At 36.7% G+C, this 277,922-nt stretch overlaps 2 protein-coding genes across 4 annotated transcripts; one reads left to right on the top strand and one right to left on the bottom strand.

Annotated features, from left to right (window-relative positions):
• Nucleotides 1–62,536: 62,536 nt before the first annotated feature.
• On the top strand, nucleotides 62,537–222,453 carry MGAT4C (MGAT4 family member C). Of its 3 annotated transcripts, none has more exons than XM_064509898.1 (5): nucleotides 62,537–62,691; nucleotides 170,824–170,955; nucleotides 210,652–210,807; nucleotides 215,384–215,531; nucleotides 217,406–222,453. In XM_064509898.1, exons 3-5 carry the CDS (start codon nucleotides 210,709–210,711, stop codon nucleotides 218,560–218,562), a joined length of 1,404 nt encoding a protein of 467 aa, XP_064365968.1. In that variant the 5' UTR covers nucleotides 62,537–62,691; nucleotides 170,824–170,955; nucleotides 210,652–210,708; the 3' UTR covers nucleotides 218,563–222,453. The 3 variants fall into 3 exon arrangements, with proteins under 3 accessions (XP_064365968.1, XP_025952893.2, XP_064365964.1); XM_026097108.2 differs by lacking the exon at nucleotides 170,824–170,955 and adding an exon at nucleotides 151,232–151,269; XM_064509894.1 differs by lacking the exon at nucleotides 170,824–170,955.
• A 31,482-nt stretch (nucleotides 222,454–253,935) lies between these two features.
• NTS (neurotensin) lies at nucleotides 253,936–268,326 on the bottom strand. The gene is made up of 4 exons (XM_026097116.2): nucleotides 268,082–268,326; nucleotides 263,810–263,871; nucleotides 256,907–257,131; nucleotides 253,936–254,874 (listed from the first exon to the last, which is right to left on the bottom strand). The coding sequence occupies exons 1-4, from the start codon at nucleotides 268,140–268,142 to the stop codon at nucleotides 254,728–254,730; spliced, it is 495 nt and encodes a 164-aa protein (XP_025952901.2). The 5' UTR covers nucleotides 268,143–268,326; the 3' UTR covers nucleotides 253,936–254,727.
• Nucleotides 268,327–277,922: the final 9,596 nt, after the last annotated feature.

The raw sequence follows: 277,922 nt of genomic DNA, 5'->3' as shown, positions 1-277,922 counted from the left end.
TTTTCTGGACAATGTCAGTCACATGACATACCTAAGCATTGTTACACTGGTGCAGTATGTATCTTATATCTATTGATCATGTCCAAAAGGCCGGTCTTGCTGTCTGTGACAGCAAGAAAATGACTCTTTCAGGCTGTTTGCTGTAATTCCATTCCTGAATTAAAATTGTTTTGTGGTTCTGGCACCATAGCTGCAACATATTTCTTTCTAAATAGATATTATAGAATGCAGGGTCATAAACAGGACACACAATCTGATTGGTTTCTTTTTAAGGATGATTTTTTTAATGATCTCAACATAAGCAGTAGTGAAGGATTTATTTTTATTTTTATTTTTTTTTGTCTTCCAATTAGGTGTTCTCTGTAGGAGACCAGATACCATCAGCTCCCTCATAAATCACTACACATTTGAAAAAGCTCTTTTAATATATAGGAGGAGCAAAGTTATGTATTTGTTTTTTATTTAGTGGTTCTTGAAAAAGATCTGTTAGTCATAATGTAAAGAAAGGGGGCTATTCAAGTTCTGTTGAAGTCTGTGGGAAATTTGCTATTAATCCCATGTTTGAATTTTACCTTAAGTGTTTTAATTCACATAAAAATAAAAATAAAAATAAAAAACTGAGGAAAAGGAAAGAAAATCTTACCCTCTCTGACCTAGGAGAATACCATGTCTTTCATGCTGGCACATTAGTCAGTTTTGGAGTTTGATTTTTCCCTTCTGCTCTTCTTTTTTTCCTCATCATATGCTAACAGAACTAAGTTACTAATGACTTCTCATTTAGGACTTCCCAATCTAGAAAAATACTAGAATGTACTCCCTCTTCAAGTATAAGCACAATAGAAATCAAGGCAACCTAATGCTGCCTAATTTTGAATTCACTGGAAAGTTTTTTGGTCAAATAAAGGCACTATATGCAACACCATCTCCCTTCCTTCCAGTGCACCTTCTGGTGTAAGCTTTGCTCTTCCAGCTCTTCCACTTGCTGTCCCCAGTGCTGTTTCTGCAACTCCCCTTATTCCAACAGGCTCTTCGCAATTCCTGTGGAATCCAGCAGTGTGCTTCAGTGAATATATGTGGTATCTAGGGGATATAATACAGGGTTAAAACCTGGATGAGGGAGCTGCACAGCCATGGGACAATCACCTCACCATATGCCTGACCTCAGTGGGGTGACTTAAAGTAAAGCTCTCTTCCCCAAACATGGTTAGATTTATGTGTTGTAGTTAGCATCAGAATCTTTAGTATGTTTTCCAGTCCTTAATCATCTTTCAATATTTTTGCACTTTTACTTTAGGTATCACATTGCCTGTGACTACTAGATCCCAGTGGAAGCAAATAAATGGCAAAATATTTGATTAACATTTTGGACTTAAGCTGCAGGTTTCCTTAATTCTTCAGTTTACTTTCTCTTATTGTGCTCATGTTCCCTTATCTCTGGATATATCACCAGGTGTGTTCGCTAACAATTCTGTGATTAATATACTATAAATAAATAGCAAGTTGCTTTAAAAGAAAAACAATCCTGTATTTACCATTACTTGAAATTTAGCTTGTCCTAGCATAACTCTTCTACAGCAGGCTTGAAAATGCTTGTAGAGCAGTATAGTGGAATCACTACTCTATGCACATGCATAGTGCTTGTATTTTTGTGTTTGCAAAGGATTTAGTGTTATGTGTCAATGCTGTAGGGGAAAAGCAGAAGTTGCTGTAAAATTAAAAAAGTCAGTACTAAGAAGAAGATAATACACTTTGGTAGCATGAACCCTCAAACTAAGAGGAAAATCAACAATTAAATTCAGTGAAAAGTTAGGTTAGTTGCTTTCACATTCTTATTCCAGAAGTCTTGACCAAGCAGAACATCTCTGGTGGGTGTCAAAGATAGAAGTAAAACATTAAAACTGCACATTATGATGTCTTCTACCTCAGGTCTCAAAATAGATGTCACTGAACTCTACATTCTGCAAATAAAACTTCCAAATAATTTTTTGTTAGTTTATATGAAAAGAAATTCCAAAAATTTTGACAAAACATTGCCCATTCTCATGGATGAATGTGTAAGCAAACTGCAGGTAATAATTTATTTTGTTTTCCAGGCCAATTAAGTACCTTGTCTTTTTGGCTTCACATGCTCATCCTTAGGAAGTGCTTAGTAAGTGACACTGCTGATGGAGTACGAGATAAGTTCTCATTCTCCAGTATAATTGAATAGCTGTAGATAAATAAGAAAAAAATATCTTTGTGCTTTTACATACACTTTGATTTTGGTACAGAACAAAAGTAAATTTTATGCTTTAGAACTTGTGTATATCGTTAGATTGGAAGTCGGATTTTTTGACAGTTCTATTTTTCCCCTTTTCTTCTCTTTTTTCATTAAAAAAAACAGCACTGTAAAATAAATCCCAGTATAGTGGGCTCAGTGTCCAGAGTAGTGGTTATGTCGGGATATCCAAGTACATCACTACCATTCCCTTTTCTTTTCAGTAGCCTGAATAAAAATGGTGTTCTAGAAGTGTATGTAGAAGAAAAGACTTTATGAGCTGAGTCAGCTGAGATCCTCTTTGCTTTATTCCACGTCTGAAAGAGTAACCCTTGAATAGGACATACCAGATGTAATGTAATCATGCCATAGAGTACTTGGCTAATTTGTGATTGTAAGGACCAAAGAAACATATTTAGGAGATCAGTGTGGCCAGGGTCAACAAGGTTTTTGCCATGTTCGTGGCAGTAGTATGTAGCTGGCACACTATAATCACTCTCCAGTCTTAGTTTATTCATGGTTCTGATTATTACCTTAGGCTTATTAAAATAAAATTGTGCTCTGCTATTTGAACACACATTCTTCTGTTGGTGTCATTTTTACTAATAGCAGCACTGAAGACATCCGAATTACTCTTCTGGCTGTGAATCTCTATCTTTAAAGATAAACTTCTGTAACTGTCTTCTAGTTATACTGTTCTCCATAAGGGAGCATAGAGATTAGATGTAATAAGCACAGAAAGTGTTATTTACCAAAGCTGCTGAATATGAATATACATAGCTGTTCTGCTCTGTCTAGTATCTTTCTGCATATGACATTGTCTAAATTATGATGACCAGGAGGAAACACATTTGTATCTGTGTTTGCATCTGTATTATGCTTCTTTCTGCAGAAACCGAAGTTCTGGTCTAGAATGTATCCTGCTACTATTTTCCCCATTTTCTAACGTTATTAATATTGAGTACTGATGCTACCAGTTTTGATAAACTCTTGAAGTATTGCGATATATCTTTTCGAGCTAATTTTTCACCTTTTGTCATTGTTCTTTAGGCAGCATTTTACAAGTGTCCATTTTCTCTACTATTTAATTCTATATACCCACTTATAGAGCAATAATATTTCAAGTTAGAGTAATACTTGATCATATGACCAGTCATGTCTAATTTGTCTAAATGGATCACATTATGTTATCATATTTTAAGATGCTTAATTTTTATGATTCCATATTATTTCATTTTTGTATTTAAATGTATGGAAGAAATCAGACTCAACACTTCACTGTAAACATGCTTCTATATATTGCTTGTGCTTTGAGGAGACCCATTTAAAATTTGTTCTGTATCAAGACAGCTGAAAACCTTTTGATGATTCAGAAGAAGTACCAACTGGAGCCATTCCTCTCTACTTGTTAGACACTGATATCCTTCATCAGTGAATGTTTCTTAATCTAATCAGGAAAGAAGCCATACTGCTCAGTTGCCCACAGATTCTGTGCTATAGCAGGAAAACATTTTTGATCATACGGATTGGAACATCAACACAAAAAGCTTTAGTTGTTGACAAAATTACTATTAGTTGTCAAAAAATATTACTTGCAAATTATTACCAAGCTCTACTTTCTGCTTTTTAACTGTTTACAGATTATTCCTTCAGTCCTCCCAGAGAAGCTCTATTTAACATCTTTTTGTTACTTTTCCTGTTCTCTGAAAGATCCTTTATAAAACAGAAGATACAAAAGACAGAGAGGGTGTTGTATTCGAAGTGTCAGATTTTCGGAGTCTGAATGAGGGAGTTAGGCTGCCTATGCTCCATGTAGAGTAGTCAGAAAGAGAGAAGACTCCCGCAGAGGATGGTTCTGAGTCCCTCTCTTCAGTAACTGCTCTGAATAATCATCTCAGTTTGGCTACAGAGCTCACCTAGCTTCCTGACAGTGATGCTTCTCTTATGGGAGAGTAAATACTAATATATATTTTTTTGCTTTTCTCTGTAGTTAGATAGATTCCCTTCTTTTCCATTTGGCTTAGAAGTCACACAATCTAGGAAGGCTATTGAAAAGTATTATTTCCACTGTAGGAATCATCTTTATTTGGCATACCTCACGTATGATTTGGGAAGAGGTAGAAAATAGCTAAATTAAGGATCTCTAATAGCAAAGTAACTTTTTACAGTCCATTTAGTCATCATCAATATAATTTTTTACCACTTTTAGCACATTCTCACTTCCCTGACAACAGTCACAATACTTTATAACTTTGGGGTGAAACTTTTTTCATACTGATGCCATTGGGAATTTGCTGTTTACTGTGTTATCCCAGATTTTTATCTGCTTCATTCCAAGATAACTTTTCCTCTTAGGTCTGTGATATAATAAACTATTCCATATATTGTATATATAGAAGTAATATATCTTTGAAAACACTTCCTATACACAAGGCCATCTTATAAACAAGTGTTGTAAAATAGAAAAGAAATGAAAAGAAAAGCAGAATTGGCAATACCATCCTAGACTGGTATTTTGTGGCAATATTTACAGTCCCTGATGTATTAAGTAAGTTCTTCATTTGAGCATTTAAACCATTGTGTTAAGACACTGAGGTCTAAACACATTTATTAGGTTGCAAGCAAAAACGGAAAAAAGTACTTTAAAAGGTTTTGGCATTTGTGTCAAGTGTCTGTTGAAAGACATGAATCTGAAATTCAGAAATACCTGCAGAAATCACTTATAAATGGTGTAACTCTCGTTCACAAATAAAGCTGTGTGCCCTGTTTCATTTGTTTTTAAATGCAAGTTGGACTAGTGAAGGGGTTTAGGACATGTGGAACCTTGACGGTATTCATTATCATCCATCATCCATCATCCATCATCCCAAAGGCTGCATCTGGTTGCTTTGCACCTGGAAGCAAAATAACCCTTTGAGAGCAGTAATAGTTAAAAGCTGTCAGTAAAGCTAAGCAGAGTGGAGTATGCTTACCCACCTGTCCACAGAAGAAATTGAGAAGGAAGAAACCTATTAGGATGAAATAATTGGCTACTTCTACTACTTTTTGTAACAAGATTATTCCTAAAAATTTCATTCAGGATTGTGGCCCTAATTTTCTTGGGGTCTTGTTAAAAGCCTTTCCCAAGGAACTTATTATTTTCAAGTAAATATTGATGATGGATACAGATGACCAAGCATAGGAGTAGAATAAAGAATGTTCCAAATTTGATAAGGGTATTACTGTTGTTACAATTACCCATGGGGTGCAGCAGTGCAAGTTATGTGCGTGACCTAGATGTATTAGGAAGGAGAATTTACCAGGGCTTCCTTTCCTCTGATAACACCCTAGTTGCATAGTTTGTTCTCTGTTTCACAGCAGATCTCTTTTCTCATCCTTCCCTCCCTTTCTCTCCTTCCTTTATTCCCTGTAGTCTATAACTATTATCTCTCTAAAAGCTATTTTAGTGGGTTTCTATGTGGTATTATTTTAAAATCTCAGGGTTTCTGAGGAAAGGCAGGTTATAGTATTTAGTTACAATTCTCCATTCTTTGGATTGCTCTGCTGATTTAGTTATTGTGTCAAGATACTACTGATCACATATTCATTGTTTTACTGACATCTCTTGTGAACAATTCACGTGTTCTGCTGTATTATTCCAGTTTTCTAACTTCTTTCATCTGTCCAACTGCATTCAATTTGGTGATGATTTGCAGCTCTACACATTAGAAGATATTCTTTGTCAATATTATTGATTGAATTGCCTGCAATATCAACATCCATACAAGCGAAAATTAGTATTGCAAGGGCGTTTTATACATTTAGAAATGAATAGAACGAAGGCTGTCTTTATTTCCTGTGGTTATCATGTATATATGCGTATACTTTCCAGGTTGTCAATAAAACACTAGGTAACAATGCTTGTGTATGAAACACTAGTCCTCTGTTGAAATCTCCAGGTGAGATCAAAATCTTCCAAAATTCTGTCATTATAAATGATATGTTTGGTAAAGTTTAATTTGTTGTGATTTACTGCAGTGCTGGACAACATGTAGCTTAGTTGGGTGAGTTTGTTTTCATGTTTTTGATTGATTGGTTTTTGTTTGGTTGCTTGTTTTCCAAGAATGACCAGGCAGTGGCTTCCATTCTAGTCAGATAAATTAATTACCAGTGATTTCTGGGTTTAATAAATGCATTTTCTATATCTATACTGAGCTAATCAGTTTTATCTTCTAATACACCCCCCACACATAACTCCATTCTGACTTTTGCCTTCAAAAGAAAGACAAAAGAAAAAAGCCACCACTTTCTGACATTAATCCACTGCTCATAATGAACTCAGTCTTTCAATTCAAAATCTCTTTGACAAGCAACAGAATATGCCGATAGTGTGTATCAGTAGTATTTAAAATCAGTATTCAAAAATACTGGAAGTGTAGTAATACCAGGCAAATTGATTCTATTAGTATTTCCCCCTTTTTGCTGAGTTCTTTTGAAAGTATGAGAGAAGATCAAGTATTAGAATTTCTTTCCTATGTTCGTACTTCATTTTCTTGTTACATCTTTGTAGCTTTAATATCACACAGAGGAGTCTTGGTGATATGAAAGCTGGTGGTTTGTCAAGAATATTTGTTAGGAGCTCATGACTTTTTTCATCTATTTTATCATCATAAGCTACATACATGCTGATTTCTGATATCCAGAAGCAATAAAAAATAATTTCTCTTCCTTTTGAGCATATTTGCGCCATATTAATACATGTGCTTGTGATCTGTATGTACTGGATCTCCAGTGTGCAACAGTCCTGCTCTGTATGTGGCTTGGGAAGTTTCTACTTACACTGTTATTGCTTCCATGTCACTGTAGGACTTTTAGATATCAGTGGCTAACTAAAACATCATTCCTGTTTTGCAACGTCTTTCCTTATTGCTCTCTCACCACCACTTGAAAATTTTTTCTTTTGTCCAGTTCCCCTACCCACAGGTTTTAAGAAGTAAATTTATTTTATTCCTGTTATAAATACAAAACCTAGAATGATCTCCTGTTCTTTCTGGAGAGGTGACTGTATTCACCATACATCTGTTTTCTCCTGTGTTGCCCTTATGAAAAATGTTTTATCTAGAGGACCTAAGTACATATCTTCATTCATGCTGGATCTTACTTTGCATATATTCCAAATCTGCTGTGTCTGTGTTTCTGCTACATGAGTCCTTTGTGCCCTGCTTTTGCACTGTTATGTCTTCACTGTATGTATGTGTCAGGCTTTGTCTTTGATTTATAACTAGCATACTGTGAACAGTTCTGCAGAAAATGTCATTATAGTCATAATGTTCTGTGTGTTCATGATACATTAATAGGATTTTTCTACTGTTAAATGCCATTCCTTAGTAATAATTTCTGAGTTTTGTTTTGGTTTTACTTTACTCGTTATAATCGTATCCATCAGCATAACATTCTTTCTTCAGAAGCATTCTTTTTATTACCAGCTATAGCTGGGTTACATATTCAGTTGTTCCATTACTTAATTTCTCACAAGAAAAAACAGACAGAAGAAGGCATTCTGTGCTCAGCAAAATGAATCAACTAGTTTCCTAAGTGCATGTATGCTACACTTCCCTACTGCAATAACGTAGTACCCCATGCTTGGCTTTCTACACTTCACTTCAGCTTCTGAATTCTTCCCATCAGGTACCCTTAATTTTTCCATGGGCCTAATATATATATGTTTGGCCTTCTAATGACACATTATACATCTAGTCCAGAGTAACGTGTGGTAGCTAAACAAAAAGTGTATGCTCATTGTTCAGTTAGTGACTAATAAATAGAAATGAGTAAGTGCTGAGTTATCTCTGCCTTCACCTCAGTGGGGAAATTAATATGTCTCTTTCTTGCATTTCTCAGTCAGAGATGTTATTAAACATGTAGCAGGTAATTTCTTTGAGAAGTCTCTATAGTAAATGAAGCTAAAAATATATTCAGATACTTTTCTTTTTTAAAAAGCATCAAATGGTTCAGAAAGCCTGCCTGGTATTTTGTTTTTATTTCTGTTTCAGTGGGATTGCTGTGAAAGAGCTGTTCTCTGAACATATCTCTCCAGTTTTACCTCATAAAAGGACCCTTCTCTATCGTCCTCTTATGTGCTGCTGGCCAGGGAATTCTGTAATATTGACCAGACCTACCGAGAGCAGGTCTTAATGAACCAATGTCTTATATCATTCTGCATGGAAGCTTTATTTTTGTTGTCTGCCTTAGGTTGACCATAGGAAAAGAGACCCAGACAAGATGAGTGTAATTACACCACCCAGATTAACAGAGCTTTTCAAGCACCTCCTCTCTCTTAGCAGATCAGCACATAGAGAGAACAAGGGACAATGGAATCAGTTTATGTGTTTTTAAGGGAATATATACTAATTAGGTTGACATGTATAAACAAAGTACCACAAGCAGCATTATTGTTTTATTAAGGCTTCAGGAGAAAGAATATATATCATTATCATTAGGATTTCCATGCAGAACTGCAGAAACAATCTTCATTTAAATACAGGAGGGACTCTTCTTATTTTTTCTGCTCATTTTCTTTCTTATTTTTGCCATCCTCAGTACCTGCTAAACAAGACTGGGGATGAGTAGCATAAAAACTACAAGATCTTACCATAAAAGTCGGTTTCAGAATCGCTTTTATACAAGGGAACCCAAGGAAGATCATATGTTAAAAGTCATCCTAAATGGCTAATAATTTGGAAAGATATTAAAGAAATAGAATCAAGGATTTTATTGAAAAGTTTAGTTTTTAAAATGCAGTGGAAATGACATTTTAACTGCAGCTGCTACTATTGTTTTCCCCTATAATACCTATTTGCATGTTCTTGATGAACACACAGGGAAGGATTTCCAAGAGACCTACATTAAGAAGATAGGATGTACACTAAGGTAATGCTTTTTAAGATACAGTCTGTTTAAGCATAAGATGGGGTTCCCTGTGATAAGTGGTTCGCTAACCTTATTGCTTAGTCTTTCAACTAGACTAGTCCAATGTTTGAAATAAACAGCAGGGAACAATTCTGTACTGATAGACTATATGCCATAGTGATCCTTTAGGTCTTCTCCTTCACTGTTTTCTTGGAGACTACATGAGTAATTACTACTTTATCTTTCTCAATTACCTGGGCAAAGACATTTTTGGCATATAAGAGTTGTTATAATGCTCTGAACAGAATCACAGAAAATTGCATAACTGGGCAGAGCTGTAGGTTGTTGCTTTTGTGCAAAAAAAATCTGCCACTTATACAAAATTAGATTCATCTCAACTCATCTGCGTTCAGTTTTTTGGTGTCTGAGGTTCAGTGACAGTCTTAAAATGTATATGAGAATACAGTATTTGCCATGGCACTGTGCACATATATTTAGATTGCAAGTATTAAGAAGAATGAGCATTTACACTCGAATTGTAACTTTAGAACAAAGGGAAGGGGGTTACATATCATTTAGTCTCTATTTATCGCTCACTGCAACTGACTGCAACATGGTGATCATCTAGGATGATGGTACAATTCACTATAACTGTAGTAAGATAAAAGTCTTTTCCACATGCCTGCTGATAGAACAATCCAAATTTCATGGCCTTTGGTTGATTAATTTTACTCATGCACAGGCCCATATCAAAAATGCACCAGTCAAATGCTCTCTTTATTTACCTGTAAGAAAGGGTCAGACTGTGAAGTGCTCTTAAAATCAATGGCAATGGGTGGGATAAAAGGCTTGTCCAGTCCAGCATCTTGTCTTAGGCAGTGGCCGGTTGTGGATGCAACTGGCACCCTGTAGCTTAAGACCTTCTGAACTGGAGATTGTCTCTTCAGCCTTGTGTTTGATAGTGCTTAGCAACTGCAACAGCAGTTATATTGGCACAGCATATGCCAATAAGTTTCACATTTCGTTTGTACTTCAAGTGGGGAAACAACAACAACAACAACAACAACAACTTTTGGATCATTTCAAGAATTCTCCTTGAATATTCTTTTTGATTCCTCTTGGCTTTTGTGTTGTGTGAAATAGTTAATAATGCTTCTTTTTTCACCTTCTCTACATTATTCATGTCTCCTTATATTGCAATCATACATTCTCCTTCAATCATTTCTTTTTTCCAGGTGAAGAATCCTGGCTGATTTAATCTTCCCTCATGTACAACTCTATTTTGACTTTGCCCTTTTGAGTTAGGGAGACCTGAAAAATGCTCAGCATTCAAGATATGGGTGAATGATGTAATTATAAAATGCCACAATAATATTTTATGATTTTGTCTTATACCATCTTCCTCATTCCTAAAACCCCACAATTTTGACTGCTGCTAAGCACTGCTGTTTTCATAAAATTAACCACAATTACTCTAATTACTTTATAATGTGTTAATTTAGACACCATTATTATATATGTGTACTTGAGTCTGACCTTTTCCACAAGTTTTGCTTTGCACTTATTACATTGAATTTTTCCTGTCATTTTATGACCTAGTTATTTAGTGTCATAAAACCCTTCAGCAACTCTTTGCACATCAACTATAATTTTGACTTTTCTGAATAATTTTGGTATCTCCATATTTTTCCCTTCATTATTTAGCCCCTTTCCCAGATCACCTATGAATATACTTAAAAATTCAGGTCCCCACACAGAGCACCATGGAATTTCTCAGATAACCCTTCCACTAGTAAAAGTAACCATTTATTCCTGTTCTTTGCTGTTCTTTAACCAGCTAGTAACCATGTAAGATGGTATCACATGCTTAATGTCTGATAGCTTTTGCTTTTGAAAATCTTTTTTTTTTCTTTCAGTTAGGCAATGTACAACTTATTAGAAGAACAACTAAATAAATTGGGCCAGAAGGTCCTTCAAAAAGTATCTTATTCACCTTTAACGTAAATATTCATTTATTTATTTTAGCATGTTGTAGACATATACACCACCTCTGCTTATCAAAATATACGCATACATCACTATTTATCTAGCTATTTAAGTAATTATTTTAGGTTGGTCTGAAATTAATTTTATCTGTCTTGTGTGGCAAAAGCATGAGCTAATGAATATGCTGCTGCCTTCAAGTTTCAGGGTCGTTCAAAATTGGCCTATTGTAAAGATGAGTATGTCCTGAAATGTACTGAGTGGCAAAGTACTGTAATCTCAAAACACATTTTCATAGCTGAAGTTTGCATGTGACTGGAAATCAATTTCAAATAGAAACAAATCAATTTCTTATAGTTACTCTGTAAATTACCAAAATGATGAATTTTACTTTCTACCGACCTGATGGAAGTATACAGTCAGGAAATACATTCTCACTTAAGACCAATAATTACAGACTGGACCTAGCAGATATTTATAGTTCTTATTTAAAGATAAGGAGCCCAGTGAGTGTTTTTTTTTTTTTTTTGCCTGATTTATGAACACATACTGAAACTGTATTTCAGTTTTGAACTTGAAGGCAACCTCATTCTTTGTATCATGTTTATGTATCAATTTAGTGACCCATACTTATAGGTCATTAGTGTAAATTGCATATGTATTTACAGCTCATAGATGTGATGAAAGAGATGCTGTATAAAAAGGATCAAATAATGTATTGGAAACCCAAAGAAAACTTAAAAATAAATAAATAAATAAGAATATATTCACTTGCTCATACAAGCCCTACATAAAAAGCAAACAAACATTGAAAAGCATTAGTATGCAAATCCTATACCAGGCCTATTGCCAAACCAGTCAAATATATAGTTTTGCCATATCTATCATCATCACAGATAACATTCTGTCTTCTCCAGGGAGTCATTTGCAGTACAGGCATTGCAAATAGCTATCTGGATTACTAAAATTAGCAGCAGTGCTTCTGACATGAAACATACTGCTTAGGAATGCAAAATGCCACAAGGAATAATCCAAACAATACAGCCAGCAAGTATTACACTAATGCGTGGATAATGTGAACTACTAATATATTTTAATCCATGTATTAATTATTCTTGTAATGAAGGATTTTTATAACATACTAGAGAAGCATTCTGTTTCAATGCATAAATAAGGACAAATGCATCTTTTTGTCAATCCATTCAGCATGTCAGTTGCTTATTGATGTGAGATAATAAGCAAATACACTGAAGAGAGGAACAACACTGCTAACGAGTTGGATGACACTTGCTGGAACCCTGTGTTATCTTCCTGTACGGAATGACTGGTCTTACTGAGTAACTGTATGTATCTGGGCAGTAGAAACCTCCTAGGGCAGTAATCCACTGTGATTACAGATACATGCATGGATTTCTATGCATCTGCTTCCCATACTGCTGCAAATCTGGTCTTCCAAAACGATGGCCACCATGCACGATCAGACCAATCATACTTCACATGAACATTGAGCCCATGTACCTGCAAGTCTTACTGACTATGGTGTGAGTGCATAAATGAACAATGCAACTGGGAACACATGAGTCTACTGTGGTGATTATGGTTTGGTATCAGAGCCCTTCTTATCTGTATAATAAGCATCTCCCCTAGCTAGCTGCTCCTCCCTATCTAACATCAGTTTGTATCCTCCGTTTGCCTCTCTCCCTCCATGGCAGGTACTGTAATCTCTGTTTCTATTTCCTGATCCTCTCTACTGATTACAACCGAATTTCCTATCCAGCTGTAAGCTAAGGATATGTTGATATACCTCTAACACACTGCACTACTGACTACAGGGTGCATCAGTAGTTGGCGTGGAGCTTCCCTTCTCACACTCATGTGGTCACTGGGGAAAGTCACTCTAAAAGAGCTGGGGACTGTTGTGAGGTTTGAAGAAAAGCTTGAAGGGACATAAGCAGTGTGTCTCTTCTCTTGCCAGCTCCTGCTACATGTGAATATTGTAAAGTATATATATAATTTGATTCAATAAAAATAAATCCATTAACAATAAAAGGAAAAATCAATGGATATGGCCTATGGCAAATTATAGGAAGCATGACTTACTTTCCAATAGCTTAGGATGCAAACATATACATGAATTTATTTTGGAAATTTCAATTCAAACTCTCATTCAAAGCCATTTTGCATTACTGAGTATTGAACAATGAATAGCCTTTTTTTTAAATGACATCTCAACACCAACAACAAGCATTTCATTCTCTGTAATATAAATTATCTATGTGCCTTCTTGCATGCTTGGTTTAAAAAAATAGCTTCTTACTGTAGTAAGAATTACTCTGCAATACCATGCTACATTATGTATATGCAATATGCAGAATATGCAGTAACTCTGGCATGATTTGAAGATGGCAGGATTGTAATCAAGAGTCTCTCAGATTCCTCTGTAATAGCTCACAGAGGTATTCACTAAACACCCATCTTCTTATATTCAGAATTTACTGTCATGGAGTAGAAGAATTAACATATTTTTGTTGCATTCACTCATCTCTCTAAGTTACACAGCAGTTTGCTAAAGAATTCAGAAGACATAAATATTATAGGTGATTGATGCCAATTCCAAAATTTATTTTCTGGGGTCTTTGCTTAGCATGAGACCTGTAGAAACTTTCCAAAGCAAAAAGAGAATTTTGGGCGAATGGTACTAAAAGTAATGGCTAGGTAATTGGATATTCAGTGGCATCATCATGCTAATATCTTCTGTCTGAAATAAGAGTAGATATTATAAATAATGAAGAAATAACTTCACTGTCTGAATCCCTATCTATCCTTAAAAAGATTTCTCTCATTGTACTTACATTACATTTCTCTTTTCTGTTTAAAGCTCTAGAAACCATCCCCCTCGATCAAATACTCACCCTTGGCAATGCACCCATAAAGCAAAGACAACTTAGTCTAAGAAGGTGCCAAAGCTTTACCTCATTCACATCTTTACTGACACCACCACTTACTTAATCTTTCTCTCTCCTTCCTTGCAGCACTATATCCATGTTAAGAGCAAGTCAAAGCGGTATTATAAAACAGAGGTCTCTTGGTGCAGATGAGCAATTGCATAATTCCACACTTCGTAATCTACTGGAGAGGGAACAATGAAACTAGAGCTACGCTGTTCTACCTAACTCGCAGACAGTTTGTCTAGCGAGAGAGCGAGCCAAATCAGTATAGTTATCTATCTATATAGCCCTACAAACAGGGCTATTACAGGAAGTTCCATCTCTAGACAGTCAAATGAAAGGGATAAATTAAAAATCTTCAGACTCTTTAACCACTAAACATTTTTCTAAGCTTTTGCATTTTGGTGATGAAGATGACTGGTAAAACAGACAATGATAGTTTTTTGAGAAAAGTCCTAATTTCTACTTGCTTGAGAGAAGAATAATGCTTTACTACAGAGCAGTTTTAAGCCTTTTTCAGTATTGAACTGCATATGTTCAATTTAATGGCCCTTAAAGGACTTTGGTTCAACTCAGAGGTCACAGCTGAATTTCAGTAGCTGAAAGACAAGATAATGTTGCAAGTATTTCCTAACATGTCATTTCTTCCTTATAAGTCTCCACTTAAACCATGTGATGCTCCATTTAATGTTTCTAAAAAATTCTTCATGAAAAAAAAGAAAAAAGTAATTATGTTCTTTGTGTTTCAGTCAGAAATTGCCAGGTTGACAGATATATTGTGCAATTATTATTTTGGATATCTATTCTGGAAAAAGGAGAATAGAGACACAATAATAGACAATAATATTATGACAAATATTTTAAATAAATATTATCTAGTTCTGCCAAAGGCTTGTGCTCATGAAGTGATGTGTTCTGTATGACCACCATAACCGCCGTAGTTAGTCATTCTTCCATAGAAGACCCAGGGTTTAATTCACAAATGGTAAAGTAAACTTTTCACATTGTTGTGAAATCTCTCTTGCCTATATATGTGTATATATATAAGCGCAGTTCATGATTCAGAACTGCAACTGTGCTGACCTATACCTTGGAAATTCTCAAATTCTTTGTCTAAAATATCTTGTTTCTCTCAATCTCTCACTTAGACCCTATTTTTTAACAAAGTTATAATTGTAAAAATGTGAGAGAATAAGGTTCCTCTTTTTCTCTTAAGTTCCTTGGCAGGCAAAAAGACTCTGAGGAGCCAAAGTTTGTGCCTATTAGTTAAATTAAGGATATCCATCATGACCTGAACATAAATCTCTTAACTTTTATCTGGTGATAACTTCCAAGTAGGATTAATGTCCTTTGGACCTAGCTCACAGGAGATGAATAACTTTCTGTTTGGCAACTCTACCTTTTAAGTGAGTTGTTAGGAGACCATACAGCAAGATGCACTACTTCAACATAACTTAATAGAATAGAATAGTCTTTATTGCAAATGCACTTTTTAAAAGCAAATTTCTAAAATTCCGTAGATGCAAAGTAATTGAATTATTTTAAAATATAAAATGAATATTTCATATTATATTAGCAAGAAGTCCAAAAGGGTTATCAGTTAATCTTAGATTTTGCTTCTTCTACCATGTCATTTAACATTTACCTTGTTATCAGTGCCTATGTGTGACCTTCGTGTCATGGTCCACCTAATATAGGACTATGCTTGCAGATTCCTGTGTCCTTGCAGATGACTCTGTCCTTTTCATCCTGATAAGTAACACTGGACATCCAGTTTGGGGGCTATAATACTGCCAAAGGCAGTATTGCCAAAGGTCATTCACAAAATGCTATATTATATTATTAATAATATGTTATTGAATCTGGAGGGCCTGTATACTTTCAATCCTTATTACAGATACACCACTGATGTTATTGCACCAGTCTTGGAAGAATAAATTGAAATTCTTTATGAGAAATCCCCAACTTTTAAAATTCTTTTTCCAGACTAGTGTTAACTCATATTCTATGAGATCTCTCCTACTTCAATGAATTTCCAAGTTACGTAATCTTTCAACTATGAGAGAAACTGTGTTTTGTCATACTTTTGTGTCATTTATAGTTTTACCTTGCCATGATCTTGCCTGGCCTTTTTGTGCTCTCAGGATCAAAATGATCAATTGCCTGAACTTCCTTTACCTCTTCAAACTCCAAAGCTCTACTCACCTCTCCGATTCAAAATACCACTCCCCAGTCTCCAAACCCTTTTATGTTTCCAGGATACAGATTTATATAATGATGAATTAAAACTGTTATGTGGAGAACTTGTATCAAGTACGTCAAAATATGAATAATTATGTGTTTCAGTAACTTTTTTTAGCCTTTTGGATCAAATTCAGTTGATCCTTATCACAGGAAGATATTAGATTAGATGGCTGCTCAGAGTCTTCTCCGTGCATTTTTCCCATGATTTTATATCTTTCCTCCTTGGAATCTCCACAAGATCAGCTGTTCTCCTATGCAATGTGGTGCTTGATAAATGATTGAATGTGGCAGATATGCCACCTTTTGCTGTATCGGTATCTCCAGGCACTAAATGTATTTTATTTTCAGTGATACGTGAAACCCTGAGGCAAACTTTCTGCTCTTCCAGAACTATCTGAAAACTCTTTAGAACTCCTAGTCTTTAGATTAACTCCTCACACATATTAAAAAACATATCATGACGCTACTAATCTGACCTTAAACCGAAAGCAGGCAGGTTTCAAAGGGCTCACAACATCTGCTCATGTTCCCAGAGCTAAATCTATCTACCTGTAATCAAGACCATATCCTGGTTATGTCAGTATCAATCCTGAGCACATGTTCAATTTATAACATCTGTTTACTGCTAAATACATAGCACAAGTGTTCTCACCGCTGAGAGATGAGGAGGATCAGCTGTTGATAAACTGTACCAGTGCCAATTTGTGACTCTAAAATTATGCACTTTTATTCACAAACACCTCCTGCCAGGTCATTGCAACTCAAATGAACAGGGAAGAATATGGATGATATTTGTTTTACAGTTAATAACTGAGCCACCATCTTGCATGCTTTGATTAATCACTTCAAACCCACTGCCTCTAACTGGACATTTAGGTCAGCATCAGGTATTTATTCCTCCTAAGTGACTTTCTAAGAAGGCAGATTCCACTCCTTTCCCCGTCAAACAGTAAACAAACAAAAGAAAAGAAGGCATAAAAGAAAATCAAGAAAATGTTCTGTCATTCTGGGGTGGAGTGCATTAATTTTGCATATTTGCCTTTTACAAGATTTTTTTCCTCATTTGTTGTTATTGGCTGCTGGAATGCTACAAAATGCTTCTTCTCTTCCTCCCATCCCCTTCTATTGCATTTTATACCATAAAGATGCTGAAAATCTTTCTGCTATAGACCTGATTTAGCACATGCCTACCTTCAGGCTGCTTTTCTCCATCTCAAATACATTGGTGAGATTTTACACATCATACTATGTGAACTCTTAAATGAACAGTCTGATCAGATTAATAATGATTCCTCTTTGTGAGCCAAAAAGCTAAACATGATATGGCAAAACTAAGACAGTAGTATTTTGCTTGGGTAACTATTCTCTTTTCCCTCATTACACACTGTTAGTTTTTAAATGGATTTTTTCTGAGACATCCAAAATGATCAAGAACTTAGGTACTCTGAAGTTAAGTACATTTTTTTTACTCTTACTATAAAACAATTAACACAATATAAATGATGCTTGGAGAATATAACCTACAAGCAATAAAGCCTAATATTTTTGGATTTCTGCACAGACTTTGATTGAAAACATTAAAAAATCAGAACTTCTGTTTTACCTAAGAGTGTTATTTAATCAGAATTCAGTTGGAATGTGACAATATATGGACAATCTGAAGACTGGTTTTGTGTATTTTGTCACTGGACATATTGCTATGTTTAATTGGGTAGTGGATTTTTAGAAAAACTTAATAGGCATTGCTTTTCAAAGATGCTCATTGAAGTGATGCATAACTATCATGACTCTTAAGCATAATCCTTAGCAAGTAAATGCTGAAGCATTTATTTGAGATATGCACCAAATGTTATCAAAAGATAACGTTAAACTGTTTTTAATTGAAAAAATCTGTTCTGACTTTCCATAAAAATCAATATTATTTTATTTTTCCTTCCTTGAAGGCGTTATTAATAAATAAACAAATGAAGATTTTTCTATTCTCAGATTTTCAAAAGTGGTAAGCCAAACAGTTCTGGTAGAAATGCAAACTTCTTTGCTGGATTTGATATACTGGTTCAAACATTTGAAGATGGAATGAGATTATGGCTCTGTACTTCCAGAAGAAAGTAAACTTCAAGAAATGTGAGTCACAAGAAATCCATATTAATTAGGATATAGATAATCAACCAGTCAGGCTACCTTTCATTGGAAAACTGTTCATAATCCTGTCAACACTGAAAGAATCCAATTCTGTGAACTTTGAAAGAGAAGATGCGGTTGCTAAGGCTTTTTAAAAAGAATTCCTTCTGACTGTCATAACAAAGCATGAAATCTCTGCCATGGAAGGAGTTCCTTTCATTTTCACTCTCTGGTTTTGAATTTTCCACCTGTATGTACTCTCCAACTGGAAAAAAAATTCAGCTGACAAGACAGGCAAACTAATAGATAGAGGTGGCACTTAAATGGTGGTGATGAAGACCACATAGCTATTTAATTTGGCAGCGATACATGTTAAACATTTACCCCTGAAAACTGTAATCTTCCTTGAAACTCTACATTGCATTAGAAAGAGTTTAATAAAGAGTAAATATACATAATATAATATATATTTGCAAAGTATTTTTTCTCTCTTCTTTTTTTAGATAAGGCAGGAAATACAACTGGAGGGAAAGCCCACACTAACACAAGATGTGAACTCATGTATCAGAAAAGCCAGTTTATCCTTTAGAGAATATATAAATAAGAGCTCTCTGAAGATATTATTCTTTCATAAGCTTGAATTGAAATCAGGAAAAGTTAAAATTCAAACTGTATAAGTAGATTCTGTGTGGAACTATATTTTGGCATGCCCAGGTCTTTTTGCACGTTATAAGGACTATGTTCTCTCTCAACATGTAATGTCATGACTAGTGAATGAAGCCAAAGGCTTACAAGTCACGTTTTTCTTTCTATTACCTATCCCTTTGTCAAGGACACATGGAATATAAAAAATAATTTTCAGCTTAAAATATCTTTCCCTGAATGCTGTTTTTAGAGGATTTTACACCATTGAATTAAAGGGGAAATCTGCAGCTGAGCTCAATGAGAAAAGGATAAAAGTCATTTGAAACCAGCAAATCCAGCAGCATTGCTTATGTTTACCTTATAAAATTGCATGATCCATGAACTTAAGATGAATCACTCAAGTATGTATCTTGAAAATTTTATTTGGCAACCTAATGTGAAAAAAAGCTTTCCAAATAACTCTTTTTATTCAATTGTTTGCTTATTTGTAAGCAAATAGACCTGAAACAGAAAGAGAAGCAAATTTAGCCTGAAATTCCAATCGAAGTGTTTTATTTCTCTTTGTCCCACTGACAACAGCAATTTCAAGAATATTTAATATTATCTGTTAAATACAGTAAACAGACAGAAACAATATTATAGATCTTAAATAATATTTTGAAAAGCAAGTATAATTCTCTGGAAATCACTTCTTTCTGAGGTAACATATTAATGTACTTCATGGTTGGCTTTTGATGGCATATTGCACAAAATTCATCACATTTTAACATCATTAGCATTTTCAAAGAATTTGGCAAAATAGATTGGACCTAATTTTAATTTCAGATGTTCAGTAATTTGTTATCAAGTACTGTGAAAAATCCTTCTAGAATATTATATTTAGTATCATTTTCAGAATACAATAGCTATAGTGTGATATGAGCATTTACATATTTAAAATCAGGATTGATCCCTGAAGCTATTGCTGCTGTTTGTTAATTGCAGGTGCAAAGTTTTGCCATAGTCAGATTTTCAAATGATAGAAACCTCAAAAACAGTCTATATAGTTCATTTTGCCACCACTTACATTCTAGTCTAAGACCTAGTTTAAATCTTAAACTTTTGTTTTCCTCTTTAATATATATCTTTCTAGAGGTCATTTATGGCTGGCCAAAATGGAAAATCAGGTATGAAATCACTACTAGGATTAGCAAAAGAGGAAAAATTCTAAATTAGTTTTGAATGAAAATGAAAGCTAGCAATACGTAGCTAGGTTATTTGTTCCATTAATATTGGATATTGGATGTTTTAACCTTTTAAAAATACTGCAAAAAAATCCTTAATTGTACGAGAAGTTTTCTGTGTTCTTTATAAGATCTTCATTCTTGGGCCTCACATTTTTTCCTGGTCTTTTTTTTTTTTTTTTTTTTTTTTACTCTCAAAATTCTGTAGTTTAGAGAAATCTTATACTATTTTATGGGTGGGAAGATGAGGAAAAGATTTGTCTAATTGCTGTTCATTGTCACATAAGAGGTTTGCAGATGAGTTTTGAAATTACCCTGTTAAACATAAACCACCTTCCCATGAACTGATTCTATACTGAGCTAACCTACATATCTATATCTTGCCCTAGCAAAGTTTGTTAGAAAATAAGGGAGAGAAAGAAAGGATTGATTTTTAAATAGTAATAGATGTCTTCTATTCCTGTATTTCATATGGTAATTTTTATTTGTTGATGCAATCTTGAAAAGATTCCTTACAAAGTGCCAAATTTCATTCTAGAGTTTAATAAGGAAAATGGTAAAAGACAAATATTTCAGCACATTAAAAATGAAATTAGACAAAAATGTAGTGAAGACTAACAGGGAACTATTCTTAGTTGTCAGAGAAAGTAACTAATTGTCTGATGACATACTATAAGACTTTGTGAGTCTGGAAACAAAGAGATTCTTTGAGTCTCTTATTCTATGAATTTTCTCAGTGTTTCCCATAAGTGTTTTAAGTCTAATGAACTCTTTGCCCTCTGGAAGTTGCTTCATGATAAATTTTAAATATCGTCTCAATGAAAATGAGAAATTTGACCTTAACTATTTAGCTTTGTCTATTTAATGTTCGAAAAGCTACCTGATTTAAAATGTAATTCTGATATAAAATTATGATCTATAATTAAGGAACCTATCTTCTGGGCCCCTTTCTTTTATTTCCATCAGAGAAGTAAATGGAATAGAAAAGATCATTATCTAAAAGTGTAGGTCAACAGCTAGTGGTAAGAATTTCTTAGCAATTTTTCAATGAAGAGATGAGCATCTTTAGGATCCTAAATGCAGAATGGTGAGTACAATTTTAAATCACAAAACTCCCTCATGAGTTTTGTGCCTTGAAACACCTTAAAAAATGATGAAAAGTTAAAAATGAGGGTCAAAATACCAAGTCTTAGTTATTAAGGGTTAACCATTCATATTCAAAGCTGAATTTAGAAAGGCAGAAAACTCTTTTCTTCAATCACTGTATATAGGAACTGTAGATGGAAAGCATCTTTGGAGAAAAAAGAGGCCTCTTCCACTGTTGCAAATTTTGGCAAAGGTTTCCTGAACTTCAGGACTTGGGCTTACCATAAGGGTGCCCTTTAATATTGATTTTTATCTCCATATGTTTTCATGTCACACATTTGATCAGCAAAGAACTTGTTAAATATACCCGTTGTTCTCTTTCTGACACATTGTTCCCATGTACACAGACAGGTGCATATTTTTGCTCTTGCACAAAAGTAAATTCCAGAAGATCATTATATTTATTTTTTGTTGTGGTAACACATTTCCTATGAAGACCTATTTGTTGATTTAGCTTAGGCGTAGATTTATGAGGCATTCTTACACTACCTTCATTTGTTGTTTTCCAAAGTTTGCTTGTTATTCTGAAATACAAAAACACTCTGACCATTCTGGTGAAGCTGGAAGATTCTGCAGTAAAGCATTAAAAAATGAAAATTTATAATTAAGATTAGTTCATTACTATATGAGCTAACAGAAAAAAGAACACTTAATCTTCAGTGAAATCAAATCTCAACATTTCTAAAGCTAGTAAAGCAGTCCAGCCAGAACTACTATGGGCTAAGATGTTGCTCAAATGTCTAATTAGTCTTCGTAACTTACATGAACATCAGTTCCCAGGAAAGAGCACTGTGAAAGCAGCCTAGCGAGATCTATTGAACATGGGGTCTCTGAACAGAGTACCTTGTGCTACTGACCAGTGATTCTTTGTGAATTGATGTTAACAAGTTCTGCAGAGTAGCATATCAACCTCATCTCCTGTAAGAAATGTAAATACATTAGGGCTTTCTAGCATAGAGCTGAGGAAACCTGGGATGTTACAAAGACCTCCTTCAATAGAATGGAGGAAATCCATTTTCAATTGCTGTTGGTTATTCGAATCCAGAACCGCTAGGAATTTGTTATTCTACATCATACTACCCGGGGTCAGTATTGGTAGAACAACTTCTGATGTCAAGCTAGTAAATGAGAATGACAGATATTTTTGTTGTGGAAATGGTAAACATCTCAGAAACAAGTTGTGCTTTGGTGGCTTTTAAATAGATACATGTCCCATTTAAAGTATACAATACTTCCAAAATACACATTGAAAAAAAAAAAGCACAAAAGAAATGTAATAAAAAAGTTCATAGAGTTTTCAATTAGTTTCAAAACTGAATATTCTCAAATGCGTTCAGGTAACTAGTGAATCAACAGTTTTCAGTCCTAATGAATAAAGATAATGTATTATTGCAGGCTGGTAGGCTCCAATAAACTGAGACTTCAGAATGACATAGAACCACAGAAAAAAAGATATACTTTTTTAGTCCTATCTCTTCTTTACTCCCTTTTAATATTTTTTTCTTTAATTTCATAATAGATAGTGTGATTTCCACAGACATTCTCTTGAGGAGGAGAAATGATTCTTGAGAACACAACTAAATTTTTCACTTTTAGGTGTAGCATCCCAATATATTAATGTTTGATATAATTCTAGTTTTCAAAAAAAATTACATTTCTACTTTGATTTAAAAATTCCAAATAAAAAAGAATGGAAATAAAAGCCTTAATATGTTAAAATCCTTAAATGTCAAATACAAATAAGTAGCTTTTCTATCTTGCTTGGCTATTTCCCCTTCATCCCCCTAGTGTTCTCCATCATATCTTTTTATCATTAGTTAAGTGATTATGAGATTTCTAAAATTCGTAATTTAGATAAATAACAAAGATTTCTTTTCCAGTTCTGGGCTCCCTAGTAGAAGAAAGACATGGATTTACTGGAATGAGTCCAGCAAAGGGCCACAAAGTTGATTAAGGGACTGGAGCATCTCTCATATGAGCAGAGGCTGAGAGAGCTGGGACTGTTCAGCCTGGAGAAGAGAAGCCTAAGGGGGGGACTTATCAATGTGCTTAAATATCTGATGAAGGGTGTAAAGATGACAGGGCCAGACTCTTCTCAGTGGTGCCACAATGAGAGGTAATGGACACAAACTGAAACACAGGAAAACTTAAACACAAGAAAACCCTTCTTTACTGTGAGGGTGACTGAGCACTGGAGGAGGTTGCCCAGAGCGGTTGTGGAGCCTCCATCCTTGGAGATATTCAAAAGCCATCTGGCAGGGTCCTGGGCAATGTGCTCTAGATGACCCTGCTTGAGCAGGGGGGTTGAGCCAGATGATCTCCAGAGGTCCCTGCCAACCTCAACTGTTCTGTGATTCTGTTGTTCTGTGCTGTGAACTTGATGTATAGGTGAATTTCTATACACACTACACAAAATTGTGTGCTCCATTTTCAGGAATGAGTCAGAAGAGCTGTTATCTACAGAACCTAGAATTCAAACTACCTTGATACCCTTGCCTGAGAGAACTGTTTGGATAGCCATTTCCTGTCTTGGCTTCATTGCCCTGTAAAGCGCAGTGAATTCTATGCTGCAGTGACAGTGTGTCAGATGAGGAAACATCCATATTAACATTTTTTCTTAGGCCTTTCTCTTTGCCATTCTTTTTACTATTTTTTTCTTTATTTTATATTAGGTAAGATGACTAACACACTCACTTCCACTCTTGTTTAGAATATATTAGTCTTGAAAAATTCCCCTGTATTCTTCACTGTTGAGCAAGATCTATAATCACTGAGTAGATTAGACTGATTTTCTGGGAGCCTTTTGAGGGATATTATATATATATATAAATAGGTAGTATTCAGTTCTAGTCAGTTTTGAGAATTTTACTTAACCATGGCTTTAGATTTTTGTGATATTGTTTTGTCTGTCAGCACTGGCATATTCTCACCTCCAGAAGGCACTAGTAACAGCTATGTGCCAGTGTCTTCTCAGTCTGCTGTACATTTCCTTTATTTTAGGGAGTTTTACATTTTTTCGGTGTATGTTGGTCAGCTTTTGATCTAGACAGATAAGTATATATTGATGACTAACACTAATCATAAGGGTACCTATTGCATTTAGGTGATATAATGTGATATAAAGTATATATTGATGACTAACACTAATCATAAGGATACCTATTGCATTTAGGTGGTATAAGGTGATATAATGTGATATATTTTATAATTAATCTATAATTAATATATAATATGATTTTTTAAATCTATGCAATTAGTATTACTTAAATAGATCTCCTCTACCCTCAGTTTTCCTTTTTTTTTTTTTAATAGAAAACAAGCAAGTTTACCCAGCTGAATGTGTGTGAATGAAGGGTGAGGTCGTAAAGAAACTGAGCATCAGCGGAATGCACTAGGCACCACAGAACTACAGATTTACCTGAAGCACAGTTCATGTTCTTCTCCTTTGTTTTGTTTGTATCTAATGCAATTGAGAGACTTCTGTTATACAAGAAAAGTCAAATTAATTGTTTGTACATGGACTAGCAGAATTATTTCCTGTTTTAATTCTGATTTTGCATCTTATTGCAGTACATCTATCTGGCAGAAAATTTGCTCTGACTCTCCATCCAAAAAGAATATTTTTAAGGTTTCTTTTTAAAAAGCTTTGCAGTTAATGAGATTCAAAAGTGATACTGGTCCCATGCCTCCTTAGAAGGAAGAAAACCCAGGTCCTAATTCTCTAGCCATCAAAAATACAGTCCTGTTGGCAGAGGTTCAGCCTGATTTGGTGAACAGCCTGTTCAATTATTAAATCACGTATTAAAGCCCAGTTCCAGAACTTTATTCATTATGCTACTGCTCTTTTTTTTTTTTTTTTTTTTTTTAATATCCAGGGGATTACCTAATGATGCCTCCTTTTCCTATCCCAGCTGTTTAGGCTTGGACCCAGACTCCTGGGCTTGGGATATCCAGTCCTTGCTAGATCTTCGCTTTGCTTAGGCCACTAAAATCAACTGACGTTAAAAGTAAAACCTCTATTCAGTGCGCATGGAATGGCTAAACAAATATTTTGACTATGAATTTTGAACACTAGAGAGACAAAAAAAAATTAATGGCAAAATTTTAGCATTATCAAAAAGATCTGAATTTCCAATACATATTTAAATTTTCCCCAAGCATTGATCTGGTTGTGAAGTAATAACTGTGTAACAAAAATATGCAAGACATTTCAAGAAGTAGTAGGAGCCTTTCTGATTTGATTTCACTTGTTTTAAAATTCCCAAGGAACTCTTTATGTGCAAAAGATAATTCCTGCTAAAACTAAAATTGGGTTTGAAATTCATTATTTCTCAATCATTTTCTGCACATTAATTCAATTAATTCTAGAATCAACTTTTGTCTTTTCCAACAGTGAACTATACGTAATGCAAATTAATTTAAGAGTACTTCCAATGAGAATTGGTACTGCTGTCAATTCAGGTAGGCTTGTTTTCACTGAATAGACCTGAGGCCAGTAGTCTAAGAGATGTGTAGAATATGATCGGTGTGATAGAGCAGCTTTTCTGGTTGTTTCAAGAAGTGACAGGACTTCGTTCCTGGATAAAATGTTTAGCAAGCTCCCAAGACACCTATAGTCAAAGCAATTCAATCTGCATTCTTGTTGTGCTGTGAGCGGTCATTTCCCCACGGCTATCAACCAAGTGTCAGCAGTGACAGCTCTACAAACTGTGAACTCCAGTGGAAAAGTGCGGTTATTCATCTAGCTTCATCACAGTGCATTTTTGAAGAGAGGACTAAATCAGGCATTTCCAAATTCTCTATATTTATGTTGAAGTGTTCCAAGAAAACCTTCCTGCTTCTGTTCCCCTTCTTGCCCTCCAAATGTATGTGTTGTATGGCCCATTACTTTATAAAATATGTACTATGCCACAATTGCATGATACAGAACGTCCAGGAATCCTGGCCTACGATATTCCCACCTCCCTTTCCATTCCCTGCCACTACTGTTTGTCATTCCTGCCTCTGAAGCCTGAACTGCTGTGTTGGCAACAGCTGCTGGTGCACTTACTTGGTGAGTGGGAGCAGCAAACTGATTTAGGTTTTAAAATGAGTAATTCCACCTCCTGTCACCACTGCAAGAGAGGCAATAGAATATCTTAAGCTGGGATTGCCCCCAGACTCTTCTTACCATGAAATCATCTCTTGATAGTAAAGCTCACAGTTTTTTGCCCAAAAAAAGAAAAAAATTTTTTTGTATGTTCAAAGATAGTAGTGGTGACAACATGAAGTGGCACCCTTTCGGATTTTTAGCAAAAAAACCTGCTGAAACTAAATAAAACACCTCATTGTACCAAAGTAATTTTGAAATACCTTCAGCATTTTAAATGTGCCAGTAAAGAAAAAAGTTCATCTGAGAAGATACAGAAACAAGGCTTTAGTGATACATTTCTGAGTCACATACGCTAAAACTGCTCTCTTCTAAACATGGCGTCTTTTGTTGAACTGGTACTGTAGGTTATGTAAATTGCTTAATTTGCAGCTAATTATTTGATTGCATACAAAGCGTGAATAATGGATCGTAGTTCAAGCACACGATGTTTTGATTTTCCTGCTAAGAACAGACAGCCTCAGCCAACAATGGAAGTCAACTATTTATAAAAACATACAGGAAAGATGGAAATACTATTATGAATATGATAATGGCTCTACATTGTATGACATATACATCCTTATTTTTGTTTACTCATTCCATTAGTACTAGTTCAGAACAAAACACTTCAACAAAACATCACTGGATGAAATCCTGTTCAAATGGAAAACTAAATACATGAGATATGTCCGGTTTTGTGAGAGATCTCTCATTTAACTCATGACAAACAAGCTCCAAAAAAATTCTGTTATATCCGTAACTTTAAAAACTTATAAAAAACTTGTTAAAAATTACAAAATCTAGCCAAGTATTTTTCCCTAAAACAATAGTATTCACAGCTGGCTCCAATGGCATGCTAAATACCAGAACTCACAAGCATGCTACATTAGGTACTGGGAATGGGAACCCCCTTTGCAGAGCTGGATATTTTCCTTAATAGCTGGTTGATCTAATGTCCAGTTTTAATTTCTCAAGGTGCTTGGGTGTTAAATCAAAGGAATATTTGCTCTCCATAATCATTTCACAAAATCAAAATATTAGAGAATGACATATTTTATGTAAATGACCTTTCTGTTTCACTATAAATGGTGAGTTAATGTTTACCATCACTATGGTTGTTGAAACAGTTTTAATCTCAGATATAATTCCAATTCTCTTTTTGTTCTGGTCTAAATAATTTAATAGTAAAAAGCACATCTCAAAGTTGGGTTAAATACAAAATTATTTTATAGAATGTAGCTTAGTTTTATGGAATCCATGAATTTAGAAGTTGCTATAGAAAGATATGATCTACAATATCTCCTCCAAGAGAATTTTAGAGGTTTTTGTATTTAGTCTTTGTTGATTAAAAATAAATTGTCAGCATCTTTTTCTGAAAAATATTTTTTATTCTCCTTGTTTGCTTTGCACCAAGAAATCACTTCTAAGTTTAGCATTCGGTTTCTTTTCTGTTTATGCCTTTAGACATTTGAAAATCACCATTAGCCTTCAAGCACAATATTTGGAACTTTTAATTTCAACATCTTTTAAAGAATTCCATGTACTAGAACAGAAAAAAATCCTTGTTTTCCCTTAGTGGAGAGATTATTTATTTCCTTCTTAAAATATTTTATAGTAGCTGAAAGAGTCATGTCAAAATAATCACTTTCAGCTAATACATTTCTCCTTTCTGTATCATATATGAGTTGGCTTGTTTTTCCCTTTTGAGTCCTTCCAAAATGACTCAGTAAGCATGACATTAGTCAGGGAATGTAAAATTGAGTTTTGCTCAAAATTTTAGAATGAGGAAATTAAGCCAGCTGGTCATTTTTTGATTTTTCACAAAATTGGAAAACATCTATTTTGTAACAATGAAGGCCTGACTGCAGGGGGGAGAAGAGGATGTTCATATTCAAAGTCTGAAATTTGTCTCTAGAATAGGCACTTTTGACAGCCCATGGCGTGTACACAGCCTCACGCTGCATCTCTGCCATCCTGTGCTGTCACTCCCGGTTGTTCTTTCCTCGTCTCTTGGTCTCACTAGCCTTTCCTTTACTATTCTTAAGCATAAGATTTCCTTCTTCTGGGTCTTCTACTTGTTCATTTTTGGCTAGTGTAACATACGTTCAGCCACAGTCCAACCTGCTACTACATCAATACTTTGCTCCTGTTTAACTCCGCTGAAGAGTTACAAACTAAAGGAATTCTGCTGTACTAGCCCTTAGAATGACTAAAACACTTCAGCTATTCTAAAGGGTATTACCATAGGTTACATAGCCAGAGGAAATGATCTTAAGAATGCTCTGCTATCATTATAAAAAAAGTGGAAGAAATTCTGTTGAAACGAAGGAATAAATCTCAATCTGTAGGTCAATGTATTAAGTCAGATACAGGAGAAAAAGGAATGGAGAATCTTTACTTAGGAACTCAGCCTTGGAGATTGTGCAGAAATTGGAAGCAGGTCTTGCCGCACTTTTTTGGTAGCACTTTTAGCTAAATCATTCACTTCCTGAAACTGAATAAAATCATAATTTTTGCCCCAAGGAATTTACCAAGATCAGATCATAGCATGAATCACTTACTCAAATTACAAAGTAATTAATAACATGTATCAGACTTCTGTTTAATATCAGTTCACCTGTGGGAGTTGCTAGAATGTTGGACTTCTCTCTTCTGTTTTGATTATATTTTTTCAGCAATTTTTAAAGACATAATTGTTCCCTGGAAGGCAGACACTGGTATTACGTTGACATTCTCAGAAGACGAGATTGCCTTTCATACTGTTTGACCATTTCATTTTTGGACTAATATTTGCATATTATGCAAGCAAATTTCACTTGGAATGTACCTACAATCTCTACCATTAATTTCTAATAAAAAATTCAACAGTACTTGAAGACACCTCTCAGGGTGTGGGAGTGAGTTACTGATTTTTCACATACCCTTTATAGCAAAGTGTGGCTTAAGGGAAAACTTTAATAAGAATCAGTGATGACATTTTATATCAACTAACTAAAGAAAATGGGCTGTAGAGAAGGGCCAGCACAGTGAAAAGATCTAAGACATTTAAAAGTGAATGTGGATATATAGCACTTACTCTGCTAGTCTTCTAATACGGAATATGTTCATGGACTGCCCGTCTACTTAACCTTGGTAGTGACTGAGAATAGTTGCAAATGCAGCAGTATAGGCTGGCATTATTGTAGACTATGATAGTGGTCTACAATATTGTAGACTAAGGTACGGTATGAAAAAACACAGGGGTTCTAGTTGTGATCTTTGAAACCTTTTCAGTTATTTGTCTTTCATAAAATGACTATAAAAATAACCAGTAACTCCTCTTAAGACTATTGTCAGATTTGGGGTGTTTTATGAATATAATGCATCTCTCTGGTTACTCTCAATGGACAAAGCCACAGAGTGTGGAGGGGACACCACATACACCCTGCTAGTGTTGGTGCACAGGTAGTAACATCTGTGTTTTCAGTGCTGTCCTGCTCTTCTGTTGGCATACCAGTAGGTATGTGTAGCTGTTTATCATCCATTTCTTCCTAAGTCTATTCTTAGAAAAATTGTGTAAAAGACAATTTCAAGACAAGTAAAATGATATCATTTATACTAAAGATTATTTCAAATCATTATATGTCATATTTTCAGTGACATTAGTAATTGAACATGAATACCAAAAAGTTTGCTTGTTTATTTCTTGAAGTTGTAGAGAGATGTATGAACACCTAACATAATATCTAAGTTTTTATGTTATCATCCTCTTAAAGGGGACAGTGATTACCCAAAGGAGGAAATATTCTCTGCCCTCTATAGAAATAAAATTTCATCTACATTTTTTCACCTTTTAATTCAGAAAGGAAGCTGAAAGGGGATATTTTATATTCTATATAGTGTTATGTTTGGAGGAAGAAAGAGTGGCAGAAAACATGCTACTATATAAGATGACCTGAAGATGGATTGGAGAAAAACCTTCTAATGAACTGTAGAATGGAAACATACAGCTTTGAAAATGCCTCATTTACTTACTTAAAATATTTATTGTGAAAGTTTCTTAGTTTTTACTATCACTCTATCTTTGTTATATTTGTGTTGAGATGTGGTTTTCTGAGTCAGATAGTAGAGTATCAGTTTTATTTCTTTGCTTGGTCATGCATGTCATACAAGGCTAGTGATGTTCCATATAGGTGCATGATAATCCCTTAATTATCTTCTCTGTCACAAGGCAAAGTCACATACTTAAGTCTTATTCTAAGTATGAAAGACTTCAGGATGAATGTCAAAATGTTATTAAACAACATCTAAATGTGAAGGTTAGCAAGCAGACCTAATTTTAATTTTTTGTAGTTTCTGCTTGTGTTCCTGTTTTCTGAAACATTATCATCTAAAATAGGTAGCTGTAGAAGAGTTTCCAAAAGTGTGGTATGCTGATAGCATTGCAAGCCACATAAAAGTGACAGAAGTCATCTTCAGACTGCCTTTGTGCAACCAAACTGTAAGTACCTATCAACAGTCAGTTAATGGTACATATTGAAGTTCTCACTGCCTATTTTACTGACTAAGATCTGAGTTGAGGCAGACTAATCATATTTCATGCAGGAGTGCCTGTTATCTCAGATACATTCTTAGCATTATATAAATGCAAACAGGAAAACACATTTCAAATTCACATTTATAATGTAGTCATTCCAGACAGTAAGGCTTGGGGGTTCCTTTTTATTTTTTATTTTTCTACAGTCTTTCTTTAGATTCAGGAGAATTTGGGACACTTCCAAAACTTAAAGCTGGATGATCTCAAAGCTAAAATAACTGGAAGTACCACTTTGGCTTTGTTTCTTTTTTTTTTTAACACTCAGTAGTAGACAGTCAATTGGAATGTAAGTAAATTTATATTTGTTCATCCATCGTGTTTAACCAACCATGTCTAAAAGAGGCAGTGTTTCCTGGCTTCAGAAATGTACAGAAATGCTGCTTTTTCATTGGTACCCATATTTATTTTAGCCACCATTCCTGCTGTGATCCTCTTGTAGCTCTCTCTTGTTTATGAGATATAATTTATGTTTCTCCTAACAAACACAAGTAATTACTTTTAACATTTCACAATGATTGACTGAAGACTGAATGCAACTAATACATTAAAAGTTTGTTCTCTGAAAACATTACTGTAAGCCACCACTCTAACACTGACAGGATGGCCAATATGAGATTGTTCTCCAAACACACTGCTCACATGAAGAGCAAACACAAAATTTATGCTTAGATGTGACCCCTAGAGTTTCTGCATGACAACAGAAGCTCCTACAGCACGAAGGAAAAAATCACTTATCAGAAACTGCTGCTCACTGCATCAGATTTGTCTATAAGTAATAAAATTGTCTGTCAAGGAGTGAAGCCTATCCAAAACCACCACTCAGATAAGTGAGTCCTGGATTACATCTGCCCAATTGTAACTGACTAAATTTATCCTGTATGTGCTGAAAAACAAGCAATAGATGAACTTTGCTGCGTAACTGCTGCCAGCTTCATGCTTTTGGAAGTGCGACCTTTACATTTCTGTAGCTCTCAGTGATTAAATGATTCTGATATGCAGCGGAAAAATGCAGAAGGACAGATGAACTGTTAACAACTTTACTTCCTTGTAATGCTTTTGGGGCAGGAGACTTGAAGGTGATAGTGATCCAGGACACAAATGCTAATTGGCTTTAAATTTGGGAAAAGTCAAGGAGATTGATTGGCTGGAGGCTATGTAACTAGCAAAGACATCGGCAGCTAATGCTGACCATCTACTTTTAAAAACAATAAATAGTGCAAACAATAGCCTCTTGGGGGCAACTTCGTGTGTGGAAATCTGACAAAGTCCTGAAGGCTGAGCCTGGAGTGGATCCACTACACGTGGGGGCCAGCTGCCAGCCAGGACCTGGCACATCCCAGGGTTGGGCTGAGTGTCCTGTTCCCTTCAGTCTGTGGTGCACTGTGGTCTCGACTGAACCAGAAGAGCCTTGATTGGTGTGTGTCGAGTGTGCATGTCATTGTACAGAAATCCTAGGGTATAAATCGCTATCCATCCACCACACCCATCCTGCTCAGTAAATAAATTTTAGATTATACGTCAGCTAGTGGTGTGCTTCTGTTCTTGTGGCCACCACATCTAAATTCTCCTGTCACAACTGTCAAAGTAGGTATGCCCAAGAAGTAAGCAGAGACACTGTGAGGAGCCGGGGCATCTGATAAATTTCTGCTGGTATGGTGAAAATCCAGATGGTTCAGCTGTCTTTACAATGGCTTAGCAATGCTGATGCCACTTAACCAAGTAACTGGCTGGAGGAAATATGTGTACTAGTGAGGGACAGTCCTTTACAGAAATTCTTCTCCACAGCAAGAATTGATTATACTTTATCCTTCATAGTGTGCTTCTCCAGATATAAAAGTTTGCCTCTCTTCATGAAAAAAAATTCTGAGATATCAATGAAATACAATAGTGGTGATGTTTATGTCCCAACAAAGTTCATATGTTTCAAAAGGTAAATGCTTAGGCATGGCAGCAGCAATTTCAGATCTGTGAGTCTTAAAATAGAAAAGCGAGCGTTGGTAGGAAGATTCACAGGACACTATATCCTCAGTTACCCTCTGAATACCAGTACCATGAGGAAGTTTAAGCTAAACTAAGCAAAACCAGGAAATTTTGTCTTGTGGTCCACAGATCATGTACGATAGCCATTTTTTCACAGGCACCTAAATGTTGTTTTAAAGAAACCACTCCAATGGTTCTTTAATGCTGTTTCATAGTATGAAATAATCTAATTTACATATAGATTAAGAAGCCATATATGTTACATATGATACTACAAACAAGTGAGGGGGTCAGAATACTTTGTTGTATTAGTTCAGTATTGCTTCATTTGCATTTGCATTATAATCCCATTAAATGTTGCAACTTTGTAACATACAGTATGTGTCAAACATTTACTATCAAAATGACCTGACTTCATTAAAAAAAGTATCAGTTGTCAAGTGCCAGGTTTAATTACTTAATCTAAACATGCTTCAAACTTAAATAAATTGATACAACACAGTTTATTGCCATTCTACTGTCTACTGAGAAAAAAAAAAACATATGTTCTCTATTATCAGAGCCTCTAAGTCGCAGTGTCACAATATAAAAAACTGATATACAAACATTAGCATAATAATATATAAACTAGGAGTGCATTTAAATTGTATGAATTTCATGAAAAGGAAAATACAAAGAAAAATGTTTAAACTTCTAGATTTTTGCATTATTTAGGATTATAATAAGCACTGAAAACTGAAGAGTTCAGCAGATAGGATAATTACTTTTATATATTGAAAACATACATTTAAGCAAAATGTTTCTGGGGGAGTTCATAAGAATGGGGTATATGTAGTCACATGTTCATATTGGTAGAGAATGAATAAGAGGAAATCTACAGGCATGTTTTGTTGATAATGCTTATATGAACTTTATGTAATTTCCACTATTTAGCACATTTTTTAAATTTCATTTTTTGGTTTCTATGAAAGTATGGTTTTGTCACATAATTACTTTTTTATTTGATTTCTTTGGCTTATTGTCCCTTGTGTTCTATACTTTCTCTCTTATAAATTCCATTCCACCTATGTTTTATTTATGATTCCATTTCCTATTAAATATATATTCTATACTGTTTTCAGGAGTTGCAGTTGAAATGTGGAACTCTTAACCTTTGAATCTGCCTGACTCTTTTGAGATTTTAACTGGGCATACTTAATATAGAATTAACATAGCTTTTTGCATTTAATATATTATTTATGAGTATTCATCCATCAGTTCTCAAATTCTGATCTGTTGAACATTTATTCATATTCCACGGAGATTTGCTGGATCATGTGAAGCTCATACATTTCCAGTCATCTCAACTAATTTTAGGTGTTTTATAGCAAAGAAGAGAGAGAGAGAGATAAGAAAACCGGAAAGAGAGATTCATCCATTACATGTAAATTGAGGAGAAACAGTTTCTGCTATGTGAAATAGGGACTAGTGAATAGTCCAGGCAGCAGGAAATGGTTCTCCTCATGCAAAAGAAATAAGATAGTTGTCACATAGAGGGCTGAGTTTCTGAGCAGTGTTAGGAAGAGTGCTAAATAAGTTAGGTCTCTAAGAGGTGGTCCACGATACCATTTTATGTTTTAAACCTTTGGCCATAGAAAGAGGTGGGAAATGAACTCTTACAGTTGTCCACACTGTGAGTATTTCTGGCTTTTTCTTTCTGTCCTATGCATTACTGTTTTTCTTCCTATTGCTGATAATATTTTAATAAACTTCCCAGATTATGAGTGAAGTCTCTGATGGCGAACAGAATTTAGTGATTCTTTTTAGGCCCTTGAATGAGTCTTATAAGACACGTAATCAAGAGATCAGTTTTGCTACCTCTTATTATCTAACTCTTAAATTTGAACATAATTAATTACTGTACTTGGTCAGCTAAAGAAAAAAAATACACAAATAATTTGTTCTGGTCAATTAAAAACAAAATATGAAATAATTTTTGTCCCAGTGTAGCTTCTTCTTTTTGCTTATCTCTACTTTTAGATTCTGTTAATGTTTAGACAACAGCCTTACAGTACAGGCTTTTTGCTCTGCAGGCTTCAGGCTGTACAATCTCCCTTTTCTTCCCAAGCATCTTTTTTTCTTTCCTTCTGTTCTTTCAGTTCTTTCAATTTGCAGTACCACTGTTTATTCTTAAGTATGTCAAAGGATAAAACATGCTTTCCTGTGCTTCCAGTAGCTTTATCTAATCTTTTAGAAAGTCAGGTTCATCTTGATTATAGGCTGTGAGAGGAGGGGAGGCATGCCAGTCCCTGCCCACACCAGTGAAGCGCAGGGAAACAGTCAAGGAATGAGCAACAATTCACTCCAAAGTCTGGACAGTGGAGGGACCAGAGCTGTGACACTTGCTAAGATGCACAGCTGCCTTTCAATGTGGATACAGCTTCCTGATGGTTGTGAAGAAGAGAAAGCCATCTCTTATGAATGCAAAGGGAAGGGATAAACACCTAATAAATGGAGAGAGGAGGGAGTTAATATGAAGAATGATACTTGGTATGAGGATAAAGAGGATCCTTTCATTCTCCTTTTGCATTCTTTTCAGAGGAGTCCGCTTTGCTGTGCCTCTGAATTCAAGAAGAAATGAGCAGTAAGAAAGGAGACCTAAGTTTAAGAAGTTCAGGAGCATCATGGAGAACTGAGACTATCTAGATGATAAGACATGGACAAGTAATAAACAGCAGCAGCACCTAGGACAGAGCGGGTCTAGAAATTAAACTGGATGAAGAACTTCAGCTGAAAAGGCTAGATCTAGGACACTGAGTTTGAGGATGTCAAATGTGTACTAAGATGACTGGAAACAGAAATTCACAGAAAAGCAGTATTTAATCGGGTTATCAAAGGTCTTATTACAATGCATACGCACAGGGCTACTAAATAAGGCTCTAACAGTGTTCTCGACTTGTTTGAACTTGTGAGGCCCTAGGGGGTGTCAGTGTAATTACCATATAGAGTAAAAAAAACCACCACCACCAACAAAACTCAGACAAGTTTAAGAAGCCAGTCTTCTTGCATGAAATATACATTGTGAAATAATCAAAAAGCCCTTTAATCTGGAAATGCAGACTTCAAATATGTTCAAAGAGCTAAAGGTGAATTTGTCTGTGTCAACTTTTTCTGAAATAAACAGTAGTACTTACTGCTATAGCCAAGAATTTGAAAAACTCCTCTCCAGCAAAAAGACTAGAGATGGGTGACCCAAGCTGGTTTAAGATTTTCTAAGCACCATGAACCTATAAATCATTTCCAAAGCTTTTCTCAATCTTTGTTCCTATGGTAAGTGAATATCTGTGCTGTAATTGGGAGAAAGAATCATCTGTAGAACAGATTTTATAGCAGAAGAAAAAGTTGTATCATGTAAACAACGATAATCGTTACATTAATGTCAAGCTGTTTTTTCCATCAATACAAATAATCACATTAATGACAAGTCACCTTTGAGATTAGGTAGTTTAAAATCAAATGACACGAACCACATATGACAACAATATAAGGAATATCTGTTTCGATGGTATATGATCTGTGGTCTAATAATATTCAGTACATTAGCTCAACTTCATATTGACCCACTGTGTACATTGTACAATTCTAGCTCTGTGAGATTCTAAAATAGGTTTCAGAACAGTGGTATCATGTTAGCAGTGGTTTAGTGCAAGCAAACTTTTATTATAGTAAATATGATGATGATAAAGGGAGGAAAAAAAGAAGGAAAACATTATCCATACACCACTGGTAGGACACACAACTTCTTTCAGCCAGGCTTCAAAGTCAAGGCACACAAGGGAAATGCCTACATGGAGAATTTCAGTCCACTTTACATGAAATCTGGAGCAATACACAACTTCTTAGCAGCAGAGTTAGAATTAGCTTTTGAACTAACTGAAGCTATTCACTAATCTGGGACAAAATCAACAAACTAGTCTCAGTTAAAGAAGGTGAGACATTTCAGGAAAAAAATGTTTAATTTTGTCATATGAAGGCTGAACACTTCGTGACTTTTCTGGTCATAGGACTTCTTGCATGGGCAGAGTTTTCTGTCTGTATAAATGGCTCTTAGGGCATATGTTACAGAGCACTTTTTTATTTTAAAACATCTTTCACTTTGGAATATTGCCTCTTTTTAATTTTTAAAAGGAAAATGCACCTAAAAATGAAACAATATTCTGCTTTAGGTTGAAATAAAATGTCTTATGTATCTCAGGGTTTTTTCAATTTTAGTTTATTTTTTATTTCAATGAGAAAACTAATAAATATGATTCAAGTTCTTTTTTTCTGTTTAGCTAATTCTTCTGTCCTCACAACACTAACCTGATCTCTGGTGCCTTTATGAGAGGCGATCTTTTTGCTTGGGGAAATGATATTTACAGATGATTAAGGCATGTGTGAATTCTATTGACATCTACGTCCTGGTCTTAGATGCCTAACACAATATTTTAACAACAAAATGATTTATTTTATCCACTACTATTTATCCACTACTTTTTAATTTATTTAGTCACATATAAATCAAATCCTGATCAGAAAGACAGGAGCCCCGAAAGAATCTTGGCATATGTTGTAGTAGAGGTCAGGATTCAACACTGACAGTAAGTAGACCAGCAAGCAGTCAGGTGTATTCAATTAGTTTATCAAATACAAAATGGCATATACATAATAAAGACCTATTAACTCTTCTAATAATGGAATAGAGCATTTATCTGTGCTTTGATACCTGCTTCAAAACTCATGCTGAAAAGTTTCCCACCATTCTGTCTGACTTGGTTGCAGTATAAAGACTAATTGTAGCTGATTAGTGTGTTTATGTACCTATGGTATGTATGCTTTAGGATCATGTGGAACAGGAAAAAGCAGAAAAATGTTTGTTGTATTTTTCACTGCTGAAATGAAAAATCTGGGAAGCAGATCTGGTTTTTATGTATTCAACTATTCCACAAGTCAGTAATATTCTGAGACCCATGTCAAGTCCACCTTATGCTCCCCAAATAATGCATGTCTAAATTAGCTATCTCCTTTTTCTCCCAAACGCATGTTTCCATTCATCAGGGAGATGCATCAAAATAAACAGTGCTGCTAAAGCAACCAATCAGTCTTCAAACTAGTATATGGTGTATTAGAATGGGAATCAAATTATGTAACTTTTTTCTTTTTAATGGAGAAGGACATGGTCAAAGGACATACAGTCCAAATGCAATGGAATTAATACTTTATGACTGTAGTATTTATGAGATATATACATTCAGGAAAAAAATATGATGGATGTGACAAGCAGCATGGAAGTATGACTGCCCAGGAAAGGAGGGCAACAGCAGGCTAGGTTACCCATGCTCTTTGGAACTGGTGCAATGGCTAAGGTGGGGAGGAAATTGCTAACAGTAGAGAAGAAATATCAGGAGTAACTGACATATGGGAAGCTAGTAGTAACAATACTTGCAATCCTTATCACTCATGTTGCTCAGCAGGAAATAGAATTAGCCCTTTTAACCCCTCCAATCTTTTGCTTTGCTCTAAGTCTTTGCTCTCACTTTTACTAACTTCTTTCTTTTTTAATGCATCTTCCCTTAACTCCTACCCCAAAACTACAATATCTATTTCTATGATGGTTTATATTTTTGGTTTGTAATCACCATGCATGCCAGCAGGAATCTCAAATTTGTTTTTATGTTTTTTTTTTCTTTTTTCTTAGAAATTCAAGAATTTCAGAATTTTCTTTCCAAGTTATTTTGCTTAGAAAATACTATTTGCCTGTATCCTTTCTTTCATTTATTAGAAATAGCAATTATTTTGTGTTGCCTTTGTGTACATGTGCTCACAAAAGTAAAATTTATTCTGTGAATTCTGCAGTGCACTCTGACTTAATTTACTTTTTACTAACATTTGCTGGAAGAGAAGCATGGAGGATCTGTCAAATGATGCCAGCTTTCTAATCCATGAGGGAGGACCAAGTGGGTTCAAACTGAAGCAAAGTTAGGGAAACAGCATCCATCTATCCCTAACATATTTAGACAGGGAGATCTAGAGCATGAAGAATATGTAGGTTCCTCAGAGTGATGACTAGCTGTCATCAAAGAGATCTGAAAAGAAGCAAGAGACTGCTTTAGAAGATTTATGTGGCAATTTAGTTCAAACTCTGATAACCTGGATTGAACAGATTCTGTTTCCTGAGAGAGAAGCTAAAAGTGGATAGGCAAAAGAGGGAAAAAGAAAAGAAAAAGGAAAAAGAAAAATGGAAAGCAAGCATTTCAAAGCAGAGCTATTTCAAAGAACACCAAATGTAATACTCCATTAAAATATCAACTCTTCTTTGCACAAACACAGAAGACAGAAATCCTAATGATTACATTTTTTTCTTCCATACATTTTACTCACCCAGGAGCTAAATTTGATGTCAGATTCAATAAATGGGAAGATGTCAGAGAAATCACTTAATATATCAAATTTTTATTCCTATTGTTTGAGGGAAAGTCACCTCCCAGCTAAAGGTAAACATAGCCATAAGGAAAACCATGGGAAGTCTGTACCCTCTTTGCTCACCAAAAAAGTGCTTTTACTAATTTATGTGTACATGCCATGTTGTCTTCATAAGATGGAGCCCTTGGTTCTCTTGCCCCATCACATTTCCTCCAGAAACATCCTTACTATAAATTAGAGCAACAGGGAAATGTTTTGCAATTAATGTATTAAAGAAAACGTAGCTACTAATTGATACTTTGTTCCGGAATGACATAATAATAATAATAGTAGTAGATCTATAGCCAAGACAATTAAATGGGTTGAAGTCGAGTACGGACCCTTTAAAACAAGCAACAAAGAGGAAAAGGAATGACAATAAATGAAAATCAGAAGAAATCAGAAGTGCCCAAATGGAACCTTAAAGGCTTCTCAAAAATGTGTTCTTTATGGATACCTGAAGGGAAAGACAGGTTTGCTGTATTAGTGAGGATTAAAGGAAACAGACAAATTAGACAGACAATACTGAAAAGTGGATCATTTCTTATATCCATCTATAAAAATGCAGCAGTTTGGGCCTTGTTTGTTTAATAATTAATATGAGGAATCCTGAGAGACTGATTTGTCAGAAACAGCATTTTTGGAGCAAACCAACAACTTAAAAAACAGTGAGTCACCACTCCAGATGGTATATACCCAAGAGTCTGAAAGAGTTTAACTGTGAAGTGGCTGAACTGAAAACAAAAATATGCAATCTCTTATTCTAAGCAGCTCAGCAGCTCAGAGGTTTGGAAAGCAGAAATTTTAACTATGAACGAACACAAATCTAAGCATTAAACTGGGAAATTTTAAGCCTGTTAAACCTTTATGCCTGCACCTGCCAACTGGCTGATGTGCAATAATTAAAAATAGAGTAACAAAAGCCATGGAACATCATGAAATAATAGAACCTAACCTCTATGGTGTCTGCAAAAGAAAATCAGCTTTCACTTGGTTCTTAAGAGGAACTGAAAACATCAATAGTGTAAAGAATAAAAGAAAATGGAAACACACTTTGCTTAGACTTACAAAAGGTCATTCATAAGGTTTCATATAGAAGAGTCTACTAAGGCAGCTAAGTATCCATAGAAGGAGAGGCAAGACAGCTAGTGTGAACTTGGCAAAGGTGCAGAAAAATAAAGAAATAGCTATGTAGAGAGTATGTGTAAAAGTATATATAAGTGCATGTTTTAGTATATGAAGGCATCTCTGTCTCTTAACATGTTTGCAGAATGGGAACATCATTTTATGCCCACTTCTAAATATAGGAACTTTCCCTAACAAACAAGAGGTTTTCAACAACACTGAGTCTTTGCTCCTCTTTCTGTGGAGTGTTCTGTTATAAGAGGATAGGTAGCAGCAATGAAAGGACTTTTAAAAAAGTATTGAATCGCAAAGTGGACACAAATCTATGATTCTAGGAAAAGGTGTTGGTCATAAGGTTAATTCTGTGTGTACCAGACAAAATGCTTGCTTTGTTATTGTTCGTTGGTGTCTGAATACTTCCATATTTTGAACAAGAACAATACATTCTTGATTTCTGATTAACAAGTGACATAACTGTACCATCTAGTGACTCAGAAATTTTCTAGCTCCTCCATTTTTTAATACAAGAAATTGCATTTTCCTTTGGCAAAATATGACCTTTATGGTTAGATTTTTAGTGTAAAGCAGTTGTCAGTTTCTAATCAGCAGCAGTGAAGTGCAAGTTTACATGCAGAATGGAAAAATGCCATTTCTATATTGGGTGCTGTGTAAATATGAGCTGATCTTACAAATCATTTAACAATTGCTGGAGATGGAGTCAGGCCAGAAAGAAAAAAAAAAGGTGTCCAAACATAGAAAGTTTATTCAGTAAATTGAAATTCAAGCTTGAAATTGAAAAGTTTGATTTCGATAAAGGGCACATTTTAGCCTTTTTCTTTTATAAAAGGCAAGTTTTATTAAATGTTTACCTTAGATACAGATTATTTGCATACTCTGTTTTTTGTTCCCCTTAATCTCCTGACGTAATTACTGCTCTAGAAGGTAGGGTGAAAATGCAGCATTATATAGTCGGGAGACTTTTTCCTAATGTATTGCCTTAAGGAAACGATAAAATATATTTTTAGCGACAGCAACATAACATACTGCGTAAACATCTACTTAATGTAACCAGAGAAAATATCTTATGTGAATGCTCTATATAAAAGGGAGAACATAGCAAATTTCTCAAATAAATTTCTTAACGTTTCTCAATGACAATTTAAAATCTTGTCCACGTTGCTATTTAGGGTGGTAAATCAGTCCCAGATAGCTGAACTGAGTATATGAAGCTATCATAACAATACTGATGTTATAACAAAGGATCTCATACATGAATCCTGAAGTATGGATCTTCTTATGTTATATTCACAAGCCAACAATCAACCTGTATTACTAGGGCTCACTGCACTCACTCAAGACATTCTGGAAATCCTTAAGTTTAAGTCCAAGATCTGTGTATCTAAAATATACCCTCCTTGTCTGAGACAAGGTAGTTCATGGACATTTCTGACTAAAATATCAAATACCCGTTCACCATCCATTCTTTAAGTCCCTATAAGGTACTACCATCCTTGACCAGAAGGCGGAAGTAAAGTCGTTTGGTGGGTTTGCAGATGACTTTACAAACCTATACACACTAAGCAGATTTTATTGCACAGTTCACTTCACAATTCAATACCCGAATCAGTCAAGAATGTAACAGCATAAGTATCCATGAGGAAACTCATGCTGTATATCAAGTCTGACCAAATTCTACACAGAAACAAATTTCATACAGCTGAACAAGCTGGCAGAAGTTAGTCAAAGCCCAAAGAAAAGTTAATCAAAATGAAGTTGTTTTTTTTTTCATCAGTTAGATTTAAATTCAGATAATAGGAAGGAGCTTATGTACCACAGACAGATGACTGCTGGCCTCTGCCTATGGATAATATAAGAATAAATACTTATTCTGCTTGTCTCTCTGGTTTTTGATGTTCTTTATAACAAACAGCTGCTGTAACTCCTGAAAGAGGTAGCAGTAACTCTAATACTTCTTCCTGTGGAGATATATCCCTAGTGAGATTCAATTCACCTGTGGACAGATTCTGCAGCTGAGCTAGTTGTGTAGACCGCCTTGAAATGAAAAGAAGCAGGTACTTACAGAGTTCAGTTTATCTGATCCTAATACACACATCCCAGATAGATTCCCCAGCTCCTCTGGCATATTTCTCCCAGTTTATTGTATTGCAGTCCAAAAGAGTATCTGTGTACATTCATAAAGTCTGATGAAATTTATCTAACTCATCCAGTCAACACAGATAGGAAATTACAGATTTATTTTTGATCTCCTTTCCAATGAAAATCCATGGGGGTAAATTCCTTCTCAACATCTACATCTACTATCAGGTAAAATGTTTAGGTATCCTTGACCAGAATGACAGCAATACAGCCATGAGTCATAGTTTTGCTTACCATTCATAAAGATGGTTTGGTGCTTGGATGAGCTCAGTTAAAATACTGCTGTGTGATGATACTGCTGATAGAGAGCGTCTTTGACACTACATAGAATAAATGACAGAAAAAATTTTTTTGGCTACATTACTGCTTGTTTATATATAGCCAGTGGTCCACATTTAGTGCCATGGCACAGAGCTGTGAAACACAATCTTCCTCTGTGATCAAGGGATCAGTATTCCCTTTTATCCACCCATGGGTAAACCTCACAATTTCTGTGCCCCAGGCAGGGAGCACTGATTAACTTCTCACTGACATTGCTGGCAAGTAAAGATGGCTATAGACATCAGGATTTCAAACTTTCACGACACCTTTAAGCAGGTGATCTTTGGAGTCTGTGCTGCCTAAGTGTCATTGACCCTTCCTGCAAAATATGGATAGTATGAGAAGAGGTTCTTCCTCCTTATTTCCTCCCCAACTTTCTGTCTCTCTCTCATGCATTTAAAAAGTCAACATAATTTTGACCTGAAAGCTCTGCAGATCAGGAAATGTGTAAAACTCCACAGTAAATCAGTCCTACCAGTGGCTGGCATTCTTTTTCTTGAATATATATGGGTTATAAAATGAGAATGTGAAATAAATGACATTTTATCCTTTGGGAGAAGCAAAGTATGATAATTGGAAAGGAAAAACAGTTATTTTACCCATACACAACCCACTCATGCTTTGAATTGATTATTCAATATGCTTTTGTTCTGTGATATTAATAATACAATAGTACCTCCTACTGAGGCCCCCAAAGGACTCCTTTGCTTCAACATTTGTAAATAAAATAATCTAAGTAACAGGAATGATTCTAATAAATATATTAAATAAGGAAAAATATCATTTTCATCTCAGAATTTGAAAGCTACATAATAGAAAATATTATATAGTAATTCATAATTAATAAAATTACCAAATATATAAAATATTGTTTAACTGGAATTTTATTTCACAGTATGCATGTTACCAACATAACATTAATTCCCTGACTTCTCATTGACCTATGTATGAGCAACTTTTGGACACCTAAGTTGTAATTTTATTTATCAAAATAACCTGAAATGGCAGAACTTTCAAGCACTGCTTTTTTTGCCTTCCTTCTCATTTTATCTTTAAATTTATCTTTATCTTTTGCTTTGCTGTACGAGGCACAAATATCAAATAACTAAAATAATAACCCACACTCACTTAGGTTGTTCAAATGCATAATTACCAGTAGATTTTATTTTGGTGCACAAAGGATTCAATTGTCTACATGAGAGTAAAGATATTCCACATCGTATGAATTTATATTAGGCATTTTTAGATTAATAGTTCATTCATCTGCTGTAGGCTAGCTTGATGACCTTAATTTTACATACGGATTACTGAAATCAGACAACAAAAAACTCAGATGGTGTACTGAATACATAGTCAAAACTAAGAGAGACCTATCTTCTCTTCAGCCTCCTTTTGTATTTTAACTTCAGTTTTAGAAATGATTCTGATTGCTGATTTTCTATTTTAAATGCTAAGAACTGTAAATACTATCATTCTCCCCTAAAAAGATTTTCCTTATTATTTTTGGTTTCTTTTGTCTTACATGTTTCTATCTCTTAGAATAACACCACTACGGGATAGATAGAATTTTAATCATTTCAGTGGCATATAGAATAGTATAGTGTAGTTTAATGTCTTATGTCAATGTTTTGAGGCACACAATGCTTTTTGTCCAAAGAGAAGACTGCCAAAATTCACTCTAAGAATGGATTTAAAAATAAATCAGCAGAACAAGTTCTTATATTGAAGAGTTTCAATACAAAAACCCTTTTGTTCTGCACTGTGTATTACAGATCGCAATTTTGTAAATCATTACACTATAATAAGAAAATTTCTGTAATTTGAAAGATAGCAGTCAAATGTGTTGCATGTTTTAATTGACATTGCTAGGATTTTAACATCTGAAAAAGCAGACTTTTACTGTTTGTTCTAAAAACATATTTTCTTTGAAAAATAATGGCTTTTTTCATCCTTTCATCAATACAATACTGCAAATCATTATCCCATTTGTTCAATGGCATTCCTCAAGAAGTATCATTTAAAATTTAACAGAATCTTCCTCTTGATGTTTTGACTCTAATGAAATTCAGACTTTAGACCTAATATAGTATTAACCTTTAGATCTAGCTCTCTATAGTTAGCTACTAAAATTTTAACCTTTCACTGAAAGATATTGGCTTGAGTTGCCATATTGTTGGGTGCCATGCACTTTAGGTCCTTCCCCTGCATTAGATATCTGGCTGTACTACATCGCACAAGATATATCATTGTCGTAAGACTCTCTCTCCAACAACAGTTGGAGAAGACAAAGTGACACAATATGAGTGACAAAGTTTGGCTCAGAAATCCAGATCAGAGTTACCTTTGAAGGAATATGGCACTGTAATGATAGTGGAGTTAGTAGAATTAGGCAGTAGTGTAATGGCAATAGTGGTTCACTACTACAGTTGATAAATGAGAATGGAACAGGAATGAGATGCTTTGTTTCATTTCATAATAGGTTACCAAATGTACACCTGCCTGTGCAAATTGTTTTTCATGTTAGAATCATATATTCCATAAAAAGATTTAAATGGAAAATTACCAATTACCTCTATATGAATCCATATAAAGTAGGACACATTATCACATTGGTCTGTTTCTGTAAGAAACAATCTTTTCTTCAAAGAGCTTACACTATCATGTGACGTATGGTGTTACTGGGGAGTGTAACATTAAGAAAGTATGAAGCAGATAGCTAGAAATAACAAGCTTAAAAATAAGAGAAATCTCAAGCAATAAAATTGATATAATTTCTCTTGAATCTGCTGATAAACCTAGGCATTTGTACTGAAATCTACCTATTCAACTTGACGGATCTGAGATAAGCCTTAAACACGCGTGTTTATACAGCAGAAAATCCTATTTGATTGCTATTGTCTTAGTTTTAAACTATTTTCATTGAATTGTGGATATATTAAGCATTTACAGATAATGATTAGGTATTAGCATAGAAGTATATGTATTAATTTTTTAAATATATTTAAAAATTGGGGATGCTAATAAAATTTCCTCGATTTCTCCAGGTGTGGAATAAAGCATTGAATCTTGTAGACCAAAACTAGTCTTTGAGCAAAAAACGGATCTGCATAACTTTTTACACAGTGAAAACTCTGTTCTTGAAAGACTTGTAAGTTGACTTTAATATCACCAAGAAACTTAGATAGTATCAGGTAAAAATCTGCAGTTTTGAATTGTACCTACACTGAGGTAGTGTTCCAAAAGGCAGAGGGGAAGGAATCATGAATATTAATTATTTTAAAAACTTACATAATTTAAAAGGTAAAATTACATTGAAATCAAGCTTCTTGAATTCCCTGAAATTAGATGTTTTTTTTTCCTAGGATTATCTGCTATAAAACAGAATCAGACGTATGTGAGTAACATTTGTCCAGAAAGCTCACTGCAGCTAGGTCATCCTTCAGGCTACATTGCAAATCAAAACCAACCTCGTACTCTCTCAAGTCTTTGGAAAGAGGTTTAGGTAGAAACAGTGCCATTATGAAAGCCAACATCCCCACTAGTTCTTCTTTGCAGGGCAAGGGTAAACTGTGAAGATTTCAGTGTTTCTAGGAGCGCCTCAGTACCATTTTCTAAAACAATAGCAGTGCTTAAGAGTTTAGGAGCACCATGTGAGACGCAGCACAACTCTACAACTGTGGCTGAGTGTGCTCTAGAACAAGGGCAAAGATGTGTGAGAAGGGTGCAGCGCTTGAGTGAGAGAACTCATGTGTCATGTGACATTATTAGTGGTATTGTCCTTTTGGAAACTGAGCTGATAACTGCACAGGGCACTGCGCTTCATCAGAGCTGTGAACTCACTCCAAAAGCTGTGCTCTGGGTTTTGTTGTGCATTGCCCTTTAATCGGAAGTGAAAAAGATGTAACCTTCCAAGCCGTGTGCTTACTTCTGAGGAACTGTGACTTAAGTCAATGCAAATGTAGATGTAGAATGAAAATAATGTATATATTTAGGAATAAAGTAAGTAGTACAGGATTCCAAATGTGTGTACTTAGAATTATTGGAAAAGTCATCTGATATTTTATAATTTGCCAATTCTATACAGTTAGGCAATAAATAAAACCATTGTGCATATTTTCTAGCACCTAGAGATAGAATTCTATGTGCAAACTTAACTTTGCTATTGTCCTGACTTCTTTATTGACTTGTCAGGTAACCTTAATGTATGGTTAATGTATTTTCTGTAGAGCAGATTAAAATATATCATAATGGCAGACACAAAAAAAATGTATGTCCTTTCTGCATTGATTAATTTAAAAATAGAACTGGCTTTATCATGTAGCCACAACACACTGTTAACTGGAACAGCAAAAGATTTAGTGGCTATTCATTGTGTAAATAATTGCAGGGTGAACATTCTTCATTTTGCCTAGGCAGCAAAAGTCCTAGAATCCCTGCTGTTGAAGATCATTTCTTTGTGTGAGAATACAGGAAAGGAGAAATGCAAGTTTTTTTAAAAAAACATCAAAAAGCCCAACAACCATTCTGCAAGGCTACAAAAAAAGCTGGATGAGAATTTATTTTGCAGGTCTTTAGAAATATTGTTCCTTCTTATCCTCTGACTGTTCTCACACATATAATGCAATTGAATATATCTGGCAGTGTTTGTATGTAAAATCCATAAAGACTGGAAATGAAGAAATATATGTACCACTATAAAGAACACATGGAATTAACACTGCAAATAAGCTTTTGGGGCATGATCTTCAAAATAACTGTGTTCACATTTAAATTGTAAGAATTATTTTATATGATTTACTTTCCTGTTTAAGCTGGTCTTCCTTAAATAAAACAGTTCTATGGGTACATGCACAGTTAAAAACTGGTATATATCCCTGAATTTTTTCATTGACAGCTATTAGGTGCTGCCTTCTGTGTTATTTAAGTTAATTCAATTCAGTTCTCATTTTTTCCTTTTTATTTTAAAGAGGAAAAAGAAACTGTGAGAAATAAAATACACACTAAGTAGTTTTTATCTATGGATTCATTTTATGCTGTTATTTTTATAAAAGTAATGTGCCAAACAGTAGTGCCACAGTGGAACTTAATGGAATATAGATTTACACATAATTGGCAGGTAGCTTGACATCTTTCTTCCTCCCAGTATGATAAGCAGTAAGTGCCATTGGTAGAGGGTTGGTTTTTGTTTTTGTTTTTGAAACTAGATTTGTGAAAGAAGGATAAACTCCCCCTGTGGAGCCAACTTTCTTCCAAAGCCTCCAGAAACTCAGAGAGTGTTGTTAATGATGGGAAAAAATGTCAAGAAAAGAATTAGCAACTGAAGCTAATGAACAAATCTGCTCTCTTTAGTGTGTTTTGGCTCACAGCTTAAAAAATCCACTCTTGACTTTTCTATTCTTTCACTGTACCCTGATTCATTTCAAATTCATACCAAATAACCATACCTCCAAACATGTTTGGATTGTTCTGCCATTCTCACTCTAACAGCATGACCTGTGGTAGCACTGTATGCTTTGTCAGGGAACTGTAAAGTAGTCTGTATGTCAAAGTTTGAGCCCCTAACACACATGCCCAGATAATCCCATTTATGCATGCATGCATGCGCAAGGCTTATACTCTCTAGCTGTGACAGTCTTTTCTGGCCTATTCGTATACTCTTGTAGCCATATGATTTCCTAATGATATCGAATTTCTAACTCACATTGATCCTACCTCCTGCTGCCCTTCATTACATCCTTGGAGATCAGCCTGCTCCTCTTAGAATACATTAGTCATTCATTACTAACGCCATAAAAGCCCTGAAGTCCTAGAAGAGAAGAGTCTTTCCTTTTACCTTTCTGTTCCCTCTCTATTAATAGATAACTCCCAGCTGCTATTTCATTTTTCTTCTGTCATGAAAGCTGTAACTACATGATTAAAATGGTATGCAGCTCTAAAACTACCATCAATTATACTAATTAAGGTCAAACAGAATGGAACAGCACTCTTTGTGGAAAACAATGTAGGCAATGTAAACCACTATTAATTTAAGGGCATCATATGTACATATGGCAACTTTTACAGACCTTATTATTAATTATTTCTAGGCAGTCTCTTATAATCACATCTCCAAGACTTTCTCTGTTACTTTGATCTTTATTTTCTGAAAACAAAAAGCACTGATGGAGATCACCGCTCTTTTAGAAGAGTAGGTAAAAATGAACCCTTTTTATTAAAAATATTATTTTCTGATTTTTTTGCTTGTGCTTAAAGAAGGTTCACTATAAATTTTTAACATATAACATAACCTGCAGCTACACACAGACTGAGCAAGTCAAGCGGGACTTGACGTAACTAAGAGTAAACATGCTCTAGCTAGATCTTAAATCAAGTTTTATGATGGAAAATAAATACATCCACTCTCAGCAACTGTACCTCAGTGCTGTCTATCTGAAGGACATACAGTATGAAATGACAAGTGTGGGAAAATGGAGTATATATTCTAAGAGAATCTTTTTTTTGTAGAAAATTAATAATGTTCTGATACTTTTTTCTGGTTTTGGTCACACAAACTGATTTTACTTTGAGTGAGAAGGAAGAAGATGAACTTTGTCTCAAGGAAGCAAAAAAGCCTCAAATGTTTCAACAGATTTATTCAAAAAATGGTGATGGTTTCACCTCTTTACTGAGAGACCCTATCTAAGTAACATCTCTCCTCATGTGCACTCACCTCTGAGTAAATAGTCATCCTGCTTACCCAGTAGGGGACTGCAAGGAAGATACTTTTCATTTTGAAGGATGCTTAGAGGTGGAACTTGCTTCCTGTGCTGGTATCAGCACAGCTCAGGCCTGTCCGTCATAGCGTATTGCTGTTTTCCCAGGCTTCTATAGGTGGGGTTCCTGAAAGCTGCTGATAAAATTAATAGTAATGGAGAGTCAGCGCGCTTGGAGAGTATCATACTTGAACATTTATAATCTTGGTGAGTATTTCTCTGAATACTGGAACATGGTCTGTTCCAAGTCCAAAATACTGTTTCATAACATGAAGGACAAAAATACTGTGTAGGAATCCTTCCTTTTTAAGCTTTTGATGCATAACCATTATCAGTGGCTCTAACTAATGCCATAAGGTGTTGTATAATACATACAGAAAAGGATGTGGGTGGTGGTGGAAAGAAGGGCTGGAGAGAATATGGGATCATAGGCAGTATCAGTGATCCATTATAGCACAGTGCATGCAAAATACTCTGTAGCTAAATTATTCAGACCAGACAGGTGTTGTAATTAAAGGCAGTTATTATGTCTCCCTGATTAAACAACTTTCTAAAGAACTTTTCTTAATGAACAAAATAATTCCACCAAAATGTTTTTAAAGATCAGAAATTTAGAAAAGTTTTATTGATTCTTTTATGTTTCTTCTGAATGACCTCAAATTAACCTACAGAGACATTTCACTTGAAGAGGATTTGGTAAGCAGTGAAAGCTTTAAGCTAAAATTTGACATAGTCTCATTTGATGTGCAATGACGCTACTGAATTTAAATAAACAGAGCTGCACCAGTTTAAATCTGCTGGAGATCTGGCCTCATGCAACTTGAAGGTAATATTTGATAGCTCCTTATTGTATGTTCTTTATTGCCTTGAGGCAAAGCTCGATGAAATCCCTGGGAATCTTTCCACTGATTTCAACAGATTTTGGATCAGGCCCTTAATTACATATGTCTTCTTTCTTATTTTTCCCAATACCCACATTTGTCATGTAGAATTTTCTGCTCTACTCTGTTCAGGAGTCATCTAGGAAATGTGGTCTAATATTGCTCTATGAAAAAAACATGACTCCAAAAATGCAAACCTCTGTCACAGTTTAGATTTCTGTCATACCAGCAATGACTTTTACTACCAATTGCAGAAGGATACCTTACAAGTAAGGATTATGTGGCAACCAACAAAATGATTGGCAAAGAGAACTCAAGCCTAGAGCTTGGTCAAGAGATGCAAATGACATCTTAGGGGTCTGAAATATGATGTAAGCAAACATTTCAACCAGCTCACAAAATAGTTACTCACTCAGAATTTACCTGCGGTAAATTACAGTGGAGTGTATCCACAAACGCTACTGCATTCCAAGTGCAAAATTCAGATTTTCTGTATTAATAATTCTATGAAAAGTGAACATATAAAAAGAAGAAAATGCATCACCCTTGTCAATATGGATTTTGCCACATTAATGTGAACTTTTTTTAATTTTTAGAGAAATCATAAATCAGCTTTGAAAGTGCATACAAGTCAGATACCGTTTTTTTCTACGGGCTTGTGTTGGATTATGAGTATCTGTCAGTTCTACACAAATAAGCTGGGGAAACTCAAGAATGACAAAACTCATCTGTAGGCACATTTATACAAAGAAGTCTATTTAAAGGCTTACGTGGGACTTAGGTGATTCATGGAGTTTGTTTTTACTTTTTGCCACAGGAGTGAATTACAGCCATACTATAAATTTGATTTTGCACAGAAAGCAGGTGGGAGGAAAGCTGTGAAGCTAGAAGCTCAGGGCACACCTTATTGGGACAACACAGGAAAAATTACAGAAATACAAAGAAAATATAAAATGGTAAAAAAATCTGAGAAATATGGGATGGGAAAAGTACAAGGAATAACACTGAGGTGGACATACATACTAATGTATCAGACAGAAAAGCTATTTGTTTAAAACCATGGGTTTCTTTGCAGATTACTGTTTTAGACCATCACTGAAACCAAGGAATGATGGCGAGGAAATCATAATAAAGAGTTATCTCAGTTAAATAAAAAGGAAGATAAACTGAGTTAAGGAAACTGTTAATTTTATTGAAGGAGACGAAACTTTTGGGTTTAGCAATTCAGGACACAGAAAGCAAAAAGAGACATGAGGATTACTGTTTTAAGTCAAAGGAAGGTAACAAAGGTCATGCAGGTTATTAATTTTAGAAAAGATAAAATGGGATTGAAACTTTATTAATTTCACCCAAAGCAGATAAAATGGAATATATGTTTCATTAATTTCAATAAGGAAGCTCAGAAAGAAAGATATTTATTTAATTTTGTAACTTACATCAGAAAAAGAAAACAATATTAGTATCAACTGAAGCCAAGGTAAGGTTATATCATAAGATAGTTTCTAGACTGTATTCAGGAATTTACTGAAATTAAAGCAAAGTTTGGAGAAAAATGCAGGTGAGTTTTTGTTTCATTTCAGCACTGTAGGGGAAAAAGCCTATAAAATCTGCAACAGGAGAGCATCTACATATGAAGTCTACAGAGTTAATAAGAATACAGTGGCCCATGCCCAGATTACTTCTAGTATCTCTTCCATTCTCTTACTAAAATAAAAACTGAGTGCATAGTCACCAAGGCATCACTTAGCAAAGTAAGATATTATTTCCCTGAAGAGTAGAAAGGTATTAATTAGCTTTTCTTAAAGAACTAGTTGACCCAGCAACATGTATGGGACTATATTTTTTTTGTGTGTGTGTATAAACATATATACTTTAAGCAAAAAGAAACTCTTTTACAAAACTAGTTACAAGTAAGAACACAACAGAAATAAGATTAAAACAGTGGATGATATAATTTAGTAGAATCAAAGAAAGTGTTAAAATATACAACTGGAATGCCATGTTGTCCTAATAGGGACTAAGGTACAAAAATCAGTTCTTGATATGGCTTTCAAAAATAGGGAATATGGGAGAAAGACAGAGAGGTCTTGCAGAGGACTCCACTCCTATGTTATCATGCTGGAATTTCTCACAGATTTTTCTTCTGAAGATATTTCATGCAGAATAAACCAATAAACATTCTACTCTAAAAATCTTGATCTCCCGGTATCAACTACAGCCACTCAGAATACATATTGACATTTGTTTCAGGAAAATGAAACATGGGTATATCACAGTCCCAGCCTCAACCTCTCACAGCTGAAAAGTAATCACATTATGCAAGGGTCACACCTCAGAAAGCCCATATGCTCTCACAGTTCTGCAGATGAAAGTAACCATAAATTCTTTCTTTCTTTGGCATTTCTTATATAATACCAAGACAAAAAAAAAAACCCTATTGATTACCATTCTTCTTATGCTTCACATACAAGATCTATATGCAATTTATGCCGACACACTCTAGAATGACAATTAGAGATTATTTTAGTTTACAGTTTAGTCTTCACGGATATGTCATAAGTGAAAAAAAGTAAAACATACATTCTTTACAAAGGATTTTTTTAAAAAAAGCTTTTTACTTAGGTAGCATGTGAGGCAGTAGCACATAAGGTAACAGATCCAGACAATGTAAGAAGGCATGCTGATGTTCATCTCTTTCATTCCCTCTGCTAATCTGCCAAATTAAATGATTCATTCTACTGCATTAATTAATTAATAAGTGCAATTCTTCGTAGAGATTATAGTTCACACCCGCATTGTGTGCCAACAGCTGGGTTCCCTGGACTATATTTCCAGCAGTGCAATATAGATATTGTTGAAGGATGGCCTACGTTTTAAGCTCCTTATTTTTAAAACAACAGATGAAATCTGGTGCCCCTAGAAATAAGTTTGAGACTTGCTTAGCTGAGGTTCATCACATATTCATATTGTTTCATTCAGTCTTGGAATGGATCAGGAGTGGAAGATATGTCCTGAGGTATATACTGTGATGGGAACAAGATCTCTGCTGCCAATCTAAGGATGGACTACAGGAGATCAATGCTTTTCTTAACAACTAGCATCTAAGAAGCAAGTAATCCTGGAAACATTGCTATTTTACCTTAATAGACAGATCAAAACAATTGCCAAACACCCAGTGCCACTTGAGATGATGGCCTATGGTATCAAAGATATCGGCACAGGGATGGCTGATACATATTAAAATCAATGGAGACCTCTGCCCTCTGGGACCGGGTCAGTTTGATCTTGAATATCAAGCATTGAATACAGAAGCCTATATTTAAGCAGCTGATTTTTTTCCGTTGAGCTGACGAATCACTAAAAGAATGATTCAGTTACTTGAACACAGAAGTCAAGTGCTATCTGTGATGCTTGGGTAACCTGCCTGGCCTGCAGACCCTGGGCAAGGAGGGTGCAGGTGTCCCGTAACACCTGTGTCTACCTGTCACTTCTCAGGAAGGAAACTTCAGCTGCATTGACACGTAGATGTTTTAGATACCCTTGGCCATCTCAAATAACATTAAACAGTATCTCCCCCTAGATTTCTAGTTTAGAGTGAGCTGAACTTATTTCTAGGCTCCAGTGACTGCATTGATTAGGTCTCCATTGATTATAAAGGGAGATAAGATACCTAGCTCACATGTAGACATCTGAATTTGTGAGTGTTAATCTAAAGCTGAATCCCATACATAGCAAAGCATTACCATTTTAAATCATCCAGACAGATTTAAGCCAACAAAGATTTAATCTAGCGGGCTAATTGAAAATTCCCCCCAAAATTCAGCTGACTCCGTATCTTGAGCAGAATGGTTCGACCAGCTTTAATTACTGCAACCATTCTAAAACCTAAGATGTTATCATTTTAATAGACTATGCTTAATAAAGTGAAGGTTGGTGTTATATCTTGGATATAGTCTTCAATCCACATGACACTTTATATGTGTTTTACTTAATATTAATACTAAAGAAGTTAACTCTTAGAATACAAACAAATTTTATCTCAGTGTTGTAACACACACAATGTTACCTATGCTGGCAGAGAATTTTCTCCTCCAAAATTAATTTAATTCAGCAATATTGAATACCTGCATTAACTACCTGTGGGGTTTTTTTTCTTTAAATTATTATCTTTGGCAACTGCAGTTTTAAATTTGACTAACAGTATTTTATGACATATTATGTGTATCATATATAACTTGGTTTAGTAATATAACAGTAACTCATTGTCATTTTAAAGTCCATCTGTCCTGCCATTAGCAGAGACTTCTGACAGTAAACTGTCCTTTCCACATCTGGTTCTCAAAACAATCTGAGAATGAACATAGCACATAGCTAGCTTCAAGACTAATTCACTGAATGGCTTATTCTTCCCAACGTCTTTCTCTTGCTTTTTATTGCTATCTGAGCATTCAAAAAAAAAAAAAAAAAAAAAAAAACACTGAGGATGACTATCTAGTATCTTTTTCTTTTTTTATATATCCATAGTTTCAGTGCATACTGTTTTAATAATGCTGTAGCTGTATTAAATATTGCCATACATATTCTTTCAAAATAACCTTTTTGGATAAATCAGCAAAGCATCATGAAGTTTTCTGATGACTGTGAAGAAAATAAATGCAGTTATTTGTCAATTCAATTTAAGCTTAACATTGAACATATCAGAAAGGTCAGTTGGTCAGTCAGCTCCATCAGCCACCTCTGCCTTTTTAGTGTGACACGCTTTTGTACATGGTCATGCTAGCTGCAGAAACGAGCTCTTCATTTTATGCTGACACAAAATTTCCTAATAAAACATCAAACACTGGCATATTTATTCTGAATAATTTCCTCTCTGATGACTTCAACTGAATTGCTAAAAAAAAAGTGCTTATTAGCATGACATTCAGGAACCAATTTAATCCCTGTGTGAATGAGGGAAGGCTAGACAGCTGTGTGGCCACTCATATGTCACATGATACATTTATCATGTAATGTATATGTTGGCATTGATATTCTTTTTTTTTACTGTCCTCCGTAAATTTGCATCTGGCACGCCCAGCAGTGGAAACTTGTGGAAACTTGAGGTAAAGAGAAGGGAGCTTGTATCACGTCTTAGAGTGATCATGCAGAGATGTTCTCAAAGTGCAAGACTTGAGACTTGGACCTGCAAAAACTCCTCCTTCCCTACCGAGTTGAAGGGAGAGCCCCTTACTGCGGTGCTGCCTGAAACTGCTACTCCAGAACAACCGAACTCTCAGCATGCAAAATCACACTTACATAGTCTTACTTACTGTTTTAACCTTGTGATCCCTATTTTGGGCAAACTATACAGCCCAGCAATCATGGCTTTCATCAGTGCTTTTGAGTTTAGACCTAGACACAGAGGTAGTGCTATCAAAATAGAAATTTTAACAAAAAGCTCTGAAGTTCCTATTTGCAAATTTAGGATATAAATGTTCTAACTCCACTGCATGGAGCATTTAGGAAACTTGTGTTTCTACTAACCAAAAGGTGTTTTAACTTTTGAACTTTAAATGATCAAAGTCATTTATTAGTCAAAACATGACTACATGATAGAGAATTTCTAAAGCAATTATACAAGGTAGGTGCAAAAAGTGCGACCTGTGAAAGTACACAATGGAAATTAGGCCTCTATCTTTTGCTAAATCTTAGTGTCTTTATTCTTTTTTTTTTGTTTTATAATTTTTTTCCCAGAGATCCAGTACCAAAAGTCCTTTAGCATTTGTGTACATCACATAATGGTATGAATATCATTCAGCTCCGGGATCAGAACTACTGAAATACTTCTCTGATGGCTCCAGTTCCGCAAATATTTTGGCCATTTGGAAATGGAGATGCTGGTGAGCAGCGCTTTGCCATTAAGTGCTGCACTAATGTGACCATCAGAGAAGTAGAAGATATTTCCGTATTTCAGTTGTCTTCATCCTCTTTTTAATTTCTCCTACACAACCGATGTCTCAAACGATGCCACAGTCGTCTTGTATACTGGGCACAAACTGCAGGGTTTCAGCCGCGGGGGCTCCAGGGTGCCCTGTGCAGGGGGGTCGGGGGGGGAGGGAGGAGAGGAACCGCCCCATGCTGCCAGCAGCCGGTTCCAACTGGCTCCGTAATGGCTGGGAACCACCCCTGCGCACCAGCACTGTGCGTGGCCGGGGGAGCGCCCGGCACTGCTGGTTAAATGTGTTTGGGAAGGGCCATGAGATAAAGGGGGCAAAGAGGAGGCAGGTGCGGGGAGGTACAGGCGCAGACACGAGAAGGGACACAGCAGGGATGCCTCCGCAGAGGACGAGGCAGGAGACAGCAAAGAGAGATGGCTGCGTGCTGGCCCCAACCTCCTGTGCCACGCGTCGCCTCAGCGAAGGGAGAGAGTGCAATGTGCAGGGAAATGGAGTGGGGAGTGGGGCTGGGAAGTGGGGAGGAGAGCAACTGGATGCAAGTTGAGCCTGGGGAAGCAGGGAGGAAAGGCCTTTCCGTGTTTAATTATGTCTTCTTTGTTTCTTAATACCCAGATCAATAATTAAGAGCGTGTTATTTGGCAATAAATTAATTCAAATCCCCCCACTTGAGACTGACACACTTACTGGTTTGCAATACCAATCCAAACCAGCTCTGTCTTGAACAGACATTTGGTACTGCTCTCAACTGAGCATGTGGGGTAGGCACTCCACTTACTCTTTGTGGTAAGGCACAGCAGATACACCTTTATGGTTCCACTCTTTCCTGTAAGAAGATTCCCACACATTCATAGTTTATCATCTTAAACTACTTAATCTGGAGTACTGGAAAAAAAATAACCTTTATGTGTTATGTGTTGGGAGTGTTGCTGATTCTCAGTCCAAGTGTGTTACTGCAGTAAAAATTTTATATTCTCTTTTGAGAAACATTCTAATGCATGTAAAGCTGCATATTTTAAGAATATATATATTAAAAATAGGACCTCACAGGATAGACTACAATACATCAATAAATTCATGCACTTTTAGGAAAGCCTGATGTAAACCCTCCCCTGCACACACACAAAACTCGAAACCCATTTCTTGTGACACCCTCTCACAGCTTCGTTTATGAAGTGGAAATGTATGTTCCTGACATTAATGCATTTTGACATTTTCTGACCAAAGAGCAGCACTTCTGTTAAGAAAATTCTCCAGCAAGACCACTGGTGTGCTGTTACGGCATAGCTATATGAACAAGTCACCATGGGATTGTAATTTGTAGTGGGTCATCTGCTCTGAGATAACTGTCTACATTCAGGCTCATGTCATGCATTGGGCAGTTTGCCCTACCTTCACAGAAGACTAAACTACCTAAAATTACCTTATCTTCCTATCACAACCCCTTTTTTTCTTCTAGACCCTTTATAGGTTTACTTCTGCTGCTCATCTCAAATTCTGAAATGCTGTTTTGAGCTAGGATACCTATCAGTCCTTTGGAATTTCCCATTCCAGAATTGTGCTTTTCATTACATAAGGTGCTGTGAGAGCAGGTGTGGAGCCCTAAGCCGTGAGTCACTGCCTTGCTGATGTATTAACAAGTTACTGCACATTAGCTGATCCATGATAATCATTCCTGCCTACTTAAGAAACTTAAGTTTGTCCCTTTTCATAAGGGATTAGATAACATCAATTTATTCTGCATTTACTACAACCTATAGGCTTCTAATGCCTTCTGATTCATAAAGGTATATGTGAAGGGCCTTGTCCAGTGGTAAATTTTAGGTAACTCAGGGTTGCTTACCTCTCTGTGAGGGATCAAAAAATCCATTTCAGAAGTGGCATGAAAGACTGCACACAATTGCCTCAGTCGGGTGACTTCCTTTGCAATGCCAGTCACATGTGCAAATTATTTCCTTGTGAAATTACTACAGTTGTATCAAAACTTCATTTTAATTTACTAGGCTTCATTGCCAAAGAAAATGTTTTAACATTTTATATATCTTTCCCCAGATCTGAAATTAAGAATCTTCTCAATCATTTAAGCTGAGAGTGGTCTTCTTAAACAGAGCTGAAGACAGTTATTTATGTTTTTGTGCACTCTATCAATTTTACAAGGCATAAACATCAGTCATTCATTATGTGTATTTAATCCCTACATATAATCTTCTCAGTGGTTTTTACTTTAAAAATAAAGGCATTTGTTACATTTTAATAACATAAATGAGTGTGCTTGATGAGTTTAGATGTTAAACCAAATAGAAGATAAAAGCGCCTATACAGAAAAGCCTCTTAATCTGTGCTTACCTTTAGGCATACAGGCATTTCCATTACTATCAGCAGAACTTATTATATTCTTTAAAATTAAGCATGCTAAAGGATAAGCCTGGTTGGGAGCTCTGGATATTGAAGTATGGAAAGCATATGCTTCTGAACGGAGATCTTTTTCTAAACTCTGAAGTTTTTGTGTGGTTAAAAAGTTATCTGCCATCTGCAACACTTAAGCAAAATTTGGCAAATGTTACCTCAACATCGTGGTTAATTATGCTTAATTATTGGGATTGATTTAAATGAAAAATCTTCATGAAATAGAAAAGCATATCTACTATAAATTGAAAAAATAACCTGTTACCATTTTCAGGTTGAATATTGTGAGAATTAGTGACCATGTAAACAGAACTGCCATCTTGTGGCTAAAAAGGTAGTAAGAACCATTTGCTCAGGTTGCCAGAATGCAAAAGAAAAAAATGGTTGTAAAGTTGTCAACACTACCTGACTTGGCATGCAGTTCTAAAATAGGATTCTAAAAGCAGCAATTTTGAGCTTGCACATTAAACCTGTAAAACCTCTTATCACCTGACTGAGTTCTAATTTTCCCCCAAATCCTTAGACCTAACCCTTCCAGTGTTAATAATGTATAGGTTAAGTAACACTGAAAAATGGCTTGTGTTTTTCAGTTAGTGTGGTGCAGAGCTATGTTTTGTAATATAAATAATTGGTTTAACCATTAAATTGATGTGACAGAAATAATTGTCAAGCAATTAAATGCAGTAATGATTTCAGCTCATGGGAAATATATGCTAATAAACCTGAGTTTCGATTTGCTTGAGAGCTAAAATATACTATCTTGTTAGATTCTTCAGAATTGACAACTAATATTGTGTTATAGAAAGAAATAATATACTTAGTTACTGAGAATCATCACTCTTTCATTCTCTTGTTCATTATCTTTTTAATGTGATTCATATTTGAAACTATTATTGCCAGAAAATATCAACATCTACAGTTCCCCCTCTTGCGTGTGCCATGTGTGAGAGTTAACAGGCTAGCCCAATCAGATAAGCAATTCATGGCATGATGATAGGGATATATGGATTGTGTATCCCTAGATTTCATACACACAGGCTTGCACACATTAGCCTCTCTTTGAGCTATTTTAACCTTTTACATACATGTACTTCATTTAAATGATTTTTCATTTGAAGAAATGGCCTTATAACTTTTTTTGTTAAATGGGCTTGCAACTATTGCATATGTAAGAGATATGGTTTAATTTCTATCATATTTTTACTGTTTGTAATATCAGTTATACTAATTTAAAACTGATTATAACCTGTGCATGACAGCATGTTCAAGTGTAAAAAATGCTGTGTGAATTTTTAGGATCACGCAACTGCTCTGTTACCTGCAGCTGCTACCTTTGCTATACCTTACCTCTTCATAACATAACACTGGTGATACCCAACATAAGGTGCATATATAAATTGATAATTTGTCACAAATGCTGATAAGCAACTCGATTTAAGTTCACAAAATGTAAGCTCTGCATTATCACTGAAGTTAACATACTTTATAGGCACTGAATACTTTGTAAGAGTATTGTACCCTACCATTAAAGACTATCTAGCAGGTCATGTGTGAATGATTCACACTATTAAGGAATAAAGTGTAGTGTATGTAAGAATAAAAAATGTATAGAACTTGAATTCATCATGGTAAGATTAACTAGATCTGGGAAACCAGTGTAGTTTTCAGACCAAATCAACCCGCATATTGAGATTTTTTCAACAATATGTCTGTTTGGTCTAGACTATTTATAGCATTAAATTTTCAGAGGAATGTAACTTGTACATGTGTTACATCTAAGCATATTTTATCTCATCAATAATTCTTCTACTCATGACTCATATCTTCTTAGCAATTACTATGCCGTACCTTTATCATTAATCATACAAAAGCAAAGCTGGCATTCCCATTGTCCATATTCATCTTTTCTGATCTGTAATTCAGTTTTATGTCACTTTGCATGGCAATGAATCTTTTTTTATATATACATTTCCATCTGAACTCTCATGTTTTCTGAGCAGAAATAAATGAACAGGCGCTTTCATTTTGGCCTAAAGTACGTTTTGACTAATAGGTTAGCCTCCAGATCCCCACACAGAACTGCTGTTTATTAAGTCCCCAGAATTTAATCTCCTGAGTCTCTATAACTTTGTGAAAGAACCACAAGGCAGTGGCAGAGCTGTTTATCAAGTTTATTCTAGAAATCTTCCAATATGTTTCACATCTTACATATTAAGCTAAAACGTGAATGTCTGATTATATTTTGGGGGTTTTGGTTTTGCTTTTTTCCACAGAGAACAAACTGAATGAAATGATTTTTAAGAATAGTATTTTGGCGACAGGGATAGTACACTGTAAAGAAACTAATATGATCTATAATTTACTCTAAATAAATACTGAATCAAGTTCCTATTCATTCAAATAAACAGTTAGTTTACATTAATGAAAAAATTGTTGATATAGAACCCAAGATATAAATGCAACATATATTAAATAAGATTTCTTCTTCTGTAGAGCAGTAGGATTTTTTGTTGCTTAAAGCTGAGAGATGAAAATATTCCGTTATGGAAAACACAACTCTTAAAGCACTGATTTGGACTCAATGTTCACGTGATTTATGGAATATTTCCAGTAATATAGCAAAATACTTAGTGCCACTATATTTAGGACATCGTACATTTGGCAGTGTGTTTCATGCCTCATTTACTACAGAATGTCTGAGTTCCTACTTAACATTCAAAGAATATGTGCGCATCTACATTTGTGCATCTCTTTACTTTTGTTCTTAGATTTAAATACATAAAAAGTCTACCTGACATTGCAGCACTACAATGTTCTTGAATTTGCACATTTTTTTCAATGTGTACCTTTATTAAATCTCATGGCTTGAAAGGAGGCAATGTAAAATCATTAAAAAAGTGAATTTTCCAGATGCTGTATGCATTAACCTTTCCTTTAATACCTCTTCTGTACAATATTTTCATGATTACTGTCATTTAGTAAACAGATTATGAAAATGCAGTTCCCTGGGGGTCCCATTTAATAATTGAGGCAAATCAGTTTTCACTTTTTTTTATTACTCTTTTCAATGGCTAAGCAACAAGCACCTGCCACCTCTTGTCCCCTGAAGCAGGAGCCTCTTGCCCAGTCTACTTCTCCCCTACCAAAAGCAAGAAAGGACCCCGAAGCCAAGCAGAAGTGTGTGTATGTATTGTGATTAGAGACACACATTTCAATTTGTAGCTGACAGTTTAGGGTTAAGATACGATTCCAGGTAAGAGAAGCCAATGAGAGTACACCCGGTTGATGTTTGTGACATCATCTCACAGCCGGAGTGCGCGGAGCAGCGGCGGTGTCTTTCAGCCTCAGCACCCGCGCCGTGGTGATGGATGTTTACATCTCTTCATTGAGAGCCAATTATCTCGCTTTTGTGTGAGGCCCAGGGATCACTCGCGCTGCCTGCTCGCACAGAGCACTGTTGGATCTAGCTGAAGGAATTGTTTTCTCTGTGCCTGGTAAGAGTCTGTTCTGTTTTACCTTCTCTTTCAGAATAAAGGTGATGTGTCTAACCTGTAAGGGGAATTGCTTTCATACTTCAGAGGCTTATCAGGCTATAATATGTGAAGAGTAGCTTTTACTAAGAAAAAAAAGATGCTTTAGAAAGAGAATATTTTAAAGGCAAAGCAAGTATAAATCTGGTAAACTCTACAATATGGAAATAGCAAGGATGTTTATGCTGCACTTCGGGTTAAATAAAGAGTAATTAGACTTACAAGACCATTACTCAGAAGAATAATGCCTGCATTTTTCCTTTCTTCCTTTAAAATCTTGCTTTTGTTGATGAACAGGGAAATGGGGAGATTTAAAGAGAGAGAATTTAATGTCATACCAACTTTAAAAAAATGTTCTTGAATACTTTTGTGGATGTAAGTCCAAAGTCAGGAAGATTAATACCAAGAGGCTCAAGTTTCAGGTTCTGGAATAAGTTGCAGTTACTTTGTTCTGCTGGTTTCCATAATTTAAAGTGACAGGAAATTGAGTCAAAGATTAAAAGTGTTCAAGGTGCAATCTGCTGGTAGCAAATAACCTGACATATGTTTCTGTTCACACACACACGCACACACGCACACACATACTTTATAAGAAGTACTTTGTGTTGAAAAAATGTCTCATTAAGTAGTTGTATGACTGTGCAGTACATAGACACTGAAAAAAGTGTTTATATCTTTCACATTGTTGGCAGGTTTGTGGTTTGCACAGAGGGAGGAGGGAGAGGGGAAAGGTTCTGCTTGTGTAACTTCCCAATTTTGCAACAGAATAAGTACATTTAAAGCTTCTGAACTGATGTGGATTTAAGAGATTAGAAGTGACACTGACTTTGACAAATCAGATGCAATAAAGGATTTAATTGACTGAAGGAGTTCAGGGGCTACTGTATGAAGAATCCAATAACCAGTTTAACTAGTCAAGTAGTGTACCTAATAGGAGATAATAAATAGCAGGCTGTAGCTAATTTAAAAGCTTGATGACATTTATTTTGTAGTGATTAGAATTCACTAAATACCTAGGCCGCTTAATAACTCTCTGAATTTATTTCAGTAATCTGTGACTGCACAATATAAAGTTTTAAATAATGGCATATGTGGTGAGCATTATAAGTGCTTGTAAAATTGAGATATATTGTCTTTTCATCTAGCTATGAATAGGTGTCTAGGGTTGCCCTAATCAGTATTTTTGAAGAATAATAGTTGTTTTCAGCTCAGGCATCACTTAAGACACTAGGGTTTCTCAGCTGTATTATACTTTTGCACTTTTTACTAGTCCAGTCCTGTCTTTGCAGCTCGTAGTATTTACCATCGTTAATTCAGCTCTGGTTAGTAATGTGCCCAGACAATCCCAAGCTGGTATTAGATACTTTATTACAGATGAGGTCAGAACAATATTTTTTTGTTAAGATAAAAACTTCATTATGATTTTTTGCCTTTCATTAGCAAAAGTCACACCTTCCAGTTCAAACTGAGATAACCATGGCATGTAGAGGAGAAGAATATTTTGCATTTTATTTCTTCTCCCTTCTTGCTTGGATTATTATCAAACAGAGCTAATGATTATCTTCCTAGAGTAGCCTTACAGCTACACCTTTAGTTTAAGAATTTTTTAGTTTTTTAAAGTCAAAAAGTAGAAGTATTTCAATCTCTATTTCAGTATTACTTATCTACACAGTGCGTAGGTACATGTAGTTTATCAGTACTTCATCACTAGGGTTCATGTTAGAGCTCACGATATTTCTGTTCCTACTCGATTTAGTCGGAATTCACATATGAACAAATTATCTCTTATTCATGCCAAAATACAGGATAATAGATATCCTGTGGATTTAATGCTGATTTGCTACACCTTAACAATGTTCAGATCCAAAGCATTCAAAGACTGCTTTTAGTATTTGAATCCTTTTAAATACTGATGCACATTGCTTTATCAGGGTATTAATCACAGACCTATGAAAGCCAAGGATAATTAATGGTATGGTACCAAACAGGTAGCCAGAAACCAAGAATCCAATAACCAGTTTAACTGGTCAAGTAGTGTACCTAATAGGAGATAATAAATAGCAGGCTGTAGTTAATTTAAAAGCCTGATGACATTTATTGTGTAATGATTAGAATTCACTAAATACCTAGGCCGCTTAATAACTCTTAATAAGCCAGAAACTTCAGATACCAAGTGAAGCATTCTGGTTTAATTTAGTCTTTCGTAGGGGAGAGGAATAATTTCTGGAAGAATATTTTACAAAAATTTTACAAAAAGTATGGTTTTGGCCCATTTTCATTAAGAAAGTAAATTTAGCCTGAAAAAACGTAGAAAATTACCTTCCTTGCATAAAAACTAGTCTTGCAACCCTTACTTTTTCTTTAAAATAATAAACATAGCTATGATAATAACAATATAGGTACTGCACAGCAGCTTGAGCATTAGTCTAGGAAAGGGTTCTTCATGTCCTGTGTTTGAATGACAGATGATGTTCACTGAGCATGCTTGGTCCATTTCATATTCCATCTATCGCCCACTGTATTGAAGTACTGGCATTAGGTCACTTGATTTAAAAAACAGGTCACTTTTATTTGTCTGACTTTCTATGAATGAGTCAACTCATACATTTTCACAGTGACATCAGGTAACAGAACTCTTACAATGAAGATTTGAGTCATTCCTCCTACACAAGATACTCACTTCTCTTGTCAGCTAGTTTTGAGCTATATGCCAAAAAGGTGGGGGTTTTGTTTTGTTTTATTTTGTTTTGTTTTGCAAAAGTACAATGCATGTAATATTTCTTAAAGAGAATAAAGATGTCACCTGAATAGAAATCTGAGATTTACATTGATTGCTGGAAAAGTATCCATATCATCAGTAGTAAAAATACAAACTAAAAGAAATTATTCTTCATCTATAACAGGCCAAGGAAAGTTATCCTTAGAAAATACAAATTAAAGATAGAATTGTAGTGATACATTTTCAGCTGCATCCAGTTTACAATAGGCATAAGAGAGAGAGGAGTTTTTTCATACTCCAAGTTTTTTGTCTAAAGGACAGATTTTTGGTTTATCTAGCATAGATCACATGGAGGCTCACCTAGGACTTCCCAGAATATAAAAATAGCCATAAAACCCTATGCTGCAGCCATTCTCTTACTCCATCAATGAAATTCTCTGTATATAAGGGTACCAGAGGAGACTTAAGAGCCTACTCTGTGCACTTCTCCTTTCTCTCCTTATATGCCCAAGCCAGAAAAATCCTTACTTACTGAATTATGAAGATACTTATTTATTCTTCCATTCATTTGCCTGTCCGTAAAGTCAAAGGGAACAGAGATAATAAGAGTATTTCTAATGTGGGAGAGGCGAGATACAGATCCACACCTGTCCCTGCAGGACACTGTTTTCCTTTGGAAAGAAATCCAGATGCACAGACAGGGAGAGCACACGTTGAATGTCCTCCAATAAGTTACCATTCTGCATGATCAGAAGACCAGTAATGTAGATCATACATCTGTCACTCAGTAAAGATATTGACAAAGTTTTTTTGTTTTTGTTTCATTTTTATTCAGATGAAGTCCAATGGATGCCCTGATAATTAAAGATTATACTAAAAGAAGATCATGGTCAAGGACTTACAACTCATGTTTTAAAGTTGGTTTGCAACCTCGGTTAAGATCTTTTCCCCATGTATAGCAGGAGTGCTTTTTGTTTCCATACCTGTATATTTCTACCGTAGATCTGTGGCATTGTCAATACATAGAACCAGCTCTATGTGGCTTAGTGAAGGTGATGCTCATTTTAGCTAATTTTGGTGAGGAAGGTTCTTCTGGTAATCTGTGGAGAGAAAGAGGCCTCTCCAAAAAACAATTCATCCCATTTTTAAAGTAATTAATTATTTCAGCCGGGTGAGCTAAATCACCCTTTGGAGGTGTCACTTAGGTGTACTTACTCTACTGACTCTGTGGATAACATGTATCAATAATTAAGATCAGACTTTTAACTATGGCCTAGTTAGGATCTCTAAGATCTCTAAGGAGTGAATCCCACCAGTACTGGGCAATTATTTTTCTCATACTTGGCACCCCAAATGTGGACCCCAGACATTATTTGCTGCATACTGGAGTAACACTTACTATTTTTGCGTTAGATGGACTGTAGACTTCATCTCTGCAGCAGTAGAGGAGTTGGCCAGGGTGCTTGGCACAGGACCTGAAGTTCCACAGATATTTGCTGGGAGTCAGGAAATGTTAAGGTTCAAGAATCTCAAGTTCCAAGGCTGATGCTGCTCCGTTGTCCTCCATTCATTCAGGCATTATCCCTTACGCTTAAAACTGTTCTTATTCCTGTCCCTGATCATTTGTTTACCTACTACCAAGATCTTTGGAGACTCCATCTATTGCTTAGGTATAAACTTCATATTTTCAAAGAATTACCACTTGGTAGAATTGATTGGGTTTTTCTCCTTAAAAGACACATGTAGCACACTCGCTTGCTTTTCCTGTCAGTCTTCAAGTCTTTGCATTACCATTAGGGACTCCTCAGACTTTCAAAGAAAAGTATTAAGCATGGACAGTGTCCCGTATCTAGTCTCATTCTTTGACAACAGCATCCGGTGTTTGGTATTTTTCACTTCAGGACAAATGGTTAGTGCCATCAGTGTTCAAAGCAACTGCAAACAGGACTTTTTAAATAGGAGCATTGGGCAATCAGCCTGTCCTTCCAGTTGTCAGTGTGCCCTTCTAGATCACCCTCTACGCAGGAATGTTTAAGCAATCTTATGGATAGTATGATAATTTAGTCTGACTCTCTGCATAAAACCCAGCAAATCCTGCATCAAGCCCATGACTTTAGTTTGAAGACGTTTATTCTAGCTTAATAGTATACACGCAGAAGCTAGTTGGGGTGTGCCAAACAAAGCTGTGTTTTTCCTGAAAAATTCAGACAGGAATCTGAAAATCACTGGATACAATGTACTGATATTTATTATATAAATATATATATATATATATATATATATTAATTAGCATGAATCACTCATAAACTTTGGGTTTTAGGATCCAGACTTTCTGAAGATGTTGCATGGTTGAGAAGTAAATAATTACAATGGATGAAGAGAAGATGAAAGTTTAGTTCCAACAAAGCAAAATTAGAAAAAAATTTGAAAATACTTCTCTCTCTCTATTCCCTGACTTACTAATTTATCAAATAAAATATTGTGGTCAAATTTCAAACAATTAAAAAGAGTTACTGCTTCCTGAATGAAATGTAATGCAAATAATCTGTTCCATTCTATCATAGAATAATATCACGTTATCACTTGCAAATGGGGAGTATGGCTTTCACAGCTGCCAAGCTGTAGTTATACTCACTGAGGGTCTCCATTAATTTTTAACAATTGTCCTGTCACCAGACCAGTGAGCTGTAGAAAGTACTCTGGAGATGTCACATTCCTTGATGATTGCAGTTAATGTTGCTGCCTCCCTGAATAAGCATGAAATGTAGACACATTTATGACTGAATCTGCAATTTGAGATTTGATCATGCTATTTATAGTATTCCTAATGGTCTGCAGCACTGACAAGGGGTGTGTTGAAGTCATTCTCTTAGTTACCTTTCTTTTCAGTTGTAAAGGCAGCACAGACATCCGGATCTTATGTATCAGTAAGTAGACAGGCAATAACAGTGCTACTTAGTCATGACTTTCATTGGTGAAAGGTTTCAGTAGTCTTGAAATTTTTTTTGTGATTTTTTTTTTTTAAGTTGTTCCTTTGAAGAAAAAGGGTGGCATTATTTTGATCTGGTTTTCTAGGTCAGTTGCAGACATATGGTGAAACAAAAGGAGTCTCAGTGACATCCCAAGAATGTAAAACTTAAAACATTTGTCTTGCAGGAGAGGTTATCTGAGAGAGTTAAGTAAAGTTGAACTGAAGAGGAAACAACTATACATGGATTTTAAACAGTGGAATCCAAATTGCCATGTGTAATTATATTAGTAAATTACAGTTAGAATTTTATCAAAATAATTCAGAAACACTGCCTCATTTCCCAGAAGGAGTGGTTTACTTCCAAGTAAACCACTTCATTTTGCTTCCAAGCCAAATTCTTAGAATGTTTTGTATCTAGTTTATTCTAATTTTTAAACCTAAAAACATATAAGCACTATGAAGACCAACATTTTGGAAGAGTTCTTGCCCAGTTAATAAAATAGTTAGAAGATTCCCTGTTTTTTTCTCCCTCTACTTCCCTCGAAAGCATATCAGAATCTTACTAAGTACAATACCCCCAAAATTATCAAATGTATTTAATGTCACTGTATTTGTGGTTGCTGCTATACCCAATGTACTAAGATCAATAGGAGCTATAACAGCTTCATCATTTCATAAGTCATGTGGAACCATGGGGAAAAAAGCAATAGCAACAACTAATATATTAGTGATCCCTGGAAATGATGCTTGATTTCCTATGGATTTATGTCTCTTAATTGATTAACTTTTTAAGTAAATTGTACTAACATTTCTTCTTATCTCTCCATATGCTTGTAAAATTAAGCCATTCTTTTCTCTTCATAAGTATTGACTTGTGCTAACTGGTAAGGATCGAGTACCTTCACAGGTGTGTCAGGAGTGATCCATGTTTTCTCTTCTCTCCTTTCAGCCTTCCTCCAACACTGCTTGCAGATATTAAGAGATGGGTTACTGTATTTTACTAGATATACCTTATCTAATAGGCACTAGGGAATTACCTCCAAGATGGCTAACTTTGATGTTTACTGCTACATTGAAGAGTTAGGTGAGGATGCAGAGTATGCCTATTTTCTCAACAAAACAAGCAGCAGGATTCTGTTTAACTGTATAGATGTATGCATATGTACAACTATAATAACTTTCATCAGCTGAAGATATGTCTCTGTGATCTTTCATGGGGATGTTGAGAAGGAGCTTGAAAATTGCAGTATTGAGAAGCACAATGTAGAATGGGGTAACACATTTCATGGACACAGTGTTATAAGGACGTGGTCTATAATATATTTCCAGAGACATACAAAGCATTTCTTATTTAATTATAGCTCAAGTATATCTTCAAGCTTTTTACAACGAGTTCTTCCTATGCTCTAATTTGGCTTGCTTAAATCTGATTTAGTAAGATTTTGTAGTATCCTCTCTGTGATATAACTTTCTATGGGTGCTCAGAAGTATCAGTAATTCTTTGAAATCTTTCCAGAACAGGTAGGATTTCTGAAGGATGAACTTCTCTAAAAGGATTAATTTCTTTGTTTGATTTAACCAAAAAATGCTAAAAGGTAAATGTTTCATTCTGCGTTGGGTAGTATTTTTTCCTGTATCTGACAGAGACCTTTAGGTTACTTCTAAATTAGAGGCAGACAACAGAAAAAACAGACCGAAATTCTCTGTGGGCTTGTTAACTTCCTTATTGTGACACAGTGAGGAGGTATCAGTTCCTTGCACATTTGCAGTGAATTCCCTCCTGGACATTGCAATGTTTCACATTGGCACTGCAGTAGGCACTCCGAACTCCAGGAAAGCTACACTAAGAGAAATGGTTAGATTGACTTTGCAATGGGTTTCAGAAATTCAAGAACCATGAAGAACTGTGACAGACAATTAAAATATCATGGATATGAATAAACATGCTTAACCATAAATATAGTAGATAATTGACAAGCCCCTGCTTGCCATATGCCTCCAGAGGAATCTAGAGACTAAAAATCTGCCTTTTTGCTAGAATTATGCTTCCTTTCAGGAAAGCCTTACTCATTTTCTGTTACTTGGATTCATTAGAAAATTCACTTTAACTCGGCCTTTTACTGAACATTCAGTTTCCAAGACTGGATTGACTGTCTTAAAAAAAAAAAAAGTTTTTGAAAAGATAATTATCATTATTATTAGAGTATGCATTTCAGTAAGCTCCAGAGACCGTTCTGCACGAGGTTAAACTTTCAAGCAACTCCATTCTTGTGTTAAACAAGATGGCAGGAATCTTGAAATTAAATGTTAAACATCTGAGTTCTAGGCCATGCTCAGTCTGAAGGAATTGAAACCTATAGTGCTGTCTTTACAGGATCATGTCACAAATACTGACCAGTAGACACAAGGGGAGAAGGCAGACTCTTCCCTCTCCAGCAAGTTGCATCTGGGACAGTGTGCAACCACAGGAATATAGAAATACAGGAATGCTGGCAATGTAAAAAGCAAGAAGCTTTGTAGCTTTGTAGTACTCTAGTGAAAGACAAATGCTGGATCATTTTTGAGTTTTATCCAGTGAATGTTAAATATAAAATACACAGACAAGCAGTAGATTGCAGAACCTGGATAATCATATTCCAAAGAGAGAAGAGAATTTAGATACTGCAGAACAGATGCATCCCCTGATACGTGTTATAGTCTTTGTGTGTGTATCATGATCATGTTCTCGCTTCACTTTGGGATAAGAACCCCAGACCTCAGCATCAGAGTGCCAACGTGCACTCCGATAGCTATCCTGTTCTGGATGGCTGGGGACTAGTACAGTGATGCAAACCACAGACTAATCAGCCCCACAGTTAGACATGGTGGTTGTAGACAAGTTGATGTGGCTTTGTGTTCAGCATGCAAAGTACCTTGACTGTTGCTCAAAGACACTTAACTGACACAGACAGAGCATCTAGCATAGGTAATCTGCATTGCTCACTAATCACATATGTTTTAGATGGTATGATACTTAAATTTATTGTCTAAAACAAGCAGTCTGATCTTGATTTAAGCACTATGAGAAATGTTACTCAGAGAGCATACTAATCCTCTTCTCTTGATGCTTTACTACTTTTACATTTTTTTCGAAATCATAAAAAGTTATTTTCAGTAGTATATATGGTGCTGTGTTTTCCTGCACTGTTTTGCGTTCTTTACCTGCACGTCTGCATTCCTACTCTTTAGATCTTAAAATCAGTGAATAAAGTTACTCTATGAAGGACAGAGAAAATGAAGGCAGTTTGAAGCTCTTTGGTGTGGTGTCTCTCCCTAGGTAAAGATTTGTGATTACACTAATTGTCTGCAAGCTGGGACAGCGACAGGTCTTTGGCACACAGAAAAGACCATTAGTTCTCACACGTCTCCTTAACTGACTGTCATCAGAGAAAAGCCTGTAAGTCCCAGTTAAATGCAAAGATGGCTAAAAAGATATTTGTCTCTTCAGGAAGAGAAATTGGCAGGGGATGTACTAATGAGAGTGCATTCTAAAGTGAGCATATTTCTTTGTAGCCAGGTTTTTGGGTACAAACAAATTGATGCCTGGCATATGTGATCACTTTCTTGCTTCCCCTGACTTCACCTTTTTAAAGTTACAGATGATGTCTGCCTTATGGAACCAGTTTTAGCTTCTGACTCATGCTGGTCTGGCCAGTGTCAGTGCACAGAATTGCCGAGATGGTGTCCCTGCACGTCTCTGGTCAAATTTTGTCAGTGTACAATCTCTGTAGATTCTTGAGAACTGTGGAACTCAAATGGACTTTTTTTTAACTCTTCACTGATTCCCTGTACAGATTTTGTATTGACTAAAAGCTTATTGAGCATTTCTACCTCAGCCAGTGAAAGCCTATCTGGATTAAGAAGTATACTCTAAGATTAACAATTTAAAAATGTCATCTTTGAATGAGACACTTAAAGCCCATCACAAACACACATGCAAATTTTAAAATAGTTAATAGCTTTTCCACTCATTCTATAGTATTAACAAATTGTTGCAAATATTCCTGGAAGATACTGATTACAACATGGGAAATAGAGTATGGCTTTAAAATCTTTACATGTTTACCTAAAACACCAGCATAGCAGGAAGAACTGTAAAGAGATCCTGAGCTTTTCAAAGACCCCACAGAACCACTGTCACTTTTTTCCTTCAGCCTAATAAGCAAAATAATAAAAATACCTGAGACTGAAGAATACTTCATATTGATAGAATTTATGGGTAGTGGCCAAAAGCTATATAACTTGGTGCTGTATGGTCTGTCTCCTGCAGCTGTGCAAAGCCCATTGATTTTATGTATGTAAAAATACAGCTCTTCTAAGGATGGGTAGGTAGATCAGCAGCAACATGTGAGAGGGAATCCTACTTCCCTGATTTTTCAGATCGGGAATATGAGACACACACCCACTGCTTTCCTTGTGGCATGCGTGCCTGGGTTATTTTCTGCTTCTTTATGTTTAGATTTCACCAGGGGACAAACCAGAATGCAGAAGCCTGAAAGTGCTCACTGGTCTGCTAATACATGGACTGATACGTAACCAAGCTTTCTTCTTGTGATGTTCAGCAATCACTTAGAGCCAAGAAATCTGACAAATGTCTGCTTCATTCAGTGCTTATGCTCTGAGCAATACCATGCAAGCTGATCCTTGGTCTAGTGCAATGATTGACAGCAGATCACTCACACCAGCACCTTGTAAATTTACAGTTCTTCAACTTTTTCCTCATTTTCTCCACATTTTCTAAAACCTCACTACTCTGTAATAGAATTAGTCCATTAACAATTCAGAAAACAATAAAAAAGGGAAGAACAATGTCCAGTAAAATGTAGTTTATTTTCTTACATGCAATTCAGTTTAAACATTAATTAGAACCTGTAACAGTAAATGCAATACTATATATTTTATAAAATAGAGATATTGTGAATATGAGACCTTGGTGCAATAGCTGTTATTCAGTCTTTGCTGAAATAAAAATAAAGATGATTATGTTAGTGTTGCTTATTTTTTATTCTGATTTAATTTGATGAAGATTATTGAGGTAGTTCAGATGCCCTTGGAAGGGCTTTGTTGGCATTGCTTTCCATTTCAGTGCTACATCACACAGGTGATGACTCTTAAGTGATTATAAGGGCCAACTTTAGTAAGATTGATTTTTTTTTTTTTTGGCACTACATTGTCTACTTTTGCAGGAGCAAGACTTGATAGGATTTATGAGATATTAGATGAGATCTTATGATTGACTTCCAGTTTAGCAGGTATCATCACAATATAGCTTCAGGTTTGCAAAAATAATTTGTTCATCTGAAAATACTGACTATATAATACCAATTTTTGTGCTAATGTGGATTTCCTACTGTGTAAAGCAGAAGTGTAGGTAAATTCAATTTAATATGCCCAGAGGCACAAACTTGCCGCCTACTTTCTGAAAATAATCAGTTATTCATTCATGAATCTCATTTTCCTCAGTCATTTCTACATACTCTATACTTCACCCTCTACACTCCCTTATTTTTCAAAAGTCAGTACTCAGTTACGATCTATGAAAAATATTTAATTCAAATCTCAGAACCCCAAATCAGCTTTTTGTAGTTCAATCATTTCCACCCCTCAAACAGCAGCTCTGTTTTCCAAAGGAAATAATGATTACTTGGCTGCTTTTTCTGACAAACACTTGCTCTCTTCCCCATCTCCCAATTATTTTTTGAACATACTAGCTAGTTTACTAGAGGAAGCAGGTGTTAAAAGGTAAGTACATTTCAAGTTTTGTAAAAACTAAGGAGAGAGACACTGAAAGAAAGGCAGGGAAAACTCCATCACTGTACATTGTTTGGCAGTACCCAGCTGACTAACGAGTGTGTGGAGTTTGGCTGGCCAGGCAGTATGCCTACAGCTTTCATCTCTCTCATGGCTAGTAATCACGTTATAGGTGTCCAGTTCAGTGGTGGAGATGACATAGGAAATAGAAGATACATATCTACAGGAAAGTTCCTTCATTAGTTCCTTTGCTCAAAGAAGGGTTTTTTTTTTTTTCCTGCTAAACCTTGAAGTAAGAATAGACTTGTTTTCCTGTGCTGATAGCTTCCCATTAACCCATCATTAGTCTAAGCATATTTTATTTCATTTAACTTCATTATTTGATCACCTTTTAAACAAATGCTGCTGTTTATTTTTTTCTCCTTTTAACTTTACCTTTTACCACCTCATCTCCTATTCATTCAAATTCATCCCTATTTTTTCTCTCCTGTCTGGTGATCGTACCTCTAATGTTTATTCCAGTGTTACTCAACTTGCAGCGTGTGGACCACAGGTGGTTCACAGATGCCAGAAAGTGGTCTGTGGGATACTGTGTTGTTTTTTTAATCAGGCACATTCACACACATGAATGCCAGTAAAGAAACAAGCCAGAAGAGATTACACAGTTCCCAGTGTGCATTGTGTCCTTTTTATTGATTTTTATCTACATAGAGCAAGTGTCCCATTTGAGTCTCAGTTACAGATATTAATTCTTCATCTCATGTTCTGGCACAGTTTTCCAGTGCACCAAATAGACATAGCCTGCCCTCCTGTTATTACAATCTAGAGTGTTTGGGATGAGTTTCCGATAGTCCTCTATACTTCTCCTATGAAAAATGGAATGTAATACAGCCTCGCCTGCGGATCCTGGCCCTTCCCTTTAAACTGCTTTAATCTTTGTATTGCAATTCTTCAATGAGATCTGCACCAGTATTTCAACAGTCCTTTTTTATTATTATTTTGGTACTTTATTCCAGCTGCATTGTGTTTTTTTCAGACTAAGAGAGAAAGAGTTTGTCTATTTAGTACTGTTTCTGCTGTGCATGGTAAGCAAAAGGCCTGTGACTTCCTTAGTACTGAGTAATAGGTTCTGCAGTAAGGCAGTTACAACAGTCAAGGCATAACCATTGTAACATGCTCATTTGGGTTTTGGGTTCAGCTGGTTCTTATTCTGCTGTCTTGCAATGCTGCAACAGAATGAGCTTGTGTCTTCTTACAGTGCGACCTGTAAGAGAAAATGTTCAAAGCAGAAAACAGTAAGTAACAGAGTAATATCTTCGTGTATACCAGATAATTATACCATGTATATTGTCCTTAGTATCAAGATACAACCTAAGTAGGTAAAGCGGAAACAGATGAGTGGAATAAATAGATGTACAGCCTGAAGAGGAGTGAGATCATCATATGTATGCAAGATAAAAGGGAACAATATATACCTAAAGTGCATTGGAAAAGAGATTTGTTTCTTTACGAGTGGGTCTTGCATTCAAGAGCAGGTTGTGGGGTGTAATACTATGTAATGCAATGCAATATGAAAGTGAAACTCTTCACAGAAGAGCTGAAATCTTCAGTTATCTTTCTGAATTTTGTACATTTATTATTGATCTTGCATACTTTAAGAGCAGCCTTCCTACTGAGCTCTGATAAAGACTCAGTGGGGAAATTGCTCCTTCCCAACCTGATGAATATCTGTAGCACAGTGACAGAGGATACACTATACGCTGAACCTGATCCTGGAGGGTTCTGATCGCTTCCTCTGTGCCGATACTTGGGAATTTAGACTAGTTTATTTAGATTTATTGTTCAATGTTCTGAGCAGATTTTATGATTAAATTTGCAGTTTCTGAACTATAACATTACCCGAGAGTTTCCAGCAGTTACATTTAATTCTCTGTAAGTTTTAATAAATTTCATATTAGTGATAAGGCAATTCTAGGACATGTTTTATCATGAGAAAATGATTTACCTTGATGTCTGCTGCCAAGCTTTTCAACGTCTTAGGAATTTGATTATATAAATGATTACTTCAAGAAAACCATGCTCCATTTATGATTTACTACATGGATACTTGATTTACTGAATCGATCTGAGAGAGATTGTATATGTAAATAAAATGTGTGTCCTGATATGTCTTCTACTTTATGAATCAAATTCCAGGGCCACTGGCAAAGTCTGTTCCACCAGTGTTATATTCTTATGTATTCTTTAAAACTGGCTATCAGACCAATATTGTTTGTGTTGAGTTTCAGTGGCAGTTTCACATAGGAACAGTTAAGAGCTTGATCATGCATATGCATACTAATGCATATAGCATACAGATCATTTTTGTCACAGTTCAGAATCTAAAGGTCATGTCTTGTAAAGCCATATTTACTTGCCTGTTTATATGCTTTATAAGGAGTCTCTCTGAAGGTAGTAAGAGTGCATAGTCAATCATATGTGTCAAATTCTCTGAAGGTGATAGGACAGCATATAGTTAATCAAATAGTTGAAAAAATTTGAAAAAATGCTTTAAAAACTTATCATTAATGAATATATTTATTGAATATGTATGCAATTAGATAAGTATCTATGCAATATATTAATATTTCAGCAGTTGACTTAAAATAGCCAGCATCTACTTGTAGTATCTCTTTCTACAGAGGCATAAGCTCCAAAATGTCTCACAAGGTAACATCTTGCAAAGTTCCACTTACTCATATCTATCTGTAGAAAGCACTGGTTTGAAGTACTTCCTCCACTGGAAAACTTTCTGGTCTTTTGAAAGGTAGGTCAAGTACCATGAACACAAATGAAGTAATAGAGTGATTACTGTTAGAACCAAAGTATGGAAGCAGGAAGGACAGGGATGGCAGGGGAAATAATCCTTTAATTTGGGGGAGGGGGGGTTTAATTTTTTAATGAGTAAAGGACAGCTTATTTAATGACAGAGTTTAAGTGCTAAAATTAACAGAATGAATGCCTTTATACTATATGAGCCTGGAAAACTGTTTTTGACGTTGTCATTTTGCAATAATAGAAAGCACTTTAAGAGCTGCAGTATCTTCTTGGCATGGAAATAGATCTTAGTAGCTGTGTTAGGCATCTCTTGTGTTTGATCCATAAAAGACATGAATCTACTATAGATAACAGCAAATGACATTATACTTTTAGCTCAAGACTTTTATAGTTAGCGGTCAAGGTTCCACGTTCAATTTCTAGTGAAGATATGAAGTCAGAAGATGCTAGAAGTTTAATCATTTTGGTCATGATGAAAAATATCATGATGGAAACTAGTATGTGGGGGCTGCTTTTTTGAAAGGTCTAGTTTACATGTGATATTATTAGTGTTTAATAAGACTTGTAAGAAAGTGATGTGCTTTCATTTTCAGTTACTCTTGCAAATATATCAACAAAACTTTATTAAGATTTCAGCATATTTTATCTGATATAATATATATGAAACACTACCAGAAAAGCTGAACTGACTGTTAATAGCTAGCAGAGTTATTGTTACAGTCTAGAGGAACAAGGAAACTGCTTTTGACATAACATATTGCAATGATAAATTCAACTTCATATGAAACAAGCTTATTTGAAGTGGAAGACAGTTTAGAACTTAATTTCAAAATATGAAAGTTGTCCTTAGTATTTGTAGAAGAAATGTGAAGAAGAAATTCCTGAACAAATTATGTAAAAGAAGGAGTTTAGTATTATCATGAGGTAGATCAGTGTGGTATAATATATGCTTTCATGACTGACAAATAATCATTCTCTAAACCACCCTATAATTTGGAGTGCCTTAGGTAGAAAGCTTAAATTTAACAAGAAGACAGTCCATAAGTGATTGAGAAAGTCAATGAAAACTGATTTCTTCAACCAGATGATTTCTGACAGACTGTGCATGTGCATCTTTTCTATAATAAACATTAAAAATACAATATTTATGTAATTGAACAAACTTAACAATTACACGTCCTGTAGTACTTCCATGCATATTTATACTGATTGATTTTTTTTCAATCAAGAAGAAGTCTCATATCTCTGTAGTATTTATTTAATTAACTCTGGCTGACTTAATGTGCTGTGCTTTTTCAGCTGTTGACAGAGGCTAGTGGAGTTGGAATCAGAGTAAAAAAGTTTGCTGAAAAACTAATTGAGCTGAGGAGTTTCCAACAGTTACATGTTATAAACTAGTCTCAATTTTGTTTTTTCTCCTGTTATGTTTAGTTTTCAAAGTGATGTATAAGTACAGTATTCCATGGACTTTAAATACTATTTTTATATGTATTCAACTTTACAGGGTGCCACATACATGTGCCCAAATTTACAGGAAAAGTAACACGATATGCCATTAGGAAGTTACATATGGTGAAGTAAATAGAACAGAACATAAATTTACACGGGTGCAAAGCACAGACAACTAATGTAAACACAGTAACTAGACTGCATTTAAGTCATGAGAATGAGAGAGGGTACCAGGATTTCAAGTATTATGCTAAGGATTATTGGAAGCCCTGCATAGTACTGCAAGTCATTTGACTGTGGAAATACTCTCTCTCTGAAATACAAGTCCGTGACATGTAGAGAGATGCCATGAATGAATTTGTTTGGTTTCAAAGGGGAAAGATGAAGCCTTTCTCCACAGGTGTTATTTACCTGCATGTGCTCAGTAACCATTTTCAATATCTGGCACATCCAGAAAGTAGACAATTGCCATTAAGTAATGGGAAATATTGTGTCCAAAATGCTTTTCCTTTAGGTCATGGCTTTAAACATATAGAACTGGAAGTCATATAATACATAGGACACCCGTCTGTGTTTGCACTATCTGCAGATCCATTTAAAATGAGGACCGGGGGCCCTGTGTGCTGGTGACTTAAGATGCAATTGCTGAACCATGTTCAGACCGTATGGATAGCCTTGTGGTTACCCACTATATAAGGTCTCATTCACTAACAGATTCTGTCCATGTATGGCATCGTGTGAAAGGTTGTGACCCTCACTGAGTCACTTTTGTTTTTGCAACTTTAACCATGTGAAAAGATTCCAGAAGCAGGATTTGCACGACTTAAAATACAATGCAATTGCATATTGGCTAATAAACATAATAGATAGTAGGACTAAATGAACAATCAGGTTAATATGTTCACCACCCCAACAAGACAACTGATGACTTAGCTGGCTAGGCAGTTACTCAGGTGGGGAAGTGCTGGCTTTTGCTGCTCTTTGGAACAGGGTGGCCCTTGATTTTACTGAGTTGCCACCTTCTGATTCCCAGGTTTTGTTTTCTTTTGGCTTTTTTCCCTTAAGATTTTGTACCTTTTCATGTTCGTTTTCTTCTTGAATCTTTGAGCTGCTAAATACTACCTTCTCAACAATTTTATATTTGTGTTTTTATTTTTTTTTCCCTTTACACTCTTTTAGCTCATGTGCTTTTTCAAAGCTTAGGAATAATTTTCTTTCTGAAACTGAAACAAGGTGGCACAGCTATGCTGCACCAAATTAAACCTTGGATCTCTGGCAGCTGCTGAGGAATGAATGGGGGGTGGGGGATGCAGCAGCCCCATACAGTCAGAGCATGAAGTCAGGATCCCCAGCAGGAAACCCTGAGATGTTAGCCAAAGGAGTGAACCTAATGCTTGGTATGTGCTTTGACTGAGTACTGCTCAGATATACAGTGCATGTTCTCAGGTGAGAGCAGGGCCACTCCTTCTTTCATCTTCTGAAGGAAAAGTCAGGTTTGTGTAGCTGCTGCTCAAAGAACCAGGGAATTTGTATTGTAGAGTTTTGAGCCCACAGAAATGCTTTAAATTGCCTTTTAATACTGAATGTTTCACTATATAATGAAATTGAAGTTCAATAATGATAAATATCAGAGATTGCCTAGAGCATCAAGACTTTTGCATGTCATGGGTACAATGTCTGAGGTCAAGAACAGCTCTTCAAATCATTTTACTAACTTTAACCAGGATGATAAAACTGACCGAGAGCACTGTCATGAACTGAAAAGTGAAAAGGTTTATGTAGAGTCACTAGTAAAATAATTATTTGGACAGATGAAGCAAATAGTAGACATTAGTAGTCAAATTAGCATACTGTACCTGAGTTCAGGATCAGAAGCTTAGCTGAATGAACTATAGGTGTGACAGAAGAGGAATGCTTCTTTTGAGTGCTATGTCTCCTCCATTACATTTAACTACTACTCATTCCTCAGGGGTAGAAACTGGGGCCAATACTGTTTAATATCTTTCTTAATAACCTAGATGATAGGCTGGGGCACACTGTCAGCAAGTTCATTAATGATACCAAATTGGGAGGCGTTGGGGGTAGATAAGCTGGGGAGCAGGGCTGCTACTTAGAGGAACTTTGTGAGGCTGCAAGGAGGAGATGACAGAAACTTCATGAATGTCAAAAGCAAACACAAAGTCCTGTATCAGGGATGAAATGGTCCTATGAAACAGAGTGGGCTGGGGGCTGACTGGGGAGCAAGCAGATTTGCAGAGAAAGGCTTGCTGGACAGCGAGTGGAACCTGAGTCAGCAGTGCGCCCTGGCAGCAAAAGTGGCCACCTGCATCCTGGGCTGCAGTGGCAGGCAGCCAGCAGGTCCAGGGAAGTGATCCTTCTCCTCCCTTCAGCATTGTGAGACTCCCGCTGCAGCCCCATGTCCAGTTTTAGACTCCTCAGTACCAGAAAAGACATTGACAGACCGCAGCAAGTCCTGTGGAGGGTCAGCAAGGGAGCTGGAGCACATGGCATATGAGGAGAGGCTGAGAGAGCTGGGTTTACTCAGCCTTAAAAAAGTCGGGTTTCAAAAGGACCATTTTCTCATAAGAGTGAAGTATGGAACTCCATCTTTCTTATTTTGGCAGACAGAAGACAACCCAGGTAACAGCTCGTATTTCCTGTAGGTTAAGCCACAACCTCAGGAAACAAAAGCTGCAGAACGGTAGAACTACTAGACTCTAAAGTCAGTGTGCTGTGCTTGAGAAAGGAAATCTCTGATGCGTGGCATAGAAAAGAGATAGAAGAAAAGGACTGCCACAGCTTTTGAGAAGAGATTGTTGTAAGAGAGGTTTATGAGTGACACACTGTTTATCTGCAAAAAAAAAACAGTGCTGGGAGAAAATAAAGGTAGTTGCAGATGTTAGGTCTTCCATCTGGCAGGATAGGACCTTATCTGATTTAACTTTGAGGAAAGGAAAGTATGTTTACTGAAAATGTTGGAGTTAGTATGCTACATTCTCTATGACTTTGCTTGGTTTTATTCTTGTTTTGTTTTTTCAAGTGCTAAAGTAGAGGATGAACACTCATGCAAATAATGAGAGCAATGACATATTTCTCTTCTTAGTTCTATTCTAAATGAACCAGTGACACGAAATCAGTGGTTTATTCTGAAATGGGAAAGGAAGATTCATTTCTAATTAGTATTGAAAAATGTCTTCTGGCTTCCAGTTCCCATGAGGTTTTGCAATAGAGTGACAGTTAATTGTTATTAATTCCAACAAAATGCTTCATCCCTAACTTACCAGCATATTGTAATAATCAGAAATAATTAAAGTTACATAAAAACTTTTATAAATATGTGGAATTTTGTTAATCAATTCATAATGAAATAAAGGAGGGCAGAGAGTTTCCTTTTGTGCTGTGTAATAGAAAACCTAGTTCATTTGGAGTCTATCATTGGACTCCTGGGCACTATCACAACATGAGAAATAAATTATAACAGCAAAACAAGGCAAATTCTACAACTACAAGCCTGTGCTGTAGTTCTAAATGATGTATGTGAGCCTGCTGCACTGCTCATAGCAAATATTCACTTGCAGTCTTTTACACATGTACTCATCCTGTTTCTTTTCCTCCTGTGATTTTTAATCATTTTCGGTCTGCTTCAATCCCATTCCATTTCTGAACTGAGAAAGATAAGTGAAAAAACATTTGTTACAGATCAATGAATCAAGTGCACTTTGTATTTGGGAAAGGGAGGGTCAGGTTTGTTTGCTTGACCAACTTGCATATTTCGGTAACTCAGAATGGGTTCCTCAGATACTAGTCTGAAAAAGTGAGGTTTTCTGGTAATGATAAAATAGGAACATCGTCTGCTAGCCAAGACAGCAATCACTGAAGTGGAGCTCTGTTGTCTTAATATTATTAAAATGCAGGAAGGCAGTAAGATTTCTTCACCCTGTGGTCTGTGCAGGACTCTGCTAAGAAGAGCTTTGGGGTCACAGATGACCTTCAAAGGCAGATATAAGGCAGAGAAATGTTGATGAAATCAAGGAGTAAAAAAATGGGTTTCTGCTTGTTCCTGAAGAATCAGTAGTCCCTTAAATGTCTTGGGATGATTCATTTAGAAGAAACAAAAAGTTCACCATACATCCTTCTACATTAACTCCACTAGCTATTCACTCGCAACTCATTTATCACATCACTCTTGTAGCATGTACATTAGTGTGTTCCACTCCCACAAGCTCTACTAACAAGCCACATAAGGTCTGAAAAAATCCCTGGTATCTAAACATTTTGGAAGTGGTCACTGAAAACCTGGTTCAAGATAGCTTTTCCACTAAGTTGATAATCAAAAATTGTCTTCTATTTTCATTGTACTTTTTCTATAAAGAAAAATAATGACTTCATAAAAACTTTTTCCAAACAAGTATTAAGTAAAAGTAAACCTTAAATTCACAAATGCAACACAATTCAAGTCAAAGTTTGAAAATCTGTACTTGGTGTGTCCTGCGGAAAATTGCCAATATTCTGGACATTCAACAAAATCAAGTTACCAGATGCAATTTGTTTAGCATCTCAGAGAGAGACTTTCACTCCTGCCTCCCAGTTTTGTGACATTAAATTGTATGTAAAGTTGCCAAAAAGTAATAAGAATGCTTACTAGATAGGCAACTCTCATATCTGTCAAAAGACTATTCAAACATTTATTTAATCCTTGAAACATTCACATGGGCCATAAATCTCCAATTTAAACACAAAAAAGCTCAATCCTGGGTAGGATGGACCCATGAAGTTCACTTCCCTACCAAGAGATATAACCGATTATAGGACTAGTTATGGCTTGGGAGGGACTCTTAGCTCTCCTGAGTAAGATTTTGCTGCTGGGAGCTATGTTAAGATGCGGGAAAGACACTGTTGAGTTAACTCAAGGAAAGCAGTACATTTCTATACTGAGTTCTTCCAAAGATGGTTCTGTAAATGTGACACCCTGAAAACCAGCTTCCAGATTTCTCAAGACAAGCAGCTGCATTGTTCTTCCTGTCTCGGAAGACAGAATGAAGATTCCTTCCCTCCCCACTGCCACCCAACGGTCTTCATTAATGCAATTCCTGTACAGAACAGTGAAGCTGTAAAGTCTGAGGTCTCAATTTTTTAGCTTAATTGCTCCTCTCTTCAAAATACAGAGGTCCAGCCTACAATACAGTGCTTATTATGTGATAAAAATTAGCAACATACCAGCAGAAAATTTTAAGGCAAAAGCCAATCGTAGTCTGACCCAAAGCTGTCACTTCTTTCATAGAATTGCAGGAATATCGGTTAACATTTTTCTGTACAGCACATCATTTACTGTATGATATACTGTGTCTTCATACCTTGAATGATTTTTTTGAGATAAACAAAGGTTCTGGATCTATATTTTTGATTTAATGAATTCATTAAATGCATTGCTTTTGGTTTACAAACTATTAAGGATCATTTTTAGTTTTCTAAAACTCTTTACAGTATTAACTGCTAATTAACTGGCAATTTTGCTCCTGCTCATTTTAGGTAACCTTGTGCCTGCTTAAATTGCTGAAAAATTTGCTTCAGCTGGTACTAAAAATCAAAATAATATCAACACAATCTTAAACTACATTATTTCCCTTATATTAGGCCACCAAGGGATATAGTTAGTTAAAATAGAAATAAAACCCATTTGAAATTTATTCTCCAGCAATATATTTGTCTTAATAGAAAAAGATAAGGTTATGCCAGTTATATTGTCATCTAAAATGTCAGTTCTGCACAGGATCAAGCCTCTATACTAGAAATCCATTCTCTGTTGTTTGTCAGATATTAGATGAATATGCCTATGTTTCCAAAATAGCTAATGTCTATTTTTGTTACCTAGCAACAGAACAACAAACTTACCTTAAGCTCAGTCATATTGCTGAGTTAGATGAAAAAGGTGTTTCTCTAAATTTATTTGTAGATGGAGAAAGGTCGTACAGCTTCATTAAGCATTTCCAAGGCATCCTTTTTCTCTGTTCTTACTATTTTCAGAAAAATGTATCTAACTGTAAAAAACGCATGAAAATCACTCAGGAGAAGGAAAGCAGCTCATGAAGGATACCCACACCCAAACTCCGTCCTATATTAAATATATTCATAGATAATCAAATTAAACAGCCTTAAACCTGAATCAAAGAATCACAGAATAGTTGAGGTTGGAAGGAACCTCTGGAGATCATCTAGTCTAACCACCTGCCCAAGCAGGGTCACCTAGACCATGTTGCCCAGGACCCTGTCCAGACAGCTTTTGAATATCTCAGAGGATGGAGACTCTACAGCCTCTCTGGACAACCTCTTCCAGTGCTCAGTCACCCTCACAGGAAAGAAGTTTTTCCTCATGTTCAGATGGAACTTCCTGTGTTTCAGTTTGTGCCCATTGCTTCTCATCCTATCGCTTGGCACCACTGAAAATAGCCTGGCCCCATCCTCTTCACACCCTCCTTTATACACATTGGCAAGATCCCCCCTCAGTCTTCTCTTGTCCAGACTGAACAGTCACAGCTTGCTCAGCCTTTCCTCACATGAGAAATGCTCCAGTCCCTTAATCATCTTAGTAGCCCTTCATTAGACTCACTCCAATAGCTCCATGTCTCTTGTGTATCGGGGTGCCCAGAACTGGACACAGTACTCCAGATGTGGCCTCACCAGGGCTGAGTAGAGGAGGAGGATCACCTCCCTCGACCTGCTGGCAATGCTCTGCCTAATGCAGCCCAGGATACCATTGGCCTTCTTCGCCACAAGGGCACATTGCTGGCTCATGGTCAGCTTGTTGTCCACCAGGATTCCCAGGTCCTTCTCCGCAGAGCTGCTGGGGTTGTTTCTCCCTAGGTGCAGGACTCTGCACTTGCTTTTGTTGAACTTCATGAGGTTCCCCTCAGCCCATCTCTCCATCTTGTCGAGGTCTCTCTGAATGGCAGCCCAGCCCTCTGGTGTATCAGCCACTCCTCCCAGTTTTGTATCATCAGCAAACTTGCTGAGGGTGCACTCTGTCCCTTCATCAAGGTCATTGATGACTAAGTTGAACAGGATTGGACCCAGTATTGACTCCTGGGCTGCACCACTGGCTACAGGCCTCCAGCTAGACTTTGTGCCAGTGATCACAACCCTCTGAGCTCTGGTGTTCAGCCAGTTCTCAATCCACCTCACTGTCTGCTCATCTAGCGCATGCTTCCTGAGCTTGCTTCTGAAGATATTATGGCAGACAGTGTCAAAAGCCTTCCTGAAGTCAAGGTAGAAAACATCCACAACTCTCTCATTATCTATCCAGCCAGTCATCCCATCATAGAAGGCTATGAGATTGGCTAAGCATAATTTCTCCTTTGTGAATCCACCTGCAATTTATTTTAAGTCAACAGAAATGTGTTAATGAATGAAGTACAAGCTGTATGAGCTGTTTTATCTATGTGGACATTTATTATTTCTAGTCCAAGGAAAACCCCTGAATTGTCTGAATTTAGTTTTCTTGCAAAATTACCCTCTAAGTTCGCAGTTCCTTAGGAGAAATTCTTTACCGTGCACATAGTCTATAATATTTGTACTAGAATTTCCTCTATCCCATAAATATTTAATTCATTTTTCATTTCAGAAACTTTTGAGGTGTTCAGAGTAAGGAACATAACAAAAATGTATAAGTAACAACTTCAGTAAGAAAGTATTTTGTATGACTAAATGGAAAATTCATTGATGCAAGAATTTCAACTTGCAGTCAATATCCTGTGTAATACAATTTATTTGACTGCATTTAATCTGTGAAAAGGTCAAAGAAGGATGTTCTTGAACTTCTCACAGATACACAAGAAGTGCCTTCTGCAGAAAAATAAAAATCCTCTAATGTGTGCTGAAGTTCACTTCCCAGGGAAGTAGAATTTGATTTCAGCTGTTGGATTCTGTGTTTCCTTTGCATGTTGAGGTGATAAGCAGGTGAAATTTTCTTACTCAAATAGAGTTTTTCTGTACTGCCTGTTATACTAGGGCATTGATTGAATGCATACTCAGTTTTCATTTTGCTGGCATCATGAACTTAATATTCAGTAGTTAAATAAAAGCTCATTTTGATACTATGTTTTTAAAACATAAGTGTATTCCATTTTTATGTTTGCATATATTTTATTCATAGCTCAAACCCTAGTTCTTCAAAAGAAAAAAAAGTCTTCAATTCACATTCATTGGGACACCTGGCCAAAATATGCTCTTACCCACAAAATTTTCAGTTTCATTAATTTTTAGAGTCACTCTGGAGTGCAGGAGATCAGATTTCCTTTCACTATTTACAATGTGATACAAACCTCTTAAAGTTCAGTCCAACTGGGAAATGCCATAGTCATGAATTTTGAGAGGTTTGAGGTTTCCTGAAACAGCTTTTTAAACCCAAGAGGATTAAAGATGCGCTTAAAATCCCATTATCAAATGAAGGCAGCTGTATACTACTAGTCATGATACAGAGGCTAAAGCTTAAGAAAACAAAAGTTTTCGTCTTACCTAATGTATGAAAAAATTCCTTTGGTTACAGAATGACTGTGTGTTTAGGGTAGTAACAATGTTTGCTTTCATCACTGTCCCAAGACAGCAACAGCATTACCACATGTGAATGCAATATAACACTTTGTCATTATCCCGTGAAATGCATAGAAATGATTATCTCTGATCATTAGATTTAGACATCATTTGGCACAAGCTTTAAAAATAATTTGCCTTGCTATTGTTTATGGCTAGGATATCAAATTGATCAGCACCTATCTTTAGTTAACAGTAATAAAAATAAGTGATGATAAAGAAGATAATATGTGGATATTCTAAGACTAAAAAATCAAATTTTTTCACTCAGATTCAGAGACTTTTATGCAATATGTGGTGTAAGTTGAACAGTGACTGCATATTTTGCTACCATAAAAAAGAGGTTTATTGCCAGTAAAAAGGGAGGATAAACAAGATATATATCAGGAGAAAAAGAGTGTTTTTCTCCATAGAGTCCTGATATAAATATTTCAGATCATGAATTATAGGCAGTATTCATTTAGGGAAAAATGTATGCAAAGTTCTCTATGCCATGAAGCTGCTATGATGACCTGTGGAAGGAGTGGGCTTGGAACTGCGGGAAGAAAGGGACTGCTGTGACACAGTAGGACTCTGCCACCCATTTTGGGTGGGTGACTTCTATAACCAAAGTCTCTTTTAAATTTCCTGCACTAAACTCGGGTGCCAGAACTTTGCCTAGACAATGAGGAATTGTCAATACATAAACACATATACTGTGTGTATATGTATGTGTGTAGACAAATTGGTTAGATAGAAAAAGAATCACAGAACTATATAGGTTGGAAGAGACTTCTGGAGGTCATCTGGTCAAACTGCTTGCCAAAAGCAGGGTCAAATAGAGCAGGTTGCTCAGGGCCATGCATGGCTGAGTTGAATATCTTAAAGGATAGAGACTCCACAACCTTTCTGGACTACTTGTTCCAGCATGCGATCACCCTCATCATATTTTTTTTCCCCTCCTTGTATTTTATTGGAATTTTCCATGCTCCAGCTTGTCTCCATTGCCTGTCATTTTTCCAGGGTACCCCTCTGGGAAATGTCTGGCTCCCTCTGTATCCTCTGACCAAGCAGCAATAAGGTCTCCCCTGAGCCTTCCTTTCTTCAGGCTAAGCAAATCCAGCTTTCTCAGTCTCTCCTCATATGCTGTGTGCTCCAGCCCCCTCGCTGACCCTCCACAGGACTTGCTGCGGTCTGTCAGTGTCTTTTCTGGTGCTGGGGAGTTGAAAACTGGACATGGGGCTGCAGGGGGAGTCTTGCAGTGCTGAAGGGAGGAGAAGGATCACTTCCCTGGACCTGCTGGCTGCCTGCCACTGCAGCCCAGGATGCAGGTGGCCACTTTTGCTGCCAGGGCGCACTGCGACTCAGGTTCCACTTGCTGTCCAGCAAGCCTTTCTCTGCAAAGGTGCCTTCTAGCAGCTTTCTAGATAGATAGAAAGACAGATAATTGCATGTGTGCATGTGTATTTACTGGGGAATAGGATTGAAAATATACTTTCTTTTGGGGAAACTGTGTTGTATGAAATTTGGATCCACTATTTTCCAAGCAGAATTTTCGCAGATTCCAAATGAACTGAGCCTGAACCGCATAGTATCTGAAATAGCTTTTCTAACTTAATGTTCAGATGCTTTTTGTTTCTACCTTTTCTCACTTTGTACAAGAACACAAGAATCTAAATTTGGTATCAAGGGTTTTTTTCTGTTTCTTGTCTACATGAATCAAGAAATTAACTTATGTAAAAAGCACACTTACAAGGGACTAACCATACAAAATTCCCAGATTGAAAATACATGCATTAACCTTGAACAAAGATTTCAGCTCCTGGATGTTCATGAAAAAGGAAATCACATTTTTTTTACTCTACTATTTCTTCCTTTATGCATATATATATACGCATACCAAAAAACACACATGCAAAAATAACAAAAATCAGCTATTCATATAGCAACTCTCGTACTTCAGTAAATAGCCCTTCATTACATGAGAAATCTATTTATGTTCCACAGAAAATCTCCTCCAGTATATATGAAAATACTAGTTCATTCCAGGAAGTCAGTGAAATATTATGCATTTTTCTAAGTGCATAAAAATTCCAGAGAAATAGGTTATGCAATTTTTTAATTCATTTCATCCTTGGTTACTAACCTTTGTATTCAATTTCCTTTGTTGGTTGAAAATTATATTATTAATACATTATGTCAGAAGTATAATTCTTTCCTGGTTCCTGAACAAATTATCCACAAAGAGAATAAATTAAAATGCTTCTGGGGGGGGGGGGGGGAAGTTCTGCTATATAAGCTGCCCAGATACCTAATATATTATGCCTGATTAATAAGGCTACCTATAGCATTGAAAGCTTTAACTTACACTGTAAAAAAAAAAAAAAATTGTTTCTTTAGAGGTGCTTGGTCCTCAGCTGGTGTCCTTTAACCACAATGATTGTGTTCACTGTGCAAAAATATCCAAGGGAGGAAATAACCTCTTCGTAGTCTAATATATTTTCCTCACTTCACACATAAATTAAGAAAACAATCAAAATAAAGAGGCTGGGGCAGGCAATCATCTGATAAAGGTCAAATTTCCAGGGATGGCTTTTACTACAAATGTAGAAAGAGCAATTGCCATGTTCCTTTTTTACTTAGTCTCTGTATGGCAACTGCAGAGACTGTGCCTGCTTGGTCAAAGCTTCTGTTATAGGACACTTTTGCTGTAAGATGTCAAAGAGGGGTGAATAAAGTGGCATGATATTTATGGTTACCACTTCCATTATGGGTAAAAAAACGTATTTCTGATCAAGTAAGATTATTTTCACAAGATGCATTTCCGAGATACCATGAGAAATTTGTTGATTTTGTTGTAAATATTTTCAGGTCTGCTTTCTGGAGGATTCTAAGACATCAGGACACACCTGTCACTTAAAATGAAATTGATTTTACCTTTCTGACTTGCCATTTCCAAAGTGCAGACTTCCTCTCCCATATCTTATGATAAAAATGTTCTACTCAGTGGTCCTTCCTGTCAATTTTCATTAATACACAGCTCTGCTTAGTGGGAAAACCTATAAGAAATTGTGAAATTCAAAATATCCTTTGAACCTAAATAATGGTAGAAATTTCATCTCATGCAACACTCAGAAATATTAGAATACAACTTCATTTTGATAAGACTGAAAGAAATTATTTTTACTTTCTGTTTAGAATATAAATCAGTAACCATAATTCAATATTATATAATCAAAATGTTTTGACTGTACTAGGATACTTTGCTTTGATAGCTCATACACTAATATTGTATCTTATTGCATTCAACTGGGAAGAAATCAATGCAATCTTAAAAAAAAAAGAAAAATAGGATATCAACATTTCCCGAGAGAAAGAAAGAAAGAATGGTCTGTTAGGATATTTTCAAAAAGCTTTAGTAAAATGCAATTATTGGAAACATGACAAGACCCTTGTTCTGGCATGCTCTCTAAAGGTTATTGTACAAAGCTGCCAACTAATTGTGATACCCCGGTTTCTTGATTTTGCTTGACAAATGACAAAGGAGAGGGCAATTGCTTGTCTTTTTGATATCTAAGAGCCTAAGAATTCAGTTGTCTTTGAATTTTTTATGAAAAAATTATTTTGTCTTCTGAGTAAGAAGTGATAAATCTTGACTTTTCTTAATGTGTACCAAAATGTATAAGGGAAAATTGTGATCTATCTTTGTGCAAGTGCATAATGTCAAAAATACTCCGATAACAATCCTGTTTCTTGTATGATTACATTAGATGGTTTTTGGTCCCTCTGAGAAGGGCTGAAAACAACCGTGATATATACCATGAAGTAGTTTACAGTGATACCATTGTTCTCCCGTCAGATTTATTAGAACATATGATGTCTTATGCTGCATTAACTGTGAGGAGAGTTTTGCAGTAATATGAATCTTTCCAAAATAATTTTTTTGGTTTTCTGTGTGCTGTAAAGCATCCTTGTTGAGCCAGTACTCTCTCTTAAGAAGGAGCTCTATTTATTTCATTTTTGCCATATAAGTTCGTAAAGAAAAAGGCATTTGCGTTTTTCTTAATGTTTAAATTAGTTCAGATAAAATTGGACTGTGTGGCCTACTCCCCATCTAAAATGGCTAAACTCACAGGCAAACTAACTCTGGGATAAGAGGTAGCTTTAAGCCTGTGTCCCAAAAACTTAATGAAAAAGGAACATGTAAAAGATAATTTTATTATGAATAGTTTTTTTTTTATTGCAAACTCTAGATAAAACCAGAATCAAAACAAAATGAAAGGTTGGTGACCCTATTTAGCCCATGAAGATTGTTGGAGATACTGGGGAGAGTGATCATAAGGAGGACACTCATTTGCTGCATTTATATTGACCCTATGATGGCCAGGCAAGGAAGCAGGGAGGTGTGTGACACACTCACAGCATATTTGTATTTCCTCCTGTAAGTGGTTTAGCGTAAGTTTTGCTTTGGATCTTTTGGGGGGGGGGTCTGATCTCCCCCATTGCTGGTTGTTAAACATCACCGAACAAACAAAGCTGATACATGCAGTGTCTGTGCCATACGTAGCAATGACATCATGTATGGGCTTGATCCTAAGCCAAGGTACGGCTGCTTTGCAAATTGAAGTTGTGGTGTGACTGAGGTGAGGATTCTACCTATGTTGAAGGGATGTGTCCGCCTTCATTTTCCCCAGTGAAGAGTTCTGCAAACCTAAGTTCTAACAGTTTGTATGCCTACAACACAACACTATACCACAACAAAACAAAGAATAAGAGGTTATATATTCATCTTTAAAGACATTAGAGTACTAGAACGAGGAATTAAGTTATTTCAAGTAAAGGGAAAGTTGGCACAAGAGTGGTAAGAAAACAAGGCAAAAATTTAAGTGGACAATTGAAAGAAATATTTTTTTTCCGAAGTACCAGAATCAGAAACATCTTCACAATATTACACTTGAGGGAGAACAAACCTATTTTCAAAACAAAGCTTGAAAAATTTATAACAGCAGTTGCATGTTGTAGTTTTCTGGTATGGAAGTGGGTATGATGAATCAAAAGACCCCTTCCAGTCTTATATCCTGTGAAACCAATGCATTTCAATTTACTTTCTATTAACTTGTACATTCAATCTATAATGCAATTTATGATCCTTTTGAAGTACATTTGAACTGGAAACTTTTAAAATATCCCCAAAATAAAGCATTAATATTCCGTTGCTGAAAGAGCAGGAGTGTCACAGTCAGGGATGTTTGTTCCTGCATGACAATGATTTTGTATGGATTACTTAATCTTACTTTTTGTTTGAATCAAAGATCAGATAAACATATTTTTCCTACTAATGTTGGAAGAAAGCTTAAAAACATATGACACACATTCTCACTTCTGATTTCAAACTGAGGAAAATAATATTTTCTGGCTGTGAAAAGGTGAAAATTAAGATTTTCATAAAATTATATTTTCTTTTTTAAAGTCTTTTAAAGACTTAGCAGTCCTTCATTTTACATTTAATGTTAAATTAGACTTTTAAAGGTAATAATAATAATAATGTATAGTAAATACTATTCACATTTCCTGAGTAAAACTATAACAGTGTAACGTAATATTTTTCATCCTATTTGTCTTCATAGTTGTTAAAATACTAATACTATGAATGATTAAGTTAGCCCATAAGTTTATCAAACTTAATTAATGAGCATCATGGTTAGGAAAAGCACACAGTCAGTTATTTCTCCCCCTAAATCAAAATGCATCTCATGATCACTGCAGACATAGGAAGCCAGAATTTCACATTTTCTTGACAGTGGCTTTGATAATTACTGATAGTGTTCTTCTGCTGGCGGGGATCTTTCCTTGGGGACTCGGTCCACAGAATCTGTTTGTCTGGTTCAACTTTGCTGATCCTAACAAGAATGAATTCCCTTAATGCTGGTGAATGTATAAATATTGATGCCTTCCTAACCTGATCCTGTATGCCAAAGTGAACCAAGATAATTTTTATATGGAACAATTATGTATATTAAAAAGAAATCATAATCCATTATATAGGTCTTGTGGTGAAGTCTCATGAGTACAAATCTCAGCTTTTTTCATCATTGCAGTCTAAACATGGAAAAAAAAACATGTGGTAAATGGGGCTTGTTACTCAGCTATGCCTGATAAAATCTGCAGTTGAACTTTTTAGGAGTGTAAGTTTCAGTGCTGCATTAGAATAGCAAGGGGTTCAGTGCAAAATTTTAAAATATTTGTATTCAGTCCCTAAGTGCGTGTGAGTCATATTTATGAGTATACACCTTTGTCAGTCTGGGGGAGGGGATGGTTGTTAACAAAAATGCTGTTAACATTACAGAATAAAATAACTGTAGACACTTCTGTGAATATCAAATATGTCTATATACTTCAAATTCTATGTTGAATAAGGGCTGATCAGCTATTAACAAAAAAAAAAAAAAAAAAAAAAAAAAAAGAACTATCAGAAGTGGATCTTCAGCTAGAAAATATGAAAGACATAGACCAGAAAACTACATGTAAATCATTCATATTTATTTCTGGGGCTTGCTTGTATAGCTGGTGGCTGGATAAGGAGTAAACAAGTATAAAGCTACTTTAGTAAGACTATTCTAATTTTTAAAAGAGACAAGAAAGTGTTCTGTTTTCCATTCTCAAATATTCCTAATATATTTGAAAAAAGGTGTAGTGTCATTTTCAAAGAGACAGAAGTAAGTTGCACGCTAAATAAAAGTATAGATTTGTATAAATTTGTGAAGTATTATAAATGAAATTGCAAGAGTAGCAAACATAATATACAATGGAAAGATTTTTTTTTATTTTAGAAATGACCACAGTACCTTCTCACAATTGTTTATTTTATTGGGGTTTGCAGAATCAAGTTGTTTATGAACATTTGGTACTACTGTTAGATGGCCACAAGGATACGCAGACTGAGGAAGTAGCAGTTTAAATAAATAGGAAATAAATACAGCTTTCCATTGACCTTGGCTGCTTCTTGTGGTATTTATCATTTGTAAAGCATAAATCATATTTTAAAACATGATTTCTGGCCTAAATTTGTCATATGTAGTGGTACTCCTCATTCTTTCCTCTACTTTTGACAGAGAAGCTTGATTTTCTGGATTGGACATGATTTTGTTCTATCTTCTCATTCCAGGAAGAATCTCTGCAAACTGAAAACCACATTAGGAATTAACAGGCTTCAATTTGCAGCATGAATCTCAAGACATCCTTAATATAAAAGCAAATCATTAATGTCCACAGGGTACTATAACAATAGCAAGAGTAAAAGAACAATAACAGAAAAGCTGGAAATAGTTTGCACTGGGTCATGTGGCAATACTGGAAATTAATTAAACTGAAATACACAACTAATATATACCTTAGTCTAGAAAATACTTCAAAAATGAGGAAGTAGCTTAGATTCTAATATGAGATTTTATTTATTTGTGGTTCAGAGAGCAAGGTGAAATCTAATCCACAAAACATTGCACACAGGATAACAACAGTCACTTCTGTTTACCATGTCACTTCTAACATCTTTTGATTTGACATGAAACCACACATAGAAATATCTTGCATCCCCATACGGTCTGCATTTCTTCTTTAATGGATTAATCTGCAACAACTGTTATGCCCAAAAGGCAAGAACTGATTGTTCTCGTGTGCAGACTCCTGCTGGGTTTCCCACCTTAGCTAAGAAGAGCAGGAGCAGGTTTCAGAGGCATCACGGGGCTCGTTGCACAGCTCGTCAGAGCAATACAACTGCGTTTCCATAACCTGATGGAGCTGTCAATTTAGATCAGTAATGCTAGATACCAGAAGGGCAAGACTATCAGGAAATCTGAAGCAAATTACAGAGATATCTTCCAGCTGCAAATTTATCTTCCTATCTAGTATAAATGGCTAACGGTCTGGTAGTCTAGCAATTGAGAGGGAAAAGAGATAGCATATCACCTTGATAGACATCACTATCTATAGAAAGTCACTTCTAACTCATTCAGAAATTAAACATGGTCTTTCCCTCTTTTATTTCAGACATATCTCTTCAGAAAGGAGAATGAATGGGGAATTCTTCCATTTCTGACTGACACACTTCAGCAGTATTGATTGAATACATTTTTTTTTAACATCTGAGAGACTAAAGGTCTTTCAGTTGTGACTCAGACACTTTAGTATCTGTGCAACATTGAAGTCAAAGGGGTTTTGATTCCTATTTGTTTATGCCTTTCTGAAAATTTTACCAGTCATGTTATCTTTTAGTTTGGTTTCAGTTTTGTATGATCAAGATTTTATTTAAATAAAAAGATCACTTAATTAGAAATACTTGCAAAGTGGTATTTTGTAACTAACAGTGCTTTTTCTCCTGAAAGTAACTTTCCTTTTAAAACTCTGCACTTGATTGAATAATAGTGATTAATTGTGTTTTGTTTTATCTTACTTAAACAGGGAATTCATTAGAGGCAGACAATTTCAAAAGTACTTGTATTTACTTATCATCTTAATTGAGGGTTTTAATTTCATCCAGACCTCAGAATAGCTAAGGGAACATACATTTATTTAACCTTGTCACTACATGGGGGATCCATAGTATTCATAAATATATCACAACTTGAAGTCTTAATAGCTCCAGTCCTACTACTTTCCAAGAGATGTAGATGTAGTACTAAACAGAGGTGCAATAAAGAAAAAATAGTTAATGTGGATACAGAACTTTGAAAAATTTGTCCTTTATATAAGTGCTAAATATTACTCATTTTAAATTGAAGCAAAGATCCTGTGTGATGTTGTTTTTCTATTCCTGCCCTTTAAATTCTATAGGCTTTTTTCTCATTTGGGGTATTGTTGAAATAATTACCATCCTTGCTTTGGGAAACTTTTGGAATAGAGACAGATTACCTAATTTCAGTCAATCACTGAGTTAATTCAGAAATCCATATTAGTCCATAAAGTGTGCTAGTTTTGATAAAATAAACCATATCTTGAGGTCACTCTGATCTTTTTCTCTACACTATTTAAAGCCATTTAGAGTTTCCCACAATGTTCACACTGATGTCTTTTATGTGATTGCTATATTTGCTTTCCTTTACTTTCCTCATCTTAAAGGAAGTAGGTCCCAGTACCTATTGCACTTTAAATGGTATTATTTTACACCTTCTGTCTCTTTGGTCGGTAAATTGCACTAATTTAGTTCTTCACATTTTGAAAAATGTGTGAAAAGAAGTGTCAGAAGAGTAGCCAATGTGAGTGCAAAGAGGCCTAATTTTCAACACTAAGTGAAGAATTTGGCTTCAGTGAAGTCAATGGCAAAAGTCCCAGTCACTTCAATACAGCTGTTATTTAACACCGTCTCTTAACTTAGCTTATTATTTTCTAAGCAAGCTAATTCTGTCATTACCTCAAAAGTCATCTCACATTTTCAGTCATTCTGTTTCTTCGTCTTCAGCTTGGATTGTATGTTGAAAAGAGATACTGAAATGAAGACACTTGATATTTCAAAATTTGCTAGGAGAGTATCACAACATCCATAATACACAATGCTGCTAGCCATTTCTTCCTAAATAATATTTTAAATCATTTGACCTAAATCATTTCCACCTTATATCACTTTTTATAAATGTATGTAAGAGAGAGATTTTGCTGAAGAAGAAAGAAGAATAGGAATGTTAAATAGCTCACCTAGTTTCATCCTGGATGAAATTAGTTTGATGTACTGAAATTACCAGTTGAAATATCCTGAGTTTCAAACATCACTTACATATACAGCCAAGTAAGATTTGAACCTTACAGTTTTATTCATTGCAGCTTTATAAACTTCTGCAGTGTTTACTTAAGTGGATTCTTGTTTGGATGAATCAGTTCTCATATTGACACAGTATCGGATATACAAGTTACTCAGCTGCTTATCTGTATCTTTCTGCACCCCCCAAATTTTTATTTAATTTCATAAATATTAATAAGCAAATGACTTAAAAGGCATTACGGATGGGAAATCATGAAGTTCAAGTACTTTAATTATTCTTCTTCAGAACATTTTAGGAAGAGAACGTTAGGTTGGGTTCCTCCTCTCCCTTTAAAAAATATAATTAATATTTAAATTGCCTTTACATTACAGCAGCATAACTTCATTTAGGAGCTAAATGACCATATTAAGAAGAATTAACTTAAAAACCATTAAATGTGAACAATAGTGTTAATTTAAATATGAATCATGACAAGAAGGTTATGCACTGCATAGCATTAACTTTTTAATATTTCCTGTAGCCATAAAGATCCTCACACTGAAAAGTTACAGTGTAAAGTGAAACATCTTAACTTTCATATAATCTCCAATTACCATGAAGAAATCTTTGGTTCCTGCAAAGAAAACATACTAAGCTGACGCTTGTTCCAAGGAGAGGCTGTAGGAAGGTCTATGCATTCTGACTTATTACCTACAGGAGGCTCAGTTCAGCATGGTGCTTACTGAGCAAGAACTTAAACTTCATCGTGTGATTACTCTCTTTGTCTTCACAGGATGGCACAGGCAGGCAGTAGTTAGCTACTTTAGTTCCATGTGCATCTGGTTACTGGGGCTTTCATAAACTACTCTAGCTTATTCATAACCCTTCTGTGGTGAGCTGTCTCCTCAGTGACTTTCTTTCCAGAGTAGAGATAGACTAAATGAAAAGCTCACACTTTTCTCACTTGTAAAGCAGCAGTGGAATCCGATTCTCAAATGCGGGGATGCACCATGGAAAGAGTTCAACAGGTTAGGGCTAAGTATAGTGGAAAACTCCTGATACGGTGATTAGGAGAAGAGCTGACAAGCAGGGAAACACTATGCATGAAGAAAGCTAGGTCATCAAGAGGACAAGGGCAGGTAGGGATGAAAAACATTGATGAAAACTAAGGACAAAGAGAGGCTGATATTTTAGGGTAAATTTGCAGGTTAAAATCTGCAAATCTTTACTCATGTGATTCCTGGGAAGACTCAATGAAGGTGAATATTAGAGAAACTTAAGATTTTCAGCCTGGAAATGGTAACGCAAGAATGTACATTTGCATATAATAATTAATTCATTTATACACAAATTTATAGAATAAATATATTTAGAGATTAATTTCTAAGTACAAAATGTGAGGCAGTTTCTTATTTTGTGGTTGAGCTACTCAAGCGAATTATTAAAGTCCTGTTGATTTCAATTAAGTTAGAATTTTCACCTTCCATGTTGGATTTTCTTTGTATTTTGACAGAAATTAAAGGGTCATAATGGCAAATCTTTCTCCTACAAAACTCGAAAAAATACTAGATACACTTTTTTCTTTCTTCTTTCAAATATTTTTAAGAGGCAGGAAATATTATCTGACATTTCAGAAATTTCCTGTGATTGGCAATAATTCTTTCTCCAGATTTATAGTTGTAGGTGAGTGTTACTTATACTTAATTCTTTTTTCTGTAATTGTGTTTTGACAGTAGTAGACGCGTATGAAAAAAAATTCAGGGGTATGTTTCATGATATAGCATAGCTAAGCTTGTATGAAGTGAACTAATATAATAGTTGAGTGCAGTCACAGGGAATCCACAGATCCTAACCAAAGGAGGAAAAGTCTTTAAACATTTATCCACAGAAAAATGAGGAAAAAATAATGGAATGAACAAGGTTGTTTTTTAACTTAATGGTATTTACTTACAGTTCCTTCAATGACTGTAGATTAGAGTTTTTTGATAGAAACAAAAGCTAAACAGCTCTACCAAAACTGGCTTCTGTACAGGACTTGATGAAACTGCAAGTAGCAGAACAGGTAACATCATCTCTACAGTGCCATTTTAACTCATCTTCGAAGAAGTGATGTCAGTGACTAAGGTGAACAAGTCTACTAGAAAAAAGTAGCTTCCAGTCAGGATAACATGCTCATACAGTGCTATACCCTATATTGATCATGTCAGCATGAACTGAAAATCTCAGATGTTTGGAATCCTTATACTTCTGTTACTGAAAAAAGTAGCTGTCTTCCTGCTTTTGCTGAATAACATTTTTAGGTGTTTCTGGAGCTTTCTGTGTTCCTTCAGGAATTAAAAATGGCTACTGCTGCTATTACATGACTGATACAGATCATTGTGCCTGAAAATATAAAATTTTAGAAAACTTCAACTTCTGGAGAACATTTAGGGTTCTCAATGATGTATTACTAATAAATGTCAGATTTTCTCTCTTGGTCTTTCTCTTTCTCACAATGCTGAACCAAAACTATATAACCTTAAGTTTAGATTATGTCAAGGTGACTAGTAGTTCTGTTAATTTGGTAGTGCCTAGAATTTTACTATACTTAGAGTGTGATCCTTTGTTGCCAATCTCCCCATGAACTTTCTCATTTTCATTTTTGTCTCGGGAACTTACATGGAAATAAAATGAGCTTAGTACCTGTAATGGAATGTGCATAAGGATTAGAATTTTCTCTTGTGCATATTTTTTAGATAACTTATTTTATTCCACTGTTTTGCTTCCAAGATATATTATCTAATATAATGTATGTAAAATACATAATGTATGAGCTCCTTTAGAAACATACTCACTCTTTCTTCCTGTGAATGCAAACTTCTGCTTTATGGTCTATTTTGCCATTAACAATGCATAGGAATGGCTATTTGTTTTAAAGCTCTTTGTAGTTCTTATTATGTATACCTTGCTGTGCTAAACACTGATGTCCATGTTGATCGCACAAAATAATAATATTCGTAATTAGAATTTAGATAACATATGACTGTTGCCATAATCAGAGCCATCCTAATCCTTAAGTGTGAAAAGCCATATAATTTTTTCTTCAAATTAAAATGATATATGTTAAGCAGAGTTACTTTCTATTCAGAAATTTGAAGAATACTTCTTACAGCAAGTAATTCTTCACAGAATAATAACAACATTTTTCATGAGTAAGAAGTATGATTGACTTTTGTATTTGTACTGTACCTAGCAGTTAACACAATGGGACCTCAATCTTGATAGGGACATAGGCTGTGACAGCAGTATAAATATTTAATCATGTTAATTAACTGTAAAAGGTGGGAGTCAAGAGCAAACCCATGGTGTAAGAAGTCTGTTAAATTGTCTGAAACAGGACTCTGCTGAAAATATATCAAAGAGCTGTAAAATGTGAAGCTAAGAAATAAAAATAGAATTAGCTATTTGAGGTCAATGTTATACTTTCACATACTTAAATTTAAGTAATGTCCCTCCAGTATAGTGAGGTAGTAAACAGTTACAACTATTTAATATAGTAGACAGCTCATTAAAACAGTCCTAGTTCTGTAGTATTTCACAGTAGTGAAGAATGCTGGCAAAATGTGACATCAGAAAGGACTGCTGAGAGACTGAGTGAAAGAGGAAAGGGAATATAACAGGAATTGGAAAATAGACTATTAACAAGATTTGTAGTCAGTTCATTTACAGGAAAAATTTAAATAAGGTTACAAATACATTTACAGGGTTCTTATGAATTTGTCATGGTAAAAGAATTATTAGAGAAAAAGCAATAAATAAAGCAGAAAAAAATTAATGACAAAGAACTGTGTTAAAAGACTTTTACAATTATTTCTGCTTTCACAATCCAGACAACAAGTCTGAATATTTTATGAAAAGGAAGACCTTGGATTTTGGAGGGGGGGGAGGGTTGGTTTGTTTGGTTTTGGTTGGGGGGTGTTCTGGTGAATGGGAATATTATGGATATTACGGATGCCTTTAGACAGGCAATGCTAGGGCATCTCAAATGGCAGTACATGCCTATGTTAGACATGGCATGGCAAGTTAGACAAAAAATTGAGGCTTTGATCAGTTTAGCTTAGGGAGTTCTTCACCTGGACAGACACTAGGTGTCTATTGCAGTCTGAGCAGATTCTGTGGAAGGATTGCATTGCCTGTACCAAGGGGTAGTGCAGGTTGGCTGGACATTCAAGGGTACCTGAGACGTCTCAGCTGGCCTTTACTTGCCAGTCCGGAGGGACATAAGAGAGTCACGTGTCCTATCTGCCAGCTCTATGCAGAAATCGCAAATACCCTAGGCTATCTCAGAAGGTACTAGCTGCCTATGTTTAGGAGATATTTCAGACCGTTGAACACCTTTGACTATAAGGGGTGCCTATGGATGAGCTCACATATATGTAGTCATCTATATTGAGAAGTTTCAATATTGAACTGCATCCCACCCCGAACACCTAGATGCCTATCCTTAAGCTAGCCAGCTGGATCACAATTTGTTTGCCCAATCCTAGGAGCCCAGAAGCACATGATATGTCCTGGGCTCTCTGAGACAGGCCTGACAGATTGGATGCTGAGCCTGTGCTCTGCTGGAGTTTCAGATGAGGACAAAGGGGGATACTTTAGAGTACTTTGAGTGGCACTGGTCATATGCGTGGGGCCAATTTCTATCAAACATCTGAACTCCCTATATAGCTAAGTGAGAGAAATAATCACTGCTTTAGAGTGATTTATCAGATGCTAGTATAGATGCTAGAAATAGGCCAGATGCACCATTTTCCCACAGAATCGCAGAATACTTGAGGTTGGAAGGGACCTCTAGAGATCTAGTCCGACCCCCTACTCAAGCAGAGTTACCTACAGCTTGTTGCTCAGGACCCTGTCCAGACAGCTTTTGAATATCTCAGAGGATGGAGACTCCACAGCCTCTCTGGGCAACCTCTTCCAGCGCTCAGTTACCCTCACAGTAAAGTTTATCCTCATGTTCAGATGGAACCTCATGTTCAGATGGAACCTCCTGTGTTTCAGTCTGTGCCTGTTGCCTCTTGTCCTATCACTGGGCACCACTGAAAATAGCCTGACCCCATCCTCTTCACACCCTCCTTTATACACATTGGCAAGATCCCCCCTCAGTCTTCTCTTGTCCAGACTGAACAGTCACAGCTTGCTCAGCCTTTCCTCACATGAGAAATGCTCCAGTCCCTTAATCATCTTAGTAGCCCTTCATTAGACTCACTCCAATAGCTCCATGTCTCTTGTGTATCGGGGTGCCCAGAACTGGACACAGTACTCCAGATGTGGCCTCACCAGGGCTGAGTAGAGGAGGAGGATCACCTCCCTCGACCTGCTGGCAATGCTCTGCCTAATGCAGCCCAGGATACCATTGGCCTTCTTCGCCACAAGGGCACATTGCTGGCTCATGGTCAGCTTGTTGTCCACCAGGACTCCCAGGTCCTTCCCCACAGAGCTGCTTTCCAGCAGGGCAGCCCCCAGCCTGGCAGCATCCTCTGGGGATTGTTTCTCCCTAGGTGCAGGACTTGCCTTTGTTGAACTTCATGAGGTTCCCCTCAGCCCATCTCTCCATCTCGTCGAGGTCCCTCTGAGTGGCAGCCCAGCCCTCTGGTGTATCAGCCACTCCTCCCAGTTTTGTATCATCAGCAAACTTGCACTCTGTCCCTTCATCGAGGTCATTGATGACTAAGTTGAACAGGATTGGACCTAGTATTGACTCCTGGGCTACACTGCTGGCTATAGGCCTCCAGCTAGACTGTGTCAGTGATCACAACTCTCTGAGCTCTGGCATTCAGCCAGTTCTCAGTCCACCTCACTGTCTGCTCATCTAGCACACACTTCCTGAGCCTGCCTCTGAGGATGTTATGGGAGACAGTGTCGAAAGCCTTCCTGAAGTCAAAGCAGAGAACATCCACAACTCTCCCGTCATCTATCCAGCCAGTCATCCCATCATAGAAGGCTATGAGATTGGTTAATCATGATATTCCCTTTGTGAATCTTTGTCAATGCTGACTACTCTTGATCACCTGCTGGTCTTCATGTGCTTCGAAATGGTATCCAGGATGAACTGCTCCATCATCTTTCCAGGGATGGAGGTGAGGCTGACCAGCCTGTAGTTCCCTGGCTCCTCCTCCTTGCCCTTTTTGAAGACTGGAGTGACGTTTCCTCTCTTCCAGTCCTCAAGCACCTCTTCTGATTGCCATGATCTTTCAAAGATGACTGAGAGTGTCCTTGCAATGACATCAGCCAGCTCCCTCAGCACTCACAAATATATCCCATCAGGCTCGTGGATTTGTTTATGTCCAGTTTGCTTAAGTGATCCCTAACCCAATGCTCCTCCACCAAGGGAAAGTCTTCCTTTCTCCAGACATTCTCCCTTGTCTGCAGGGTCTGGGACTCCTGAGTATCAGTATCTCTGCCTTTTCTGTACCTTTTGTCACCAGGACCCCTGCCCCATTCAGCAGTGGGTCCACATTTCCCCTAGTCTTCCTTTTGTTATTGATGTGTTTTTAGAAACCATTCTTGTTGTCCTTGACATCCCTTGCCAGATTAAACTCCAGATAGGCCTTAGCCAGTAATGAAGTCTGCAAGCATTACTTTAGAAGAAACAGCCAGTGTATGGACCAGATTGACTTGAAACCTCCTCTCTTTGACAGTCAAAGGACATGAAATAATTTTCCCTCAAGGGGCATGCTAAAGTTAGTTCATAGCAGTTTTCTGTTGTGAAAGCTTAGCTTGTCAACACTGAAAAAAAAAAAAAAAAAAAGACAGGACACCAAATTTGTGACTAGGAAGATTTGTTTGATGTAAATGTCTGGGGTTTCCTCTGATAGTTTCCCAACCTGCACTCATTAAAGAATATTCAGCATTTATAATTACTTATTGGACCATTCTTCAAGCCTATAAAATGTGGTGCTATGATGTCACATTCATGTCAGATGACCTAGTCAGAATGAGTTGAAAGAAGCTTCAGTGAAAGAGTTTTCAGGAGACTATTGAACTATCTTACATTTACATTACTTCATCAAACGTTAATTTCAAAAAAAAAGTTGTTCAGGGAAAAAAGGGATAGGGATGTTTACTTCTGTCTTGATACCTGAGCTTAAAGAATACATTCATGGGTGCTAGCTCTTACATTATGGGTTGAAACAAATATTGTAAATATCAGGAAAAAATTCTGAGAAAAGCAACATGTTTAGTTGAAGACTGATCTCCAAAGGAAACAGGTTTTTTTTTTCTACCTCTTGGAAAGTTTTATATATCCATATTACAAAGGAAAATATAGTGGAGAAGGGTGTTTCCATTTGAGAGGGAGATTGGACAACCTGTATAGCAAATGATCTTCTAATGGAAATAATTCCATTGCTAATGTCAGTTTTGGAGCAATAATGTTCTAAACAGTGCTGTTGAAGGTATTTAAAGTAGTGTTTTAATAAAACCAGAAGCATTGAAAGAGATAGCTAATTTCTAGTTTATGTTTAGGTTGTGAATTTAGAGAAGTCATGTCGTATTTTTCTGGGACATGAGTTATTCATCTTTAAATCACAGATGCTTATTTCATCTGTAGAATTTTCATTTTTAGCTGAAATTAATACTAGTCTGGTTCTTGGTCACAGAAGTCTTTAAGTTATTTGTCAAAATGTTATCCTCTATAACTTTTGGTTCTTATATTTAAAATATTTATTTCTTCTTGTTCACATAAACAATGTTCCCCAGAAAGTCAATATATGGCATGATCTCAGACTGGGTTAAAAGTGCATGTCAATGTTGCTGTATAATTGTCTAGTCACTTTGTGTGGAAGTGACACAACTCCACATTTGCTGTGTCCACTCATGCTCAAAGTATTCCTAAAAAAATTATTTCATTAGAGTCAGTGTTGCTCATACCCAGGCTCCAAATAACGATTTCCATGAGGTAATGATTCCATTCAAACAGATAGCAATAAGCCGTGTGTAGTGACCTTTTCAATTTCCAAGTACAAAGCTGTCCATTTCTGCAGTGTTTTCATTTACTTTTCTTATTCTGTGCTGCTGTTCATTTGTCAATCAATTAGAACTGCTGTTGTTTCAGGCAATAAATTAGCTATAAAGTTTACCATCCTCTTGGCACATATTCCTTTGCTGAGGGTGGGCTGAACATTTAAACTGACAGCTCCCCAGTAAGTCTAACTGAGATCTTAATAACAGCCCACCTTCTCCTCCTTCTCTTTCCTCTCATTCAGAGTAACCCAGTCAAAACCAAAACTACATTTACAGTTCTGTAAACCTCTCTTTGACCTGTACTGAAAGACCAAGGCAGATGTGGAGCCTTGTTTAATCGGTTCCCAATCCGCCATTCCTAATGTAACTATTTAAGAATTATCCCACTCTATATAGTTTTTATTTCAGGCTTTCACATATAAAATGTTTGAGAGCTTTTTTGGTGAGGGGAAGGGAGTGAAATGACAAGTGAGGTTCAGTTTTTATCAGTGGTAGCGCCTGCAGTGTTACTCCGATCGCTCTGCTCCGCTGTAGAGCCTACTTTCAATGAGAGGAAAGCCCAGGTATGTGTCTCATTAGCTGTTTCTTTGCGCCTGGGTTACAGGCCCTGTGACATTCTGTGATAGTTTAAAAATCTCACTCCTTGCTAACCTTCAATTTTTCTTCTTCATGCATCTATCGCATTTGGGTTCGTATAGTGGATCCGAAGTTTGACTAATTGTCTAATCAAATTTCATGCTTCAGGACAGAAGATAATTAACAGTGAAGTTTAGCAAGGAGTCCCCCCATTTGGTTAGCTGACAAAGGTTATTCTTTGGCTCACAGATTTAATTGACAGGCACTGTTAGAGTGATCATGCTAGAATCAATACAAGAGGGTAATGGGCAACTCTGTGAGAACCTACATTACTTTGGTATGCAAGGACCGATCTTCAGCTGATACAAATTACTGTGACTGTGTTCATTTCAGAGGGACTCTGCTATCCGTAATTCTGAAAGACTAAATCACCTTATTTTTCTGATCATTTAGTGTCTTGCACTGTTTGTTTTTGCTTGTTTTATTACGTTTTGAGAAAGTCTGTTTCAGCACTTCCTAGTAGGAAGATAATCACATTTTGCTTCATGTATAAATATACTATGGTGTAAGTAGCTAGAGTATTTTAGTCTACAAACTAGAACGTATTTATGTATTATAAGTATGCACACATATGTGTACTTATGCATTTTCCTTTACAATGTCAATATTTTGCCTTTTTGTTTACTAAATCATGCAGTTTTTAGATAAATTGAAATTGGTGACTTCAATTATCTAAACTACTTTAATAACACAAGTGAGAAAAGACTGAAAAGAGAACAGTGAATCACTAAATTTTCAATGTAGGTGCCTCCTTTGTAGTTTTTTTTTTCCTCTTTTTTTGAATGACCTTTCACCACAAAATTGCTTTGCACGTGTGCCATTTTGTTGTTTTCATTGTGACTCTTCTTTTCCAGTAGGTAATTGGAAATTTACTATTACTGTTGTTGATTAATGTTGTTTCTCTGTTTATAAACACAGTAAGCTCCTTGAAAATTTTAGTTACTTTGCTAAAAGTGATTTTTTTCATAAATAATGTGTGATAATTGAGTGACAGAATGGGTTCCCTTGCTTTGCTTTGCCTTGTCTTTCTCTTTCCACAAATCTAAAAAGAATTATATATTCCTTAAATGTGGCAACAAGCTGGTATCATTCTGTAGACATTTTCATTTGATCTTGGTGATCTCTTTCACTGGAATATTGAATAGTGTAAGTAGGTGTATTTGGTACCAGAGTAAATAAATTGTAGAGCAACTAGAATACACTATTCTACAGTAGAACTGAACCTGTAACACAGATTGCAGTGCAGAGATCGTTTCTATATAGAAATCTATATATACAGCTGAAAATACTCTTTAGATAGATAGATAGTTTACTTTTGTTAAGATAATGCTCCTTTTTCTATATGGTTGTGAAATTCTCTTTTTGGAAGGGCATCTAGCACCTAGGGTGATCAGAAAAAACTTCCAAATTATTTGTGTAGCAAGGATTTCCCATCTGTTTTGTCTTGCTATGCAAAGGCAGTGAAGAGCTAATGTTTTCTTTCCCTAGGGGGTTTAAATTCTGCGGCTAACAACTTCTTTCATATTTTGCCATAAAGGCATCACAACATATCCAATTTTCACTCCTGTTTTTCTCCCTCTGGAGAGCTATCACTATGCCTGAGTGAATAGCATATACTGCAGTCACTCCACATCATCATTTTGTTAAACACATTTAGTCTTGATGATGTGTGGACTCTTTGGGAAGTCCTCCTTGCTTCATCTTTTGATGTAACAGAAGACTGAACCCATGTATCTGGTTTGTTAGCATATTGATAAATGTTGCAGAGGTGTGTGTATACAAAGATGCATCAGACTACACAGGAACATGAAGGTGTAGCCAGGTGTGACAGATGTCGCTTTCTCTGTTATCATGGTGTGCCGGGAAATGATTGTTGAAACACAGAGCCTCATTTTACGTCAAATTTTTGCCAGTCGGATTTATTCTGTATTGTTTACTAACCAAACTTTACTTCAGTCTAGTTAAAATGCCCTAAGTGATGTGGCTTCTCTTGCAAGTTTATTCCACTGTTTTTCACTCTTGATTACTGTTTTTCTAAAACTCAACTGTATTTTTCTATTCTTAATTCAGTGAAACGGAGATAACTGAACATTACCTTTGACTGGATCTATATTTAAAACTGAGGAGACAACTTTTATTCAAGGTTTTGTGGTTGTACAAATATTTTAAGCACTTAAAACAGCATAGGCTGCTTATAGGATCCCTAACAATTGCTGAAAGTGGTGAACAGAGCACAGAGTGAGTACGGATCAAGGGATCAATTCTTTATTCTCAGTATTGTTCTACACTTAATGGGAAAAATCAAATTCTGCATCTTCATTTAAGTAGACAGCTTACTTCATCGTGGAGGTCATACCTACTCCATGCTAGGCAATACATTTTTGCAAGTGGATTTTAGGAACCAGAAGCTGTAAATACCCCCTTGTAGTAATTCTGAAGCTGTAATTCCTGAATCATTCTAAAAGGGCACCCAGTTTGTCGCAGAGCATTCCAGGCACGTTTATTTCTTTCCCTAGCAATGTGATTGAAAAGGAACATCACAACATATGTATCTACTGGGATTAACACTAGGGAAATAGATTTCCTGCCATTAAAATTAGTCCCCAGCTAGTGAGGAGAATGGAAATTTAGGTGAGTATCTCTGGAGGAAAGCTTTGAGAAGTAAATTGGAAAACAAATTCATTGTGCACAGCAAAATTGCATTCGCAGTTTAGCTGCTGGCATTTTACTTGCTCCTCAACTAGGAAGAGAAATACTTTCCATTGGAATTTTTTTCTATCTAATTCCTTTTGGAAAGATAATTTTTAGGGTGGTAAGGAAAATGGGCTTTGGGAATGTGAATGTTAGACTGATAATAGTACTTTTTTTGAAAAAAAGAAATTGAACGGAAAACCAAGAGAGAAAAGTGGGAGATATGAAGCTTACTCCATTAAATGCCTGTAATTGTTTCTATCTTTCAATTTTGAAGAGGCAAAACTGGTGAGGAAATTGCAAATAAAAATCATGGCTGCCATAGCACAGAAATAGATATCTAATGTTTAAATTCTTCTTGATGAGCCAATATTCCTGAGTCTGCATGAAGTCACAATGTTTTTTAATAGTTTTCAAAACTTGCCTCTGAGAGGAATTTCCATTTATTTTTATTTTGAATAATTAAAAAACTTCTATTTAGGTTTTCTTTTTTTCAGAACTAAACACGTCAGTCCTGACCACGAGGAGATTCCTGGTGTTTATCTGTGTTTATCTATTTGCTTTACTCATACTCTCATTTTCAGAGGACATTTGCATTTTATTGGTGCCCAGAAAGCACAGACATATCAAAAGCTAATCAGTCGAGCTGAAAGGAACGCAGAGACATAACTGTTGGAATTAGTAAGAATAACCAAAAAATAACCCAGTGTTCTCATGATGATTATTTGAAATTTGCCAATGAGAAGCTGTGTCAGATGATCAGAGTTATAGAGCACAAACCAGGAATATATCTGGCTAGGCTCTTCTCCCCTGCCTTTTTTTTTATTATTATTATTTTTGCTTCCAGTCATTTTTCCAGCAGTTCTTTTATCTTTCTAGATTATAGTTGCCCTCAAAGTTTCACATCAGTCTGAAACAGAAACAGGAGCTACTATATCCAGCAAATTAGTTGATGCCAAAGGCTAGTGTCTTGTCTAGATTAGAGAACTCGGTGAATGCTTCCAAATATCTGGGTCTGGGCACACTCTCTGATCACATCCCAGCTTTATATTGAAGTGAGATGCAAGCATGTACAAACTCCCTTCTTTTTCTAAGAAGTATCTTGCATGGAAAATAAATGTGAGTAGCCACTCCAAATGGAAGGAGAACATTGTTCCAAATGAAGTGCATTTCAGCAAGGAGATATAAATGCTATCTTTTTGACCACTGGTACACATTAAAAAGATAATACACCTGACTGATTCTAACAGCTTTTCTGCAGCTAATTCAGAAGATACCATGGCATCTCACCCACTAAGTTTCTCGTCCCATCACCCACTATGTTTCTTTGCTTCGCCTAGTAATTCACAGTGAGCAGTCTTTACTAATACTGCAGTACTCTGCAATTTTGTCTGTTCTACAGCCAATCTTCATCTTCTTCTCTGTCATAAACTATCTTCTGATTCCTGTTCATTCTTCAGTGACCTACTATGATATTCAAAAGGTAACAGTGAAAGCAGATATATCTCCCTTCCTGAATATTTACTATTTAAAAACTTTTTTTTGCTTAATATTTAAGATTTCTATGCAAAGTAAGATTCTGTCAACTTCCATTAAAAATATCTAAAAGATAAAAGGTGAAAATGGTACGTTTCACAATTCGTCACCTCTACTGCTGCAAATATTGGTATCATGTATATTTTAATATGGTCAATACGAAAATAAGCTCATCTTTATACTAGTGAGTACTGAGCAAAACTTCTGCTAGTTGGCTGAAAAACTTGCATGCTTTGTAATTAACTGTTATCAGAATCTCATACTCTAGAATTAAGATCTGCTACTATATAAGTACATGTCTGCATATGGAAGGTACATGATATAGAGTGTCTATGTAAGTTGTTTGTATATGCTTGCCCTTAGGAAATATGTCTAATTCCTTCAAAGACTGCACATTATGAGAAAGAATGTCTGACAAAGTCAGTTACTGGAAGTTGTAAGATGTCCAGAGGAAAGAACCAGTCCATACTTGCCCTGTCTCTTCTATATTTTCCCTGAGCACTCAAAGGTGACCACTGACAGAGGCAGGGTATTGGGCTAGAGACCTTCATTCTGATCTAGTGAGCCTTTTAAAATTATTTTATGGGATAAAAATGAAACTGTTTTGAGAAAAGAAATAGCAATGCATGTTATTTTGGGCCAAAACCAGTACAGCAGTAAAAGTTTTCCAGATACATTTTCCTGAAATTTTTATTCTTAATTTATAATTTAATTTATAAAACATTATAATTTTTATATATGTCACTCTTTTTGTGAAGTCTGCAGAAGAAGCTATATAGGAAGAACAAAATACTTTGGAAATATAAAGCAAAAAGTATAGTGAGCATATTTAATACCTGTAAAGTTAAAAAATACCTTTTATAAGTCTAGCAGGGGAGAAATCGTATTATCTATCTTTGTTCAGCAGAAGGAAGGAAGGAATCATCATTTTTTCATAAAGAGAGAAAAGGTCCTTGCATACATCTAATTGCATATTCTACATACAAGACTGAAAAGAAATTAAGTTTGATTTCAATTAAAGCAGAAATGTCAGTGGGCATCTGGAAACTATAAATCTATCCATCATGCAGACTTTTTGTGTCTTTTTCTTGTTTCTTTTTAATCCAGTTTTGACTAGTTTATATACCTCTGCTTCCAACTACCCTCTCCATCACATTTCATGAACCAGTGTGGTGCTTATATACACTCTCCCTCCTATGTTATTAGCATATTCTGGAAATATAATAAAGGAGATAACTGATTAGAACAGCATGAACCTCTTTCACAAAATGTAAATTAAAAATCTCCATCCGATGGGCTAATCACAATGCATTAAGCATCTTTTCTGATAAGCAGGAAAATTGCAGAGTGAGATTCAGATAGATACGATTAACAGAATGCAGAAAACAGGGAAAAAATATTTCTAAAGAGGGTCTAATCACAGGGTTTTAGAGGAAATGCTTTTTACAGAGGATTAATTGTACTATCTATCAAGCACACTTTCCTGATCATCAAAATAATTGTTTGTTACATGTGTGGTCTCTTATTATCCTAAATAACAGGGTGTGGAAGCTATCAGAAAAACAATGTTATATTTTCTGATATTCCTAGATATAAACATTTTATAAACCATATTTTGGGAGAAATCTTAATAAAAATATTTGCAAAATTGTTATTGATTGTAGCTATTAAGTTGCCTGCGAGCTTCATTCTCTTAAAGTTTGCTCATGTACTTGGAAGATTTGGTTTAGTTTGGTTTTTTAAAGAAGCATTCTCCATTGTATGTGTTTGCACTAAGTTTGAACTCTTTCCCAATTAACTTAATATAGCTTATCACTTAATTATTGAGAGTTCAGTTATTTTACTATGAATAAAAATTACTCTAATACAAATTTTAGTGTGAAATATTTGTAACTCAGAGACAGAAGAAACCTTTTTCATACATCAGTTTTAGAAAGCAGAGGAGGAGTGGCTCAGCAGCACCTGGGATGGCACATTCAACCCCTCACAAGCTCCTATAATGAATGTTCATTGCTCTTTCTGGAACAGGAAACACTTTCTTTGCTAAGATGCAAGAGAATCTCATGTTATAGTTCTCATTGAAACTTCCTCCATCAAAATTAGTCTATGTATAAATAAGTACAACTCCTGAGAACAGTGTAGTATGACTTTCATAAAGATTGTAATTTCTTAAAATATTTAATATTACGAGACAGCTGACAAAGCAGTAACTCAGATTCAAAAGAAAGCCTGCTTGGGAATAAAAGTATATGGTTTCTGTTTGTTTGTTTAAGTCTTATACAAATTTTGAATAATGGATGAATATGAAAATTTACGAAGAAACCAATACATATGCTTTTTAACTATTCAACTTTGTAAAATTTGTAAACAAGGGCTGGAGCTCAGGAACTTGTCTTCTCCACCAATTCACTCTCTAGCCCCAAAGCATACTTTATTCTTTGCTACAAAATGGATATGTCTATATTAGTATTTCAGTTTGGATCAGGAGTGAGCTTTTCAGCTCATTTTTTGATTTTTTTCCACTTACTAGGGTTTGTCTCAGAAGAATCTCACCCTACACTCTCTAGAGTCCTTTCACACTGAATTAAACCCAAATATGTGTTCACATGACAAATGGGCTTTCAGTTCACAGGACCAAAGTAGAATTAATCCAAAGTAACCCCTTACCATCCCCAACCTGGACATGCATATAATGTGAAAATTGGGTTCACAGCGCAAAAGCTTTTGGATCTACAGATCCACTCATGTTGGGCCACATCAGCTGCTGATGTAGATGTAGCCAGTGGCACAGTCATTGCAGGAAAGATGGAATATGCTTATTGCTTATTTATTAGACTATTCTCTATGAAAGCAAAAGTTAGATATGGATTGGAACATGCTTTGACAGAGAAGGGCCTACATCTAAGCCTACTATTTCTCAAGTAGTGCGTTACTATTCTTACCACTACATAGTTGATGGTACCTTGGGAGGTGACTGCAAGAAAGATAGAAGTCTGAGGCAGATCTGCATGCCCTGTGAGCACCCTAAACACACCACAAGTGCTATGCATCTTTAAAATTAGATTTTATCAGAGTATGAACTAAACAGAATGAATCAGAATAAACTATAATAAACTCAAAATGAGTCAGAGTAGAAGCAGAAGAGATGAAAACATTCTCCTCTGCTGTCCTCAGATGACTGTGTCCTTGAAAAGAAAATCCTTTAGTCCAGACTTCTTAGCCCAGCAGCTTTTCAATGGCTATCTAACTTGTGCTGAATTCCACACAATCCTTTCCAGATTCTTAAGACTTTTTCTTCCCATCACCTCAGGACCTCTAGCTTTGTACATGGTCCGTCAGCTTCACTAGAGTCCCTCAGCCTGTGTGATGCTGTGTTCTCCCAGGTCACTGCCTCTTGCTTGCGCCTGTGAGTGCTCTGCCTGCATGGTCCGGGAAGACCTGGAGAGCAGGTGCCAGGGAGAGGCAAACAAACTGTTTTCCTCCACTGCACCTCTATATCCTGCTAAAGAGAAACAGCATGTTTGTACAAAACCAAATCTGTCCATTGCCACACATCCCAGATCTCCATCAGCACTGTTGAGAACAAAATGAAGCCACAGTTATGGCATTTTGATTCTACCGGCTTTTGTGTAGGGACTGATCTCCAGTAAGAGAGAGGTTTTCTTCTCTTTTGTTTTGAAACCTCTCTGACCTTAGGCAAATAATACTCCATTATGAACCTTGAATTCAAATGAAGTGCCTGAACTCATTAAAACCCTGCAGCAGAACAATGTTTGGATTGTAATTTGGACTATGTTGTGCTTTACATATCTACATTCTTTACAAGGGGCCATCCTTCGTGTAATCAGGTAGCTAATAGAAGAACAAGAAAGGATTGGAAGCTTACTTTGTTCCTCACAGAAAAGACACTATTCATAAATCTCCTAAAATATGAAGTTTAAGAAGCCCAATTCAGTTGTGAGTTGTTTCGATTTTGAATTAATAACCGAATGTCACAGTAATTACTGGAGGTCCAAAAAGAGACAAATTGTCCTGAAAACATCATCTTGTTGCAGTTATGTTGAATGCTGCATACTGTTTAATCTATCCTGTTCCTATATTTATGATGCTCAATATTGAATTGTTTGCACTTTTGGGTTGCAATCCAGAGCTGCTTAAGCTCAGTGGGTTTTGATTCAGGCTTGTTTATGTGGACATGGTTGTAGGGATCCCAAGGATCTCAGGGAATGACTTCACTGATGACTACTGAAACCTCAAACTTGTAAGGTGCTGAGAACTAGGACCATTAATGAGAATAATATCTAATCATCAGTTAAGTATTAAGTATTTCAACTGTATCAGTGATCTAATTTGCACCTTTGTATCAAAGCTAAATACTAGTTTCTGTTCTGAATTAGGTTGTTAGGCTATTCAAGCACGTGGTTCCCTCTTCCTCGGTTTCCATCTTTCCCATTTTTTATATAACTTGTTATACAGTTTTGCTCCTCTTGCAACATCAACTATTTCCTTGCTTTTAAATATATTGTATCAATGGTCTGAGTTTGCCATGTGGAAATACCATTCCAGTGCAGCATAATATTGAATAGGTTTATGTTTATAGAACAAAGTTTCTGGAAAATGTGTAGGGGAAACATGCAGTTTAGATCCTGTGGAGAAATGTTTGTGACCAATATCTCATTTGGCAGTGTAATTTATGTCTCATTTTTATGGTAAGCAGTAGAATTATTAATTATAAACAAAACCTTACCTTTCATGAATATTTAATTTGGACTTCAGGAGTCCACAGAGGATTGCACCTGCCTTTTCATCATACAGAAGCATTTAAAGACATAAATCTCTTTTATGTGGAAAATAACTCGGAATATGTGGGATAACACCAAAGTAAACTTTTAACATTGTGTTTCTATCCAGCCTCCCTTCCTCCTTCAATGAAAAATGTTTGTTTTTGTTTTAATTCTCCTTTCTTGAAACTAGCTGCTAGGCCTAAGAGACTCACCTTTTCTAATTTCAATTTATTCCTCGCTTCAGGGTTAGTGTTTGTATTGTGGAAGTATGTGATAAAGAAAGTCATTCTGATGACATTATATATCAGAAAAATCAGGACTTATTTTTCGCCTAATATTTTGCTGCTTTATTTTAAAGTGAAACCTAAAGATATTTCAGATGGTCTGAACTGTATGGAAGGTTTCAGCATCTTCAGTACTGAAGCCATATCTTCACAGCACTATAAATTTCTCTACCTTCCAAATAGCATATACTGCTTATACAATAAAGAGAGATGTAATGACCAGTTTTTAATGTTATTCTTATAATGTAGCCCCTTGCAAGCAATTGCATGAAAAGATTGTAATTAGGAATAAGCTAAGAGAGGAGTAGTGATCAGTGTGCTGAATATCTTTAGACCTGCCAAGTTTGTGGGTTGATTTACTGAGAAACATTTGTATAACAAGTCATGGTGTGTAGGATTCTCGAAAGCACTGCAGAAGTGCAGACATCCAAATCCCATTGACTTTCCTAAATGGAAAGGGTCTGTTCTTATCAAACGTGTTGTTTTTAGGGTTGTCCAGTGACTGAGCTAAAATGGGAAAATAATGATTTGGTTACTCAAGGTTAATATTGTTGTTTCAACTGGTGTCTAAAAAAAGATGTCCAGACTGAATGAAAAATTTTGTTCAAGCCTGATACCAGATCTTTTTTTTTTTTTTTTTTTTAATGTGAGAGAGGAGGCTAAATTGGAAAATTTTGTTTTAAAGGAAGAATGGGAAAGGATGGAATTGTCTATTCTAATAATATTCTAATTTGAATAAGTCTGTTCTGTATTAAAAACTGCATTTTGTTGAAACACCATCTTTTATTTGTTTTGTTTTGGAGAGGCTATAGTTTATTTTTGTTTGGAGAAAAAATAAAAAGAGGACAGACAGCTGTCATAAAGAGGAGACAATCTGTAAAAACAAGACATTTTCTCTCTATGTAGAGAGGAAACTGAAGCAGTGCTTCATGAAAATTTGCTATAAGTATAGCTATGACAAGGAAGAAGTGTTTCCTGTAACAGATGAATGTTCCCATTAACATACCTAAGGTGTTCCTGCACCTTAGGTGTACACTATCATTAGCATGGTAAATTAATTGACTAAAAGAAAAATCTAGCAAGTACTGCTCCCTTTTTGCAATGGATTCCTTCAGGATCTAAATTTTAATAATGATTTTTACTCCTACTTATGCTCACTTAAACATTATATTTGTTATTTTCATAATATATATAACTGAATAATCACAGGACCACAGGCTATATTCCACAAGTCTCTAAAGCATCACAGTGGTCCTATTAGACAGACTATATAAACTAGGCTGATTCCTTTTCTTCCCATAAACAGTGATTTTGACAATAACATATGAACTGGGATTTACCCAGAGCTGAACAAACTGGTTAGGTAAAATAACAAACTAAAAGCACTTAAGACTTTTTTCAGTTTCTTAAATAAGATTTGTCTGAGAAAATGTAATAGTAAATGTAATAATGAAAGACTTTTTTTTTTTCTTTTCAAATTTGTAAATGTTTTTGCTAATTCCTGGCTGCAATTGTGTTCAGAAAGAAGTAGAGATGTTCTGCTGGGGTTGTTTGTAATCTTATAAAGGAGGTCGTTTAGCAAGACTTCTAGACATGTGTTGGGCTATAAAGCTCAAGCATTATAGGTTTTGAATAGGCAGCAGAATCCTTAAGATGCTTTTGTGGGATCAAGGTTGAATGTGATAGGCTTAAACTACTGCTAATTTCCTCCTTTGGAATAAGACGATGACTGATATCTTGTATCTTCAAAATGCAAGATTTAGAGTCATGAGTGGAAGATAGATAAAAAGAATGTGTTACACTTTCCCCAGTGAGATATGTTTCATTATGGTATGTTATGCAGTGGTCTGACTTCTGACCTTGGTATCATCTCAAACAGTAGTTAAAATTATTATCTTGTTTTGAGCAGCCCTTTGAGAGCTACCCTTGATATCTTGAGCACTTCACTAAGAATTTTCTGGGAGCACATTTCTGAAAATGGATAATGGCACTAAACAAAGTAAATTAAAGCATTAAGCAACCAGATGCCAGGAGGATGTGGAAGGACTTGCCAAACCATGAGCAATAAACCGTTGGACATATGTGAGAAAACACATCCGTTACCTGGATCTCTGATTCCATACTACTTAGTCTTTTGATGTGCTTGTTAACATCTACTTACATTGCTATTTTGACAGTCAAATTCATTTTACATAATGCTAGAAGACTGTCATGAAACTGTGGCTAATCTATACCAGAGCAACCTATTCCTGCAGTGCTGAAAATCAGGATTTGAACATTTTCTGTACTAATATCATTGCAGAAACTGCAGGCACAAGAGATAACTAACATCTGCAAGAACTGAGTAGTTCACCTGATCTGTGCTTTTCCATATTCACAGACTGTGGACATTTTCTTATGATAAAATTTTATCAGAATGACAGTCCTGTGCTCCATTACCTGTTTTTTTTTGGGGGGGGGGGGTTGTTTTGTTTTTTGTTTTTTTTGGCTAGGGAAGATTGAAAACTTCTCTGCTGCAGTTTGGGTTTTTTTTTTGAAAGTAGGCAGTTGATCGAGTACCATATGTGTCCAGAATAAGAAACACACTTTCTAAAGGTAGCCCTTAGAATTATGTTATTATATATATGTGAAAGCCCAGGAAAAACAACCACTTATGTAAAAAAGGTTCACTGGATAGGCAAATAAAACATACACAGTTAAAGATAATTCATCCCCTTATCTACAGGACTCATAAATTCACATGGAACTCTCTTAACCAGTTAATGAGAAAAAATGATTTAAAGTAGTTGCTTTTGTTAGCATGGTCCGAAGACCCGAGAAAGATTGTGAATGAATACCACAAAAGCAACTCAAAGACGTGGCAGCTCTTCTCTGTTCTTAATCTTATGGTTGCCTGTGTTGTACTTGTCAGAGAATACTGACCTTTTAAATGCCACTCATAATATTTGACCAAAGCAGGGTATGATAGGAGAGCAGTCACACAGGTTAAGCTGAGTCTCAGAAAAACAGGTGCTTCTCCAAAGTAGGACTAACAGACTCCTTTACCATTCTGAAAATCAGGCATATGTTTCATGTTTTAATTTATAGACACAATGTGTTGTGTGCCTGTATAAGAAAGCGAATAGTTTTGCTATCACTACCAGTTTCATAGATGTTTTTCCATGCTTATTGAAAAGCACTAGCTTGCTTGGTCAACCGCTTTTATGTTCTCATTTACTTGATATTATCATTGACTTTTATCCCGGAATTGTCAGATAAATTACTATTTCTCTGTAAAACTGTCTTTATCATTGCCTTTATAAAGGCAAACACGTTCTTGGAATAATATTGCTACTTTATTACTGCACTCTAAATGACACAATTGCTAAAATTTTCTATTATGATGACATTAATAGTGGTTTCAGCAGCCTATCCATCCTAGTTTGTGTTGCCTCTGATTCCCACCATTACGGAAAGTAAGCTCTCAAAATGTTGTACCATGCGCGGTTATACAAATAGCCGAGCAGCATTTCTGAATACCAAAGCCTATTACAAAGCATACAGAAATGAGGACCCAAAGTCTAAAATAGTAATTGCAAAGGTCTTGATACTGGGTATCCTAAGATGAATTAAATCTTTAATATGAAAATTGGTATTTATATGTAGGAATAAGACTACTTTCCTGTTGAGAAATATCAGATTGTCACTCCACAAAACCTAGCTAAAGCATATTCCTTCACACTTTAATCTTGACAGCATTTCTAACATTAAGTGTAATACAGTAATCTATTCCCTACAGAGTATGCATTTAAATAAAAAAGTATAACTGAAAAGGCAGTAAATGGTAGCAATTTTTAATTTGTCTTTTAATTTTGGAATCTTTACGATTCAATTTTTCAAATTTTTCTCTGTAAACTTTCATATTAGAAATTTCACTTAAAAAAGAATAGAATTTTATGTAATCATATGAGTAGATTTCATGGTTTCAAGAAAAAAATCCTAAATATCAGCAAATATGCAATAAATGCAGAGTTGACAAGATTTCTGTAATCCTCAGTTGAAGTTTCTTTATGCAGTACAACAAATCTTCCTAAATTAAATAGCGTATAGAAATATATATATTTAGAGTGAAGGCTTCAGCCAGATGACAACTCCCATGAAACTTTGTTTCTGGTAGGAAAATGCTGAATCAGCTCATGCCATGTCAAGTAGTTATTTATAAGATCAGTCCAACAAACTGAAATGGAATATTTTGACTCAAAGATGTCAGATTTTAATTTCAGTCTAAGATATTGAAATATGTATCAATATTTCTAAATAAAATAAAAAATTTTCTTAAAAAATCAGTATTTAATATTTGAGTCCTCACTGCAGATGAAAAGAGATTTGGAAATACTGAAATTAGAACGAAATGCTAATTTTGCTAATTTTTATTCTACCTAAGAGTTTTTTTAGTCCTGTAACAATGAGCAGGACCACTTGCAGGCTGATATAATAACCTGTATGAATAAAAGGGTCATACTTGACTATATAATGTATTCTTCCACCCTGTTCTGCATACCCTTAGGAGTAACCAGCATCTGTTCTCCCCAGGTTTGATATGTGTGGATGAGGAATGTCCTCAGCTACTTCGATTTATGGAAACCTTATCATGTTTACAGCTGTGCTCATCCTTAAAATATCATACCATTTATCTGTAAAAAGAAAGGAATACTATTGCTTTCTATATACTGAGCAAAATCATGTAATTATATGAGCAATAATATTTTTCAAAGCAGCCATTGTGTCTTATAATAAAATAATTTTATAATAATTCAGTAATCTTACGGCAATGTAGAAAATGCTTTATGGTGTTGAAACACTTCAGGTATTAATACCTCTATTTTGTTCAACTAATCATTTTGTAAACAATATATACAGTGGTTTGAAATATATCTATTTCAATAAGAGAAAACAGAATTTTATTGTGTATGGAAGAGATGTGTTTTGTGATCTTTTTTCTGTCTGCAGTAGAGATGGTTTACTTCAGTCCATACTGGAGGAGGGAAAATGGTGTTTGAGCAGCTTATTAAGAAAGAGTAGTTTATTGATTATGCTGGTGGATTATGTTCTCTTCTGCTACAGTTTACCAAAGAAATGAAAGCGAAACCTAATCTCGTATTATTAAATATTTTGGGACCAACTACTACAGTGTACTGCCAGCCTAAATAGTCCCAGTTTTGCCCTATGCGAGGGATCTTCGCTAATGGCTAAGAAGAACGTTTATGTCGGTGACTCTGTACTTCTTTATTCCCCTGGAATATCTACCTTCCCAGTTGTTAAAGCCAAACTATAGCATGCCGAGACAAAAGGCAATACCATGAAAAAGCATACAGGATGTAGCAAATATAGATCTTTCTTTAACAGAAATCCTTTAAGAGCTCTGCAAATGGCTGTGAACTTTATAGCACTGCAGTAGGAACTAGTTGCATTGCCATATATTAGGTGCTCCCAATCAAGAACAAAAATTTATACAAAAATACTAAATGGCTGATAATTGAGGAAAATTATTGGTCAGATATTTATTTTAAGCTGTGGCATGCACACATCCCCTTATACTTGTGAAATCTGCGTGCTTATCAAATTGTTCCTTTCTTTATGTACTTTTGTTGCTAATTTTGAAGTTATTCAGTAGGTTTAACAATTTCCCTTAAGCTAAGTCACTGTGAAGGACTCCACCAGTCCAGTACTAAAAGTCTACCAGGGAAGAAACCTCAAGGGAAATCTGTGCTGAGAAGACATAGATTGAGAGTTGCTCAAAGACCTCTGTATGTTCAAGGAATAAGGTTATGTTAAGCAGGAATGCACTGATTCAACTTGTCTGTTTAATGCCCTTCTTAGAGCAACAAACCTAGTTGCCTCAAATAATAGTATTTCTCCCACACAAACACTATTGTAAACTGTTCCAATGAATAACACTGCCTTACTGCCATTGATACGTCCCTAATAGCAAAGTTGATCCATCAAATGAATTTAATTTTGTGCATTACAGTTCCATTTTGTGAAAAGCATGGGTTATTCATGTACATTTTTCTTCATTTTAATGAGTAAAATAAATCCGGAATCAGTTTTTTTCTTCTAATACAGGTAGACCAAGATTAAAATCTAGTGAGCTGTATCACATTTCTTCTTTTTTCTCATCTGTTAAATTAATTCACTAAGACCAAAACAATTACAGAGGAAGGATATCATAAGATTACAAAGATATTAGGAACATCCCAGTTTACTGCAAAAATTTCATCTCACAAGCTCTTTTAACATGAAAGAAATAATGTGATCTAATCCTCAGTTTATGCTGTATTTTTTTTTTAGTTGGAGGTCAGAAAAAAAAAGGATTTGTAAACATTCGAAGTGGCAAAATCACAGATGATAACAAAGACCCAGAAAACCTTCTTGGAAAGTAACTTTTCATGCTGTTTGTTTCTTGATTTGTTCAGTTTTCTTGACTTTGTCAGTAAAGCTAGCATGCATCTCTATTTCCTAAGGTGCTGAATACCCAAATGGCCCCTTAATTGTCAGTGGATTCCCTACACCTTGTTTCAAAATAATACTCAAGCTGCAGGAATTTCAGTTTAACTTCCTCAGAACTGAGTAGCTCAAAATCAGTACATTCTTGAAAACTTTGCCTTAAACTTCATCACTCATCCAGCATGACATTATTTTTTACAGGTATCTTTTTCTACATCATCTGTATTTCCCTTATGTTGTTTCATCAAGACCAATTTGTTCCGGTTGCCTGATGATTTTCAAAAGCATATGACTTGGAGAAACCTAAAACAGATTTTTACCACCTTCCTGAGAGATGATCTCTGCTTATGCCCATCTCCATCTGTCCTCATGGCTCCCACATCTGTCTTTCTCTCCGTCTACTGACAGAATTCCAAACTGAACAAAAGCCAAAGGTGAAAAATAAAAAATGAAATGAAAATACAGAATTAATTGAACATACTATTAAACAAAATAGACAACATCCTTTCGAGGTTCTGCAGCTCAGTCATAAATATTTTTTTCTTACACCAGATGCTTCTTACATATTTCATCTGCATACCACTTCAATAGCTAAAAAAGATAAAGAAAAATTTATAAATTATGCTTTCTTCCTCCTATGTGTTATCACACAAGGTGTTTGGCCCTGATCTTTCAATGAACTTGAATTTCATTCTTTGTGTTTGATTATTTATTTTTGTGGATCACACAAGATTATAAACACCTTCGTTTTCTTGATGTTTTTTATGATCGAGTGACAGTTAGCTTTTGAAATGGATCTAAGGATGTGAACAGAACAATTCATTGCCTTTTCTTATAGGTCACAAAATGCTAAAACATAGCATTGTGTCAATGTGTTTTACATATAGGAGGCATCAGAAAGCCTTCATCACACCTTTGCAAGCAGGAAGGCAAGGAAATGGTGCTATGCATGTTTTAAGTTCCCAAGATAAAAAGGTGGAGTTATATAATGAATCACTGTTAAAACAGAGATTAGAATTCTGTTTTGATACTTTGGATTTTTAAAGTCCAGATGATTCTGTTTTACAGCTTTAAGTTGTCTTGAATAATAGAATTCATATCTTTACTTGGTTAGTACTTCTCCCTCAATGAAGTGGGCACTTTATATTTCCATTTCCCTTTTTCTAGTCTTTTTTTTTGTTCAACTATTTATTTCCTCTTGCTGTCAAATATATTTTTTTCTTTTCTCTGGATCTCTCGTGAATGTTACTTTTTTTCTCATGGTTATTTTCTTCCATGGATCAGAGAAGGCAAAATAGAACCTTTCACCATGGTTATAACAGTTAAATCACTGTCTTCTCCACATATTTTCTTGACACATTTTCTTGTAAGAACTGTGGTTAAAACACAGGGTTCTATGCTTTTTTTCTTATGCTGAAAAGTTAAATGAAAACTGTCTCATAACTTCTGAATTATTTATTGACTTTATAATTTCTTTTGCCCCGATTACTTCTCCTCTTGGTCTCTAAGAATGCTTTACATTCCTCTTAATAAGGTAATTTCCTGTCTTCTTTCCAACTTTTTCTAAAATATGTTCCAAAAGATGTCCATTCTGTGGTTGAATAGGGAACCTGGAGTGGGAATGAGGTCCTAGCCTGCCTTAGCTCTGCATGACCCCCAGGTCTTGCCAGCCTTGCTGCCTGCATCTCACAACATTCTCATTAGTTGCTTCAAAGAGAAAACTTTTCCTGTGCCTGCTGCTAAAACACAATTTGAACAGCGGTCTTCAGGCATAATTGTCCTTCTCTCTGGTCTTTAGAGGCTGTGCAGCACCTGGCACCTATTCCTCTAGGAATATGGGAAAATCTCTCTGCAACTTCTTGCTAGCTGTCCTAGTCTTACTTAGAGCAACCTAATTGTATGGATAGTTCTTTAAGATGATGCAAGTTGGGTCCTGTCTATAGTTTGTCTGAATAATGACAGAAAACAAAAGCAGGTGAAGAAGAGTTGTTTTGTGTGTTTGTTCCCCCTATTTTATGATATTTAATAGGAGGGGAAGTGATCAAACATGCATCAAACTGCATTATCCTATATATTTGTATTAGAATAAAACCTTTTCTTGTGTCAAGAACATTAAAATGGAGAAGGGGAGAAGTGCAACTTTTACTAAAAGTTCAAGATAATGCCTGAAGTTTTTTAAAGAATTAGTCTGACCTTAATTTTAAGACAAATATATGGTACTTATTCTTTAAAATGTATTTATTTGGACTTTGCATTAGGCTCAGTTTTGTTAAATTCTAGATTTATATCCTCTCATTTGTGAAAATAATTTTTATCTTCAAATTCTCAACTTAAAGAAGATGAGTGTAACCTGCTCCTCTGCTTAAAGTGAAGCATGCTCTTAAATGTCTTGCTAGGCTGTTGTCAAATTGCTCAGCATGTTTCATTACTGAACATACAATAGTAGAAAGTTTGTCTTAGCAGACTGGCATCTGATGGTATTAAGAAAAGACTTTTCCTGAATCTTTACAATAGATCTAAAAACCAGCTGCACGGAAAGTAAGTAAATGGAAATTCTTACCTCTTCTGAAATATCATTTCCAGGAAAAATAAACCAAAGTTTTAGAAATAAAACATAAGAGAAGATAAATACGATTGTAGAATCTTTATCTCCTTAATTATGGAATGTATAAAAACAAAATGAAATCATAATGTAAACAGGTTTTCTTTATATGGAAGAAAACTTAAATTCATTAATGCTATATTCATCTGAATGTGAGGCCTCATCATCTCATTATTCTTTTGAAATGCATGAGTGCATTCCAAATCAAATACACATTTGTAATCTACTTTTAAAACTAGTAAAATTGCCAACAGGACATAAATTATTTTGGACATGTTTTTGATGGACATTAGTTGAAGCTTGTGCTCAGAGATGAAGGTTTAAAAACCCATGTAATGGAAGAATTCAAGCTGATCTTTAGCATACTGATTAGCTTTTTTTTATTTCTAAGAAAAGTCAAGAAAGCGAGGATAGGAAAATGGGAATGGCAATGCTTTCAGAATAGTATAAAAATGCAAACATTAATTTTATTCAGATGAGATCATTTGCATGCAAACTGATCAGACTGCAAGCTTATCTCATTACTGTCTTAAGCCTGTGACTTGTCTCCCTTTTATAGATGCCATTAAGTTTAATAAGATAACTGCCTTCATTGTGTATTAAACATGTGTGGCTACTACATGGTTTCTGCATGATGGCGAATTGTTAATGACTATTTATCTTGTTATGTTCTAATGCATTCTTCTTAATTTGCTCTATACGAAATAGGAGCTGTGACAGCAAGTCACAGCCTGTTTTTTTTTTTCTTCCAATTTTTACTGAATATTTTCCTCTCTTCCTTGTCAGTATTTTTTTCAAATTGGACATTCAGTTAATTATTAGTTTTAGTCCTGTTTCTCAGCGATATTTAATTGACCTAAATAAAATAAAAAATATGCTTTCACCCACCCAAATTAAAATACTGTTTTTACAGTTAATCATACAGCTCTTTAATACATCAGATGATAGAATTTTTTCACTTCACCCCTTACCAAAGCCATCAGATCTTTGCACAAATTACTAGACTGACTACAGATGCAGATGCCTTGTAGGTGACCCTTGAGCCTTGGAGTCTGGAAGCACTCAGAGGCCAAACTGCACTAGAGCTAGAGATTCAAAGCTCTCTGCTTGCTGTCAGATGAAGAATAAACTGGAATTTGGGAATTCAGAGCTCCAACAGCTATCAGGTTCTGGCTTGCAATGCAGCAATGTTGTGAATAGTTAAAAAACAAAAGAATTTAGGAATAGAGGAACCAGTCTTGATTTACAAGGTTTTCAGTCACTCAGCACCCTCTCATGCCCTACCCAGTCTACCAAAGAACAGAAGGGAAAGAGGCAAAGCAGCAAGACATCAGGTCATCAGTGAAAAGTAAAATTAAATAACAAGTATCTCCAAAGTCCATGATTTCCCCAGGCTATTGCCTGTGGAAATGATACAGAAATTTCCCTGTGAAGTGGTACGCAGTTGAAATAGCAACAGGATCACTACACTTGCAAAAATGGTTTGCTCAGAGCTCTGGAGGAGTAGATGATCAAGACAGAAAGGAGGCATTCGTCCCCCTGTGTCAGTGAGCGCTGGTGGCTGACTCTTTGCTAGCTCTTCTTCGCAGGTTCCTGGGAGGGCTCTTTGTTAGGGCCGACGCAGTGCGGAGGCGGCTGTTTACTAAAACCTCTGCAATCAGATATGAGCCCTCCACACTGAGGACAATAATACAAGATAATAATACTGAATAACTACAGTCACTTGGGCCTTCGGATAGAATTGGGCAACACCTTCCAAGGAAGGAAGAGGCCTTGGTGCATTTTGGAAGTACTTGACCATATGCTCTATTGGATATTTACAGCTCAGAATTGGGTCTGGAGTTACTTACCATTGCTGTAAATGTGTTTAATGTTATATCCTTTTGTTGCGCTAATACATTTCCCTTGATTTAGATGTCATGCTCGAGAATGGGTAATCTGCTAAGACTGTCGATGAGAAGTGCTTGATTTTCCCAAGATTCTTAGCAGATGCTTGAGATAGTTTATCAGATATAAGAGATGCATTTAGCTATTAGGTTATGTCTGTTAATGCCTTAGATTCTGCGACTAACTGTCTGTTAAAAAGTTTTATGGTTCAAAAATAAATCAAGCTGATACTTTACACTAATTTCTACAGAAGAAATCAAGATATAAAAGAGAATAAGGGAAATAAGATAAGAACAGAGGGCCTGGTCACCATAGGAAGCAGATTTATGGGATACGGACTAGTAGATCTGTGGCCAGAATTACAAATTCACATGGATTATTGATAGAACAAGAGATATCTATTTGTCTCAAGAGGATTATCTGGTCAGTTTTTTATTATTAGTGGAATAGTTTCTGTTAACAGTGTGTTCCCCGTGGGAATGTCACCTGTGTGTTCTGAGTTAATGAGACAAGAAAGATGGTTCCATGATTTGAGTGATTCTCTGGATCTTGGCCTATATGACTTCCATTCTCTGTTTTGTTACAGCTTTTCTATGTGAATTTATTTACCTTCCTTGTGCACCAGGTCCCATTTGCAAGAAGGAATAGTTACGCTTACAAGAGTACTGTAAGGCTAAATATATGAAAGACCAAACAAGCATCATAGCATATTGTGTGATGCATTTCTTATGAGTATAGAAAAGAAACAATCTACCACCCACAAAATATATACTAAATGGCAGGAATTCCTCATCTGATCGGCCATAGGTAATCATTGGCCATTGAAGATATATATAATATATGATTTAAAAGAAAAACAGTTAATTTTTTTCTGCTGATTTTCTTACAAAGATCCTTTTCTGCCTTGAAGGTTGTAATGTAAATTATTTCAAACGCATTGTCAATTTTGCTAATAAACTCACGACTTACTATGGTATTATGTGAAATGATACTATTGTTAACTGATGAAAATACATTTTTTTATTAGATATTTATTCGTTATGCACTGCTCTAACATACTTGCTAATAACACAAGAGAATACATTTTTAGAGAGTAAAATGTAATGCTAATTTTTCATCATAATTAGTTAAATTCATATTAAGTCAGACAATAAAAATATAAGTGAAAATGATTATGTTAATGTGAATAATTTCTGACTGGACAAATCATGATGGATTACAATGTAATGAATACCTGAAATTCTAAAAATTGCTAAAAATATAAAATGCAAGAGTCTAATATAACAGCTTTAAGATCTTCCTGTCAACCCTACAATTAGCTGCAGTTATATCATCAAATGGCACTCTATATCAGCTTTTAATTTTTTTTTTTTAACTAAAAATTTAATCACTTTCTTAGCTGGGTTCTCCGTTGTTGTTTTATATGCCTCTTCTAAATTCCCCTTGGATACCAAATTCAAAGTCTTCCTTAAACTTACTGTACACAAAGTGAGATGTAGCATTTTCACATTTGCGAACATACGTAAGTCTTTAGAGAACTGATCCTTTAGGTTTATTGAATTATCCATTCCATGAATATCTGTGAATGACCCGTTAAGCTGGACTTACCTACTCTCCACTGTGATATTAGTATACAAAGTGACACTTTCACGATTATTAGACATATCTGAAATTTGTGAATCTGATTTTTTTCATTCCCAATTCATGTTTGTTCTCTCCCCTAGTGAATGATTGCATTTATTTTGCAAATGTTATTTATGTTAAACTTCTTCCAGAGAGTAGTTCTGGTATGTGTTCACTAAGCTATAGAAAACAACTCTTTCTTTTACTCATTACCAAGCAGTCCTAAAAGTATTTAAGACATTTAGCTACCATGTTCACTGTTAAACTAAGGTACACATCTATTCCACTTTATGCTTTCCTTATTAATGGGAATAATTTCAGCTATTATTCCACAATAAGGTTCTCAGTTTTTATAGAAAACATATATTCAGGTTAAAGAGACACTGTGTCCTCAAAATCAGCAAATATCACAGAAGATTGCCTCCTTTGTCATTTTCAGATATTGCAATGTCTTAATCCAAACATACCTTTTCCTGACATTTCAGCCTCTCCTATAGTTCACAGTTTTCAAGAAGCACTTCAGGCAAAACTGCATAATCAGTGCAATGTGGCTGTGGTTCTGGAGTGGCTGGTTGTCTTCACAAAGGGATGTTCTTTATAAATATTGATTGCCCCTACCATCATCACTGATAGATATACATATAGATATACATTTTTATCCTAAAAGGTATTTTATTCCTTTTTTTTCCCTCAAATGTGAACCTTAAAACATGAGATGAGTTAATATCAGCAGAATGTCTTCTGTATTTACTGGCTGGCATGAATAGCTCACCTTGTGCCCAGTGGCTATGAATAATGCTCTTTATGCTAAGAAGGTATTCTTATACTTAATTTCAAGAAATAGATAATCTTCAGATCCAGCCATAATCATTACACAGTGGTAAAACAAATATATCATGAACAATGTTCATGAATAAAGGGCCTGTGCTGGGGAAATCACTTCAAAGCAAAAAATCTGTCTTTCCTTTAGCATCTCAAGTCCTACAAGTCCTCTAAAAAAGCTCATCTTAAAACTCAAACGTAACCTGGTGGGAGGGATTGGAACATGTGGAGAAAGGACAGGTAGTTGGAACATGGAATATTTAGAATATAAATAGAACTAGGACCCTGCTATATGCTTTTGAAGCATTGCATACACATCACAGCCTCACAAGATACCTGTGATGTGGATCTTTTAAGCTAGTGAATTCGCACTGTTTTATAGGAGAGGAAAGACTGTGAGGCATGAAGTAAGACTAAGTTTCATGAGGAGTGATACTCTATTAGCAGCAGGTATTGGTTTTGACACTATCAATGAACAAATCTGCCATCTGAGGATAAAAGCCAGATGGCAAAATGTTGCTTTTAAATGCTCTTTCTGGAAAAACAGAAGATGAAGTAAACAAGATCTATTTTATGAAGAGCATTAACAAATAACAGATTGTCTGAGTGCAACATCCAAATAACAGTGGGTGACTGCAGTGCAGGAGTAAGGAAAGTCCCTGTATAGAAAACAATTGTAATTAGTGAGAGTCTTTAAGATATAATGAAAGGGCAAAAGAGGAGAAAAATTAATAATTAACCATATACAAAGTTATGGCTGTAAAGAGAATTATGTTTTGTGAATACAGTCACAATCACTTATAGGCAATCCTAAATTAAATCAGGTAGATATTAATTGCTTTCAATCAGCAAAATCATGCATTTACTGATTCATGACATTAGAGTGACATCAAGAACATGAGAAATCTCTGAGGACATCTGTACTCAGACCACTAATTATAAGAACATTATAAAAATATATTATAAAGAACTGGGGGAAACAGATGAGCTGCAGTTACAATTCTGAATCTTTGAGAAAGCTAAAATACAGGCAGGAATATCAAGTACAATGTAAGGATTTAGAAGACCGCTGTGTATATTTTAGATAATGTTGATATTGTGTATGAGATGTTCAGACAGATAGTGAAAAGAGGCACCCGAGACCATGAAAATGAAGAACAAGGGATGATTTGAGGAGTTTAACTGTACAACTTCCTGTTTTTAAAATGAATTGAGAAATCAGTCTCTTTCAGAATCAGTCTTGTGTTGTCAAATATGGTAAAATAATAATAATAATAAAAAGAGACTAGTAAATTGTCCCAAAAGAAAATACTTCTGTGGTTTGGTGAAGAAGATGAAGTCAGAAAGCAGTACTAATAATTTGGGAGTGGTTTGTAGGAGCATCCATGTAAAGAGGAAAGGGTATCAGCTGAGTAACTTTGCCAAAGTCCAAAATTAGAAAACCTTTAGGTCACAAAAATTGCAATTACAGAAAGATAAGAGAAATAAAAATAAGCAATGAGCAACCATTTTCAGATGCTGAGCTCATTTGTGAAGGGGAGGAAAAGAAATTGAAGAATCTCAAAAGTTAATGAGAACAAAAAAGCTAAATATTTTACAGCATTCCTGCTAAATTATTAAAGGCAAGAAAGGATAAACCAAGTTGAGTACTTTGCAAATGAATTTTGTCTTTGGAGATCTGAAAGAAAACTTAAAGAATCTGAAGCTTTGAAAAAATGGGAGGTAACAACCTTGCAGGATCTCCTGCCTCAAACAGTAGAATAGTATTTTATATATACATTCATCTTATAAAAATGGCATAACAGGAGAAAGAGTATGGGTTGCATTACCCTGTAGTCTGTTGTATGCTGCCTGCAGTAATTGGCTACTATAGATGTTAAACAAGTTGGACAGTTTAAATACTATAAGTATTAATTGCTAACAACAATTTAATAAGAGAGTAAATTAAGGCACAATTATAGGGAAAATTTACTTTCATATGCCTGCAGATAATTTTCAAATTTAAAAAAAAGACTACTATAAGTCTATAGATACTTAGATGTTACAATGCTTATGGTTCTGTATAAAAAATGATGCCTCATCACTTACCAAATAGAAAGTAGGATGACTGTGTGCTTCTGAAAATACCAAATAATTTTAAGAATACTGAGGCAGTGAAAGGTTAAACAAGGAAAATGTGGATCTGTTGCTGAAAGGGGTGGGTGATTTAGTGACAGCAGACACAAGTAAGGTTCAGTACTCAATGCCTTCTTTGTCTCAGTCTTCACCAGCAAGGTCTTACAGGTCTCTGTGCTTAGAGACAGGTTTCAGGGAGGACAAAAAACACCAGCAGTGGATGAGGGTTGAGTCAGGAAGTACCTCAGAGAACTCGACCTGTAAAAGCCTATGTGATGCAATGGGCTGCATCCAAAGGTGCTGTGAGACCAGCTGATATCACTGCAAGGCCATTTGCTGTCATCTTTGAAAGGTCATAAAGACCAAGGGACATTCCTAATGAATGAAGAAAGGCAGATGTTGCACACATCTTCAAAGAAAGCCAGAAGGTTGACCTGGAGAACTACAGGCTGATCAGCATCACTTCAGGCCTTGGGAAAATCATGGAGCAAGTTCTCTGGGAATACATTTCTGGCCATAGGGAGGAAAAGAAGGTGACTGGGAACAATTAAAATGGATTTACCAAGAGCAGATCATGCCTGTCCAACCTGATTGCCTCCTATGATAAAATGAGTAAATCTGTGGATGAAAGGAGAGCAGTGGTATCATTTACCTTGATTTAGCAAGACTTTTGGTGCTGTCTCCCACAACATTCTTGTATCCAAATTAGGATGTTATATTCTGGATGACTGGCCAACTAGATGGGATGAAAAAGAAAAAACTATTTGAATGGTGAGGCTCAGAGAATAGTGGTAGATGGCTTCTACTATACTTTAGGGACCACGGGGTCAGTCCTGGGGCCTGTCCTGTTTATTATCTTAATCATTGACGTGCAGGAGGAGATGGAGGGTAGTCTCATAAAGTTTTCAGGATAAGACCATGTTAGGAGACACAGTCAATATGCTCGAGGGCGGGGTCCCAGACCAATAGGAATATTACAAAATTCAATAAATGGGCAAATGGAAAGTTTTACACCTGTATAAAGAATAATGCCTTCCAAAGACAAAGGATGGGGACAGAGTGGCTGAGGAGCATCTCTGCTGAAAAGGCCCTGGGGGTTGTAGCAGACAGAAAGCTGAACATGAGCCAGTGGTGTGCCCTGGCAGCAAAGAAGGCCAACAGCTTCCTGGATTGTATTAACAGGAGCACAACCGGGAGGGTGGGCAGTGTGATCTACCCCACTTCAGTCAGGATTCATTAAACTTCATCTAGAATACTGTTACCAGTCATAATCACTGGCCCACTCAACACAAGGAAGACATTGACAAACTGGAGCAAATTCAGTGAAACCACCAAGATGTTTGGGGGCTGGAGCACCTGCCCTGTGAGAAGAGGCTTAAGGACCAGGGCTGTTTCAGCCTGGAGAAGAGATGGCTTCAATGAGAACTTAGTAACAGCCTTCCAGGACCTCCAAGGAGGTGACTGAGAAGACAGAGCCTTGATAGTGGTGCATGGGAGTAGGACAAGAGACAATGGGCATAAACTGAAACGAGATACTCTGACTGGCTGTAAGGAGAAATTTCTTCTCCACGAGCAGAAGCAGTGGAGCAGGTCACCCAGAGAGGCTGTGCAGTCTCCATCCTTAGAAGTTTCAAGACCTGACGGAATGAAGCTGTGAGCAACCTGGTCTGATCCCACAGCTGGCCCTGGTTTGAGCAGGAGTTTGAACTGGGGACTTCCTGAGGTCCCTTACAGCCTGAAATATCTTATTAATGGTATCCACACTTAAACTTTACTCTGCTTCCTGATCGTTCTTATATTTGTGAGGAAGAATCCTAGGGAAAGAGCAGAGTCTGGGCACAAATACTCCAAACAAGCATTTCTAGATAATCGCTTAGTATAACTGGAAGGGGGATTGGGTTGGTTTTGTTTTAATAGGTGTTACTTCTTTCCATAATTTCTGCCATAATTTCTGACCTGGAGAGGCATAACATGGAATGTGACAGTATTTCATTTTGTTTCTTCTGATTTGTTTTTTTTTATTTATTTATTTCTTCTGTGCTTTTTGTGTGTATGTGATTTTGGTACTTGTTCAGTTTGATCAGGTTGAAACTAAAATGTGCCTAACAGGTCATTCAACATTGTTAAATACTAACGATGGACCTGAACAGTGAGATGCAGTTTTGACAGTTGTTGGGTTGAAAAATGCTAAATAGAAAGAGCAATTTAAGATGCAAGAGGGAAGATACGGGAAAAAATGAAGAAAGGACAGTTGATGAAGGAGAACAGTGATAATGGATAGCCCATGGGCTTAGAGGCAGACCTCAGATACAGAAAACTGATTTTAAAAGACATAGTGAAATATGGTCAGGTGAATTCATGGCAAAGATGCAGAGAGAAATGTTGACTGCATCAAAGAAGAATTTGGCATCAGGCTGTTAATAACCAAAGATCAATGTTCATATCCTGGAAAGAGAAAACTGTATATCTAATTGCAGGTGTATACACAGACACAGAAGCGCATAGAGAGTAAACTATTCTGTAGTGCCTTACTGCATGTTTGGTCTGTGCATGTATAATATATTTACAACTCTTCTGGTGAAGTGTTTCAGCATGGATTCTGTTGCCATGATGAAATATTTACCTGGAATGATGGCACTCGGTATACATCATTGGAGTAGCAGCTATTAGTGCTATATTGTACATCATCCATGTGACAACTTTGAGAGGGTGTGTAATGCATAGCTAGCCTAGTCCCATTTTGGACAACAATATGCGGTATTTACGGGTGTTAATAATGTAGTGGGTTTTAGTTTTGTATAGCAAATAGACATAATACCTGCACTTCTCCATCTAACTATCAGTGAAGTTTCTGTAAATAGTACAACAACAGCTTCTATCATGAAGTGACTTTTCTGATAAGAAAAAGTTCTCAGACTGGAGTCTAAATATACTGATTACCACCACTTACTCTACTATATGACAATTCCTGGGCAATAAATAAAACCTTAATAGAAACTGGTCAGTCATTCCGTCAGCAGAACTGTGTGGCAACACAGTATGAATTACTTGATAAGTAAAATTGATCAGTAAAGGCAAAATGAACAGCTTTGAAAAAGAAAAAAAAGAAAAAACCTTGATAACTGAAAATCAGTGTACAACATAGAAGTGAATATATTTACAGACTTCTGAATATTTGAATGGCTCTGTACATGTATAGTCAGATACATATTTGATCAATATTAAGTATATCCTAAATAAAGGATAACAAAGGCTATTAGACTTCATTGCTATACAGAGTAGTTTTGGACAAAAATGTGGTCATAACACAGACCAGTGTTTTCCTTCTGAATCCTAGAGGAATATTTTAAAAGACTTTGATTATTTGGTAGAGATCTCTGGATTTTATAAAAGTTATTTCATTGACCATATTTAAACAGAAATATGATGAAAGAGACTATGAAAAGAGAGAGAAAATTGGGCAAGGAGTGAGAGATACACTGTCATTAATTAAAATCATGAACTTCAGGAGACACCAACATACACTCAGATGAAGAAACTAAGGTAGGGAAGTGGATGTCAATTTTTTTCTTTAGCACTTTTACATATATTTTGCGCTATCTAAATATAAGCCAAGCTTTTTTCTTTAACCATTACAGCTTATATTTGTTTGCCCTAATTATTATTTAAATTTAAAAAGGATCTGAGTACTAGGCAGTCTGGCGTCAAATTACAGTGTCAAACCAGCATAGGATCTGAGGGTCTTTGACTACTTAGTTTTATCTCTGAAAAGAGGCAGCAGAGTTAGAAATTGTTCCAGAAAGGCCAAGGAATGAGCTAACCCTGAAGTCTAATTAGACCAAAGAGAATGTGAAGGTACCTAGATCCCCCAAAAGAGAGTAGCCTTTGACTCTGTAGCTGCAAACATGTTCCAAAATACTTCCTATATGAGTGTTCTTCCCCTCCTTAGTCCATTATAAATTTCTCCTATCTTACTATGAAGTCTTTTATTTTTCACCTGATTTAAACCATAACTCATAGATATCAGCATAGAAATTAGCAGAATATAGAAGCAAAAGCCAGCTAACATTCACGTGACCAGTGACTGGGACCATCTGGCAGAGTCCAATAGGCAAGCACTAGTTCAGCACATCTCCAGAATATCTAGTAACAGGCCTTCCGGGTAGTCCTCCTCCTCAAATACTTTTTTTTGCTTAATGCTGCATCTACCACCATCAGCTGTACAAAAAGCCTATGAATGCATTTTTATCTTTATGTTTGAAGAAACATCTGATGGTAAAACTCAATCCTAATAGGCTTACCTGAAGACTTGCACTGGTTTGGGTCATGCTCTAAAGACCTATATTTCTCTGCTGGAGTTCAAAATCTTAAAACAAAATAAACTTTTCAACACTGACTGTAAGTTTCCTTCTTCCCAATAAACAAGTTCCCTGCTGATGATGACTTGAGCATAGCCTTCGTTACACTTTTGTATTCTTGAAATAGATAAAAAAGGCAGCCATTTTATTGTATTTATGAACCCACTACTGAATGTCATGCTGAGTGATTCCTTCCTTACCAAGCGAACTGCTGATTTTATTAAAGAAAGCACAGCACAATGCTTACATTGCACCCTGTATTGACAATACAGTTTCCAGATGGCTGGCAGCTTTCAATCTCCGATTTCACTTCTCATGACTGTCTGCAGATCTGTTGTTTACAAATTTGTACCTTCAACTTTAAACATTGCTTTTTTATAAAATATCAGTAAAATGTGATAATTTCAATATATGGGGAAAACAGGCATAAAAAAGAACAGATGATGGAGAAAATACATTTAAAAGCTCTCATGAATCAGATGGTTTTACATAACATTTATTAAAATGTTTTCATATATCTTATAAAATTTTTAACTTCCAGGAATATCTGGTTAAAATGTATCATTTTTGAAAGGTGTATGAACATTCTTTCTGTGTATGAATATGAATCTGCCAAAATGTGCAAACTAGAGCATTATGTATGTTTGTGCTAGTCTTTCATGCCCTTTGTGACCACGCTAAAGGAAATAATGTTTTCCTATATTTTTCAATAGGAAGTAAGAAAGATTCTTCTACCTATATAGTGAACAGTTCAGTATGAACGATAGCCTTTGAGTATTCTTCATATTATCAATTTGATTTGACAACAGTCACAATGACACAAATAAATAGATGCCAGATACTTTAAAGAAGTATAGGTTAAGGACTAAACAGAAGGTTCCAAGGACAGTTATTGCACTGTAGCTACATATGGCTTTTAATTCTAGTTACTTTTAAGAAATGAAGGTCAATGGTCATTGTGTGATTTTATTTCTTTTTTTTTTTTGAGACAAGAATCCTAATATATTGTATGTTATACTTCAAATTTATCAACCAGTATACATTAAAAATGGTGATATATATATTTTTGAGTTAAATTTATCTGAAGCGTTCACACATGCACACACACAGAGACTTTGTTTTTATTTTTATTTTTAAATGGTGCATCTTATAATTTGTGAGCATAATTCTAAATGCACAATTTTGAAAACTCTGTCCCTTGGGCTACTTTAACATAGACTTTCTTTGATTACGGCACACATGTATCTCCTGTTTATTACTTTAATAAATAGAATTATAAATGCTCCCAGAATGTTGTGAGAGGAAATAAAGAGTTTGGATGGGTAAGCAGACCTTCCTGAAATTTTGGCTTTTACATAATGCTTAATATTTCAACAAAAAGGCAGAAAAAATATAATTTATTTAATTTCAAAGAACCATCAAGTTAGTATTAATATTAGCCTGTTATTATTTATAATAAACAAGTACATCCCATCTGGTAGCATGAGAGATAGGTCAGATAAGACAAAATAGTGTGGATGTAGCCTTTTGAAATGGAAAGTTCTCTTGAGTTGCTCAAACATAGCACTCCAGAGTATCTGGCTTAGCATCCAGTTGCTATTTCATAAAAACACAGGTGTCAGGTAAGTTCTGCCAGCACAATGTGGGTGTCTCAGGTACCTCATCACGTCTTAAGCAGCACTAGGCAATCATTTTTAAGGTGGTGAACCATGCCCAGTTTTTTCACAGATGAGAATGTAGCTTACATGTAACACCTACAGGTAGATATCTAAATCTAGGCTTCTTAAATTATGATAGAAGCCTGAATATTTTAGAGAGTCTAATACAGCTTAGCAAATAACTATATTCTACAAAACCTTCTGTAATTTTTGATTCACTGTGAAAAGCTATAAATAGTTAATTAAAAAATGTGTGTAACATCTCATTCCTTTGTTTTACATACATTAACTTACCTTTTTCATATAACTTTGGTAAACTTCCCTAATAACTACAAAAATATTTTCTTATTTCATTTTCAGTACACAGTATATTCTAGCACTAAGATGCCTGCTCTGTTTAAATTTCACTTAAATCCTCAAAAATTAGCGCAGGTGGAATTTCTGTACTATTAGCACTATTAAATTGCTATGAGAAATTTCAGAGTGAACTGGATCCTTCCCAGTTCGGGAACATTCATCTGTTATAAGGAATTCACTTCAAAACTCGTCAGCAAAAAGATTCCCAGTGGCTTCACTCAGCTTTAGTTCAAACCCTGTGTCTGACATATCAAGCATTTAGGGTATGGAGAGTGTAGCACAATGAAGAAAAATAATCATACTTAATAGAATACAAAAATCACTGCTACACAATTTGGTGCTTATTTCAGCAGCAGTTCCCAGATATTTCATAGCAATGAATGGGGAATGTATTTTTTGGAATTTATTTGGTGATTTACAGAGTAATTAAACAAATACAATTAAACGACTGGCTCACCAATGAATCATGAAATATACTTGATTTATTTTGACAGATTCTGTTATGTTTGAATTATTAATGCTAATGTTTTTTATTGTACTATGCTCCTAAAACATTGCTATTTATTCTGTAAAAATAGTGTAATTTTGTTGAGAATGTAAATAGTAAAGCACAGTCTAAATAGCTCAAAATTTAAGGATGCCTGTATGTTAAATTTGTAGCTATCAAATTCTAGTCTAGTCTGGTTTAGTCCAGGCTGGTTTTCCTTTCCTTTCCTGTTCCCACTTTTGCCCTCAGATATTCCTGCCACTGTACAGGCTTGACCTACCTCTGTCCCGATCCAATATCAGGAGGGTTTCGTTACAACCCCAAGGACGAGATTAAGACGCTAAAACCGGTCAAATTTTGTACAACCTTTCAACTTTATTTTCCACGAAGTGGGGAGAAAAGGTGGGGAAAGGCGAAGGGGAGGAGAGAGAAAGAGAAAGAGATATCACCACCCATGGATCCAGCAGCGTCCTGTTGGTCCTCTTCACCCTGGGAGTAAATTTTAGCGATGCACATGCAGTAATTACAACTCGAGCAGGGTCCGACCCTAGGTTCCCACTGAAAAGTTCGGAGCCAAATCAAGGCAAATTAAATAAATAAATTGTAATGACACGCGTGCAGTAGTTACAGCTTGAGCTGGGTGCCTCCAAAGAGGGACCCCGAACAAAGAAATCCCTGGGCAATTATACTTTCCGATCTAAGCTCTCCACCCCTCATGCGGTAGTTTGGACCAATAGTAATATTTAGGTCTGGGGTCTCCTGCTCCCTATTGGGTCTCATCACTGTCCCGAGGTAGGCTGTTTACTGTTGTGGTTTCTGCTGACAGATGCATTTTCATTCTTCGGGTCCTGCCCTTATCTCTCAAGGCCCTGACAAAGAGGTGTTGTTCCAGCAATTAGCACTGCCCCAGCAGTGACAGTAGGTGTTATCTCCCAAGGTCCTGAGGAAGGGGATATAATCCAGACCCCGAGATAGTCCAGACCCTCCCTAATTAACAGTTTCAGCAGTGAGAGGAGGCTTTGTTTCCCAGGGTCCTGGCGCCCAAGCAGGTCTCACTTCAAAGCCTTGACATCCTCCCTCCCTGAGTGCGAAGCACAGGAATGCAAACTGCTTGCAACTCCCTTATCATTCCAGTTTGAACCAGCTCTCAGGTCCCTTTTCTTACTGAACTAGGTAAAAGTTCATTATTTTATCTAAGTGCGGCCTAAGGCTTCAACAAATTTAGCTACTCATGCTAAGCAAGTTTTGTAGAAGTCGTGCTAAGCGGCAGCAATTTACAGTCCAGGTCCCAAAGTCTCTGCCCGATCATGGTCTGGTTCAGCGCAGGCTCCGTGTGTCCTGGGTGGTCGCAGGGAGACCATTTCAGGGGTCACAGCAGCTCAGTCCTGTTTCCGCTGGGAACAGATGTCTTGTTCGGGGTTATGGTTTGCTTGCACCTTATGTACCAAGAAATGTTTAAGGCAAAAGTTCACTCATCTGTCCGCCACAGCCTCTCTTCCTGAATGATAGACCACACAGTAACATTCAGGAAAAATAATTCATTTTCACCTCTGTTGAAATCACACATTGCACACAGCCCTGGTATTTGGGTCCTATGACAAACTGCTTTCTTTGCACTCTTCTTTCCTGCTGCTCATCATTGCTCCCTTGGGTATCAGAGCTATTGTCCTCTGAATGTGTTAGTCACTCATGAATAATGACATAAAAGGTTGGCAATGCTTTAGAAAAGGAACCCTTTATTATACTTTTCTAACAACCATTAATATCTATAATACTCTGCAGTTTTCTGATCTTCTTTTGTGAAAGGACCAGTTCTGTCTATATGGCGAAATGGCATGGTGTCTACAACGCTTACGACTTTCATTAATGTACCTGGAATAGAAGGAAACAGAACAATAGGTTTCATTTGTGCTTGATAGGGGAAATTTCTAGGTTTTCAAACACCTCTTTTCTGCCTCACCTGAGTCTGTAAACACTAATTAGAGCAAAAGTCTAGCGTGATGGACACATCATTTTTCCTGGTCCATGTGTCTGAAAGAAAGCAAGGCTGCTCATGTATTGAATAATTTCCTTCATGTAAAATATAATTAGAAATATGCTTTCCATGATAAAATAGATACAGTAACTAACTACAATGACACTAGCTCTTCTAAGTGTTTTTTCATAGGGCTGTAACCTTCTAGGAGTAACCTAAAACCTCTAGGAGTATCCCCCTAAAAGGGGATAGTCCAGAGATGCTGGACTGTATGTTGCCTAGCGCTAGTGTATTGTATGTTAGCCCTAGGGCTAGTGTTCCATGGCAAGCTAATGGATGATTCAGAATATATATATATTCCCGAAGTGACTTGCTGACCTTTGTTCTAAAAGGAGGTAGCAGAAAAATGCTGTAGGAAGAAAAGTCAAGGATCCAAACATATTATCTTACCAAAAACCCCAGTACGCTTTATAAACTATGTATACTTTGACTCATTCACTGCACTCTGACTAGTTCTCTGTAAACATATACTTAATATAGAGTATCTGGGGTGCTTTTTTTCATTAAATGCTAAGGGAGTCTTAAAGTTGTACTTGTCTTGGAAGGTGGTAAAGTAAATATTTCTACCATGCTGGATCAGCTCAGCCTGGTTGTGCAGAAATGCGAAATTGCATATAAGGAATTGTAATTTGTTTTTTAAAAAAACTAATAAGAATTAATAACTTCCCAGAGCATGCTGGCTAAGAATTTACAAACCTGATTTGTTTGGGGTTTTTTTGCCTTTTTTTTTCCCAAAATCCCCAAAGAGACCTCTAATGGAAATGGAACATTTATATACAAACACTCTAAAAACATGCTTGCTACTACTTCTTGATTTCATTGTTTTTTCAAAATTTGAAGGAAAAAAATCATTCTTTTCTGTCAGGCACAGATTACAAGAGCAAGAAAAATAGCAAGTCTTTACAATACTTTATTTTAGTGGTGGAATGCTAGGAGCTAATTATTTGCACATTCAACGTTTGGGTGATATCAAAATTGTCTCAACATTGCATCAAAATAAACAAGGTTACCTATATTTTTTTGTTTCACAATTGGGGTCTATATATAAGCAAATATACATATAAAGGTATATGTATGTGTGTCTATACCTGCTAAAATCCTCTTCCTATTCTTTTACAAGACCTTTGAAGGGAATACAATGAGTAAGGTTGTAGGTATAGCCTTGTGTGTCAAAAGAGGTCAAGACAGAGCAGAGAGAGTGAAAAGTTTGGTATTCTTTTACATTTATTTAATGTTTCCTGATATGGAGTGGGGAAGTTAAGCAATGTTACCTTGCTGCTGACACTTTGCAGAGGCTTTTTAAAAAAGAAAATGAAGCTTCTCCATCGGGGCCTATGTAGTACATGCAGGTAGCGCCAAGCATAAAATTTGTCTAGTGCTTGGACACAAGATTCTTCTCTATTTGTCCCATCTTCAGGAAATCAGATAGTTCAGTCAGGAGCTCTGCTGGGTCTGAAGGGAGCAGACCTGATCTGCCAATATCGAGAGTTCCCCATTCTTTCTCTAGTTCAGTCAGGAGCTCTGCTGGGTCTGAAGGGAGCAGACCTGATCTGCCAATATCGAGAGTTCCCCATTCTTTCTCTAGTTCAGTCAGGAGCTCTGCTGGGTCTGAAGGGAGCAGACCTGATCTGCCAATATCGAGAGTTCCCCATTCTTTCTCTAGACCTCAAGATCCACCAAGCTGCATGCCTCCTGCTGCCAGCTGATTCTTGTCCATGGCTCAAGGTCCTTCAGTCTGCTATCAGTGTTTCTTTGGTCTATTTTTCGTAGTTTGAGCATATTTAACTTGAAAGTTGAAGTAGTAAGGATAGCCTTAAACATAATAAATGAATCATTATAAATGGATGAATGAGACTTCTCACGGTTTCCAACTGCAGATGAAAATGGCAGTGCAAACATATAAAACCAAACAGTCAGCTACCACAGGCAAGTGGCCCACCCAAAAAGGTAGGAAGGCGGACAAGATATGAGAGAGACACTTCTGTTCTTCGACTCTGTCAATCAAAGTTTATTTTTCTTACTCAGTGCTATAATTACAGCTCTGTTATAAGGCCAAAGGAGAGTTCCAAGAGAGAATATATATTTAAGAAGGACAAAGTAATTAGCTTCTGGTCAGCCCTAGCTCCCCATACTTATACATAGAACAATTATTCTCATAAAGAAAATTTTTGCATGAATAAATGCCTGCTACTAATATGGCAAATGTTTCTTCATTCTCAGGAAATTTATTATTCAAATCATTTCAGACAGTATTTGAGAATGTTGTTGATCTAAATGCTATACATTGCCACAGAAAAATTTTACTCTCTTTGGGATATTCAGATTGTGTTCACTAAAATGTAAAGCAGGCTTTTCTTTCTTTTTATACTTGAAGATGAGGTACTTCTTCCTTTCCAGAATAGTCTGGAGCTCTAAAGCTCTAAGGCTCTAAGGCTTGATCCTTAGGTTTTGAGCACCTAACATGCATTGGCCTCTGAGAGAGTCATACATGATCATAAATCTCAAAAATCACAACCCAAGTATGGAAAGCTTGTGCAACCAGTGAAAGGGTAGAGGGCCAGGGAGGAGGGTGTGCAACCTTGCCCACAGGCAAGGCACTGGAGGGCTCACTATCTTTAGAGCTGGGTTTTATCATAGATGATGACATATATGGATGTAATCCAGATCCTTTGTTTCCATAATCTTTATGAAAGCATAATACATTCAAAGATATCCACTAGGTATTTTTGCATGAAAAGAAGGAAAAGAAAAAAAAAGCACATATTTTTGGTTTCATTGTTTTGCAATCCATGAGTATTCTGGGAATAAAATGTATCTCTTTTAAGGGATTTTAGTAGTGTCCATCATCAAAATTTTTAACAGTCTTTTTGGTGAAAGAAAAGCTTTCAAAAGTGTTGGTGATTTTCAGCTTTTTTCCTGGAAGCTACATTCTGAAATCATAAGCCCTTATGTTCACACTATAGCTGCATTCCTGAATGTTACATGTTCAGTAAAACACAATTAATGCAGCTCATATTTTGCATTTCAGATAATCCCAGCAAGCTGGCATCAGTTGCCACAAAGAATTGTGCACAAAAATTACTTAAATTAGTGAATACAGTAAAGAATACTGCAAATAAATATGTCCTTTTACCTAGTAGCTGTATAGCCAGGTTAACATAGTGCCATGGTTGAGCCTGTCTGCCCCGCTGATGCCACAGATAAGCAATTTGTAAAGCAGTAGACTTGGCTGTTTCTAATACCTGTAAAATTCACTGAATACTCAGATCTGTCACATACCATATTCTTATAGCACTCTTGAGCTTGAGGAAAAAGAAAAAGAAATTTCTTTTCCTCCTTTTGTTTCTTTAGGACTTCTATAACTCTGAAAGAAACAGGTGGCTTTGTCCTTTATATATATATAGTTCTAAAACAGGAGAACTGTCTTGTATCTGGATATCCTGTGAACAGGAAAAAACAATGAAAAAAGTTACATAAGAGCAGCACTTTAGAGCAGCTTTGGTCCTAGGCAATAAGTTGAAAGAACATTTTTTAATAAAGCCATGTATTCTTGGAATTGATTTTAATTCTTCTCTTGCTGGTCATTTAAGAGTGGTGACATTATTTATTTCTGCCCAGAAAGAAGCCAATATGTATGTACTTTCCAGAAAGCTTAACCTGCAGGCGGGTCACCAGAACAGCTAGCCCAGAAACTGCATAACCCACTTTGCCCTCCCCAGCACTAGTAGTCAAAACTAACATGCCTGGGGGCAGGTCAACGTATGCAGACGAATGTCTATAGAAGTCTAAATTCAAAGTATTCATGTTCTAGCAAGAATCTAGTTCGGAATGCTTTACTATATCTCAGGAGATAATAAACCTCAAACAAACCTCTAACCAAATAGCTGTTTGGCACCTTAAGAGGCCAATAGACTGGTCTCTAATGTCATATGCAAGGTATAAAAGGACATCATGTACATCTGTAACATTGTCAGTAATATAAAATAGAATTTAAGTTCCTTTTCAAAGCTCAAAATATTAGGAAAACATAATAAAATGGAGGATTATCAAAAGAAGACTGACACGTTCACTTTATCAAGTGTTTGAACACGAGGTATAAGCTTTGCAAAACAAAATTTTAAAAAGAACATGAAAACAATTTATCAAATTACCTCATCCCATTGTTCTTACAATTATCCTTCCCCCTTTTCTCCACCCTGCTCTGGGCAGGGTGGGTGCAAAGAGAAAGAAAGTTAACAACCACTTTCTAAATGCTGTTGCATGCCACTTCTACTGCCTATAAAGATGGCGGTGGTCATATAAGGTAACGGACCTTGTAACCCTTTATGGCTACAAGCCATTACATAGAGGAAAGATAAATATTTTAAATATATAAGATAAATATCCAAAATATATTTCCACTATACTTTTAATATATAGCTAGTAGTAGCTGAACTGTTTTTGAAAATCATTATTTTCCAAACTGCAGCCTTTCATTTTGTATATCATTTTTCTATATGAATAAATGATATACATTTATATGCCCTGTCAGGCATCTTGCCTTGAAAAATATAATGTAATTTAAAGTATGTCACTTCAGGAGAAGCCACAGGGGAAACACACAAAAGCAACTAAGAGTATTTTCCTCAAGCAGTGAAAGTGCAGAGGTTTTTCAATATCTCAGAGTTTCCCATAGCAACTCATTTGTTGACCCACTTTAAGAAAACTCTATCCATTTGTACCTGATTTTTGATTTCCAAAACTAAGTAATAAAAGAAAATAAGCATTATTGAAACATAACTGAGACTTGATTCCAGAAGGGGCTCACTGATGACAGAAATGCACAAATTTTGGTTTTGTATAAACCAGATTATATTTTCATATCTTTTCAGTAACAAATCATGTGTGTGTGCGTGTGTGTGTAAAAACACAATGATCATATCATCAGATATTCATTTAAGGTATGCATGATAAAGGAGGTCATTTGAGCAACAGAAGCCTTTTTTTCTAAGTTTATCATCACTTTTAAAAACAAGAAGAGATTAAATTGACAGCTATAAATATGATGCAACTGTGTTAAAATGTGCAACCATTAAAACATTCACATAAGCTCCTGAAGGCTTTCCATCCTAAGAGACAGTTTAGCTAACATACAATTGTTCAGTTTTTCCTCCAGCAAAAGGTCCTTCAGATGAAAATATCTCTTTCTGGATATCTGGGCCAATTTTTCCAACTCTCACTGACTTTCAAATGGGAAAAAAAAAAAAAGCAACGAGAGAAAATCTGCAATAGTTTTGTCACTTTCTCCCTTTCCTTCTAGGAACATGTATATCTATAGAGAGAATTTAACACTGGTCTGAGCTCTTGAGTATATCCTATTCTTACTCGCACCTGCAGGACATAGGGCACCCGATATACGTTTCTCCCAAGAGGTGGTTTGGACCCTGGTGTGCCGTGGGGTACTGCCCTTTAGCCACATCCGGGACAAAATAATATCCCAGATATCAGGCTTTATCCCTCAGTGGAGTAACCTAATAACTACCTGTAGCAGAAGCAATCCTATTCCTATACTGGATTTCTGAATCTCAGAGTGTGGTCGTTCTCGGTGGCTCTAAGGCTTTTTCAGTATTAAGATATGGACCTGAGCAACAAATTAAGCAGACTCCTCATCTGCAATAAAGATCAGGCTTCTTATTTGCACTTATGTGTACCTATCTATCTCTTCCTCTTTATTGTACTGAGGAGGGTTTATGGCTAGTTATTTTTAGCAGCTTGGTGACTTTAAAATTGTCTACATGCCCAGTGTGTTCCAAAATCAACTCACATCCAAAACCATGTAAAGAGAAACCTAAGCAAATGTATTAAAAACATCACAAAAAGAATTAAATGTACACCATGAAAGTGAGCTTGGAGGAATTTTTGCTCTCCATCCAAATTCCTTGGCAGGATTTCCTTTATTTCCTTTACTAGGTATTACAGTGGTTGAAATATAGGTTTTCAAAAATATTTATTTGTGTTTAGGAACCTGACTGGCAGAAATGTGAAAATGTGATCAAAGAATACTTTTGTCTCCTGCTGATACAAAGGCAGGTAGTTCACGAGCTACTCAGATCATCTTTCTGCATACTTGACAGTGTATAGGGTTATAGAATAGTGATGTATGTTCTGTATAATATCAGTAGTTTACCTTTAAGGATCCTCTCTTGATATCAGGGTATGTGAAAGTTGATGAGACTTCTGAGAATACAGGTAGGATTTTTTGAGAGATTTGATTTTTTAAAGCACTGATTTAATTTTGCTATTTATATGTTGAGATTACAATGCTTTATGGCATCATTTACGATTTCTGTATATCTATTAAATAAGTAGACCTTCATATTCAGAATAGCAGCAACATGAAGCAGATAAATATTTCATGCCAGACACTTCCTAAACTGGATAGTAAAACTGCAGAAGTATACGGTTCAACATTTCCAGAAATAAGTTTCTATAAAACTCCTCTATTGATTTCTAAGAACCTAAGTCACTATCTGAATTTTGAATTTTGTTGGATATGAAGCATCTGCCAGTGAGAGATAAAAGTTATACAACCTATATTTCCATATTACAGTCATTGTGGAAAAATTGGAAATTATGAAATGACCTGCTTCACTTCTTCTTTTTCCCAGATTTTTACTTGTATAGTTCCATTACTAAAGTACTGAAGTACTGAATCAGCACCATGGTTTACATGAGATTATAGACCACAGCTGTACATACTAAAGTGATCTGTTTGGTTTGAATTCATGACAGGATAATTTACCTTCAGGAAATATACCTATCACTGTAACAGACAGAGGAAAAATGTAGCCCTAAATCAAAAATAAAATTATATTTCATTAGAAAAGTAATTCAAATTTTGGCATTTTACCCATTAAGAAACTCACAGGACAAAATTGGAGTCTGTTGGCTGAATAAAGAAGATAGAGAGATCTAACCTAGAATTTTGATTAAAAAAAAAAAAAACAAACTTGCACATAGTGATTCTGTTAATTTTCTGAGATGCATCTGTCTGTCTATGTGCCAAATTGTACTCTAGCTCATATCAAAAGCAAACAAAAATTGAATGACTAACATCAAGATGTTCTGAAATTACTCTTAGTTTCTAAAACTCGGAAGCCAAGTAAACAAAGGTTCACTTTTGGTTATATTTTTCAAAGTCCTTGATCTTACTTGATCCTTTTTGTTGTAGTATTTTGCTGTGGAATAAAATTGAATTTATGCAGTGATATTGAGTACATATTGATATGCACTGATGCATATCAAGTGATTTCAAACAATATTATTCCACATGCTGGGTTAGAAAATCATGAAAGCAGATGGGGGGAGAGAAGTACACTTGCAAATAGTATTATCTGTTTCACTGTACCTTGATATAGAAAAGACTTTTAAGAAATGCCTGCAACCTGAAATATTTTAGAAGGAGAAATGCATTTTAATATGGGAAGAAGAGGAAGAAAAGACAAAATCAGATGCCCAAGAAGATAAGTTAGTTTCCCTGTATTCAGTGGTCCTTGGATATTTGGAAAATTTATTACTGGTATATTTTCTGTGACCATATTGTTTCTATTGTATTCCATAGGAACATAGTGATTCTAGTCAAACTTAAAGAGCTTTTAGGATTTTTTCATTCCTATTATAAGTTTAGGAAATTCTTATAAAATTATTTGATCCATAAATCATGCTAAAAGCGGTACAAGAAACATTGTTCTTGGGTTGTCTGGTATTTGTGGTCCCAATGACCCCAGACAGTACTTATGTTGAGAAAGAGTGAACCAAGCTTTTATAAAACTCAGCACTAGAAATTTAGTTAGAGTTCATTAAAATTCTGGAGGGCTCTTGGTGTATTTCAGAAATGTCCATCTAGCTTGACTAGAATTATACTTGCATGTTACGCTGGCAGATAGAGATAATATCCATCTTTAGAGTTACTTGAATATAAATACTAAATAAATGAGAATACATGGCCAAGAGCCCAGAATTCATGGTGGGTGATGTCTGATATAAAAAGGCACCCTATTTCCCATGCTCAGCCTACTTATAGCCAGCATATGTTGATAATTAACAACAGGATTTGAGATATCCCCACTTTTATATTTTGTTTAAAAATAACTTCCCTCCCTCAATGTTTTTCCTACTTTTTTTTACTGCTAAAGGACAGCAGCTGAATGCTTACTGCTCTTACCTGAGTTTATATACCGTAGTGTTTGTTGGCATTTATTCAAATGAACAATTAGCTTTTGGTTAAATTTTGGATGGATTTGGTAAAAAGGACTTTGGCTTCTACACCATTTAGTTCCAGATTTTCAAGATATGTAGGCATTAGTGGTACAAATGAGTGCCCCAGAGGAGGTCATTTAAAAATCTTAATGGATATTTATCTACATCTTTGAACATCTTTGAAAATCTCACCTTAAGGCACATATGTTATTACTTATTTGGAGACAGCCAGTAATAATATGTTTGAAAATTCTTACAAGGCTACTGGTAGATTATAAAGTTATTCCCACCCAGGGAATGTGTTGCAGACACGGCCATAGGCATTATGGAAATATACATTTGCATCTCTTTTCCACACATTCATGTATTGGATTAAAGATTGTTCCATCAATATAGCTGTCAAAATAAAATGAGAAGTTTACTTTGCCTTTCATTAAAGGACTATGTACCCCTTTGGTTCATTATAGTGTTTTTTCAAAATGTTCTTCATTGATTTTTTTACTACAACTGCAGTTTGTCTGATTTTTATAGCAGATCAAGACTCTAATATTCACCCACTAGAACTAAACTTTTTGTCAAGGAAATTAATCCCTTGATAGTTCAATTGTAAGTAAACTTGATAGTGCCATGATAGCTCTTGATGAGGCGTATTACAAACTCCAGGAGCAACTGCTCCCTACAAATAAAAAGCTATCTTCAGTGTAAGCCTAAGAAGAAATTTTCTGTTCCCTCTGTAAATCCCCATCAATAACTCACTCATTAGACTTGCAACATATTTTCCCAAGGTAGAGGCATACTCTTTATACTGGCAATAGTTCATTTTTATTTGTCTTGTTAGCATATTGTAATTGTACTGTCAGTTTTTTTCTTTGTTTTTTAACAAATAACTTTTGGGGCATTTAGGCTCTGAGAATCAGGAGACTAGTAAGGAACTGACAGTACTGTAACATCACATGAATTAAATACCACATGGTAGAGATGCAATTTATACATAGGCTGTGGATTACAGATTACTGTATCTGCAAAAGAAGGGCTGATATTATCATTATCTTCCTATTAAAATAATATCACCTATTTAGAAAGGACAGCAATGCCATATAACATGAGAGAAAATATGTCTATAAATAGTAGACCAAAAGAAAAAGAAAGAGAACAGCATGCGAAAATCTAAAAGCTGATGTGGGTCTGAATATGTTGTTGCGTACATTTGTAGAAACTACAGTCTGTATGACAAAAAAATATAAATTAATGCAAGAATAATTTTGCTTTGTTTCTCATTCTAATTAAACAAAAAAGAAAAGATAGATGGAGGAAGAGGATGGAGAGAAAATGTGTGCCTTGGCCATATTTACTTGCAGGCATATACATCACAGGATAGGTAAAGCTGAGTGCGAAAGAGCTTAGTGGTTCCTTCTCCTCAGTTTCCGATTGCCGTACCACCATGCAGTGCTGTAAATGGAGCTGCTGAATCTTTCCCCCAGGTTCTCAGTAAAAGCAGCAGTAAAAAGAAACTGAAGTAGCAAGAGGGATGGATTTGCAGAGAGAAGAAAAAGAGAGTGGGAGAATTTTTGATAGTCTCTAGCTCTCACAAACTGCCCTTTTATCATCAAGGTAAAAAAAAAAGTGCCATTATAATCACTGGATTGAGAAATAACACGATGAAAAATGAGATAAAATACATAAAAGATTAAAAGAAATACATAAAAGATTAAAAGAAACTGTTTTATGAAAATCAGTGAGCTTTAAAAATGAATCAAATTCCTAGAGAGAGAAATTTTAAGGTAAATGAGGAAGTTTAATTTTTAGGATACATTTTTCTGGTTTTCTATTTAAAATGCTGCAATATTCTTTAAAGTTAACTTTAGTAGGTATACTCCATGAAATGAACTACTAAGCTTTGTAATGCAAAAAAATGCTAAGACACTTAAGTAGCTTTTGCACATCAAATGCAAATTGCTGCTTTCCAATCAATAGACATTTTAAAACACAATTGGTATTCTGGAGATATAATATGCAATCTGTGCTACTGTTATATATTCACATCATAGATATGAGCTCCAGAGAAACAATTACAATATATGCTGCAAATGCATATTAAGATACAAATTATATTAAGGATCATGCTTTAAAAGGAGACACAAGATAGGCTTCAATTTTGCACCTGCAGTCATTTCCAGAATCAGCAGTGTGGACACATAATTGCAAACCAAATGATTGCATGTAACTGTCGAGATAGTTGATTTTCAGGTTCAGTCATCTGGTTACATATTTAAATGTTGTAATTTGCGTCAACTATTATTAATGCCTATAAAATTTTAGTTACAAAATTTATTTCACTTCTACAAATTGGCCCCTAATATCTCTGCACTTTATTGTCTTCAGGTACATTATTGGTAAAAGGGAAAGGGAATATTCACAATATTATGAAAGTAGAGCATCTTTTTTGCCAAATACACATTTATGGTATAATTTAAAATTAATATAATCTATATTGCATTTAGACAAGCTGAAAAACATGTTTTTTGGTATTCCACAAGTGTGTGAGGATTATTATTTTTTTTTTTTTTTGTCATTTTGGTCCCAAATGGATTGAAACTATTTGTGTTGTTTCTTTTTTTCCCAAAATTTCCAGTAAATGAGAATTTTCTTAGACCCTGCTGCCCCTGTCTGAACCTGGTTTGCTGCTATTCGCTGTTAATCTGCTACCCTAGGCAGTTTTGCTGTGAGAGTGTTGGTCTCTCAGAGGAGCTGTGGTAAGCTGAAGGTGCTTGGGTCTGTGCTGAATCCAAATGGCCCTGAGCCATCGACCGGCATCCTCCATTGTCCCTTGCTCTAAGCTAATTTTGTCAGGAACCTGTGCGTAACTTCAAAATTTCTACCTTAAATTCAGTGAAAGGTTCAGACAAAATGTTCTGGAGCTTAATGAAATGCTATTTTTTGGTGAAACTTGCCTTAGTCAGAAAATTTCCAGCTGAACTTCTCACGCGCATGTTACCAGACCTCTAACCTGCCTGATGCAATATTTCTTATTTACTTGTAAACTAGATGTGCTTCATATCCATGAGGATGAAAGAAAACCCAGTGAGCCCATCATACTCATAGTGTGTAGTTATCGACCGAAAGCTTGTGAGCGGAAAGGTGTTCTGCCCTTGCATGGAGAACAGGGTCATTAATGCAATATTCCTCAAGCTCTGCTAAATGCTCACATTCATTTCTAGCACAGATCTTGGCGTGAGACGCATAAGCAACAGGTTTGCCACAGTGATGGAGAAAAAAGGACTAAGGAGGAATTTTGCTCTGGTTCCCATTCTGTGGTGTGGGCACATATTCTATGTTATATGATGCAACAACACCTATGTTGCTCGTAGTCTCAGTCCTCTTCCTCCATCATATCTGCCATCCCAGCAGAGAACAAAGTGTAAAGAACAAATTCAACTGTTAGAGCTGTTTTATTCCCACTGATGGTAGTTCTGCCATTGATTATAATGTGTATAGGTCTGTGTCCAATTGCATATAATCCCCATTGCTGAAGTTAAATTTGAAATTTAAATCATATTTTTGTGTTTAAATGGAAGGCTAATAGTCAATAGATTTTTCAGATATTTAATCATTGTGAAATCTATTCAGTTTAATATCAGTATCCAACAATTTTAATGTGTGGCTATATTATTTATTAACTGCTTTATTCATTTTCCATTGCTAATGCTACTCCCAAGAGGTAGCTGAAAATGCTGAAAAATGGATATATGGTACTCTCTAGTTAAATTAGCAATATGCAATAGGAAATATGTTGAGCAAATACTAGTAATGTTGTTTTTATTTTGATCTTTGCTTGTGATACTTTAATTCATTTTTACAGAAATTGGCTGCAAATTAACTACATTTGGAAACAGTTGGGTGAGTTTGAATGCAATTTTGTTTACATGCTTCCACGTTTGCACTTTTATTTTTAAACCACAAACTATTTATTGCTTTAGATGAAACATATTGCCTTTAACAAGAATATTTGATTTTGTGTTTGCTAGTTGTTGCTGGCTACCAAGCTATAGCTTGGCTATGGAAGCATAAACATGAAACCTTTGATTAAAGAGGCACTTCTCTGAAATCTTGATACTATAGCACACAGAGTGATGGTAGCTTGTCACCTGAAAAATACACCTTCAAGCTTGATACACCTTCCAAAATAGGCTTATAACATCCCTATGCCTTAAATCCCGAATTACATATCTGTTATGGCTTTCTGGTTTGGGCTGTACAAATATCTGACTTTTTGTGTATTCAAAATGTTTTCTTTCATATTAAAATAAATACAAAAACATCAGCTGTGAGCTGCCTGTTCAGTTATTTCTGTCCTCTGATTAGAATTTGTGCCTGGGGATGAGCACCAGCAAAGTATTGCCCAGAACAGATTAACAGAGATGGATCTTCTAGGCTTTTACAGATCATATGCATCATAAACAAGGTGCAATAATTAGAAAACTGTGTATGGCTATGTTAGTTTGAGTTTGACTATCATCAGATCCAAAAATTTTAGGAAACTGTATAGAAAGAAATTAGAGCATATGAAAGGGGTTAGGAAAGAAGATGGATAAGTCACTATCATCACTTGAGGTAGAATTCGACTCACAGTTTCAGACACCAATGGGTATCTAGTTATCTAGTCAACGTTGTCAATGTTGCAAATAGACCCTCAAAAGCTGCTTAGCTGACTAGTCACCCAAATGCAGCACTGAGCTTCCCAGAGGCATCTTGTAGCATTGTATCATCACTGTGAGGTGTCCCCTGGCCTCCACCTGCCTCCTCATTTCAGAAGGCTGAGTGTCTCTGTAGGTCTTATGCCATATCTTTTAGCCCCATAAGGATACCTTGGATGCCCTGAGGTGTCAAAAATATCACTAAATACTTACACTTAGGAATTCCATCTTAAATTTCTACGTTACAGAGGGCTGAACTGCTCTTACCCTCCCCAGACTATACTGCATAAGCACTTGACCTGTATGTTTCCCGTATGTAGGCGCCTGGTGACATTTTAGATGCCTCAAGATGCCTGAGTTATCCACGTTGAGGCAGATACAACATAGAGCTTATAAGGGAGAAGAGTCCTGCTGGAATGGCAGATGGAAAGATACCTGAGGGGGTTTCAAATGACACTTGATATCTTTGTGGGGGCAACTGTGCTGCTCCCTAGTTTGCCTAAATCTAGGGATCCAACACAAACATACGTACAAACATAAAGGCATCTTCATCTGCAAACAGCATCTCATCCTCAGTTTCATGGGCTTTTTCTGGAAGCCACTTTTTATTTTTTATATGTGAATTAGTATGGAATTCCTGTAACTGCAGTGAAAGCAGCAGTGTCTGCAGAGGTTCCTGAAAAGGGAGAAGGGCAGCTTGGTGAATATAAAGGTCTCGATCTTTAGCTGATGTAAATACATGTAGCTCTGGTGCCTTCAATAGCGTTACATTGATTTACACCGTCCAAGGAGGTGGCCGAGGTACAGCACAAGAGCTCAGTGCTGTCTGAGGTCTGTGACGCTAACAAGGCAGCCTGTCAGCTGGAGCAGTCATTAATGCTTAATGCTCAAGAGACAAAAAAATCAAAGAAAAAAATGTATTTCCCTGAACTATTGTAATGGTCTTTCAATACAAAGACACATTTCTTTAATCTTTCATGGCTGCAAAATAAGGTGTTCCTTGGAAAGACCAGCTTCAAAATTATTTGAAACTTGCTAAGACTTCAAACTATAAAAATCAAATATGATAGTGGCTTCATTTATCTGAATATTATTATTTAGAAAGCAATATGTTTATGTTTTAGTATTTAAGAGAGAAAAAATGGCTAATTTTGTAATTAGGTGTCATTGACTTTCTAATAGTTATAAGCAATAACTTGATAACTCTCTGCCTATAATTATAACAGCATTTGCTGTTGAGATTATAGCTCTTTTTGTTCAGCCTTCAATTATTTAAAAAGCAGCCTCAGTAAAAATTAGTTCATAAAGGATCTGAACTGAATTCATTTGCTTTTTTGTGAGAGTTTTTTTATATGCCTCAGAATGCATTATTTACTTGTTTCTTTTATGGAACATTTATGAGTAATTTTGAATTTATTATTCTAGGTTCACTTTGTTTTCATATACACTTGTACAAGTATGAAAAATAAATATCTGAGATGGATTCACATTTTCCCCCAAATGAAAAAGCTCACATTTCTGTACTCTGAAGAAAGGTTTTGTGTACTTGACAAAGCCACTGAGTATGGTTCAGAATAGTGACCTGAATCATTAAACGCTGTCAAAAAGAAGCAATATTGTTCTAGTGACATCAATCAAATGGTAATGCCCTTTGACATTATTCCTAAAGGACTCTGAAAAGTATAGCAGAGAGCAATGGGATTTTTTATTATTGTACATGAACGACTGAGCAGAATTTTTTATTGGGTAAAGGGATTATGTGGTACAGCATCAACACAAATCTTCTATTAATAATAGAATACTTTACATATATATATAGTAGTATTGTGGATTAGAATCTCATTGTTTCATGTGAAAGCTGGATAGGATCATATAACAAAATACTGCAATTTTGGCCCGGGCTTTGGGATCAGGAAACACCAAGGAATTAGGCTGTAGTTTAACTCTCGCAGTAATCCATTACAGCTTCCTCACCCACGGTGCTTGTACAGAGGATGGGAACACTTTTTAGTTATAATCAATAAAAAAATAAATACACTCAAGTCATGTGGGCCTCTTTTTGCTCAGTGCCAGAGGCACACCTGCTGCCACTCATATGCAAAGTCAAAGATAGCTTTAGAAGCCATCTTACGATTTTTGCAACCTTTCCAGCTCTTTGGCTTGACTCAGTGCTGAGGTGGTTTCTAGATAATTTCTACTAGCTGAAGGGCCTCTTAGGGCTGGCCTTTCTTCACCTCTGGCACGCGTTCCAGGTACAACTAGAGAAGGCACGTCACGGAAAACGCTCAATATCATCTTTACAGCCCCAAACAGACCTGTCTGCATTTTAGGAAGCCCTAGTGCTCCCTAAGTGCAGTTTGCTGGCAGTTTCTCATTTATTTTAAGCAAGTGGATTAGGGGCTAAACCCAGTACATTCAGATGTCAGAACAACTTAAAATCAACCTGAAGTGTGAGCAATAGCTTAATATATATTTCAGCTCTCTAAATATAACTTTTGGCTCTATACTGGCCATCTTTGTTATTCTAGATGGAATATAACTTACATTTATGAGACCTGTCTATATTTGTCTTGGGAGACCTGGCTGGCACAGAAGAAGATGCCTCATGGGATAGTTCATTTTCTTTTCTATTTTAAGTGGAGTACAAATTCACTTTCCTTTACCTGGTTAGATAAAATCTTAGAGTACCTGTTTTTCCTATACTGCAATTCCATTGTTAGTGAAATAATGATAAGAGTCTGGTGTTCTAAAAACCACTGGCAAAGAGAAACTTGTGATCTGTTTGAAAAATGTAGGAAGGCATTGTAAAATAATCCTGAAGGGATATAACATCCCCATTCTAACTATTGCCTATGCATTTTGCCTTATAAAGGACAAATTCTACTTCTTCCTTGATAGTGTAATTAAACCTACTCACCTCATCACACTGAAGGGTATTTTTTTGGGGGGGAAGGGCAGTGTGGGCAGACAGAGTTTGAATAAAAAGAACAAGATCTAATCCTAAACATTATATTTAAATTAAACAGAAGTAGTATTTGGTATCATTTTATACCAAATTTGCAATAAGTTCCATAAATGCAAATGGCTATACAAGAAGAAAAGAAGAAAAAAAAAAAAAAAAAAAAAAAAAAGCAGTCAAACAAGAAGCCTCAAATATCTGTAATTGGAGCTGCTTACTGTTAAATAAGCAATTACCTTAAAATAAAGTATTTTTCATGATCAAAATGTGTATCTACAGGACTTACATGTACTAATAATCGTAAAACCCCCCTTTCTTGCACTGCATCTGAAGCCACATGCACTAGAATAAAGTGAAAGTAAATTTAACTCCCTGTGAGAGTTTAAAAATAAAGTGATTTTTTAAAGCCTATAAAATGCATTCCTGTCTATAATTAATGGTCCTTTATTCATAGAATAAAGTGTATGCTGATTCATGACTAAAGAGCTTAACAGAAGTTACAGCTCTGTTGTATTTGAAATTTTTATAATAAGCAATATTTGTGGAGAACTCACATTTTAAAAAGTAATAACTTAGAACACATAATGAATGGCAACATGCAGTTAGCCCCAGGTTTCTAGCGTTGCCATTTGGTAGTAATCATATAAGTACTCAATAGATATTTTGTATTCCATTTTTCTGTTCTTTCTCATTGAATAATTTTTTTTTTGTAGGATCGTAGGTTATTAATGTGAGTGTGGCAACCCTGGGAAGGTTCAAACAGAAGTGACCTTTGCAAAAAAAAGAAAAAAAAAAAAAGGAATGGTAGGAGTTAAGCCTTTTTAAATGTGTTTTCTTAAAAGAAGTTTAGAGCATTGCTTTAGGAAGTATTCTTCTCCTTTTTATAATTCCCATTATCCATTCTGGCTGTGCAGCATACGCACAAAAGGAGGAATGGATTTTTTTTTTTTTGATGATTTTTCCCAAAGAAATTTAAGCAGGTGATTGTTTGTCCACTCTTTGGAATGATTAATATGAGGATTGGATCAAATCTGACTTAGATCAATACAGTAACATTGCCAAGCAGACTAAAACCAGGTAGAGATTTGAAATTTCTTTATAAAAGTGTTAAAAAAAGCTCACTGAACTTTGAGTCCTTTTCAATGATTATGCAGTTGTATATTATTCTCATTAGCCAAAATACCTTATTGACAAATAATTTTCTAAGTGTATATTTATAAGACTATATCACAAGTAAAATTGAGTGAAAAAACTGTTTTCCTAAGTTACTTCAAAAAAATTTAAAACTGCGTGAAAATTCTTCCCCTCAAAATCATTTTTTCAGCAGACAGAAATCCTGAGTGAATCTGGGTAATCTGGTAAAGCAGTTCTGATTTTAAAAGATATTTCTAAACTTACATTTCAACATTTCTGAATTTTTTGTGACTGCTGATAATAGCCAGAATGGTAAAACTAGTATCAAAAGCATTGTTAGAAGTCAGATAGTGATATTTCTTTCCTTTGAGTTAATAGGCAAACTAGTAAGTATTCCCCTACAGTTTGGGACATGAAAGTTTAGTTTCCTCTTCTGCTGAGGAAATTTGAGCTCATAACTACTAGTGAAGGAACATAGCTAGTACATTTAAAGATATTCATTCAGAAGTAGAGCTCTTTTGCTACCCTCCCCCTGACCCAAGTTTGGCCGTTGACTCAAAGATAACTTGGACAATCCTAAGTAATAATTTGCCTTAGTGTTGGCAAATATTAAGTAAAATATCATTTTGAATGGTTCAAAGAATGACATATTTTAATTTTTGTTTTCATAAAATTTACTAATTGAATACTAAATTTGGAAGTAAGTTCCTATTCCCTATTTATTTCCTATTTGGAAATAAAATGTCGATTTTATGGAACTGTTGAGATATAAGAAATACCAGCCTTGGGGATTTTTTTTAGAAGAAACAAATTTACATTAGCTGAGAAACACTAGTTTCACTAACTATCCTATAATTTTCCAATAAGTTGTCACGACTCAGATCTCTGACTTGATCCTATAAGCTTGCACTGATTTTTTGTTCTGTCTGGGTGTTCTTGATACTAGGTCTATATGGGCAGGAGTAAATCGGTTCAGCTACTTCTAATAGTCACCCTAGATATGGTATGCAATGAGGTGGTAAGAAATCATAAATAGCTAGAACCTTCAATAACTCTACCTCCTTTACCCAGTTACCAGAATTATTTTCTGAGGTAGTCCAGCATTAACACTGTGGGAAGTGAGGTATTACAGAAGGATGGTGCCCCACGGGTGTGCCTCAAAATAAGAATTACTCAGATTGTTCCCTGAGTGTTGCAGTTTGCTATTCAATCTTTTTAAAGGCTATATATGAAAATAAAGGTAACCTTCACTGAGCTATAATATAGATGAAGAAAAATTGAATCCTGTTAGAAACTCACTTGAATAACCTTAGGATATGGTGCTAATAAAAGCATACATCTGAAATCAACAAACAAACTTGTTTAGTCTATTTCTTTTCTTGAGCTCTGAAAAGATTCAGGTTACTTTTTGATGTTCCTTTTTGTGTCCCAAGGGTTTCCTTTTTTTAAAAAAAATGCAAATCTGGCTCATCATGAATTGTATCCACAATGTTTTGGAGAGGTAGTCCTAATCCACTTGCAGGAATGTCATGAAATGTTGCCACTGGTAAGGTAATGAACTTCCATTTATGTCACTGAAAGTAGCTATAATGTGACAGGGAAGAAAACTCTTTTTTCTCTTATTTAATTTTTATAGGGGGAGAGAGACAGAAAGAAAAGGACATCTTGCCATCTAAAATGAGGAAAGATCAGAAATGTTTGTAATACTTAATGCAGACATGGAACTGAATTTACTGGCACTGCAGTTTCAGTGTTGCAGTTGGGGAGTGTACAGTCGCTCAGGAAATATGGAGAAAACTTAGAACCGTGGAAATTTTAATTGGAAGAAACTATTAGAAGTACCTAACAATAGGTCAAAATTAGCATATTTTATGTCTTGGGAAAGGCAAGTTAACATGCATGGCATTTTGAAAGTAGTCACAACTTGACGGGTAGTAAACCACAGACTCAACTGAGGAAGAAAAGATTCCATCTAGAATTGTAAGCTTTACAATGCAAATTTATTATGGATCACCTATTGAGCTTCCTGATTTGATAACTTGCATTAGAAAAAAAAGTGTTTTATGAACCTAATCCTATTTGCCTTGTTCAAATAAAACTTCACCTTGACCTCAATATCTTGAAATATAATCGATAAAAGCTCCATTGTCTTATGTTGCTGTATGCTAGCAAAACATACAACCGGACAGGACTACATACCTGTCTCCCAGCCAGGATCACAGATCAATTTGGTGCAAATACATTAGCAAATAGTTGTTGCAAAACAAACAATAGAAAATTACTACTTATAGCTACAGAGAGGCGAAACTCATCATGGAAATAATTACATATAGAGGCTGGCTCCAGAATGACCCTACAATGGTTGGTTGTCATTCCTACCTAAAGTCACAGTTGTCTTGTTAAACGTATTCTCTAATCTTGATGGAGACTGCTAACCAAAATGCCTGTGCCAGGAATTAGCTCTACGTTAAAGATTCTTCTGTAATGTAAGGCAGCCTTATGATCTATTGTCCAAGTAAGTGTGAAGTAGCTTGCTTTTATTCTGAAAAAATAAAAGAGGCTACATGGAGTTTCCCAATCAGGGAACACAGAATGAGGCCGATCAGACAATCTGGGACTGAAAAACAGGCTTCCTGTAGATGATGAACTGGGTTCAGGGATTATAGCAAGTTCAGTGTACAGGAATGTAATGTAAGCAAAATCAGCATTTCGTTAGGGTCTGAATGTGATATCTTATTTAGTAGACCCCTCCTCCTTAGTGATTGCATTGTTTTCAGTCAAACCACTTCTTGTTGTGGTTATTATATAGATATTTTTCTGCTATAGCCTTTTTCATACGAACCTCCTTTTGCATCATTTCCAGTCAGCTTTGTGTCAGACAAATCAGGACATGATTGGCACTCATAAGGAAGAACCATGAAACAATGATATTAAACTGATATTAATCAGTTTGAGCAAAAAGTGGAGAGAGGGAGTCCTATAAAACTGAAAAAAAATCACACACACAAATGGACATTATCTGTACAAATAAAGAGAGCACAAGATCCAAAGGAGAATAAAGGGGGGCATATAGTCTGAGAAATATACACAAGAGAAGGGATAAGATACATTTTAAGAGAGGTAAAAGTGTAGTAAAAGTCAAGCAAATATAAAAATGATTTGACTGAGAAAGACATAGTGCTGAAGCTTGCAGGCAGATTTAAAACATAAATAACATAAAATAATAAGTCCTCTAAAGAGAATTCTTATAGTCAGTGTAATAAAGAGGAAAACAGCAAGGATAGATGTATTATATAGGAGGCAAACTAGGTAATTGAAGGCCGATAAGTGCTTGTGACTGCTTTTAAATCAATTCAAAAATGCATCTTTAGGTGATATGAAATTAATACATTTCTTCATGAGCCCAGGTAGCGAAAAATGTCACAAATACAATAAAGCGAAAATAAAGGAGAAGGGAAAGAAAATGTACACAATTTCCAACCAAGAGAATCAATGCAACTGTTTTCAATTCTATAAAGCTCTCTTGATTTCCTCTTTGGCTTACTCTCTATGTTTGTTTTCTGTAATCTTGTGAGAAATTAATTTATTATTTAGGGCAAGTAAATAACCAGGACATATTCCCTTGTGTGTATATATTTTTTCATTAACTCTGTAATAGGTGTGAGGGTGAGAAAAAGAGAAAGCACCCCTGAAGAAAAAAAAAGAATATTTAGTTTCCATGCTTACAAAGAGAGAGAGAGGGAAAAAAAAGAGGAATATTAGGCTGCATGATTTTGGATTTACACGACTCTTGATTTGTTAAAGATTAAGTTGAGGTTTAAGAGGTTTCTGTGTCCTGTGCAGAAAATAACCATGTTTTGGAATTCTAAGAACTTTCTTCTAACTATCTGACTGGCTGCTGTCGGAGCCAAAACACTGGTCAGGTTGGGCCTAGCCTTGGACCCACTGTGACAATTACCTTTTTCTTATATTTTTGGCCAGATAGTTCCGTTAAACTGAGACAATCTTTTTTATGGATCAGACACAATTCTATTTAATATTAGGTTTCTGTGTAAATATCAGTATTTTCTGAATCTCAAAATTTTTAGTCAAATGGCATTCCCTTGAACTTGCTGGAGTTTCTGAATTAAGTGGTAAACCAATTTATTTCACTGTTTTTTTTTTTTTTTTTTTTTTTTTTTTTTTACTATGCCAAGTTCCCCTTCACAATTAGCAAGAAGTTTGGAACAGAATGTTTCATTTGACACAAAATGAAACCCTTTTCTCTTGCTTTCCAAAGAACTGTAGTGCATTGGCTTTGCGGGAGCAGTTTAACCAGTAGCTGAGAATACAGCCCATTTCATTTTTGTTTTTTCTAGATAATAGATAATCTTTGTCCAAGACTGCATAGATTACATCAGCCATTTCAGATTTAACATTTTCCTGGAGCTATGGTTTGCAGCAGATATTGTATATTAGGAATGAGGAAATATAGCCAAAGACCAAATTTTCTTTTGCTATTTCTGCACTATGAAATCAACTTCAATTAAGTCATATTGTAAGGTCTACCATAGAAAAGGATATACAGACACATCTACTATTGGCTCTGGAGGAAAAGGCTTAAGGAAAGTAGTAGCTTTATGTCTAATGTGCATTTTCTACCTAAACAAACTCAGAAAAATACTCCATTCTTATTGTAAATCTGACTTGATAGGAATCACACAGTGTAACTTGAGGTTTTACATGTCATTGGTTAGGCAATTTCCACCAACAAAGCATATGCTTTGGAAAAAAAGGGCAGGTTTTCCATAGAAATAATTTTTATTGTGAACAGCAGTGATTCATCCCTGAGGCATGGCTTCTTGCCCATCTTTATTCTTTCTCAGGTTTCTGCAAGAATCTGGTAGTTACACACCCCATGGCAAAACTTGTATAAGAGATGGTGCAGTCAAGAATTGTTTGGTTCAATATATCCTCAAATACTGGATGGCTGGTCACAGCAATTTCTGGTTTTGTATTTAACATATTCTAGCACATTAAATGTCTGAAAAATATGGTGTATTACTAAGGAAAGAGGCTTAGACTCTTGATCAATATGGCTGAAGTGCTTGGCTGCCTTTGTTTCATTACACTTGGGAGATCATCTAACACATGGTCCAGCCTGGCCTGAGGTCAATTTTTGCCTATCCCTCTGCCTTTTCCCCACAGGGAGCAGGAAATAGCTGCCCACAAGCTTTCTTCTGTGTTTTTTCAAAGCCTGGTAGAAAATCAGGCTGCCACAGTCACTGGGGAGGCAGAGTTCTTCTGCCAAGAGGTTAGCAGGAAATTACTGAGGAAGAAATGAATGGATACAGCAGCAGTGGGAGACCTGAGCCGGCTGGAGCAGCAGCTGGAGGTCAGGTGGGATTTACTGATGTGACGGGAATATTTACACAGAGAAGAGCAGAGTGTAGACTACAGCTGTTGGATTCAGCTTGCCAGAGCATCTAGATGCAAGCTAGATTTTTAAGTGTCTTAATTATAAACTGAATTGTCGCCCAGATTTTTGTGCTTGGTGCTTTGGATACATTCTCCATTAAAAAAAAAAAAAGCTCCTAAGAGTTCATTTTACCTATCCTACCAGACATCAGTCACAGTAGTGAGCTGGGTTAGTTATTTAGAGGTGAGATTCCTGTGAAGACTCTTTGCAGGCCCATTATAGGCTATGATTTAAATACTGTACTCTTGTTCTCAAGTTCTGTTTTTCATATTCTATTCTAACAACATATCATTTCTACACAAAAAAAAGTTAAAAAGCTATGTGATGCTGGTATAGTAATTTACTTCAGCTGATAGCTGAATACTACCTCTGTTGTTGATGCCACTCGGTTTGCTTAGATGGTGTTTATATAATCCAAGATGCATAACAACTTCTATTCTACACCTGATGTGCTTTATCTAATACAATTCTTCAACATTTCGGTGTCATTATGCACACAGACAGAATGTGTATGTAAAGATGTATGGTTAGAACATACTGTCACTAATGTTCCACTCTGGGGTCATTAGCTTTTGTTGTACAGTGTGTTAACATCCATCAAAATAAATTAATTATTAACACTCCTGTGGAATACAATGAAAATATGTATGTAACAATGTCACAGGAGATAATATTGGCTCTGTCAGAAGCTTGGATTATGTGAAAACAGGAAAAGATTAGAACAAATGGAAGAGCTTCTCCAGCAGTAATCACAGAGTAAGGAAAGAAGTGCATGCATTTTACCAAAAATATTTGTGCGAGCTATCTGTTTCACCTTCTACGGACAACAAATGTTTTTGACAATCATCACCTGCAATCCACATGTGAGCTGCGAGATTCCCTGTTCCCACTGCTGTCAGTCAGGTTCCTGCACATCTCAGGATCAGGTTCAGTGACAGTAGCTTCAAAGACCTTTTATTCTGCCAAGAAAAAAAAGAATGAGGGTAGGTAATTTAGAATACACTTTCAAGAAATGAACCCAATTAACCTGCATGTAGTATCTCTTATATTAATTTCCAAATTCTTTCAGTGAAACTTGTAACTAGTTTAAAATACTATATCCATCTGGGAAGTATTAAAAAGTGCTTAGGTTTGCTTTGTAATAAGTCTTAAATCCCCATTAAAATTAGTGTTTAAAGTCTTTCTCAGCTATTTCTTACATAAAAAAGAACAGATGAATTAACTGTAAAGGAAAAGAAAAAAAGAAAATACTGTAATTTCTTCTGAATCATTTTTTTTCCTTCATTACCTGTGGACATTAATGGAGTTTTAATTTGTTGTTACACCAAAGTTTTACACTTCATTACATCTCTGTGCCAATAATTACAGGCCTTATTGATTTCCTGTCTTTTTAGGTATTCAACAGCTCTTCAAGGCTTGTCTCCCCCTGGATTGTTTTTCTCACACTGAGATGCCACTGTTAATCTTTCAAAAGAGAGGTTGAAAGCATTTAAGCTTTCTGTAATACATTCTCATCTTCTTTACTATGTTACAATTAATTAGGCAGACTGACAAGACTTTTTTTCCCATGCATAGAATACTACAGAATTTCCTACAATGATTTTTCTGTAGCAAAAGATTTTAAAAACTTTCAGTGCTTTCACAGTCTGCAACACGGTACATTCACAGCAAAAACTTTCAGCCATGTGAATTCATCTTTCATTAATTCACTGCAAAATAGATAAATAGATAGACAGATAAGGATTGTACAGTGTTAATATCCAAATGCTGGGGAGGGATTTAAGAGGCCAAAACAGGATGCAGGTAGCTAGTTGTTGCCTAAATACAAAACACTGAATTTTGCTTGTTGGCTACCTAACCATACCAGGACCTAAGCTCACTAGGCATGCCTGGTTTGATGGAAACGCTTCATAGGTGTGCAGTTCTGCACTGTGTGTAGGTCCAGGACAGCCCTAACCTGAGTGGCTGCTCTCCCAAAGCGTATGTTGCAGGGGTGAGAATCCCCTCACACTGAAGAGGGAATTGAGCCTAAGCCCAGCCTTTTGTGAGTAAGTGCTTTAGCTGCTAAGCTATCACACAAGAGGACTAGTGTTGACATAAGCACTTCATCCTTTACATACATTCAAGAATGACTGAGTCATTGCACTTGGGCAGCTCTTCCCAGATGCCACCCAATCATTTCCACAAATGATTGTACCCTAGTGGCAACATGAATGGTCCTTTAATTATACCTATAAAACTAATATTTCACTTTAAATTCATAAAGCAATATAGGTCTCTTAGGAGAATAGTGAGGGAACGTGTTATATCACACTGGTATTTTCAACTCCATGATGAATGTGTTTCAATATATAACTCGGTCTTCAATTTCTTATGCAAGATATTAAATCAGAGCACATGATCTTGAGCAGTATTAGACATGCCAGTATTCAGGATACATTCAGATTAAGTTCTAAAGAAAATGCTGTTCCATATCATAACAAGTTCAGCATTATTGAATCAAAACAATGCCATACTGGAGAATAATGGCATTGTATTGCTCAGGACATTGGTTATGAGCTATGGTATCATTTGCCTCAGAGCTGACCTTTCTAGTCCTGCCCCGTTTACTAGTGGCAGAATATCTGTACTTTACAAATGACTCCATGCTGTTAAATTCATTGGCATCTTCAGTTACCTTCCTACTGGACATGTGACTTGATCACAACTGGCAGTTCGAGTGGCCAATCAAAGAGGCTGAAGATTGAATAATAAGGGAAAATAAACTATGGTCTCTATAAATGTTGCAATTCTAATTTATGGTTGGATTTCATATGAACTTCCCCTTGAGAATGCACAGCAATTACTTTTGGAATGTTTACTAAGCTCCTTTATTCCCACAGTTATCTCATCCACCCTAAAGAAATTAGCAACGATGTGAATAAGAATAAAAATCTTTCTAGATGCAAGTAACCAAATGGATGTTGAAATCTATGAATGTCCCACTTAGTCTAGGTTTAGGAATCTTGTATTCTTCAGCAAAAGCATTACTCTTTTGATTTTTTTCTTTCTGCTCCAAACCATGAAGAGAAGTCAAAGATGTGAAATTTTTAAACACATAAGTTAGTAAAGAAAAAAATATTTTTCAGGAGAAGTAGAATATATGCTTTAGTTTGCTGCTGCAAATGATCTAGCACATGTCACATTTTATTGATTATCAGAAACCAAAACACACAAGAAACTTCCAGGGAATCTGTGCAAGGCTGGACTGGAGTCAGACAAGACCCCAGTGATGCCCTATTTGTAATTTAACTAGATCTACTGACAGGTGTTCTTTGAAAAAAATATTTCTTTAAAAAGGTAACAATTATAAGGGGATTTCTTTCAAACCATTATTTCTCCCCAGTTTGCTTATGAGATGTTCTACAGACAGTATTATAAGGTTATTTAAGGTCAACATATTGTAACACCTACTAGTTCTCTCTTATCTATGAGACCAATTATCCTGTCAAAATTGGAAGTTGGATTGACTTGATGTGTTTTTTATCTAGAGAAATACATGTCAGGATAGTTAGTGTTTTATTATCCTGTAGAAAATTTCTAAATAATGGCCTAATAATTTATCCTGGTCTTTCCTCAAATGTCAGAACTAGACTGACTGATCTATCATTCTCCAGACATGGCTTTTCCTCCCTTTATTAAAGAAAGATGCTATGTCCTTCCTCTTATCTCAGTGTCCTTCTCCTTCTTCTAAGGACCTTTTCCAATTCCCATTAGTTCTTAGGATAAAACCACAGTCCAAAGATAGGTTGTACTATTTTTTTTTCCAGACTTCATGGGTAAATTTTTATCAGATTCTGCCACTTTGAATAATTTAACTTGTTAGAATAGTTTTTAATCTGTTCTTGCCCTCTTGTGACATTTATTGCTGTCTCTTTTCAATATTATTTGTATTAAATATCTGGTCATAACCTTTCTATGAAAAGTGAAGAAAAAAATTCCTTTAATTGTTTTTAGCTCTTCAGAGTAATCCACTTTCTGGTTACTCTCCCTCACTGATAAGTAACGGATCCAGATATTCTTTTTCTCTTCTAGTCTCTAATGTACTACAGTCTCTTACCTCATTGTTTTTAGTGTTCCCTGAGAACTGTAGCTCTTTTCTCTCCTTAACCTTTCTGACTTTATTCCTGCATGCTTGTGCTATTTCTTTATACTTGTTCTTAATAATATATCATTGCTTCTACTTTGAGAATGACCTTTTTGATTTCAGTGTCATCAAATTACTACTGAGAAAGCCAACTACACCTCTTCCTATACTTTACTTTTGCTTGTGGATGGAATTCATTTCCGTTGTGCATGTAGGACTTTTTAGTGACTATAAACTGCCCATGTTCCTTTTTGCTACATAATTTCTTCCTAAGAGAAATTAAGTATTTGAGTTTTTGAGGTCAGCTTTTTAAAAGCATATTCTTTTCCATTACAATGCCACTTCCTACTAAGCACTTCTGCAGAAATTACCTTCAACACTTAAATTCTTAGGTTCTTCCATTTTCAAGTCAGAAAAAAAGCTTAATATCGTCTCTTTATAATTTCCTCCAGTCACTGAACTAAAATGTAAGACTGAGAAGTACTTCCCATGTTACTGACTCCTGCCTCTTGCAACTGGCAAACCTCACGACTGCTCTTTTAAACTGCTCCTTTAACTGATATTAAAAAATTGTTGTAGAACTTAACCTTCTTCTAATTTCCAACCTAACTGTAATTATTATAGGCACATAATTCTCGTGCCAGCATTATTTTTTATTCTACACAATTCTTGCTTTTCATATTGCCTCCGTCTTCCCTTGAAAAGTTATTAACACATTTTAAGAATTTACTGAGAAATGTGTGCTTGCTTGATTGAATTTTTCCAGATGAAGATGTAAATATTTAAAATGCTACAATATCTTGTCTTTCTTCTGGTAACTGGTTTCCTGCATCCTCCTTGCTTTCTTTCTCTGTTGGTTTTCTTTTTGTTTTCTTCACAGCATTCAGCAGGTCTTCTCATCTCCCCCTGAATTCAGAATAAGTGCTTACATTCTTGGTATGTAGTATTCTCTTCTCACCTTTCTTCCTGATGGGAGTGCAGGATAAATCTCAGGCATATTTCTGTGTTCTCCTGGATTTTGGTTCCAGATAGACGGCCTGACTTCCAGTATAAGTAGCCTTCATTTGTGTCATATTACTAACAGTGGAGCTGAGTCAAGCACAAGACTGGGTACAAGTCTGAATGTGTTTATAGCTGAAGTTCTCATTATTCAGGAAGTCTGAGATCTGGATTTTGAGGGTACTGGAATCTTTTGCAAAAGTCTTTTGCTTTGGGTCAGTAGATGCAGGGTAACTCTGTTAACATACATGGCATCAATGCAGTTATTCCAGATTTGCATCAGCATTCCTGTAAGCAGAAGATATCCCACAGAACATAGCTGCTAATAACTGGAGAGTCTTCTGGGGTCATTTCAGATAAAGATTTTCAATTCTCTTTGGTAATCATGACAAAAAATACTTCTAGAGCATTGATTTGTTGCATCTAATGCATATGATTGGAATGAATATAGGATAAAATTTGACTCATTATTTTACATAACTGCAGTCACTACAGGAATAAAAACCTCTGTATAACATCAAGGAATAAATGGAGCAAAGGGAAGATGTGCTTAGTATTAAATTTTAAAAAAAGACAGATAGCAATGTAATTAATTACACTTTAATGCCTCTGTCTTAATTAGTATGTCTATGGGAAGATTTCCTTAAAGTCTCTTTCATATCAGCTGAAAAAAATCAAAGTAATTTGTCAATAAAGCCACCTAGTGCAAAACAAAAACAAATAAATAAATACTGGACAATAGGTCTTTACTGCATCTCCTAGAATGAACTCTAAACTGCTCAAGCATAAGGCTTTAATATGTAAACTCAACTTTGAATTTCCAGATGATATTTACCACTTTGCTTGTTGGAAAACATTCTTAAGTGAAATAGAATCGGAATCAATCACAAGAGTTTTCCAGACAATATTTGCATCTTTGTATAATATGCTATTGAAATTATTCTCTATTCATGAATGATTCCTGGAAAATGATGCTTTTTAAAATGTGTATAATTTGCTTTCAACTAGTGTGCCTGGGAAAGAAAAGAGTACAGATGAAGAAACTTTAGGGTGTTTTTTTCAGCTTAATTACAGAACTTAGTCTTTCCTTCTTGAGGCAGAACGATCACACAAGGATATATCCTCTTTGTCAGCCAAGTATGTGTCTTAACATCTCCTCATCCCGTTAGCTCCAGAACATTTCAGAGTGCAGGAACATTGTCAGGGCCATAATGCCAACTCTAATTCTCTTTGAGGCATGCTGGATGGATCAGGCCTAAGCAGAGCCAATTGTGCTACAGAGCAATACAACAGCAGGTATTTTACATTCAGGGCTTCCAAAGAACAGCGTGGAGGCTGTGGGCTCACACTGCAGATAGGCTGGCATCAACAAGGTGAATGGAAAAAAGCAAGGTCGTGAGACTTGGCATGCTTCAGCCTTGCCATATTGTCTTCTGGCAATGGAGCTATAGCTCCAGTATTCTGCAGCCATGCTACATAAGTAATCAGAGATACCACTAATCAGTCACTGGTTGGTACTCACGTAAATATGCAGTCATTCCTGTTTCTTTGTGTGATTAGCAAAGAGAAAATAATACTACAGCTTTTAGAACAATCATAATTTTTTGCTAGCATTTGGGTAAAGTCTACATGAAGTTTACACTAAATGACACATTAGTAATGAATGCATTCTCTGTCCTGCTCCCATGAATAGCCATGGTGCTTGTTTCAATAGCTCTTATGTGACATTAATGTTAGCACTGCTGTATTCCTAGATGCTGAGATATAGTTGTACCTGCATTTAATGACACTGGTTTTGCAAATGTAGGTTCAGCTTTTCAGAAATGATGTTTCTAAATATTTTCCTATGTTCATAACTGGCTTTCTTTTCTGCTAGTTTTGGAGATCTTTAATCAATAAGCTGTAAAATACAAAGAAACCCCTGCTCTGAACTCTTCCTGTAATTGGTTCTTTTACTGAGGTATAAATAAATCTGCAGAATATGGAGGCAAAACATATCTTCCTATAATTGTGCCTTCATGCAAAACCTTACTTTTGATAGGTTATAATTTCCTTTTTTATGTTGCAGTAGACAATAAATATTTTTTCTTTCCTTATTCCAGATAAGTGGGCATTATTTGAAGTAATACTAAGACACCCATCTCTATGCCTCTCCAGATGTGATTGGATTTCAGTGGTTCATGGGCCTCCAGAGATGAAAAATGTGGTTATTATTTCAGTTTGAATTTATAGCATCTTATAAGCACCTTTGGAATGATAAAATAAGTTTAATGTGATCCTCAAAACTGACATATTTTTAAACCACTTACTACAGCACATGAAAATATGTTTAATATGGTTTTAATTCAGTGTTCATTTAATATTGAAATGTACGAAAACTAAGGACAAGATATTAAGAGCTTCTGATCATTTGCATAGCCTATTGACTTTATTGGCAATTGTATGCATTCAGCAACAAAGCCTAAAATGAAGCTGTTGATTGTCTTCATACATTTAGATTTGAATGGGTTTACTAAATTAAAACTAAACCGTATTTTGTTTAATGTTTCAGGAACTGGGTAGCCTGGGGGACTGGTTCTGCAGAGCCTTTTACTTTTTCATTACTGGTTCTAATTCAACCTAGATAGCGAAATACCATTACTGGCCAACAGGTCTCTTTTGCAATATTAAATAAATTGATGTTCTTACCCTAACTAAAAGTCTTATCTTAAACCAGGCAAGGCCTGGACAGACAGAGCAACTGTACTGTTTTATTAACTCCATAATTTGTTTCTGTTTCATGGCTGAAGCACATGTGTGCTTCAGAAAAATATGTTCATTTTTCCTCATGGGAGTAACTTAGCCTTCATATTTGCAGTGGAACATGTTGGCTTCTTGTTCACCAATTATGGAATTAAAGAGCAGTTCAGTGTTCCCTCAGGATAAACTGAGGCATAATAATTTGTGACTATATTACTATCATACTAGTTATGTCCCAGGGGCCAAGTTGAGAGTGAATAGGCAGAGATAGTTGCAGTATTTCCTAATTTTTGACTGCTTGACTTTCAACACCAGTACCAATCTTTTAATGTAATTTTGTCTGAGATAGCAAGAAATTGGATTATTTTACTTGCCTGTGTGTCTGTTATCTGTCTTTTAGAAGCAAAGAATCTAATCAAAACAGGAGAGCTCCTTTTATTTGTTTTTCCTCCCATTTTTTTCTCTAGAGTGCTATAGGACTCTTGTTTCTTTTATAGGTTTGTCAATCATTCCCTTCAGTTTCTTTACCTTGTTTTTTGCATTTGAATTCGGTCGGCTCAAAATTTAAGAGTCTTTTTTATCATCACTTGCCCACTGCTGCTTTTCAGTTCCAAGAGTAGGTCATTAATAAGAAATGTCTTATCTTTCATTTCTTTCCCTGGATACTGTGAATTTGAGGTCATTGATCATACCAGAATTGTCACTGGGCAAGGTTACATTCCAATTCTTATTTCCAGTATTCTTTTAATTTTCACTGAGTGTTTGATTAATGAAATCTGTTTATGGCACCGTTACAGTTTTCTTGAATTAAACCTCCCTACATCTTTTACAGCTACTGCTATATAAAATGAATTATACTGAAGCCACAGCAACTTTAAAAAGGAAAATAATTACTACAACATATATATTTTTATAGGTATATATAGTAAGGGCTGTCATATTCTTCTAGAAGTGTCATAGCTGCTTCTAATAGCATATATGAATTATATATGCATGTATAGATGTACATACATGTGCATACACATATATTTGTGACCCACTGCCCAGCTGAATATAATCACCTTCTGATTCAAAGCTAGCTAAAACATGTCTGCGTGACTGTATTGTACTGTATTCATAGAAATATTGATATTTAGCCTGTCTAATGTTTCCTGTTACAGATAATTCTCGCAAACTTTTCTTTATGCAGTTGCCAAAATGTTACGATTAGGCCTCTACATTTGGCAAGTGACATACTTTCTGGCAGCAGTTTTTCTCTTATGATATTCCATTTGTATTTAGCAGAGTCCCATAACATTAAAAATAACCTCTTCTTTCCCCTTTCTCACCCGTGTTCCCTCAGGGCTCCCTGCCAAAATCGCTGACTGTTCCCTGGCGAGGCTGGAGCCCTGCCCGCGTGGGCAGACAGAGTGGGGTCCACCGAGAAAACCCATTGCTGCCGCAGGGCCTCTGCAGAGGACCATGAGAAGAAGAGGTAGAAACCTTTTCTCCCCTAAGAGAGCCCCAGGGAGCTGAATTTCCTCTAATGTATAAGATCATGATAGACACCCAAACATTTTAGATGTCTTTCTTTTAAGCCGACTTCCAGGCATTGTGCAGGTGGGAGGTTATCACTCTGACGGCAGGGATGAAGAGAATAAGGACGGCTTTGTTAGCAAAGCCCGGATCAATATGCAACTTCAAAACCACCTCTGTCATGTAGAAATTAGCTAGGCAGCGCAGCCTGGTTATGGGGCAAAGTTACAACAAATGCTGTGCCTGGAGGAACGAAGAGAAATCTTTCAAGTCAGGGAGATTTTGTTTATCATTCTGTGCCTTGATTCAGTAGGCCGGTTAGAATAGCTCAAGGAAACAATAGCAGCACAAACAAACAGATTACAATACAGTCCCTGTAAACATCTTAGAGGAATCTTGATTTGTATTCCCCTGACACAACATACAGTAAATGTTCCTGTGAGCCATTTTTTATCATTTTTACAAACCAGACTATTCAGAACATAGTCCAGTATATTAACTCTAGATGCTGACAGCTGAATTATGTAAGGTTTTTCTGCCTGGTTGGTAGTTTCTCACGGAGATGTTTTAAAACTTGTTATTTGGATGTTTTCTGTTGAATTACATTAATGCTTCCTAAGACAGGCAAAGTGTGCAGAGGATTCTGACACCAATGTTAGTGTCTAAAACCACGGAAAAGAACACAGTCCATCTCAATGTTCTTGATAAGAAGTTTGGACAATTATGTATTGAGGCTTTTTCTTATGGCTCATTTACTGAATTTTTCTGATGTGCTACATATGATAGGCTACATTTTTATCTCCTTTCATGAAGAATTTCTTTGAGGAGCAACTGAAATGGTGCACTTCTCTTAAAACATTAACTTTGAAAGCACTGAGGAATAGAATGGTCCCCAGAGTGAGGTGTTTTTAACCTGCACTCAGTCCATTTTTTTCTTTTTTTCCAAGTGTAACCGTATACTCATATATTTATTTTAAAAGATAGGTATATATTCAACTGTATTTTAATTTGTTTAAAAAAAATTAAAAACTGAAATCCTCTTTGAACAAGGTAAACATTAAAAAAATCCTTAAAAGAAATTAACGCTTTTGTTTTTTTAAAAGAAAAGCTATTTCGTCTACACCGGTTTGATGATGGCCTGTTAATTCCACCTGTGATCCTTTCTTTTTCTATAGACAACTTAAAAATTCAGTGCCTCATCATGCTGCTGCCTGTGCTGGGAAGAGCTCTTAAGGGTTTCTCAAAGGTTCTTTTCATAAAATGTTGGCACCAAATTGCGTCTGAGGGACTGTTACCGTCAGAAGCAGTGGCAAAGGCCGGAGGGTTACACTCTGAGTCTGCCTTTCCGGGTTACCCTTGTAACTTGTCAGAGATGCCACTAAAAGCTTCCCTGGTGATCTTTGGGCTTCCGCTTCCTTGCAAACTGTGACCCCTGTTTCGCAGCCGATAGCAATAACTCTCTTACAAAAGGAGTTAGCAAAGGCCAAAGCTTACGAAGGTGATGATGAAGGAAATTCACCCCCAACTTCTCCTCCCTCTGAGGGCATGATGTAGCTTCTGGGACTTTGTTTCATTTTAATTTTTGCATTCTTCTGATGCATTGAAAAGTGGCTGTTCAAAGTTAAGCTAAAGTCTAGATTCAGATGAAGAAGGAATTTTTTTCCTAGAGTTACATCTACAGAAGTTGTTGCTAATTTTATTTGCTTTTGTTGCTTTCTTCTGTAGTTTGAGCTGACTTCCTGGTAACACCTGAGGGTTTTACCTAGTAAATCCACTGTTATCACAGAGATGCAGTACGCAGACGAGGCCTTTGATCTCCCCTGCTCCCTTTGGTGGAAAGTTATATTCCCATGCTGTGACTTTTGGTATGTAGATCACAGTTTGTTATAGGATAGCAGGAGTGTTTTCCGACCTATAGTAAAAGAAGGAATGTGGAGTGGTTCGTGGACTCTTCAGGATTAAATGCCTGGTACAGCTCTAAAGCTTTAGATCAATAACCAGGTGATTCCTTTAAGGCCTTGATTTCTCTGAAACTGAGAAACAGAGCCAGAGGAAAATGGCTTGACTGACTTGACACAGCTGATCTATAGGCAAAGATAAATGTTGAACTTTTTTTTTTTTTAATCTGGAGTTGAGTAGCAGCTCTCAATATCTGGCCGCTTTTCTGTTAAAAGATCACTTGCCTAACAAAGATACTTTGTTTTTTAAGAGTCAAATAAATTTTCCTCTTTGTCAGTTTTAATGCAAATTCATGTGAGATTTTTTCAGAGGATATACAAAAATGTCTTTTCCTCCTTCCCATTATAGAAATTGATCAGTAACTCCTCAAGTTTTGTTCTACCAAATTTTTCCTGTTAAGACTGCAGAAGTTTAGGTTACATTAACATCTTTCTCCTCAAGGGTTTAACTCTCGGGTTTAAATTTTAAACTGAAATGGATCGTAGACCACTGTGTTGTCCTAAAATAAAACTTAGTCATGCATGTAAAAGCATTTGTGCAAAAAAGATATTTCAGTGATCTTTTACTAATAATGAAATAGGAATTGACTTATATTTTTCATCAACCACAGCTTTACTCGAATTGTTTTTCTGAATTTAATTATTAATGCTTTTATAAATTTATCCCAGTATTTCCATGTGCTGTGGTAGTGAGTTCCATCTCATAATCAATAAGCATTTAGCGTTTTGGCTTTATAAATATATAAATATATATACCTGATCTAGGAGTGAGTGAAAAGCCTTTTGCTGGTTATGCTGTTCATTGAGGATGGTTTGTGCACTGTATGACTCTTATATGGCTTTCATTAAGTGATACATCTGTAAAAATAATACAGTATTGTTTAGGCTGCTTAATAAATTGGTATAAAATAGCACTTTAATATTGAATTTAATGTCAATAAGTACAAAATAAACTATGTGCAAACAGTGTAGATCAGGATTAATGGATTTTCTGTGTTTGGCTGAAATTAAATTTAGAAATACCCCAAGAGACAGAATATATTAGCGAAAGTGTTCATAGTTTGGGTCTGCACAGTGGAACTCAGTTTTAGGTGTAGGACGCAGAGGAACACCATCCTCTACCCCTCTGACACCTGGTTTTCATGGATGGGAAATCCACACCAGTGGGTCAGGGTATGTGTGTGCCACCCTCGAACAGCTCCCCACATCTGGACCAGCCAGGCTGTGAGGCAGCAGATGGTGCTGAGGCTCACTTGCCTGCTCTCTACGGAAGTTGGGCAAATCACTGAATGTAGGAACCAGAGATGTTCCCAAAGTGTGAGAAACTCCTGCGCTATTGGTGGCTCCTATCAGAGTAGGAAAGATAACTTCATGTGACATATCAACAGATTCCCCATTTAGAGATGCTGAGAGCCATTCTGACCATTTAAAATTCCTGAATAAACAAACATGCCACCAGAACTTCATAAACACAGCCACTGATTTTAAAGACTGAAAATGACAGAATAATTGCTATAGCCCAGTAAGTAGTTAATTTCATGCTCTTAATATATGTGTGTGGGGGGGAGGTTAATGTCTTTTTCCAAGTTTTTATGTTTTCAACTATTCTAATGAAGTAAACCTTTGCGAACTACAAAATCTTCTTTGCTTCAAAACTCCCTTTCATATTCAGGAACATGAGATATGTAACTACATAGTTTAGCCAAGTAAGCAAAGCAAACTAAAATTTTGAACATCAAGTATATTTCCTAGACCCCCAAAACACTCTTGCACAGCCTTTTGAAGCCCTTCCAATTTTCAATATTCTTTTTGAGTTATGACTACCAGAAAGGCACTAAACTTTCCATTAATGATACTACTCTGCATGGAGAGCTAATACTATCTCACTTTCACTAGTTACACTCCCTTCTACGTATCGAATGATTTTGTTCTCTCGTATAACATACCTCTGAGAATTTGTGTTTATTTAGCTATCTCAGTTTCCCTTTAGCTTCCTGCTGTTGCGGCACTCAAGCCCTCTTGTTCTTTTTCTCTCGTAATTGTAAGCTACATGTTTTATTGGAAGAGGTACAGCCTGCATTCGTACAGACAAATGCACTAAATGCATTACAAAACATGGAGGTTTATGACTTTAACTGTTGAGATAAAATTTATTTCTATTATCTCATCTATCTTCAGCTAATTCTATAGTTAATCTAAAACATACCTTATCAAAAAAAGCTTAAGATTGAAATAATCAGAAAATCCTGGTGTCTTTTAATACAGACTTTATGGTTACCTCATCTGCATATTTGACAGTCTCTGTTACTGAGCTTATACAAAAATAAATACATCTGATTATTCAAAGTTAAAAAAAAGAAATGTCATTAGAAACAATTTTAACTTAAACTGTTGATTCTTTTGTTAAATATGTATTCAGAAACTTGAAACACTTCAGAAATATTGTATGTTGGTGTACTTCCTTCTGGATAGCACAATAATTAATTTTTCTCCCTGCTGCATGAAGCATGCTTTGAATGGACAGTTTCAACAAGTGGCCTCTGAACTGCAGAATGACTTACTGAATGCATCAGAATATTAAACCTGGAGCAGCTCTTGCCAACTCTTGCTCTTGCCAACTCTTCTTCATGTTAATAGTCTTGTTCAATAGTCTTGCTGACCTTAGTGAGATGCATGACATATGTATGCATTAGTCATGTTAGAAAGGCTGATCTGAAGACATTTCAGTAGCAGCAGCTAGCCCTGGTTTTTGCTCTAGTGACAGCTTTCTTAATGGTCCTGTCAGGCCTGGGATCCTCTTCAGCTCTGGTTCTGGTTCTGTGTTTCTTGGTTTCAGGGGCAGCAGTGGCAGTGTCCTTGAGGTAACGGGGAGAGCCTCTGTGGGACCTTTGCAGTGGTGGCCTCAGAAGTGATACCCTCTATGGTGGTGACAGGAATCTCAGGAGTCAATACTTCCCTGCTGGTGTCCCACCTGGGATGACAGCAGAGGCTTCCTTACACTGGTGGTGAAGATGGTGGGGGATTGGGAGCCCTCCCCTCACCATAGGAAGTTACCTGGGGACTGAAGGAGCTCAGGACCTGAGTTTGCTCCTGTGCCCTGAGCAAGGGAGCTGCCTACCCCATACCTGTTTCACTACCAGTAGACCTCAGCCTAGCCTCCAAGGCCATGGCTATGCACAGCAGGACCTCACTTGCTACTCCCCATCCCAGAAGCTCTTATTCCTCCTGGAGTTCAGGTATTATCCCAGAAAGACAGAGATCTCCTGCAGATCCTAAGTGGTGCCCTACTATCTCCAGCTATGTGTCTTGGATCATATCAAGCACTCTTTTGTTCTATGCGTTGGGGTGTTTGATGTGACAAAAACCACCAGGATCAGGGTGATAATCTGGCACAGGCTCCTGAGGAGGGGTGGGATATGTTCCCTAACAGCTAGGCCTCTATAGCATTTGGGGGATGGCTGACAGCTACTGACTGGGTGCATCCTCCTAGACATGAGGCAGAAATGCAAACAACAGAACTGTTTTCTGGATCAGGTGGCAGACCCACCAGAGGGCTATATGTCACTGGACGTGCTGCTGAGTGAACTCTATCTCCTCTGGAGAGCTTCTGGGTGAACAGAGGAGTAGGGGTGGCTCAGGGCAGTGCTTTGAATGCCAGCGTTCTCTACTTCAGAGGTTTGGGGTTCATGAAGGCTTTTGTCATATGAGCCTGCTTTTCTGGGCTGGGAGAGATAAGGAAGGTTAGGGAAGATCACAGACTCTTGGACTGTGCCAAAATGCTCAGAAGCGAACTCACCGGTATCTTTTTCCAATGTTGGGGGACATTCACTGTGCATTTCACAGGTCATGGCTTGCATGAGAAGCTGCCTCAGTAAACAGCATGAAGTAACCTCTTTTGAGGTGTTTTGTTACTCAGAGCCTCTGCTTAATATCTTTAGGAGTCATGGCTTCCAGAACAACACTTCCCAGCAAAGCACATGCTAAGATATGAACCACAGAGGATGTCATCCAAAAATCCACGCAGTCATGTACGCCTCATGTCTCTTTAACAACATCCTGGGGAAACTGTTGGCAGTCAGACATCTCAGGTTTCACCACTCCTTGTCTGAGGCGTTTACCTTCTTGTGGCTGCCTATTGCATTTCCAGAGGTGGCCATGTGAGACAACAACCAATTTCTTTTTGCCATGGACTCCTGGTAGTTAGCTGATCTTTTAAATAAATTCTTCCAGTGGAGGAACACCTAGTTGTTTTCATTTTGCCTCCTGATAGCAAACAACTTTAGTGGTGGTGGAGCCTGTTCCTAGGGATGGTCCTAGGGCTTAGGCTCCCATGCTGGTCATACACCTGTTCCATCTCTTACTTCCTCTGTTGCACTAAAATTGTCATTGCCCTCCCCTGCTCTCTGTTTGTGCTTGGCTGTCCCGCTTACCTGGCTTCCAACAGTGGACTTAAATTGGTTCATCACAATTTAAATTGTGTCCGCCCTGAAGGATTTGCTCAGTGAGCTACTCACTGTCCAGTCAGCATGAGACATTCTCCTTCAGCCTCTTGAGACCTTAGTTGTAGGAACCTAAATTTGAATTCAACCCCTTCTGACTGTGATACTGAAGCACTGTGTTGCTGGCAGTTTTATCTTGGTCTTGCAGCTTCTCCCTGTGGGTCCATGCATCAGAGCTGGTATGGAGCTCCCTGTGTTCTGGTGGAGGCGCTGGGGTGTGCAGAGCTCTGAAGGAAAGGAAAAGGATGAGAGGGACACTCTGCCCCCCATCAAGGAAATGTGGAATTTGTGCTGTATAATCCGGTAGTGTGTGTGTTGGTGTGGAGCTCTGTTAGGGGAGGTCATGATCTTTTCACAGTGTGTGTCTTGGATGTAGGCATGTTTTTTCATGAACACATATCTTGGGAGGGAGAGAGGAGGGAGAGACAAGGCTGCTGCTGACAGTCTCCTCAGGGTAGGAGAGTGTTCATTGCCAGTGGCGCAAGCATCAAGACTGACAAGATGCTCAACAGATGCGAGTGTAAAGACTCACATCTGTCACCTGACTAAGTAGTGCAGAGCACCCGGTGTTTTTGAGGCTGTAGGTAAAGGAGACTTCTGGAAGGGTTCCCAGCTCTGGCCCTGACCTGTGCTTGCAGAGGCTGCAAAACTGAGAGAATGTGAGTGCCCTGTGTGAACACATGTGGTGCCACTTCTCCTGAGATGTTCCGTGCCCGTGCTGTTTGCCAGCTTCTCATCTCCCTTTCCGAATGTAGTGAACCTCCCTATGGATGCTTTTATTTAAAGCCTAATCAAGCATTAATGGTAGCTCATCAGTAGCTGGTTACCAGTTGGCATTTCACAGAATATATTTCTTTGTCAAGTGATTCATTAAATGACCAGCTGGTTCAGACAACCTAAAAAATGACCTTTTTTGAATACATTCCTAATTCAGGAGTTTAATAGAAAGTAGTATAGGAAAACACAAAGTATATATTTCTTACCAAGCTTCTTTATTTTTCTTCTGGAGTGATAATATAAAGCTTATGCTTTTATGACTTTCTCATAAAAATCGGTTGCCAAAGGGCCTAATGTTTATAAGCGAAGGAATTTTAGATGAATAAGGCTAGAGGTTATAAGAAACTCCTTGTTTTATGAGTCTCTGAAAGTCGTTGTCACTTTAAAACTCTATAATAAGCTTTTTTGGCTCCCTTTTAACCAGATCTACAACCTGTAAGCTTTCAACACGTATTCTGGTGATTGATGAAATATTAAAAAGGAAGTCATTAGTCTTTTATATGAATTGTATTTTATTCTTAGTGTGTCTTCACCTGGTTATAGATTTCTAACAATCTACTAAAGTCAATAAATTGAAAAACCACTTTAAGTCTCTAGAAGGTCAGTTCAAAAGTCTTTATGTGCTATTACTGAAAAGGATTTGGTCTATTTCAACTATATTTCATAATTATGACAAAAATAACACTAAGTAAAACATAAAATAAAAGCATTCATATAAAGTAACCATTTAAGTATATCTGTATGTTTAAAATGATAACATACACAAAATTTTGTTTATATCCTGTCAACAATATTCCTTATTTTTATTTACTTGCTTAAAATGTTAGGTAATTAAATTAGAGAAATACAGTTTTCAGCATTTTTTTAACAAAATTATTTGCATTCTTATTTGTATAAGCACTATATAAGTTTTTATATGTATATATATGAATGAAAGAAGCTGAACTTTATTTCCTGTGCTATTATTCAGCAAAGGGCTTCTCAGTGACATTTCGTTAATGTAAATGTGTTAGATATTATCTCTTCCATTTATGTGACTAAGAACTCTTCCTTAAGAATGAAACAGAAAATATAACAAAGCCTTCAGTCACAGCTGAATGAAAAGAAAATTTCAGCTATCCATTAACGTTAAATTAATCCATCTTCAGGTCTTTGAATATCATAAGCACTGAGGAGTATCTGAATGTGTCTATATTTTATTCCTTCACTTAGAATTATTTTTAGGATCAATTACTATCAGGTCTGAATAGATATCTGTAATACTATTCGACACAGAGAAATGTGATGTTAGAGTATGTAACCAGTCTACTCTGTTATTAAATATTTAAAATAAGCATCATAGTATGTATAGTATCTATTCCATGCTTAATACATATTTTCCTTTATTTCTTTTCATAAGCTTCCAGTTGAAGGCAAATTTTTTACACAGTATCATCTACTATGAATTTTTAGTCTCTGAAAGTTCAGAGACAATGAAAGCCCCCATGCAATTCTAAAACATCACTTTTAACTAAAAATATCACTGTATTTAATGTATTTTTATTTCATTTTACTGTTTTACTTGAAAACAATACATCTCAGGATCAACAGGGACACCCTGTAGTTATGAAGAATGTGAACAGGTAACAGCTAAAGGGAAAAAGAAAATAACTCAAGCTCCATGATTTTAAAGACTGCATTTTATTTCTGGGAATCAGATTTCTGAAATTAATATCTGAAATTAATATGGCTTTGCCCCTATATCTATAACAGAAGAGAATTTTGATAACTGTGTAGCAAACATGGGATTAAAGGTAACACATACTGGTATTTTTAATGGCTTCTACTGAGTAATAGTGGATCACTACTTACCTACTCATATTTCTGTTTCTGTTCTACCCCCAGGCACAGTGCTAGTTATTTGTTAGTCAAAATAAAATGAAAACTAAATTAAACCAAAAAGTTTTATCATCCATCACTCATATTTTCAGAACTGTTCTAAAGCTGTGCAAAAACAACTGTTTTAACTTTGATTTTTTCTTCTCCTTTGTCTCTTTCCTCCCTCTGCCTTTCTTTTCTGTGTGAACAGATATTTGGGAGACTGAAAACATTATCAGAAATTGTATTAATGCATTGGATGTGCATAGTCTTCCACTTTGCCTAAGATTGTGTTGTTCTTTTGCCCTTTAAACAGTATGTATGAAAGAGGCACTGCAATAAATAGTGTGTGCAGTTTAATATATGCTCTTTGCAACTATGTAGTATTTGGAAATTTCTACTTGATCCAGTATTTCTATGTTGAAACATGAGATTTTTGAATTTGGGGAAAGCATTACATTCTTGAGGGGTGGGAGTAAGCTGAATTTCTCATTGGCATGACCTACTTCGACGCAGCTTCGCTGGCAGAGACCTTTCCCAGCACAACCTGTCCTGGTGTGGGTCACTGGAGGGAGTAGCTTTATTGGCACCGCAGGCTCTTCGCCGAGCTCCAAGCACTAAACTGGAGCCAAGGGCTGCCTGAATTTTTTGTAAGCTTATGAACAACTTGTCCTTTGGAAATGTCTGGGGGTTCATGTTGTGGGTTTAAGGCTGTGAGGTTTTTGTTGTCTTCTCAGCCCCCACTCCCCAACCTCTTCCCAGCACATCACTTCATTGCCATTTCTGTCTTTTACATGAGATTAGCACCAGAGTAACTTTGTCAGCCTGAGAGGAGCCATCACTTCTCCTACACCATGTAAATGAGAAAAGAGCATTTTATTCCAGAAATCTCAGTTTCTGAATGAAATATCAGCTTGTTTAAATTTCTGCTGAGACTGGAAAAACAGGAGTGGCTTGCTTTGAATGCACACATGATAACCTTCTTCACTATTTCAACACAGTACGTAGTAACAATTCACAAGTTCATCTTCCCAAATGAGTAGTAAAGATGATTAAAGTGATCAAATGGCCTTTAGCAGACACTGGCCATTTAGGAGGCAAGCTGCCCTTCTAGAATGTAAAAACAGTGGCTGTGTAAAACTTTAGAATACAAATAATATACATTAACTATAGAATTCAACAGGGGAAAAGAAAATAAAAGAGAATACAGGTAAGCACTAAAAGAAAATGGCCTTTGACTAAAAATGGAAAATCTAATTAAGGCTGTTTAAAAAGTCTAAGCTTATTTTTTATTGTTCCACTAAATTCTAATGGTAAGTCTTTTACATGCCTGCATTATCTAGCATTTATTCACAGAAGTAAAAAAATGTTATGGGTCAGTTTTGAAGGCCACAGAAATTAGAGTTCACATTAGATTAGTTCTTTAAATCACCCAGTTAAGCTTTTAAATGTTACAGCACATATTGTAGACTTAAAAGCATCTGTATTGCTGGGAAAACCAACAATATAAGATGATATCAGCTGCCAGGTTTAAAGAAAATAACTTTTTTTTTTTTTCTGGCCAGTTCTAGTTAGACTCATAATTTTAACCAGGCAAATGACAGTGAAATCCCTTAGGAATGGGTTTGTAAGATCCTATAACTGTTATCCTTGTTTATGCTGGAGTGTCTCCATTTACAGTTTATAAACTCACCTTGTTAAATGTGTAAATGGTCCCTTCCTTCCTCTGCATTCCCTCCTTAAAATCCCCAAGAGCCCTGGAGGTTTATATTAGGCAACGAGAGTTGTGACTGGGTAGTACAAAAATAGGCAGGCTTGGCACAGGCTCCCTCAAGTTGAGCAGAGCTGTGCTCCAGAAATGGTATAGGATCAATGAATAGACTTCAGGGCTGCTGCCAGCATTCGTTTCTGGCAGACGACTAAGGGGGACATGTACCATGTGAAAGGCACTTGCTAGGTGCCAAGGTATTAATGGATGAGTGCTTGAAGAATGTGGCACAGGGACAAACTTGCCTGTGATCCATGATGACTATTAGACAAAAGAAAATCTCCTTGATGGAAAAAGATAATAAAGAACCTTGGTGTGAAGTCCCAGTACAGTTCTACAAGAACACTGGAAGCCATCCACCTTAAGGTACTGCCATAGGACAAAGAAATCTGGGGATAATATATATTTTATAGATAGGCAATATATGAAAGTTTAAGTAACTTTTAAATTTATTTTTAAATTATTTCTAGGTCTGAGTCTAAGAGTCCCTTTTTTAGTAGATGATAGACATCAAAGAAATAATCAGAAATTACTTTTGGTGTCAATCTAGTGAGAACTGATGAAACAACACTCATTAATTACCTTCTTTTTCATTGTTAATTGATATGAAAAAAAACTGGTTAGAAAAAAAAATGATTTGAACTGAAGAACAGTTCCTCAGCTGGCAAAAATGGGGATTCCAGTAGACAATGCAGTTTGCACAAACCAAGGATTTTTCCTCCAGCCTTCTTTCAATTCACTATTATTTGCATTTCACAGCAGCCTCTGTCTTTGGTCAGCTTGACTTGTGTTCCTTTATTTCCTCTATCACAATGAAAAAAGTCCTTATTAAAGAGTCACTTAATTTTGAGGCATGTGTCAGGAGCTGGAATTGCTATTATGGTAGATAGTTATTATTGTCATATTGTATAAGCAATGCAAAATATAAATAGTGAACTTCAGTCCTAGGTTATATGTTTTAATTCTTTTGTAGTGATTAGAGGTAGACTGCTGCTTTATTTTGCTTTTTCCACATATTTCACATGCATCGCCTTGTGATAAACTGCTGGGGATGAGGCTATTATCAGGCAACACTGTAAGGATCCTTACTTCTCCAAAATGCTGAGCTTTGAGTTCCTCCTCCTAACTAACTTTTGTTGCCAAAAGCCTGAGGATGCATCTAATTTAGACAAGAATTCTGCATTTATAAATTATGTTTTATTTTTTTTTCCTCTGCTGGCAGTTTGACATGTTCTCTTTTGTATTATTATTATCATCATCATCTATAATTTAAGTGCTCTCTTTTTATAGCCATGTTAACATCCCTAGGGTCTAAGCAATATGCTATTGACCATACTTTATGTCCACAATAATAAAGGAATTAACCATTTCATAGATTTTCTTTGCTATTTGCAAGGTTTTCTATCCTATCTACTCAAGTTTCATTTTGTTCTGAAGACCAAAGGGTATGCAGATAAATCACAGAAGCAATCTAACTGTCTACCCAAATTTTGTATTTAACAGGTAATACTGTTAAGGGTTTTACAGGAAAGACAGACTGAATCATTTCTTAGTATTGCATCCCCATGCTGAGTTCATGCCAACATGGGAAAGTTATAACATTAACCTTAGGTGAGACTGGAATTCCTCATTTCAGCATAAGAGCAAATTCTTGTTTCATTTCACCAGCATAACTGTAGTGATATTAGTGAATAGAAAACTCTACTTGATAACATTTTCCCAGATTAACAGATTCACAGTTTTTCAAAGACACCCAGCCCTTTCCATAGCTGTAGCACAACCTGTTGGTTCCTGAATCACTTCCCATCTTCCTAATTTTATCTTTTTTTTCTCTCTCTCTTTTTTTGTCCCTTAGTGTTATTCTCCAGTTGGTACTTCTGCCTCTTATTACTGATTTTTTTTCTCTACGCTTGATAGAAGACCTTTCATGACAATCAGAAATATGCTCTCATATTCATAATGTACCACTTACTGGAGCACTCTCCCCTGCATATAGTTGTTTAATACAACTTTCCAAATTAGGGTCATCTGACTCACTGATTTTGTTGGAGATTCTCAGTCAGATTTCAACTGGCTTTATGCACTTAAACAAGACATCTAATTTAGCCTACATCTAAGATTTTGCTCTGGTCATTGAAAAAGGATCATGCCATTTAGATTGTGATTTATCTTCCTTCTATCTTCTCCTCTGTGGTACTTGTCTCCTTCCTGCTGCTTGTTTTTTCCCAGCTATGACTTCTGAACTACCTTTAAGGATGTGGTTTGAGGGTGTGGTTTTACCAAAAATACTGGTAATCCAAAATGACTGGATTCTAAATCCAGTCCTGAGTTATTGGATTCTAAAATGTAGATGATATAGATATTACAGATAGTAGGGTATCTTTCCCATTGGACTAAATCATTGGTAATTACTGCAGTCATTCATAATAAATTTTTTCAGTTTCTGGTTTGAACCTCCAAAAGGTAATGCATAATTTAGGAACTATTCTCCTCCTCCTGCTAGGAAAGGTTTCATGTCCTGCTTATGAACTGTTGTGAGATGACTTTTTGCTAAAGTTCTCAGTTCCAATATCTGGTGGCACAGATGAACTCTTGTAAGTGATTGTATTTTTCTCCCTTTAGTTTTCATGTTTAATCTTGGTAACATAAGGCTAGTTCTAGCTGTCTCCAAATGTCAAAGCTCATAGCCTGGGAGTTTCAGATTAGACATTAGGAGGAGAAAACATGGGTGGAAGGACAATGCAGCACTGGAACAAGCTACCCAGAGCAGCTGTGAAACCTCCTTGGAGATTTTCAAGCATTGGCTACACAAAGCCACTGATGATCTGAGCTAGTGTTGGTGATGGCCCCATTTTGAGTAGGAAGGTGACCTACATGACCTCCATAGACATCCCTTCCAACCAACATTTCTATGGTTCTGTGATAATTTCTGTAAGACAGAAAAGATAAAAAAGTCAGCTGTCCTTATATTGCTTTGTGTTTTGGGATAAGCATCCAGGAGAATTACAACCTTCAGACTTTGTGATCTGCAGGGCTGCTCCATGCAATGCAACATACGGTACCAAAAAGGGATGATGAGAAAGCTGATCAGTCCTCATACATAGGTGATGGAGTAGAGAGATGCATATCACAAACTTCAGTCTCTATTTTCATGGCCTATTTTGGTCTGATGAAGAGTTGCACAGTGGTTTGCTCTGGGCTATCTGTAAATTACTCAGTTTTGCCCCTGCAATCCAAGTCAGACAGCACAGCCTAAGCAGTACAAACAAGCAACGTGATCTAGGGATTTCTCAGGAGGCCTCTGAGTCTCATATTTCATTGCATTACTATCAAAGGGGGGTTCGTGGTGAGCCTTATATAACTGGTATGGGCTAATGGAATTATAGATGATATATTAGCACTTTTTCTATATAGGTTCATTGTTTTCTCTTTGCCATAGGCAAAAAATGTGTTAGACCCACTACACTTCAGCATAACTGATAGAGTTGCTACAGAGCACAGCATAGCACTTCTGTTTTTGTATTTTCACGTGTCAGTAATGCAAGTAAATCAACCAATAAAAACTATTTGAACAGTACAGCCTCCTTAAGTGATTTTGCCCAAGTAAATGTTCCTTGTTGCATTATGGAGATTCATCAGTGAATGCAGGAAAAGAATCATTCCTTTTTATATTCTTTTTTAATACAGATTAAATCAGAAGTGTTCATAGGTTAAACTTGAATAGCCACATCCTACAGGAGTCTGCAGCGAAGGAAATAGACATTATTTTATTGAATGGCTGTGAAAAATGAAGTATTTAAGCAGAGATTAAAAAACTCTCACAAATAGCATTCATCATATTTTCATCTTAATGGGAATGCAGCAGTACTTGTGTATGCTAATCCTTTTTCTGCTGTTCAGACAAACACACCTTGCAGAGATCAGTGTTTCAAGTAACAGCGAGTAAGCTGAATACTTTGCTGTATGACATCTCTATTGTACTTTGCATTTCACCTCTTTTCTGATACAGATAAATTCTATTACTGTGCCTTGCTTGCTTAAATGAAAGATTAATTTTTCTTCAAGACTGGGCAGATCAATGAGAGGCATAAAATATTAATGTTAAAAGCTTGGGGAATTAGTTGCATCTGTGACTATAGGTTTATCTTCTTGGCAGAGCTTTCTCAGTCTAACCTATTTCTTTTGTGTGATCTCTATCAGAAATAATATACAGTAAAAAATATTATGTCTGTTCAGATTAAAATATGTGTGTTTTTTCAGGCCAGATAAAGGGCCTGAAATTTGTGTTTAATGATCCAAGTTTATTTAACTGCTTTATGAATTTTGCAGCACGGTTTTGTTGTTCAAAAGCAGAGCTGTTTTTCAGTCTGCCATTTCCCTTTATTTCTCCTAATATCAAACTGCTCTGCAGAATGCCAGTCCTCACATGGAGCTGGAAGAATGGATAGAAGAATGGAGAAAGAAGATGATAGTGTCATTTGTAATCTTGTGCCATGGCAGGGAAAAGATGCTTGACAGTTTAGGCGCCGTGGTGGATATGATGTGTGCTCCAAAGCAGCTGTAAAGAGGCTTTTAGTTTTTGACTACTTTCAGTTATTTGGGGGGGAAGAGGAAGGGGAAAGGGAAGTGATCATGCCTTCTTTCTTCTTTCCCAGTGCTTTTTTTATCCTACATGGCAGAGGATTGCTTGAGTTACACTAAATTGGATTGAAAATTCTGCCCAGAAGGCTCAAGGACTGATTGAATCCCTTCTTTGGGTGAGGGACATTTTGTTTTATGTTCTTTGCTGCACCGCCTCGTGCTTCTTGATTTCTGTCTTCATTAGTTTGCTGCTGTTAACACCAGTTAGTTAACTAAAGAGAGCTTTTGGGTCAAAGAGGTAGCCATGGTTTTCAGATTAATGTTAAACCTGTGCTGGGTAGATGTTAATTAAGCATCTAGACAGCACAAAGTATGCAGGAATGAGTATCCTGACTCTTCAATGAAAAATAAAAGGAATTACATAAGAATAGACATATTAGGTCAGGCTAAAGGTCCATGAAGAGCAATAAGCTCTCTCTACTAGTAGCCTGTAACTAGTTAGCTAAGCAATAATTAACCAATTCCCATTTGCAAATTTATTTTGTTCTGAAATAAAGCTATGTTCCAGTGTATTATGCAATATCAATGTATTTATTTAGAAAGTGAAAATGAAATACAATGATCAAGTTTATATTAAATCAAAACCATACCAGTGTATAAATGACACAATGCTCTTTTTATATTCACCTTATTCTGACCTAGATGTTCATTTTCTAACATCGTAGTCCTAAAAACTGTTTGTTGGAAAGATAAATATTCATGTACAAATTCACAAATAGTGTTAAAATATTTCCCTTTCCCCTTCCATAGCTGACACAGAAAGAAAATCCATAACACATAATAAGAATGCAAAATTAGGTCTTTCAGAATTTTTGCTTCTTTTGTTTATACAGTTAGGTTAACCTATCTAGGTCACACAAATCCCATGGCAGATTAATGCAGGTTGTTCATTATTGTCTGCAGTGAATTTCTTCACGAGAACCTTAAAATTAAATAATAATGTAGATTTTTGCATCCTTTGTAAATTATTATATGACACAAGGAAGATTTTGTATTGTTTTCCCATTTGAGTCATGCTCATTGGTGTGCATTTGTTATTTCCATGTTCTTTTGTTTACTATTGAGACTGAGAATTTTATCAACCTACTTTGAATAAAATTTGGGAAAAAATGGTTCAGCTTTCTTAGACCATTCAGAAATTACCCTGAAGCACTAAAGACAGGATTCATCTCATTTAACTTTAGTCATCTAAAAGTGGAATCAATGGACAGAGACAGTTTGCCTATTCAGAGCACCTTTCTTAAATGCTCCTCTTAGCATGGGTTTAGTTGCTTTGTAAAGAGTGCTCATATGACTAGCTTGGATTACACGACTAACTTTTAGATGGCTAAAACCGCATAGGATGAATCCTTTCCTAACAGTTTAAACAAAACTTAGCTGCTTCTGTTGACATTAGTGTCAGCCAGCTGCAGGGTACTGTCTTGGTGGCTCAGAAAAGTGTGGGAGGTAGTGACACAAGTGTTAACTCTTGCTCTTATACCTTGTCCAGTCTTGGTACACTGGTAATTTTAATCTGTCTTTCTGATTATCCTACAAAAATTCTTTCTTGTCAAAACTTCTTGTTAAATCTATCTTTCCACCCATCACATGGACCTGAGTTCCCTGATCTTCTAGTCCCAGATTCCCTCAAAGTCACTATCCTTTTCTGCCCATCTCCTTAGAAATCAACAATTTGGTGATCCTGCGGTCACTGAGTTATATCCAGGAGGTTTCAAGGTTCCTTAGGCTTCTGGGCTGCCAGCTCATTTGCAAAGGATTCCCTGGTTTCAGGGATTTTTCCTGTTGTTAGTATGTACTGATGCTCAGTCACTGAGAGTCCTTCCCAAGAGTCAGAAGCTGTACGAGGAGTTTCTAGTGGGACAGGAGAAGGACAGCCTGGTGCTATATTGTAAATGCCATTTTATGGGACATTTTTAACATTTCTACATCCCATTCTTATTCAAACAAAACTTTTCTCAAAACATCAGAAAAGAAATATAAGCTTCAAGGAGGCTCAATACTTTATAAAAGATGCCATAAGATTGCTCTGATGGTGACCAGAAACCCTATAGCACAGCACAGCTCTGTCCTGTGCCCAATGTGCCTCACAGATCAAAGTTAAGGTGGTGGTGGTGGACTAAGATGCTTGCCCATAGAGTCTAATCTTCTCCCCACCAGACTCACTTTCGGACCTCATTCTTGCTGCATTAGAAAAAAACAAAACAAAAAAAAAAACCAGTTTTCTTTCACTTAGAACTTGGCATTTCATTTTTCTCTTAAGTTTCACAAATATAAAAAAGGATCAAGGGATTTACTGTGTCAGGTTGACTTTTTACATAGCATTAAATGCCATCACATTTCACTCAAGCTTTCCAGTTTCCACTATGTTGTGCTGTGGAAGTCTTACAGTAATTATCCTTTCAATTAATAACAGTACATTTTCTGTTTCTCTCCATCTTCAATCTAATTTACATTTTTCTCTTTCTTCCTCTTTTTTTTAATTTTCTGATTTGTGCTCTGGATCTTGCCCTTGAAACAGTAAGTTCAGGTCTTTCTAATTCACAGCTATCAAAATTTTGAGCTGCACTACAAAACGGCAGACACAGCAGGGTAAAGCTCATTTTATTTCTATTTCTGAATTAAAATATCACTTTTAGTATGATAGAAAAATAGCTCCGATGCTCCATTTTTCTTAGATAAAATCACATGCACTCATAAAGATGTTCTCCTTTGCATTCAACCTCAAAGGTTATTCATTTTAGAAATGTAGAACACTTTTTGCAAAAAGCGACATAACTGCTCCTTATATATACAATAGAATTTGACCAGACTGAAAACTGAGCTCACATTTCACCTGCAGACTTTGTATTACTTTGCCACAAGGTTCCCACTTCTTACTCTGTATTTCTTAGGCAGCATTTTTTTGTCATTGTATTCTACAAAAATGTGGAGCCATTTAGAAACAAAGTACAGTACAAGGAGACTTATAAGCCAGTGTAGGCCAATATGGAAGTATTGATGGTTTTGTGATGTTTTCTAAGCATGCATAATAGAGAGGTCAGGTGAAAAAACCTTAGAACTAATTGTTTATTTTATAAAGTTATAGAAAAGGGGGAATAATTTCATAAGTGTAGTTTTCTACAGCAAAGAACTTTATAGACAATTTTTTTTTAATTCTGTCTACTCAAACAAATCTAATAATATATTTCAGTGTGACTATATCACAGAGACTAAAAGCTAAACAATCAGATTAAAAGCATGGAGATGCCCTTAAGGGTCTCTTAGCTGATCTGATGCTTTATAAATATCCCTGTTGAATCAATTAATCATTACCTTTTGTGTGTGTGCATGTGTGTTCAAGCTTTTTTTCTTCCTTACACTCATAAATACATTTATAAGAACCTACAAATGCACCTCTAAAGAGAGAGTGTCATGACAGGAAACAACGTTGACCTACTTCTGACGATGTTAGTACTGATGGATTTACCGTGGTGGCTTTCAATGTGTATTTTTTCCATTCAGAGAAACTGCTTAGGCTATTTAGAAATTCAGGCTGAAAAGCACCTGTCAGCCTTAACAAGAAGTTCATCGTTAACAAACTGATGATGTCTCCATCATAGCATACTTATGGGTCACAGTGGGACACCTGCCTCCCAGTTTGCCTCTCAGCAGCCGAAAATATGGTTTTAGCTTGGTGGCGGTAAGAAGGAGCTGAAATCGGAGAATCAACCCTGCAGCTGCTCTTATGGGAACAAAGTTATCCATTTGGTTTCACTTTTAATATTACGAAAGTGGTTATGAATTTAGCAGTGAAAGGTTGGAATTGTAATGCTGAAAAACACAGTGCAGGAAGGTTTAAACAAGATAAAAAGCCCTATTCTGCCCTATTGAAGATAATTCCTATACTTTTCCCAGTTGTGTACTATCTTTAGCAGTCTTCAGAACTGATTAGAACTGAGTAAAGATTATTGTAAATGCTCATAAAAATCCTCTTGTTAAGTATATTTACTTCAGCTAGACTTATGTTTTCCATGATGACTATTCTTTTGACTAAATTTAACAGATCCAGCACTTTGCAAAGTATGAATTTTAGAATTAGAACTGCAGCAAAAAATGTTTAGATACTTACCAAGTGGTGAAACAATGTTATATGACATCTGAGAAATTACTAACCCGCATGGTATAAATGGTACGTATTCCCAAGGAACAATTTGTAATCAAGTCAAAGACTGGGGGAAAAAAAATCATTACAGTAATCTTAAAATAGCTGAATTCATAATGTATTCGCTTCTATCCTCCAAACAAGAAAAAATAGGCTAAATGTGTTGGATAAATTATTCATTGTAAATTATTTTCACAGCAATAGTTTGGATGCAATTCATTTGTTTCTTCTACACCTGCTTAAAATTGGAACTGTCCTGTCATGAATCAGTCCCTTCCTTCTAGATTATTTTACACCTTTCTTTTGGATATTTATATTCAGCACTGTAAGATGTAGCAAATACAAGCTGATACTAAACAAAAATGTAGGTGTCCCATATTTTAATTTCACAGATTGTTGCTGTTGTGGGGGTTTTATTGGCATAGAAGTGTGAATGAAACAAGTCATATTCAGAGAGAGCTGACTGGCTTGCTGCTGCCCTAATTAAAATATCTTGTCAGCAAATAATTCAAAAATATGGATATTAACCACACCATTTCTGGGCAATTATTTCAGAGCGAATGACATTTGTTGCTAACATTAAACAAAAAAAAGACCTCCCCCCACCCCCCCAGTAGCTAACATGGTTTTAGTATAATGAATTGTCTGGAAAAAAACATTATATAGCAAAAAGGTATCTGTATGCTTTTATGGATTGGGAAAAGATATTTTACAGATTAACATTATGATTGTATTCAAATTTAATGAGAATATTACTGCTGACAGACCAACAAAGGGGCTGCAGTGCTGCCTGTTGTAAAGAAGCTGGTAATAACATTCCTGAAAATGTATTTACAGATGTGATGCATTGATCTTCAAACACTAGCTAGGAAATCATGAGAATCAAAGGGACCGATGTAAACAGATTAAGCTTTTATGTCACTAGATGAAAGAATTTTACCTAATAATTTAATTATACCATATAATGAGTAAATAAAGAATAATGCAATAAAGATGAGGCATGGCAAATTTATGTGCAACAGTGACATGAAGTACATTCAGATCATGATTATGTGGATACAAAATAAAAATCAGAATAAATGTAGAAAGAAGAAAGACTGAAAGAAAGTCAAAAGTAAAAAAGATAAAAAAACACTAATGGGGAATTAATATCACAAATATATTTACTTAGGTGAACTGAGTAATCTTTGAAAAGAATCTGAAAATTCTTTGAAAAAGAATTCTTTGAAAAGAAAAGATCTGCAGGTGAGAATATCTGTCAGAGCAGAGATTCAGGATCAGAGAAACACAATGTCTGTGATAAAGATCTTTTTATTATTTTAATAATATGAAATATATAAATCTATATAGCTTAATGAGATAATATTATGTAGGGAAAAAAGGCAGAAAATACACATTTATATATTATTTGGCAATCAGGATGTTTCTTTTTACAGTTTGCCTGCGGAACGCCATACTCATCTCTGTTTTGCACCTTCGGTATGACTTCTTAGCCTAACTACATTGACCTTGACTGCCTGTAAGAGTTATTCATTACTAAATTGCTATTCAGCTTATTCTATTTGTTTTCTAATAGTTAACATTTACTCTTTCTTACATCTTGGTAGGCATGATGCCTAGACCTACTAGAGAAATAGGATTAAATAACAGGTTTGCAGATATGAAATAAGTTTTCTGTGTTTCAAAGTGTCCACGTTAATGAACAGTCTGTTCAGGACAAGGATGAGGAGGTTTTCTAGTCATCTTTCCTAGGTGCTTGCACAGGGCTGAGATCCATTTAGGAATAACTTTGCTGTTTTTCTGAGAGCAGCTAAGTGGGAGCATGGGAGAAGGGCCCAGCTAAAGCTGGGGTGAAGGATGGAGGCGGGGCACAGCCAGCAGGGGCCTGGCAGTGCTGATGGGGAGCAAACACTTAGATGATTATGAAGAAGACTTTTTTTCCTAGGGAACCAGAGTGACTGTGCAAAGTCTGTTGCAAGCAGGAATCTGCTAAGTGGGGCCAATCTGACAGAAAACCTGAAAGAAAAGGCCCATCTTCCACAGACAAAGAAGGTCTAGGAGTGTTTGTTTCCAAGTTGTTTTGTTTCTATCCTGCCTTGTTCTGAGTTTCTCTGTCTAAAAATGCAACCTGTTTCCATTTATCTTCTAACAAACCTAGCTGTAGACAGCCAGAAACCTCTTGGATGCTCTCTGGTATGAGCAGATCTTGCAGTTTCATCCCAACAGGGTAAGAGGCAGGTGGGCACTCGGAGCCAGTCATCATGGCCAAACTGTGCCCAGTGTACACACCAGCTGAAGATCGCAGTGCTTTTTTAAATTAGCATAAGGAATATCACAACACTGAGTCTTTCAAGATATCTCCAAAAGGTGAGCTTGGGGACTTAAATTTCTAATTTTTTTAGTGACTAAAAGTTATGGTCTAAATACCGATATTGACTTTATGATATATTACCTGCCTTTTGCTAGTTAATGCAGTATGAGTGTGGTTGTCCCTCCATTCTAGAGAAGATGAGGAGATCTTCTCCTTGCCTAGCTATTAGTCCTGCTGCAGGTATTGGCACTCAATACTAATTGACTAACGTAAGTTAAACACAGTTCCCAACCCATATATAGTTTAAAGTTTGCTGTTTGTTTCAGACTCTTAGAAGCACTTTTATGCCCAGTACCTTGGCTATTTTACTAAGTTTATGTTCAGATTCAGAAAAAGATATTATTTTGCCTCCCTTATACTACCTACATTGTACTACCTACATACTTGCCTACTTATACTACCACATCTGCAACATCCCTAGCAGTCCCTTCTCATTCATTCTAGCCCAATACTTAAAACCTCATTTTTCAGGGTATTCGTTATTTTCTGGGACAGGTGTTATTATAGAGAAAGCTAATTTTTTAAGGAAATGTTGAACATGTGTTACATTTTACAGATATGGAAGGTATTCATCCATACAGATTTTGTGGACGGAAAAGATTGAAATATGTTTCTAATGTTTAGTCTTTCTAAGTACCATATAATCCCTCTAAAATGTTACACAGCCCTGTATGGTCTGTGATCCCTCTGAAGTCTTATACAGCTCTGTATGGTCTCAGATATGATGGTCTCAAGTAGAATATGGTCAATTTGTTAAACATAATTGTATGCACATACAAGTACACATTCTGTTTGGCCTATGAACATTGCCTTTGAACTTTTTTTTTTCCTGGTTTGTATAGCATTACTGCTGGAAGTTCCATTAAATAGTCACAAGAAGACAATCCGGGTTTATATATTTTTCCCTAAGTGAACATCACAGATTCTGAGAAACAGTATTTCTCTTCCTGACATACTTCTAAAACATGCTGAGATATATTTATATTCATAGCCAATAGCGTGTTAATTTGACTGCTTAACTAGATAATAAAAATGCACAACATTTAAAGAATAACTTACCATGCTGAATTCAATCATATTTTAGCAATGCATCTCACTATTCTGCCTGTTGATACATGTTTCATGCTTGCACTGTCTCCCACCATGAAAAAACCCGAGAGTATGGAAATAGGTATTGGATCAAAATGAAATGAAAGGGTCTAATCACTTAAATAATTGATACTTTTGCACTTCTTTAGTCATTGCACACTGTAGGCTAGTATAGAAACACAAACTATGTTTTCGTATAGTTTAACAGGAACAAGGGATAACAAAGCGCCATGTGGTACAGAGCTAGAAAACCTGAAATAATCCTGTAATATATTTCTAATCAGCTGCATTTCTGCAGATATCCTAATGATATATAACTGGGCTGTTTACCTCATATAGTCTTGCTAGAATATATTGTCTTTATGCAGCAGTCTAACCTTTCAAGTAGCACTCCAAAATAATGTATAACATGTTTAAAGGGAATCCCAGCAAGATGTCACTTCTCCTAGTGATGTCACACAAGAATATACTGTATCAGTGTTAATAGGATTTGTATACTGAGAGGCCAAGGGACACTAAAACCCTAGGCTGATACTTGACTGCAGTCCAGGTGTGTCAGAAGGTGTCATGGAAAATGGTGTTTTTATGTGAGAATCTCAGTGGTCATAGAAACATTCTATGTGTAAAAGTGGGGGCAAATTTCTTCTACCTCTCCTCCCAAACCCACACTTAAAAAAGCTAGACATACTCTGAACTTCAATTAGATTTTGTATCATATTGAGAGTTGATGGCACCAAGCTATAGCTATGTTCTGGGGGCTTTTGGTTCTGAGCTCTGGAAATCACCGCAAAGAGCAGGAAGCAATCCCAGCAGAATGATGAAAAGTGTTTGGCTTAATACCTACTTTATATATATATATATATATAGAAAAACTTTTAGAAATTCTCTACAGCTTTAATATTGTTATTCTCTGCCATTTCCAACTAGTATGCAGTAGTTTCTACAGAATACCTTACTGGTGTAGCAAAAATCTGTATCACATTCTGCACACTAAATTAATATTAATTGCTAAGATACTGCAGGCCTAACTGAGATATACAGAAGTCAATAGAGGATTCAGTGGTCTTCAAAAAAGTCTCAGAATCCACAGCTTGAAAAGATAATAGAATACAAGTGATAGAAAATTTCCTGTTATGGAAAATACTTTTGAGCTAAAATGACAACTTGTCATCTGGTACTGAAACCCATTTGGATCACACATTATCTCTTAAAACAGGTGTAAACAGCTGACAAATCCTCAATACTTTTCTTACTGCTGACCACGAGTTTTTATATGATACCTAAGATATAAGATTAAAATTTAAATAAAAAACTGAAACAAATTCTTTCTAAAGCACATTTTTTTTTTCATACTAACACACTTTTTAAAAATCATAATATACTGTGCCACTTTTTTAGGTGACATAGAGCTTGGACAGTGAATCCACCCACCCAGACATATTCACGATTAGGTAACTAGTACAGTAACTAAAGTTTATCAATTTTTTACTCTTCTAACAGTCTTTTTCTACAAATGCTTTATTCACTGATATGAAAACCTTGCCAGGAAAAAAATTGTCCAGATGGTTCCCAATCAGGTAGTGTACAGGTGAAATACTGTCTCTCACTCACAAATCATAGTATTGTAAATGAAATTTAAATGGTCTGGCCCAATGGTTACAAATAAGAGCTGCTGTACGTACTCCCAGTTTGTCTTTGAAATCTACTTATAAACTGAGGTGAATCTATAGGAATGTTCCCTTAAGCAAAAAATGTCTAGCATATCCTAGTTTGGGTTTTAAAAGGTTGGATGAACGTGGAATTTCACAGTTACATATGTGTAATTAATCCTTCATAATTTCAAATTTCTTCTCACACAGAGAATAAACCCTAAATATTCACAATTCTGTAAGTGTTCAACCCTCTCTGAAACACCTGTACATCATACTGAATTTATGCAAAATCAGTATCTTCATACTTCTGTATATAGGCACAAACATGCAGGAAGTGTCTCTTCCATTACATTTAAAGACAGGGCTTGAAGGGGGATATTCTCATTGTGGTGGCTGGGGGTGCGTTGTGGATTTAACACAGTGGGTCACATGCCCTTCTGATTTTCATAGCATGAAAAGTTTGGGGAAGGAATCATCAAGCTGATTTCAGACACTTGATCTTTCTTAAAGTTCAGAAATACTTCCTACAGAGCAGTTGATTGATAGCAGTAAAGTTGTCAACAGACTATGTGACCATGGCTGTTCCTCACTTGTTCTTTAAACCCATATATTCTCAAGCCCACAAACTGAAAAATGGAAAATTTTGCTTTATGAGTGTGATAACTGTATATGTAGGATATAGATATCTGAGAACTCCTGGTTGTTCTTACTCCTTTGAAAATAATCTTATTCGTTCAAAATATCTAGTTATATAGAAGAACGTATACATCTTTTTCCTTGTAATATCAGGGGATGAGAGAAGTTTTTGAAGAAAGACTTCAATATTTCTTGGTTGCTAATTGTTTCTTTTGGAAAATGAAAATTGCCAGAAAGTGGAACAGAAACTATTTTCGGTTAAGCACAATAATATCTTGAAATAAAGTTATTATGTATGTGAAGAAACATTTTCTTTTTATTTTTATTTAATTCCAAACATTTTATGAAACTAACGTATGTAAAAATCCAACAAGTGATATCTTTTGTGTTCTTTTAACATTAGGAACATAAAAGTCACCCCATTTGTCATACTAGCTGACTCTTTTCATCTTGGCTTCTTTTTGACTGTCTTTCCATACTGGCCTCAGACTGAGAGGGGTAAGAAAGATAAGCTTTAAGTACTTGATTTTAAACTCACTGAAATCAGCTGGACAGCTTACTTCATCTGCTAAAAAGTGAAGCTCAAACAGAAGCATCTTGGCTGTACACCATGTAATTATCATACTTTCTTTAATAAGATTGATAGAGTTTTGCTTTTTTTATTTGAGATTTAAATTATTTTGCATAAATGAAAAGTCCCCAAATTCCTTTCAATTCTGTGGAATTCTGTGGAAATCTTATAGCATGTTCAAATCTAAGGAATATTTGGTTAATTTTCATATTTTCACTCACTGTTGTGTAAACCACCATCAAGATACCATCCAGTAAGAATGAAACAGGCTGATCTAATTCCCTTCAATAGTGTTCCGTGAAGGTACATATCCAGCTGAACCTCAGGGATCCAGTTAAACCATAAAGCTATCCCACCATTTTTGGACATGGTCGAAAATGCAAGTTCTTTATTCCTGGGATTTCTTGCATCTCAGGAATACTACAAATGCCAAGTTTTTTTTCTGATGTAGAAGTTTAGCACTAAGAAGGCCAGATCTGCTAGAAAATGTGTTTACAAAGACCTCAGTTCTCTTTGCAGCTTTTTTTTTAATTGGATAGACTCCAGGCCATTTTGAAAAACAGTGAAATCAAAAAAAAGAATCTTTTCTCTGCAAAGACTCAAACATATTAATAGCCTTCAAATGGTTCTTCTGTAAGATAACGCTTTTGTTCGAGCTCTTTACCATCTTAAAGAGATTCTCTAAAGAAATCAACGAATGAAACAAATTTTCTGCAAATATATTCCAACATTTTGGATTTGATTTTTCCACACTTACTACTTTGAACAGTACTAACAAAAGAGGTGGGTAAGTGTTTCTAAAGGGCTAGCGGTTTTATGTGCTTGCTTAGATCTAAATGGCAAAGCAAAGGTACAAGGAAGAAAAACTAGAACCTTGAGTTCATTTTATCCAATGATTTTTTTTTCTCTTTAGTTTGGCTTAAATTTTTGTAGCTCCAGAGAGCCAAGAAATAATGTTAATTCCTCCTTTTCTCTACATACCTTGAAAACGCCACACTGCTTGTTAAGTTTTGGAGTTCTCCAGCAATTGGAAGCCTATGACGCATTCTTTTTTCTATCAGTCTGGTGAAGCCAGAACTGTCTCAAGTTCAATCCAGGATTTAGCAAGAATGAACTCAAGACTTCCCTAACTCCAGGTAAGGACAAGTAATTCTCAAAATAGACAAGGAGGGCTGACTTTTTCACCCTCAGTGGGAGTGAACAGAACCCCCTCAACCCTGAGAAAGCAAAACCAAAAAAACCCTTGAGCTGAAGCGCATTGCCATACATCTGCCAATATAAGCACACACAGTGCTGGGGTGCCTGGTGCCTTACCCGAATGTAATGCCCTGAGGCTTCCGCAAAAAGAACCTATGATTCAAGAGTGTGGTCAAAAAGGTCAATTTTTTCAGTAAAAGACTTATCTTTTTTGTGTATACCAAAGGTTACACAAAAGGTATCATATTACTTTGAGGAGTTAAGAGAATCAGAGTGAATGGTATGTACAATAGATGTCCTACCTTCAGGCAGAAGAGTCTGTCTGTAACTTTGACTCACCCACAGTGCTTGGAAGATCAGAATCTCAGTTCATTCACTGCATTGAAATGAAGCAGCTCTCTGCCTTATTGTCCTGCTATAGAGAGAATTTATTTTTACCTAAAATCAGATGCTTCATTTGAATGCAGTGAATGAACTGAGTTTCTGATCTTGCCAGGCACTTGTGGATGAATCAAAGATACACAGAGACCATAGATTACTCACCCGTTAACACAACTTGAGGGCATGAATCCACTGTGGCTGTTAAGCCCTCTAATGGGTATCTCTTTCTGGTTTCAAATATCATGCTAAAAAAAAGAGCTATTAGGATCCTACTGTGGGGCATGGAGGTAATAGTCTGTCCTCTGTGTGTTGTACTGTGATGAATCTATTGAGCGGAAACTCTATCAGCAGCAAAACTGTGTTCTGGATAAAGCCTCGGGGAAGCGGAAGAGTGATACCTGAAGTCAGAGAACTGGCTTGTGAGGTGAAGTGAACTGTCTTGGGATCAACACACCAAACTTTCAAATTTTTAAAAGGAGGATAACTTGCAGCAGTCTATTGCAGCCAAGATGTGCTAGTCATAGTGTTGTAGCTGGGGGAAGGTCTATGATTTGACCTAGTGTTATTACCAGAATTAGGAGATTTCTGCTCAGGTCCATGTTTTGGAACTAAAGAATGTGGCTTATTGTTTAACTACTATCCCAGAAGAGACAGTAAAAGAGACAAAGTAATTGCTAAGGGAAAATGGGGATGGAATTCTTCCCTTTTGATATCTATATGTGAGCCAGTTCTCTCAGGCTGTTTTTGTAGCCAGTGAAGAGAAATAGGTATTTTTAGGGCACAATTCATCACATTTTAGACATTGACTTTAGGGTGACATGAATCACAATGTACAAATATATATATATATTTTTTAATGTGTCTGTGTTTGGTCAAGCGAATCTCATTCTAAGAAGACAACGAAAAAGAATTCCATTAAGTTCCCAAACAATGGGACACACATCCAATAGACATATATCCCGATATCCAATAAAGGAGGAATAGACTGGAAGTGTCATCTCAGAAGCTAGTGCTTCTGTATCAGTCAGCGAAGTTACTCTGTGCCTCCCTGTTGTAGTGATTCCTGGGAATTCCTTATAATGATTCTCTCTCTCTTGTTATTAAAGGCCATTTAAACCTCTTATATCATAATTGGTTAGAAATCCTTGGTGTACGTGAGTTTTAGGAACACTGACAACAGCGTTTCATGTCCCTACCAAGTCAGATTGCTACTTCCCTGGACTCTTTATATTATCATGGAGAAGAGAGGCTTCTATGACAGGTGATTCACAGCAATGGTAGGTGCTCTCAGGGAATCAGACTGAGCAAGGTGGTGGCCACCATATAAGCCTCATCATAAAGCTCATTTCTGGGCTTCAGGAGCTCTTTAAAAATGAGGGAGCTATTGCACCTATAAAGGGACAGAGCTATATGTAAACTGTAGACTGAAAATCAAATTCTTTTTTAATCTGTCATGGAGCTTTCGTATCTAGTATTTGATCTTTTTTTCTTTTTTTTTGCTTTTATCTAAGATTGTGGGTTTTTTGTTTGTGTCTTTTCTCAGTGAAAAATGCCTCACTTTTCACTACTATTTGTGCTACAGTATGTAGGACCAACCACAGGTTTAAATTGATAGTCAGTCCTATCTGAACTTTAGTTGCAAAGAAATGAAAATTTTTTAGTGAGCGGTTCTTTTACTGTACTTCTCATGGCAACATTACCTTTTTTCCCAACTCTAAAATTCCCTTTCCTCTCCAAACTGTACTGTACTGTAGCTGGTACTGCAAAAACGAGAAAAACAGATAATGAAAATGTACAAAGTGTACCTTCAAAAATATTGACTTATTCTTGAGCATATTTAGGAAGGCTCCTTCTTGTCTTCACTGCAGTGCTCTGACTTGCTGTCAATTTGCTCATACTGAAATAGCCATTTTACTTATTAATCTTGTCTTTGTGATATTGTTCTGATCTAAGATATAAAGAGTGAAAGCCTTCTGTTGCTAATCTGAAGCATTATTTTACAGTTTCTTCAGAGGAAAAAGTAGGCTGGAAGTTTACATTAAAACACTTAAGATAAAAACAACAAAGACATCTTTTAAAGTTTATTCACTCCCTACTACCAACTTTTCTTTATTTAATTATATCTGTAGATAGATAAAGAGATAGATATTTAATAGATTTTATCCATTGACACATCCACAAATGAAAGGAAGACATCGATAAAAGAACTGATATGTTCAAAAGCAAGCTAAAACTGTTATGGACAGTTTTCCTGCAAGACATCTGTCTAGTGCATGCGTAGGGCTTATCACACATGACTGGCTGCCAGGAAAACCAAATTCCTTGAGTCTATTAGGCATCATACTTTGGTATAGTAGGAGGACACACCAATTTGAAGACACCCTGCAGGTCTCAGTCCCTTCACCCCAAACCCAGACTATATCAGCTTATCTCTCAGTAATACTTCTTCTGTGAGCTAAGCCTTGACCCCAGTTCAAGGTCCTGCTGTCTCTTACCTGAGGTTTATAGAGGATAACTTGTCCTCCACCATAATCAAGCACCTTAAACATCACTGTTTTGATGGAATTGCACAGAGAAGCCAGCAAACTTTCCAATCTGCCAAATTTTGGTGGTGAAAAGAAAACAAACATGTTTGACCAGTTAGGATTCTTCAGAAAAATGTCATCCTGACCCTGGCTAAATCTGGTAGCATTTTTTTATATAGCACATCATGTGGCCTAATTCACCTCTTACCCTCTAAGGGAAAGGTGAGTAGCTTTTTAGTCATTTCTAATTCTGATCTGTAAGGGAAAAAAGTTCCTGCATGCAGGTTCGTAGATATACAGCATTGTGGACCAATCATTTGGTGTAGCCTAAACCCAAAAGGTAATGTTAGCTACTGAGTTGAGACAGTCGCTCTCCATCCCCTTCTTCTTTTGCAGTATCCATGCCTAGTCACAAGATGGTAACATTACCAGAGGTGCAGAACCTGGAAAGTATTTTTTTTAAGCTGAGGTATGAGGAATTGCTTCTATAAAAAGTACGAACTTTTGATGAAAGACTCTCTGAATAGTATCTTCTGGGCCTACATCAGGTCTTGAAAACTATTTAACGTGGCATCCTCACTCATCATTTCACACAACTTACATAATATGTATTTAGAGCATCCTGTCAAGTTAAAAAGCAATGAATTTTCATTGGATGAGTTCCATATAAAATTATTATTTCTCTAAATGATACTGCATGAGCCTTTACCCTCTGGTTTAAGTATTTCTAGAGGAAAAAGCCCATTTAGAAAGGTGGCTAACTGTTATATAGCAGCTCCTAAACTCCTGAGGTCCTGCCATATAATTGATTATTTGCATAGAGTTGTGTATCTGTGAAGTCCATGGTACCTCTGGGAAATAATGTAAAATAGATTAGGAGATTAAAAGTGAGAAAATTGGTTTTCACTGGCTGTATTATTAATCTTTTTCTAATATGAGTGTTTCATTAAGACTCTGTTGAGCACTCAGACAGTAGCTTACTAATCAATAAAATAACTCATTCTAAAAAAGACTTGAAAACTATGTATAAGTGTGTGAGACTGACAATTGTCTTATTCTTTTAAGAAAACCAATTTCAGTAAGTTTTGATGAACAAACTTCTATAAAACGAAAGCAATTTTATATGAAATGCTGCATCTGTTCCTTTTTTTTTAATGTTTCATGTTCTGAACTCCATATATTGTCACACGCAAAATATACTGCTATGATCTTTAACAAGTAATCATTTCTTTTCAGTAGAAGCAATGTAGTGTGGACAAGATATGTCTGAAATGTGTCAATTTTAGCTCTGGTCCTGCAGCCAGATTTGCTAGCAGAGTAACCCACTGATATCTTTGGGGCTGTTCATGGATTCAGAAACTAGTAGCCTTGACTGCATTTATTTAGTTCTTAACAAGAAAGAACTAAAATTATGTGTGCTGTTCAGTGGACTTTGCTATTTATGGGCTAACGTAGTCTGGATCCATTACTTTAATTGATGTTGATTATATAACTAATGGAGACAGTTTTAGGGGTGCTATAAAATCTGCAACGTCTTGCTCGACTTACCTCGCACTGTAAGTCAGTTAGGTCATGCAAACCAAGCAGGATTTGTAGTGGGAGGGGTTAATAGCTGCTGTTGCAGGTAGCATCATTGCTTCTGTCTTCTTAGTCAATACTTAACTGGAGATCGTACAACTAAATGCTTCATATAAGAGAGACTTTTGCCCCCCTCCCCCACCCAAGAATAGGCCAGGCACACTGGTAGCTTTCAGCTGCCCTAATGGTGATTTTAAGCTTAATCATCAGATTTCCTGTAGACTTCAGAAGCTTGTCTCTAGGCAGAAGTGAGATGAGGCAGAGCTGGGATGAATAGCTGCACACAGGGCTAAAAGGCATTTCAGATCCAAGAAAGTGAGTAACATGGGATGTCTATGGGAACGTGCACTTATTTAAAGCTGCTTTTAGTGAGCAGGGCCATATTACCCTGCAACTCTGTGACCTATCCAGGAAAACTAGCTCCATTTGGATAGGGAGTGGCTTTCCAAAGCATGCATACAGCTGCATGCATCTCCCCATGGTAATCTCTGCTATCCAGTGGACAGATGAAGCCTTATCCATTTAGCAGAGGCACCATTATTCAAAGGCATAGTAGTGAGGGAGAAAGTATTGCTTCCTTTGTCTTGCAGCAGATTCATTCCCAGTCTTCTTTAGGAGATCTTTATCCCATCCCTTCCATTTATCTGTTTGCCAACATTATATTCAGTGGTAACTATCAGGCTGTGCCAGAGATGAATCTTGCAATCTAAGCAAAGCATTGTGTTCCAAGACTGCTTTAACAGAGACATATACACATATTTTTTAAGCAGCCCTAATATGAAACATCATCAAAATGTCCAGTGATAATATAGCCAGTCTGTCAGGTGTGGGGAATATATTTTCCTGCCCTTAGCATATAATGAACATGACGATCAAGAAATGCTTAATAACCTTTTCCACCGTTCTGTACTGCAATTATTGTAAATACATTCAAACTATGGGAATAAAAAATATTTGCTATCAAACTTTTTGGTGGCAAAAGATGTCAAAAACTGTACTTTGAATTTTCTGTTTTTATCAATAAATAGTTAAGTATTTATATGACCCTGAGGATTTTTGGCAGGAGATATTGGCTTTACATTCTCATCCACCTGGTGGATTTCCACCAGGATTTGTGTAGGGTTTCAGAGTCAAGGCACTCCTTTGAAAAAAAGGCATTTGATCATGTCTCTCTCACATGTCAGATTATTTGCTTTTCGAACAAGAAAAATACAGGATGTATTTGTTTGACTCAAGAGCGAAGCAGAATGGTGGTCCATTTGTGGATAAAAATCTGATCCCACACTATTCTGATGGAGGCAGCTGGAAGTGAAGAAATGCCTGCATGGCTCCACCAGCCTTTACACACTTATTAGGTGGGAAAAAAAGAGCAGAGGCAGGATACATTACTCCCCACACACAAACCTTAGGTTATTTCTGCTCCCAGTATTATGACTCTCTTAAATTACAGCTATAAGATTATAGACACAGATGATCTAGAAGATTATAGAGGATATTTCCATCTCAGATCATGCTTTGATAGCCCTTCCTTATTAGTCAAGTGGAGGATAATGAATGGCTTTGATTTTCAGTAGGGACCAATGAACTGTGTTCTCAAATAGAGTGGGCTGGTTGTAGGTGACTAGAGTTTCACTGAGAGAAATGGTTGTCTTTCCAAAATTAAGATGGGCAATTGCCTAGAGACAGGCAACAATACACATTCCCTTCCCTCTTTGTGCACATGCTTTTCTTTATTCCCTGTCCCTTGTCTCTGAAGAGCAGAACTTGTGGGCTCTTTGGATTTCTTTGTCATTTAATCTTGCCTTCCAGGCTCTTGCCACATCCTGCCAATTCATTGTCTATATCATTCTTCTAAAACCCATCCTTGACACTGCATTATAGTTGATAAAACATATCCAGTGGCGTGCATTGCCATCCATCCAGTGGATTAGATTGTGCTCTGCCATCTGAGTCAATGCATCTTCTCTCATCTTAGTCATCACTTTGCCTTAATTAGACTTGATTCCTCCATGCCAAGAAATATACTCTATGTTTTGCTCAGAGCAGCTTCTCTAGCACTGTTCTATGTCACTCTGAAGCCATCAGACAGGGAAGCCAATTTGTCCTTCATATCAGATCTCTATACCTCCAAATCAAATTTAAACTCTCTACTTTAGTGTATTGTTTTGTAACTTGCCCTGACTGGAGGATTTAATCCCTTTCAAACACTCTTTAGCCCCCTATCCCCAAACTGTTGGGTTGTGTGTATTTCTATAAGCTACACCAATGTTTGAAATAGTCTCTCAAGTTCTGTGGGTCAGGGATCAAAATACCTTTCAAATCTCTTTCTGAAACCATTTCTTTTGCCCATCTTTCCAACAGTGCTAATTTTGAGTAATCTACTCACTCATATACCTCATTTTTGAGTTGCTTTATCTAGAATATAAATTCCAGAAGACATAAGACTCTTTAAACCATTCATTTTGAACCCTGGGGAGCTACACAAACAATGACAAGCAATCCAAAAAAGCATACTTTAGTCCAACTTAAAACCAACTTAAAACTTCAGCTCCTGGATTTGCTAGCCTCATTCTGAGCTAAACTTTCCTTTCCCCCACACCAGTATTTACTTTCCTGCTGCCAGTGACAGCAAACCTGCTGCCTGTCAGCCTTAAACATTTTATACATACTTTCAAGCTTTCAGTAAGACAGACAGTGAATCTTGTTGGGAGTCTACCCGAGCCAGATGGAATAGTCTATCCATTGCAATTTTCCAGTTCACTACCAACCATAGCTCAAACGTGTATGATGACTCAAGGCTTTCTTTTTTTTCATCATGTATAAGAAGAATGTGACATACATATGCAAGCACAAATATCCCAGACCTTGATGTAGAATTTAATAATAATCATGTACAAAAAATCATTTATATTTTGCTGGATTCCCCCCCCCCCTTTTTTTTTTCTGGAAGTGTTTCCTTTGCTTCAAACTCTCACTTTGTAAAGAGGATTGAATGCAACCCTTGGGGCATCATGTGCAGCCTTCCAAAAAGAAAAGCAGAAAAACAAATTGGACAAGCATTAAGAAGTGCAAATAAAGCAATTCAGTTACACAATGGTGGAATAGTGTGTCACAAGGCTGAGGGATGAAGAACCCGCTTCAGAGCATCTTAGTTAAATCAGGGATTGCAATAAAGCTCACAAGGGGTTTAATAATCCAATCATGCTTTTTTGTGTGTTATCTATGGATTTTGTTGGTATAATAAATGTGGCAGGGGATCTGCTCTACTGTACCTCCTGGAATACAGACTTTGCAGTGGCAGGCAAAACTGCATGGCTGATTTGGAAATATTACAGTATAAATATAATGCAGTTGACATTTCTGACAGCCATCAGTTCCTCTACAAATAAGCAACTTTTCTTGAGTTGTTGGGGCATAGGACTCAAGCACATGCAAAATATAATACAAAGAGGATCTTGTTGCCACATCCCTGCACATCTATAGATAAAAGCAGTTTTTACTGTACTGGTTAGTAAGGTTAGGTCACTAACTCGGGATGGCCACATTTACCAGTAAAGGAGCTCCATTAGGCCCTTTTACATACCAGTCTGAGGAGGAAATAGTTCAGGAATGTAAACAATAACCTCTGAAATCAGCACAAAGAACAAATCACTAGTATTATCAAAAAACAATGAAGAAGGTAGATTGAATATGAAATGGTTCACCACAGTGACCTTGAAGGTGTGTGTGACGGAGAAGTTATTATGGGGCTGGTGAAAAATCTCTGAAAAAGAGGAGGATAAAGAAGAAAATCTTACTCAGAGTCACTTTTTCTTCTTGGGAAAAGCTACATTGATACCACAACTGAGAGATGTTTAAAAAAGTTTAACACGTATTTTGGCTTCATGGACTAGGCACATTAAGAACAGACTGTTATTAAGGGTCATTTTGGTTTTGCTTTTTAAACCAAAAATTTAAATTCTGCTTTGCGATGTAAGTTTTGCAAGGGAAAGCAGCACATTATCATGTGAAAGTCAGTCTTGGTCTTTACACAGCTTTCACACCTTTACAGATTCTACAAAAAGCAACTTCTTCAGTACTGTGAAGGGATGTCATTTATTTTAGCTCATTGTCTTTTCGATGCTGTCTTGGTTAGTAGAATCAAAAGAAATATAGATTCGTATTGCTATGCAAAGCTACCTATGTATGCGTGTATAGAAATATGTATTTAGGGATTTGGGATCTATAAAGAGAGAGTGAAGAAACCAATACATCTCATTTATAAAGGGAAAAATGTTAAAATTCATGCATTTATATTAAGTATTACGTTTAGCTGCTTAATGATGGCTTTATGAAACCAATTACATTTATACCATTCTGATATCTATTTAATTGTGCATGAATAATGAAGGCATGAAATTTTTGAGCAAAACTGTGATTTCAGAGTAGAATGTTGAATTGAAGCCTTTTATTTTTTTAAATCAGAGTCTTAGTTTTGAGTAACAGTGAATCTTCTGTTCAAATGTCTTAATGAACATCGGGGGTCTCACTGTGGGAAGTTCTAAATCTATTTTTCAAAAGATTACTGACATGACCTACACCCAAGACCAAATTTGTCTTTTTTTCATCACAAATTTCACTTGCTTTGTGTTCCATAATGCAATGTTACAGGTTGGAAATAGCTGACAAAAGAAATGGTTCTAGGAAAATGTAAAGAATTCTGTCTGCATGTATGGGCCTGTGCATGCTGCTATGCTAAAAGCTTACAAAACAAGTATGCCAAACAGTGCCGCCAGACAAACTGGTTTGAAGAAGGAGGTTTGGGAGCAGGTTGAAGGCTGGCAAGTGCGCGTCTGCACTGCCATCTGCTGTCAGTGAACGTGTCCGTGCCTTCTTCAGGGACCTGGCAGCTGTAGCGGGTTGCGCCATAATTGCGGTGTCCTTCTCTTCAGTTCCTTAAGCTGGTATGACTATGTAAATAAGTTCATGAAGGAATAAGCAGTATTAGAACTGTACTGTGCCTTCAGCTGTTTCAAAGGCTCTGTTTGCAAAACACTAGTGTTGTAATGACTTCATGTGAAACCAACACAAAACACCAGAGTTTTCTTCTAAATGGTAGCCAGACTGAGCTCTTCTCTTTCTGTACATCAGTGTCAGTCCTATGTGCCTCCAGTCTCACTTGTATAATTCCCTCAACTTCTGTTCCTAATCTGAAGATGAAATGATCAAATGAAAACTGCTTGGGAAAAGACAAACAAAATATATCAGCAAACATAGTTTTGAGTCAGCGCCCTCGCACTTAATGACTTTGGTCAGGCTACTTAGACCCAAGAGGAGGGAACTGTGTACTACTGCAGATCAGCAAATACAGCACATGCAGTAATTCTGTGACTAAGAAAATACTTACTCGTTCTGAAGTTTTTCAAAGGAAAATTTCAGTGTGCGCAACTGTGGTGCATCTCCATAGGTTATCCCAGGAGTTGCTAGTGGCTGTAAGTGCTCCAAGCCAAACTACTTGAAGTTTCAGTAGTCAGGCTAGCTCATGCCATTCTCTGAGAAGTCAATATTTAATCTATCCAGTGATCCTTTGATCAGTTTTTAAAGAGTGTATTGCTTTGAATAGCAACAGATATACTGTGAGGAAAACAACAACAACAATAAAACAAGCTATGCATATATCATGGTCTGTTCTAAAACAGGACAGTTTCTCATTTCCATACAAATTGTTAGGGTATTCTCTGACAGTCTGCTGCAGTGCTCAGACACGCAGTAGGCGCCTCTCACTGGTGTATGGGGGGGAAGCATTTGGAGAACCATGGTCCTTTTATATCCAGGTAGGTTCATTTGCTGCACAACCGTCTGGTGGCCTTTATCAAATAAGATCAGAAGCAAGTCAAATCCCCTTTTACTCTTTGCTGCATTGTGGTATTGCAGTATGTATGAACTGCACGTGCTGTTCTGAATTCACTTGTAAATCTCATCTGAAACAAAGCAAGCAGGATGCCCAACTGTGTAGATGTAGATGCAAAATTAGTACAGTTAAGTAACATTTCCAGCACCGGACGCTTACAGGAAACTTAAAGGTGAAATTCAAATTTCATTTTTGTAACAAAATTTAAAGTTTATAAAAGAAACCTAGGGTGTTTTTAGCTCTCCAAGACATTATTCTATGACAAAATTAATGGAGCACGTGCAATATATTAATAACTGTTAATATAAAGTTGAATCACATGTAAAAAAAACAAGGATGGAATGCTCTGTATTCTACTAGGGGGGAAATGAACTATCTTACAGAAATTTTTTTTATGTCTCTGAAAGCACATTCAGAATAGTCCACATGACTTTGAGCACACTTAGCTTGAGACACATTGTTAATGTTATTAGAATACGGACATGCTTTGTTCTTTTCCTTTGGATAGAATTTGGCTCCTAAGGATAAAATCTGTCTTCTTGCTGATGCTTGTTTTCAATAAGCATGATGCTTAATTCATGCGTTAAGAAGAAGGAAAGTGTTATCATAATCTAAGAGGGCTTTTTGAACTTCAGGATGATAAATCCTTTGCATTTTTGCCCACACTTAAGTGCAGACTGACAGGCCTGGTCAGTTCATCAAATATATACTGATATTCATTATTATTATTATTATTTTGCTTTGTGCAACATGTAAGTTGTTTTTTTTCTCAACATAATGATTTTTAAATCAAGTTGTGTACAACCAGTGTCTGTTCACTAAATTTCACCTTGTATCTACATGGATTACACCTAGCAGTTTAGTGTTTGCATTTCTAATACTTGATATATGTACCCCTCTGTTCTCTAGATTCTAATGGATTCCTTCTTCACACAGTTAGATATATTTAATCAATTTGGCAAAGCATCTGTGGATTGAATTTTGCACTTTGAAGGGTTTTTATGTTTTTTGTCCTAAAAATTCTCAATATGGCATAAAAATTAGTTTACAGAACTCACCTTTGGGCCTATTTTCTGTCAGTTTAGACACTCAGTACTTTTAAAAATGTAGGTATTAATAAGTCTATACTTTAAATATAGGGTTTAACTGTTATACATGCAGTGCCATGCAGTGCTGTTTACTACTTCACATAGGTTAGTAGAGCTTTAAGGTTTCTGTTCACATGTGACTTCAAAATATTACATTTCATAGACAAATCAGACATTGTTACTGGCAATAGCCATAATACTTTTGCATTTAAAGCAAATAAGAATATAAATGAAAAGATCATATAAATGATCTACTTTTCAGTTCAGAATCCCTCAGAATTTTGGCAGTCTGATCTGGAGTCTTTTTTTTTTTTTTAAGTTTGCAGCTACATCTTGTTTAAATACATGGACACATCCTACACAGGCTAATGTTTATGATTTGATAGCCGGGAATGGGATTCCTCTTGTTTAACTAAGGTAGTCATCCATCTCTCCTCTAAAGTCAGTGGAGAAAATCGCACTTCCAGAGAGAGTCATTCCACCCTGGTGCAGATGTCTAAGGCTGATGGATGGTCCACAGGCATGGTGCTGGGATGTGCACCCACTTGCATCCTCACTGCAGGGAGGGTCAACCTCATGCACTCCCAGCATGTCTGATATCCAGACTTTTCCAACTGGCAAGGGAATAGGGTCATACAATAGCTTCTTCCCCACCTGTTGACCTGTCTTTGGAAGGAAATCCAGATACACAGGGAAAGAGTGCATCTTCTGCCATCGAGTTGGGATGTGACAAGGTTGTACATGGGCAACTGGACTGCTGGTGCATGTAGTGGATAAATGGCAGGACCATACAGTTTCATCTCAGTGTAAAATGGCTAGGAGGAATCATGCTTTTTCTTTATTGACAAAAAAGGAGAGTTTAAATTATAATTAGGACTACACGTTTAACTTCAAGATGGCCATGTTTAGATTAAATGAATCCCATATATTCTATAAATGCTTAGAGGGATTCGATACATCTGAAGGTAAGTTGATGTACAATCATAATTATCAGATAGATGAACAGTTATTGTAACACTATGGTTTTCTTTCACAGGTGACACTACTGTATGCCTTTCTTCACACAAGACACAACTTGAAATATTTCGATAAAATGAGATGCTTGCGGAAACGATCGGCAGTATCATTCTTAGGAGTCCTTGTCATTTGCTTGCTGTTCATGAACTTGTACATTGAAGATGGTTATGTTTTGGTAAGTTTCTTAGACAGAAGAAATGATGCTGGAACAAACAAACAGAACAGGATACATCCTCGGTGAAGCAGCTGAGTTCATAATTCCTGCAGTTTCCCATGGTTAGTGTAACATTGGCAGTGGAGTATCCTCAAAACATCTACTTTATGACCAATCCATTTTATCATTATGTACAATACACAGAGTGTGCCAGTAAGATCCTAACAGTCCTTTTTACAGAGGTAAAATATAGCATTATTTATTGTGGGTATGGAAAAATAGGTTATGAATGTAGAAAAACACAGAGCTATCTATCAGATATCTTCCTTTGAGTCAAAATATTTCCTGTATTTCACATCCTTCTAAATTTCTCTCTATTTTAATGATAAAATTATCTACATCTGGAATATTCATATGACTAGGAGATCAATTTTCAGTCCAGACTGCAAATATCTACCTGTGAATATCATATTAAGCAAGATTATAAAAATATAGTTATAGAAGAGAATTTACACTATTTCTGTATTATTTTAAGCTGCATGCATGAATAATTTCTTTTTAATACTTTTATTCTGTGTTTTTGTGATGTTCTGTATCCCAGATTTAAATCTGGCAAGTTCAGTATTACAAAGTTAACAATTAGATATAAATGGTGTATAGTGTAATTTTATGATTTTAACAAAGATTTATTGAAAGATCTGAGTTAGGATTTTCAATAATAGGCTACCAACAAAGTACCATAACCCTGAAGTTTATATATTACCTACGGGAGTCTCACTGCTGAATGCCAAGTAGGTTCTGTTGTATTCATTAACGTATTGAAGTTCCAGGCCATTGGAAGTTGGACTGGGCCCAGTAAAAGGACATGGTTGCTTAATAACTGGAACTTCCAAATAGTCAAATGACTAAACTACATATGTAATACTGCGATAAGATTAGACAGTGCTTTTTCTAGATCTTGAATTGAACTACTGAGTGGCTTTCTGATCCTCTGTGCCACTGTCTTATTTGCCTGACACATCTAATTGGGGTGATAGGGACTTTCCAATACTCTGGAAGGTGCAGTTTGATTTCAGTTGGGTCTGAAAAGCAGCATCATAATATAAGAAATGTTTAAGACATCCATAGTAAAATCTTGAAATGAATTTAGCAGAATCATGAATAACTTGACCTGAAACAAAAATATTCTATTTATAACATTAGTTCTAACAATATTGTTAACATTGTAAATATTATTAAGGCTCTCCCAGTGCTCCTTAAATAATTCAAAAGAAAAAACCTGCTTTTATCATGTTACTCCATTACAGATATATTGCTTTCTCTAACAGTACTTGCACTATGGTTTTGCACTATGTTTTATTAATTTATCATTTCTTGGTTGTGATCAAACTTGACCTGGCTTACCACATATTTTTTCCCCAGTGGCATTCTCCCTGCTTCTTCTTCTATCGCTAATTGCTTCAAAGTCCCCCAGATGTTTCTGAAAGTGCTTTTATTATCACTGCTAATGGTGTTCCTCTTGGTTTGTTTTTTAAATCTTCTCCTATCCTGTTTGCCAGCTCCCCAGATGGCTCCATGTCTTATTCCTAATTTGCTCTTTTTTTCCTGTTTTAGAAATTCATTTTCTTTCATTGCTTCTCTCATAACAGTTCTGGCATGTTTGCATTCATGTAGCTCCCAGCCAAGTCTCTTGCCAAATCTCTTGACAGTTCTCCCAGATCTCTTGATACCTTTACGGTCCATCAAGCATTTTCCGAATGCGTTAGGGTATTGACTTTTTAGTTTATTTATTTATTTTTACTTTCAACTTCCCTGACCATGTCTGACAGCTCTGTTACCCTGCCTGATGTGTTTCCTCTGCTAAGGTAAAAGATAAGCAGTTTCAGTATCAGTGGTGAGGAGATGTATTCTCAAGTATGCCCTTCAAGGACAGCAGGCTAACTCCTCAGGCAAAGGGAATTTGAAAGTCTTCAGAGCCATGAAGGCCCCCTGACTTTCTAACTATAATTAGTCTCCTGTAGGAATATCCCTTCAAGGTAACAGATAGAAGAAGGGTGTACTTGGTGCCATACCTCCTCTTCCTAGTCTCAGAGAGCAAGCTGTACAAAGGGACGTGGGGCTGTCATCTCTTTCTCCAGATGCAAGATGAAATGAGTAGCCTTCTTCAGGAAATCAGATTGAAAAAGTGAGATGTGCAGTGGCAAATCTTCAGAAGAGAGAGGAGAACCTTCCCTTTTCATTTAGAAACTTTCACACGTCTCAAGAATCCCTTCAGTCTTTCCTGCAAGGCATTTGTTGTGGGACTGGAAAGTAAAGACCCACAGGAGGAAATTTCTTAAGTATCTTTGGTAGATGGTATGTAGTGCTGCTCTAGGTACATCAGCAGGGTAGCTTAAGATGTTTGTCTGCAGTGTGTGTTATCACATCTGATCAAACATTTTGAAGACATACTGAATTAATATAAGCTAGATCGTTACATCTGTATGATTTGCAGTGATTTTTCATGCATACTGTGAGTTTTAAGTGAACTGTAAGTGCAGCATGCCTTCCTAACACTTCTATGAGTACTAATTATTTTGGGCTGTAGGAAAACAGTAATTGCATTGTAGCTGACATAGCAACCTTAGTGGAGCAGAGTATCTCTATAAAGAATGGAGCACTCCTAGCCCCTGCAACACCCACAGGACCTTCCCAAGTTCCAGAAGACAACTGAATATAAGTTAGTAGTTAATTAATAGAGGAAATCAAGAACCGGGACTGAAAAAAATTAGAGAAGAGAGCTAAAGAAAGCTGATCAAGCTCTTCAGCTTCATTGACCTCTGCACAGTAATCAGAGAGAGAAGAACCAGGTTTTTTAAATTTAAGGAAAATTCTGTATTTTAGTTTGTTTTCCACTCAGAAACAACAAAAACAAAAGGGGTTGTTACCCACAAAAGGCATTTCTTAAAGAAGAAAAAGAAAAATGTTTGTGGTCAGTTCAAATATTGTCTGTTAAAATCAAAACACTTTGTCTTAGCATTCTCTTTTTCTAAACAGTTTTTTAACTTTTTTATGTAAAAGAACTTCAACAACATTTCCATTCCAAAGCTACTTATGAAATGAGGAATTTCAGTGTTCCATTCTGGAACCGATGGCACAGGATGTTTTGACATTATGGAAAGACTTCGTCAAAAAAGATATTTGGAACCAGCACTCTTTTTTTTTTTTTTTTTTTAATTTGACCAGTTTCCATGAAAATCTCCTGATGTTTCAGCACAGTCTCTTGCTAGGCCGTTGACTGACATTTTAATCTGGAATCTGATCAACACAAACCTTCATCTTATAACTTACAAGCTAATGCAAAGTAGCATACCAGCACTAGAAAGAAATTATTCAACGAGACCTTGCAGATCAAGAGAGCATAACAGAGCAGGTAGATGACCCTGGATGTTAGCCAAAGATCTTGACTGAGCTCAGAAGTGGCTTATTTACTACTGCTATGAAAGAAAAATAATGAACTTAGAATGAACCTAGGATTGGTTTACAGGAATGTTTCTTTGTGCCATAAAATAAATATGTCTTAATGCATTTTTGCTTTTGAATATTTGTACTGTGAAAAATGAATGCTCTTTACTGTTTGAGTGGTTGCTCTTGTTAGCAGCAGCACTGTTTACTGTACAATGCTCTCATTTAATGACAGGTTGGGAAGTTTTTAGTGTATTAACATATTGTAGCAGAAGAAAGAAACTCATTCCACTGGCTTGTCGTCAGAGACTTGACTCAAACAGTGTAGATTAAATAAGCATTCTTACCTTTAACTTCAGTCTCATGACACTTCAACTTGTTGAATATTTTCTCCTTGCTTAAGGGCTGAGGGACAGATTTTCCCTGAGACCTCTGTGAGCTTAATGATAGGGCAGTGCTGCCGGAGCCTCCCCATTCCCTGTGCAGCTTCACTGTGACTGGGATAGTGTCTAGGAAGATAAAAGACAGGGAGAGGAGGCCTGGTGATAAACGTGCCTTTTTTCTGTACCACCAGTGTTTGCCAAACCTAGCCAAGGCTTTGGCTCTCTGGATGAGCACATGCACTTCTGCTCATGAATTTGATTTGGAGCTACTCAGGAAAGTGGCAAAGTGAGCCAGATGTCAGGGCACAGTTTCATGTTTCCCTTGCAACAGCTGTTTTTTGAACATTGCTAAAAACATTTTCAAAAAATCTCCCCCAGTGCACCATCTATACAGATTATATCATCCAATGCGGAATGATGCTCTGTTACCCCTATACTGAACACTGCAACATTTTTTGGCAACAATTTGATGTTCTTAATCCTTCCAGAAAACAGGATTTCCAGAGCTTTTGTCCAAAATATTTTTTCTTCTTTTCCTCTTACCATAATCTGAAGGGTTAGGGTAGATTTCCTGCAGCCAGAAATGAATGATGTTCAGTAATGGGTTTTAAAAAAATGAGGTGACATCTACATGCTTTCAGGAAAGCTGACACTGAAAAATGTTATTCTTGGAAACCTGCCTGTCCCTGTTTTCTCTCTGGCTGGCATTCACAAATGTGTTTCTCTCTGTTTCTTTCCCTCTCCTATTCTTTTTGTTTTCTCACTAATAGGAAGGGGACAAGCAATTAATCAGAGAAACAGCCACGCACCAGCTTAACCCAGAGCGCTATGTTCACACTTTTAAAGATTTGTCTAATTTCTCAGGATCTATAAACATTTCCTATCGCTACCTAGCTGGCACGCCTTTGCCAAGGAAAAGTAAGTAACCGCAATCTGAATGTTATGAAATGAGGTAATTTAAAAATGGGTGAAATCCATATAGTCCCTGTGGTATTCCTATGCAGGAGGGACTCAGTTAAACAGTGAAGATCTTGGAGAGCTTAGTGGCACAGCTGTCTCTGGATAGCAGTCTCTGGGCAGCTGCAAATTCTTCCCTAGCAGTGAAGGACCCCCAGCCTGTTCACTTTCTGACCACTTGCCTGACTCGTGGTCTTCCCACAGACGGCCCCTGAATGGCCAGTGTGCGCGCGCTTTGTCGATCACCCCCTGGACAATATTCAGGCAGCAGGAGCTATGCGTGCTCTAGTGGTGTTTGAAAGCTACCTTCCGAGACCATACTGTCAGCCTCTCCCAATACAATCAGTAAATCCAGTCAAAGGTACATTTGGGATCAGGCAAGGTAGATATGTCCTTTTGGTCCTCTGTTGTGCCAGTCCAGCAGCTGTGCATGGACCTCATTGTCCTTTAGCTGTGATGATGGGGGAGAGGAATTGTGCTGTTATGGGGGTGGTAGAGGACGATTCGTTTCCCAGCCATCTGCAAAAGGAACAGCTCATTATTTTGACTTCAGGCAGGATTCAAGACTTTCAGCCTGTTGTGAAGGATGGCCATACCTAGCTTTTAGGCAGGTGTCCTGTTAGTTCCAAATCAATCACTTCACAAACATAAACAAGGCTTAGAAGTCCAAGCACCGATGATAAAATAAAACCATCTGTGAGTTATTGATCTTCAAAGAAGACAATAAAGTAAAGTTTGCTCAAGCTAAGTTTGTGAAATTTGGAGCTGTGTAGGCAGCATAGATAGCTTCTGGGTTGTACTACACTGCACAACTGCATTTTGAGCAGATTTCAGCCTCAAGGGAAACTCTGTATCAATTCATCAGAGCACAGTGTTTTACAGACTGAATTATTTCAAGAAAGTTGGGGTAGTTTCAGCTAAAGTACACCCCGATAATTATAAAATATTAACATTTTTTACATAAGAAGTTACAAAAATGGAGATGTATTAACAAACATCTAAAAAAGCTGGTTTGGACTGCTAGTAATAATGCAGTGGTAGTGACTCCAAAACAGCATGTATGAAAATTAATCCCATATAATTAAGATATAGCTCTTCCCAAGAAAATGTGACAACATTAAAAATTACTTATAGAAATAGATATTATGCAGTCGTATGCTCTCTTCTACTTTAAAATAGTATCTAAATTATATCTTGCAAGAGAGAGTTTCCTGTAAATTGCTCACTATGTCCTGAAAGAAGGTTAGGAGAAGAAATATTAGCAAGGAAAAATTGGACAAATTCAGTTAAAAGTGAAAATGCAAAAAGAAATTATCCATGCAACATTTATAAAACTAAAGTTAGGTGTAAGCGTAGTCTTATACAGTCCTTAAAATGATCAAAGTTTGGTAATTAATCTTTAGCTCACACTTTTGTGCTGTATTTCACAGTGGCTTGAGTTAAAAATATTATGTGGATCATAACTCACAATCCCCTTTCTTTTAGCAGATTTTATAGCCTTCAACATTGTCTAAATGGATTTTTCCCCTACCAGGCCTAAACGTGCACATTGCTTTGGCTTTTGTCCATTTCACACCATTCCTTGCAGTTAACAAATGAATGTTCAATGCGATAGTCACCATATGTCTATTTGCTTGCAATCCAATTCTTCTTTCATGAAAAGGCAATAAATATCCTTTGTTGCATGCAGTTTAATAAGTTCACATACCAAACTTCTCAGACTTCACCATTCAAAAGGTTTATTTGATGTAAGGACAACCCCAGAGGGTAGCTTTGTGGCTAGATGGTTTCCAATGTCAAATACTCAGTTTATGTTTGACTTCTCTTTTGTACAGGGTATCTTACAATTGGACTATCCTCTGTGAAACGGAAAAAGGGAAACTACTTGCTTGAGACTATCAAGTCCATATTTGAGCAGTCAAGTTATGAGGAACTTAAAGAAATTGCAGTGGTAGTGCAGCTGGCAGATTTTGATTCAGCCTGGTGTGAAGGGATGGTCCAGGATATTTCACAGAAATTTGCTCATCACATAATTGCAGGCAGATTAATAGTTATTCACGTCCCTGAGGAATACTATCCAGTATTGGATGGCCTCAAGAGAAATTACAATGACCCAGAAGACCGGGTGAAGTTTCGATCCAAACAAAATGTAGATTATGCTTTCCTGCTTAACTTTTGTGCCAATCTTTCTGACTATTATGTGATGCTGGAAGACGATGTTCGCTGCTCAAAGAACTTTTTGACTGCTGTTAAGAAAGTAATTACCTCACGAGAAGGATCCTACTGGGTGACTTTGGAATTCTCCAAATTGGGATATATTGGAAAGCTTTACCATTCCCATGATCTCCCACGCTTGGCCCATTTTTTGTTGATGTTTTACCAAGAAATGCCTTGCGATTGGCTCCTGATCCACTTTCGTGGGCTGTTAGCTCAAAAGGAAGTGATACGTTTTAAGCCATCTCTGTTCCAGCACATGGGATACTACTCATCTTACAAAGGAGCTGAAAACAAGCTAAAGGACGATGATTTTGAAGAGGAATCATTTGATATCCCTGACAACCCACCTGCAAACCTGCACACCAACATGAATGTATTTGAAAACTACGAGGCAAGCAAGGCTTACAGCAGCATTGATGAGTACTTCTGGGGCAAAGCTCCTTCTACTGGAGACTTCTACGGGATTGTATTTGAAAAGCCCATTAAAATCAGTAAAATTAAAGTTGTCACTGGAACGGAAGACCGGCAAAATGACATCTTGCATCATGGGGCCTTGGAAGTGGGGGAAAAGATTGTAGGGAGTAAAAAAGGGAGACAATGTACTACTTTCTTGAGACTAGGGGAATTCAAAAATGGAAACTTTGAAATAACCAACGTAGAGCACAAAGTTCTGTTTGATATTAACTGCATGAGAATACTTGTTACCAAAAGTCAAAAAGAATGGCTGATCATTAGGAGCATTAGCATTTGGACTTCTCAGACTCCAAATCAGTAAAGCAAAGCAACCTGAGGAGGTACAGAGTGAATATGATCACCTGGGTCCCAACTGGTGCCATTCCCCAAAAAGACTGACTGACTTCCAGTTCTTTACTAAAGACAGAAATTCTGGGGAAATCATAAAACAACAAAGCAATTTATTTTTTACTAGTCTGGCCAGGCAATATATAAACACTCATTTGTTGAAAAGTTTGAATTTTATAGGAAATGCAAAGTTCTCAAACCTCTTTTGAGATCTTCAACCCCTTTTTTATTATCATTTCTCTTTTAGGGAGATCTGCTGGACAAAACAAAACAAAACAAAACACCTTTATTGTGCCAAAAGGTTTAAAGCTATGACTGATATGTTGTGAAAAGAAATTGGATTCCATCTTATGCACATATAAATTTAAAATGTTATGGTAGTATGCGTTTGTACAATAGTTGGTGATGTGTTTCTTTTAAAGGCAGTTGTGACAAGGAAGTTTGTCCTGGTACTGGCAGTTTCATTCCAAGCACTGTAAGAAAATAGCTTGGCTAATCATTGCAACTTCTTTTCAAAAGGGAATGTATGTAAAATTATAAATCTGACATGACAACTATGTAAAAAATAGATAATTACATCTATTATTCTGTCTCAGCAAATATGCTTTTTTTTTCCCCGAGTTTTTTCACTGAAAGGAGGCCCTACTTGGATTCAGTATTACTTAGGGCCCCAATTTACTCTCCTTATTCAGGCAAAATGCCTCATGGTAAGTAAGCATTCTGCTTGAGTACGGATGTCACTATCAAATCCAGGCAGCTCAAGGGCAACACTGTTCCCTTAGATGAGCATCTGAACAGATCTCAGCTTCGACATTTTCTGTTCCCTCAACATATGCAGAACACCCCATGAGAAATATGCACACAGCTGAATACTTCAGCATTCTTTCTGAGAATTGTTATTCCTTCCATATTTTATGTCCAATCCATGTATGATACGAATGCAATGGTTGTGTACCAGCTTAAGCGATTGGAGCTGAAGGTAATCACCAGTCTTTCCCGGCTGATCCCTAGGCCACAGAGCTGTGAAAAATCTTCCCCATGCTATGCAAAATGAAAAATCTTGATTTAATGAAAAATTAATGTTTCTAAATTAGTTTTGATTTTTTCCATGGTTTTCCAGTCCTGATCATGTTATTTTCATATCCGTTTTTCCACTGCCTCTGGTTATTTCCTGTAAGTCTATTTTGCCTGGCTTGAGCTAATAAGCTGAAAAGTTCCCTTAGTCCTAATGACTTCAGTGTCAGATCTGAGCTTTTAGCGTATCACAGAGGGAGGCTGTATAGCTATATTATTTATATTATACACGTACATTTGGGTTAGCACAATCTATAAAGTTTTTTCCTTTAAGAAATTCTCCAGACTCTTTCAGCAGACACTAAGAAATCCATCTAAGTGTCGTGTGACACAGATGAACACTGTATTATTAATCCCATGAATATTGTGGTTATCACCTAATTGCATGTGTGGGTTTTAGTTAAACCTGGAAGGCAAGGTTTAAATTTCAAGAATGCCTGCACTGACCAAGAGTGAACTAAGTACTGTACTCTGTACACCCAGATCTGACGTGGCTATTTCACAAGCGTAAATTATTCAAAAGCCTACACAAAACAGCAATCCAATTGCTTTTCCTGATTCATAAATCCTGCTAAATTCAGATCCAAGTTTGGCAAATCCCCCTGTACAGAGGTAGCATGAGTATTAAAATAAATCATCTGGTAAATGCTTCCACAAAATTCAAAAAAGTATCCTTTTCTGAAAGAAGAGTCTTTGTTTCTTTGTTCCGTAATACTCATCTAAATCTCAAATATTGGTAAAGATAAGATATCTTAAAAGCAACATGGATTTTCAATCTGAAAAGAGAAATATTTTTTTTAACTGAAAAATACAGTCTAATCTTAAATGGCTATAAATGCATATGAAGGATGTGCTCTTTTAAGAGCAACTAGCTAGGTGATAGTTATTCATTAGTCAACACTACTTTTTTAATGAACTGCCATTCTTTTTTCTTTTTTTCCTCTCCTTGATCATTAACTATTAGTGCGAAAGAAAACATAACTAGGAATATAGAAATGACCTTTCTTTCTATTCAGAAAAGCAGCGTTTCCAGATTTATCTTCTGACTTAGCATGGAAAATACACACTATCCCAAGTTCATGTAATCAAAACCATACACAGCGTGAATGGTTAGAACAAATTAAATGCTCTCAACATAAGCTTGAAATAATTTAAATGGTATTTTTGAACTATAAGTGAAAAGAATCAGTTCAGCTGTGCAAAGACATTTCTCACTAATGAAATACATTTTTGCTGTGTTTATAGTAAACAAGCTAATTTGCAATTATGTTCTACATAACAGTCCTTCAGAAGGGAAATTTCAGAGCGGAATTTAGATGCTGGCATTCACTGCCTGGACTTGCTGCTCGCAGCTGGGAGGAGCTCGATGCATCAGCTGAGCAGTGAGCTGCTTGGTGCGGCCCCTCGGAAATGCCGAGTCCCGGGAATTAGGAGCCTGAACTGCTCTGCTCTGCAGCCTATAGTCCTCTCCTGAGTGCAGGAAGACCTCAAATTGCCTATAACTATTCCTCTTGGAGCTGAACATAACTGCTTTACTTTTTAAAACGACACTAGTGGGGAGTCCCATCTACTGTCTCATAGCTTAGTAGTGACCGTTCTTGTACGTTTTCAGGCTATTTCCAGTCTGAGACGGTCAAACCCACAAATGCCAAGAGTATGCCCTCAAAGTTAGCTGTTCTTGGGTATGGATGCCAGCATGTGCTGGGAATGAGAGACACTCACTACTCTTGTTGAATTTGAGCTCTTTTGCAAAAAATAATTAAAGATACATTCATTCCAGGAAAGAAAAAGAAGCCAGAATGTGGGTCTGTAGGCCAGTGCTTTGAGTGCTCACCTGACTGTTCAGATTGCAGTTCTTGCTCCATAGAATATATATTTCGTCCAAATCATCCATATGTAAATTGTAGTCAAATTTTACAAAAGAAAAAAAAATGCCATAAAGTTAATAATAGACATTTTTTCAGACAAATTTCAGAAAAAGATCAAAGAAGATAGCTTCTGACTATGTGCTGGGAAAAGTGATCATTCTTCAGAATAGGGAATATTTAATCAGGAGTGTATATGTTCACTAATACTTCTCAATACTTTTGGAGTTTCTTTTTTTATAAAACTACTGATGAAGAAAAGATTGGCAGCATCACAAAGCTCTGTTCACTGGTGTACGTGGTTATTTCTGTTTCAGTGTATTTGTTGTGTTCATTTACAGAGTGAACATCAATATTTTCATGCTGAAATTCCAATATGGAATCATTTAAAAACTTTATACTGTGGTCAGAACGCTAATGGATCTACTCTTTACTGAACAGGCGTATATTGTTCTTGTTGGCACTGTTTGGGATTCCTTACTGTACAATGTCCCTGGGCTTTTTTTTCCTTTTTTTTTCTTTTTTTTAAACTAAAAGCCAATTTTTCTTCTGTCTTTCTTCATATGGTGCAATCCCTTTGCCACTGAGAATTCTTGGGAAGTAAAACACTACTCACTGTGAGTTAAAGGAAGAACTGAGCCCTTAATTTAATGCAGGATACTTTACAAACCCAAAAGATTGTAGCTGTTAGGCAACACAATTTTATCAGATCTTCTTTGTACTATACTTACTATGATGAAGAGAATTCACTAAGGTGCTATATGAATGTATTGTTTTTACATCAGTGTGTTCTAACACGATGCTCTGTTTTACTATCTGCTCAGTATTTTCTTGTTGGGGTTAATGTTTTTGCTTTTTTAAAGAAAAATTGGGATCCTGTTCTTTATTGAATAATTAAAAGTGAAATAAACAGCAAATTGTAACAATTTGGAAAATATTTCTCATCTTGGAAAACCATAAAAGGAAAAAAAACGTGGCAAGCATCCTCTAAACTGGAGATACAACTGGTTTTCATTGTGAAGCATTTCGGAGATTTTGTTGGAACTGATATTTCTTACTGCCTTCATCTCATGTTAAAGTTGCAGTTTTATGTTAATGTTTCAATAAGTGTTAAATTATCAATACTAATACAGATCATGCATTATGAGCTGAAGAACTGTCACATCTTCAAATGGTACAGCATAATAGTTTGCAAAAAACAGGTGGAAAATACAGATGAATTATAATGAAAACAAATTAAGTGATTTCATTGTCATATTCTAGACACTAAGACAAGTGAATTGAAGTGTCTCCACTGTTCCACCAGCTTTTCAGATAGAGTAGGATAAGGGGCTTATTCCTGCCCTTGGAGATGAAAACTATAAAAATTCAGCTCCCTTTAGTGGGCAAAATCTGCCTATATAACATAAAAGCCTGGAAGCGTTGATTTCATAAAATAATTCCTTTTGGATATAAACAAACATTTGACTTTTCCATTTTTCTTTTTAGCCATCCTGAAAAGATGAAACCAAAATAGCCTCCAGACGGATGTCTTTTGGTATCTCATAATGGCATTTTCCAAATTCTTGCCCCTTTTAGTAGTCTAGGGTTAGACTGCTGCTTCTATTATAAAAGCAGAGAAAGAGGAGCATGCTCAGAGCCATCACAGTCTATAACAGATGTCTAAGACCTATTCTTCTCTGTTGACTATGGAGGCAGGCTATGCAAGTAGTTTGGCCTGAAGTGCAACTCCTAGATAATTAAGGATGTGGGTGATCTGTTTCTTTTGCACGATTGCATATAATACATACAAACCTACCTAAAAAAATGATACATATAAACCTTCAAATGAAATATTCAAAAGTAATTTGCTATCAGCAGCACCACTGCTGTTGTGGTGCTTCACAGCAGGGATGTCTGATATCTTCCTCACATATACTATCTTCCAATTTCAATGAAAATAATTGGTTCAGCTTTAAAATAAGAAAAATGAATCTCCCCCTTTTTACTACTTGTTAGTTTAAGGACGATATTAAGCACAGAGAAAGGTTAATTATGTAAAGATTTCCATAATAGTAGTGTGTTATTAAGTTGGCATAAGGTTGGATTGGCATCTGGGAAGATATTAGGCTATTTTTAGCCATGTTTCTAGATGTTTTTTTAAATATCATACTACTTACCACAAATTTTGGAATAAAATTCCACTTTGTACTGACAGCCAGTAAAAAGGCTCTTAAAATTCCATATAGCACTTGAAAGTACTTTAAGTAGGGTTACATTATTAATTAAAGCTTTTGCTAGCCCTTTGCTAGGCTTATGTAAGAGTCTTATATTTACTGGGTAAAGCTGAACATAGCAGCTAATGCTAATTTCCTCTGTTCAGCGGGTTAAATACCTATCTTCCCTCTTTCTTGCTATTTACTCATTAACATCTCTTTTTACTTTAGCCAGTTCAGGAAAAAAAAAAAAGAAAAGAAAAAAAAGAAGCTATACAAAAGATCTACTTTTAATTTTTAAAAGTACTTTCTAAACCTTTTTTGTGATCAGGTTTCATCTATCCTTAGCAATTTGAGTAGAAGCACTGTGATGACAAGGAAAGGTTAAATAAATGCTATGTGTGTTTGGCAATGGGGAGAAAGTATGTGTTGCTGGGCAGCAGGGTCAACCAGGTGTATTTCTTTGTATGATTGCACTTAAACCTTTAAACTTATCATTTAAAGTGGGTTGTTTGTTGGGGTATCATTATTGTGTTAACCCTTTTACAGCAGATGGATGCCCACGATGGTGCCCAGAACTGCTCTTTTGTGCTCTCTCTGTTAAAATAATAGATTCAGCTTTAAAAAGTATTGCCTTTGGCAAACACATTGATGTGGTAGAGGGAGAATAATATTAGCCGCCCACCCATACTGTACATATCACCAGAATACTTATGGCTGGGGTGGGGATGGGAATGTGACGGAGTCAGTGAACAGTTCCTATCCTTGCCCATAGCACTTGTAATGTTTTTGGAAATAAATGTAAGATACGAAAAGACTCTTTGGCTTAATGCCCTTCTCTTTAAGAAGAGTATTATTTAGGCTTTTTTTTTTTTTTTTTAACTGTAGATACCACATTTTCATTTGTTTAACTAGGGCCAAAAGTGCATCTAATCCAAGAGGGAGAGGCATACCTTAAAGGAAATTTGACAGTGTGTTATTGTACACTTTGCTTTCTCAAATGTATGTTCACTTTGTTCTCATAACCTGGATTTAGGATTCCTGCTCAGATTGAAGTCTACCTCTGCACTTTAAAATGTCCTGACTTTCCTTCCTCAGTATGCCTTGCACCACTAATAGCAGAGGTCTTCAGACATAAATTAAACCCTTACATCAACACTTGCTGCTGCCGACAGTCCCTTGCTTTGTGCTGTTACCGCTTGTGAGATTTCAGTTCATCTGCAACTTTTGAATCTATTCTACTTTCCACATTGCACTTTCAACATCACATGCAAGCATTCCCTTTCTCTCTCTCTCTTTAATTTTAGTACTGCATAAATGAACATCATGCTGGGTGGATATTGCAGAACCACCTTCACCTCAGTTCAGGAAACTGGGCCTGCTACTGCTACTGATTGCTCAGAATTATTGCCTTCGTTTGGCCATTGCTCACTGTATTTAAATGCCATTTCTGCTGAGAAGGCAATAAGCACGCCATAATGAGACACTTTTCTAAAGGAGCAGTGCTAAGTCCTTTTCCCATATAACTATAAGGATGCACTATTTAATTGTGTCAAAATTTCATGCATACCTTTTCACCTTCATGAAGATCTAGCAAAGTAAACTGGTTTTATTATTCACTCCTGCAAATGATTCCTGGCAGCAATCTGCTTTTGCATTTACAAACTGAGCCAGGTTTCTTTCCTCCACAGAGCTGAATACCTTCTTTCAAGGAAGGGGGGGGGGGGGGGAAAAGAAAAGCCAAACAACCCAAAACAGGTCTTCTCTCTGCTGGTTGTCTAGTTAGCTTTCAAAGATGCAATTTCTTCCTTATGTTCCCTCCCCTCTCTCCCTCAAAACTGTATATTCAAATCAACATGTGGTCTCCCTGATACCTCAGCTCACTCCCATCCACATACTCTTATTTTCTTTTGGAAACGGGCATTTTTTGTGGCCCCAAAATTCTTAAATTTGGGGAGTAAATGACAAAATGCAGCCAGCAAATTTCTTCAAAGCTCCATGGTTCTTTTAGAAGAATTCAAAATGAAACATTCAATATATTCCCTCAAAGGAGATAAAATGTTTTTTTGAGAGTGTTTTGTGTTAACCTCCCCTTGAACAAAAACAAACAAACAAAAAGGTGAGGCTTTTGGGGTAAGTAAGTGTGTGTGTGTGTGTGTGTGTGTTTAAAAAAAAATACAAAAACCACATCTATAGCTACGTTTTACACCAAAGACTTTAAGCTCTCCAGCTAAGGAGAGAAACCCTTTTCTGATCAAAGCAGTGTGTCAAAAATAATTTGGGCATTCATTTTTCTACAGTGAATCACTCTTTCTTCTGATACTAAGCCAATTCCATAAAATATAATTTCTTGGGTAATCTCTCTTGCCAAGCTGTTGCATGTCTTTTGTAAACAGATGTTACTTTTCTTGAATATTGATTATAATTAATACATTTACCTTGACTATAAACTATTGTTAAATTATTTTTTCTTGTCTTGTTCTATTTGAAAGCTGTTTTTTTTCTTTTAAACTGAGCACATAAACTTATTCTTTCTAATAGCTTTAAGACAAGCACTTTAAAACAATAGATAAGGAGCCACATACAAATTCTGATCTACCATAAAGATTGTACTAATAGCATATTTAGAAAATGTATGTAAAGCATAGAATTATATTTAAACTTTTCTCTGTTCTTAAAAAAAAGATGGAGCATATTTGTTTCAGGACTTTATGAGAAAAAAATATACAAGTAAAACTAAATTACTGGAAAAATTCCCTTTCTCAAACACTTTCATCTCCATTGCCAGCACAAAGCATCACATTTCTCCAGTTCTGCTTCATGAAACTCAATTTCTTTGTATCATATATTTCCATCACCTCCACAAAATTAGGTCAGATCCCCATCAGGTCTGGATGCACTTAGTTCAATGAACTTCTGTCTTTTTATGCTTTCTAAAGATTGAGCAACCATCTTCCACAATCCTAAAGAAGGAAATGTTGCAAAGATTCTGTTCATCTACTTCATTGTTTTGATAGTTAGTGGTTAGTAGTTTTTTATTTATTTTCACAGCGATAGGTTTCCTGAGGAAAGAAAATCTGGTTGCATTTCTCCATCACCTATTTTTGCCATTGCCTTCTTCATATCCAAATTTTGCCACTCGCCTTATTGCTGAAAGCTCAAATTCACACGGAGAAAACAAACAAACAAACAAAAAGGTTTTGTAATCGATAGCGTTTCTGGCAGAGAGGGGAGCATGAGAAAAAGGACCAGAATCTGTCTTCGATATTTCATGGGAATCCAAGTTCAGTACAGAAACAAAAAAAAAAGCTAAGAAAACATTTTGTTCTGCTGGCCTGCCTTTTCACTGTGACATTTCTTCCATTTCATGGTCCTCTGTGGATACGTGATCTGAAGCTCACCGCATTTAGTGGGAACTTTTCTATTAACTTCACACTACTTTGCTGTGCTGCTTCAGTTATATATCTTCTGTCATGTAAGCCAGCTTGCTTTCTGCTCGAACCATGCCGTGCTGTGTGGATGTACCCTCTAGCTGCCTACGTGGTTTTAATTCTGGAAAATTATTAACACAGCAAACACTTATGCAGATGCTTAAGTCAGAGAGGTGTCTGCTCCCGCTGAGGCTGGGTGCTGGAGCCAAGCTTGGCATGCTCCATCACCTAGAAGATGCCTTGGGCGTGTGTTAAAGCACCGCAGGCCCCTGCCTCACATCCAGCAAGCTGGCAGCTATCGATGTCTAAAACCTTACCGCTCTCCAACTATTCCTTATATTCCCTCTTCTCGCTTTGCTTAAAGTTACAGCCCCAAGAGTGGAGTCAGCGGAAGAGAAGAGCTCAGTCAAGCTCAGTCCAGGGTCTTTTTACGCCAACCTCCTTTCACTGGTATTTTAAATAAGCTGCCAGGCTGCCAGAGGCGCTGCCCCACGTTCCCTTCTGCTCCCGTCCCACTAGGCAGCAGCGCCTGGCAGGGAAGCCAGGGAAGACAGCTTGTCTGGTAACAAACTCAGCTTTTTTGTACGTTTCCTTCCATATCAAAACAATCCCTCTTGCCATTGTTCATGGAGTTATCACATTTTAAGACAGTAAGGTTTGGAATAGCAAAGTTATAAAGCTATTAAGGTGAGAAAAAAATAGTTTTTAACTGTCAAGTTTTCCAAAACGCCGTCATTAACAATAGCTCAGATCCAGTAACAAATTATGTTTCTTTCTTTTTTCCCATTAATTTTAGCTTTCTTTTGTTTCTGTTTTTGCCTTTTTTTCCTTCTGCATTCAAAGCAGAGGGGACTAAAACCCCCAAACAACAGCAAACCCTTCCCACCCTTTTCAGTTTGCATAGATTTAGAACTTTTCAATATTTACCCACATGGAAACATTTACCATCTGGTGAGCATACTTTGGTCAGACTCTCTGCTCCCAGTAGTCAGAATGTCTTGGAAAAATTCCTAGTTCTTATTAAAAAAAAAAAAAAAAGAAGAAGAACAAAATCTTTGTCTGTGCCAGTGTAGTTTGTGGGCCAGATGCTTATCTCAGTTACCCTGGTGCAAATGGTTAAATTCAATACTGGCTGAAAAACAAAAGCTATATCTCAATTTTTTTCCTTCTTCATTTTATTTTCTTCAATGTAATGCTATAATTAAAAAGACTGTGAATGATTAGAATAGGGTCAAAAGCCTTTTAAGAGGAACAGGATCTTCAGTTTAACTCAGTGTAAGAAACCAGCTACTTAAATTTAGATAAATTTACGTAAGACCACTTCCCTTGTCTCTCACAAAAACAAGTGCTAGAGCAGATTTCTCAAGCATTTGAAAACCATTTTTGGGAACCTGGAACAGCTCCTCCTGCCTCATCTCACTATAAGTTCTGCAAAAACACCTTTCTTCCAAAACAGTCTTTATTCCAAAGGATAAAATTCAGGATTTCATACATGGGATATGTATCTACAAGCTCTCTTATGAGAGCATTCCACACTTCCAAAATGCCAGACTCAGTAGCTTAACACTCTTCGTTGTGCTTTTTTTGATAGACTGGTTTTCAGTTTTTGGGTTTTACTGGTATAAAATTTCACAATAGGGAATTATTTCTATTCTCTCTGTATATATTTGATACAGTTCACTAAAGTTTTCAGACAAAAATGTGAGAGACACAAAGAAACAATTAGGAAAAATGTTTATAGCCTTCAGGAGAATTGTTCATTTTTTATCCCTTTTGTCGGAAAACAGATCTTTTCTTCCATATGGCACCTCAGAACAGAGTTTTGGCACTAAACTGCTATTTGCAACATATTCCTAAGTGCTAATGCACCTTTTTTTTTTAACCCCTCAACTACTTTTTTTAGTTTTCTGTTGTGTCTAAGCAATCCCTGTCTGTTAAAGAACCCTTTCTTTTATTTATTTTATTTTATTTTATTTTTATTTTTTGGCTATGCTGGAGGCCAGATGAGGACATGCTAACTACTTCTCTTTGGAGCTTTTTTAACAGAATGGGAACTATTCGTAAGAAATCGATCATCTGGTAAATTTAGCTTACTTATTTATTTATTTACTGCAGCAAAAGAAAGGCTACAGAAAGAAATTAAGCTGAATTGCCCAGAAATGCTACTGAAGGGCATTTTTCCTTTGGGATGCTCTATCATGTATTGGTAGTGAGCATTTAGGATGGCATCCTGAATTGTATCTAAACAGGCAAAGCAGAGAAATTATTGTATCTCAAACTATTCCTTGAGCCTGGAGGTAGCAATTCCACAGCCACTGAAGATGGATCAGTTGTAAGAAGAGGACAGACAGTAACAAAGTGAACAATGACACAGGTGCTTCTACCACTCCCCAAATGCTCCATATTTTAAATTATTTCAAGCTTACTCTAAAGACCACTGAAGTTAAGGAAAGTCTACACCTTCACTTCAACATGTCTTTGGTCACATGCTAATTTGCCAAATTTCTTTAGTTATTAAACTGGTCTTGGCAAAAGCACAGCCACGGAAACAAAACACTGCTAGTACTGATGATTTTAACAAAATTGTATTCGGAGTTATCCAAAATTTCATGAAGATAAATTACCATGATTTCCCCTACGCTGAAAATAGGATTTGGTGGTTCTGCCCCATTTTCATCCCTATCTTCTCATCACCTCTGTACACTGTGCTAGTACAAGTACCCAATGCAGTTTGGTAGGTCAAACTGAGGAAGAAAATATAGATTACAACAAAAACAGAAAATAAAAGTTTGTTTTTAATTCTGATCTATCACGTGATCCAGTTCACCACTCGACCATATCTATGCTTGTGCTGGCATAGGTGAGGGAACAGCTAAACTGGATTCACTTCTGTGGCTATGTCAATTTAAAGCCATTTTGAAATGGTGGCTTAACTGTCATCCATCACATGGGCCAAGAGGTAATACTAAATGGTCAGAACAGTAATATTAGATGTGAGAATAAGACCACAGCATCTGTTTTAGGTATCTAATTAGGTGCCTACAAAAGATCCAGCTCTTGTGAGTGTAGGCAGACATGCGCCTCCAAAGAGGTATTCAGAGCCAGAGCATAGCTCCTTACACCAGGAAAAGTCCAACTCTCCTCGAGTCTCAGTATGGGAGATGAGTGTCCTAATACTGACACCTGACATGAAGTGGAAAGAAGACACTGTGTAGTTAACTTCTAAGCAGTTCTCTATATCCCCTGCCATATTTACAGCCCCTTTCCTTTAGTACACATACTAGTGTATATAATAATCTTCTGATTGGCTCAGATATAAAGAGCTAAAAAAGGTAAATCAACAGACAGAAAGAAGAAACTCTTAATCCAAGCAGATGAACCAAAGCACAGAGATACTAAGAAAGTTACCAGGATCATAAGGCAAAACTACAGCAGAGCCCTGGGCCAGGCCCACATCTCACCAGGGTCTTCCTGTTGTTGAGCTGTAAATATTTTGTTTTGATTTTACTTCTTCACTGGCATTTTTTGATTTTACACAACCTGTAATCTCATGGTCATAAGAAGATCCAAAACAGAAAGAAAGCACCTGCTAGAATATGTATCTTAAAAAGCAATTCCTGTAAACAAATCAATCCTCTTTAATTTAATTCATATCTCCTGCTACACTTTTTGCTAACTGTTGTTATAGGGAAGCCTCTTCCACACTTTAAAATTGTACTGATCTGGGAATTTCAGTTTGAAAAGCATAAATTAGGGCTTACTTGAATACCATCTATGAATGATTCTATCTATCTCCATACCCAAAGAGTTGAATGCTGTTGCTAGCAGATTGGTAAAGAGCTGAGTATAAATCAGGAGCTCTGTGAAGGAGTTAAAAAAAAAAATTAGAAAGAAATCTAAGAATCCTTTTCTACTTGTATTAAAAAATCTTCCAGTTAGAATTTATTAGTATGTTAAATATTTTCCGAAATTCTTAAGCACACGTGTATTTTAGTACACAAAAGGCATAAAAGTAAATAACAAGGTATAGCATGTCTGGATGTCTACCTTCAGTGTTTTCCATAATCTCCACTACTGTGTAAAGGTTTTACCGAAAAAGACTGCCAGAGTGTGAGCAGAAGAGAATTAGGGAGACAAACCTCATGCCCAGGAACAGTTTTCATAGCAAGAGGATGCAAAGTCATTGCAGTGTGGAAGGAGTGTTGTAAGAGAAGTGAAAGGGGAACACAGAGGGGTGTTTTTCTGCATAGCTGTAGACCTAGGGATAGAAAACCAAAGACTAATTGGACTGAGTCTTGTACAATTTTCTAATGTAATTTCCATGATCCCTTGAGTTTTTTTAAGATTGAAAAGGGCATTTGGAATTGCAAGTGAAGCATAGTTCTGAAAAATAACTCTAATTTTCTGTTTGCAAGTTGAGCAGGGGCTTTCAGCTTTAAAAATAATGATGTCAGAAAAACTCTGTTGTAAGATGGGAGGGAGATGGTGAGGCTAGAAAGGATAAAGCTACATCAATCCTTTCCATTTCATAGAGAGCTAGACACAAAAGTTATGACCTTTAGTAAAGCAATTTAAAAAAATGTCAAGGGTGGGAAAAAAGCTTCTAGTGCAGCCAGTCCCACTGGGAGGCAGGGAGAGATTGAGAGATGTCAGAGAGCCATAGCATAGATCAATATCAGGTAGATTCAGGAAGGCAGGAGAGAATAGAGAAAATAGAGATGAAGAATATGAGCCGATAGAATTTACACCCACATGAACACATTTGTCTGAGCTGTCACTTAAAGAAGCCAGCAACTCAGACAAAAAAAAGATTTTCTATGTGTGCAATCCGTTTTTTTAAATAACTTATTTTTTGGTAGCACTAAAAGAGAAAGTACTGAAGTCTCATGGGACCTAAAAAGTTATGTCTGAGATACCAAACCTCTGGTATATTAAGATTTTTAATGTGAGGACTAGGTTGAGAGTTGCTTTGTGCATCTTGAAATGTCTGAAGTTGCAATTGGTTCAGAAGATATTTTCAGATGAACCCAGCCTATATGAATGGTGCCAGTCTACTCAATTTATTTGATTACACAGGCTCACTTTTTTAATCGAGACTTTTTTTTGTATTTTTGCTTTAGATAAGCAAATAAAATAATATAAAAATATCAGAAGTGTTGTACTTACAGCTTCTCACACTTGCAATTCTGTTTGTTTTTCTTTTTTAATTAAAAAGAAAGAAAATTAAGTACAAAGAAATTGAAAAATAAAAAATAATTAACATAACCTCTCAGCATTTTCAAAGGAGTTTACTTTGATTCTGGTCAATAAATGGGAAAGGTTTGTAATTATTTTTGGAAAGAATTCAGCTTTGTGAGTATTGATGTTCAGTGCCATTTTAGATATCACAGGGTATCAGAGACATCTGAGATCTGGGATTGATTAATATGTTATGGGCCCTATGGGAAATCCACAGCCTTCAGGAGTAGCAGCTGGAAGACAAGTATGATAGCCTTCAGCGTAAAAAATGACAATAAACATCAATAAAGCACCAGAATGACTCCCAAGGACTGAAATCAATTTGCATACCTCTAGCAAACTGAAACCTAGGCATCAGGTTTAATATAACCAATGTAGGAGCACCTATAGCCAGTAGAGCCCAGGACTATTCATTTTGTGCTGGGTTGAGTTAAATGCCAAAGAGACGTGGGAACCTCTCAGAAGAGGCTGCAATGGGACCCTGGGTGACTAGCTTAGACAAGACCTCCAATGCTTATGGACTGATGCTTTGGTTGAGTGACATAAATCCCCTGGTTTTGTCTGTTTGTTAGTTCTCTTTCCCTCCACACCTCCATCCCCAAGGAGTGCTCAGCCACACTAATGTTTTAAACTTAACATGCTTCTGTCTCTCCTTTTTTTCAAAAAAAAAAAGAGCAATACTTACTTACTGAGTTTGCTGTCTTACTAATTTTGATTCATTATACAAAAACTTTGGGATCATTTTGAAAGCCTGACAATTTTACTGCAATATCTTGGGCTTGTCTTTTGTTTCATTAGCACTGATGTTTTGCTATAATCATCTTAATTTTTATATCTGCAAAGAACAGTACTTTGACTAATTAATGTGCAGTGTTGTTAAACTCACCTTTCTTTATAACTTCCTTCCATGATCTAATAATTGTCGAAAGTAGTGAAGAAGCTTGCCTCAATTTAAAATGTTTTTGAGGGCAAAAAATTTTGCAATATTCTCACAAATTAAGAAAGAAGCTTTTAAACATCTTTTAGCTTTTTGTGTCGATCATATTCATCAATAGTACAATCTGTAGGTCAGATGTTTATGTATTTAGTGTGAATATTGTGATACTGAATGGATAAAAACTTGATTTCAAGATGGTTTAGGCTTCGTACCACAGAAAAATACAATGTCTAATTCCAGAAAAAATTGCTTGTTCATAATGGAGTCTGACCTGCTGCCATTTCACAAGTCACATGCTGCTGGATTTGCCCAAATCCCAGCTTGCCTAACCCAAGACCCTTACAGAGTGAGTGCTGAAGTCTACCAGTATGTAACAGGGAGGGAAATTGTTCATGGTTTTGAGCTAATATTCAGTTTTCCAGCTTTAGACTCTCACTTGGTATTTGGATTAAGGGTACCACCTACTGGTCATATAAATTATGTGAGAAATACTCTATTTTACTTCTGTTCAATGCCTTTTCTTCCTTCCCTATCAAATGATACAACCTAATTCAAGTATTAGACAGGCATTGTCTCCAGAATTGTATGTGTTTCCTATACAAAAAAGTTAAGCAATCACAGAAAAGTTGCTGAATCAAATTTTCATTAGCATCAGCAGGCTTTGGAGGAAAACTTAAATGAAGATTCATACATCTCTTATAACATTTTGCCTCAAACTAGCAAAAATTCAAAAACGACATGCCTTAGTGTTTTTTGACTATGCAAAACTACCCCCTGCTACTGCCATATGGAAGGGTGACCTTACCTCTCCCTCCTTTGAGGACATAGGAAATAGTAAAATCTTTCTGCTCAAGACTTTCATTTCAGGTCTCTGACTCTGTCCTGCACATTTTCTGCCTCTGCAGCAGTAGGACATGCCCAGGTTCCTCCTCTTCATCCTTCCTTTCCTCTCAGTGTAGGAAGCACAGGGGAATCTGGAGCCAGCTCTGATTTGAGACTGAAACGTTCCATACAGAGAATAATGAAAACATTTAATTTAATAAAAAGAAGACCAAGAAGTATTTTAAATGACATTTCAAAGGTATTTTACAGAGAAAAATTACTGGATATTAAGGGTGATCTTTAAGAGAAAGGCATAATAAGAAACAAATGGCTACAAATTCTAACTTGCACTGTTTATTTCTAATTTTCAGCAGTTAGGATCATTAGTCTTTTGGAAAAGATGATCAAAGGTGGGAGTGGATTATCTGCCTCTTGTAGTCTTCAAATTGATATTGTAAAACCAGCTTTACTCTTAATTAAATTCTCTTGTCTCCATTATAGAAGAAGTCAGAATCAATGATCTAATGTTTCCTTCTTCCGTTTCTAATTATGATTCTCTGAACTCTAACCACTGACACAAAAAAGCCTGAGCACACATTTAGACATCTGGACTACAAACCTCAGACCTCTGCCCACTAGAAGTCTAAAAAGTAAAATACTGAGATATATAATGTAGACAGAGAAAAACAACAGCAAAGCTTGTTCATTGCCATTAAAAATATATAGTGTAGGCTCTGTTTTTCTGAACATGAAGTTCAGTTCTGGATGCCATACTTGGAGACAGATAGAACAAAGCACAAAAGACCTATGGTATTGGCTTTAGAAGATCAGAAAAACTGTGGCTATTCAGACCAGGCAGCAGAGAGTTAAACAGTGTGACATTGCCAACTGAAGTAAGCTTTCACAGCCTTGATTCAAGTCCTATAACTGACTTGAAATTTCAGAGTTGAAGGTTTCTATAGGTTTTTCTCAATAAAAAGGGTAGACTGCTAGGGTGTCTTTTCTAATTTTATCACCCAAGTCAGGGGAAAACTGAACCTTTAGGAAAAAATAGGACAAATAAAATGACCATCTTTGCAGTGAAAAGGGAGACTGCAGACTAGCTCTGTCATTTCCCTCAGGCAAAGAACAGAGTAGAAGATTTCCTAATTTTTCCGGAAGTAATTTTTGTTATATTGAAGGCTGAGTATGAAACTATTCTCAATTGCTGCATGCAGTCCCGAGGCTTTGGAGATTTCAGTCTTATTCAACAGTAACAGGGAGAGAATTGACAAAATAACCCCAAAATTTTAAAAGTATTGTGTGTACAAGAATGTCTCTTAGGAAAAGAGGAATTTTTCTGAGCAACCAAGCAGCTGCCTGATGGTATGATCGGATTTTAGGTAATGGAGCTATATAATATAGCCATGCCACATTAGTTTGAAGAGGCAACAGAAGAATTCATTAAAAAAGCAGCCTATTTGTCAAAAGAACTAAAAGCAAGTGACAATATTGCTGTTTTGCTTTCTCTAAAAATTAGCATAAGTATGGGGTGAAAACAAAATTAAAACCACCCTGCTTAAAATGTGTAAAAGGAATTCATGTTGCAAGACACATAATTAACTTGTGTAACTCATTGCCACGTGATTCAAATGGAATGAGTAGTTGCTTACAAAACTAGCAGTATTAGGTCTAACAAAGCCATCTGATATTATTAGAAGCATGATAGATGGATTCCTTGCATTCATAAATATCTTTGGCATTCAAATGATGCAGTCTCCTGAGTGATCTTAACTGAACTTTGCATTTTGTGTAGATTTCCCATTTCTCTTCAGCCGTATGGCTTAAACTCAGTCTTTTCCCAATGGAATTGGAGTTCTGTTCCACATGCTTCAGAAAAATGATACTTTCTCTATTTAATACAATTAATTTTTTCAGTCTTTGGGATTAAAAGTTAATCAGTTTTAAAATTAAAAAAAAAAGAATATTTCTGATCTACCCCACATAATCATTTTACAGAGACATAAGCCTAAGTTTTAAAAAAGTCAGGAGGCAGGAAGACAGTCAAGATCTGAATCTGAATATAGAACCAAGTTTTACAGCTAACCTCCATTTTTATAATGGGCAAAACCCAGGCCTGGGAGTAGGCACGCACACCTTGTGCGTAAAGCTATGAATTCTAACACCTTGACCATATCCTCACTTAAAAATGGGCAGCAAAAGAAAAGGATCCTAGTCTACCGCATAGTTGTGACAGCCATTATGAACGTATGTCACATTTGTCATAGTCCTTATGTCACTATTGAGTTCTCTTCCTCCCTGGCATAGTTGAAGAAGTTTTACACCATAGAAGGTCCTCTCATACCAGAAGCATTTCCCACCAGCGAGGAGAATCAGAGGTGTTCTCTTTATTATTTCCAAGCAGCAAAGAGGATGGAGTGCAACAGAAGGGTTGGGTGGCTATGTTCAGTTGTTATAAATCCAATGCCAAAGTTTTATCTACAGCATGCTATTAGGCCTGGTCGAAATGTTCTGACAAAATACCTCTCCATCACATAATGCCAGCTCTTTGGCCTTGGCATGTTCTTGTGGACTGGCTGATTTTGTCAAAACTCCAGCAGGAACTGGCAGACGAGCTCACCACTCACCTATGACTGCGTTACCCACCTCAACAAGTTCCTGATTCTCCTTAGAAGCTTTTGCTGGCTTGCTGGTGTCCCAGACTACATAAGGTGCCTGGCTGTGAGCCTGCCTGAATCTCTTGGCAGACATTTCTCCAATTTGTGATGCCAAACCTCAATTCCTGCAAGAATAGGTACGGCTGGTTGGTGGCCATTTGGGTTGCCTGGTCATTTAGCTTGGAAGCCTAGCAGCTGGCAAAAGAAATAAAGAAGACACTGAGGATCCTGGGAAATTCTTCCAGAATGAAATATTTAGTTCTACAAACAAAAATACAAAAATGAAAACAAAAAATAAAAAACCCACCACTACAAGGATTTGCCTTTTTTCCTGGATTTTTCTAAGATGATGTCTTTATGTTTTAATGGATATATCTTTTATTCCTAATCTTGTTTTAAATCATTAGCTGTTGTGGATGATAGTATAGAAGACACACTGATCATATGGAGAGCACAGATGCTATCAGTGTATGTCATGAGCTCCGGTAATAAGAAAGTATGTTTTCAGGGCAACACAGGAAGCTTATCTTCTAAAGGGTATTGTCAGTAGAAAGAGGTTTTTTTTCCCTAAGGTTGTAATTAAAAATGTGAGGGGAGAAAAGCTAATAGCAAAAAGAAAGTCATCCTGCCACTGAGCTTTTGAAAGAGCAAGAAATCAAATTCTATAAATACAGGAATATACAGTAATATCTTATAATATATATGATAAATGTTGCTTGATTTGTTAGCAGAATATTTTGAAGCATCTTATACCACTGCGTGTGTCTTAGAGACAGACCAGCTATTCCTAATAAAGTGTATATTTAGATTTAAGAGTGTATTCAAATCCCTTAAAATTAAATAACTGTTTGAATTAAATGGACTGAATAGGGTTTGAATAAGTACAGTGTGGAAATTTGTTACATAGATTTTTAAATAATTTAGTCCTGTGAAGCCTTAAGCTGCCATGGAAGTCCATTAGTAGTAGGAAATTTTTTAACTGTAAAACTTCCTAATTATCAAGACAGGAACACCTCAAAAAGGAAACCTCAAAAGCTTTACTTTTCTTTCTTTTTTTTTCCACCAGATGGTAGTATACTGCAAAAAATCGTAATGATGGAGACCTCCTTTCCACTCCTTTCCTAAAAAGAAAGGGAAATTCTTCATTAGTAAATTGACGTTCCTTTGGATCCTTTCATTATCATTTCAGATGTCAGATAGCTTTATTTACAACAAATTGAATAGGAGAGATATTAACAATTTTTGAAATCAAATATTTTTTGTATGTTTTTATACCACTTCAGCAGAAATTCCTGACTACACTGTTTTCATCCATCTATTTCTTCTTAGCAGACCTTATTAGCTCGTATTTTGCTCCATGCCTCACCTTTAACACTGTTCCACCTTACCAGTGAATAAACTCTAAAGTCCTGGGCATTCAAAAGTCTGTACTTAAATCCATACTTAGATATCATGATATAGCGCTTGAATGTTTTGAATGTTTTAACATCAGTCAAAGAAAGATTTAGCTTTGGCTGAAGTATGGGCTTGGGCTTTAACACAGGCAGATTCCCACTGATGTTGAAAGAATTACTCAGGCTAAAAGGTAAGTACGTCATAAGCCACATCAGCATCCTCAGCACTTCTGGAATCGAGTAACTCAACAGAAACACCAAATTTTGACACTTTTATGCATTTTGCCAGAGCCCTTGGATATAGGCAGCAGGGAGTGATGTGACTTGTGGTGTTTCAAGCTTTATTCTAGCTAGCAAATACTGTTAGAGAGCAGTACATCTAGAAGTATTGTGGGACTGAATTAAATTATTTATATGCAGTCTTTTCAGTGCCTACAGGTGAAAGAAGGATGAAGGGCTCTCACTTAAAAAATTACATTCTCATCTGAGAAGACAGAGATTTTCTGCTACTGGTAAACTGTTATTTCATCATTTTAACAGAAGAAAAGTTGTACGCTACTGGTTTTAACAAAGGAAAAAGTTAAAAGGTGAAATAATGCCTTTGTCTACGCTTTATTCACTGTGTAGCTCCAGACAATGCCTTTAATATGCACTCATGGGTAAAAGTGGCCTACTTTTTAATCCTTGAGTTCCAGAGCTCTGGGCCCCTGGGAATACGACGCTAGCACAAGTCCTAACACTCCACCCTAAGCTGTGTGGATGTTAAAAGTAGGCTTCAGGCCTGGAGCAGAACTGTTTCCTAATTACTCTGTTCATTTGAAAGTCAGTTCTCAGAAGCTGAACATAATTAAACCAGATATTCTACTCTTTGGTCCCAAACATGAAGCAGCCCAAGCTCCCAGCTTTGCCATCCATACTCTGTTGAGCTCTTTTCTTCCAGGTCAACTACTGTCACCTCAGCTTGCCAGTAACACAGATCATCAGAAGATCATTGACAGTGAAAAGCAGCTCATCATTTGCTCTCTTTATCCTAGGTTGCAAACTGCCTAGTGTGACAAGGAAACGTGGCAATGTCCTAGCCTTATAAGCTTGTCTGCGTACCTACTGCACAGCCTGTACAAGAGCTTTGCATTGCCAGGAATCTCCTGAAGTCCGTTGTGGAAACTAATCTACCTCATCCAAAAAGGAAGGTGAAGGAAAAAATGCATTTTTTATTTGTTAAAATCAATAGTGTTCACCGCAGATTGGGAAACTTGATGGAGCACAAAAGCCATGAAAACTTTTATAGATAACTCATAGCTTTATTTACACCTGCAAATGGGCCCAAAACATTGCTAAAAAGAACTTCATCCCTACCATTATAAGGAAATTGATCAAAAGCCTACCAATAATTTTGCAGTTGGCAGTTAATGATTTACATACTGGCTCAGTTTGTAGGTGCTCAGCTTGAGATATTTTGAAGAAAAAAGACAGTATGCAGAGATGAGCATTTTCTAAAAAGCATTCTCAACCAACATGGTGCAAATTGGGCATGCAGAGCTATTAGAGACTTTAGAAAAATTGATTTCTTACTTTACAATAGATCAAATAGTGTATGCCATGGTAAAGTCACTGTTGCTTATTTGATCATTTGTAAAACAAGGAAAAGAGCATTATAGTTAACTCTCCGTTGTTTTTTCTCTGTCTTTCCTCTTTCTCTACCATCTCCTTCTCCCCAGAGTATTCACTATCTCAATGCCATCTCCCTTTTTTGTTACAGATTTAAATAGAGAGTACACATATGATAGTAATATATTCCAAGATTCTGGAATACAGGCACAAATTTTATAGCTTCAGTCTCCAGTTCCAGAATTAAATCAACTTTCTAACTTTCTATTGACAGTGGATGGAGTGTATAAAACCTGATAAAAACACTAATAGTAATCACAAAAACTTTAGAAAAGTAAATTATGATTTTCATCTCAAAATGTCATTAAAACTTTTTTTTTTTTTTCCTGGTAACAGAATACGTGGAGGTCTGATTCACGGACTCCAATGTGCTGGATCAGAATCAACTTCATTCAAGCAAGCAAGCCCTATATATAAGCTCTAGCCCAGATCGGTACTTTCCCGAAGGTCATGTTCCCACCATCACTCCTTCTCATTCCGTGCGGATACTACCTTATCTACATACTGCTATTTATTCCTCCCAAGGCTTTTGGCTCCTTAACTCTATCTTGTCCAGTCCCTCGCTGTCTGCCCCTACATCTCCCCCTTTTCTATTTTCTAAACTAAATATTGTCAGTGCAGTGTGTATTTGTACAGCAAGTACTTGATGCAAAGCCCTTCGAGTCATTCTCTGCATAAGGCTTATTAAGCAGGGGAGATAGATAGCAAGGGCTAGAAATCTTAGCAAGATTACCAATCCACACGCCAGTGCCTTCTTAACCCATGACCCCAAACCTAACATCCAGTCCTATCCCTCAAAAGGATTCCACTCTAATTCTATGTACAACTTATTAGTAAGGTTGCATAGTCGCGGTAAGCTTTTATGAATTGATATTGACCCTGCAAGAGGCAGGCAGATATTGCCAGAAAATGTCTCAACATGGGCTCATCTCAGCTGGCTCTCAGTCCTCGTTTGGTGTTTCGAGGGATGCGTCAACCACCTTAACTGGCTCTCAGTCCTCGTTTGGTGTTTAGAGGGATGCGTCAACAGGTCGAATCAGCCGTGCAGGCATCCAACGAGGCCCGTTACCTGTAGAGAGACAAGCATAACCTTTCCCCCATGTTATTAAGTCTACTGGTTCACTCCATTGACCTGTTTCCAGGTTCTTGTAGTGAACCCGAGGCTGTTCTCACCACGTAGGGCATGAGAAAAGCTTATTAATTGTAGTTTGGTCCGTATAACAGTTTAAGAGGTTGAGAACATATAAGGCTTTCCATAGCTGCTCTTGTGGGGAGGCACCGGGGCTATTCCCCCTTTTTTGTTTTTCAAGCATGTTTTTTAGAGTATGATGGGTACATTCCACTATTGCCTGGCCAGTTGGGGAATAGGGAATTCCGGTCACTGAGTGACCCCCCAGGTTTGGAGAAATGCCCGCGTTCGTTGTGCAGTGCACGCGGGACCATTGTCAGTTTTAGTTTGAGTGGGAACCCCCATTGTGGGGAAACAGGCAAGCCAGTGATGACATACATCATAGCTTTTTTCCCCAGCATGGGCAATGGCGAAAATGTAATGGGAAAGGGTATCTACAGAGACATAGACATATTTCAATTTTCCGAATAAGGTATAATGGGTAACGTCTGTCTGCCAGACATTGCAGTGTAGCAGGACTCGAGTGTTGGTCCCTAAGTAGGGTGGTAATGGGGATACATTTTGGCAATGGGGGCAACTTCGAATAATGTTTTGGGCCTAGTCCCTTGTGATATGATAAGTTTTTTGTGGCGCTTTTGCATTTTAGTGAAAAAAAAAAAATCATGGGACAATTTAGAGTGCTGATCAAAAGTCCCTTGCTGGGTTCTCCTGGGTTTTCCTCCTTTGTCAGGAATGGGCAATCCTCCTGACATAGTTGGACCAACTTTTTTTTTTTTTTTTTTTAATCACACAGTCTCTTTCTCTCACTCTCTGGGAACTGCACTCACACCACCTGAGTCTTTAACTGCAAGGACTGCTGTCCCTTCGCAGCGGGCGGCTTCATCAGCCGATGGGCGCCCTGGTTGGTTCCCAGGCTATACTCACTCACACACACAGTACTGCTCACACTCACACCAGTCACAGTGACTCTAGACTTCTGTCTTACAGTCCTGCAGTGCGCCTTATGCTGATCAGGCTGCGCACTCCCCTTTCCGGCCGGACCAAGCTGGGACTTAAAACGCACTCAAACCCTGGAGATGGGACTCACACCCATCCCCTGGTATGCCTTACGGTGGCCAGCCCGTGTACCCCTTACAGTGCACTGTTACCAGACCAGAATTTAGAATTTAGGCGGGAATTTAAGACTCACCTTTTTGGTGCCTCTCATTGCCAAAAATCCCAGATGAACTCACCCGATGGCGTCAGATGATTGTTTGGAGATGAGAGGCCCTGACAGTGGTCGCCTAGGGTCCCACCTGGGTCACCAAACTGTTATGGAAATTAAGCTTGTCGGCCACCGTAACAGGGCCTGACCCTAGGTTCCCACAGAAAAGTTCAGAGCCAAATCAAAGCAAATTAAATAAATAAATTTTAATGACACGCCTGCAGTAATTACAGCTTGAGCTGGGTGCCTCCGAAGGGGGACTTATTGATTTAGACATTACAGAAGAATCTGTCTTTGTTGCAGTTGTAGATACAATTTCATTTCTATGTCATAAGGCGTAACATTTTCCGTTGGTGGCTCAAACACACACCTAAGTTTCGAATGCATGAGTTCTTCTGGTTTTGCCTCTTTCCATACTGCTTCCATATCTGAAGTATCAGCTGGAGCAAGCATGGACTGTTTCTCTTTTTTTTTTTTCTTTTCTTTTTCTTTCTTTTTTTTTTTTAACCATAAAGTTGTGTTTACTTTTCTCATTGGGATCATAGTCAAAAGGTTGTTGCATCACAGAAACATTAAATGGTGTTCCTGCATCAATAATTCCACTGTTAGGTCTTACACAGTATCTACGTGGTGCTGTGGTCTTAACTTTGAAGCACACATTTCTATCTGTAGGATTGCCGAGCTTCAGGTTTGCGGTGACAACATCTGTGAAAGGCTTTTTGAATTTGAGCTCATGCTGCGGTTCCAGGCTGAGGCCTGCTCCGCTTTCCCCATGTTTCTCCTCCTGCTGCTCGGCGGTGACGGCACCAGGCGGAGAGAGGAAGGGCCGGGTGGGAGGGGAAGGAAGGCAGGAAGGAAAGGAGGGAGGGAAGAAGGCAGGCAGTGGGCGTCCCCGGCAGGTGTAGTCACGCCCCGCCGAGCGGCCTTGGGGTGATGGATCCTTCCCAGAAGGCCGGGTCAGTGGGGGGGTTGTGGGCAGTCCGCACTCGCGGGCAGTCCCGCCTCTTGAGGGGGCGGTGGTTCCGAAGGGGCCGTAAGATGGACACAGCAAGGCACATTAAGAGGTGGATAGAGGTCCGGCTCCTGTTCTGGATCGATCGGCCCTGGGTCAAATGGATTGTCTGGGTCGTTTCCTGGGGAGTCCCGTCCACCCACCGCCCCCACCACTGTGTCGCTTGACAGAGGTGCTGTGGGGGCTGCGGGTGCCTCCGGTCCCTGTGTTTTCTTCTTGCTATGCTCTTTCAGGGTCTCAAGCATGGTATGCCATGGGGCTAAAAGTCCTGCCGCTGTCTTATCGTTTCTTGTTGCCACGTCCCAGAGCTTAACTCCGATTGAGTCCCACATACCAAGGCTATAAATCATGATGGAATTCACCTCGGGACAGTTCGAGTGTGACGACATCAATAACATTTGGAGATCTTGGGGGGGTGTATCTCTGCCGTGCTGTTTCAAAGTCTTTTGCATTACGTTTAGCACGGACCTATCTTGCAGGGAGATTCCATTTCCCACGACTCCCATGCGTACCTCCATCCAGTGGTAGGTAACCTGTTGCACGCAATGCCGCTTCCTTTCAGCAGCTCCCCTTCTGCTTCCTTTCAGCAGCTCTTTGTTCAGCCGGGCTCTGCCACTGGTTCAGCTAACCGCTGCTTCTGCAGCCCTGGACGAAGTCAGTCTTCGGTCCCTGTTCGGGCACCATTTGTGGTGGTCTGATTCACGGACTCCGATGTGCTGGATCAGAATCAACTTCATTCAAGCAAGCAAGCCCTATATATAAGCTCTAGCCCGCTTCAGTACTTTCTCGAAGGTCATGTTCCCACCATCACTCCTTCTCATTCCGTGCGGATACTACCTTATCTACATACTGCTATTTATTCCTCCCAAGGCTTTTGGCTCCTTAACTCTATCTTGTCCAATCCCTCGCTGTCTGCCCCTACAAGAATACAGAATTATAAATGCAAAGTTGTTATCTTTTAGATCTTTTAGGTTCACCTAGAAACATGGATAATCTGTAGAATGAAAAAGAAAACAAAACTGATACCACTGACTGCAAAGATAAGTTAAAATGAAGAAGGAGTAGTTCTGTTGTAAGTAGAATACTCAAAGTACATAGACATAAACACATTCCCAAATACTTACTGAATTAAGACCTAAATAGACTAAATGCAATATTCCCTCACATGGAGTTGTCAGCTTCCCTTTTAGAGAATGCCCTCAAGCTTTCTTGTTTTTTTTCAGTGACAAAATTTTCCAATCCCCAACATATGTAAATAAGCTTGTTCTTAATCTGTCTGTGGCCATGGCAGTTTCGTGGAATAGAAGTCCTTGAAACAAAAATTTATTTAATCATTTTTCCACAGTGCAAGAATTTTTTCAATATTTCCTTATGTAAATAATCTTTGAGGCTTTCTTTAATTATAGATATGTAATACAGCCATTGCCACATGCTAGTATTTTCTCTGGAATTTAAGAATCATTATCTTTGAATTCAGTAATACAAACTTACTACTAAAATTTTTATTGTACCCATTTTTACCTGAAACATTACTTCTCTTTTAATTTCCAGAAATATTTCCTAAACCTTTGATAGTTCTCTGAAACATATTCTCAACAAATATCCCACATGGGACTTGCAAAATATTTTCTGTGGTACCAGGACATGTAAGGAAGGTCGTTATTTATTTAAACTTGTTTTATTCTTTTTAAGCTTTGTTTAAGGGAACTCTTTCTTTTGCTGGTTCATATTTCTCATCTGATGATGATTGTATAGGGAAACTTCTATGAATCACTTTGGGCTCAAAGAAAGATTCATTTACTGTCTTTCTAACATTAAACTTAAGTGTCTAGTCCAGGCTAGACTGCTGGTTTACAGATAAGTACTTGATATCTGTGCAGGCTTTCTCCCAGAAAGTGCCTCTTTCTCACTATTCACCATGGAGGAAGTCTACATAACTGGCTTAGACCACTTTCAGGTGGTGACACCTAGGTGGGATGAATTCCATATGAAAGGTAGAATACCTGCCTGCCTAAAACGGTGAAAGATTGAACTCTGTGGCCTGGCCTTGTATGCCTATTGTCTTTTGTGTTGACTTCACAGCAGATTTCCTGTAATAACCCTGCTTTTACAATCCATGCAACAGTCAGAATGTTCTTTGGGAATTATAGAGGAAATTCCCTTTTTCCCAGTAGTGCTGATCTCCTAAAAGTTAGGATGGGCCAAATTTCTAGAGACCAGCTTAAGGAAAAAAAAAAAAATACAGTGGGAGACCCATGCTTAGGATATCAGTTTAGCCTTTTCAGAAAGTGAGATTAGACCTTGGCTAGTGCGTTTCCATTTTCTACTACTGACTGAGTGCTTCCTCCATAGGAAGTCTGACACATGAGCAAGAGCTCTCACCTGTCAGCACTGTTGGTAAAGGCTTGGTTTGATTTCTGCAGTGCCAGGAAAGCAATTAGGACAGGTAAGAACCTGCTGTTTTTTGTTCTTGGGAGAGGGCAGACATAAGCTCGTCATAGTGTCAGGAAAAAAGCAGCTTTGAAGGATGGCAACATCTTTTTAAATAGGCTTACTTTTTGTTGAACTAATGTTATGTGGTTAACATGCAAATCCCTCTCCCTTTTTTTCTTTCTTATCTGGCTTTAATGGTAACCATTTACTCCCTTTTCAGACTGGGTCACCTACGCTATTTTTTTCATTCATCATTTTCAGCTTCCAGAAGTCTTACCTTCTATCACCATATCTGCTTTTTTTCATATGTCTACTGACGTCTTAGAGCTAGAGCGAGGCTTCTCTGTCAAGCGAGATCAGAAAAATATCTTTCCCTCTTCTCCCAGTCCAAATTTTATGTTTGGTTCAGGTCCAAATGTAACTGCACAGGACATGGAACTGACTCTGTGAATGTTGGAAGATGACCATCAGGTGGATGATGCAATTATTCGGTTTACACCAATATTATATGAGATAAGCTTTGGGTCATTATTTTGGACAGCTCCGCTAATGCACAAGAATAATTATAAAATTATCAGCATTTTTTTTACATATCGAACAAGCATAAATACTCATCTTTTGCTAGTAAATCAAAGGATCTCCCTGCAAAGACCTTCTTGTTATAAGATAGAGCTTAACAAACATATGGCAGAGGACTTTATGGGCAGTATTTCTTTGTGTGTGTGTGTGTGTCTGTGTCTGTGTGTCTGTGTGTTTGCGCGAGTGTATCTATACATCAGTGTATCAGAGGTATCTATATATAAGGGTAGTACTCTCAAAGTAATGCTGTCCATCTATTTGACTACTTCCCTGTTTTCCAAAACCCTTTCAACTGTGTTGTACAAAAGTGTACTGCTTTAGTAAGCTTTAGCTTTCCATATTTTCCAGGTCAGTGAATGTCTAGAATGATGAATCTGAGCTATCATTTCCCATCCACACCTGTGGCCGACCACATTTTCTTGGTAAAAGTTTAGCTAAGGAAGATGAGTCAGAGAGGCTTTCTGTACCCCCTAAGTGGCAGATGTATTCTCTGCTCTGTAAGCAGCAGAGAAGCACTGAAGTGCTTAAGTGAACAGAAATCAGGTTTACAAGCACCATGCTTTGGATATTTTAACACTCACTCTATCTAAATAAAGACTTTTCACAGTAAATGTCAGCTCTCTCTTTTACATTAAGATATGCCTTGGGAAGTGGTGCAAATAGTACATTATGTTTCTTCACACACTACTGAAAGCTGCTAATAAGGCTTCAAAAATGTTTTAGCACAGCACTATCTTCTTTTGCCTTCTGCCTTGCTGAATACTCAGAAGAAATCTTGTTTATAATCTATATTCATCTATGTCACAGAAGCATACATTCCAGGACCTGCAAGATTTAAAGTAAACTGTCTGATTTGCCATGATTATGCTAGATATTGAAGATGTACTTCATTCAACGACCAGTTCCAGATGACTTTCTTCAAGAGAATATAGGTTTCTGGAGTTTTTCTTTAAACTTTTGTCTCTAAAGCCTACTTAACTAAAGATACAGTTCCAGACACGACTGCATGATCTTATACTGAAGGAAAAGAAGTTTTGCAAAGATTCAGATGTTTTTCATAGGATATTTTTGGTATTTTGGCTTTTGGGTATTTTTTCCCCAAAGAACATGAGAATGTGGGGTTCATAAAGGTAGTGTCATCAAGGTGAAGTTGTATGAAGTTTAATATCAGCAGTCCTGGATCATTTCAGTTTATGGTCAGAGTGAGTGACTTCTCAGCAGATATTTTACATTTATTTTCCTGTACCAATAACATTCAAGGGAAATGCTGTTTAGGGTGCTGGGCATGCAGAAATCATCCAGATTTGAACCTGGAAGACTTGTGTTTTTTCGAAACCACACACATTCATTCAACATTCTCTGTTCCTTCAAAGTAATAAAATACCCTGCTTGAACCAGAGCAACAAACTGGAGACCTGTTAGAGTAAATGGAACAGAAAGTCCTGATAAAGGAAGTACAGATAAAAAGATCAAACCTGTACCACAGAAATAATATTATAAAAAAACTGAATCTACTCTTTTTAAGTTAATTTTTCTGTATGCAGGGAACAACTCAGTCTATTTTTTATTATGTAAGCATTGGGTTTTTTGTATTGAAACAGTCTCTGGACTTCTTTATTGCGCTAAATACTATACAAGCATTTAACAAAAATACTCTCTAGCCTGTTGACAACCCCAAACTATTACAGCAATCTGTATTTCTGTCCTATGCAACACTGATACCCCTGGCTCTGCAGAGCTTGCTGAATCATTGACCTAAGTCCGACTTGTTTCATTGCTGCCCTGTGCCACCCACTCCCTCCCCTTTTTGAGCAGCTTCCTGCAGTTGTTGCAGTTCCAGCTTAAGAGTTCTCCACATGAAACCTCTCAATTTCAGGTCATCTTTCTGGATCCAAGGAAAGCGTTGGGAACTGGTGCCAGATGGTTGCCCTCACTATTATCTACTGGCAACCCTCCTCTTTCAGACTCTCCTGTACTTTCTAGTTTATTCAGTCTGTGCCTGCTTTGGTTCTTGATTAACACTAGCAAGACCTAACTTGCTACTAGATTACTTTGCAGATTTCTCTGCATATCTCTCTTTCTCTTCTTATCTCTTGTGAGCCTCCCTTTCTTTTCTCTAGGCCTCAAATTATTGGTTTGATTCTGGGTTTGAGTATGTCCTAGAAAAGCTAGGAAGAAAGAAAAATTTGGCTAGAGCCAGACAGAAGGAATACCCCATTAGCATCTCCCACATTTTCCCATTAAAAGCCCTATCTGTCTGTATTTCCCATTTGTTTGTCCCCTAACAGCTCCTTTCCATTCAACTCTGTAACATAAGAAGTTGTAAAATCAAAAAGGTAAAGTGGAGGTGAGGGTGATATTTATAAAAAAAAATGGTAATGTCCATAACTCCCCTATTCTGCACAGGCAGGTTCTTGGAATATTAAGTTTTAACTCCACTTCACTGAAAACTGCCTTCAGTAAATGGCAACTTTTGAGAAAATGGCAGTTAAGTATTCACCAAGGATTTCAGCTTCAAAAGCAGCTGCAATCTTGTTACTTCAGTGTCTTCTGCATATTAAAGACAATCATTTAGAAATCTGTGCCATTGTTGTAAAACTCAGAGAGCGCTATGGCATCATAGTACTCTGCAGTTACATAGCCCCATAAATTATATTTCATTTGCTGCAAAATTCAGAATAATTTGAATAAATTTATCCATTTTTGAGTATGTACATGTACGTCTTTGTTCCACTTGTTCTGTTATTCCTTCGGTTCCTACTTTTTGAACAGATCAAAAGGCTTGTTGCCTTTTCCAAACAGCTCTTTATTTAAAAGATCAGGAAATAAGATACTAAAATACAACAACTGCAGCATATTGGTTATACAATTACTCTAAGGATTTGTTACTACACAAAAGAAAAAACAAAGAGATTTCCACCCATGAAAGAACTATTAAATAAAATATTTCTAAGACATTTTTTATACCTGCTACAATATAGACAATTTTGTTTTGTTTTGTTTTGTTTTGGAGGATTTTTTTTTAATCATAAGGAACAGATATCTTTAACTTCATACAAGCATTATGGCTTTTGAAACAATTTTTTTGAGGCACCACATCATTCAGTCCAGATTTCCAAGTCACATTGCTCCATGGACAACTTTCTTTAAAAAATGATGCTTGACATACTACAGACTAATTCCTTTTTTGTGGTACATATTTATTTTAGGCCTTGATTTAAATATTTCTGGAAAAGAAAAAAAGAAATATATTTTAAAAATCTAAATTTTAAGATTACAAAACCTGTTAAGCAGCTTGGATTTTCAGATGATGAATCAGAAAAAAAAAACATGACAACAGTGTCCAGATTTTCTCTGGAGATGTCTCAAATCCATCCTTACAATGAGATTCACTGACATAATAGCCCAGCAGTTTTTCATTCATATATTGTTAATACTGCATTAAGTAGCTTAGATGCCATATCTAGACAGTTGTCCTCAGGCTGCTTGAAGACATTTATGAGAGCAAGAAAAGCCTGTCTGAGAAGCCCCTTCCATAGACACAAGCGAAACACAGCCTGCAAAACATTCCTACAACCGTACTGTAAGAGCAAGATAGATTAAACCATTCCTAGTGCAACTTTCATGTCTCTGAACTGAGCTCAGTATCTTGAAAACGGTTCTAGACTAACGTTGGGCTGTAACTTCTGGATCAAAACAGCCGTGCCCACTGGAGCTCAGAGAAATGCTGTCGCCCCTCGGTAATTTCAGTGTAACTATATGTAGTCCCACCTTCTCCCTCTATAAGAGGAGATCTGAGGAGAATCCTGAGACAGATGTTTGCTTTCATCTATGTGGAAACAGAAAGCCTTAGCTGGGCAGCTAGCAGCTCCTGAAGGCTTTATATTTCTTAATAGCTAACACCTCTCCTAGAAGCCCCTGAATACCTCCCGTTTCCCATATCTCTACTTCAGAGGAATCATTAATTGTGGCCAGCCAAAGTTTGTATGCTAATGAGGTACCATGAAGCTCTTTTTAGTCCACAGTCTGACTATTGGGCCTCTCAGATCCATCCACGTATCCTGGATTTGGCTCTTCTTGAAATCTGATAATCAACACTATTTTTTGTGCAAGTCTTAAAATATCAACTTCTATATTCAAGAGATTGGATGACAATGCCAACTTTCAATAGTAATCCTTAAAACAAACAAAACAAACAAACAAAAATCCATCAAGCTCTTCTTAGTGCTGGCAAAGTTTGAGAATGTGAATCTGATGCACCCTGGCAGCACAGTAAATAGAGGGAAATAAAAATCACTCACCATCCATTTATTAATTTACTTACACATCAGGATTTTTTATTCAAGTTTACATTTTTTGCAGCCTCACTCATGGCTTTTGAATGCTTGAGTTTGGTAATAATGAAAATATCCTTGTCCAGGTTCCTAACAGAGATCAAACCCTCCTTTCACTTTCTTTGCTTCCAACGTGGAGCAAGTTACAAGCTCTGGCTCTACAGTCACCTTTCAAGACTTTATCTTGCAGGTTTTCTGCAACTGTTGTTTTGTGACTGCTTTTAGTCAGTCCAATGTTTTGGATGAGGAGAACATCACTGATCAATCTGAAACCCTGGAGAACTTCAGAAGGACCTACTCCTGTTTCTGCCCTCCTATATACAAGTATTATAGTCGTGGCTTGTATCTTCAATTTGATACAGCGTGGTGCAAACTGAAAACTAATCTGGGAGAGTAGAGATCGAGACCAGATTATAATGACTCAGTTGTGGGTTAGGTAAGAGCAGAGTATGAGCCACAGCAACAATCATAGATTGCAAAATTAAATCACTTGTCTCTTTTAAGCTGCAAAACTCCACAATCCATCCACTCTGTTTACACCACAGCCATAAACTCTTCCCAGCAACCTACAGCATAGTTTAGACTTACATTACAAAAGACTGAAAACAGCAAATATTATGTCACAAGCAAGACTCAAGAAAGCTGAAGACTTATTTTATCACCACATATTAAAACTTGAGAACAATAAATATTACTTTTTAATCTGGTTCCTTTTAAAGAATAACTAAGAAACATATTCTTAAGAGGTTATAAAAGTATTCATTTTTCTATGCTTTGCTTTTTATGCATAGAGGCTTTGTGAGACTGTAGAGAATAATTATTCAAAAAATATCATATCAAATCTATTTAAATCTCTGTTAATTTTAATTCTACCTTAGAAATAGCTTAGAGGTTTATGCAGCTTCTCCATATGACAATATCCAGTATTTGAGGAGTATGAGAAAGAATTAAACACACAGTATGTGAATAATTGGTATAATTATTCCTCTATTCATCTTCATTATATCATCTTCATATGAGGATCAGCAATGGACTATGTAGAAGAAATGGGTTCCTCTGTGGAGACAGAGAATGGCAGCAAATCTGTCGGTAATTGCCTTTTAAGAACAAAATTGTCCTTTTCAAGAGATGTTTCTAACAGCCAAGGTGACAATCTGAGTTAATGGCCTTCAAAACAACATTTTTAAACTTAAGGCAGTTATGAACTGGTGGAAGAAAAGAAAAAAGCTTTTACAAAGCTTTACATATTGTGGGGGCCTTCTCTGACCTGAAGTTCATTCAGCACCCATAGCTGTTGCAAATATAGCATTGATTTTACAGGCAATGCACACAGAGCCAAGACACATACCCTAAGGATCTCACCAAAAGAATATGCTAAATAGGGTCAAATATGTATAAGCCTGCCTATTTTTTGCAGCTATTTTCCAAAATAAGGGCTGAAGAATGGCTGCAATCAACAGCAATGAGGTCAACAGGAGGTAGCAATACCTAGAAATCAAAGGAGGTTTCAGGACAATGAGGGTCTCTCAGGCATCAAAATGTCACTTTACAATGTTGTTTATCTGGGTTAATAGCATGGGTTTTGTGTATTCTCCAACATTTTTATGCTGTTGTGCTTCTTTTTCACCAATGATTTCATTTTAACCTGAAATACCATCTCTAGCTATTGTATCTTTACTGACCATTCCACAATTACAGATTTTGTTTCCTTGCCTAGTTAGAACTTTCACCTGCTCTAGATGACTCACTCCTTTGTCAGCTCCCCGAACATCTCCATCAAAGGCTAAAGGACAACTTAACAGGCTACCTCCTACCACACTTTAAGATATGTCTCCTCCAGCGACACACAGTAGCTGACCAGATCCACAGTTTAATGCAGTAAGCCATTTAAGCCATTTTCAATCAGTTAACCTGGCTAATCTGTTAATTCTACATTGCAAGGAACCAGCACACAGCCACTTTCAGGATAAATTTGAATTAAAGGGTAGAGCACTAGATAAGGGTGGGACACTTAAACAACATCATTTGAGATCCTTTGGCCATCACCCTGAATACCTAAACCATCTGCAAAATGAAATATGGATGCCTACATTTTTTTTGAAAATTTTAACATTCTTTCCCAGATGATACTCCTATTACCCTATCCTACATTCTTTTAACTCCTATACTCAAACTGCACATCCAGAGAAGTAGATTGTGACAGCCTATTTTTTTTGTGTGTCCATGTTGCATAGTAAATAGTGAGCTGAAGTCTCTTTTTTTCCTCATATTTTAATAGCAGTGAATTTTTGAACAAACTCTATTCTGCTTTGTTATTTCAGATCAACAGGTAATTTAGAATTTAAAGTGTCCATAATAGGACTATGAAGCTTGCATTTTTGTAGGAAAGAGGAGTGCTTCTTAGCTACTTCAGAGCATATTATGTCTCCAGTCTAATTCTACAACGGTTTCATTAAAAAATTAAAGGGCTATGAATCTACTAGAATCTTATTTAAGCAAAGCCCTTAAGCACATTAAAGCATTTAAACCATTGAGATCTAATGTGCTTAAGTACTTTGCTGTTTTTGAATCATAATGATTATTATAGTAATTAATGCATGCTCAGTTAAATCTTATGAATGCATGCATTTAGTGGCTATTTAACAAATAAACTGATTCACAACATTTGCAGTGAGGAAGGGAAGTAGGATTAGCTTTAGTGTAATGAAAATACATTTCACAGCACAAAACCACCCCTCCTGTGTAACAAACTTAGTATAACCACTGATATGGATATGCTTTTTATATGTGTATCCCTACATATGCTTAATAGTAATTGACATAAAATCTCATCTATGAGAAGATTGGGAATTTTTGTTGTTTTTTTCTAGCAACTTGTTAGAGCAGAAATGCTGTGAGGAAATATCTTAAACAGAAAACACTCAGGGTTTCAAAAGCAGCCTGTGTGATTGCCCTTCTTGTCTCTTGGATCATGGACTATCTACCTATTCTGACTGTTTTTGTGTCCCCCGTTCTTTCAGACTGTCTTCTTCCAGACCAGAGCCTTGGAGGCTTGAGAGTCCATGTCTGGTGTAGGGATCAGAGACACAGAGCTGGAAAATGTGTGAGTCTCAAATGGCACCAGAGTTTTTATGGCTTATAAACTTTTTTTTCTATACTGGGATCTTCACCTGTGGACGGACTTGGAAGGCTATCTTTAACTCCTGAAACTGCCCATCGTTATTCTTATTTTTTAGAGGGAGGGAAGGGAAATGCCTTTCAATGAGAAGTTTCAAATGTTCTAGCATTAGTTCCTCTTCTAAATGTGTTTTTCCAGAATGTTTGTATTTCTTATACTAGAAATGTGTTGTAACTTTTCCAGTGACACCACACGAGTGCGAATCAGCTTTTATTTTTTGTCTTTAAAAAGTTTTTTCTTTGAGTATACATAAATTAGATAAACATCATAAATTGTTTTCCTGACTGAATAAATTGCTTTCCTCGTTTAATCAGTGATAGACAAGATTTGGAAGGGCATCAGGCTTTGTTCACACTAGCATACTTTTTTAAAGTCTCATTAGTGCATGGTTTTCTCAAATTATGACAGTAAATTGAGCAGTAAATTAGGAGTCAAGAAGTTAAATTCCTCTACAATATGAAATCTGAAATTGCCAGACAATAGTTAACAGTCAGTTCATAGTATTTCCTCCCTTACTTAGACCTAATCCTTAATAATTTAAAATGGTCAATATAGAGAAAATGATGGCAGTTCTGACTAGTGCATTACACAAAAACTCACATGCATGCATGGGTCTGAGGTGTTCCATTAAGAAATTGTAAGATTCTCCATATGGTTTATGGACACTATCAATTTACTTGGTGTATGTTGGTGTGCTTTATAAAACAGAAAAAGAGTACTATGTTGTAACAAATATATTGAAATCTCAGTTGTGTACAATACATCATGCTTATAAACTAGATTTATTTGCAAATGTATTGGTCCAATTAATCTCAAGTAGGAAAAAATCACATTCAAGAAACAACAGTTGCAAAAAAGACACAGTTATGTTATCATCTTGATGATTTTCCATAGTATATTTTCACACAAGTACGATTTTAGATTTAAATAAGATAACCATAACGCACAGTTACCTATAAACTAAATATACATAGTTTTCTTCGGCTGCATCAGTAATATGAACTTCTCTTGAGTATGTACGGTCTTCTAGCTTTGTTCACATGTAGCTGCCGTTTCAGAATATAGGGATTTTTTCTCTTCATTATTTCCTTATCTTGGCTTGAATTCTCTAGATCAAAAGTATCTTGCTGAAGTAACTGTAGGATGCAAGAAGAGACACCATGGTATCTGGGGTTTGGGGGTTTTTTGGTAATGAAAATTAACAATTTCTAGAGAGTTTTATAAAATTTGTCTTAGCATCTCCCATAAGGAAAAATCCTTACCATAATAGTTTCAATAGCAAAAACAAACAACCCCCCCCCCCCAAACACTAAACTAAGATCAGGCTAAAGATGAGCTGAGGAGTCCTATGGAGGTGCTATTTAAATTCCACTGATATCAATAAGAGTGCTGGTTTTCACTTGAAAGAGTGAAACTTGAGAATACGTCCTTCCTGTACAAGAACCCAAACTTTAGTGAAAAATTCCTAACAATTGTCATTCTATAAACTTTAGTTTAGCTTAAAAAACTCCTAAGACACCCACTGCTTGCTGGCTTCAGCTTTTGACCAGTAGCTATTATCTGCAACTTCCTACAACTAAAAACTAAAAAATGTGTAAAATACATAAATAAATCACAAGAAAGTCAAAGTTTTGTCAATCAAAATATGTTATATAACTGTCTTTTGAATTTTACTTGGAGTTTTTAAAGTGTTTGGTTCATATTAGTTCTCGGTTTATCTATTACGAGTTCATCCATTCTATTACTGCATTCTTCCATGGCCAAACACAATCCTACTGCCTACCTGAAAGGCATTAAACTAAAACCATTTTTATACTCACCTCAGTATTTCCCTATACAATCAAACTCTGTTACTCACTTAATTACTCAATAAATGAGTAGTCATCTAAACTCTTCATTGAAATTAATGGAAAGATTCATGGTTTCAACAGACTTGGAGTCAGTCCTGGATGAATAAGATCACAAGAACTTTTCTCATTACATATATTGTTTATTTCAAGCCTTCTTCAATCTCTTGCCTTCTGGCTCCATCCCTTCTCCTTTTGCTGTACAAATCTTTGCACTTCATAACCTTACTCCTAAGCTGAGAGAGGAATATCATTACTTTTTAAACTTCACATGCTACTGCATGCTACTGTTGAAAGTGATGATTCCCAACTATCACAAAAGGTGATGGGACTGCAAAATCTCCTTTTCAGCACTGAATGCACTGATGAAGAGGAGCCTCAGAAAACTCAGGTTCTCGAAGATGCTGCAGTCTTTTGTATGGGCAATCCCAGCAGATACAAAGTATTGAAACAGAAGCCTTAAAACACAGAGCCATGCTTCAGCAAATAAAAGGGATGAAGATTCAGCAGACTGTCCATGAACCTGGTATAGCTGAAGAAACTGTTTACTGGAAAGTGGGCAGTGGCATGATATCTTTTTTCCCTACCCGAAGCAACTCCTAATGCAATACGTAACAGTTCAAGTGGATTCTACTCAGTGTGACTCTGTGTGATCATGACAGTAAGATAAACACCACAGATGGGCTATAAAACACTGTTTGGGACCAGTGATGTCATATACACACAGTGTCAAATTCCAAGGTCCTCTTAAGGGGCAGGGGAATAATTCCCCTGCTGCTGGTTTCCTAGCATTGGTAAGGAGTCCAGAGTATCCAGTAAAATTATATGTAGACATGTACATACGTCCATGCATTTTGAATCCAGTTTGTTTTAAGTCCTTGAAACAGTTTTTAGAAACCCTGCCTACATTTAGTTATGTCTGAATAAATCTGCAGTAATTTCTCTTCTATTAAGCAGATATTAACTTTGTATTCTGGCACAGAGCTCATTTTCATGTGTTTGTTTGGTTCTTCCGGATGGTTACAAAGAGTGGAGAAATTCTGTAGTTAAGAATTTTTCATATTTATCCATTGGTTCTCATCCAAAAGAGACGTTTAGCTCTTCAGAAACTACATTAACTCACAACCCTTTTGAAAAGACGATGTTAGACATAATAGATATTAGAGAGGTATTAGACAGATATTGAGGAGGGGTGATTTAAGCAGAGAACCTGAGGTTTGGAAGAACCCTAGAACATGGATTTTCAAAGATCACTAAAAAGATAAACACAGCCTAGGAGTGTAATAGTAGCTGCAACATTATTTGTGACCGTTTGTTTTACCTCCCAGTGCTGAAAGGCTCTGCTGTGGCAAACTTTTTGGAGTTGATATACTGTCAGCATTGCTTCCAAGCCAAAGCCATCCAGGGCAGCAGGAAACTGTCTTCCTGAAATGAGATCTTCTTCATCTACCTCTGCTGTTTCCCCCACTTGGTTGTTTATGTTGTTGATAAGATTGCAGACATTTAGCAGAGTCATTTTCCAGTAAGGAAGTTTTGCTCTGTTAATCTGAAAATACAAATGCCTATTAGTTAATGCTTTGCAATTTTTGTTTTTAGTAATAATGTATGACAGTCAAACATTTTGGTAGGAGCAAGTTTGTTTGTTTGAAGTCCTTTTCATCTGCCCTACTTTAAGTCAATAATTAGAGAGTGCTGAAGTTAGGACAACTCATTTATTAAACATACTGAGTCTGCTTCCCCACTGCCTTACCCCCCAGGTAGACATACAGGATGAAAAAGTAAAGCACTACCAAACTAGAATGGTAGCATTTCATACTCATTGCATAGGTGCAAGCAAAAGCACTGATGGAAATTAATGTAATATAAATTCACAGGTGTAAATGAGGACAATGATTCAAGAGTACTGGACAAATTCCCAGTACTGGATTCCAAGCTAGATGCCTGTGGTTAACTAGGCACTCCTCCCCAGTTCAGAACGAATGCCAGTCATTTCAAAATTCCCTGAGAAAAGGAACGGAGTCCCTGCTTCAGGGCAATCTGTCTGATGAGGCTGGTCTGAAGTTATGGAATCTGTAAGTTCCGGGAGTTTTGGATCCTGGAGAGTAACGAGCCTGAGAGATGAGAATCTAAGGTCTACAGGCTTAGCGCAAGACGGAGCAGAGTTGTGTAAATAGTGGATTTCTGATTGGGGGCTGGATGGAAAAAACTGAGACCAGTTGTATTTGGGTGGTACCCAATGGACATGTTCAGAGGTGTTGCAGAAAGACAGAAATAAACTGAGACATTTCAGCATGGTTTGACCCAAATTTTGCTTGATCCAATAATCTGCCTTATTTAGGAGTTATTTAACTTTTAAACCCTCTTAAAAAACAGAAAACAGCTTTTCAAGCCAAAAATCCAAAAATTTTCATTTGGAAAATGCTCAAAAGAAACATTTTTACTTTTCCATAGATACGTTTTTTTCCAAGCAATTGTAGCAGTAGTTTTATTTAGTTTTGATCATCAGTAATAAAAATCAGGTGGAAAACCTAATTCCCTCGTTCACTGTTTTCATCCTTAGCTTGCCATTTTCTTGGTTCTCCCACTATTAATCATTTCTTTCAAATGTTATTCCTCTTGTTGATGAGTAGAGAAATTAGTTTCCTTGAACCGGAATTGGTGACAGAGCAATCTCCCATCAAAAGCCAAATAGTAAATTCCTATTTATAAATGGCAAGTGCACATTAGGCTCACACTTTACCTGGGAATTGAAATGTGGTTGTTGTTTCTTTTCCTGGATGTACAAAGTTATATATATGTACTACAGTAATATAGACATTGCCTTTTACTTAGTGACAACACCATTAAAAAAGAGTGTAGATGTGGTGTTTACTTACCTGATCATTAAAGAATCCTACAGCCTGGTGCTTCTTTAAGGCACCTTCCTAACAAAGCAGTATTGTATGCAAGATTTATGCATGTTGGTCAGTATTTACTTTTTTTTTTTTGAAGAAAGAGAAAGAAAATACAGAGGAGTGAGGAAAAAACAAGAAACTAACATCACTAATAGTATTACTTACAAGAAATTCCCTTTTGACCATAATCTTTACTCCAATATACACATGGATTTCTATATAACAGCAATTTAGCCTTTTAATAAAATCACTATGCATTCTCAGATTCCTAACAGCATGGCTCAGAAAAAGCGTATTTTGTTTTGAGAGTAAAAAGAAAATACATCCTAAATTTTATTCAGAAGCTTGAAATTGTTTCTGCATTGTTTACTTTGGGTTCATCTGTTGTCCCTTCCAGATGCCACAATTAGTCTGTTGAATTATTTGAAAAGATGTGACAGGTTCAAAACAAAATTAACCTCTTTACAGAATACTTAACTTAATTATCAGAAGTTAAATTAGCAAAAAGAGCAAGTGTCCACTGCAATTTAAAGATCTTTGGTATGTTTTAAACTACATGTGAAATATAAAAATATGGATTTTCTCCTGCCAAATGAGGAAGCTTTTCCAATGCACTTCTCAAGCCTTGGTATATGAAAGAAAGGTGAGTTAGCACTTCTCTAGCTAACTTGCAATAAAAAGTGAGATCTAGAAGTAGTGCCACACGAGCAAGTGAAAGTTCCTGGTTAAAATTGGGATTTATTCAGGTGGATGGGAATGGGAGAGAAGAGGTGAGGACTGGGAAATTTGTTAGGCCTTCCTACATAATTTATGGAATCTTTTTCATCTAAATTTACTGCTTTACATTAGATTGACGCATGTTTTTGTTTAAAAGAACTTTTTGTGTATATATTAGCAAAATACCTAAATAGCAACCTCTAGTTAGGTAAAATTTATCATAGCTGTTACTTACTAAGTTGAGGGAAAAAAAATATCTAATAATCAGACCTTGTGATGCTGTCTGCAATGCATACCTCATTGGTAAAGTGAGTCTAATTCCCGTTAATACCATGCAAACATCACTTCAAAGTATTTTTACTTGGGTGCACCTACTTCTGATTTGCGCTACTGCCAGCTCACAGAATGACACTGTAATACTTTAAACATTTCAGTCAAGAGTGAAATGATTTCTTAACTGAACGTGGAGCTCTCCAGGTCATGCCCAGACACTAAACAGAGCAGTCGTGTTACTGTCCTACTCTATTTCATTACTACAGTAAGCATTAAAATCAGGAAGCCCTGTTTTGTAGGCTCTGTGAAATATCTAAGGTGAATATCCTAAAGGAGTCTGCAAAAATACAGTTTTAGATGACTATAACCCAAATGTTCAGGTTCTTTTTCAATATGTGATATATTTGCCACTCAGGCCTACACAATACCAACTACAGTTGTTCAAGATATGTTTTGGAAAATAACCATGCAAGAGCTCAAGAAACCTGTATCTGAGATAGAACTACTTTTTTGAAGATTAACCTGAAAAAAATCTAGGAGTGATTTGATGGAACAAAAGAGACTACATTATGAATCTGAACTTAAATATCATTAATGCTGAAGAATTCATGTAGTAAATGTCATGCATGTGTTTCCATTGATGAACATTCTCCTGAAAGAAGACTCAGAAATATGGTTTCCTACACCTTTTATATATTTTGCAAGATAATTTATACTGGACAAAGAAACTGAAATGAGCTGAAGAATAACATTTCCTTCTTTGATAACTGATTCGACTAATAAAGGACTAAAGAGAATCCCAAGTTATAACATATATACTACCTTTTTCTTTCCATTTCTGGCTGAATGATACTTCTAGATACCCTGTTGATACAGTTTGTGTCTTAATATATTTTGTGTTAAAATTAATACTTCTCAAATGTTAATTATTTTAGGAAAAAAACAGTCATTTTTGATATTTTTGTCTTTATGCAGAAAAAGCAGATGAAACCTAGATTCATAATCAAGTAAAATTCAAGGTAACTAAGGGATAGGTAAAACACCCTGACTTTGCTTACATCATGCCAGAGATACTATAATGCAGAGAACTGAAGGCTTTTTATGGTACCTTTCCTAGGGCACCTTACTCCTTTTACTTAGTCTTGCTTCACTAATTCGTTTACATAGAACAAGAGGGGGGATCCACTTCTTTTTCCACAACCGATAATGACATAGAGGATGCTCAGATAACTTTGGTAGTATTCTGGAAGATATCTGTAGTATTCAGCAGCATAAGCTACTAGGTCAGCAGGTCTGCACTGTCTTTACCTGTGTGCTTCTATGATTCCTTTTCAGAATAGTAGTCGAATTTTGCTTGGAATGTGACAATAAAAATAACAATAAAATAGTCTCTGTCTTTAAGTAGATATAGTATTGAGTTCTGCTACAGCAGAAGTTCTCCCATGGTATATACTAATGCCTGTAAACGTAATGAATTGGTATACTATGACTGAGTCAGGAGTTCTTAGACAGCTTGTAACCTAGTCTGTCTGACAAGGTAGACGAGGCATATCCAGTCAGGAATAGACATCCTGGAACAATAAGAAACTGAAAGGGTCCAAGACTTCAGAATAATTTAATGAGAGAGTAAGTAATTTAATGTGAGAGTAAGCAGAGTATATTCTAGTGATGACATCCTTCAAAGAAACTTTTCCTTCCTTTCCCTTCCCTTCCTTTCCCTTCCCTTCCCTTCCCTTTTTTGTTTTTTTAAGCTAGCATTATCTCAGCCTTGTTTGAGTTCAGCTGAGCATTTTGGGAGCTGGGAATAGAGCTAGTTATTTGATGCAAAAGAGCAAGATAACAGATAGTTATCTGTGCATTTGAGACACTTCAGATCGTGCTGTCTTACCAGGTTTTCCAAATAGCTGTTTGAATTTTATCTTACAGGAAAGACAAATAAAGTATTTTAGGGACATGTTTGATCCTTTTATCTTCCTCGAGATGTAAGCACAGGGAAGGGTGATAAACTGCATTAAATGTTGAAGACGTCATGGTAAGCATGGACATACTTCTTTAGGGATAAACAGTGTTTCAGCGCAGGGATGATTCTAAAAAGTAGTTTTTAAAAGGCCATCAGACACTGTACAACAGTCTGTGAAGTCATAAGCATCCATATGGTAACTCTTTACATAATATTGGATAGACTCCTGAATGCTGCAAAAGATGAGTGCTTTAGTTCAGAACACCTGCTATAGCCTTGATACTATACTTCACAAGTGCCCGCTCATGAAGAATTCCCAGACACATACCAGGAACCACTAGTGATAATCCACTTTGCTGCATTTTCAGATCTGGGCTTTCATAATCATGTTTGTTTGTTTGCTTGTTTGTTTGTCTCCCCTCTCTTAGAGGTGCAAACCATAAAGTTCATCTAAATTGGCTGGGTTTCCCTTGATGTTGATTACCAAGTCCGTGTCAAAGACAATGAATGCAGTTTAACAGTAACTGTCCTCAACTGGAGCCAGATCTCAGGTACACAACAACCCATTTATGATGTGTAGCATCCCTAAATTTGTCTCCCACACTTCCAGTATATCTCTACATGGCTAGCAGAAACATAGTTTTGTTCTAATGAAGGTCATAAACCAGCAGATAGCAACAGAAAAAAATGAAAAAGAATCTGTCATTTCAGTAATGAATGGAATAGTGGTACATTCCTTGTAGGTGCAGTATTATATACATTTTCAGTCATTCCACTATGCCTTACTTTGATGTCAAGAAACAATATATATTACACTAATGAATTTTAAATGGAGATTAAAACATTATCACTCAGAGCTAAAACAATGATGTTTCTGCCATCTGTCCACTGCTTCTATGAAGTTCGGGGGTCACAACTTATCATATATAACATTAGGAAATCAAACAGCAAATCACTTGATGCAACACAGTATGTTGCATGTAGATGTATGCAACACAGTATGTAGATGGCAAACATCTTTGCATTATTAATTGCAGCACTATATTTGTGCATTCTTAGTTATCTGGTATGAAATTCGTTCAGAGACTATACTGTGTGCTGAGAGAGAAGAAGAGATAGAAGTGGGAGTTGGGAGTCACAATTCCACTGAAGTCAGTAGCAAAAATATCACTAGCTTCAGGGTTTTTCCCACAGGGTATATTAAGCTTTGGCACTCAGAGGCAGAACTATTTTTGTCAGCCCCCTACATTTACATTTATCTCTGGAAAAGAAACTCTATTAAATCTTTCTCTCCATTAGAGAAGCAAGTGGCAAACAGGTTTGTTTGGCATCTAAGGCCAAATACCATGCAAGTAAAGAACATGAGAACCTAAGAACTACCACATAGGATCAAAACATCACCTCTTCCAGGCTGACTTCTTATTCTAGGCTGTTCAAAGGATATTGCAAAAAAGTTCACATGTAAGCAAATATCAAAAATATAGAAGTCTTCCAGGCAGGCTCTATCCTTAACCTTCATCTAGTCATTGACTTAGAAAATTCTTTTTTCTTAATTGTCATGAAAATATCATTTCATTTTCCACTGAAATTAAGCAACAGCTGAACATCACTAGAACAAAGAGTTAAAGCATTCCACCTTAAGCCCTTGAAACTGCTTCAGGATTTATTTTTCAATATGTTGCTGAAGAAATATTAGACAAGCATGTATTTCTTAGTTCGTTTGTGGAAAACAGAAGTGTTGAGAAAGTGTTCCTCTGTCAGCTTGTCCAATACATATGTTCAACACCTGCTGCTTCACCTACATGAATATGAGCTTGGAACTGAACTTTTGTCTATTTGTAATAAACAACATGTACATCGCTTAGAGTTTGGCCTCTTGTCAAGGAAATGTTGTTTACCAGATTAATACTTTCATAGTCATGTCCCCATGTTCTTGTACGAGCGCTATGAAGAAATTCCTAAACCAAAATCAGCATTTGTAGTAACAGCTTTCATTTTATGGCTATTAATTTTATATGCATGTAGAAAAAGTTCTGCATAAAAATTTCACTTATGGATTTGACTCAATGTTAATTTAGCTTTCATCAGACATAAGCGTATTGGAAACACATTTCCTCATATAACTTTACATCTCTGCACATAATACAGTTTCGACAGTTTAATGAAAGTACTGGTACTATGAGTGAGGGACACTTTGTGTGTGTCACATCAACACCTTTAAATTTCCTTTGAACTAGAAGAAAATTTTGTACAAAAGTAATGTTTATCACTGAACGGTTAGGTCTAGACCATAGGTTATTACTTTGTGCAGAGACTTCTCGGTTTGTAATGAGAATTTATTTGCTCTCTGCCCGTCAGCTAGAGGAGGAAAAATAATTACCTTTGATGTATACATATTGGTCAATAAATCTGCTTCTAACGCTTTCATTTCCTCTTCTGAATCTGGGAATAAATCAGAAACATATGTTTATTATTTTATCATAAATCACAGACATTTGAATTCAGCACACAGAATTTAGGCACATCAATGAGTTTTGAAACGAATGTTAGATAAAAGCGTAGCAATGTGATCTAAAGGGACTGACTGTGAAGAGGCTTTAAGTAACTGCAGCATGAAATAAAATCATTATTTTAAAATGGAAACTTGCTGACTTTTTAAAGCTTGATAAAGCACATTGATGTGAGTAGAAAGATACAGTAATTTCAATTCACTGCTAGAAAGGCCTACAAATCTGCAGTCATTTCATTAAAAAAAACTGTCGTGGTATTTTTCATTCAAAAACAGTAGGATTTTGATAATTATTATTTGTCACCTTTGCTAACTTTGGAAGACTTTTAATGTATTTTTAAAGAATATTCTTTAAGTAGCAGCTAAGAAATTAGATTAATGGTAGTTATGAGTACTTAACAAAGTTTAGTTTCAATTATTTTTGAACAAATTAAGAATAATTTTACTGATGACAGGTTTGAGATAGCGCAGAGTTTGTTATACAAGCTCTTGCAATGTATACACAAAGATAAAGTATTCTAACTGAAATCCTTAGGATTTTATTTACTAATTTAATTGACTTTTAATAGCTCAGTGCATTTGCAAGACCTGTGATTTGGTGAATAGGGTAAACGTAACTCTTGAAAAAGAAAACACAATTAAAAGCATTTCTGCTTCGGGCTTAACTTAAGCACAAGGAAGAGCTGTTGCTTTGAAAATGTAACAGCAATCACAACCCAAAGAAGAGCTATACACAGAAATCAGTTAAACCTTCTGCTGAAACAAGGTTCTGTTTAGCCTTTATCTTCCCCTGAGTACTGGCAGTCCAAACCCAAACAGTACACTTACATTTAAGCCAAAACTAAAGCACCATCTATTCCATGTTAATACAAGTCAAATCTCTGTTTCATTAAAAGGATCCATGTTATTAGTATGTAACATCCGAAGAATCTGTGGAGAGATTCTGCTTCTTCCTTAATTTTAGGAGTCATTACCATGATATCTTATTAACTTCCACAGGAACATAGGACTGAAAGGGACTTCTTTTTATAAGTCCATGCTAGTCCATACTAGATTCGTGCTAGCACAGGAAACTGATCATTATAATATTTTTTTTAATTGATCGTGTTCCATCTTAATAATTAAGATTATTTTTTCCCCTCACATTTCTTCTTTGGGGAATTCCTGCAAACCATCAATGGTTATTCACCGTCTTCTCATTTCAAGCCTAATTTCTTTCTAATTACAAATTCATTTGTGGCTAGTATATAATCTCCTTCACTATTATTGGTAGTTTTCCATTTCTAGTTTTTACCCAACTCATGTATTTTTTGAGAGCAATCATAGCCATTTCAAGCTTAGATTTTTAGGGTGTATTCACATGATGGTTACCAAGCAAACACAACATCACCCTGCCTTTACTACAAGCTTTTGGGAATAAGCCATTCCCCTGGAAACCATGTAGATACATCACTGCAAGCTTATGCCCAGAGCTGTTAGACTCTGTCTCTCACCTAGTCTCTCACCTAGTCTCCTCTCATATAATAGACCCCCTATTCCCCAAGTCCTCAGAATGGCCTTCCTCTGTGCCTGATGTAATCTGAATAATTGTACAGTATACTCCAGATGAAAAGTCTCAGGACTTAACTACCTTAATGCCTAATGCTTACCACTAGCCACAGCAAATAGCGCTCTGGTACATGTTAGGATTTTACTTGCCTTTTACGGTGGAAAACCTTAGTATCTCATAACAAGGCTGATGTCAGCTAGTATAACCAAGTTCTGTATCTCCTCAAACACTTCCAACAGGTGTGCTTCTGCTAAAGGGAGTTGTTAATAGCCACTTCTATTATTTCCCAATTGCATTCCCAATTCCAACTGCATTCTGTACTGTTGCACTGTTTCCTATTTCATTACTGAAGTCATCAAAAACTTCCATGTGTTATGATAATCTTCCTCTCTATGGATGTTCATGCTCACCCTTGTGTTACTAGCACACTACAACCGCTCACTCTTACTTCTTGCATTGAGGTTGCTACTGAAAATATTGAATAGATCAGTATTACAGAAAGTCACTAGCAACTTCTCTCTCGCTGAATGCTTTCCACTTCAGCACTACCTGTTGTCAACATTACCTAATCTCTTAACCACTTTACCAGTAACTGAAGCCATATGGGCAGTGCCAGATCTGCTCAGCCTAATCTCTACCAGCGACAGCAGCAGCTGCTGGGAATAGGGGAGCGGCCCATGTGGATGGCATCCTGATCTGTGGTGCACGCCCTGGGTCATCAGCTGGGGACAACGAAAGGACATGCGTCTGCTTAGCACCCGGATTTTGAAATGTGAAAGTAGAGCGCTGTGCTGAATAGTTAGGTATCAAGAAACATTTTGATTAAGCAGCCTGGATAACATTGCTTAGGAGACTGTTCCAGGTTCCTAGAGGGAAGAAGGAAGCAAAGCTTGGGTGTCTATTCAGACAGGAGCACATACAGATAAAATAGGAATGCAAGAGCCAGAGGAGGAGGTAAAAGCATAAAAGGAACAGACTCTCAGAAAGCGCTGAATAAAAAGTCTGATTATATGTTTTTGTTTGTATCGGCAGAAAATCCACACACTTTGCTGTCCTCTTGATCATTCACTGCTTATTGACAAGGAATGATGTTTCTATTCGTATATTTGCATTCTACAAGAATAGTTAAATTCCATAAGAACCCACCTTCCCCTGAGGGCAAACATTTTCAAAAGAAAACTAAACTGAATGATAATTTTCTTTATAACATAATTGCCCATATTAATTAAAACTGACTCGGCCCTTCCAATGGCATTTCTCATTAAAATGTAATTTCAAATTTTCAAGCAAATGAAACATCATGTCAATTATACATACAATTTTGTTTCCCTTTTATGAGGCTATTTTAATTTCCACTTAAATCTTTGACTTTAATGGGTTTTCAGTCAGGCTCTACAAACAGCAGAGTTGAATATTCTTCACTGAAAATACTAGCCATGTCTTCACTTAAAAAAGCTTTAGATATATGAGGAGAGAATGATAAATATTAAGCACTGTCACGAAGATTGTGGGTCTCTAAAACACATGGAATAATTGTATTTGAAATGATAGGAATATAAAACACAGGCATTATATGTGCCACATCTTTCTTCTGCAGCATACACACTGGAAACTTTCATCTAAAGAGAGAATTATGAACTCGTTAATCTTCCTGAATAGTGAAGATACTTCTTTATTTACTCATCTAAATTTTGTGGAGTTAAAAATTAAAGTAATTCGCAAGTTAGTAAGACTGGGTTTTGAAACCTATCTTTCAAAACCTTCATTTCTCTGACACCTGCTCTGTGTCTGTATGTGTACAAAGATGCTTAATTACCACTAAACTATCTTTTTTTGTCATACACACATGCACACAGACACACACAGACACACACAGACACACACAGACACACACAGACTTAGCTGTGTCATTTTCCAAAGGGGCAAGCAACACATTTTAATACATAGTCCTCTTTTTCAAGTTTCTGAAACAATTATTCTTGGAATAGTAACACACTTGTATTGAACCTCCTACTACATGATCTGCATCTAGTTCAGCATTTTTTGTCATCATTTCAAAACAGTCGTTAGCAATTTTTTTCCAGAGTCCTAACCTGTGTTTCAGGTAACCAAAGGGCTCCGATGTAAACCTGAAGATGTGGAGATATAATCATGCCGACTTGTATTACAGCAGGTATTCACAGGAGCTGTAGAAACTGTAATTTCTACGCCAGTTTGGAATTAGGTGGTGTTCAATAATCATGTATGAGGTAGCATTGTGTATAGCTAAGCAAGGGGTCTACACTGATACATGTCTCTCTGTGCCTAGCCTACAGCAACGAGCACGGTATCGGTGCCGCCTTTGACGCTGTCTGGAGGAATGGCAAGTGTGAAGGCAGAAACTCACGGCAGCGACGGCGAAGGCGATGCTGGCCGGACCCTGCTAGCAGGGGCGGCCCCTTGGCACCTCCGGACGGGGCCGCCTGAGCCCCGAGGTAGCCGCAGCCCCGCTCCAGGGGCCCGGGCGCCTCAGGTGCCGCTGCCGCCCTCGGTCCCGGAGAGCGGGGGCAAAACAGGGGCCAGAGAGGCGGCGTCGCCCGCGGAGCGGCTCTTACCTGAGCAGAGGCTGCCGGCGGCCAAGGCCAGCAGCGCCACGCACACCAGCTGGGCTCTCATCCTGCCGCGCCGCCGCTAGCGGGGCAAGTCCATAAATCCTGGGGAGAGACGGACAGAGAGACACACACAGAGACACACACAGAGACAGCGCGGCCGCTCCGCTGCCTCCCGCGGGCGGCTGCCGGGACCATGCGGGGCGCCCGGACCCTTCCCCAACTATATAAGCCGCGGAGTGATGTCACGGCCGCGCCGCCAGCGCCTCCTGAGGAAGCGCCCTCCCTCCTCCTCCTCCTCCTCCTCCTCCTCCGCTGCCGCCGCCGCCGCGGCCGGCCCCGCCGGCGCTCCGCGCCCGGGGGCGCTGACGCCACTCGCCGCCTGACGCACGCGGAGACCCGCGGTGGGGGGGGAGGTGCGCGGAGCCCCCGCGGAGCGGGGCTGGTGCGTGGCGCCCCGCGTGGGGGGCGCGCAGCGGCTCCGCGGCCCCGCACGCACACCTCCGCCTGCGCGGCCGGAGCGCGTCGTGCCGAAAGGCGACGCTCCTCCGGCCCCGAAAAGCGTTACTTTATTTATTTTTTATATGTGTTTTAAAGTCGTGTCTCGGGTGGCCGGTGCGCGGGGAGGGGCGGGGAGCGGCGGTGGGGCAGCGCGGGCGCCCTCTCCGTCGGTTTTACCTTTCCTCGCGGCTAGGGAAAAGCGGGGAGCAGGGCGCCCGCAGGCAGCGGAGCCGCCGGGAGAGCAGGAGGCGGAGAGACGGGGAACGCCGCCTGCCCAAGGTTTTTGCCCGATGCCCAACAAACTGTAACACCTGGCCCGGCGCGACGCCCGCTGCCCCCGAGGGTAACCGCGCAGCGGCCAGCTATTGCTTCGGCCGCGGGAGAGCGCCTGCAGGGCATCCCGCGGAATTTACTTTTTCCAACTGAATTTCACGACTTCAGTAGGATTTTTTTTCCCCTCCACAGCTAACGGACCGGACTTCGTGAGCAGCATCCCGGGCTCCAGACGCAGCGAAACACGCGGGGGAGCCGGCGGGCGGCGCTGCCCCGGGAGGGGGGCGCGGAGCTGCGGGGCGCCGGCGCTGCCCCGCTCATCGCTGCACGTCCTGCCCCGCAGGACAGCCGCAATCTGGGACGCGCTCTCCCGGATCCCCGTCGGAAAACCCGCGAAAATGACCCGAAGTAGTGCTTAGGGCAGGGTAATCTTTAACGTGCGAGTGTATACGTGTAAAGCAGAGGGCTGGCGTCAGCCTCTGTCGCTATACTGCTTTTAGTGTGATTTTTCTCAGATCCGGACAAATGCTCCATCTGTTGAATGCACATATTACAATGTGGAACATTTTGATCTCGGTGAATACATTTCAGGGCTGATGCACATGCCACATATAGCAGGAACACACTGGCTGAATAGCGGATTCTTCTGTCGTCTTCCCTGTGGAAAGTTTCCTTTAAAAAAACAAAGAGCAAATGTGAGTGATGGCAGTGATGAGTTCTGTTTTCCTCCTGTGTTCTCTCTGCCTGTATATGAAAAACTGGAATAGATGCCACAGAAGCAGAAAACACAGAATTTTCAAAATCCTGCCACGGAAAACACATAATGAGAAAAGTTTAATTAACTGATCTCCTTCCTCCCTGAATTAACATCTGCAGCAGAGCAAAATTTAAATTTGGACGTTCTTTTGTTTTATGCTCGAATAAATATATACAAGAACAACATTTAGTGCAGGGCTGTGGTTTTAGATGTCTTGAGACACAGATTTTTGCTTACTATTAGGAATACATCTTTCTGCTTTATTAAGCAGGGAGTAAAAAAAAAAAAAAAAAAAATCACATTGTACAGGCTCTGCTAGTCTGCCAGAAAGTTTTAGCTATAACTCATCTGCCTCAGCACAGAGTTTAGATTAGCTGGCCACTCACACTCCCCTCTAGTCCTATTTTCTGTCATTCCCATGATGTGGAGAAAACAATCTGCAGCTGATTTTGCTCTGTGGGTGTTCTGCAGTTCAGAAAGCTCTATGAATGAGAATTATATTTCATAGATTTTTTCTAGTGCCTACTCTCTGTCACAGATTTCTTCGGTAGTGTAATTGCCCATATTCTTATATAACTGGAATTTATAGGAATGATGGGTTATTTTTTCCTCAGGAAGATGATAATTGTCAATTTTCCTGCCATTAAAATCTGTGATTATCTAATTGTTGCTTTTTTTTTCTTTTTTTTTTAATCCTGGGATTCCAATTATTAGTGATTCCAAGGGGATGAATGTTTGGTATGTTATGGCCCATAATCTTTTTTATCATTGCTCTGTTTTTATCCTTTTCCTGGAAAATGACAAAGCAGAAACTTCAGTGTTCAAAATCTTTGCTTTCTCATCATCCTGAAAGTTCTTGACATATTATCTTCAAGTGCCCTGGATCAGGAACGACTAAGCTCAGATCATCAAGCAATTATGTTTTCTTCTCAATAGAACGGAACTGTCTTCCATTCCCCAGTTACTCCTTTATTTACTTTTTCCAGCTCTCTCCTGCACTTGTGCTATCTTCTGCTCCATTAACATTTACATACTAGGAATTTTAACCGTTTTTACAGTGTATAAAGGAACTGTCTTCCATTCCCCAGTTACTCCTTTATTTACTTTTTCCAGCTCTCTCCTGCACTTGTGCTATCTTCTGTTCCATTAATATTTACATACTAGGAATTTTAACCGTTTTTACAGTGTATTCCCCAAATCATCTTGACTTCCCAAAGTCATCTTCATATCACATTTTTCCTCATGAGGAGGGTTTATCTTGCAAAGGAACATACTCCAGAGAAGAATCAGTAAGAAAAAAAAATATGCATTTTCATCTTAGATCTCTTTCCTTTTGTATTTGTTTCTTTTTTCTTCCTTTTTCCCTTTTTTTTTAGTGTTTCTCAAGCTAGAGAACACATGTACAGTTCTTTATTGGTGGCTGTCAGTGTGGGAATCTCAGTCTATCTTTACTTGCCCTCAACACATGGTTTAAACAGCCTGTCCAGGCCCCCACATTAGCTCCATTCACAACTGTGAGGCATCTGAAGATAATGAAACACTCAGGCAAATGGCAGATCCATGAAAGAACAGATACAGGAACCTCCATTTACCTGGTCATTGGAACACAAAACTACCATCATAACATATGGATGACACCAAACACACAAGCTGAGTATAATAAAGAACAGCTGATTCTCCAGTTGGCGAAGTCTTACGGCTTGGGACCAGAAATAAACACAGTGAGAATGAATGGAAAGCTGAGGAAAGCTGAAGCTGCTGAAGGATGAAGCTGCTGAAGTCTTGTCATTAAATATATTAATCTTGTCTGAGAATTTTCGATGAAATTATTTTGTAGTCAGACCTTGCTGCAGGCATGGAAGTTTGCCACCTGGAAGAGGAATTGTCCTGGAAGAGGTCAGCAAGAAGTTGTTTAAAACACGAACCTGTGGTCAAGATGCTGACTCACAATGTCAAATTTGAATTTAGTTGTGGTGATTTAAGCTATTTTACTCCTACACCAGCTTGACTATCAACAGTTTAGGTTAGTATGCTGGAAGAAAATTTTGGTGAGTCACGTTCATCTCTATCATGTCTGCTTGAGGGACAATAAGCTCCAGCAAAGCAACAGGACAGTCAGGAAAGGGTACTCAAAACATATTTAAAGCATAAAGCATAGTCACGCACTGTAGCTGAATCTTCAAGGCACTGCGAGTCCTCCGTGTCTCTTTCTCTGAGCTCAAAATATGTATCTAGGATTTTTGTTCTGTTTGGTCAGGACAGTGACTTTCAGGCACTGATGCTGTGTTTATCTTCTGAAAATCCCAAGTCAGATCCTGGAGACCAATTGTGCTGCAGGGGAGAACAGAAGCAGCTCAAAGATAAGGGGAGGTGATCCTTAACATGTTGAGCCATTCCTAAGAAAAATATTAGGCATCCGCTCTACTTCAAATCTGATCTCCTTTAGTCACTCTATGTCTTTCAGTTTCTAAAATTTCCAGAGGTTGTGCTCTTCAAGGAAACCCTGAGGAGGCAACTGCATAATGTGCAAGAATGTTCTGTTTTAGAAAAAGCATAAACAACCACATAGCTATCTGAATCAGTAATATTTCTTAATATGCAGTGAATCTATGTCACATTTTGAAAGGAGCTGCACATCAGCAGAAGCCTCTTGGACATCTAATGGCTACAGAGGTATATCTTTGTGTTTTAAAGTTCAGGAGTCTGAAACTGTGAAACTGGCATTCTGTGTAGACTCTACATATGAGGACTACATGCTTGGCAAGGCTTCTTTTCTTGAAGCTCTGACACTCGAAATGGTAGTAACATCTCAGTACCCCAGGGGATCATGATTCTCAAAGATTTTTAAGTGGCATCTCAACAGATTAATCTGAAGTATCATTTCTTCTTTTGAATACTACTTTTTTCACAAAAGCACAGATTCAGCATTAGATTTTCAGGACTTTAAAATTCCTAACTCTTCTCCTGACAAAACAGGTTCTGTCCTGCCATTACAATAAAGCAAATATAGTATGTATGCAACTACACAACATACAGTTAAAGCTACTAATGTTGTGAACCTTATGGTCATACATATACTTTTATATATATACACATGTATATCTGTTTGGAAATTGTTTAGGAAATTGGGAAAAGTGATTTTGGATAAAGAAGGCCATTTAAAATGTCCTCTTTGGGCATAAAAAGACAATCTTTCCTCCTACCCCCCCTTTCCATTCATTTTTCTTTCACTAGAATCCTTTTGCCTGAGAAGGCAAACATTGCAGTTTAGAAATGCCACCACAGTGTGTCATGGGAGTTATGCTTTGGACACCTCCTGCTCCCTTTCACCTCTCTAAAGTGGATTCCCAGACCAGACTCCATCTTTCTCATTTCTCTGATTACATTTTTTTCCAAATACCTAACTTAATTCATTTTTCATTTGTCTCCAGTGAGCTATAATTTTTTTTAATTTAAGTTGCAGGATATAACATATACAACAGACATAGGTGAACAGCCTGATAAAACTTTGTTAAAGATTTCATATTCATGTAATCCACTGTTCACTAGAGAGGTCATACTTTGAAATTCTATGTCAAACTGATATAATTTCAAGTTGCAAAATTCTTGCTTTAATAGTGTTATGGTTGGACTGATCAGATGACAATGATGATAACCTACAATTCCTAAAAGAGTGAAACGAAATAAATCTGAATTCCGAGGGGTGACTATCTCTTTCCTACGATATTTGGATTTTGGCTGCAGTTATTTTGCAGTTTTCCCTGGAACGTTATAACTGCAGGCAGGCAATATGCACTCTCATATTACACTGGTTTAATTATGTTACATAAGTAGAAATTGGACTCTACACTAAAACTCTTGAAAACATTCTATTTTGTCTTTCCTACCACCTTCGCAAGCTTTTTTTTTTAAATAATCATGCTGTTATTTCCTTTGTATCCAAGAGACGATTTCACTTTAACTAGTTATTTAGAAATCACACAGCCATGAAAAGATTTTGAGCTAAAAATACTGAGGAATATTTCCTCTGTGCACAGAGAGCGGCAACATGTTATTATGACTGTAAATCAGTGAGATTATGCTGAGACCCTAATTTTGCCACGTATGTGTTCTTGCTAGGAGTCCATAACCGGTTTAGGGAGTCCTAACTACCAGTATCCTCCTCTTTCTGTTTCTAGAAAAGGGAGTCTCAGGAGTCATGGCCAGTCTGCCACAGTTCTTATACTGTAACATGGGAAAAGATTAAGAATCACTGCCTCAGTTCATATAAGTGTTTCCTTTATTCAGTTTGTTAGTTATTTTTCCTTATTTTCTTTCTTCAGAAAGGTTCATTAAGCAGGGCAGAAGTACTAGTTTTATTTAAATTTATGCTTCATAAACAAGGTGCTTGGTTTGACCATTTATGGGTGGACCATTTAAAATCATTGTTACATCTGACTGCTCTTAGTTTAGGAGTTATCTTCAGAAGCAAACTATGAATTCAAAGAGCTGTGGTTTCAGTACTGTGCCAACATGCACATTCCAAATATACACCCCCTCTGCATCTTCCAGACCTTTTCCCTATGAGGGATGGAAGGCATCTATGTTATTTGCACATCTGTGAACTGGAATTTGTACGCACAGCATTTGATAAATTCCTGGGAGACTGAAAAGGAGACATCCCAATAAAGAAAGACAACATGGTAATAAGAATACATGTTACAACAGCAAACACAGGCAACTAATCATTTACAATATAAACAAAAACAGAGCTGACAAAGAAATAAAGCAGTCCTGAAAAATAAAGTAAAGCTTTGCATCAGAAGAATATTTTGCATTTACATAATACCTTTCAATTTCAGTGCTTTACAAACATTAATTAACCATGTCTAAATTAGCCATGTCTAAACTAGAATTTAGGTTATAAATATATACTGCTCTGGAGAAAAATGTTTCTAATCTGGGCCAGTTTATACCAGGCTTGTTTTTACTGGCAAGGCTTGTCACAAGGAATACTGAAGAACTACAGCCTTTATCCCTATCCCCTAGCAAAACCTTGCAGAGCAGTGCAGCCTCTTAGCCAGGTGTCATGCCAGTAGTACCACATCTGCAATTGCCATCCACATCATAACAGCTTCAAGCCTTGGTTTGCTCACTCCTCTCTCTCTCTCTTCCCCTCTTCCTCTGAACAGAAACATGTCAGGCTGGCAAGAGGACAATTTCCCTGGCATAACCGAAAGTAAACTAGGGGATTCAGCTAGCACCGAGAGCTCACGGCCCAGATTAACGCACTGATGTCAGCAGTAGCTTGTGCTGCAGACATGATCTCAGCTTTAAACCGCCCCTCTGGTGCATTGATTTGTACTACTGGAGCCATGTTTAATTGAGACCCATAGGGGACTGTTTTCTAATCACTAGATGATGTAGCCCCAATCCTGCAAACACCTCCGTACATGTCTAATTTTAAGAAGATGAGTAGCATGATTCAAATGCTAAAAATCAAGCTTGTCTGCATCTGGAACATTTCATTTACACACGTTGAGGAACATAAGTTGCTGATTTAAAGAGTGAGGCCTGGATTTCTTCTCTTGATTTCAGTGGGAGTAAGATTGGGCATCAACTGAAAATATGTTGAGTCAAAGGTTAAAAGTAGGTTTAAAGAGCACAAAATTTGCTTGGTGGTGCCCTGTGACATTTCACATTTTTGATTTAGGCAAAATAGAGACTTGAAAATCCGGAACAAAAATTTAGAGCAAAGAGGCAAACCAGTCTTTCTCCCTTTTTGCTCTCTTTTGCCCCCATCTTCCCTGGAGGAGCAAGTGCTCCAGCTGGATTCACTGCTAACTGGTGAGACAGCTTGATATTCAGTTAGGGCTAAGAAATGAAGGACAGCTTGGCAGAGTTGTAGCTGCAGTGGTCTCACTCCATAGGGCCATATCTTTACAAGCAAGGTAAGGTTTTGGAGGTGAACCTCTCTGCCCCTGTTCCATGAATATCATCAAAGAGAAAAGAATTCTTTACACAGACAGGGTCCTTCTGCTGTGGAAACAGTAGTTTGAGGTCTTGATGTAGAAAGTATAATGTTAGATAGCATCACTACAGAGCTAAGGGGGGGTTTAGAAGGAATGAAGTTCAAAACTTTAATAGGCGTGGCATGCTATCTAGGGCACGCTTACACAGGTACAGCAAGTAACTCCTGCTCTCTACAGTCCAAAGTTGCAGCAGAAGGATGTGCATCATGGACTGAGGCTCACCTAAAGTAGTAGACACATTTGCCTAACCCTTCTTCTGGTTTTCAGATGTTCAACTCTTATTGACCTCAGTAGAGACTCAAGATAACACTGACCAACTTTAGCATTCATTCTAAAAATCACCTCCAAAGTTTCTCAGAAACAGTAATGTTTGAAGTAAGGGGTTGGCCATTAGATAATGGCCATGCACATTTGTTTATAATGGGTACTTCAGATACAATGCTAACTTCATCAGATAGCCTGTGCTGGGTGATCCTTTGTCCTTCTTGTACATTTTCCTTTAGCTGAATAGGGATTATAGTTGTGTTTTGAAGTGTTTGCAGTGTGCAGATGCCAGCGCAAATGCAGCATAGCCTAGAGCCCTTGTACAAGGGGCATAATACATGGATGCTAAGGGTAATTTTCTTTATAGAATAGACACTTCTCCACTAAGTATACTAATAATTCCAGCTTCCCCACCCCACCCCCCCATACAGTTCTGCTAGAAGGCATTTATATCTGCAGCACTCTGCCTGTGCTTTTGCACACATGCTTCCATGTTAGCAGTTTCTTGCAAGATCATACCCCTCTTGGTTGTGTAGCTGATTGTATACCAGCCCTGTCATGGTCTTATGTACCCAACCACCTGGATCCTCTTTTTTTGGGTGGGGCTCCAACATGGCTTGCACAGTCAGCCATAATCAAAGTCAGAGATCCCTCCCCAGGTGCTCCATCTCTTAGCACAAGGGAGTTAGCCTCAAATAATGGAAGTATTATCCTTATCTGTTAGAATTAGTGGGAGTTAAATACCTAAACAACTTTGTGGATTTGGACCTGACGAAACGCTAAGTCAAAAGCACAGGATCTATATCCCTGTATTAGGCAACAATATTCCACTTATTCTGCTTGTCAGGAATTAGGATACTAGGAGCCGGCAGGCTGAGGAGAAAACCAATAGAATACATTCCTATTACATTCAGAATTTAGGTGCTTAGGCCTTCGGCAATTATCTTGCTGGAATAATAATTAACAAATTATCCAGGAAAAAAACATATACTTGTCCAAGAGGCACAAAAGAGTTCCACAAAAACAATCCTTTAAAAGGAAGCAAGTCTGCCTAGTTGTGAGGAATTCTACCCCAGTTCAATAGAGGATAATATCATCTTCAGGAGAAAGTATATTGATATACACTTCTCTGATATATAGACCGTCTCCTCCTGCTGCTTCTTTTTGCTCTGACAGATGCAGGCATGTGTCCCACATGGTTTTGTGCCCTCTGAAAATTTTCCTGATTGCTGGCCTGGAATGCCATCTCTTAGTTTGAAGTTTGGGTCGTAAACATTTGGGTATGTCAAATTTTCCTAAATCTTTCTTTAGACAGTCTCTTGGAATCTCTTAGGTAGTCCCCGTAGTCCCTTGGTCAAACTAATACTAAATCTGTGAAAGAGTTAATTGGGCTTCTAAAGGACTGAGATAGTTTTGATTATATTACTGAAAACTTGGAATGGGCAAGGCACTAAAAAATACACTGGATATATTCTGCCCTAGCTAGAGAGCAGATTTACAGTTTTGTCATTTTTTCATTTCTGGGTCTTAAATTGATGCTATTTGCATTGCTTTATTCTGAAGTTAACAACAGGTTTATTCTTAAGTTAATGTTCTGTGCAGTAAATCTGCTTTCCAGCTAGGATGAAAGTAAGAAATTCTTCTGGATATGAATTACCAACCAGTCTCAAGAGGGCTTTTTTTTCCCCCTAAAGAAGGCAAAACACCACTGATTCACCGTCCCAGAGATCAGTCTTTCCTAGCACATTTGCAATTGCTCATTTGTGTAAGAAGGCCTTGATCAGACAAAACTCCCACTGGCTTCAGTGCAAAAGCTTTACAAAAGCACCCAAAAATGTGTATTTAATTGTCTCCAGGTATTACATCATATGCAAATTCATACCCTACTGAAACCTTTTTTTTATAAGAAATGGAGTGAGAGAAAGATTTAGAAGCTGCTGTAGCCTAGAATTTTCACATGTTGTATATTAGAAGGGTTTTTTTTATTTTATTTTTCTTCATGATGCATTAATTTCCTTTAAAAGTAATTCAGGAACTGGCA

This window comes from Dromaius novaehollandiae, chromosome 1 (genome assembly GCF_036370855.1).
Source record: "Dromaius novaehollandiae isolate bDroNov1 chromosome 1, bDroNov1.hap1, whole genome shotgun sequence".
In the NCBI taxonomy this organism is placed as follows: domain Eukaryota; kingdom Metazoa; phylum Chordata; class Aves; order Casuariiformes; family Dromaiidae; genus Dromaius; species Dromaius novaehollandiae.
Note: the sequence above shows the minus strand (reverse complement) of the source record. Positions and strands in the feature narration are given on the sequence as shown.

Bases quoted from the DNA above. Each gene is read 5' to 3' on its own strand.
- MGAT4C (XM_064509894.1), top strand. From the start codon at position 210,709: ATGAGATGCTTGCGGAAACGATCGGCAGTATCATTCTTAGGAGTCCTT. The intron at 210,808-215,383 runs GTAAGTTTCTTA...TCTCACTAATAG, and splicing joins TTGAAGATGGTTATGTTTTG to GAAGGGGACAAGCAATTAAT. The intron at 215,532-217,405 runs GTAAGTAACCGC...TCTTTTGTACAG, and splicing joins CACGCCTTTGCCAAGGAAAA to GGTATCTTACAATTGGACTA.
- NTS (XM_026097116.2), bottom strand. From the start codon at position 268,142: ATGAGAGCCCAGCTGGTGTGCGTGGCGCTGCTGGCCTTGGCCGCCGGC. The intron at 263,872-268,081 runs GTAAGAGCCGCT...ATTTATTCCCAG, and splicing joins CGCCGGCAGCCTCTGCTCAG to ATTCAGAAGAGGAAATGAAA. The intron at 254,875-256,906 runs GTAAAACAAACG...TGCATCCTACAG, and splicing joins GAGCCTTTCAGCACTGGGAG to TTACTTCAGCAAGATACTTT.